General features: G+C 41.2%; 2 protein-coding genes and 1 long non-coding RNA gene across 12 annotated transcripts; 2 read left to right on the forward strand and 1 right to left on the reverse strand.

Annotated features, from left to right (window-relative positions):
- Window positions 1–4,982: 4,982 nt before the first annotated feature.
- mlphb (melanophilin b) lies at window positions 4,983–184,743 on the reverse strand. Of its 9 annotated transcripts, none has more exons than XM_087988757.1 (20): window positions 184,668–184,743; window positions 174,309–174,439; window positions 124,694–124,806; window positions 101,094–101,166; window positions 99,376–99,553; window positions 79,857–80,078; window positions 70,621–70,757; window positions 64,890–64,943; window positions 59,341–59,426; window positions 56,619–56,747; window positions 54,060–54,270; window positions 50,345–50,589; window positions 47,019–47,102; window positions 36,373–36,609; window positions 21,203–21,406; window positions 20,373–20,543; window positions 16,001–16,093; window positions 13,375–13,441; window positions 7,326–7,426; window positions 4,983–5,311 (listed from the first exon to the last, which is right to left on the reverse strand). In XM_087988757.1, the coding sequence occupies exons 5-20, from the start codon at window positions 99,483–99,485 to the stop codon at window positions 5,285–5,287; spliced, it is 2,178 nt and encodes a 725-aa protein (XP_087844883.1). In that variant the 5' UTR covers window positions 99,486–99,553; window positions 101,094–101,166; window positions 124,694–124,806; window positions 174,309–174,439; window positions 184,668–184,743; the 3' UTR covers window positions 4,983–5,284. The 9 variants fall into 9 exon arrangements, with proteins under 9 accessions (XP_087844883.1, XP_087844882.1, XP_087844881.1 ...); XM_087988756.1 differs by lacking the exon at window positions 184,668–184,743 and adding an exon at window positions 174,975–175,093 and having other exon boundaries at window positions 124,694–124,803; XM_087988755.1 differs by lacking the exon at window positions 184,668–184,743 and adding an exon at window positions 174,975–175,093.
- Window positions 70,273–77,241, forward strand: LOC148149564 (uncharacterized). Its single transcript, XR_015757594.1, has 2 exons — window positions 70,273–70,442; window positions 76,801–77,241. It is a non-coding gene; the product is annotated as an uncharacterized LOC148149564 (long non-coding RNA).
- LOC122551334 (collagen alpha-3(VI) chain) lies at window positions 175,075–234,017 on the forward strand. 2 transcript variants are annotated; one of them, XM_087988752.1, is made up of 10 exons: window positions 175,075–175,157; window positions 189,828–189,935; window positions 199,682–200,284; window positions 205,766–206,374; window positions 212,226–212,828; window positions 216,193–216,798; window positions 219,412–220,014; window positions 222,249–222,833; window positions 230,825–231,409; window positions 233,566–234,017. In XM_087988752.1, exons 2-9 carry the CDS (start codon window positions 189,845–189,847, stop codon window positions 231,406–231,408), a joined length of 4,284 nt encoding a protein of 1,427 aa, XP_087844878.1. In that variant the 5' UTR covers window positions 175,075–175,157; window positions 189,828–189,844; the 3' UTR covers window position 231,409; window positions 233,566–234,017. The 2 variants fall into 2 exon arrangements, with proteins under 2 accessions (XP_087844878.1, XP_087844879.1); XM_087988753.1 differs by lacking the exon at window positions 199,682–200,284.
- The last annotated feature ends 30,984 nt before the right edge of the window (window positions 234,018–265,001 follow it).

A 265,001-nucleotide genomic window follows, 5' to 3' on the forward strand; every position in this document is an offset into this window, starting at 1 on the left:
AACAAACTCTGGGAAGCTGGGGTCTGTTAACTGTCACAGAATGGAGGGGGAAAACAAAGTGATCTTGGGTAAATGCAGTCAAGAAAGAGAAGAGAAAGTAGAACAGTCTTTGGCCATTAAAAGAAGGATCTGGGTGGGGAAGTGATAGGAAAAAACCCCAAATGCTTCCACTTCAGGAAGCCAAGGCCTGAAAAGGAAAATTGTTGGTTCTCTCAGGAACTCAAGTTGCAAAGCCAGTATCTGTAACCTTAAAGGTGATCAGTGTCATCTCTGGCATGACTGTTGATCAGAATAGCTGTCAGGAGTCTGTCAAAAGGAATAGTGCCCACTGATTGTTTAGAGCACCAGAGAGAGAAATCAGCATTCTTTGAGATGTGTGGGGCTTGCAGACCTTACTAGTGGGCAAAATAAATGATTTTCCAACTTCAAATATGTTAAGCTCCAATAGGGCTCATGGGGAAGTGTGTAGAGGTGTCACTAGTTAAAGTTGACTTCATGTAGCAGGAAGGGTAATCCCAATCTTGTCAATGGAAGGGACTGATATTTTATTGGGAAACAGTTTGGCTGTCAGCAAGATATTCCCCTCAAACAGTAAAGGATAGTTGAGAGAAACTAAAGAGGCTGGAGAAAGCCAGCAGCATGCAGGTGAAAGATTTGGAGTTTCAGAAGCTCCAAAGGATAAAGCAACCTCCATGAGATTTGGAGAGATCGGAGAAGAATGACATGAATGAATCAATGGGACACAGCAGAAAGGCTAGGAACTGAGAGTTACAAAGGCCTAACAGGTGACAGTAAAATCAGTGAGGATGGGCGTGGCTCAGGAAGGCTATTTGAATTAAACAGGACAAAGGACAGGCCAACAGTATCAGAAAGGTTCAGGACAAAATCCAAAGGAGTTAATAGCTCCAGAATTAGGCCATTAGTTATAAAAGAAGGAATAAAAGGGCCTGGGAAGGTGACAAAAGATTTCAAAAATGAGCCAGAGAACTGGCAAACAGATACCTTCATGGTAAAATGGCAGGGTGGACAGTGAAGGTGAATTTACACTTGGTGAAAGAAGCACAAGAGTGCATAATCCGAAACATATATCCAATAGTAGGGATGTTCCAAGGAAATTGGAATCGGTTAAGCGGAAACTATTTCTAGTTTATAGAAAGACCTGCTAGTTAGTTGTATTTTGGAGCCAAATCTCTTTCTTTGAATACCTAATGGAGTCAGCAGGGACTTTCTTAGGGTTTTTTTCCCCCAAATGTTATGTTTATTTTGTTTCTCCCAGGGGATAATAGAAGATTGAGTGAGAGTTTACATAGTTGCGCCCATTGACTTGGTGGGAGTGGGGATGGGGGTGGGAGTGGGGATGGGGGTGGGTGGGGCAGGGGGCGGGATTGGATTCAATGAGCAATACGCGCTTTTCTCATGGGGGTGTCAGTTCCAAATTTAGCAAGTATTCCACAGTTCAGCTCAGACATTCATCATCAGCTCAAAAGTTGCTAAACTTAAAAGGAACACTTCAATATTTCCATTGAAAACTTTAGCTTGACACCGAAAATTTTCTGTAGCTGAATGATTCAGACATTATTTTGAGTTATTTCCTCTTACAGAGCAAACATTCAGACCAGATAGGTTTATTGGATGACTACCCTTGAGTGTAGAAGTATGTTCCAACTTCAATTCTGAAAGGCCCATCTCTAATTTTTAGACTATGCCCCCAGCTTTGAACTTCCCAACCGGTATAGTTTCTACCTACCTTCATACCTTGAAAACTTTGATTAACGTTACCCTCAACTTGAGAAAATTGGGGAACACAACCCCAATTTGTGTAAGCTCTTCTTATAATTTAATGTTTGAAGCTTAGATACAATTTCAATAAATCTTCACTGCTCTCCCTTCAAGGCCAGTATGTACTTGAAATGTAATGACCAGTATGGCTCAATCCTTGATGTGTGATCTAACCATGACTTTGCATAATTCAAATATAATTTCTACCCCTTTGTAATTGTCTAAATATAAATGCCACCATTCTCCTAACCTTTTTGATTACTTTCATGCTCATGCTTTTATCTATCATCTCCACAATTTAATAATTTTAATGATCTATGCATCTAGACCTGAAATTCTTTTTTTGGAACTGCAGTGTCTGGAGTTTTTCCCATTTAGAAAATGTTTAGTTTCATCCGTTTTTTGATCCAAAGTGAATGATCTCACATTTATTTACATTTGTTTACCACAGTTTCTTCCCAATCAATCAATGACTTGATAATCTCTTTGTATCCCTTCCAAATCTTTTTTGATATTGTCCCTTCCCTCTCTCCTTGCTTCCCCCTCACCTTAATCGTTAGCATTGTCCAAAATGGGCTTTGCTTGTAAGCAGCTGAAAATGTGTTGCTGGAGAAATGCAGCAGGTCAGGCAGCATCCAGGGAACAGGAGAATCGACGTTTCGGGCATAAGCCCTTCTTCAGGAACGAGGAACTTTCCTCATTCCTGAAGAAGGGCTTATGCCCGAAACGTCGATTCTCCTGTTCCCTGGATGCTGCCTGACTTGCTGCGTTTCTCCAGCAACACATTTTCAGCTCTGATCTCCAGCATCTGCAGACCTCACTTTCTCCTTTGCTTGTAAGTAGTTAATTGGCTACATGGTAGTTTACAAAAAACAAAGCCAAGGTGATTTTGGTGATGGGGAGGTTGCTCAGTTGTGCATGATAACACTTCTGGGTATGAAAAGAAAGAAAAAGTAATCTTTTAGTAAGTGCTTTTGTGGCACAATGGTAGTGTTCCTACTTCTGAGCCAGGAGGTCCAGGATCGGAGATGTGTAAAAAATCCTTGAACAGGTTGATTTCAAAAATTATTATCTCTTTGTATCTCTTCCATTCCATCTTCATTTAGCCCCTTCTCCCCACCCATGGCTTGTATTGCTTTTAATGGGCTTTGTACCTGAATTACTTGTTTGGAGAACATGAGTGATTTACTGGTGGTGGTTAATAGGTGACAAAATACCACAAGTGATTTGGTGATGTAAAAAACTGTTTGATGTTGCTAATTTATACTGCCTACCCATAATCCATACACTCTGACTTATTCTGCTTCGCCAATTTCCTATCCAGGTCAAACATTTCTCCATGAGGTTCAAATTCAAGTTTATGAGGATTGTTATCAAATGCCTTTTGGAAGTCATAATATCCATAGATAATCCCTTTTCCACACAAAATATTTAATTATTTTCATCAGCTATAGATACTTTCAAGCAGCAATGCTTGAGGCGACTGCGATGCAACAAGAAGGCGATCGAGAACTTTTACCTCCTTGAAGCTGATCTGCAAGCGCAGATCAGGGAGAGAATAGTTCTGCCAGTGCTGTAATGATCTCTGCTGTATTAAACCTCCCATGTGACAGGATCATTCCAAGAGGAAGTGGGTGGCATAGTGAAAATCTCCCAGTATTTGGTTTCTGCTCTGTTGGACAGAGGGACGACTGCCTTTAGGAGGCTACCTGCTTTACGTGTTTTTCACATCTTGGTTGATGCCCTGTTGACTGTTCAGACAGCCAGCAGTGACGGCTGAACCCATCAATCTGACAAATGAGCAGATAGCACAAAGTTTGTGTGCTGCCTAGCTCATCAGAATGACACAGAAAGATAGGAAATCACAGGCCCCATGCCCAACGATAGATGTGGATTAATTTTTGCTTCTAGATTGAAGTAATTCCCTGAAACAGATGTTCAGCTAACTGGTCTGTAATTCAATGAAATCTGTCTATCATCTTACTTAACCTTCGCATAAACCAAATCATCCGCTGACATTTCCGCCACCTCCAAACAGACCCCACCACCAGGAATATATTTCCGTCCCCACCCCTTTCCGCCTTCCGCAAAGACCGTTCCCTCCGTGACTACCTGGTCAGGTCCACATTCCCCTACAACCCACCCTCCCATCCTGGCACTTTCCCCTGCCACCACAGGAACTGTAAAACCTGCGCCCACACCTCCTCCCTCACCTCTATCCAAGGCCCTAAAGGAGCCTTCCACATCCAAAGTTTTACTTGCACATCCACTAATATCACTTATTGTATCCGTTGCTCCCGATGCGGTCTCCTCTACATTGGGGAGACTGGGCGCCTCCTAGCAGAGCGCTTTATGGAACATCTCCAGGACACCCGCACTAATCAATCACACCGCCCCGTGGCCAACATTTCAACTCCCCCTCCCACTCTGCCGAGGACATGGAGGTCCTGGGCCTCCTTCACCGCCGCTCCCTCACCACCAGATGCTTGGAGGAAGAACGCCTCATCTTCCACCTCGGAACACTTCAACCCCAGGGCATCATTGTGGACTTCAACAATTTCCTCATTTCCCCTTCCCCCACCTCACCCTAGTTCCAAACTTCCAGCTCAGCACTGTCCCCATGACTTGTCCGGACTTGACCTACCTTCCTATCTCCTTTTCCACCTATCCACTCCACCCTCTCCTCCCTGACCTATCACCTTCATCCCCTCCCCCACTCACCCATTGTACTCTAGGCTACTTTCTCCCCACCCCCACCCTCCTCAAGCTTATCTCTCCACGCTTCAGGCTCACTGCCTTTATTCCTGATGAAGGGCTTTTGCCCGAAATGTCGATTTCGAAGCTCCTTGGATGCTGCCTGAACTGCTGTGCTCTTCCAGCACCACTAATCCAGAATCTGGTTTCAAGCATCTGCAGTCATTGTTCTTACCTTGCAGAGTGACATAAACATGTTTCCAATTTAAAGAAACATAACTGGCTACTGATTTGAAAATCATGCCTTATTTTTTCCAGCGATGGCCACTGAAAACGAGAGCAATATTATCATTACATCTCAACTATCACTCCATTTGAAACTATTTACCTCTCATCTGCCAGGAGTGAACATTCTACGCTCCTTGTAGCTCAGTTACTTGAGAGACAGAAATACTTTAGCAACCGAGCTGTTGAGGGATCTGCATGTGCCACATAAAATTGTCACAAAATAAGCATTAAAAGTTGTAATATGCAAATATGTGTATCAAAACATCATAACTGTAAAGGGCATTAGAGCTGATGCAATATGGTAGAGTGCACTTGCAAAAATTTCAATGCAAGCAATATCCATTACTCACAAAAACAATTGTACATAACTCTGCATAAAATAAACATATGACACACAAGCTGGTTTGCATTATGTATCATTTAACAAGCTGATTGCTCTTGGAAATGTAGATCTGTATTCAGATTCTGGGAATCATGCTTTTCTGATGCTGCAGCACATAGGTCATTTTGATGGTTTTCCTCTCTAAGGTCTCATGGTCATGACTGGTTTCTGTTTAGCAAACAAACAAAATGTGAACAACTAAGGAGAACAATCATGAGTAAAAGTAACAGGCCAGTTGGTTATAAATAACATGTTACTCCTTACATCCTAAAGACTGCAGTGATTCAAAAAGGCAGCTCACTATGACTTTCTTCAGGGAAATTAGAGATGGGCAATAAATGGGCAACTCTCACATTTTACGAATGAATTTAAAAAAAAAGCTGTTGCTTTTTCCCTTTGGTTTATGATGACATAATTCTCCCCAAATATGTCACACCAATATTTTAAGGACCAAGTCTAAGGCTGAGTTTTTGATCCAGCCACGAGAAATAAGTTACCTTCCCATTACCTTCACAGAAATCTACTGGAACTATGTGTATGAGATGACAGTAATAGATTTGCATAATTACAAAAAGACTATGCATTTTATGTCTATGTTTAGATCAGAGTGGTGCTGGAAAAGCACAGCAGGTCGGACAGCATCCGAGGAGCAGGAAAATCGATGTTTCGGGCAAAAGCCCTTCATCAGGAATAGAGGCAGGAAGCCTCCAGGGTGGAGAGATGAGTGGGGGGGGGGGGGAGGCCTCGGGGAGAAGATAGCAAAGATAGGTGAATGGGGTGGGGATGGAGGTGATAGGTCAGAGAGGAGGGTGGAGTAGATAGGTGGGAAGGGAGATTGGCAGGTAGAACAGGTCATGGGAACAGTGCTGAGCTGGAAGGTTGGAACTGGGGTAAGGTGGGGGGAGGGGAAATGAGGAAACTGGTGAAGTCCACATTGATGCCCTGGGGTTGAAGTGTTTCAACGCGGAAGATGAGGCGTTCTTCCTCCATGCGTTGGGTGGTGAGGGAGAGGCGGTGGAGGAGGCCCAGGACCTGCATGTCCTCGGCAGAGTGGGAGGGGGAGTTGAAATGTTGGGCCACAGGGCGGTGGGGTTGATTGATGCGGGTGTCCCGGAGATGTTCCCTGAAGCGCTCTTGGGAGACTGGATGCCTCTTCGCAATGTGGAGGAGACCGCATTGGGAGCAACGGATACAATGAATGACATTATGTCTATGTAGCTGGAACAAAGATGTCAAATATTAACTCGCTACCACAGATCTCATCCTAATACTCACTAATGCCTCCTTGAAATAGCATATATATAAAAGAGCTTTTTGCACTAAAAAATGTGTTGTAAAAATGTTTGTTGTTTTTCAAATATCAGATCTGCCAATTGATAAATTTTCACCAAAACATTATATTTCATCAAAAGCTGTCCTCTATATTGCTCAAAACTGTTTTGTCCAAGGTTACTTAGTTTTTTTAAAAAAAAGTTACAAGGTTTTATGTTTTCCAGTTTGAGAAATACAAGGGTCCAAACTCTCACTCCCTCCTCAATGTGCAGAATTAGAATGTTTCCAGTACAAGTAGTTTAATTAATTTCTGTTTTGCCTCACAGATAACAGACAGGCAGACTGATACCTCCCATTATTGTCTCCAAGGAGCTGCAATTTGCAAAACTTGCAACCAGTCAGCCTCCAGGACAATGGGCACACAGGCCAGTATGTGAATAAAGAACAACGACATACTGAAATACATTAAACATTGCTTCCCAATCACTCAGTTCAGAAGTGATAGCGAGTCAGATTACATACAATGAGATGGTCTAATTGAGTGGCCAGTTAGCATAAATAGCAGCCTACAGAATTGCTGCAACTATCAAAGAGTGTGCAATATTCCCTAACTTTCTGTTGAGAACTGCATTCCAAAATAGGTTCACTTTGATCTCAAAAATACTGTAATGCAAGAGTTCAATTTGTTTGACAAAAGGCAGCAAAGTTTAAAGATGGCTGATTGCCAACTCTGGTAAGGTTTGGGAGCTGCACAGGCCACAGGTGGAGGCCCTGAATCACAAAGCATTGCAGTTTACTGAAGGTAAGGCCAAACGGAAAGTAAGCCACGAAAACATTCCAGGTTATCCCATAAGCAGTACGGTCCTTTTCTCACATTAGGACCTTCAACAAAAATGGAGACTTAGCATACCCCAAAAATATGGTCCAATCTTCTGCTCTTGTTAGTTGGATTCCGTTGGGTGAGTGATCCTTTATTTTGTATGTTTCGTTCAAACGATTCACTCTTTCCAGCTATAGAAAAGGCATGATATTATTACAAAATAATACATAGCTATGTGTTCCATAGTTATAGAATTCAGCAAATCTATAACTATGGAACACATTTGTGGGCGGCACGGTGGCACAGTGGTTAGCACTGCTGCCTCGCAGCGCCAGAGACGCTGGTTCAATTCCCGCCTCAGGCGACTGACTGTGTGGAGTTTGCACGTTCTCCCGTGTCTGCGTGGGTTTCCTCCGGGTGCTCCGGTTTCCTCCCACAGTCCAAAAGATGTGCAGGTCAGGTGAATTGGCCATGCTAAATTGCCCGTAGTGTTAGGTAAGGGGTAAATGTAGGGGTTTGGGTGGGTTACGCTTCGGCGGGTCGGTGTGGACTTGTTGGGCCGAAGGGCCTGTTTCCACACCGTAATGTAATCTAATGTAATCTAATCTAATCTAAGCAGGCTGAGACTGTCGTCTGTCAAAGAGAAGGCCACAAGGGATGACTAAAAAGTTAAAGGTTTGACAGGTGGCTTGGGATAAAGTATTTTCATGAGTGGTGGAGTCCAAAACAGGCATCATCAACATTAACTTTTCACTAAAAAAAAATCAGTAACTAATAGATCAGGTGAGCTAATAAGCCGAGGAGTGGCAGATGGGAGTGTAGTTTAGATAAATGAGAGGTGTTACATTTTAGTAAGTTAAACCAAAGCAAGACTTATATACTAAATGTTAGGGCTTTGGCCGAACATAGAGATCTAGGGGTGCAGGTGGATAGCTGCTTGAAAGTGGAGTTGCAAGTAGACAGGCAGGTGAAGAAACCGTTTGGCACACATACCTTCATTGGTCAGAATATTGTGTATAGGTTTTGGGATGCCATGTTGTGGCTGTACAGGACATTGGTGAGGCCACTTTTGAAATACTTTGTTAAACTTGAGAAAGTACAGAGAAGATTTATGGGGATGTTACCAGGACTGGAGGGTTTGAGCTATAGGAAGAGGTTCAATAAGGTGGGGTGTTTTTCTCTGAAGCGCCGGAGGCTGAGGAGTAAACTTAGAGGTTTATAAAATCATGAGGGGCATGGATAGGGTAAACAGTTAAGGTCTTTTTCCTTAGGCGCGGGAGTCGAAAATTAGAGGGCATATGTTTAAGATGAGAGAGAAACATTTAAAATGGACCCAAGGGGCAACTTTTTCATGCAGAGGGTTGAGTGTGTCTGGAACAAGCTGCTAGAACAATTGGTGAAGGCTGGTATAATTACAACATTTAAAAGGTATTTGGATGGGTATATGAATGGGAAGGGTTTAGAGAGATATGAGCCAAACACTGGCAAATGGGACTAGATCATAAGACCATAAGATATAGGAGTGGAGTCTACTGCGCCATTTAATCATGACTGATGGGCATTTCAAAGCCACTCACCCACACTCTCCCTTAATTCCTTGTGAGATCAAGAATTTATCAATCTCTGCCTTGAAGACATTTAACGTCCTGGCCTCCACTGCACTCCGTGGCAATGAATTCCACAGGCCCACCACTCTCTGGCTAAAGAAATGTCTCCTCATTTTCTTTCTAAATTGACCCGCTCTAATTCTAAGGTTGTGTCCACAGGCCCTAATCTCCTCACCTAATGGAAACAACTTCCCAGCATCCATTCTTTCTAAGCCATGCATTATCTTGTAAGTTTATATTAGATTCTAAACTCTAATGAATACAATCCCAGGATCCTCAACCATTCATCATATGTTTGGCCTACCATTCCAGGGATCATTCGTGTGAATCTCCACTGGACACGCTCCAGTGCCAGCATGTCCTTCCTGAGGTGTGGGGACCAAAATTGGCCACAGTATTCTAAATGGGGCCTAACTAGAGCTTTATAAAGCCTCAGAAGCACATCACTGCTTTTATATTTCAACCCTCTTGAGATATATGACAACATTACATTTGCTTTCTTAATCACGGACTCAACCTGCAAGTTAACTTTTAGACAATCCTGTGCTAGCAATCCCAGATCCCTTTGTACTTTGGCTTTATGAATTTTCTCACTGTTTAGAAAATTGTCCATGCCTGTATTCTTTTTTCCAAAGTGCAAGACCTCGCATTTGCTAATGTTGAATTTCATCAGCCATTTCCTGGACCACTCTCCTGAACTGTTTGAATCTTTCCCCACCTCCTCAGTACTACCTGCCTGTCCACCTAACTTCGTATCATTGGGAAACTTTGCCAAAATGGTCCCCAGTACCCAGATCATTGATACATAAAGTGAACAGCTGCGGCCCCAACACTGAACCCTGCAGGACACAACTTGTCACCGGCTACCATTCTGAAAAAGAACCTTTTACCCCAACTCTCTGCCTTCTGTCAGACAGCCAATCCTCAATCCATGCCAGTAGCTCACTTTGAGCACCATGGGCCCTCAGCTTACTCAGCAGCCTCTCATGAGGCGTGTTTTCAAAGGCCTTTTGGAAGTCTAGATAGATAACATCCACTGGGTTTCCCTGGTCTAACCTACTTGTTACCTCCACAAAGATTTCTAACAGGTTTGTCAGGCATGAGCTCCCTTTACTAAGTCCATGCTGACTTGTTCTAATCCGACCCTGCACTTCCAAGAATTTAGAAATTAATGATGGATTCTAGAATTTTACCAACAACTGAGGTTAGGCAAATCGGCCTATAATTTTCCATCTTTTGTCTTGACCCTTTCTTGAACAAGGGGGTTACAACAGCAATTGTCCAATCATCTGGGACTTGCCCTGACTCCAGTGATTTTTGAAAGATCACAGTCAGCGCCTCCACTACTTCCTCAGCCACCTCCCTCAGACCTCTAGAGTGTAGCCCACTGGGGCCAGGAGATTTATCAATTTTTAGACCTTCTAGTTTTTCTAGCACTTTCTCTTTTGTAATGGTTACCATACTCAACTCTGCCCCCGACTCTCCTTAATTTTTGGGATATTACTCATGTCTTTCACTGTGAAGGCTGACACAAAGTACTTATTAAGTTGTTCAGCCATTTCCTTATCTCCCAGCACTAGCATGCCTACATCAATTTGGAGTGGCCCAATGTCTACTTTTGCCCCTCGTTTGTTTCTTATGCATTAAAAGAAACTTTTACTGTCATTTCTAATATTACTGACTAGCCTACCTTTGTATTTGATCCACTCCTTCCATATTTCTTTCTTTGTTATCCTCTGTTTGTTTTTGGAGTCTTCCCAATCTTCTGATTTCTCAGTGCCCTCAGCCACTTTATAGGTTCTTTGATACATTTCCTGACTTCCTTTGTCAGCCATGGCTGTCAAACCCCCTCTGCCAACCATTCCCCCCAACCTGATAATCTTACTTTTCGTTGGGATGATCCTCTGTCCTGTGTCCTCAATTACACCCAGAAACTCCTGCCATTGTTGCTCTACTGTCTTCCCCACGAGGCTCTGCTTCCAGTTGATTCTCATCAGTTCCTCTCATGCCCCTTTAATTACCTTTATTAAACTGTAACACCATTACATTGGATTTTGCCTTCTCTCTTTTAAACTGCAGACTGAACTCTACCATATTATAATCATTACCTCCTAAGTGTCCCCTTATAAAGTCTGGCTCATTACATAACATTAAGTCCAGAATAACCAGCTTCCTTGTGGGCTCCATCAGAACCTGTTCCAAAAAGTCATCCTGTAAGCATTCCATGAATTCCCTTTCTTTGGATCCATTGGCAACATTATTCACCCAGTCCACCTGCATATTGAAGTTTCCCATGATCACCGTGACCTTGCCTTTCTGACATGCCCTATCTATTTCCCAGTACATCTTGCACCCCTGGTCCTGACCACTGTTGGGAGATCTGTACATAACTCTCATTGTGTTTTTTTTGGCTTTGTGGTTCCTCAACTTCACCCACATAGACTCCACATCATCTGACCCTATGTCATTCAGTGCCTTATATTTAATTTCATTCTTAACTAACAAGGTAACTCCGCCCCCTCTGCCCACCTCCCCGTCTTTTTGATAAGTTGTAAATCCTTAGATGTTTAACTGTCAGTCCTGAACTCTCTGCAACCATGTCTCTGTGATGCCATAATCATTCACGATGACTTGTGCCGTTAATTCATCTACTTTGTTCTGAATACTATGAGCATTCAGGTAAAGCGCTTTAATGCTAATTTTCTTATCCTCATGGTTTCCAACATCTCTAGTAATATGTCCTAAGTTATCCTTCATTTTTGCTTCATTCCTAGTCTGCCTTGAACTTAAACCCTACACACGTTAACCTGCTGTTTATCTTTCTATTTGACCCCATACTCCCCGTTGCTTTCCCTTTCCCTTCCCCTCCTCCCCCGACTCACAAGTTTAAACTTGTGACCTTGTGACCACCCTATTTATCCTTTTCGCTAGAACACTGGTTCCAGTTTGGTTCAAGTGGAGACCGTCCCATCAGTACAAATCCCCCCCAGTTCCAAAACTGATGCCAATGTGCCATGAAATGGAATCCCTCTTTCCCACATCAATCTCTTAGCCAGGTGTTTACTTGCCTAATTTTCATACCCTTATGCCAACTAGCACGTGGCTATGGCTTTAATCCAGAGATGATGAGCATCGAGGACCCGTTCTTCAATTTCCTTCCTAGTGTTTGATAATCCCCAGATAGGTCCTCCTTCCTAGCCTTGCCTATGTTGTTCATGTCAATGTGGATCACAACAACTGGATCTTCTCCCTCCCACTCCAATATCCTTTCAAAGCTTCAGACTGGATGTCTGGTCGGCACTGATGAGTTGGACTGAAGGTACTGTTTCTGTACTGTACAACTCCATGACTCTATAATTCACTTGGGAGGTTTTGGCATAGATTAGTAGTCCAGAATCCCAGATAACATTCAGGGAATATGGGTTCAAATCTCACTATGTTAGGTGGTGAAATTTCAATTCAATAAAAAAATCAAGCCTAATGATGACTATGTAACCAGTTCGGATTGTTGTAAAGACTCACCTGTTTCACTAATGTCCTTTGAGGAACATAAATCTGCTCTGTTCCTGCAATAGTGAAGGAATAGCAATATACCTTGCAAGTCTGAATACTGTATGGCGAAGAAGAAACTCAGGTGGATATTTCTGCTGTTGTCTATCTAGGTAACACAAGTCATGGGTTTGGAAGTTGTTCTTGAAAGAGACTTGGTATTTTGCTGCAGTGCAGTATAAATTTTATATGTATATACTGCTATATCTACTGACTATATTTAGGGGGAAGAGTGTTTGGGGTGGAGTGCTATTTAAGTCGGCTACTTCATTTTGGATGGTGTCAAGACTTGCTAGAGCTACATTCATCCAGACAAGTTGACAGCATTCCGTCACACTCCTAACTTGTACCTTGTAGATAATGGAAATACTTTAAGGAAGGAGGAGATGAGTTACTGCCAGAGTTTCCAGCCCCTGATCTACTCTTGTCACTGTGGTATTTATGTGGCTGGTCAAGTTAAGTTTCTGGTGAATGGTAACCTCCAAATGTTGCTGGTGGATTCAGCAATGGTAAGCTGGTATCAAGTGATAGTTAGATTAACTCTTGTTGGAGATTGTCGTTTCCTGGTTTTGGTGTGACGAGACATTTCTGTGCCATTTATCAGCCCAAGCCTGAAGGTGGGTCTGTCCTGCTTGAGGGACAGGGCACAACTAGGGATGGTAATAGAGGAGTCCGAGACATGGGCTATCAAACTGAGAGTGTAACTGTTGTTTGAACACCTCTGACAAGAATTAGATAAGATTCAAGATAAACTGCATTTCTCTCATCACAGATTCTCCTCAATCAACTAAGTTTCTCCAACCCTTCCTATTTTTATTTCAGATCTTCAGCATGTGCAGTTTGATATAGGTGACAACTTTGTGGAACACTGAAGACAGGTTTCATTGTATTACATTCTGTGAAGACCCAACTCATATTCAAATAAAAGTTATTGTAAATTCTATTTTAAAAATTAAACTAAATTGCAACTATTGCTAACTGACTTTTTGATTCCTTCTTTCCAGTTGGAACTGAACTTTTTTGGCGCAGAGGCTGTTGCACCACCATATCCTGTAAAAGAAAGGTACATTAGTCAAACAAATTGTTCATGAAATGAATCAACATCCATACATATCTCACAACTCAAAGGCTGGTGATTGATTCTCAATGCACAAATAAAGCCTCCGTGTAGAACATAATTCTGAAGGATTGTTGATAAATGTGGCTGGGTGCTTTCCAGAGGAACTCCATGCATCAATAAGCTGATTTAGGATCTTAGCACAAGGTGCAATTTAATATTTAAATTTGCACTCGATGCATTCTGAAGAACAAGCAGCGAGAATAGCAAATTCATCAGAGTGGCAATTCCTTCCAATTCCTCATGAAGAAAGGAACTGGGGAAGGGGAGGTGTGAGGATTGTGTGGTCTGGATATGGGAATGGCATATATCTGAATTTAAAATTCACACCAAGCATTTTGGTGGTAGATAGGTTGGATCATGTTTATTGCAGCAAGACAGAAGGTTAAAAGAAAACACTTTTTAAACTTCTTATTTTCCTTTTTCATGTGGCAAAGCACCCTGAGAGAATGGGGTCCATCTCAGGGTTCCAGCTACTTTTTTACAGTAAGCTGGGACATGTTATTTAAACAAAAAGAGCCTTAAAGACACACACACACACAAACACACACCTCAAATAAAGCAACTTTATATTTTATTGTCTTGTTCCACTCTCCTGCTTTCTCCCCTCCTCTCAGCGGGGATGATCTGCGACTTAACCTTTGCTTCTTCACAATTTAACCTGAAGTCGTATGTGCCACTGGGTATTTGTTTGGAGGCTACCACAGCTGAATCCAATTTGCCCTCTGAAAGTGTCCACTCTCCCGCAAAAATCACTGCCTGCTAATCATGGATAGATACTCCAGCTGATTTAATTGCTCCTTCGAACTCGGGCACCAAGTCAGTTGAAGCATCTCATCCATCACCTAGGATCACTGCAATACACTGGGAATCAAAACTGAAAGTTTGCTGATCTGTTGACCACAATGAGAACTTTATTGACCAGCTTAACTACCACGAGATTTTTAAACCAAATTCAGTTTTCATATAATCCTTATCTAAAACTGAAAATCAGCCCTCTGTCTTTCTCGGCAGCAAATGTAGTAGAGACTGCTATATCAATCAGAAAGGGAGTCTTCAGGCACACCAATTGATGTTTAGCATAGGGTTGAACACCAAAGCGCTAACCTCTAAATAAACGTACACCACTGGAGATGCTGGAAATTTGAAGTAAAAACACAAAGTGTTGAAGAAACTCAGCTGGTCTGGCAGCATCTATACCGGGAGAAACACACTTAATGTTTCGACTCTGCTATCAGAACAAGAACCATACTGGACTTGAAATATGAACTAAAACTGCTGAGTTTCTTCAGTATTGTTTCTATTTAAAGTAGAACCCACCATCTCATCAGAAAGAAGGCTGCTAAAGAATACAGCTGAACTTTGCTCATTTGTAGGTTTTATTTTCAAAATGAGAAACATATCTTTGATGGATGGTATCCACTTAATGTTTATAACCATGTTGCACATTTAAATGACATTAATATTTCTATGATTTTAAAAAAATCCACAGCAAGTTTGAAATCTCACCCATGGACTCTATAAAGAATTATATAGAAATTCTCAGAGCAACTCTAGTTTATAAAATGGGTGAAAGTGCCTCTCCAATAATGTGCTAACCAGACATAGGGCTTCATGCCTTAACAGGCAGATGAAGACTACAAAAAGTGACAAATTCTGAGACAAAACATTAAGTCATTTGCAACATGAGTTAGCATGTTTCCTGCCAAAACAATTATTGACCTACTCCTAAAGGTTTAAAGATAAGGAGGGAAACAAAGGTTATATCACTGGACTAGTAATGGGAAGGCCCAGGCGAAAGTTCTGGGGCACAAGTTCAATTCCCATTAAGGTAGAGTTTAAATACAATTAATAAAATCTGGAATTCAAAGTCTTAGTAATGGTAAGCACTGTCATAAAACTGATAAATTTGACTCTAGATTCACTATAATCTGGTTAACTCTGAAATAGCTTAACAAAAACACTCAGAATGGGTACAAATGCTGACGTTGATAGAATAGCTCCAGACACTATCCCATTCTGTGTCTCTTTCAAGTTACCACATTTGAATCTTTAGCTTAGGCAGCAGGAGTGCCAGTGAACAAGCCATTTAATAGGGAGGGTATCTCGGAGCTGCAATCTTTCCTGTGTTGATATGGGCTGCATGCATTATGCAATGGGCAATAATCAGGAAGTGGGAATCTAAGACCTCTTCAAAACAGGGACTGAAGTGACATGCTTATCTTTACGGCAACGTCTTTAGCAATAGAAGCACTAGACAGCAACAGAGTGCTCCACTTCATGGACTTGGACTCTGTCTCTCACTATAATATAGACAGCATCAGTGATGATAACACATTGACAGTCACACTCCCAAAGACACACACACATATATATATATATATATATATATATAAAAAGACAAAGACATACACACACACCTGTCCATCTTGCTTCCTTTTGGGCTTATCCTCAGTTGAACAAAACACAAACACAAACACACACACACACACCTGTCCATCTTGCTTCCTTTTGGGCTTATCCTCAGTTGAAACATTCATTCCAGTAGGACTCAGAGCTGCAATCCGGTTTTCTATATCAGAAACCTGCAGTATAAAATCACGCTGACATTTCAAACAGCTAATACAATGAGTTTTCTTATTTAAAAATATTTACTAGGAGAGCAATTCATTTCCATTGATATTGCCTACAGACTTTGTCACTTCTTCAGCCACTACATCAATGAGAGATGTCACATGGCTCACACAAGTAGCAGCCAACAGCACTGTATTTTCCTGGAGAAGTGATGGAGTCTGTAAGCAGCATTTGAAGCTGTGCTAACCAAATTAATCAAGTGCCCCTCTGTGCAATGTACATTTTTGTTCTTTGCCCTATGTACAGTCCCACCCTCGCATATTATTTTTTGACAAACATAATGGGCTGGCAAATAGGTCCCAAGCTACAACCAATTTACACACATATTCTCTCTTGGTCAATTGATCAGGTCTGGTATAGCTTGGATGGTCATTAGGAAACAGTCAGATGACGTATTATTATAAATGCATACAACCAGGAAGACACAGTGAGAATGCAAAGCTAGAGTCAGAATTCATTATAGAGATACTGTAGACACTTTCTTTAATAAACTCAAGAATGAACTCAAGCAATCCTACGGATTAACATTTCTGCGCTCTGGCAGCCACCATACTGATCTTATATTAACCATAAAAATGGCAACCAAGCACCCCTAATACCTCTGCAAATTTCTTCACTGAGTAAGTTCAGCCATACACACTGATAAAATCTGAGATTTGATCCTTCAACTATGCTGTTTATAGCTGAGGTTCCAGGAGACACACCAGATTCACTCTTAGAAGGGAAATAGTTCACTCTCAGAAAGCAGGTTTTCTGTTTCTGTTTATTATCCAGTGACTTTGCTGAAAACATACATTTAAGGACACACTTAAATTCTGTCGTACCTCCCTGTTAGTGGTCACCTCTGAATAATGAGCAGTTCAGCAAGGTCCTTGGAAGATGCCTGACGTGCGTAGAATTGCAACTCAACAAAAAAGGCTAATGGAATATTCTCCTTTATTAGGAGACAAACTGCACATAAAAGTAAAGATGTGATGCTGCAGTTGCACAGGGGATTTGTGAGACCACATCTTGAATACTTTGTGAAGGTTTGGTCTCCTTATTAAAGGAGAATGAAAATGTGCTGGAGCTAATTCAGAAGACCCTTACTAGATTGATACTTGGAATGAATGCATTGTCTTAAGAGGACTTGTTTTTACTAGAATTGAGAAAAGTGAGGTGTGATTTGACTGACGTGTTTATGATCCTGAATTGAGAACGTGGATAAAGAAATGATGCTTTTCTTTGTGGGTTAATTCAGAACTAAGGGTAATGTTTGAAAATTAAGGGTCACTCTTTTGGGACAGGGATCAGGCAACATGATTTCTCTATCAAACCAGTGAAATTGGGATTACTGAACATTTTTAAGGCAGAGGCAGCTAGATTCATTCATTAGTAAGGGAATAAAAGTTTATCAGAAGTGGATGAAAACAGATCAGCAATGATCTTACCGAATGGTGGAATAGGTTTGAGGGGCCAAATGGCTCACTTCTGTTCTTATCTCACATGTAAAAGATTCCATTCTGATGCAAGTTCACAGACCTGAAAGATTAATTGTTGGTTCCCTCTTCTCAAATGCTGAATGTTTTCAGCATTTTATGTTTTTACTTAAGAAATCAATGTGTACTGGAGAGAGAAAAGATATGACAGTGAAAAACCAGAGGGAAAACAATATCAAGCCAGGGTGGATAATGAAAACAGAACATTCAGGAAATGTTCAACAGTAAATCTGGAGAAAGAAAACCAGTAACATTTCAGATGTAACACTTCATTGGATCAGGCCCTCCGTAGCTTGGATGAAAGGTCATCAATCTGAACTGCTAGTGTGTGCTAGAAAAGCACAGCAGATCAGGCAGCATCCGAGGAGCAGGAAAATCGACGTTTTGGGCCGGGGCCCTTCTTCGTTCCTTCGGCCTGAAACGTCAATGTTCCTGCTCCTCGGATGCTGCCTGACCTGCTGCGCTTTTCCAGCACACACTCTCAACTCTGATCTCCAGCATCTGCAAACCTCACTGTCTCCAATCTGAACTGATAACTTTGTCAACCACAGTTCCTGATGCAGTTAATGCTCGAGATATATCAGTGCCATTATGATTAGAAAAACTGGCATTGATTTAGCACATATTGAGGCAGACAGATATTAATCACTGAGAAGAGATGCTAGAGGAAAATAATATTATTAAACAGTTCCCGAAGACAGCGTAACTAAAATGGAAGAAAACAATTGGTAGAAAGCCATGTTAAACAGTCAATAAACATGCCATTTGTATCCTATACCAGTGTGAATTGATACCCAGTCAGGGCCAACAGGCAATAAGGAGGGAGTATATTATGAAGCAAAGATGTAGTACTGAAACAATAACGAATGCCAGGATTTTGGACTGTAGGTGAAAAGAATGGTGTGAGTGAAGATGGATTTCTTGAAGATTTGGGTGATTCATATTAGCCTTCAGAAAGAGAAAGGGAGTGATATAGATATATATATAGAGAGAGAGGGAGTGATAGAGACAGACAGAGAGAGAAAGAAAGAGATTCACTAAACCTGTATTCATGGGCCTAAAGAAGTTGCAATGGTAAATTGTGGGCCTCTGACCAAGTGAGAACTATGTAACAGATTTTAGACTTCAGAACTGAAGGTAAAATGGTCTCATAAGAGGTGAAAGACTCAGAATGGGGTTTGGTTTGGGTGGGGGGGAGGTGTGTCTCAGAGTTTTTGAAATCTTGAGCAGAAGAGGTAGTGAAGAAGGATGCTACATGACAAACATGGACAGGCATTGATACTAACAATGGTGGCAAACCAAATGAGGGAGAGTCAGAATTAGTCTTAGGGTCCCAGTCACACAGAGACCAAATACCTAAACATTCAGGTTCACAGTCTCTTAACTTTGAGAATGAATACATCTGCTTTATCAATCGAACATACTAACTTTGGTAACCAACTATGCACAAACCAAAGAGGACTTAACAGATTTATAAGAAAATTATTGTCCACCAGAAGATAATAGTATTTGCTAATTGTAGAGACTTTTTAAAAATGGGATCATATCTATACTCTAATTTATGTTACAAGTATTATACATTAACATTTGTGCATTTATTCTCAATTGACCATATTTTTGATGCAATAGAGGTTCCTTTTGTTCTGTAATTTACCTTCTTACTTTTATTCCAGAGCACTAACTCATTTAGTGTGATACAGTTCAACCAACTGCTCAGCTAAATTCCCTTTATCTATTAAAGAGCCAAAATCATTACTGCTCACAAGGCATCTCCGTCACACTGTGTACCTCATCTTCCTTGCATCTTTAATGCTTGGACGTCTACAATGACTTTGCACATTTGCTATGTCAAAACAAAGTGTGTAAAAGTAAAGCTGTTGCTGTTGATGACAAATTGTGCAGTGTCTGTTGTGCCCAGACACTTTACTTTCTTGTTCCACAGAGGAAGGAATTGCTATGACAAGGAACTTACCTGACTTCCTTGTAGGAAGTGAAAAGGTCCATTTAAATACAACAGGGTAAACAAAAATCTGGTGTTTAAAGCAAAATTTGGCAATATTGAGGACGATGCATTTTCTCTTGTGGGGAAAGCAAAAATATTTCAAATGAATTCAGTTAAAATAAATGGGTTAGTACTTCATTAAAATGGTAAACAAAGGAATGTGAACCTCTCAAGCTAAGGTCACTGGTGAAAAACAGATATATAATTTCCTCCTCCCTTTCCATGACAGAGTCTCAATTTGTCAACTCCCCTGCATGACTGAAATCAGAAGTTCACTGCATAAGGAAATGCACTCTGAATAGATTCATCAAGAACTTGATTGTGCTTCTCAATGAAAAAAGGTTTACTCAGTAAACCCTGCCAAAAACATGAAGTTACTACTATATTTAAATGGGTAGAACATTATTGTTAAGCCTGATCTATCCTCATTTAGCATTTACAACAGTGCACTTCCAGCAGAAAACATTGGATAGTAATCAATAGTGAGAACTAGCCTGATCTATTTATTAATTATCTCCTTCCTAATTCAGAGGAAAGTAAAATGAATGACACTTTCGCTTCTACAGTGCCAGCTGAGATAAACTGAATCAGCAAAGATCAAAGATCAAACCTGGCAACCTTTCTGTTCTGTACATGCACTTTGCAGTGTTTTCACCAACAAAGCTTTTGGACCTACGCAGGAATCATTCCACAGGTTCAACATGCAGTTGCCCAACTGTCTTTTAAATCTGAAGTGCTTTTACACTGTACCTCACTTTCAGTGCATTGAACCTTAGCAACTGCTGAAGCCACCTTATCTTCCAATTCTGAGAGCTCAGAGTCTGTTGTAGTGGTGGTGTAACTCTGTCTGCTTCGTGCTTGCTCCTCCAGGTCCTTCAGCTGCCTTTCCAAGCCGTAATTGGTGCTGGCTGCCATATACACCTACAGGAACACAATGTGCCAAATTACTCCCTCTTTCTATCTATGACAGCACCTCATAAGCTCGAGGCACATGTTAAGAACACCGGAAAAATGTCAGGCAGAGATACTGGTTGGTCCAGCCAGAAATATTACTGTTGCATTTCCCATGTGCCATGAGCTTAGGTTGCATCAAATGATTAACTTTCTTTAGTGTGATTTTCAATTTGAAAATAAAAGGCTCAAGTGGCCCTAATTTCATTCCCCTCCTGGGCTGTAATTTGCCAGTAGTGCCTTTGCTAAGTGGTCGCTCCATACATCAACCTTGATAATGTGCTGTCAGGTTATACTTGTACTGAAGGCCCCTAAGTTAAAACCAATCTAAAGTTTGCATGTATTAACTTTCCACTAAAAGCCACAGCAGCTCTATCTATCCAAGGGTTGGTGAATCCAACAGAAGTGTCCCAATTCCTCCTTTCTCTGAGATAAGCTAACTTGGCATAGACAGGGACAGGAGATGCAGTTACTTAAGAACTAAATAATACATCCACAAAAGTGATGATCAATTTTGTTTATATAGTTATTAAATGTGAAAGAATTCTAAGGAAATATGATGATATCCCATAAGTACAGGCATTAATATTAAAGCGGATTTCTCCTGTGAGGTAGACTGTTGCTCTTACATTTTCCTCAAGTTTTCTGTATGCTTCATCAGCCTCGCTCACACTTTGGTCTTTTTCACTGGACTTTAGGTGCAAACTGGGATTTGTGAGAGGTGCATTAACTGTGCCATCTACTTCTGCAAAGTCATGTAATGCTTTTTCAGTTGCGTTAACGATCCTTAATGCTTTCGTTGTGATGTCACAAAGGGCCACTGCTGATGAGCGCTGTGAATGCCACATACACAGTAGAAAAATAAAGTTAGTAAAATAGGCAGACAGTTAAAAAAATCCACTCTGGTTGAGGGAATACATGTCTTACCAGTCGACTGAATCCAATTTAAATTCAGTGAACATTGGAATATAGCACATTAAGTGCAATTAGACAGAAATTACCATGTTATAGTACAAATATTTAATGTGACTGCTTAATGTGGGTTTCTCTCTCTGCTCTCTTGGTGGAGGCTTTAACTCATTTAAATACACAATACCATCAGCAACAAAAATATCAATATTTAAATTGATAGTTTCATCCAGAGGGGCTATGGCAAAACTCTTGTGTAATGTGGAGATCCATCACCTAAATTAGTCTATGTATAAAATATAGAAAGCTTTTAAAGGTATATGAATTTGAAAGATAAGCTTGTCATTAGTCATTAGCAAGAGCATGTAGCACTTCTCAAGCACACTTGGTGATTAGAAAATGTGCTGTTGCTTCTGTAATATATATCTATTTAGCTAAAGGTTTTTGCTATTGATTTAGTGGAAGTCAGTGAGGTTCCACAGTGGCATGCTTTAATTATGTCGATAAGTTTAGACTTTCATCTGCTTCCCTCCTAATAGGTTGCCATGATTTCTATAATGGCTGTGCTCTATGCACCCTCTTCAATCATCTCCCATCTCTCTACGATCTTTATTGTTCTTGTAATCTCTGTACTGCACTAAAGGTTGCATTAGATGAAATACTGAGCTGAAATGAAATAGTATGTTTGGTTTTACTCAGTTAATAAATGTAGTGCTGTCTTGTCTTAAATTGCAACAAGTCTTGTTCACCTCTCAGCACTGTGCTGGCTGACACATATTCGCTCCCAGTCAGGCAACATCCTGACGTTAAAATTCTCATGCTTGTTTATAAATCACACTAATATCTCCCCACTCCCTTCTGGGTCAGAAGCGCAGAGTTGGACAATTGCTGACTCTGTAAACCTGCCTCAGGATAAACCTAGCGGATTAATGCTGCGGGAGGCAGGAGTGAGCCTCCCCCCACCCCAGCTCCACCAAGAAGCAACTACAGAGGCTGCTGGGCGTAGGAAGTCCTGGGAAAAATGATCCAGGTCTTTGTTCTGGTTGTAAAACAAAAATAAATACAGCCCTCATACCAATGCCATCACATCCACTTCCCCCACAAATCTCCACCAACCACCACTGCTGCTCCATCCAATTCTCATGTTCCTTCATTTCCTACATTCCAGCCTATACCCCTCTACTTACCCTCATACCAACTTTGTACCAGCTGACTTTGTCTTTACTCGATCAATACCAACTTGCCTAGTATCTGTCATGAGTTATTCTAATGACTCACACACTGGTTAAATAAAGTCCTTGAATGGCTCTTGTTGAATTAATTGTTTTATTATAAAAACACACTCTACTTGATAAAAACTCTTTCATTGGACATAACATCCTTTAAACTCCTAGAACATCAAGTATTTATATTTATAATTATACTTTAAGTCTTTATAAGCACCTGGAACAATCAATTAAATGGTTATTTAATAGGCAGCTGGCTGTGACAATATAGTTTGTGAAATCAGTTATTCAGCATAAGGCTGTTGTCAGCAGACCTATTGAAATAGCAAGAACTATTTCTTAACACTGAAAACAGTTTGAGTTTTCAAATATTTAAAGGGAAAGAGAATGGAATGCCTTGATAACAGTTTCTTGATGGTTCTAATCAGCTGGTCAATTCCAAGGACTTCATCCACTTTTTATACACATTTGGGGTCGACTTTTAATGGTCCTGGGGAACACTTGACTTCTCACAAAGCGCATTGGACCTTTTTTGAAACATGTCCTGCAACCAGACTCAAGAGTGCATCTCATCTCTCTGAAAGGATGCCTTTCCAAAGAACTCTATTATATCTAGACCTGCTAGCACATCTAAAACGCACAAATTACATTTGCCAACTCCTCCTTGCAAAAATCAGATCAGAAAGAAGTCAGCTGCAGTTGTACATTTGGAGCTGCCTTTGTGAAACACGTGTTCAAATTGTGATCAATCCCAGTTTTTCCTACTCCCGCTCTCCCGGTCCAGGAAAAATGGTGGGGGCCAGGTTTAAGAGCAATGCTTCCTGATTCAGGCACCCAGGCTGGAGCTCAGAAGTTCAGGCCCACACCTTTGTAATCTTCTCCATCCCAAACCTCCTCTAATCCTAAAACCCAGCAGAGAACAATTATAAAAGCAACAAGGGAGGAGAAGATGAAACATGAGGGTAATCTACCTAGTAATGTAGAAGAAGATCATAAGAGTTTTTTTCAGATATGCAAAAGGTAAAGGAGGTAAAAGTGGACATTAGACTGCTGGAAATTGAGGCGGGAGACATAGTAATGTGGAACAAAGAAACAATGGAGGTACTGAATAGGTACTTTGCATTATTTCACAGTGCAAGACACTAGCAGCATACCAGACTCTTCAAGAGAGATAGGGTGGAGCAGACATCACTAAGGATAAAGTGCTGGGGAAACTGAAAGGTCTAAAGGTGGATATATCACCCATACCAGATGGACTACACCCCGAGATTCTTACGGAGATAGCTCAGGATATTGTGGTGGTGATTTTTCAGGAATCAGCGGCATCCAGGAGGCCCAATGTAAGAACAGAGGGAGGCCGAAGACAGGAAACTATACCTGCAACCAGACTCAAGAGTGCATCTCATCTCTTTGAAAAGATACCTTTCCAAAAAACTCTATTATATCTAGACCTCTTTGGAGGTTGGTAAGTCTGACCTTGGAGGTTGGTAAGATTTCAGAGTTTGTTATTTAAAGATGAGACTGTAGAACGCTTGGAATACAGCTGATTCAGCACAGCTTCATCAAGGGACATCATCCCTGACAAATTGGTCAGGATTCTTTGAGAAGGTGATGAGCAAGTCAGACAAAGAATAGCCAGTGGTCATTATCCAATTAGATTTCAAGAAGGCCTTTGACAAGTGCTGCACAGGAAGCTGCTGGGCACATGGATAGAGGATTGGCTGACTGGCAGAAGGCAGGGAGGGGAGGATAATGGGGTCTTTTTCAGATGGCAGCCAGTGACTAGTGGAGTTCTGCAAAGGCAAATGTATGTTATACATTAACAATCTGGATGAAGGAACTGAGGGCATTGTTGCTAAATTTGCAGATGACGCAAGAATAGGTGGAAGGAAAGGCAGTAGTGAGGAATGGGAAGGCTGTAGAAGGACTTGGATGGAGTAGTACAGAGACAAAGGAGTGGCGGATGGAATACAATATCGGAAAGCGTGAGTCACAGAGTTATCCAGCACAGAATCACCCTTTGGTCCAACTAGATCACGCTGACCATGTTCCCAAACTAAACTAGTCCCAATTGCCTGCATTTGGCCCATATCCCTCTAAAACCTTCCTGTTCATGTACCTATCTAAATGTCTTTTAAACATTGTATCTGTTTCTGCATTCACTATTTCATCTGGAATTTCAGTCTATATACGAACCACTCGGTGTAAAAAAGTTGCCCCTCCTTTCCTTTTTAAAAGTTTTCCTCTCACTTAAAAATATGCCCCCTAGTTTTGAACTCCCCCGCCCTAGGAAAAAGACCTTTGCTATTCACTTTATCTATGCCCTTCATGATTTTATAAACCTTGATTGGTCACCCCTCAACCCCCTACACTCCAGTGATACAAGTCTCAGCCTATTTTTATAACTCAAACCTTCTATTCTTGGTAACTCTTTCAATAAACCCTCTCTAATTTAATATCCTTCCTACAGCTGGGTGACCAGAACTGTACACATTACTTCAGAAGAGGCCTCACCAACGTCATGTACAACCTCAACATGATGTTCCAACTCCTATACTCAAAGGTCTGAGCAACGAAGGCAACATGTTAAAGGCCTTCTTAACCACCTGTGTACATTTAATGCAAATTTCAAAGAATTATGTAACTGAACCCCTAAGTCCCTCTATTGTACAACACTACCCATGGCCCTATCATTAAATGTATAAGTCCTGTCCTTCTTTGTTTTACCAAAATGCAGTACCTTGTATTTATCCAAATTAAAATCCATCCGGCACTCCTTAGCCAATTGACTGAATTGATCAAGATCTCTTTGTAATCTTAAATAGCCTTCTTCACTGTCCACTATACTGCCAATTTTGGTGTCATCTGCAAACTTACTAAACAATGCTCCTTATACTCTCATCCAAATCATTTACATAACCAAACCTTGTGAAACACTGCTGATCACAGGCCTCCAATCCAAAAAACAATCCTCCAGCGCCATCTTCTGTTTCCTACCATCAAGCTAATTGTGTGTCCAATTGGCACGTTCACCCAGAATCCCACGTGCTCTAACTTTACTTGATCCTACATTACCATTCAATTAAAAACCTCACTCTGTGCTGTATTTGGGGTTAAACTTTGAAACTGGAAATAGGTATACAAGAGCCAATTTTTAGCCAGAACAAATAGTAGACACTGCAAAACTGAAATAAACAAATGGTGTTGGAAATCCTCAGCTGCATAGACAGCATCATTGGGAACAGGATGATGGCATTGACCCTTCAGGTTTCTAACCTTTGTCAGAAACCTAGATCTTAAATGTTATGTGACATAGCAGCAATTCCCCTACTAAGGTGCATGGATGCAACACAGATATAGTCCTGTGTTGCATATTGTGAATGTGCAGTCTTGAAGAACAAGTTTATAGAGAAACCAAGCATTGTAAAAACTAGCTATCCACAATAAAATTTTACAGTGAACATTGGTCCCCAACTCTAACACTCTTTAAGAGCACAGTATTTGCCAAGCAAGGGGAAATCTAATTCTTTCTACTGCACTATGTTGAGTTGTGGGCAGTTTGGTAGGAAGAAGAGGCATAGCTTATTTTATGAATCGGGAAAGGTTTCAGAAATCTGAGGCACAAAAGAACTTAGGAGTTCTAATTCAGGAATCTTTTGCGGTTAACATGCAGGTTCAGTTGGCAGTTAGGAAGGCAGATGCAATGTTAGCACTCATTCCGAGAGGGCTAAAGTACATGACTTCAAAGTCTGGTCCTTACCATAGCCCCATAGAACTGTAGCAAAGACTTCTTTTTTGTCATACTCCAACCCTCCTTATAATATAGGCCAATGTGCTATTTACTTTCTTGATTGCTTGCTGTTCCTGCACGCTAATTTCTTGTCTTCCCTGCACAAGTATACCTCTGTTTCTCTGAACATCAACATTCATAAGTTCTGCCAAAAATTCTTTTGACTGAAGTCATATCAGACTCAAAAAAACATTCTGTTTACCTCCCCTCAGATTCTGCTGGATATGTCGAATTTTTCCAGTACTTCCTCTTTTTATTTCAGATTTCCAGCATCCGCAGTATTTTGCTTTTATCTGTGTGTCAGACAGTGGTTGACTGGGGCCCTCCCGAAGTAATGATGCGCATTTGTTAGCAATGTAACGGTTTTATGATTGGAAAGAGCAAATGTTGAAAGGCAAAAGCTTGGTTTTAGTTTAAAAGAATCAAGAAGTAACATTTGCTTAGGAAAAATCCATATATAGGAAAGCTTTTGTTTCAGTTAGCTGTGGACCTGTGTGAGGTCAGATTTAAGAACAGTTTCTCCTGGAGATAGGAGTTAGTTCAGATTAGGAACCATTGTGTAAGAGAATTTCTTTGAAAATTCTAGACCAGAAGTGTTTAGCTATAACCCTAAGAGTTAAGTAAAGCTAAGAAAGATTATGCTCTGTTCTGCGAAGAATGATGAGAAAGACTATCAAGACCAGGCTCTCAAGACCAGGTATCAAAGAAACAATTAAGTCAAACCTAAGGATGTGGTAGTGGAGGGAACTCTCCCTGCTATTGAAGTAAAGTAAGATGACGGTTTTATAACAGATCTAATTTTATTCCACCATGTGTTTTGAAATCTTACCAATAGTGCTATATATCTAGATTTGTTTGTTATATTTTATCTTTATCTGTCTTTTTTTAGTAAACTTCTTTTATTGTTAAGACTACAGCATTGCATGTTAATATTTCAGTGAAATACCACCACATTGAATTTTTAAAAATCCATCTGATCTATCTCTGTCAGTCCAGATGTTCTAGTCGTAACATCAGCTGGGATCACACCACACCACTGACTCATTCTTTCCATTCGCAAATCTCCATGCAAGCTGCCATTCTTCTGTCTCCTCAGTTGCGCTGTTGAGTCAAACAAGAAAATCCACTGACCTAACACACAACCACATAAAGCCAACTGATGCGAACCTGGTGCCACAACATTTACATGACTCTGTTTTTCCAAATGTCTTCTAGGGTATCGGCATGTTTGCCTCATTGAGACTGGCATTGCTGCCATGCTGATTACCATGTTGCAGTGTGTGTGTGTGTTACCATCTATATCAAGTATGGGGGCTTGTTTCGAGTGGTCAGTTGTATGTGAGTTTAGCCATCCTCTGGGCTCACAAGAAGAATTCTTTTGACTAACCAAGATGTAGTTTACTACACCTCTGCGACTATCCACAGGGTGGAAGAGGAGGCTGTACATTATTGCCAAGACTGTTGGGCAACCTAGCCTGAGGTTTGTCTTCCATGAGATTCTACTTTGTTCTCCCACCAAACCCTCATGTCATCATCATAGCAGGTGGCGCTTATTACATTCAATCAGGTATTAACACTTTCAAATCCTTTCAGATATATATTTATGCAGACCATTGTGGGCTTCTTACTCTTACAAGTGAAGTGGGCAACACAGGCAAGGCTGGTATTTGCTGCCCACCCCTAATTACCCCTGAACTGAATAGCTTGCAAGGCCATTTCAAATGGCAATTATGAGTCAACCACAATGCTGACAGTCTGAAGTCACATGTAGCCCACACCAGATAATAAAAGCAGATTACCTTCCCCATTGGGTATTAGTGAATCAGAAGGAGACTTTTTTGACAACAGACAGTGGTTTACCTGTTGCCATTGGGCTAACTTTTTAATTCCAAACATTTTACTGAAATAAAATTTCACCATCTATCATGGTGGGATTTGAATCCATGAATCCATGACCCTTGGAAGAATATGGAAAATAATTTTGAAATAGCAGGTACAATTCTAAAAGGGGTGCGACGTGTACAGATGCCAAATTATCAGAAGTGTCAGAGCAGGTTGAATAAGTGGCTAGTAAAATATACATTATCGTAAGTTTAATATTAAAGGTATAAAGTACAAAGGTGAAGCGGTTAGGTTAAACTCATATAGACCATTGGTTTGGCCTCAACTGAAGTACTGCATCCAGTTCAGGAAAGATGTGAAGGTATTAGAGAGAGGCAGAAAACATTACAAAGTAGCCTCAGGGAACCAAAACATAAGCAAAGGAAACAGATGGAGTAGACTGTTCTCCTTGAAGAAAAGTTAAAGGGAAACTTGATGGAAGTGTTCAATATTATGAGGGGTCTGAACAGAACAGATGGGGAAAGGTACATCTGTATGACTCCTGAGTCTATATGTTGGTAAAATTAAGAAAAATCAATCGCGAGACAAAGAACAACGTTGACATGCAGTGGTTGGAGTCTGATATGCGCTGCCTGACAGGGAGGAGGAGGACAGGGAGGAGGAGATGTTCAAGATGGGATTTGATGATTGTTTGGAAATGAAGAACACGCAGGGGTATGGAGAAGATTAGATTAGATTACTTATAGTGTGGAAACAGGCCCTTCAGCCCAACAAGTCCACACCGACCCGCTGAAGCGCAACCCACCCAGACCCATTCCCCTACATTTACCCCTTCACCTAACACTATGGGCAATTTAGCGTGGCCAATTCACCTAACCTGCACATTTTTGGACTGTGGGAGGAAACTGGAGCACCCGGAGACCCATGCAGACACGGGGAGAATATGCAAACTCCACACAGACAGTTGCCTGAGGCGGGAATTGAACCTGGGTCTCCGGCGCTGTGAGGCAGCAGTGCTAATTGCTTGTATGGAGATACAGCACAGGCACAGTGAAGTGAAGGTCTCCTCTGTGTTGTAACAATTCTGTGACTCTGGGCCTGAAGATGTTGTGGCGTCTCATGTGTGGTCCTGGATATTGCCAGCTTACTCAGGAAAACACAGCCAAGTCTGGTCTTGTTCTCAGTCAATCACGTTTGCTCTACACTATAGAAAAGCCAATGGACAATACTGAGCAGAACAAGTTGTGATTCATTATCCTCTCTTTTTTATCTAGAGATTGAGAAAGACAACAGTAAGGCCCCTGTACCAACTGTGATGAGTTAATTCAGAAACTGGATTAATTCCAGTTTGGATGGTTTACTCAAGGCAGAAAAACTAGCATCCTACAGTACTCCTTTCTCCGTATTCTTCTGCACTGTTGACCCTCTTAACTTTAATTAATGTTTACAACTTGAGGAAAAGGCCTTATTTTTACCACATGTTCAAAACAACAAGACTGTCCATTGACAAGAACTTTGGGGGTGGGTGGGTGGTGAAAGGTCAACATGAGACAAGATGTTGCTAATTGCTAATTCTGTTAATAGGTTATATTCCCTAGTACTATCAATACCAGGCTAGGTTTGAAAATGTTTATATTACTTAATATCAAAACAAACCAATATGCGCACACTTTTCCAGTCATACTGAATAGCTACTTAAAAGCAAAAGGAAACTGAGACAAAAGAACCATTAGGAAACCAAATAAAGCAGAGTTTCTTTTCAGGTTAATGGAATGGAGGGGTAACCTCTTCGACCATTTAATAATGGGCTAATGGAACACTAGAAAGTCTTCTTCCTTTCATTAAGATGTGGGGTCATGTGGACTATTGCATCAATGAGCTGAGCCCAAAGACTGCTGCTTTTCTTCATTAAAGGTTCAGCTTCTTACTTGCTGCTAGCAATACAATCTACACAAGCGGGTTCCAGAAAAATAGATACGTCCCGTTTACAAAGCTAAGTTCATTGGCATTGGAAATGAGTGCTTTAGTTGTTAATGCTGTCAGCTGTACTGCAATGTTGGTGACAATCCAAAATAAACAAAATGGTAGTATGTTCCAACAGATTTGGGAAGGGGCAGTATCTCAGATTTTCTGGTGGTTTATTCAACAATACTGGTTCATACTCCCAGGCTCATATGATGGTGTTATATCCTAACAGGATGTTGCAAATTGCAGATAATCCTTTTGCTTTTTAGCAGCCAGGGCTGGAAAAATGTCATGTGTATATTAGTTTGTTTTGATATTAAATAATCGAAGAGGTCACCCCTCCATTCCATTAACCTGATTTGATTTCTTTTTTTCCTCAGTTTCCTTTGGTGTTAAGCATCTATTCGGTATGGCTGGAAAAATGTCATCCGCGTATTAGTTTATTTTGAAGATTACGTCATTGTTACTTAAAGAAATATGGTAGCCATTTTATATACAGTAAGTCTCACAATCGTTAAATGAATGACTGATCATTTAATCTGATTTCACTGAGGGAAGAATGTTGGTTCAAGTGGAATTTCTGCTCATTCAGTAGCAGACATTGGGTAAGTGTGACAATAAAGAAACAATGGATGGGTCAGGGAGGTGATGATGTGGTCAAGCAAGTTATTGTGAGTGCACATGTGGAAACTGATGCTGCATTATCAATGCTGAGGGGCAGCAGGTAGACTGGAATATGGAGAATGGGCAAAGGACATATCCTTGGGAGGTGCAAGGGATAACTGTGTACAAGCAGAAAAATAAGCCATGTCTAGATAAATGAGAATGGAACCAAAGTAGTTAAAATGGCACAGTGGTTCAGTGGTTAGCATTGATGCCTCACAGCACGATGGACCCGGGTTCAATTCCAGCCTCGGGTGACTGTCTGGGAGGAGCTTGCACATGCTCCCCATGTCTGTGTGGGTTTTCTCCGGGTACTCCAGTTTCCTCCCACATTCCAAAGTTGTGTAGGTTTGGTGGGTTAGCCATGGGAAATGCAGGGTCTGCGGGAGGTGGGTGGGTCTGTGTGGGATGTTTCTGGAGGGTTGTTGTGGAGCAAATGCCCTGCTTCTGCATTGTAGAGATTCTAAGTCATTGGAGATGTATTGGAGGAGAATAGTTTGTCAAAGACAGGTCAAACAGAACAGCAATGACTAGTCTAACTTTGTAATAGTCACATATACGTCATTTATGATGCTGATCAGAGCTGTTTGAACACAATGGCACAGTGGAAATTTGTTTGGAGAGTTTCATGCATGGAGTTCTTGGAAAGATGGTCATGGATTTCAGACAGGAAAAGGAGGTCAGAGATGGGGTAGAGGTTTGTGAGGGCAGTGGGGTTTGAATTTTTTAAAAAAGGTTGAGGCAGGGTTTAACACAGGGGTTTAAGAAGATGGTTTCCAGTAAAAGAATGGCCTGGGCTTTGTCACTGCATTTCAGGATGATCCTGGGCTAGTGAGCACAACCTAACAATGTTTTATGTGGTCTAACCAGGTCTGGCAGGCATGGCTACAACCAATTGTCTGCCAAATTCATTCCGCTCTGTGTTGGAGGGATTCTTGCATGGAGTTCGAGGGAAGGAGTTATGAATTTGCAAAGCAACAACAGATTCAAGGGCTTTGGAGAAGAAAGGGAAGCTGGAGATAAGTTGGGAGTTTGTACTCAGTTAGACTAGGACTATCCGAGGCACTCGGGGAAATGAAGATGGGGGCTGTGCCATGGAAACAGCAAAGGTGACACAGTATAATGATTTCAAAGGAGAACAGAGAATCAAAGTTGGTGGTGAGGTACAGATCAACAGGTTGGTAGCAGCATAAAGACTGCAGTGAATGAAAGACCAAAGGCTGGAAAAGTTGTGATTTTGGAAGTGAATTGGAGAAAATGTTTTCCAGGTGCAGATGGATAGGAGACAGGGCTTGGAAGGGAAGGAGAATGTGGATGGAGAGTAATATAAGGGAGCTTTGAGAAGACTTGTAGCTCAGGTTGAGGTTTTGGATGTAGGTTTGCTTGCTGAGCTGCAAGGTTCATTTCCAGACGTTTCAGTTACCCTACTAGGTACCATCTTCAGTGGACCTCGGGCGAAGCAATGCTGAAAATTCCTGCTTTCTATTTAGATGTTTGAGTTTCTTTGGGTTAGTGATAAAGGATTATTCAGTGATGACCTTTTCTTTGATGGATGGGTTGGGGAGATTATATGGGCGAAAAGATTTAGGGAGGGGAGTGAACAAAGGCGAGAAAGCATGGTAAATCACAATGGTGGTCAAAATCATTACAGATCATAAGTCCCTGTGTGCAGAGGCTCAGTGAGAAAAATGATATGGTACTTATATTCATGTTGAAAGCAAGGTTTTTCAATCACAGAACACGGTGAGAAGCTCAAATGAGGAGGAGTTAGCAAAGAAATAAGGGAACAAGGTATGATTGGAGCCACACTCCCAAGGCGATCATCGTGTCAAAGCAAATCCTGGAAGTGACATCCATCAACTTGAAAACTGATTATTACATTCCCATTTTTCCGGTAGAAACAAAATCTTATCGTTGTATTTTTCTTGGTTTCAAACACGACAAAATTAAAATTAAAGAATGTGTATATTGAGCAAGATATTATTGTACTTTCAGATTTACTCCAGCAATGTAACTAAATGCCACTAGCTACCTGATGAAAGAGCAATGCTCCAAAAGCTTGCGATTCCAAATAAACCAGTTGGTCTATAACCTGGTGTTGTGTGATTTTTAACATTGCTGTTTTAGCTGTTTTACTGCATACTCTGGTATGATGAGCATAATAACTTGCATTTAAAGATTGCAAACAACTATCTCTTTACTCCTTCTCTTCCTTCGTGAAATGAGTGTCATTAGGGATATGACACAAGAACGGCCATTTAGAAATTGCCATTTAAATTTTTTGCAAATTACATGTTTACTCATTTCAGGTACATTGCTCTGATTTTGAGCAGAAAAACTTCATCAAGTGTATACATGGGTCAAGAAAAACACAGTCTGCAGCAAACAAACACTGTGGCTACATCAGGGTTGTCGTAACCCGCCAATTATGGTACTCACAATTAGGCAGATTTTCACTTTGGTTTTACAAATGGTGCTATCTGCCCTTCACTTGTCCAACCAAAATGCTGTCTGCAATAACCAAACTATGTTTCCTACCAAAGTTGGACTCAAAATGTGGTATTGAGAAGGACATACAAATAGGCTTTGACAGGCATTTTGCCAGATGCATTATTTTCTGTAGGCATGAGGGACATAAAGTTTGCAGCAGCTTGTTCCTTATTGTGTCATTCCACCAAATTTGGCAAGCCGCAAGGAAACTTGTTGAGGCTAAAGATCCATCAGCAATTTTGACAATTTTGGTCAGGAAGGCATGTGATGAGGTTTGCCAAATGACGTATGTGATAGCGCTTGAAGATTAACGTCACCAATTGTCAATGCTGGGGAAGTTAAAGTCCTCCATAATGACTACCCTGTTCCTTTCACTCCTACCCAGAATCGTTTTGCCAATTCTCAGGGATCATTATGTAGGGCTTATGCCCGAAAAATTGATTCTCCTGTTCCTTGGATGCTGCCTGACTGGCTGTGTTTTTCCAGCACCAAACTCTTCAAATATGAACACTGTAGTCAGCCCTCCGATGCACTCATAGCGCATTCATCATGTGACAATAATATGGCTTTTCAGGTTGATGCTGCGGTAGTTATCAGCCAGAGCTAGGCATTTTGATTTGAGTGAACATGTAGGTAAAGCAGTACAGAATTTCTACAACAATAATAATGTCTGTGTGTTTCTCTCACCATCATTTTCATCCCAAATTGCTGGAAGCCAGAGACTCATCTAGGGTACATTTTTATTCACAATGTGGATCTCTCTGGTAACTTATTTAAACAACTATTAATCATGTGGTACTAATGCCAGTAACTGGAGGCACCTCAACCAAGCCTGAATCTACTCATGTTCAACTCCATCTCCACTATGGTCAAGTTATCCCAAATCAGGAGCAGCTTCTTTGCCCTCTCCCGCTATCCAGTTGAAGTGCTAAAGCCAAATGTGACATTCCACTGCAAATAACACCTAACTCGATGAAGATCAGGGATTGAGCGTGGAACTTTCTGGATCTATACTGTTCATGGTTAAGTGATACATGAATTATAAAATCATAAAATCTTACAGCACAGCAGGCTATTCACCCAACTTGTCTGTGCCAGTCCTTAAGAAAAGCTATCCACTTGGCTCCACTGCCTTGCTCTGTCCTGGTGCCCCTGCTAATCTTCCCTTACATGAAATCTTCAATTCCATTTTGAAAGCTGTTTTAGAATCTGCATCCAGAGAGCCTTTGAGTACTGCACTCCAGATTATTAACTCATTTTGTAGAAAATGTTCTCATTCTCACCTCAGGTCCTTTGCCAGATATCCCAAACCTGTGAGTTTTTGTGACTAAATCACTGCAGACAATTGCTACATTTTATTTTAACAAAACAGCTCATCAATTTTGATTGCCTCTATTAAATTTCCTCTTAACTTTCTGTGCTGTAAGGACAGTAACCCCAACTTCTCCACCTCTTCACGTTTTCTGCCCTTGCATCACCACACACACATCAAATGGGCTGGTAAGTCATTCTCATCTCTCTTGCAGCATTCATTCTCTCACCATCACGCTACCCAAAGTGTTCACTTACTTCAACTCGTTTCTTCACACCACTCATATTTAAGGATGAGATTGCACTGGAGAGGGGTGCTAGGAGATAGACCAGGATGTTACCTGGGATGGCATAGCTTAGCTATGAAGACAGGCTAGATAAGAGTAGGAAAGGCTGAGAGGAGGAGCTGACTGAGATGTGTAAGATTACTGTACAAGGGGCATTTATAAGCTGATGAGAAAGCAGCTTCCCTTAGTTGAAGAGTCAATAACGAGGTCGGGGGGAGGTACAATTTTACGATGATGGATGGGTTTAAAGGAAACGGAAACAAAAACTTTCGCCCAGAGTCTATTCCATTTGTGAGGTTCCTGCTTCAACTACCCTCCCAGGCAGTCTATTCCATTTGGAATAGACTGCCTGGGAGGGTAGTTGAAGCAGGAACCTCACAAGCTTTACGAAGTACTTGGACGGGCACTTGAAATATCGCTACATTCAAGCTATGAGCCAAGTGCTGGAAAGTGGGACCAGTGTAGATTTAAAGTAGGTGTTATATTTGTAGATTTAATGGGTCAAAGAGCTTCTTGTGACCTGTGAGATTCTATGATTTCGGCTCAATTTTATTCAGGGCTTGCTCAGTTTTCACACTGGCAGGAAAATGTGTGCCATCGCTCAATTACTCAGACTTCAACATTTAACATCTTGTTTTCTCCATTTTTTTCCCCCTTTTATCGAGCACAAACCCACCACAAGAAAGTCAGACAAAGTTTGATTGCCAGGACAGATCGCTTCAGATTCAACTTCAAAGTTTCAGGTCCAGTGACCCTTCTTCCATTCTGAACAAGGTCACAGGACCCGAAACATTAACTGTGCTTTCTCCTCACAAATGCTGCCAGACCTGCTGAGATTTTCCTGCTATTTCTGATTTTGTTTCAGATTTCCAGCATATGCAGTTTAAAGTTAGATTTCCGCACTGCTTCCAACAGTACTGTCAAACTAGCCACTTGTCATGGTTTCAGGATTATCTCAGTGAATCATTCTTAAGTGCTCTCCCAATCTGTAAGGTAATGTCTTGTTATAGTATGATGCCTTCCTCTGGAAAGAAATTTCAAAATGGAGGAAGCTGTTTGGAGGTAAATAGTAGGTCTGGAGCCAAGTCTAAAGAATATGATGGTACAGCACATTGCAACTACTACACTGTTAACACAATGTCATTCAATCTGTTGAGGGATGGATCTTATGCGACTGAGCAGTAATAATATCCTCAGCAAGTGACAACAACATTTACCAGATGAGCTAACCAGGTAATCTCTCAAAATTTACCAGGTGAGCTTTAGCTCAATATCAAGAGGATAAACCTAGTCTCACCTCAGTAATTATTCCATACCTTTAGAGCCTCACTTTGTAGGTCTTCACCAGATGAAGTCATTTCTTGTGGTCTTTCAGTTTTCCTTTTTACCTCTTCCTCATCAGATGAAGCGCCTTTGTCACTGATATTGCTGGCCAACTCACCCAATTTCTTCTTTAGCTTTTCCTCCTCTATGTCCGCATCTGTCAAATCAAGACCTGAGGCTTCTGAATCAACTAGAGATGATGCTGGAAGCCCACCAGAGTTGGCCAATGACTGCAAATTCAATGAGAATTTAAAAAGATTAAACTTAAGTTTTTTACGTGCATCCTACATCCTCAGGTCTCGAAAGGAGCTATTCTTTTGAATATACTGCACAGAAACACGTAATTGGATCTAGCCAGCCTATACTGCTACTTACACTACACCAAAGCTTCCTCCCATCCTTCCTTACTTTAACGACAGCAGCATTATTCCATTTTCATTCCAACATTTATCAAATGTCCTAAATACATCCATACCACTCAACTCAACTGCTCCCATTGATTGCAATTTACAGCTTCTCATTATTCTTTAGGTAAAGAAGTTTTTTGTAACTTCTCTATTTGATTCCTGGGCGACGACCTTACTGAGGGTTCTCCACACCTCTAGCCAACTCTAGTTTAACTCTTCCATGAATGGAAAAATTCCTATGTCTACTTTTTCATAATTTTGAAGGTGTCTATTAAGTTATTCATCAGCTTTCTCTTTTCAAGAGAAAAGAGACCCAATCTTGTTCACCCTTTCCCACAGTTCTGGTATCATTCATAGAGTTATACAGCAGGGAAACAGACCCTTCGGCTCAACTTATCCATGCTGACCAGCTATCCTAAATTAATCTAGTCCCATTTGCCAGCATTTGTTCCATATCTCTTTAAACTCTTTCTATTCATGAACCACCTAGATGCCATTTAAATGTAATTGTAGCCACTTCCATCACTTCCTCTGGCAGCTCATTCCATTAACACACCAGCCTCTGCATGAAAAAGTTGACGCTCAGACCTTTTTTAAATCTTACCCCTCTCACCTTAACCTATGCCCTCTACTTTTGGACTACCCCACCCTGGGAAAAAGGCCTTGATTATGCACCCTTTTGATTTTATATACCTCTATAAGATCACTCCTCAACCTCCTACACTCCAGGGAAAATAGCCCTCGCCTATTCAGCCTCTCCTTATTGCTGAAACCCTCCCACCTTGTCAAAATCCTTGTCAATCTCTTCTGGTTTCAAGTTTGACAACATCTTTCCTTAACATTGAACTATTTATCTGATAAAGTTTTCATAGCGTTTCATTGATTCATGGATTACAGGCTATATTAGAACATGCAGTACTTTTGTTTCCCCGTTTGAGGTATTTAATATCATCTACCATGGAACATTTATCTTGCTATTCTAGAAAGTTAACAATAGAAAAGAAAGAAAAAGCAGAACTTTGTAAAGGGGAAATTCTATAACTGTTTGAATTGTAGAAACTATAAACCTATCCCAGTAATAGAAGAACAATTAGTATCGTTAAAAAAAATCAAGCAAACTGAATGCTTAAAAGTATTCTTGAACTGAGAGTCAGGTCTCAAAAGAAGCTATTGCAGAGAAAATTGATGAACATGCAAACTTAAAATCTGGAGCAGGTGTAGACCATTTGGCCCCTCACTTGATAAGTTCATGGCTGATCCTACAACCATTGGAAAATTACAACCACAGAAAGAGGCCATTCAATCCATTGTAGTTGTCCTGGATGGAAAAGAGGTTGGCCACCCATCTTCCAGCACCTGGCCTACAGCCTTGCAGGCTACTGAACTTCAGGTACACATCCATACAACCATGGAATTTCACACTACAGAATGAGGCCATTCAGCCCATTGTGTCTACCCACTCTCCAAATGAGCATTTCAACTCGTGCCGTTCTTCATCTCCTCTTCATAATTCTACACATCATTCCTTTTCAAATTGCAGACGTTCTCTCTTTTGAATGTATTAATTGAGCCTGTCTTTACTACCTTTTCAGGCATCTCAAACATTTTCTCATATTGCTATTGCTTCTTTCGCCAATTACTTTAAATCCATGCCATCCTGTTCTCAACCCTTTCATGAGTGGGAGCCATACTGCCCGGATGCCTTCAGATTTTGAATACATCCATCAAATCTCAGCCTGCCCCTCTCAAAGATAGTTTGGAGAAGTTATCTTTGTAACTGAAGATTCTCATTCCTGGAATTGTTTTCATAAATGTCTTCTACTGCTCCTTCCAATGCTTTCAGATTGTGTATTGTGGCAGGCAGAATTGAACGGAATATTCTAGCTGAGACCGAATTAAAGTTTAACATAACCTCTTTGGTCTTTCATTCTGTGCTCCTGTTAATAAGTAACAGAACGCTTTTCTTTTAAAAATTAATTGCTCTCAATAACTTTTTTTCTTATCAACGATTCAACTTTGCCTGTAATTTATTTCCTCCAAGACACTGAAATATCCTACACAGGGTTAGAAGCTCATACTCATCCTCAGCTTGTCACTAGTAAAAAACTTTAAGCATTGCCACTTGAACACATTACATGCTGGAACTGAGAAGTTTTGCAATGGGAATTTAGTTGGTAGCGTCCCAAGTTTTCCTTCTTCATTTACACCACATTCCCCATATACCACTGTGGTCCGCTACCTCAGTCAAGGGAGTATTCTGCAACTTACTGTTCTGGACATTGAATGTTGGCTGACTATTTGATTGTGAGTCATCACAGAATACTAGTGTTCCCTGCAGGATTGGGAATACTGACTGATCCCGGTCCTTCCTACACTGCGGAAGCATGGCCATTGATAGTGCTCACTATAAAATAATAACCCAGAAAGCTTTTCTTCTTTGAGCACTCAATCAATCAACAACTTAGGCTGTACACTTTTGAGAAAACCCTTTGGGTTTGTAAGGTATCTACTGCAACGCTATGATGTTCATCAGCAGATGGTTTCTTTGATCACACAGGACCTCAGACTGCTCTCATTGAGAACTCAGTTCTTTTTATTACATTGTACCTAAGCAATGAGTTTCAAGGTTAACATTTCAGTTCTAGCGTCTTCCTCACAACTGTTCTTTAAAAAAAGGCTCATTTGTCCTGCTAGCAGACTTGTTGATCAATGCAAAATTAGGTTGATCAATGTTTAACAAAGGCAAAGTACTGCAGATGCTGGAGATCTGAAATAATACCAGAAAATACCAGAAACACTCAGCTGGTCAGGCAACGTCTGTGGAGACAGAAACAAGATTAAAGTTTTCGTGCTCTTTCATCACAATGGAAAACATTAAAGTTACAACAGTTTGTAAGCAAGGGCTGAGTGAAAAGGAGGAATGAAAATAAAAGAAAACAAAATGGAGGGTCAGTGATAGTGTGGAAGGCAAAAGTGATTAAATATCAAAAGGGGTGATGATATAATGCAAAAGGGGGAAGGAAAGAATGTGGGAAGAAAAGAAATAATGTGAAAAGGAACAATGAAGGGTCCAGAGGAGCAATAAATAACAAAAAATAACAGAACCATTACTACTATTTGGCATCAGAAAAACAAATGGGAACATGGGTTATGATTTGAAATTGTTCAACCCAATATTCGATATCTCTTATCAGGCTTTAAGCCTTTTTTTCTCATTCAGGACAACACAGACCCTCCAATTCCATGATCTTCAAATTCATTAACCTGTCTTTTATGCAATATTTCGTCACTTTCTTAACATACATACAGATAACCTCCAATGCATTTTTTGTTAAGCCATTACTTCATCAAAAAATTCAATTAGATTAATCAAATATCATCTATTAATTAGCTACTGAGCACTGCTCTAGAAACATGTTACATAGGAGGACATTATTTGGCCCATCCTGCTAACGCAAACTCTTTGAAAGAGCTATCCAATTAGTTCCACCTTTCCAGCTTCTTGCTTGTAACCTTTTCAATGAACCTTTTCAGACCAAAAAACATTTCTTGCAGTATTACATATCCTATTTCAAAGTAACAAACAAACTGTTTTTTCCCAGTTAATACACTGCGTACATTATTCAAGTGAAATTTTCTTATAAACCTTCAGAGAAGCTTTCCAAATGTATTTACTCTTCAGTTCCTTTTAATAGCATCTTTATTCAAATATCATAATGAATGCAATTCTATGCCTCTCTACATTCGGTATATTAGAATGTTTTGCAAGAAAATAATTCAGCCTTGGAAGAAGAAAGAAATCTGCAATAACTGACTTAATCTTTACCCAGTCAGACATTAGCTTTATTGTGGAAGGAGACATAGGGAGGATGCAGCTAATTAATTTGATGCAGGGGTGTACACACAGTATCATATTCATTAGTAAAATCTCTCAATAAAATACATATGGGGCACAAAATTGCTTTGCACTGGAGACTTTGTGATGTTTTCATATGTAGCTCATGCTGTATTCACTTGCCGAATGACCCACAAGTAGCTCTTCAAAGATTAAGCCTCAAGCAGTCGTGACCCCAGTGTGTGTGCGTCAAGCTTGAAGGCTATCCTGACATTACAGAGGCTGAAAGGATGGCATCATGCCATGATCACAGACTTGAGTATAATGAATGCTGACAACAAAAATTATTCTTTACTCAAGGAAAAAGTGAGAAGCTGAACGTTCACTCTTATTTGAAGGATAAGCTTCACGTCACGTATTATTTCAAGTAATATTTTGATATCCTTTTTACTGTAAAGTGTCTTGAGATGAGTTTCTGGATTTGGCAGAGAATGTTGCTATACCCTCACTGTGAAGGATAGGAAGGTTCCAACAAGTAGAGATGGGAGGTAGCATTGGCAGTGCCTGGAGATCTTTCGGATCAGTTGGACATGGAGCAAAGGCTGCAAAAGAGCAACTCCATGTGAAATGATGCATGCAGGCATGTGCTCTGCATGTTGAGGACATATGAGCCATGCTACCAACGTGATCTGAGGTACATTGGTGTGTGGATATTAAAAATCACACAACACCAACAGGTTTATCTGGAAGCACTAACTTTTAGAGCGCTGCTCCTTCATCAGGTGGTTGTGGAATATAAGATCGTAAGACACAGAATTTATAGTAAATGTTTACAGTGTGATGTAATTGAAATTATATTTTGAAAAAAAAACTGGCTTGTTTGTTAGAAAACTCACAGATATACACATTCACACACTCTCTCACAGACACTCATATTCCTCCCGCACACACACACCCACATGGACACACACCCACATAAGTTTGTGGGGTGAATTTGTATTTGCAGAATTATATTTTATTTTGCTCAAAAACTGCATAAACTCATGTAAGATTCTATAAATCCTCTTTTTTTAAGAAATAGAATCAGTCTGAACACTGGGGCACAGACAGCCTCACACAGGGCACCTCACACCTTCAGTGCATTATCTGAGATGACATGGCACCTATTGTTAAAGTTCACTTGAGAATGCAACTTTAAAAAAGGTTTGCATATCAAAGAACTGAAACCAACATGGTCATTCTAAAAGATGAGAGGTTTAACAAACAATTTAGGTTTTTTTTCCAGTACATAATTTCAGTTCCATCATATTGTAAACATTTGCTATAAATTCTGTGTCTTATGATATTATACTCCACAACCACCTGATGAAGGAGCAGCGCTCCGAAAGGCTAGTTCTTCCAAGTAAACCTATTGGACTATAACCTGATGTTGTGTGATTTTTAACTTTGTACACCCCAACATCGGCATCTCCAAATCATGTGTGGATATTGTCCTCCTACAGGCACGTGTTATATGTAGAACAACTTGCTTGACTGGGTACATACTGGGATTCAAAAATGGTGTGGGTATCAGGAATTCTTGGCAGAGATGAGAATTTCCATCCATGGCAAGCAGAAGAACAGGACAAGTGGGAGAACAGGACAAATGGAACACTATGGGGTCATAGTTCTTAATTAATAAGGCAGGTTTGAGATGATGGCGTGAGAAAACCTGCTAAGCATTACAAGATGCAACTTTCCAAGTGTTACACAAAGTAGTGATGAAAGGATGACCTCAAAGCATCAAGGATATACAGAGAATCAAAATCTTGTAGAATGCAAAGAGGCCTTTTGGCCCACCATAACCATGCCAGTCATTTAACACCCATGTATTTTAAAACTATTTTCTCACACTTGGCCTGTAGCCTTGCATGCTATGGTCTTTAAGTTGTTCATCTAAATATACCTTCAATATTATGTGGATTCCACCTCCACCACCCTCTCACTCAATGAATTCCAGATACCTCCCCTTTCTGGGGTGTCCTCGAATCTCCTCTAAATCTTCAGCCCCTTACCTTACACCTCTGCACCGTGGTTATTGTTCCCTCTACCCAGGAGAAATTTTTCTTTCTATTCAGCCAATCAGTACTCTTTATAATTTTGTACACCTCCGTTAGAGCAGATTTGTTGAGGTGGGGACCTAAGGAAAACATCTAATGTTGTCAAAGTGTATTGGGCATGGAGAGATGAATTAGCTGCCCAAGATCTTTTCTTTTCCCAGAGGAAATTGAATCATTATCCCAAAGGAGTTTGAGAGGAGAGATGCTGAAATGTATCTATGCATACTATCAAGGGAATTGAATCAAGGCGGAAGGCGGCAAGAAATAAACTCTACTAGTCAAACAAATTCAAGGACCACACAGACAATACAAAGCTTTGAAATTAGGAAAGATGTTGTGAAACTTGAAAGGGTTCAGAAAGGATTTACAAGGATGTTGCCAGGGTTGGAGGATTTGAGCTATAGGGAGAGGCTGAATAGGCTGGGGCTGTTTTCCCTGGAGCGTCGGAGGCTGAGGGGTGACCTTATAGAGGTTTATAAAATCATGAGGGCATGGATAGGGTAAATAGATAAGGTAGTTTTCCTGGGATGGGTGAGTCCAGAACTAGAGGGCATAGGTTTAGGGTGAGAGGGGAAAAGTTTAAAAGGGACCTAAGGGGCAACTTTTTCATGCAGAGGGTGGTGCGTGTATGGAATGAGCTGCCAGACAAAGTGGTGGAGGCTGGTACAATTACAACATTTAAAAGGCATCTGGATGGGTATATGAATAGGAAGGGTTTAAGAGGGATATGGGCCGGGTGCTGGCAGGTGGGAATAGATTGGGTTAGGATATCTGGTTGGCGTGGACGAGTTGGACTGAAGGGTCTGTTTCCAAGCTGTACATCTCTATGACTCAGCTAAGAAAGCTAGAGAGCTTCTGGTCACATATGAAATCTCAGACAGTCCACCAATCAAGCTGTGGGCGGATCTCTTCATTATCACAGGATTCTCTTCTCAATGAGGACCTCAATGCCGATGACTGGCAGTGTTCTTCAACAATTGTTGTTGGAATTGCTGAATGCCGAAAAGCACACTTGGTCATTCGCAGCATTCCTGACATGGTGGTGAGTGATAATGCTCTCAGTCCATGAGCGAAAAATCTAGCTGCTTCATTAACAATTGGAAAATTCAATATCATACATCATCTCAATACTAACCTCAAACTGTTGCAAAAGCGGAGTGGCTATGGGAATCACCAAAGGAATCATGAAGTGATCAGATAAGTCCAGTGTGCCTGCATACAAAGCAATCCTCCAAAGAAACACACCTACTGATGGCATTGGAAGTAATCCATTACAAAAACTAATGTCACACTGCACCCAAACTCCTCTACCCATTGCAAAAAAAGCTACTGAAGACAAATACAGCAACAGGCTTGAGTGGGAGAATCAGAAAGCCAAATTTCATTTTGACAATACTGCATTGTCAGAGTTAATTGTTGGAGAAGCAGTCTGGGTGTAAACCTTCAATGTTTTCAATAAGCGAGAGCTCATGTAAGGTTTGTGAAGCATGTAATTTTTTGTCGGTTGAAAAGAAGGATGTTTGAGCTAGAAATACACTCAGTAGCAATGCCATAGTCATGTGACTTCTACTCTGAAGCACTGACTGACAGCTGCCATCTTGCAGCCAGTTTTAATAATGTCACAACACTGATAAGACTGTTGCTTTGAAGTATGTGCATACCAAGCATCTCAGTGTACAATGCCTCTGATACAATACTCTTCAGAATCCACATTGGCAATGGATCTAGTGTGCAATTGTATTCTCTAGGGAGTTAGTATGTGTGTTTCCTCCTCACCAAGCTGGCTGAAACCCACTTGCTCTGAGCTACTCACAACTTGCAGCTCCTGCTTCTTCACCACCTTCTATTACACGTGGTGTCATTACTGAGCTTGTGGCCATGAGTCTCAGGTCAAATGATGGTCGCTCTCTAGGCTTTCATCCTTATGTCCCACTGGCTGGTGACAGGCTATGGAGACACTGAAAGCCTAAACGCACAAGGAGAAGCTTGGGGTGATGGCAATGAATGCTGGGTAGAAAGCAAAGAGTTGACGATCAAACTATCTGCAGTATATTCTTCATAACAGTTGCAAAACATGGATGAAAGAAGCTTTCAGAGGTGCATAACGCAGTAATATAATCCTGGATCACGACAGCAATTCACATTATCAACCTCGCTGTAACAAAACACCCAGGACTTGTTGCTTCCGAGGAAAAGTGGTAATGCAGCAATGCCTGTCCTCAACCTAATCTTTGTTATACCTGCTGTTATATACAATCCTGTCCTGCAAGAAAAGGGGGAAGAATGTAATTAAGTGTGTTGCAATGTGTAGTGTTTGGTTGACATGCTGTCTTCTCAGAATAGCTGGGAGTCTGTGGAGGCTGAGAGACATGTGTATGAAGTTTGCAGCAATACCAATCACGTGACAGGCAAGTGGAGTAAATGAATGCAGTGGTGCTTCGACAATGTGGGGGGAGGGGAAATGTTTGCAGATCCTATAGGGCTTTGGGAGGGCGCTGGAGCTCTGGGGTACTGCTATGGCGTTGCTACGTCAGGGATACACTCTGCTTGGCCAACAAGCAGTGCTAGAAACATGTTGCAGCGCTCAACTCCCTGAATTTTCTGATCATGGAGTTGTAACCAAGGAGAGTTGGGTGGAGAAATGGCAGATGGTGTTCAATTCAGGAAAATGTGAAGTGATGCCTTTTTGGAAGATCCAACTCTAGATCGAACTGTACGGTAAATGGAAAAGTCCTGGGGGAAATTGACGTACAGAGAGATCTGGGTGTTCAGGTCCATTGTACCCTGAAGGTGGCAATGCAGGTCGATAGAGTGATCAAGAAGGCACGCTTTCCTTCATTGGACAGGGTATTGAGTACGAGAGTTGGCAGGTCATGTTACAGTTGTATAGGACTTTGGTTCAGCCACATTTGGAATACTGCGTACAGTTCTGGTTGCCATATTACCAAAAGGATGCGGATGCTTTGGAGAAAGTGCAGAGGAGGTTCACTAGGATGTTGCCTGGTATGAAGGGTGCTAGCTGTGAAGACAGGTTGAGTAGATTAGGATTATTTTAATTAGAAAGATGGGAGGTTGAGGGGGGGGGGGGGGGAACTTGATTGAGGTCTACAAAATCATGAGGGGTATAGACAGGGTGGATAGCAAGAAGCTTGTTTCCCAGAGTAAGGGACTCAATTACTAGGGGTCATGAGTTCAAGATGAGAGGGGAGAAGTTTAAGGGAAGGTATTTATGCAGAGAGTGGTGGGTACCTGGAAAGCGGTGGCAGCGGAGATGGTACAGGCAGGCATGATAGCATAACTTAAGATGTATCGAGACAGATACATGGAATCAGCAGGGAACAAAGGGATACAGATCGTTAGAAAATAGGCAACAGGTTTAGATTGAGGATCTGGATCAGCGCTGTCTTGGAGGGCCAAAGGGCCTGAACCTGTGCTGTAATTTTCTTTGTTCAAGGGGAAAAGGTGATGGTGTATCCTCTTAAAACAATTAAATGAACAAGCGTGCTTCTTGGTAACAGACTTGTCGTCAAACTTCTGCCTCCATCTGTTAGAACTGTCAATGGAAGGTTCAAGGTGAGTTGGTTTAGATTTGAGGTTTTGGTTTTACATCTTTCCTTCTTATCTTACTAACCCCAGCCATACTGGGAAGTTCAATCTGACCCTATTATCATTCTACCGACCAAACTTTCCTTTATTAATTGTTCATCCCCTTCCACCTCAGTGAAGATGGTGAGGGTAGTCAAAAAGCTTTATCTGCCTAATTACATGCCTGTTCAAATTATACACCTGGAAAAAGTGCCAAGTTCAGCCTGTCGCATGTGGATTACCAAGAGGGAAGGTTGTACGGTGTCTTTTCTTTGGCAGGTCAGATGAAACCATGCAACATAGATATTAAGAATAAACAGAAAAACAATGTAGGGTTGGTTTGGGAGACCGAACATCCTGGAATATAAGTTAACTTGTTTACAAGTTCAATTTCATCCAAAAGTTCTCCAGCAATCCTGCTTTAGGTATGGATTATCTTCCCTTCTGGTAAATTGTGGATAAATGAATTGTTATCGTTCAGACAAATCCAGAAATCAGCATAATTACAGCCTCTTGGAAGTTTTATGCAAAATCTCAGCTGTCAGGCAGCAAACCCAAATAGGAAATATTAAAATCACTTTCCTTGGCTGTCTACAATCAAAAATATATCATACTTATTGATAATTTAAAAGTACAAAGTGTATTTTTTTATTTTTAACTTGCTTCAGTTGAAAGCACCCATTAATCAGAATTTTACAACTGTGATTGATTACCTCTACAGAGCTAGGAGTCATCTTCTCTTCCAGTCTGCTTAGCATGCGCTCAATGGAAGACATGCGTCTGGACAAATCGGAAATCTGTGGATAAGCAATGTTTCAAGCCATCACCAGATCACCACCACCACCACCACCAGCAGGATGAAACAAATTTATAATTGAATAGGTTTAAAGAGGATCTTCAGTGTCAGAAAAAATGGTGCACACCAAACCCAAATATTTGCTGCTGAGCTAATTGTAAATCACAGATTGCATTTACCACAGCCCCAAAGGGGTGGCATGGTGGCTCAATGGGTAGCACAGTTGCCTCATAGTGCAAGGGACCTGGATTCAACTCCATCCTCGGGCGACAGTCTGTGTGGAATTTGCACATTGTCCCTGTGTCTGTGTGGGTTTCCTCCGGGTGCTCCAGTTTCCTCCCACAGTCCAAAGATGTATAGGTTAGGTGGATTGGCCATGCTAAATTGCCCATAGTGTCCAGGATGCGCAGGCAAGGTGGAATAGCCATGAGAAAAGCAGGGCTACAGGGATAAGATAGGTGAGTGAGTCTAGGTGAGATGTTCTTCGGAGGGTCAGTGTGGACTCGATGGGCTGAATGGCCTGCTTCCACACTGTGAGGAACCTATGACTGATTAATGGACGAAGTGTGCACCATTCCTCATATTTACTCTGACAGTAAAGATCGCCTTTCAAAGCTACAAGCAAAGCATATGTTGCACGTAGAGAATCAAAAGGTAAAAAGATGCGAGAGTGAGATGCAGAAAATGAACAAGACTGAAATAATTCATTTGAAGCAGCAGAGAACTGAACAAAAATGGGATCTGCAATGCTTGGTGACAGGTATAATTTGCTGAATCTTAAATTAAAAAAAGAGGTTAAACCTGTATCTGTCTGTTACATCAGTGAAATCAGTGCAATCTTTATTTCTAGTCTTGGCCTTTCTGTTAGACAATCGAAGTTCAGCTGAGGTCCACCACAGTGCCCCACCCTGTTGAAACAGTGAGCTGAATTTTCACGTTAGGTAGCAAGAAACATGGGCCGGGTGTATTCCTGGGTCCCAAACCTACCTTCAGAACACAGGCTATTGATTGAGCTTTTAAGCAGTGCACCTCCTTAATTGGAGACAAGTTCGTTTTCCATTTAGGGTTGAGGTTGATTCTTAGAACTGAAATAAGAGGGTGCTTCAATAAGCAGACTTAGCAACAGGATTTGTTAAAATTAAAAGACAAAATAGAAAAAATAAATTCTGCCAGGATACCAGTGGAGGGGAAATCCCACTTTCTGGCAACTTTGGCGGTGCCCTAACACATGTAGGCAGGAAGGGCCTGTAGACCTCCAAGAAGTTAAACTGTGTCACTGCATCCAAATGAAAAATCCCAGTTTCCTAAACAAGACATAATGTGCTAAATCGGTTGCCAGCCTCATGGGGATGGGCAACCCAGGTTGGTCCAAAATTGCATCTTTCACAAAGACCAGCTGGAAGAAGGTCGAGAAACAGTCATGCCAGCCAGCGCTGACATCCTCAGGCCAACCTGCACGTGTTTGCATCCTCAGCAGGGCCCAAAAAATATTGCACGCTACATAGAGGCTGCTGGTGCTGAGAACTAATTCTATTTTCTTTGCAGCACAGCTGTCCCAGTAACAACACTGAAACACCAACACAATGTGCAATTCCAAAGCCATCATCTGAACTTAAGCTTTTGGCATTCTTTCCTTTTGGAAACCCCTATAAGCCAGCAATGGGGGGGAAAAATTGTTTAGTTGTTCTATATCGTATTGGTCACAGGAATAATTTGCATCTTCCAGATTGAAACAGGTAAGTCATTGTTAGAAAAAAGTGCAGTGAAGCAAAAAGGGTTAACAGAATAAGGGTGCAGATCACCCATGATCAAAGCAAAGCAGGTTTGAGAGACTGAGTAGCCTACCCTTAATCCTCTTGTTCCTACAGAGGAAGGTTGAAAACTCATTGTACACAGTGAGGAAAAAAAATCTATCATTAACATTCAGGGCTTATCACAGGCTTATGTTTTCCTTTGGCAATGCATCTGCATTTTGCAGATGGGTTTTATTCAGAGCCAGAGCAATAAACAGAGTCAGAAAAGACTGTTGCAGTCACCTATCAATTCCATCAGCCAAAAGAACACTCTTGCCATGCTACCTACTATATTTAAAGGCTAGGATACAAATACCAACTTAATGAGAAGTCTGTCTGATATATAACTGCCACTAGATTCTACAAACCATGAGCATTGCTGAGAAAGACATGCTGATGAAACTTTTGTATGATACTCCTCATGACAGAATTGCAAGAATGCCAAATCGTAAAGTGACCAACAATTCATGTTACATGAGAAGATGGCAGTGATTAGTTGGTAAGTGGGCTGTGATTGCTGAAGCATTGCCATTGACCATGTGTCATGGAACAATTAACCTCTAAACCTTTGTTTACATTCAAACCAGGCCACTCAATTCTGATTGGCTGAGGGATTGCCAGGGGACTGCATCAGGTAATAGTTGTCTCCAAGATTTTGCTTTGTTGAAAAGACTCAAAGCGTGGGCATGTTCTCTTTGTTCGCAAAGCGCCAGGGTCTAGCGAGTATATACGAGTCACATTGCAATCGACTTGATATAATTCTTGCCACCTTTGGGATTGTTTAGTAAATGTCCGATTATGGAATCGCATCTAGTGTTGCTTTGAGTTTAGCAAGCATGAACTATTCGGTAATAGTCAGTTCTCATGTTGTTTAGTACAGTTCATCAGTTATTGGAATGAATAAGCTACAAATGGCACTGAAATCCATATGCCACATTACTCATTTGTATGGTAGGCATTATGCCTTTTTGGTTTAATGGCAGCACCTTATTTGTGTTGCTACTGCATTGGAGCTGTGTCAGGGCTATCTTCACATGACATTTGGGGCAATTCCAGAGTAATACGAGGTTGACTGGGCACTTTTCTGGACCAAAACTGACAGCATAAGATTGACTTATGAGTTTCAGTGATATACAGTGAGCAATGATCCAATCAGGGTAGCCATTCTCATGCAGAATTGCTTTTATGCGACTTAGTTCAGCATTAAACCTATACAGTCAGCAAACAGCTTGGACCCTATTTACAAGATTTGTGATACAGCCACTTGTCAATTAACCTATCCCTTCTTTTCAAACAATGTAAACTGTTGCTGCCATTAGAACTTCCTGCAATTCTGTCTAGATGATTGCAAGATTAGAAGCTTTGACAACATGTTTGTTTTTCAACAATACCAATACATATTGGGTACACTGGTAGATTCTAGAGTGTTTGCATTTTTTGAATGATATACCTGACTTCCTCCAGAACCTAAGCGTTCCTGTGAGGAACTTCGACTCCTGCGTCGTACAAAGTGGCGCTGATACACTGGAAGCTCAGTAGCCCCATCATTGTCAGAGCTATCCATGTCAGCGTAGTACTGAGCACCAGGCTTCTGGTAAGGCACTGAATGCTGAGCCTCTGCTTCTCCAAGGGAGGTCCATATCCCAGGAACTGAGCGTGTGCGGGGAAGTCTGTATTCACGATGCACCACCTCATCTGTATTCAATTAACATGGAAGTGAATAGCAAAGAAAAAATAGAGGGAGATATTAACATGTATTCAGAGTAGCCATGATTTTTTTTAGTGAAATGTGTGCATGAGTTAGCAAAATTGGTCCAGTGCATCTTATAAAAGTTTGATTTAGTTCCAGGAATGGAAGTCCCCAAATTAGAAACTTATAATCAAAATGGGTCTTAAAATCTATGTAATCCAAATGTAAAAGTTTGGAAGTGAATATCCAAATCATTTTTGAAAAAAAGATGTGGAGGAGCCAGTGTTGGGCTGGAATGGACAAAGTTAAAAATCACACAACACCAGGTTATAGTCCAACAGGTTTACAGAGGAACCTCGATTATACGGCATTCAATTATCTGAATATTGGATTATCCGGCACGATTGCAAGGTCCCAATGCTTGGTTAAACTATGTTATCTGGCATTCAATTTTCCAGAATTCGATTAACCGAACAAAATATTCCCCACCTGTGTCCTTTGGATAATCGAGGTTCCTCTTTTTCTCAAAGTTAAAAATGACACAAACCAGGTTATAGTCCAACAGGTTTATTTGGAAGCACTAGCTTTCGGAGCGCTGCTCGTTCATCAGGTTGATGAAGGAACCACCTGACGAAGGAGCAGCACTTTGAAAGCTAATGTTTCCAAATAAACCTGCTGGACTATAACTTGGTGTTGTGTGAATTTTAATTTTGAAAAAAAGAGAAAGAGTTTCATGTGGCACACTCCTGAGTGCCAAAGGCACTGAATAGGCAAGTGCACTGAAAATATCGAAGCTCCATGTTCAATACCTGTTGAGGACTAGTTAGTTGATTTAAACCTGGGCCATGGTGCAACAGCATTCCCACAGCCTTTTGTTAATAAAAAGAAATGTTCATCTGAGGACAATTTATATTTGGGTGGGACGTCAAACTGTTGCCATTCCAAGCATGAGTTGCAAGAGTGGAGAAAGCAGAAGGAAAAAAAAAGGGGAATTCTTTCTAGTTACTATCATACTCATTCAATAGAGTACAATGGATTTGAAGTTACCTTTCTATATTAAATGTCATTAAATTTTATGGATTTCTTAATGGGCCTTTCCATGATATATAGGTGGCAATGTATCACAGCAGATTTCTCCTTCCCATTGTCAAAGAACGGTCAAAGTGGGAACAAATTGGAAAGGTCAAGGAGGGTACATGCGAATAAACTACATTATGTAGACACACAGAAGTGGTTAAGGGTGGCAGCAAAGGTTTTTTTGCCCCAGTTCTCCTTTTGGCTACTTTCATCAAATATTTATACCCCACTCAAACCAGGCATTTATGTTCATCATTTTTTTCCCCTAATTCTGGCTGTCCTCAGGTTCTAATGAGATGTTGAGCGGTTGATTTGCTTTGCTGACCTTTAAGAAATTGGATGTCCTGGGGATAGGGTGGTATGTTTCTCGGTCTTGCAGGTAGAAGGTAAAAAGAAATTACATTGCCATCTCCTGCTTTTCAAAAAATTTACATTGTCATCTCTTGCTATTCAAAGTCAATAAGTACATTGCAGTTACAATTCTGACCACACCCTGCAGTTAAAAAATTTATTTTACACCAGATCTTGCCATTCAGGAATGATCTATATCGCACTGATTCTGGAAATAATCAAATCACTACACTGTGTCGAGTGTCATGTGACTATGGGGAAGTGGCTGCGGGTTGTCTTGTGGGCATTACTGACTGTGATGTAAAATCTTGTACAAAGGAAGAACTGGCCCCTTTTTTTTAGATTAGATTACTTAGTGTGGAAACAGGCCCTTCGGCCCAACAAGTCCACACGGACCCGCCGAAGCGCCACCCACCAGACCCATTCCCCTACATTTACCCCTTCACCTAACACTACAGGCAATTTAGCCTGGCCAATTCATCTAACCTGCACATTTTTGAACTGTGGGAGGAAATCGGAGCACCCGGAGGAAACCCACGCAGACACGGGGAGAACGTGCAAACTCTACATAGTCAGTCGCCTGAGGCGGGAATTGAACCCGGGTCTCAGGCACTGTGAGGCAGCAGTGCCAGCCACTGTGCCGCCCACTGTGCCACCATGCCACCCCTTTGTTCAGAGAGGTCTCTTGACACGGTTCTGCAAGCATTGCGAAGAGGGTTAATGGTTCCTCCAAAGCTTGTATTTGCTTTATAAATTTTGGCTGTTCACAGAAGTTGGTGTACTGCAGTAGCATCAAGTATGTAAGAATCTCAAGAAAAAGAACCTAACATACTATATAATTGGACATGTGCCAATTCCCGATATATTTTAAAAATATGTTCACAATGTAGGTCCGAAGAATGGGGATTGTGCTGATCAAGTGATAAAGGAGTGGTGAGTCTACTCCATGAACACACTAGTCTTCATGGGGAGGTGTGCCCATCATGGAATTAGGTCGCATGTTTCAGCTTTTTGATTAGAAACTGTAACCAAGTGTACTGCTCAATTATTTTGCTGGGGCTTTTAAAACAGAAGGATAGTGGTTGCAGAATACTCAAAATATGCCTGCAGCCTTTTTCCATTGTTGAGGGTTCTGAAATAATTCAGTGAAACTTTGGTTATTTTTGTGGTCTAAAGAACAGGACATGAAATCACAACAACAACTGTTTTTTTCTACGGCGCCTTTAATGTTATAAAGCACTTCAAGGCATTCTGCAAGGATAAAGTCAAACAAAAATTGAGAATGAGTCAAAGGAGGAGGGTTTGGGGTGGGTTTTACAAGGTAGGTGGGGTGTATGCTGCTTGCTCACCTGATCCCCTGAATCGATCGACTACTAATACACCGAGGTAACCTTAACAGACTCAGTGTAGAGTTTCCACCTCAAGAGCTGTTAACCAATCTGACTAGCTGGGAACTCTAAGAATACCAGGAGTGTCGGTCTTCAATGGTTAATGTTGCTTCCCACAACAACAGCAATGATACCAGGCTCAAACACATATGGAATTTTCTGATGGGGAGGGATTGGTGGGATGATCAACTCTTGGGGAATAAATTAAAGGATTTCACAACATACACAAAAGGGTGGCAGGCATGGGTTTTCTGACCAAGCTTCAAGAGTGAGAAGGGTGAGGAAAGCACAGTATACCCATCTGGATCTGCTTAATAGCTAAAATCAAAGATCAACACCACGGGACAAAGAGTACTCCAGCAGTAACCAATTGGAGACATGGGACGAGGTCCTCAAATATAGGACAGTCCTGACAAATCCAGAAGATTTGGTCATCCAGCATGTCAGGTATCCTGGAGAGGAGTGTTTCTCCTACATATGAACAGTGAATATATAGGAGACTTTCATTCTGTCAGTCATTCTCAGTGAGACAAGATGTAGATCAGAGGTGAAATAACTAGCTTAGTACTTCAGAACATTTTTGATATTCAAACGTTACAATATATTTTTATGCAAACAGAGTTCATTCAATGTATGAAGTGAAAGAAAGTGAAAAATACCAGATTTGGAAGACTTGTCCAAGCTTTTCCTTCTTTTGTTGATCTCCAATCGGACTTCAGTGCTAAACTCAGAGTCTGGCATTAACCTCTGTCCTTTCTCCTGCAGTATATTCCGGAATACTGAGGTCAGCTCAGTATCTCCAACGCAAGACCCTCGCCTGGAACTCTCTTCTGTTGTACTGTTGCCAGCGAAAGGGAACTCTGAAAATGACTGAAAAAAGTAATGAAGGATTTTAATGATCTCTGTTGAAGCCAATGTTAAGACAGGACTGTCAATAAAAACAAGGACAAGTAATTCCAAAAGGCACAATATTGGAGATCTGAAATAAAAACAGAAAAACAGTGGAAGTATTCAGCTGGTCCGGCAGCCCTTGTGGAGGTTTAAAAACAGAGATTAATATTTCAGATTGAAGGACATTCCACTAGATCAGGTAAAAGCTCACTGATGTTGGGCTGGATTTGACCATTTTAGTGTCAGGCCTGGTGGAACAGAGTCTTTATTATGGCAAGCAAAGGCAGAGACTGGGTTTGCCATTTTCCCATTGCCATGCCATTTTGACAGCAACAAGGTAGACGGAAAATGCTTCTTCCACCTCGAGGCCAATTAAGGGCTCTTTATCACCTCTGCTGGTATTGTGGTATCGTTACTCGATGAATCTCCCAGAGACCCAGATTCCACTGAGTCAGCCATTTTGAAGTTCATTTACAACATTAACTATTCAGAAGTTACAATATCATAGAGCTAATTTGTAAAATTTTGGTTCTGTGCTTACTGATGTTACTGTACATGACAGATACATAACCGACTGACTACTGACACCATAATGCAGAGAGAGTGACTGAAGGAAAAAAGAATACATTTACAGCAGAATATCACGTCTTGATGTCATGTAATTATTTAAAAATTACAGGCTTATTGCCATCTGGATTCAATACCACACTACAACAAAGGATGTCTGTACCCCAAGACACTGGTGATTTACCTGGTCTTGCTCAAGGTGCCTATAACTTTCCACTGCAACAGTGAGCTGCAGAATGGAAAGCAATGCAGCCAAGTTCCATGTTATTGATCTATCTCCATCAATCCACACTGAAAAATGTCTGCGTGTCAATGCAGCCCAAGGCTTATGTAACAGCTGCACTATCCTTCTTGAAGGAAAGAGACAGGTAGCTACTGCCCAGGCCAGCGGATGAAAAGAGGTCAGGTGAACAAGGTATTGGAAGGCAGTCAATCTAAATGGAATCATACCAAAATGAGGAAATGCTTCCAGTGTGAAAGGACTGGAGAAAATTGAAGGGAGGCACTTTGTTTGGAAATGCAAACACAAGAGACTGGCATCAAATTTGCAAAATGTTCCAGGTTTTCTGCTGGAAGAAAGGGAATAATTTCACATTTGGTTGAGCAAGGATGGCCTTCATATATTTCAAGACACTTTGTTGACTTAGAGTAGAAGGAACTTGGCACCACTTCTAATTAGCTGTGATGCCTCAGAAATGACAACAGAAAGCCTGAAATGGGAAAACATCCCAGTGTTCAGTGATTTTGCGCATTAAACTGATAAACAAAAAAACTCCCCAAAGAGAGGAAAAATACATCAAAAATGTGGTCTGTCTAAGCATTGGCTTGAAACTTGTACGTGCAGTCAAGTGTGGAGTTTTGAAAAGTGTTTTGAAAATCAATATGTAGTTTGGAATGTCTATTACTGTAATGTTTTGGTGTGATGTTTTCATGCATTTTAAAAGGAAGTGAATTTTGCTCAGTAATTCCACTAACATGCTGCTCTAATGCAGTCTTCAATTAACTCTTCAGAAACTGTCAATATGTTTCTGCACCAACACAAAAATATAAGACACATGGAAACTCCAAGGGAAACAGCTATATGTTCAGGGTTGAATGCATAAATACATTCGACATATGGTGGTGAGGCTAGAGATTAATTTGGGAGCTTTTATGCTCTCTCTGTTCCTCCTCTGAAGGTACTAACAGGTTTCATTCATGCTAGAACTTTGCAGAGTGACTTGCCTTTCAAGTCAGCAGCCAGATATCAGGAATTTTATCCAATATTTGAAAATTTGTCAGGTGTAACAAATGGGAAAGGATTCAGGAGCAAGCACCAGCTCATTTTCTTCTCTCTAGATGGTAAAAGGAGGGCTTATAACTAGAGGATGTTGATTTAAGATGACTGGCAAAAGAACCAGATGGATGCTGGGAAATGGTGGAAGCAAATTTAATGGCAGCTTTCAAAACGTAATTGCACACATATTTGAGAAGGGGAAAAAGAAATGCAGGGGGAAAAAAGATAGAGAAATGGAACAAATTGGATAGCACTTTCACAGAGCTGGCAGAAACAAGGTCATCCGAATTGGTTTTCCTTTGTGTGGGAGGATGCTACGAACCTAGTCAAAAGTATACCAAGGCCTATTGCAGAGCTCATCCGTGAGACTGCAGCAGCCCACAACTCCCTCAGCTGCACAGGTCAGCAAACACGTTATATTTCGGTTGTCAGAGCAGCTTTGAAATGGGACAATAAAAAGCTGTAACATCGCTGAGGGGATTACCTGTAAACCACTCCCGTCATAATGTGGGGAAGGAAGCTGGAAAGATTGACGGCGAGATTGGGCAGAATATTCTGAGTCCATATCAAAGTCAGTAGGATGCACCGAAAGTAGACGTTTGTTTCTGCGTGACTGGGGAACAAGAAAAGGTATTAACAATTTTTCAATTAAAAAAAAAGTTTGTGCTTTGTGTTTTTATTTTGGAAAAATAGCCTTTCAAAACAGAACCTCGTGGGAAGAATATTGACAGCTGGCACAAGTATGGTGTGGCCTTGTTCTGTGCTATTCCATTCAATGATTTCAAAGCTTTTACTGCTTTTTCAGATGGATTACAGGAATAAATTATTAACCAAGTTTATAATGGCAACTGGCTGCCCCTACTTCAGTGCAAACTCCTGTGAAATAACGCAGTTAAAGAGAAAAAACTAACAAACGTATGGCAAGATTGACAAGCTAATAGCTCAACAATTACAAGTTCTTCACTATGTTTAGAAGCACCAGAAAAGGCACAGACAATGGCCATATGACGCCATTCCTGAGGAGGTTACTGAATGCTGCTCAGGACAGCAAACACACCGCACTAATCTATGCTTGTCAGAATTTTAGCCATTGTGCAATTCTGCAATGTTATAATGACCCAGCACAAAATCCACCCAAGTGAGAAACCATGAAAGGATTTTCTTACTGTGCTCTCTGTATGACAAGTCCCCATCAGTAACTGGGTTAAAACCACTCATAATGGATTTGTCCCAGTCAGCAACAGGGCAAGTGGGCTGTACTCAGGCCTTCTTGCCAGTTCCTTCATTCAGGTCGAGGCAAAAAGGCAACAGGGTCTCCATCCACCAACATCCTCACTTGTTTTTATTCTGTCACAGGTTGAGAGTATCACTGGCAAGATCAACATTTATTGCCTATTCCAAAATGCCCTTGAGAAGGAGGTGGTGAGCCACATTCTTGACCATTGGTAGTAGGGATACCCACAGTCTTGATAGAGGGGAGTTCCAGGCTTTTGATCCAGTAACAGTCAGGAAAGGTAGTTGATTTCCAAGTCAGGATGGTATGTGACTCAGTAGAGATTCAAAGAGTTAAAAAGTTTCAGTTTGAAGTGCCTTTTCATAAAATATCTTTTAAATAGAAAAGTGCAGAACAGAAGTGGATGCACTCTGAATAGGATAATAAATGAGACAAAGGCAAATGGCCAGGCCAGCGAGTGGATGACAGAATTAACAGAACAAACATTCAGCAGAGGGAGTTGGACTTTGATAAATAAAGGACAATGTCTGATAAAGGAATAAAGAACTATAGCCAGGAACATCTGTTTACTTATGCAATTTTAAGTTGTAGAATTGAGTGATAGTATGACTATGTCACTAAAAATGTAAGTAAGGAATGAATATTACCTTTGACTGCCTAAGGCTTGTTAACCTTACAAAACACTTGAAGAAATGATCATAATAATATTTAAGCTGGTTAGCTGAAGTGCCCGACTAAATGCTCCTCTGTCACCAAACTCATCACTTACAAAACAGATACCCATGTGAAGAGACAGAATCATTAATAAACACAAGTTAAAGATTGGGAATACAAACCAGGAATGAATGTAAAGAAAATTATCAAACTAGAAAGAGAAATTTGGAGAAGCTGCAAGTAAGATAAACAGGTATAAAGACTTGGGGGAAATGACATTATTTACAGAAACCACATGCCAGGATTAGAGAAAGGAACTAAAGTTACACCAGACTCAGATATATTGCAAGGATGGAATCTGTGACAATCGCTTTCCTAGTCATGTAGGATTTAGATTTATCAAGCTATGAAGCTGTCCACTATGAAGAGAGTCTGGCTAACTTCCAGTTGTTTTCTTTGGAGCACAGAAGGTTGAGGAGGGACCTGTTAGAGGTGTTGAGATTATGAGGGACATGGATAAGGTGAACAAAAAGCAGCTGTTGCCCTTAGTTGAAGATGGCATAATTTAAAAGTGAAAGGCAGGAGGTTTAGAGGGGGTTTGAGACAATGTTTTTTCATCCAGGTGGTGGGGCTCTGGAACATACTGCCAGGGAGGGTATCCGAGACAGGAAAACTCATAACCTTTAAAACGTACTTGGATGAGCACTCAAAGTGTCATAACGTTTATGGCTGTGGGCCCAGAGTGGCGAAGTGGGACGAGTGTTGGTAGTAGCATATTGTTAGCATTCCAGTCTTGATGTGGGCCAAAGAGCCTCTTCTCCATGACTCTATGATATTTTAAACCTTTCAAGATTTATAGAATGTAACATGGAATATTTAGATGGAAGCAATGACAAGTAAACTTCCACAATTTAGTCCATAACCCATGACAATGTTTGTCCTTTGTTGATATTTTCTAATCAACCTGCTCAGAGATGTTATAACACACCTCTGACTTGAACGTGGGCCTCCTAGCTTAAAGATAGGGACACTGCAGTGCACCAGAAAGCCCTTCTGTCCTTTGTACAGACACCTTTTGAGATGTACATTTAGCCTCAATTAGGTGCCACTTCCAATGTAAGTAATTCATTAGTACAGTATACATCTATCAATGCAGTTGCATTTGGTGAATGTCAGCATATGTCATACAATAAATACAGTATTTAAATTACCATGATGATTAAGGAAATCCTTTCAAAACAGAAAACAACATTAAAGTAAATTCTTACTCCTCAAATGATTATCATTTCCAAAACCAAACATCTAAAAAGGACATTACTACACTATAGCGATGAGCCTCTTCATTATCAAGAGCATTTTCATCCTCTTCAATTACTTCTGCCATCATCTGAGCATTGTATTCACCTTCAGCAATGGAAGACAGGAGAGAAAAACACATCATTAATGTTGTGAATGGTGCCTGGCTGTGAAATCTTAGCACCCTACAAAGCTGCGTGTTCTAACATCACGTAATGTTGTGTACTCCAGGAGAAGGGTACAGAACATCAATTTCACTTATGGTTCAATGCCACAATATCCTTTCCCTGGCACGCACATCAATTCAGAAAGGGAGCACTTGGACTAAGACACAGGAAGCAAATGTGACTGCTTGACGTAAACTGGTATTAATCAACTCCATGCTTAATTAGTGACTGTGAGGAATTAAGGTAACTTCTGTTCTTGTTGTTGACAGTGGGATGTCTTTTAAATTTAAGAGATATTTGGTCAATCAAATCTCTCCCACTTAATAAATGAAGCAGTCACACAATAGGTAACAGATTATGGGAGCTGACAGGATATAAGCAGCCACAGTAACAGGTTTATGTAACTGGGAAATAGTTTGTTTAATTGACGGAAATTATCCATTAAGTTTTCTTTTTTCCTCTCCGAGTGGAATATCGAGCGGAAGTCTGATAGATCATCAGACTATGCTCCGTGGATTGGGTTTGTGTTTTTCTCACATTATTTAGAAATGAAATATTTAGAACAGTGAGGTCGTATTTACTTGTTAAGCCATCAACTATATCGTTAAGGGTAGAGGCAACATGTCATCTGCCTATCGTCAGCATTAACCACTTTGAGGTCAGGAAGTGTCAAGTGCAACTACAGGGTTCCCTTCCCTTTATACAGTCATACAGCATGGAAACAGACCCTTCGGTCCAACCAGTTCATGCTGAACATAATCGCAAACTAAACTAGTTCCACCTGCCTGCTCCTGGCCATATCTCTCCAAACCTTTCCTATTCATGTGTTTTTCCAAATGTCTTTTGAACATTATAATTGTACCCACATCCACCAATTAGGAAGTTCACTCCACATGTGAACCACTCTCTGCGTAAAACGTTTGCCTCTCATGTCTTTTTAAAATCTCTCTCCTCTCACCTTAAAAATATGCCCTCTGGTCTTGAAATTTCCCCCAATTTAGGGAAAAGACATCTATCTATACCTTATATTTTATATTTTATAAACTTCTATCAGGTCACCTCTCAACCTCCTACACTCTAGTGAAAAAAGTCCAAGCCTATCCAGCCTTTCTTTATGATTCAAACCTTGCACACTCGGCAACATCCTGGTAAATCTCTTCTGAACCCTCTCCTTCCGAGAACTGGGCTAATTGGGTTTGAGTTTTTGGAGAAGGTCGCAGTGACACTTGATGAGGGTGATGTTAATGATGTGGTGTACATGGACATTCAAAAAATGTTTGATAAAATGCCACTCCTCATCTTAGTCCTAAATGGCTTATCCCTTATCCTTAGACTGTAATCTGTGTTTTAATACTCTCTACCATCAGGAACATTCTTCCTGCGCGCACCCTGTCTAGTCCTGTTAGAATCTTACAGGTTTCTATGAGAATCCTCCTCAATCTTCTGAACTCTAGAGAATATATTCCTAATTCAAAATCTCCTCATACGTCAGTCCTGCCATCCCAGCAATCAGTCTGGTAAACCTTCCCTCCACTCACTTTGTAGCAAGAACAAAATTGCACACAATATTTCAGACATAGTCTCTCCAAAGCTTATAGCCCGGAGGCTACACCAATAAGTTTGGATGCTGCCTGACCGGCTGTGCTTTTCCAGCACCATGCTCTTTGGCTCTGATCTCCAGCATCTGCAGTGCTCACTTTCTCCCCCTCAACAATGGGTTCTCCAATTTCAAATAACCTCCCTTCCCATCCCCCTACTCCCTTCCCAGCTTCACCCCCTCCCTTCCATTTCTCACCAACTGGATTCATCCGTCCCACTGACCAACTAGGTTATATCCTCTAACTGTTTCCACCTATCCCCACTTCACCACCCTGCCCCCGCCACCCCCTTTATCTGCAGCTCCCCTTAACCAACCCCCCCACCCCACCCCCAGAGTCCTGAAGAAGGGTTACACCTGAAACGTCCACTTCTCCACCTCTTGATGCAGTCTGGCTTACTGTGTTCTCCCAGCCTCCTGCTTGCCGACCCTGTATAACTGCAGCAAGTCATGTCTGTTCCTGTATTTAAATCCTCTCGCTATGAAGGCTAACATTGTATACCATTTGCCTTCTTCACCGCCTGCTAAATCTGGATGCTTCCTTTAAGTGACTGGTGTATGAGGACACCCAAGTCTCATTGCACATTCCACTCTCTGTATGTATTGCCATTCAGATAATTTGAGGGGTTGGAATGCAAATCATGCTGCTAGCTGGTCACAGCAGCAGGAGAGAGATGGAGAGATACGGAGAGAAAGAGAGAAAAGAAAGACAGAGAGATATAGAGAGTGGGGTGCTACAATTCCAATGGTAATAAGAGAATTGTAATAGAATATGCCTTATCTGCAATCACTGCTAACATTTCCCATGCAAATGCAATAACACTTACCCATTTACCTTCTCCCACCTCAAAGTCCAAGGCCCCAAAAATGATGGCACGGTGTCTCAGTGGTTAGCACTGCAGTCTCACAGTGCTAGACATGGGTTCAATTCCAGACTCGGGCAATTGGTCTATATGGAGTTTGCACATTCTCCCTGTGTCTGCGTGGGTTTCATCTGGGTGCTCTGGTTTCCTCCCACACTCCAAAGATTTGTCAGTCAGGTGGAATGGCCATGCTAAATTGCCCGTAATGTCAGGTGCATTAGTCAGAGGGAAATGGGTCGGGTGGGTTACTCTTTGGAGGGTCGGTGTGGACTGGTGGGGCCGAATGGCCTGTTTCCAGACTTTTGGGAATCTAATCTAATCAAACCCACCTTCCAAGTGAAATACCATTGCTCTTGTACTTCTTTCAATCCAGGTTACTGTACTCGCTGCTCACAATGTGGTCTCCCTTACATTGAGAATAAAGGCAGACTAGACGACAACTTTGTGGAACACCTTACCCTGAGCTCCCAGCTGCTTGCCATTTCAATAAAGCACCTTGCTCTTGTGTTAACATGTGTTTCCTGGGCCTGCTGCTAGGTTCCAATGTAGCAGAGTGCAAGCTCAAGGAACAACAGCTCCTCTAATGCTCAGGCACTTTGCAGCCTCGATGTTTCAATATGCAACGGAATAACTTCAGAAACTGACCACATTAAGTCTGTTTTCCATTTTTCTTACATCATCTCCTCCCTACTCCCCCGCCCCCCCCGCAAACCTTATTTTAGTTATATTTTGAGGAGAAAGTGAGGTCTGCAGATGCTGGAGATCAGAGATGGAAATGTGTTGCTGGAAAAGCGCAGCAGGTCAGGCAGCATCTAGGGAACAGGAGAATCGACGTTTCGGGCATTAGCCCTTCTTCCCTGAAGAAGGGCTAATGCCCGAAACGTCGATTCTCCTGTTCCCTAGATGCTGCCTGACCTGCTGCGCTTTTCCAGCAACACATTTCCATCTTTAGTTATATTTTGGTTGTTTTGCTTGGAGTGGGGAGGATCAATTCTCTCCCTTTCATACCTTATTTCACAGCCTTATTACATCTCATTCTTTCTGCACCATTAACAACCCCATTTGTCTTTTTCACTGGGCCTCTGTTGAAAGTTTGTCACAAAAACATTTTCCAACACCTTTCAGTGCTGAAAAAGAATCGTACCGGATTCAAACGCTCACCATTTTTCTCCCTGCACAGATGCTACCAGACCTGCTGAGTTTTTCCCACATTCCCTGTGTTTGTTGCAGATTTCCAGCAGCCTGAGTCCTTTGCCTTCGTATAAGGATAATAATTCATCCCTGCTTGGATTTTTGCATTGGATAACAAAAAGAATGCCATAGCAAGTTGGTCTCTTATACTCCGGGATTTTAAGAGGATGGAAAATAGTAGTGCAGCAATGGTGGTGAGGGAGGTTTCCATCCTAAGAGAACCTGGATCTGAGTAGTTGCTTAAGGGCAGTTGTCTGGGGCAAAGGAGTTCCAGATGTCTCCTCCATCATCCTGTGTCTGTAGTTTCCCCTCTCTGCAGTCTCCAATCCATCTTCCGATTGTATTGCTAACCTAAAAGGTTCTGCAACTGCGGTCCACATGCCTGTATAACACTGCATCACAATAAGCCTTTTTGGCCTGATTATGTCACTGACATCAACAGGTGTTGATTCGCCATTTTCCACTGAGCTTGCTTCATGATTTAGAAAGGTAAAAATAGGTACCTCTGCAGAACATAAGTTCATAGAATCCCTACAGTGTGGAAGCAGGCCATTCAGCCAATCGGGTCCACACCGAACCTCCGAAGAGCATCCCTCCCAGAACCACCCTGCACTTCCCATGGTTAACCCACCTGGCCAGCACATCCCTGGACATTACAGGCAATTTAGCATGGTTAATCCACCTAATGTGTACATCTTTGGACTGAAGAAGGACACTAGAACACCCGGAGGAAACCCACACAGGTACGGGGAGAATTTGCAAGACAGTTGCTTGAGGGTGGAATCGAACGCGGGTCCCTGGTGCTGTGAGGCAGCAGTGCTAACCAATGAGCCACCAGGTCACCCATGTCTCCCTCATTACAGTGGTTATTATACTAATTAATTACGCATGAACCATCATCCTGGAAACATCAAAGGTGCTTTTACAAAAACATATTTCTTTGCTCCTGGTCCCTTCTCCTCGGAAGGAACAAACGGATATTTCTTTGCTTTCCCATATCTTTCATTTCACAGTGTATGCACTACAGATTAATAAAGTATATTAAATGCTAATGCCACTGTACAAATGTACACAATGTGCTTCAGTTCGTAATGGAGTATAAGATTATCTGGAATGTACAAATCAGAAACAGGCCATTCAGTCCATGCCAATTGCTCATGCTCCACTCAAACTTCCTCCCATGTTCTCTGATGTAAGTCTACTATCACACCTATCCATTCCCAGCACAGCAAATGATGTTCAGAATCAATGGGATAGACCTTGACTATGAAAGACAATGACAAAGTGATGCTCGTGAGTCAGCAGCCTTCTTTTTACATTGCTACACAAGGAGGGTGTGTGTCTCAGTACATTACGGACAAATTACATTGGCATCATCACAAGTCTTTTATCTCCAACACAAAGTGATATTGTACCTAGCAGTCACTGGCATTTCACAGCACTTAAATGTAGTCTAATGTATTCATTTATCCTTTGCCATAGGCCACAAACCCAAACAATGTTTCGTTTGAAAGCCATACTCAGGAGTTGGTTGACATGCTGTCCAGTTGAATATTGCCAAGATGAACTACTTGCCACCCATTCTGTACGTGTGCTCTTCATTTTGTTTACCAGATGGGTCACCTAGTCTGCTGAGAGCCATAGGGTAGGAGGAGTCCAATTCTTACTGTTACTCAGCATTGGAGTCCAAAAGTAATAACAATAAGGTAAATGTAAAATAGAAAACAAATGAAAGATTCTGAAGTTCACTCACCATGCAAGTAACTGTCCAACACATGATCAAATACATCTCGTTCATAGTGTGAGTCTGCAAGAGGTCAGGCATACATTAAAATAAAACATCAACTGGATTTATGCTATTCCTCAAAATAACAAGACACAAGACACTTGAACGCATCGCATAATATCACTAAAGTTCATTAGCCTGAAAGACAACTTGCAAATCACCAATGATGTCCCTAGGGAAGGAAAAAATAAGCTTACAATCTGTAATGAGGGTATAGGCCAGTTTCTCAAACAGGTAGACATCATAAACTTTCAATAACTGGATTGATAAATTCTTCCTTATATTGTTTGGACCATTTCCTCTCCAGTAGAATCCAGTGATACCCCAGGAGACCCACTTGCAGCTGTGCCTCCACAATCATTGCAGTTTTAGGAGATCCTTCTCCATCCTTTACTGCAAGCCCCTCACTCCTGTGCTGAGTGGCAGTGAAAGCTTGAAAGGATTCTGAGAATAAAATGTCAGCTACTTGATAAAGCAGAAAGAATGTGGACGTAAGGAGGCAAACACTCCATTCCCTGCATACTTTAAAATGTGGGAGGCCAATTTGGAGGTAACAGGCTCCTTTATGTATTTTGATCATGCCATGACATTTTTCTCATTTAAAGAGCAACTTGGAATGCTCCAAAGACCAAAAATCATTTCACTCAGATCGATCGTCAAATCTCTGACAGTGCTCCCATCTTCAGTCTGTTGATCACATGAGCATGTGTATCACATCCTGTCTAGTGATACGTTTTTATGACCATCTTCATTCCATTTTCTTTCCTTCTTTTCTCTTTACTCATTTTATAACATTGCTGGTGGTCGGAACTCTCTGTGCACAAACTGGCAGCAACAATGACAACAATTCAGACGCATTTCTTTGGTTCATATCCCCATCTAATGCTTGTTAATATTTCTCTCTCCTTGCAGGAGGAGAACATGCAAGATCACCACAAACATGCAGAGATGGGGATTGAGATGCCTGACATAAAGTATTTCATCCCCTTCAAAGAGCAAGAAGAGCTGACAGTAGGGCAAAGGGAACTTGTCTATGGCGAAGGGGAGATCAGATATTTACAATCCTCTAATGTGGAAGCATCTAAGCTGCCAATCCTAGCTGCACGTCAAGCACCTAGATCTGAATAGAACCTTGGCTAAAGGTGATGGCTCGCTTCACTGGCAAATCATTAGATTTTTCAATGTAGTTTCCAAATGCCATTCCCAAACCATGTATGGAATATAGAACTGGGTTCTAATTTGGTGAGTGCTGCACTTGCACGGGCTCACAACTAGAGGAGGCTGTGGTTTCTGATCCCAGTGTATAACAATGAGCTTCTGGAGTGTGCCATTCATAGGCTGACTGAACTGTGCAAGCAAGCAGGCCAATACCTGGCAGAGGGTACAAAGATCAGCCTGCGACAAAAGGCAGAGGGTACTGCCCATGTTCTTTCTAATATTGTGGCTCCAGTGAGTGTGCTGCATGGCTGCTTCCAGGGGCAGTCAATGTAGATTAGATTATGATTAGATTAGATTAGATTAGATTAGATTACAGTGTGGAAACAGGCCCTTCGGCCCAACAAGTCCACACCGACCCGCCGAAGCAAAACCCACCCATACCCCTACATTTACCCCTTACCTAACACTACGGGCAATTTAGTATGGCCAATTCACCTGGCCCTGCACATTTTTGGACTGTGGGAGGAAACCGGAGCACCCGGAGGAAACCCACGCAGACACGGAGAGAACATGCAAACTCCACACAGTCACCTGAGGCGGGAATTGAACCCGGATCTCTGGCGCTGTGAGGCAGCAGTGCTAACCACTGTGCCACCGTGCCGTCCGAAATGTAGAGGGACAGGACCAGAAGAACAGTCAGTATCTGCTGCATGTGAGTGGCAGCTTCGTTTCATTGCTCTCAGTCTCTGATGCAGATGTTTGCTGGCTAGCCCAGAGGAAGATGAGGGATCGTGACCTCACTCCAGGCACCTTATCCCATTAAGAGGTCGGGTGTGCATCGGAGTGAATGCCCAGAACATTCATAACAAATAGGTGGTATTGTCAGCGCAAATAGAAATAAATTTATCTGACCTGATTGCCATTACAGAGATGTCATGTGCTGGAAAGGTGACATAAGGTGACAAGGGCTGATCTATGTCATGATAACTAAATATTAAGGGCAATTTGTATTTTGGAAGGAAAGGAGGCTCAGGAAAGATGGTTAGAAAGCTCTGTTAATTAAGGATGACATTAGTGCAAGAGGGGGAGAAATATTCCTAGTTTTAATCCTCAAAATGTAGAATTTGCTTACGTACAGATGAAAAATAGCAAAGGTAAGAAGTCATTTGTAGGAATAGTTCATTGGCTGACTAACAGTGACCACTCTGTCAGAAAGGTTAGACAGGAGAAATAATGGGGGGGGGCAGGTTAAAAATGTGGGGCAATAATGATGGGTGATTTTATTCTAAACATAGACTTTAATCAGATTAAAGATAATTTAGAAGATGAGCTCATAGAGTCTTTTTAGGACAATTTATTAGAGTTGTAGATTCTATTCCATATGGCTATTCCATACCTGGCAGTGTGCAAAGAGGCAGGATTGATCAATTCCCTCATAGGTAAAGGAGCATCGAGGGAGAAATGATCATAACATGATTGAATTTCACATTCAGTTTGAGGGAGAGGTGAGTGAGCCTAAGGCTAGATTTCTAAACTAAAAAACGGCAATTAAAAGATTAGAAAGACAGCCAGGTTAGGCAAACTTGGAAATTAGGTGAAAGGTTAGAACAGTAGACATGCAGTGACAAATAAATCAGAAGGTATTTCATAACATTCAGTAAACGTACATGTCATTGAGAAAAACTGTTAGAAGGATACACCACCTGTGGGTGAATATGGAAAGTAAAGCTATAATGTATAATTTTGTGCAGTTAGTAATAGATCAGGAGTTTGGGCAGAATTTTAAAACCAGCAATGAATGACTAAAAAGGGGAAATTTAAAGTAGGGAAAAAAAGTGAGAAATATAAAAACAGATGTATGAGTAGCTACAATATTTAAAATGAAAACAATAACTAAATGAACATGGCACTTCTAGACACCAGGGGTGGCTGGAAAGCTGGAGATACCCATACTGAATTTTCTAAGATAATCCTGCCAGACTATTCAGCAATGAAGCAGTTCCAAGGACACCTGAGGGCTTTCTGCTGGAATTGGGTCCATGGGTTTGGAAGGCCCGCCCACGAGAAACATCCAGCCAGTCAGAGGCCAGCAGTTTCTGCCCTTGACACTACGATGGAGGGTACATTAGCTGCAGCTGGATAAGCATTCTGGGGACTCAAGGACCAAAGTGAGTGACCTGGGGGGAATGGGCAGGTTAGTGTCCAGGAATGGGAGTCACAATGAGAAGTGGTTGCTGGGACTGGAAGGAGGGGCTGACTCTCTCAGTGGCCACAAACATGTTGAACAGATATTTTGTGTCTTGTCTTTACTGCAGAACACAAAAGCCATTCTCAAAATGCATGTAAATTAGCAGGTTTAAATGGCACAACAAAATCACAATCACAAAGAAAATGGTACTGGGAAAGCTATTCGAACTAAAGTCCGACAAGTCACCAGGACCTGATGGACTTTGTCCTGTTGTCTTAAAAGGATAGCAGAACTGGTAGATGGTTTGGGTGCAATGATCCATAATTCTATAGATTCTGGAAAGGTTCAAAAAGATTAGAAAATAGCAAATGTGACTAGTCCATTAAAGACATTTTGAGAGACAGGGAGCAGGATAGGCGAGTTAGTCTAACATCCGTCACAAGAAAATGCCATAATGTATTGCTAAGAGGTTTATAACAGGACTCTTATGAAATCTTAATGTAACCAAGCAAGATTAACATGATTTTGTGAAAGGGAAATCATGTTTACCTAATTTACTAAAGTTCTCTGAGGAAGTAATTAGCAGACTGAATAAAACACCACTTGCAGATACGGTAAACTTTGACTTGCAAAATTTAATAAAGTGAAAAATGAAAATTGACTCCATATAATGCGAGCTCATGGTGCTGGGGATAACACATTAGAATGAAGAGAGATTGGTTTGCTAACAGGAAGCAGAGAGTAGAAATACATTAATTTTTTGGGTTGGCAAGATCTGACCACCGGAATGGCACAGGGATCAGTGCAGGGGCCTCTATTATTTACGATCAACAACTTGGATGAAGAGATGAATATATGGTCGTTAAATCTGCTGCTGACACAAAGATGTATGTGATGAACAGGACTTAAGGAGTCTGCAAAGGGATAAGTTGAGTGAGTGGGCTAAAAATTTGCCAATTCAGCATAATGGGGGAAAATGTGAACTAGGTAAGAAGAATGAAAAACAAAATGTTAGAGATTTCAGAATTGGACGATAAAGAGAGAACTTGCTGCAATATTTACAAATCACAAAATATTAGAAAGCAGGCACAGCAAATGATTAAGAAGGCAAATTGAATGTAGTCATTTATTTCAAGAGAATAGAATTTAAAAGTAGGATGTATTACTGCAGGACATTGGTAAGAGGACACCTGCAGTACTGAGTTCAATTTCATTCCCATTTTGAAAAAAAAATTATTAGAAACAGAGAAACATAGAAAGTTCGCTTGATTAATTCCTTAAACGAAGGGCTTATGAAGAAAAGTTCAACAGCTTGGGTCTGTATCTGTTTACTTATGGAAGAATGAGAGGTATATAAAATGCAGGAGTGATTTGACAGGGTGAATGCTGAGAGAATGATCATCATTATGAGAGAGATTGGAACTCGAGGACATAATTTAAAAATAACGGGATTCCATTTGAGACAGAAATGACGCTAATTTATTTTCTCTCAGAGAGTTAATAGTCTGTGGAATTTTCTTTCCAGAGTAATAGTGGCAGTCATTGGATATTTCTTAAAGCTGAGTTACATAAATTCTTGATTGATAAGGGATTTACAGGGTATAGAAGATAGCAAGGAGGGTAGAGGTGAGACCACAATCAGATCAATTGTGATCTTATCAAATGGAAGAGCAGGGCTCAAGCTTTCCAAACAGTTTACTTCTGCTGCAATTCAGTTATTCTAATGTCCCCAACCCATGCTCATGGTCAACGTTTCAGGTGAAGATGCTTTGCTAGTCTCATTGCATAAACAATGTGTAAAACCGTATTTGTTCACTTCCTTGTATTGCTGTCTCCAATATCATCCCACCACCTTTCGCCTCCCGCTCCTACCTTTTCCGCCTTTGGAAAAGCTCTCCCTCTACCAACCCCTCAGAAAACAAACAGGAAATGACATCATCGCAAACCCCAGGAACCCCATCTAGGACAAACATATAACTAGGAAGCAGGAGACAACAGCTTCGCTTCACTTGGAGGTTGCCACTGATGATGTTACCTAGCCAGGTAATCAAACGTCTGGATATCAAACCTACAGCTCAGCAAACAAACCCACACCCTAAGCTCTCCCTCAATACATTTACAACAAACGTGGGAGACGGATTGGGTGCGTGTGGAAAGGAAGCAAGGGTGCGCATGTGAGTATGTGTGTCTTATCTTCGTAGCTGCTCTTATCTAACCGTCAACAGTCAGTACCATAAAGCATTCATCAAAGCCGCTTCTCTTTGTTAGAAATTAAATATTTTCGAGCACCTAGGGTGTAACTTCAGATAAAAAGTCAGTAAGAACTCGACTGGAAAGAATGAAATAGCATACCTAAGTTTCGTAGGGAGTGCTTTTCTCCAGGTTGAATTCTTCTGTGCAAAGAATGCATCACCTTTGCACTTCCAAAACTTTTGAAACGAGATCTCACACGGTTGTAAAACCAATCGAGTGACCCAGTATTTACAATCCTGAAAGTATACAGGCATGCAATTGAAACCAGTTATGTAGGCTTTAGCATAAGCTCACCTTTTAAAAGAGATACTGACATAGGGTATTATTATCACTGTTTATCTCTCATTGGATGTCAACATCTGACAAATAAATAAGCACCAGATGTGGTTTTTGAGTCACTTCTTTTGTCTTATCTACGTCATGGTTAAATTTTACCTGATCTTACCACTTTATGTTATCCTTTCTCTGCGCCTCGTATTTGGTTCTTCATCTTTTCATCCAATTATGTCATCCACTCTCCACCATTTTAAATTCCCATGAAAGAATAAACACAAAGCTCTTATGTCACCCTTAGGACAAAATTACAGGAATTGTACCTTGGTTTGGTTAGTTGACTCGACTGTCACTTCCAGATTGGAAGGTTACAGCTGAGAATATTGGTCCAGAATTTCTGCTGTGAGGTGGGTCATTACTCCAGTGTACAGTAGATGGGAGTTGCACATGTATGTGGACCCTGTGGAATCCCTAAACAGAGCAGACTCTGAAGGAACAGCCTGGGAAACTGAAGATTCTGCTCAGCAATTCCTCTCCACCTAGAATCCTCTGAAAATCTCCACTTAAACTGGAGGGTTTAAGGGATTCTGTTGAAGTTAAGTAAATACTTACTCGGCCAATACTCAGCTCACAAACCTCCAACTACACCTCCCCAGACCACATACACTCATTAGAACCTGATCCAATATGTCCCAGGCACTCCTCTTACCCCTCTCTGCCCCAGATCCCAAAGGAGCCAGCCCACTGACCCAATCTGCCCCCCATAATTTCCCCAACACCCACATCCATGCTGGACATGACTCTCCTATCCCCCAAATCCATAACCTTCCCTAGGCCCAATACCCACCCTCCCTAGACCCAATTTCTCTCACCCACCCCAACCTATACTGAACAATGCATCACTTACCTTATCCCTATCCACTTGGCTTCAATACCTGATGAACTTGAATGAAGCCATCAAATATACTGCAGCCAAATTTGGTGCCAATACAAAGACTGCTAGGAAAGCAGTTGGGAGAGGCTCACAAAGGGATATAGATCAATTAAGCGAGTGGGTAAAACTTTAAAGATAAAATATACTGAGGCAAAATGTGATGTTCTCCACTGGGCAGGAAGAATCAAAAGGCAGAATATTATTTAAATGGAGAAAGACTGCAGTATGCCACATTGAGAAGTGATCTTTGTACATGAATCACAAAAGATTGACATGCAGGTACAGCTAGAACGTAGGAAGGCAAATATTGGCCTTTTATTACAAATAGGATGGAACAGAAAGAGGGCAGTATAAGTTTACACTATGCTGGTAAGGCTGCACCTACAATACTGTATGCAATCATGGTCACTTTATTTGCATTGAAAGCAATTTAGAGTACGTTCACCTGGCTGATATCTGGGATGAGGGGTTGGTCTAATGAGGAAAGATTAGCAGGTTTGGATCTACACCCGATGGAGTTTTAACAAATGAGAGGTGACCTTATGGAGACTTTATTTTATTCAGTGACAGGATGAGGATGTCGCCATTAGGCCAGCATTTATTGTTCATCCCTAATTGTTAAAAATCAACCATGTTGCTGTGGGTCTGGAGTCACATGGAGGCCAGACCAGATAAGGATGACAGTTTCCTTCCCTAAAGGACATTTGTGAACCAGATGGGCTTTTCCTGACAATCTGTAATGGATTTGTGGTAATGGATTAAACTCTTAATTCCAGACTTTTATTGAATTCAAACTCCACCATCTACCATGGAGAGATTCAAATCTAGATCCTCATTACCTTGTCTATGGACCAACTGTCAGCGATAATACCACTGGGCCATAGTCTGCCCTTGACAAGGGTAAATGCTCTTCTCTTGGGGGGTTGTTAATGTTTGGAATTCTCTTCCACAAAGAGCAGTGAAGGCTGGATTATTGAATACTTTCAAGACTGATGGATAGATTATTGATTGACAAAGGGAGTCGAGGGTTATGGGGTAGGGAGTGGAGGTTGGGAGAGTACAGACAAAAAAAGCAGGGTGAAGAGAGAAGTCAGCTATGATCTTTTGGAATGCCAATAATGATGGACAGAATGACCTATTACTGCTTCTATTTTGTATGCTCTTATATTCAGCTGATAGTGCAAAGATGAAACAGCACCTCGTAAAGTAGTTAGAAGTAATGTAGAACATCCTAAGCAGCACTGATCAAATCACCCACAGAACCCTTGTACTTTTCCTACTGGTATCTCAGGTCCTTTGTTATGCTTCTTTTACAAATTGTGATCACCTCAGTGCAGGCTTGTGTACAGAGGAGCCTTGATTATCTAGCATTCAATTATCCAAATATCAGATTATCCAGCAAGCTCACATGGTCCTGAAGCTTGGCTAAGCTTGTTATCCAGCATTCGATTATCTGGAATTTGATTAACTGAATGAAATACTGCTCACCTGTATCCTTCAGATAATTGAGGTTGCTCTGTATATGAAAACATATATATATATATATATATATATACTTACCAGTATTAGCTCAAAAATAATCTCTGCAAACTAGGTCATTAGCACTTAATTGTTCAGGGTTAATTGGACATGCCAATAAGCAATTGAAGGAAAATACAGGAAAACAGGGCAGAACGTAAAAGCAGCCTGTTTTAGCTGGAAGGTAACCGTAATTAACTTGCCTTGAGTTGGGAACAGGCTGTTTTGCAGCAGCACGTGGATTTGTTTGTGACCACCAAGCATAGAGGATTACTTGAGACAGCACTCAGAGATGGCAATACAGTTTGTAATATTCAATATAGAATAGTATTAATACTGGGGACTTTTCCCAGCTCTGGGGAACCTTTCACCATCAGAGCGGGGTTCGCAGACAGTGTCTGTAGAACGTGAAATAGAGTTCTAAGTGCAGGCCATCACCCGGAAAGTCCCTGACAGGCAAAAGGCTATGAGACTCAATTGTTAATATATTTCTAAAGTGGCTTAAGCTAATAGATTCACTCATTAATTTACATGTATTAAAAGTTGATGAAGCTAATAATTTTGCTTTACATTAAAACGCACGTCTTCAGGTATTTGTTTTGATCAGACCATAAAGACCCGGTTAGGCACTGCCAATCTAACAGTACATTACCCATTCCTGGCAACTGATTCAACATAAAAAAATACTTCCACTATTAAGCAATTTTCTTTTAAGGAGTTACAAGTAATGTCTCAATAAATAGTTAACAATGTTTTAAATCAACTATAGATATTTTCCAAGCAGGCAGGGTGTGAGCGTCTGACACGTGGCTTGATGCTGAACCTTTGATACTCGATATGCTTTACAGAATAACGTATGCAGTGTTCTCAAAAGGATCTAGAATTTTATTAACTAACGTTCAAGTGCCAATTGGCCTACAAACCAGATAAATCATATTGCAAGATACAAAAACAACAGCTAAACCCAAGGGATCATTGGCTGAAGTCCAGTTGTAAAAAGAATCCAGGGCACCGGCCAAGCTAAAGTTTCATTTTAAACATACAGTTCCTGACATCTGTGGAGGGTGCCCTGATCTCCCTGTGAGGGTGGAGACGAAACTAATCTCCGGAAGAATGATAGGATATTTGCCCCAGCTCCCTGGTGACCCACAGGGGTGTTGGGAAAGTGTGATTACTTCTGCAAAGGTCAGGGTTAGAAAGTTCACATTTATAATGTAAGAATCCTTTGCCCACCACTATGAATGTGAAACGAGCACAGAGCACAGAAGCAGATCAAGGCTTAGTGATGAAGAAATGAATGGGTTGTAGGGGGAAAGATAAGTTGAAGGAATGGAAGTTCTCAGTTTTTTTACATTGAGAGGAGTGTGTGGGGATCCGGAGACTGCGAGAACTAAATGAGGAAGAGAATGAACATGTAAGGCAGAGTACTGGGAGTTTAAGAAGGACAAGAAAGAATGTGCACAGGAATGAAGATTATCATCAGTAATTAAATTGAAAAAAAAAACCATTTGCAAATGATAAAGAAAATGAACTTATTAGAGGATAACACAATTCTTGCGAAAACCATGTAACCGATTAAAAAGTGGTTACCATGTTGCTTCACAACATGTCCCAATACTTCCATTCTACCAGAAGATGGTGATCAAGTTGTGTGAATGCTCAGCATTGTTGTTGATATGGAGAAAGTGAGGACTTCAGATGCTAGAGATTAGAGTCAAAAAGTGTGATGCCGGAAAAGCACAACCAGTGAAGCAGCATCCAGGGAGCTGGAGAATTGACATTTTGAGCATAAGCCCTTCATCAGGAATGAGGCTTGTGGGTCACGGGGGCTGAGAGATAAATGGGAGGGGTGTTGGGCTGGGGGAAAGGTAGCTGGGAATGTAATGGGTAGATGAAAATGTTCGTGAAGTAGTTAGGTTAGAGAGGAGGGTGTAGCAGATAGGTGGGAAGGAAAATGGACAGGTACGAAATTTAAGAGGACGGTGCCAAGTTGGAAGGTTAGATCTGGGATAAGGTGGGGGGAGGGGAAGTGAGGAAACTGGTGAAATCCATATTGATCCTGTGTAGTTGGAGGGTCCCAAGGTGGAAAATAAGGTGTTCTTCCTCCAGGCATTGGTAACGGTTTGGCAGTAGAGGTGGCTCAGGACTTGCATGCCCTTGGTGGAGTGAGAGGGGGAGTTAAAGTGTTCGGCCACGGGGCAGTGGGGTTGTTTACTGCATGTGTCACAGAGATGTTCTCTGAAACATTCCGCAAGTTGGCATCCTGTCTCTCCAATGTACAGGAGACCACATCGGGAGCAATGGACACAGTAGATGATGTGTGTGGAAGTATAGGCAAATCTCTGTTGGATGTGGAAGGATCCTTTGTGGTGTTGGATGGAAGTAAGTGGGGAGGTGTGGCGCAGGTTTTGCACTTCGTGAGGTGGCAGGGGAAGGTGCTGGGAGTGGAAGATAGGTTAGTGGCGGGCATGGACCTAACAAGGGAGTCGCAGAGGGAATGGTCTCTTGGAACACAAATTGGGATGGGGAGGGAAATATACCTCTGTTGGTGGGGTCTGTTTGTAGGTGGCAAAAATGGCAGAGGATGATGTGATGTACCCAAAGGTTGGTGGTGGAAGGTGAGGACCAGGGGGGTTCTGTCCTGGTTGTGATTGGAGGGTTGGGGTTCAAGGGCAGAGACGCAGGAAGTGGAGGAGATGTGCTGGAGGGCATCGTCACCCACATGGGAGGGGAAATTGCGATCTTTGAAGAGGGAAGCCATCTTGTTGTTGATATGTACATATAGGGAATTCTTCTTTTCCCACATGAGCAATGAGGTCAAACTTACAAACCTACAATTAGAACAGTGCAGCCCCTTTTTCAGCTGCATAGCCATCCTTACAAGCTGGGTGCAAAGAATTACCCCAAACCCATTTCTGTTTTTACTGATGAGGTTAGTAGTGCTGCCTATTGATTCAGAGCACAGCAAATGTGATTCAACACATGCTGTGCTGCACAACACATTACCATAATATGAGAAAAGTTATACATGACTTTTGTTTCATTATTTACCAAGAAATTGAGGGGTGGTTTCTTCTGTACAATTCAAGCAAAGGCTAGGGGAAATGTCTGAATGTAAAAGCATCAACAAACATAACACAAAATGTCTTCACTGTTTAAACTAGTTTATCGATCTTTGCACAGATGCATTTTCTCTCATTGAAACAGGTCAAATTCAGACGAAGTCTGTGTAATATGTTGGTTCAAAATTCTGTAAAATTCAGCTCAGAATTTTAACTGCAGCAGGAAAGAATCACGTTTCTAATCTGCCTAATTAGCACAAATTGCAGATTTTCCACAAGTGATATATGGTGTCTGTTTGGTGCTTTCCTCACGTTCCATTTGCCAGTGCAGGTTGCTCCTTAGTTACATCCATTTTAGAATGCATGACAGAGAATTTTAGTATAGACATAATTTCATGTGTCATTTTAGTCATAATAAAATGACTATAATTTCAAGTCTGGTGTCTTGAATGCATTCACAAATGAAGTTCCACTCTGTTTAAATCACTTTAGGACTAGGATGTGACCAACATCAACACATTGACATTTACATGTGCATCATAAATGCCCCCAGGACATAAACTCCTCAGAGGAAGCAAGTGCTATCAGCTGATGAAGTTCTACTGGGCAGATCGATTGCAAATCACAGGCAATGGAAGCTGCTCTAATAAGAGAAGTGAATAAACAACATGCAAGAAGCTTTCAAGCAAAAGGTGGAAATGCCTTAAATGCAATAAACATTTGGCTGAACTATCAAGTTTAGATCGACATTCTTCTCCCACCTACTCTTTTAAATCATGATGAGGTGTTGTACGTTGGCAACTGATCCTTTATCTGGGGTTTCCAGCAACATAACAAGACAAATGGAAAACTGGTCTGAAAAAAAAAATCATTAGAGTACTTTTTCACTCCTGAATGGATATAATTCTGCTCATTAAAGCTAATCATGTGAAACATTATGGTGTTTTCATAACATCCCTAGTGTGGAAACAGGCCCTTCGGCCCAACAAGTCTGCACCGACCCTCTGAAGAATAACCCACACAGACCCATTCTCCTACCCTATTATCCTACATTTGCACCAAACTAATGCATCTAACCTACACATCCCTGAACACCATAGGCAATTTAGCATGGCCAATTCACCTGACCTGCACATCTTTGGACTGTAGGAGGAAACCGGAGCAAACCCACGCAGACACAGGGAGAATGTGCAAACTCCACACAGACAGTTGCCCGAGGCTGGAATCAAACCCGGGTCCCTGGTGCTGTCAGGCAGCAGTGCTAACCACTGTTTTCTGTACAAGAGGAATACAGATAGGCAAATCTGGGAGAAGGTCTTGCAAAGCTCCATTAATCGTTACAATAATGTATGGGTAATGCACTGTCAGAACAAAGTAAAAGGCACTAACCAGACTTGATTTGGAGATGCCGGTGTTGGACTGGGGTGTACAAAGTTAAAAATCACACAACACCAGGTTATAGTCCAACAGGTTTAATTGGAAGCACACTAGCTTTCGGAGCGACGCTCCTTCATCAGGTGATTGTGGAGGGCTCAATCGTAACAAGGTCTCTGGGAGACCTTGTACATGAATCATAAAAGGTTTGCATTCAGATATGAAAAATAATTAGAAAGACAAATAGAATGTTTGACTTTGTTGCAGGGGGAATGGAATTTGGCAGTCGAGCAATATTGTTACAAATATGCAGGGCATTGGTGACACCAGACACTAAAGAACTGTGCCAAGAGTGTGGTGCTGGAAAAGGACAGCAGGTCAGGCAGCATCCGAGGAGCAGGAGAATCGATGTTTTGGGAAAAAGCCCTTCATCAGGAATCACTAAAGAACTGTGTACATTGTTGGTCACCTTAAAGAGGGATAAACCTTCATTGGAAGTAATTCAGAAAGGGCTGATGAGGCTGATTCCTGGGATGATGAAAAGTTGCGCTGGTTAAGTCTGTATGGAGTTGAGAAGAATACGTGATTAACCTTATTGAAACATGTAAGATTTGACAGGGGAATTTAAAGCTAAGGAACATAGTTTCAAAATAAGCTCAAGTCTGAGCTACACAGATTTTGATCTACAGGGGATTCAAAGGGAGCAGGTAGAAAAAAAATGGAGTTAAGGCTACAATCAGCTCAGCCATTAACTTATTGATAGGCAAAGCAAGGCTTGATGGGTTGAATGGCCAGCTCATCTTCCTTTTTCTTATGAGCTTATCATTGTTAAGGTCACAGCGAGTGTCTGAAAGTTGCAATAAAATACACTTTCAATGCTTTGCGGTCTGTTTTCCTTTTTCAGTGCTGACAATGCAACTCTGTCTTGATCTTTCTCTTGACACTCAACCCTCTATAATACCGACTGGGCCTCGTGCCTGTTTGTAGGATTCCCTTAATGCCACCCACTGTGCCTAGTATCTTCTTGCACTCTCTGCAGGTGCCTCTGTGAGCGTTCATGCCTGTTTCTCATGACTTACTGTTGCAGTTGAGCTTCTCTTCAGGTACTTTGCCCAATATGGGGCTCAGGTCACTGGGCTGGGGTCAACCTTCAACTGTAACACTACACAGACTCTGGGATTCAGTTCAAGTGCTCTTATACTCAGTTCCCTGGTCTAGCCACCATCTGCTACCATGTAGCAAGATCAGTCTACATATTAAATACGCTAAATATTAATAGGATTTATTAAACATAACAATATGGAAAGGGTGGTAAGAGAGGACGTGTATAGGCTTAGTTTCCAGTTCCATTAGATTTTACATAGAGTCTTACAGCATGGAAACAGGTCCTTTGGTCCAACCAGTCCATGCTGAACATTATCCCAAACTAAACTAGTTTGCCAGCTCATGACAATTGAGCTCATGAAAAGAAAATCAGTCTGTGTTTCACTCCTGATCGTTATGGAAAATGTATTTACAAACTATTGGCTGAGGAAGGATCGAGCTTGACACTGAATTGCTCTACCTTGCTTGTTGAGGCCGAGTCTACAATTGTATAATGGCAATGGGAGCCACTCACAGCTGTAAAAACTCTAGTCTGAGTCTGAAGAGAAAATGACAGGGGAAATATATAAAATCATGAGGTGCATGCCACAGGGTAAACAGACAAGTTCTTTTTCCTGGGGTGGGGATGCCCAGAACTAGCGGGCATAGGTTTTGGTGAGAGGAGAAAAATCTAAAAGGGACCTAAGAGGCAACGTTTTCACACAGAGGGTGGTATGTGTATGGAATGAGCTGCCAGAGGAAATGGTGGAGGCTGGTACAATTACAACATTTAAAAGGCATTTGGATGGGTATATGAATAGGAAGAGTTTAGAGGTATATGGGCCAAATGCTGACAAACAGGACTAGATTAATTTAGGATATCTGGTCGGCATGGACGAGCTGGAATGAACATGCTGTACATCTCTTGGAATCTAGAAGTAAATAATGGAAGGTGTGTACATCAAGAAAAGAAATTACATAGAAGTGAGAGGAATTTGAGAAGTACATACATGAGGAAGAGGGATTCCACGTTATATGAGGAAAACAAGATGTGCATGCACACAAGAGGTTAGTTCCAAGTACTGCCTTACCTGGCAATCCGGCAGGAGTCACACACCCAGCCAAACTCCTTTTTGTTGAATTTGCTACAGCTTTTGCAGGTGTACAGACTGCAATCCAGACATCGACGCTTGCTGTTCACCAGGAACTGAAAGGGTTCCAGGCAGTGAATGCAATGACCTTCATTAAACTTGGCTTGCTTTGTAAGAAACTTCCTCTTAGTTGTTTCTTCCTCAACCTTAGACCTTAATTCTCTAGACAGCAGGAAGCAGGATAGAAAGAACAGAAAGAAATATAGGAGAAAGGATGAGTGAATCAAAGTGGAAAACATATTGACTGCAAAATTTGGTGCAAGCACTGCATTACTGTTCAATTTACATTCTTATTATTGCTACAAAAATAACATGTTACAGATGGGAGCTAATTGTAAATTTGTTCTTCAAATTTAGGAAACATAAACATTATAGGAGAAAATATAGAAATATGCGCATTGATTGGACTGTTCAGGAATTTAGATTTAAAGTCCAATAAGATTCACTGATCTCTTGAATTGATTGCGTAAGGTGTGCACCCAATATGTACAACTCAATGAAAATTAGTCAAAACTATCTTGATGTATGAAAGTGCAATGCATGTACCAGTCTTTGCAATATGTAGAACCAGATACCCAAGCCAATAGAACAAGAAATAAGACAGAAGCATCAATCAGTTCTAAAAGCTTAATTCCATGAACTCTCTACATTATAGAAGTATATCATCTATCAGTATTATATAAATGATACAACAACTTATAAGTTACACTTTTTTGCCCAACTCCCAGTGCCCTTTGTTTGGATTTATTTGACTTCAGTTTCATATTTCTTTTAGAAATATTCCCACTCTGGTTACAATCCTTTCATAGTCATTAAAACACGTTCTGGAAAATTTAAATCACAAGATCATAAAAGCCATAGAAGTAAGATTTACTTTTGCATGTAAGGTACTTTTTGTTTTGCTTCAAAAGCCCAAATATGTTGCTATGACAGCTGCAAGGTGACACTGCAGTTTGAACCTACACATTTACAACCCAGCGTTTCCTTTTTCAAAGAGTCTGTTCATGAAATATGAGAATTGCTGGCTGGACCACCATTTATTGCCTGTCCCTTTAGAAGGTAATAGTGAGTTGCCTTCTTGACCTGCTGCAGCATGTTGCAGTGCGTTGAACAAAGACCGCAAACCTGTGTTAGAATAACTGTGGGAGACTCACCAGTCGAATGTTAAGATGTTTGATTTCCACTGAACACTAGAAAAACACAGAGCAGGAGTAGACCAATTACCTGCACAAGCCTGCTCCGCTGATGACCTGAATGGTCTCCCTCTGCATTGTAAAAGTTATGTGATTTTATATACAAACATTTTATTAGAATTCATTGAGGTAACAGGCAACAGGATCTTTGGACCAACCTATCACTTAGATTTCCAAAAGGCATTTGACAAGTGTTTGATGCCCCAGGAAACTGTCACATATCTACTCTAATAACTCATTTTTTTACCTTTGGGTGAATCAGATCAGCAATCTACATACAGATTATAATCAGCCAGTGTAATTGCAGCTCGTTCATTGCATGTTCTTAACATATCCTATTTATTTTTTCCTGCATATTCTATCCTATACTGCAACTATTGTTAGGCAGCTTAAAAACTTCGACCCGACCATATCTTCACCCGTATCCCCTGGTCTACAGCAGGCAGCCAGTAAAAATCCAGTTGCCATTTTCAAATTTTCTTTCTCCAGTTCTAATGGGGTCCTGAAAATGACAGGCTGGTCAGTGCCAGTATTTGTAGCCCCTTCCCAACAGCCTCCAGTTCAGTTTTCACATGCCCCAAAAATTCAACCAAACACAGCCGACACAGAGGCTGACGTCTTGTTCTATAAAAATTGACAAAGGGCACAGACAGGCTTTGTTGACAGTGTATAAAACATTTGCTGTTTTGATAAAACAGAGAAATCATGAGTGAAGAAACCACAGCTAGTCACTGGCGTGATATTTGCTTGGCCTCATGATTTATATCCTAAAGACATGATTTTCTAGCTTAACTTTACCTCATGAAACTCAAATTTAGTGTAGCAAAAGTAAAATCAGGAAGTGAAATTAGTAGCATTGAAAATATGTTGAATTAAAAGATCATCTAAGATTTATAGGAAAGACACTTGGTCTCCAGTTGGCTGCAATGCCCTTAAGTGAAAAGTCCTCATGATCCAATGTCTGAGGGACGGGATTTATCTTCCAAGTACAATTGTTCTTATTCTTTATATTCTTATATCTCCATTTCTGATTTTAGAAACAGGCAGCTTTAACTATAACATCAGGGCTAACCAATCTCATAAACAAGCGATCAGATCAAATCTCTGAAGTCATACCACTTCCAGTCATGAATGATATTAAAATAACAAATAGGAAACTGAGGCTTAAGAATGCCCTTAGTGATGACAGAGCCCAGCACTTTGGTTAAAAAGTCAAGGCTGAAACAGAATCACAGAATTATTACAGCATAGCTGGCCATTTGGTCCATCATCTCCCCAAAAAACATTTTGACTTAGTGCCATTCTCCTTCCTTTTTTTGTACTTTGTTTCCTTTCAGTTCATTGTCTGGTGACTGTCTGAATTGGCTCTGCCACCCCTACACTTCCACACGGTATATTCTAGACCAAAGCCCTCATATTTGCTACATTTGAAAATCACTTTAAATCAATGCCCTCCTGCTCTCAATCCTTTTATGAGGGGGAATAGTTTCTCTCTACGTATTTTATAAAAAAATCACCCACGATTTTGAAAACCTCTATCAGATCACCTCTCAGCCTTCTCTCCAAGGAGCACAGCCCCAATTTCTCCTTTCTAACCTCATAACTGAAGTTTCTCATCCCCTGGAACTATTTTTGTAAATCTTTTTCCGCATTTGCTGCAATGTGTTCATGTGCTTCCAATGGCATGGCACATATAACTTTACAAAATACTCTAGCTGACTTCTAAAAAGTGTCTTATACAACGTCATTATCACCACCTTGCTCTTGTACTCTGCACCACTATTAATAAAGGCCCAGAATTCTGTATGCTTTATTGATTGCTCTTTCTACCTGCCTTACCACATTCAGTTTTCTATGTGCTTGTGCACATACATGTGCTCCTGCACCTCAAGCATTGCATCGCCTATTTTATATGATCTCTCCATGTTCTTACCAAAATGCATCACCTCACACTTCTCGACACTCATCTCCATCTGTCACCTATTTGTTCACCACACTAATTTGTCTTATTTAACTTCTATACTATCCTGACAATGCTTAACAGCTTACAATGCTTAAAATTTTGACCCATCTACAAACTTTGAAATTGTGCCCAAACTCCAAGATCCAGATCATTAATATATAACAGAAAGAGCAACAAACCAAATATTGATTCCTAGAGAACTCCACTACAAACCTTCCATTTCAAAAATGATCATTGACCAGTACTCTCTGTTTCCTATTATTCAATCAGGGTTGTATTTATGTTTCATTTTATGAGCTATAACTTTTCTCATGAGCCTGTTATGTGGCCCTGTATCGAATACCTTTTGAAAGTCCATGTACACCACATCGGCAGCATTATCTTCATCAACTCTTTCTGTTACCTCTTCAAAAAACTCACACAAACTAAACTAGTCAAACACAAAATTCTCTTTAGAAATCTAAGGTGTGGCACTTCCCACACCTTTCCATTTGATAAGTAATTCAATTCCAAATAATTGTTTCAAGAAACTTTGAAGATGATAGTTAATTTCAGCCTCTTGTTGGAATGCACATTAACATGGATAGCAGTGATCAATTTCAGTCACTTCATATAATATCAGTGGCATCTAACGAACAATGTGAAAAACTACCCAGGTTATATCCCATACACAAAAGGGAGCACAAATCCAATCTGGTCAAATACCACTCCATCAGTCTGCTCTCAATCATCAGATGAAAGATTTTTAAAATAATGCTATCAAATGGCATTTACGCAGCAATAACCTGCTCACTGATGCTCAGTTTGAATTGTGCCAGAGCTATGTGTCGTCTAGCCACATTATAACCTTGGTTCCAACATGGACAAAAGAACCAGATTCCTGAGATGAGGTGACAGTGACTGACTTTGACATCAAGGTAACATGTAACTAAGTGTGTCATTAATGGGCACTGACAAATTCGGAGAAGAAGTTGCACTCATACCCCAGAGGTTATGGTGGCTGGAGGTGAATCATTTAAGCCCCTGGTTATCATTGCAGGAGTGTACTACATACTACCATCTTTAACTGCTTCATGAATGGCCATTGATCTAACACAAGGTCAGAGATTTGTTCGACAAATGCATATAATTCAGTTCTATTCAGACTGCTCAGATACAGAAATAAACCCTCCCAGAATACCACAAGGGTTAGATAACACTCGTTCTTGGGCTGATAAGTGGCAAGTAACACGCTGAACATTAAATGCCAGGCAACGACCATCTCCAACAAGAAAACATTCTAAGCATCTGCAGTCCTCACTTTCTCCCAAGCATCTGACCTTGCCAAAAAATGGTATTGCCTTCACTAACTTGCCCCACAATCAATACCCCAGCATTACCATTGATTTGAAATGTATTAGACCAACTATATAGCACTGTGGCTATGTGAAGTGTGCACCAAAACAAGATGGTCTGAAGAGCTCAATAAGGCACCTTTGGCAGCACCTCCAAACCCAGGACCTTTCTCAGCCAGAAAGATAAGAGATAGATGCATGGGAACACCTATAGGTTCTCACCCAAGCGACACACCATCAGCCATCTGGGTTATATTTTATTGATCCTTTCCTTAAAAGCCATACATGCAATATTCACTGATTCCTTCATCAACTTCCTCTGATACATATTAGATTAGTCAAATGTGATCTGCTTGTTAAAAATCTCTGCCATACTCCTTAGATAATTCAAATCTCTCTAAGTGCATATTAACCTTTTCCCTGATTACTTTTGTAAAACATTACCAAATATTGACTATCCTGGAGTTAGGAGGAACATCCCTGCACCATTTCTTGAACAATGGTGCCACATTTTCCAGTTTCTTTGACATCTCCCTGTATCTATGGCAGTCAGAAGGTTACAGCAAGCACTTCCACGATCTCCATTCCAACTTCAAACGGACCAGGTGATTTATTGATTCTAAGCATATCCAGCCTTGCCAGTATATCATGAATATCAATTTTCACACCATTCATGACCTCGATCACTTCTGCCTCTACATCTATTTTGTCAGTACTATCCTCCTTTATAAGAGTTAATTGTTAAATATTCTAGCATTGCCCTGTATCTCTGTGTGAATATTGCTTTATTTGTCCGCAGTAACCTCTACCTCTTATTTCCTATCTACTGCTTGGAAAAGGTTTGGGTTACCTTTTCCTTTAACTGCCATTCTTTCTTTCTTTGTCAGTCTTATTTTCTTTTTCCCTTTGCCTTTGAACTTATTGAATTTGACAGGATTCTCACTTGAAAAATACATTCTTTTTTGTTTCATCACATTCTTTGCCTTCCTTGTCATTAAAGAATCCTGGCTTTAGTTCAGCAGCTTGTTGGGTTGTACCTGGATCTTCTTCTTATATTAGAACATTGGGGTGATATATATGTTTTCCTCGCAAAGTTTGGTTCCATTTTATACTGGTCAGATTTCCTTCATACTTACCCTCTTCCACCTCCCTTGCTGTTCTCCACTGCTAAACTAAATCTGATGATCTGGTGATCGTTTTTACAGTTAGAGACTATAACCCTAGTTGTAACATGTCACAGTCTCTGGTTGAGTTAAATGTTGGTTGAGACAATAAATGGGGTATAGTTTTCTACTGAGTGTCCTCCTCTACCCTATACTCAACATTTCCCATCTCAGCTGCCTGACAATAAGGGAGGCCAGAGCTCAAGGATGGTATGGAGGGGGGGGGGGGGGGGAGCTGGGCATATTCTGTTGTGTAGGTGACACAGAAGGAAAGGGAAGGTGACATCTTCTGGTGTGCAATTGATATGTACAGCCAACCCTAAATGTTGAGACCAGTATGCCCCTCAAAAGGTAATAACACCTAGTCAGCAGCTGAGGAATTAGAATTACCAGGTTTTTCTGATTCTGGGTGTAAGTTTGCTCGCTGAGCTGGAGGGTTCGTCTTCAGACGTTTCGTCACCATACTAGGTAACATCACCTGTGAGCCTCCGGTGAAGCTGTTATGCTGTCAGCTCGCATCTGAACTATTTTCAAAATCTAAGTGTCATTTCTTTGGCATTAAATTGACATGACCATTGCCTATTTGTTAAGCACTAAGGTCTACTAGATGCCTGAAAATCCACAAGAATTGTGAGTATATCATCATTTATTTTACTTTGTCATTTATATATTCAAACAACGCAGCACCCTTGCTGAAGTGTATGGATTACCTGCAGTACAGGCTTTAGTACACTGGGTTGTTTGTTCTATGGTCTGACCAATATTCACTTCCATTGACTTCAAGAAAACAATACTCAGCAAATATGTTTCCCCCTTCATGTATGTCCCACCCTCGTCCAGTTTAACCTTGAGCATTTCTGACTCATGTATCGGAATGCTGGTAACTGAGTCAAGCTGATAAGAAACACTAAATATTCAGTGTAACTCTTTCCCAAGGATTTTGTCACAAAAAAAAACTGGAAGAGTCCAAATTTCACCCACAACTGGATACTTCTTTTAGGCCAAATGAAAACTATTTGATGCGCTGATTATTGTCTATTAAATATCAAAAGAATTTGTTCAATTTTTAATAATAAAGGAAATTAAAATGTCAGTCTGAGACATTTAGTCACAGGAACAGCATATGCTTATTTCAAAAATAAAATGAGGAATTTTTATTTGCTGAGCGGGTGGTTCTGATCAACAGGATGTAAGTTTTAGTAAACATTACAGTGCCCCAGATTGACAATCATGCCTCATCTCAATCAAGCATAATGACTTATGGACAATTACAAAAAATCAAACTGCCACAAACAAAAGTATTTTCTTCCTTCTGGCTGTGTTATGTTGAACAAGCTTCAGTGTAATTTCATTTCAGCAGGTTTGGCCAAGAAACTGGCATTTTAAATCTCACGTCAGAACTCTGAGATAACTCCAGTCGTTGAAATGGAAACACTGAAAATTTCAAACAGTATTCTTACAACAGAAGACTGATGGGAGCCCTTACACAGTGGCTGATGTTTAGGTGTCCCATCATCACTTCAGTGGAGCTCAAGTGACTTTGTTTTTGTTCAGTAAATATGTTAGGCTCTTCAGTACCGTAGGAAGCCATAGACCCTGCAAATGGCACGTGCAGCAGTTCTGAAAACATCCAGTGCAGCCTATAGAGTGCCCCATGTTGGGAAAGGGCGCGAGCACAGATATGCTGTGCATGTGCCAAAAACCTTGCAGTTAGTCACATTGTGAAGGCAAATAACTGCTGTTGACATTTGCACCAGGAGTGTGCAAATAGCATACATTCATCCGCAAGGAGGAAACCCCATTGGAAATAGCTGAAGGATATTGTTTGAATCACTATTTCATGAGATGGTCACATCACTAACAAGGCCACTTTTCATTGCCCATCCTTAAATCCCCTCAAATTGAGTGGCTTCCATATCCATTTCAGAGGGTCAACCACATAACTGTGGGTCTGGAATCATATTTAGACCAGACTAGGCAGATTTCTTTCCCTAAAAATCTTTGGCAACAGACTTGCAGCTAAGGTGATTTAGATAAACCTCGTTTATCAAAACATTACTGCAAAAACAGTGGAGCGTTTTTGGAGTGCTGCAAGGAGTTCATAGATTAGCCAGCAAATGTTGCTACAACCTCACAGGGACCACAGAGGATTCGGTAAACTGCCCTCACAAACGCTGCAGCAGATATGGGGCCTCCAGTTATAGAGGCACTTGGATCTATAACAAGCCACAGGGAAAAGGCTGGGAAAAGGGGACATTCTGTGGAAAGGCTGGAGGAGAAAGAGAAGGCACCGAGGAGCCATCTGAAAAACTTTCATTCCAAACGAGCTATTCTTGAATGCACCCTATTCAGTCTCAGGTTTCCTGAGAAAATCTATTCACCACCAGCTCCTAACTGTATTCACCTTCTCTTTCATCTGCAGCATCCCAACACAATTTTCTCATGTTCAAATTCATCCACGGGAAGTCATCAACAATAAAATAAAAAGGTCCATCATATCTTTGTCCAATGACATAGCAATTGTGAAAACAATTGCCCCATAACAATTGTGAGAAGATGCTTTTTTGTTGGCAAATGGGACTAGATTAGTTTAGGATAGCTGGTCGGCATGGACGAGTTGGACTGAAGGTTACTGTTTCTGTGCTGTACATCTCTATGATTCTATGCTCCTTTACAAGGAAGCCTTTCTGTAAATAACATTAACTTAAGATCATACAACAATGACAAAGACTAAAATGGCAAAATTTTGGACGTTGACTTGAGGATGGCTGGCATACTCGTCAGAAGTCGCTGGCAAGTATCTCTTAAATTAAAATCCTATAAATTGAATGCCTATGACAAAATAAATCATCTTGGTTAGTCAGTCAAATAGGCTGTCTGTCATGTGTACCATTGGTGATGTTCTGCAGCTTCTCACCATCCCTCCTTCAAAAAGACTTTTCAAACCTGAGACCATTACCATCTAGAATAATAAAGGCAGCAGATGGACAGGAATATCACCACCTGAAAGTCATAGAACATCTTAACTTGGGAACTATATTGTCATTCATCCATTGTGAATGGAACTCTGCCTCATAGGAAATAGAATATAGAACAGTACAGCCCTTCGCCCCTTGAGGTTGTGCCGACCTTTTATCCTACTCTAAGAACAAACTAATCTACATATCCTTCATTGTAGAATCATCCATATGACTATCCAAAAGTCATTTTAATGTATCTGACTCTACTATCACTGCTGGTAGTACATTCCACACACCCACTACTCTCTGTGTAAAAGATCCACCTCTGATATCTCCCGTAAACCTTCCTCCAAGCTCCTTAAAATTATGCCCCCTTGAGATAGCCATTTTCACCCTGGGAAAAAGACTCTGGCTATCCATTCTACCTTTGCCTCTCATCATCTCGTACACCTCTATCAAGTCATGTTTCATCCCTCTTCACTCCAATAAGAAAAGCCATAGCTGCGTCAATCTTTCTTCATAAGACATGCCCTCCAGTCCAGGCAGCATCCTGGTAAACCTCCTCCGCATTCTCTCTAAAGCTTCCACATCCTTCCTAAAATGAGGTGACCAGAACCGAACACAATATTCCAAGTGTGGCCTAACCAGGGCTTTACAGAGCTACGTCATAAGCTCGCGGCTCAATCTCCCGCTAATGAAATCCAACACACCATACGCCTTCTTAACAACCCTAACAACTTGGGTGTCAACTTTGAAATGTGCCATCTTGCCAACTTTGAAATGAAATCTGCCATCCGTGCCTGGGGGTCTGACCTACAAGTGACTCGTTTCCCACAGCAATGTGGTTGACTCTCAATTGCCATCTTAGCAACTGGGGATAGGCGATGAATGTAGGCTTCAGCCAGCACTGCCCACATCCTAAGAATTATTTTTTTTAAAGAGGAAAAATGAAAGGAATAAGATAACTGAAGAGAACATGGTAATTTATTCTGAGGTGCCAGATCAGTGAGCCAATTTTTGTTTGATTCATGCAGAAAAGGTTCCTCCTAATGAGATATTTAAAGCTAAAGCAAAGTTAGTTGCTCAGGTTTTGAAGAGCGCTTAGACAATACAAATATCATAATGAATCTTCGGTGGACAAAGTAATCCTGAGAGTTTTTGACCACAAATCCATGGCGGAATATATCAAATGACATGAATACCACATTTCTGTACAGCGATAAAATTCAGGTGGAAGTGTTTCAAAAACACCTAAGGAGGCAAGCAATCAAGAAGGGGAACTATGAAAACTAAACAAATGTATTTATGGCCTAAATGATGTCCTGAGGTATTTTTCAGTGTGATCTGCTTTGTTGAAAATCCTGAAATGTCCTAAAATGAAATTTCAGCCTTTTTTATGATGCACATTATTGATTTCTTATGGCTGAAATTATGCAATTTGAGAGATGTGCTACATTACAATGACACTAGAGTTTTAAATTGTAAGTCAAGCTTTAGGGCTTTTGAGATATTGAGCAGATTTGAACTTTGAATCAGTCATTCTACCTTAAGAACATTACTACTGTCTGAATCAATTCATGCCAGGTCATCACAGAAAGGTTAAGTCACAACTAAAGAAGCAACATAGCTAACGCGAAACTGAATTGGCCAGTTGAATTGGTTAGGCAAAAGTGAGGACAGCAGATGTTGGAAACCAGAGTTTAGATCAGAGTGGTGCTGGAAAAGCACAGCAGGTCAGGCAGCATCCGAGGAGCAGGAAAATCGATGTTTCGGACAAAGGCCCTTCATCAGGAATAGAGGCAGGAAGCCACCAGAGTGGAGAGATAAATTGGCGGGGGGAGCAAGGGAGAAAGTAGCAAAGAGTACAATGGGCGAATGGGGGTGGGGATGGAGGTGATAGGTCAGAGGGGAGGGTGGAGCAGATAGGTGGGAAGGGAGATTGGCAGGTAGGACAGGTCATGTGGACGGTGCTGAGCTGGAAGGTTGGAACTGAGGTAAGGTGGGGGAGAGGAAATGAGGAAACTGGTGAAATCCACATTGATGCCTTGGGGCTGAAGTGTTTCGTGGCGGAAGATGAGGTGGTGAGGGAGAGATTGCAATTTCCCTTCTCACGTGGTTGAAAATGCCCTCTAACGCATCTCATTCACATCACACCCCTCCGCCCTCAAACCCCACCCCTCCAACCGTAACAAGGACAGAACCTCCCCGGTCCTCACCTTCCACTCTACCAACCTTTGCATTAACCATATCATCCGACAACATTTCCACCACTTCCAAATGGACCCCACCACCAGGGATATATTTCCCTCCCCACCCCTTTCCGCTTTCTGCAAAGATCGTTCCCTCCGTGACTGCCTGGTCAGGTCCACGCCCCCCAACAACCCACCCTCCGTTCCTGGCACCCTCCCCTGCCACCACAGGAATTGCAAAAACTGCACCCACACCTCCTCCCTCCCTCCATCCATCCAATGCCCCAAAGGAGCCTTCCACATCCATCAAAGTTTCACCTGCACATCTACCAATGTCATTTATTGTATCCGTTGCTCCCGATGTGGTCTCCTTTACACTGGGGAGACTGGACGCCTCCTCGCAGAGCACTTCAGGGAACATCTCCAGGACACCCGCCCCATGGCCCAACTTCACCGCCCCATGGCCCAACATTTCAACTCCCCCTCCCACTCTGCCGAGGACATGCAGGTCCTGGGTCTCCTTCACCGCCACTTTAGTGAGGAAAAATTGAAAACGTTACCCTTCAGTCTGGGAAACTAAGAAAATAAAAAAAGAGTTGTTAAAAGTATTTTAGCTGTGAAACATAGGTTCTTGTGGGAGCAGTTATAATGGGATTATATGTCAAATACTTCAAGGGAATTTCTATATGAGGGTGTATTGAAAGCAATTTGCTCATTCGGTACTGGAGATCATTGCTTCCTGTGGCATACTGCACATTCGAAAAATAAGTGCAAGTGAATAAGATTAAGGATAGGTTTTGCTGGAGTGAAATTGATGTTTGCAAAATAGGAAATCTAGAGATGAAATGGCTTGATGCAATCAATTAACATACATTAATTATCTGGTTGCTTTGTGAGAAGGGATGTTTGTACCAAGACATTACTGGTGATCCGAGAAGAGAAGTATCTTGTGATGCAACCTTTTATACATAGAGAAAATGGATAATCTTTTTATTCTTTCTTCAATTTGTTTTGAAATACTGTTGTGAGCATTAACTGTTAAATTTCATTTGAAGAAAAGGAGAAAAGTCAGTTGTATTTATTAAGGTTAAAGTTAAATTGGCGAGGGACAATTGTTATTTAGCACATATAAAAAGAGATATTTATTGAAAAGACTGGTGAGTAAATGAAAGTGAAATAGGATTCATATCTGATCTCCTTCACCAAATGGCTTTTAGAAGTTTAACTAATTGTTCCATCACATTGGAGACAGGTTTTTATTCATCGTTCATTCACAGGATGTGGACTGGCTAGGCCAACATTTATTGACCATCCCTAATTGTCCACGGGGCAGTTAGGTTAATGGGTGGCTGAGGGTCTGCAGTCACATGTAGGCCACATCAGGTAAGGATGACAGCTTCCTTTCCTAAGGGACATAAGTGAACCAAATGGGTTTTTCCCAATGATCAGCAAAGGTTTCATGGTCATCTGTAGATTCTTAATTCCACTTATGTTTTATTCAATTCAAATTCCACTAAGCTGAGTTCAACTGAACTGAATCCCACCATTTGCAGTGGGAGAATTTGAACCCTGGTCCTCAGAATATTAGCAGAGTTTCTCAGTTAATAGTCTAGCAACAATACCACTGAGCCTTTGCCTTCCCTTGCCTTTTTATTAATCTACAATTAGCTTACCGACTAGTATTCAAAGTATCAGAGGCATGAAGTCTTTTGCTTCAAGCCCTCTCTTGTGGCTGTTTTGTAGTCACAATTTTCTTTCACTTAATTTTATATAAACTGCTATTTTGACTGTCACTTCAATGTCTCCTATGACTATCAGCATACTAGCTCTTTCATGTACAATCAGAGAAGGTAAAATATTCAAATGTGCAGAAAAAATTGAACTAATCATCGTCTCCTATTGGGCAAGAGCAATGCAGGCCAAGACAGAAAGTAATTTAGGATTTCTGTCAAAAGAGCAATTGATAGGGATTATACCTTCAAACCAGTTAAAGCAATTTCATTGAAAGAAAAGGTTGTGTTAATGTAGTTATCGATCTACAACTTGTTGATCTATTTCATCCATCTTTGCATGATGCCTCTCACAGAATCCACTGAAAGTCCTAAAACTTGTCATTAGCCACTTCCCCTCTATTACCAGTCAGAAACTTAGCTGGTGCATCAAGTCCTGTCCTTATCAAATTCTCCATGACTTCATCTGCAATCAACCTGTGCTCCTTGTCATTTATTACTGTAGGAAGGCTAAACTCTCTCTCTAAGAGACATTTTGAATCCACCAACAGCACATGGACTGCGGTGGTTCAAGAAGGGTGCATACTACCACCTTCTCAAGGGCAATTATGGATGGGCAATAATCTAGCCAGCAATGTCCACGTCCCACAAGAGAACAAAAAAATGCACTTGGCGTATCTATAAAGCTTTAATCAAAGTATTTCTGTCTTTGTTTTATACAATTGTGGCAACAACGTTAATGAAGTCACATGCCAACAGAAGGTTACAATAGGGTGTAGCAACGTCCTCTGATATTTATTACAAATTTCATATTCTGTACTCATCTTGCTCACAAGCCTTATACATTCCTCAACAATGACAGGATTCTTTAACACAATTGCAAATTTTTGATACGATGGCTGAGTCGATTTTCTGTGCAGCTTGAAACAATTTGTTTTTTTCTCTTTGATTTTAATACTCTCAGCTATTAGTACTTCTACAACATTCTGATAATAAACATCAAATTTGGTTAGGGGGATATACTAACACCTTAACTGGATAAACTACAGGTCCACTAACTTTGTGGAAACATTTGCTTTATCATACTCCACGTCCAGGGCTATTAGCACATTTTTCATGGAAGGCTAACTTAACAGGAAAAGTCTCTCTCTGGACACTGCATCAGAACTAATAAAGTGGCTTAGTTCATTTATTTTGCATGAATTCCCCACTCTTTTTAATTCCCTTCAATGTGTTAACCTCTCTGAATATAAAACAAGTGGAATTTTTACAATACCCATCTTCACATCGATCTTCACTGCGGTCTGAACCTTGATATTTTTAGCTAATCTGTTCCACATTTTGCTGATATGCAAGCCAATATCAAACTCTCTATAATTAATCCAAAAAGAATACAGTCGCCATTAGATTCAATCTTTTTGTAACTAGTATAGCCCCTTCATAATGACCATCATCATTGTCTCCAGCCTCCAGATTCTCGGTGTCTTGCTTTTCTGTTTTGGGAAGTTAATCACATGATAATATTTTGAGTCACATCTAAAGCAATTGTTAACTGTTCCCTGTGCATCCCTGGACTTCATTCTCTAGTATTGCCATCATCTGCTGTGATACTGCGAACTGCTCAAAGTGCTCTCATTCTCATCCCTTCTGTCTGTAACTGCTCCTTTGCAAGTATCTGAATGATCTCAAAAGATTGCAATCTTGAAGTGTCCCATCCTCTTTGCCATTGAGGAATGTTCCATTTGTGCGATTAAGGTTACTATAAGTGATTGCATCCCTGGAATTGTTTTTGAGACTAGTATATCTGCTCCAAAAAGGAAATTATTTTTCAGGAGTAAAGGCATAATGAAGACACAGAACTTGCCCATACGCAACATGTTTGCATAATATGGCAATTTAACTGTGCACTCTGAATAAGGAATCTCTAAACTGAACTTCTGCAAACCTTTACACAATTTACTAAAATCAGAGGTATTTTTGTTCATGGGAATGGTTATCTTCAGAAATCTAGGCATCAAATAGATTATCTCCCTGGCAAATTCCACCCATATTTCTGATAATTATCAGCCATGAATCGAATAAAAGATCCAGACTTTTCTCAGTAGCCAGCTTACAAAATGCTTTTCTTTGGATTTTGTCAGAGGGTGACAAGCCATGGGTATACCTTGTTTCCTCATTAGTTTTGAGGCTTTTGCTCTGACATTTCAATTTTTCCTGAAGGTCATCTGAGACAATATCCTATACAACACAGATTCCTGATGAAGGGCTCTTGCTTGAAACGTCGGTTCTCCTGCTCCTGGGATGCTGCCTGACCTGCTGTGCTTTTCAGCACCACCCTCTCAACTCTGACCTTCAGCAACTGCAGTCCGCACTTTCTCATAGAAAGTATGGTCAGCTGAGTTTGCATATTTAGCCCGCAGCGTGGCAAGTACAGTATTGGACACTAATCTGACCATTCAATCAAGACTGAATAAAGTAAATTGTTTCTTCAACATTAAAGAAAGCCTAACTATCCTCTAACCATCAATGTATGCCAACCATGAAGTGACTAAGCTTGTTTTAAAAAATAAAAATGTTGACCACATGAATAAAAGAAACCAATGAATTATATGATATTTACAAGTGAAATTTAATTTTGGGAAAAAAACACCCAGGTCACCTTTGTGCTGTGCTTAAACTTCATGCAATGGTTCAAGAATTTTCAGTTCCACTTCCAGGAATGACATATCACAAGTAAAATTCCCCATGTCGGGTAGGTTTTTGCATTCCAGTTAGGGACATGTATCATGAAGACTCCCAAACGCAACTGTAGTCCAATGATAAAGCATACATCTAAAGTAATTTCTGGAATGCAAATGTTTTGATTTGACAGAAGTTGTATTTGCCAACCAAGTAACAGCAACAACTGTGGATAGCTTTCCACTTGGTTCTCTTTCACTTCAGTTTTGCCAGGTTTCCTTGAAGCTACCTTCAGCCATATGTTGCCTGTAATTCAGCACTGTTGTCCAAGTTTGGACCAAGGCAGTAATGAGTCTTGGAGCTGAATGGTCCAGAAGGAACCCAAACTGAGCATCCATGAGTGGACTCTTGCTGAGTAAATGATTTCTGCCTTTGCTCAAATCAAACATTGATAAGATTCTACCCTTCAAGAATAATTCAATAAATGTATAGCAAAAAGAACCAGCATTAGGCCTTCTTTTTGTACCCCAGCGTTTCAATGAACAATGAGCTGGAAAAATTGATTCTAAATAGTAATGCAGCCCATTTCTTGCAAATATTTCCAAATGTTGTGAGTAGGAGATTTGTTTGTTTGGTTCGAGAGGTTTTGGGGGTGTGTGGTAACCAGAGCTACACATCTGAGAGGATGCTAGTTGTAGATGGGACACAGACAGGATGTAGTTAATCTATCAGGGAGGTTTTTCATGTGATGAAACAAAGGGATCGGTTCAAGGGTCAGAAATAAGAGTGATGAACTTTGAGCATGGATCAGTACTTGGGACAATGATGTTGACAATAACGGAGACATGGGTTTCACAGGGGCAGGAATTGTTGCTAGATGTTCCAGGGTTTAGAACATTTAAAAAGAACAGGGAGGGGGGAGAAAGAGGAGGGGGTGTAGCATTGCTAATCAGAGAGTGCGTTACAGCTACAGAAATGAAGGTTGTCGAGGAAGGTTTGTCTACTGAGTCAGTATGGGTGGAAGTTAGGAACAGCAAGGGAGCAGCCACCTCATTGGAGGCCTTCTACAGACCCCCTAATAACAGGAGAGTGATTGAAGAACTCATAGGCCAGCAGATTTTGGGAAAATGCAGATGTAGCAGGGTTGTTGTTATGGGTGACTTCAGCTTTCCCAATATTGATTGGAACCTGCTCAGTGCAGATGGCTTGGATGGAGCAGTTTTTGTCAGTTGTGATCAGGAGGGTTTTGTTATTCACAATGGCTGATGAGGGGAGAGGACATTTTGGATTTGGTGCTCAGTAATGAGCCAGGACCAGTGTCAGATCTTGTGGTGGGACATCACTTTGGTGACAATGACCATAACTGCCTCACATTTACCATAGCCATGGAGAGGGAAAGGAGCAGTTACCATGGGAAGATATTTAATTGGGGAAAGGGAAATTATGACAGGATTTGGGAAGTAGAGATTGGGAGCAATTGTTCCACAGAAAGGGCACAACAGACATGTGGAAACTGTTTAAGGAGCAGTTGTTGCAAGTGATGCACAAATTTGTTCCTCTGAGACAGGTAAGAAGGTGCAAGATTAAGGAGGCTAGGGTGACGAGAACAGAGGAGGTTCTCATCAAAAGGAAGACGACAGCTTATGTAAGGGGGAAGAAACAAGGTTCTAGCACAACTTTAGAGGATTACAGGATTGCTAGAAAGGAGCTCAAAAATGGACTGAGGAGAGCCAGGACAGGGGCATGAAAAAGGCTTGGCAGGAAGGATTAGGGAGAACCCATAGACATTTTACTCATATGTGAGGAATAAGAGAATGATCAGGGAGAAAGTTGGGCTGGTCAGGGATAGCATAGGTAACTGGTGCATGGAGTCTGAGCAGATAGGGGAAGCCCTAAATGAGTTTTTTGCTTCGGTTTTCACTAAGGAAAGAGATCTTGTTGTTAATGAGAACTTTGAGGAGCTGGGATACAGGCCTGAACAGATTGAGACTGTGGAGGTTGATGTGCTGGAAATTTTGGCTAATATTTCGATTGATAAGTCCCTAGGGCTAGACAAGATTTATCCTAGGCTGCTCCGGGAAGTGAAAAAGGGGGTTGCTAAGCCACTGGTGAAAATCTTTGCTTCCTCACACTCCACGGGAGTTGCACCAGAGGATTGGAGGGAGGCAAATATTATTCTTCTTTTCAAGAAAGATAATAGGGAAATCCCTGGCAATTACAGACCAGTCAGTCTTACGTCTGTAGTCAGCAAGGTTTTGGAAAGAATTCTGAGGAATAGGATTTATGACTACTTGGAAAAGCATACAGTGATTAAAAGCAACCAGCATGGCTTTGTGAGGGGCAGGTCATGCCTCACAAATCTTATGGAGTTCTTTGAGGAGGTGATGAGACAGGTTGATGAAGGTTGGGAGTGGATGTGGTGTATATGGACTTCAGCAAAGCATTTGATAAGATTTTCCATAGTAGGCTCATTCATAAAGTCAGGAAGTATGGGATACAGGGAGATTTGGCTGTCTGGATTCAACTGGAAAGATTCTGGTTGGCTGACAGAAGGCAGAGAGTGGTTGTAGATGGAAAGTATTCTGCCTGGAGGTTAGTGGTGTCCCGCAGGGCTCTGTTCTTGGGCCTCTGCTTTTTGTAGCTGTTATAAATGACTTGGATGAGGAGGTTGAGGGGTGGGTTAGTAAACTTGCCGATGACACAAAAGGTTGGACGTACTGTTGATAGTATTGAGGGCTTTTGCAGGTTGCAACGCGACATAGACAGGATGCAGAGCTGGGCTGAGAAATAGCAAATGGAGTATAACCTGGATAAATGCAAAGTGATGCATTTTGGAAGGTCAAACTTGAATGCTGAATATAGGATTAAAGACAGGATTCTTGGCAGTGTGGAGGAACAGCGGGACCTTGGTATTCAAGTGCATAGATCCCTCAAAGTTGCCACCCAAGTGGATAGGGCTGTGACGAAAGCATATGGTGTTTTGGCTTTCATTAACAGGTGGATTGATTTTAAGAGCTGCATAGTTTTGCTACAGCTCTACAATATTCCAGACCACATTTGGAATATTGTGTCCAGTTCTGGTTGGCTTATTCTCGGAAAGATGTGGATGCTTTGGAGAGGGTGCAAAGGAGGTTTACCAGAATGCTGCCTGGACTGGAGGGCTTGTCTTATGAGGAGAAGTTGACTAAGCTCAGACTTTTCTCTCTGCAGAGAAGGAGGAAGAGAGGTGACCTGATCGAGGTGCACAAGGTGATGAGATGCATGGATAGAGTCAATAGTCAGAGACTTTTCCCCAGGGCAGGATTGATTGGCACGAGGGGTCATAGTTTTAAGGTGTTCGAAGGAAGGTATAGAGAAGACGTCAGAGGTTGGTTCTTTATGCAGAGCGTTGTGAATGCATGGATTGCATTGTCAGCGGTGGTGGTGGATGCAGCGTCATTGGGGCTATTTAAGTGACTGCCGGATATGTACATGGACAGCAGTGAATTGAGGGGTGCTTTATTTTAGATTAGGATTAATCTTCGGCACAACATTGTGGGCTGAAGGGCCTGTTCTGTGCTGTACTTTTCTATATTCTATAAGGGTTCTTTAACTGGTACTGCAGCTCTGAAACATTTTCCTTCAGTGGTTTGCTCATGCAATCGATGTTTTTCTTGTGAGAATCTACTAACAATTAGGAGGGGCTACCAAATTCACACGGAATGATTCACAAATAAATCCAACCCTGACCTCAGAAGCAATCAGAAATAAAAAAAAACTTTGGGCCTTAAGTGCTGTGAACATCACAATCTGAAAATGAGGTACACACTAAACTGGATTGAGTGTACACTGGGATCAGCGGAGTACCCGAATTTTATAGGTATATTGAATGACAGAACAGAGTAAGAAAGCTGCCAACTTGTGGTGAGATGTGGGAATACCACCGGGGAAATATTCAAGCTTGATATTCTAGAACTGGTTCTTGTCCCACTAAAAATACACTGTTCTCAAGGTTCCTCATTCCTATCTCAGCATCACTTATAAAATTGCACTTATGTAATTCAACAACTTTCTCACAGGACATCAAGTCTACGGAACTCCTATTCTGTCTTAGTTGATCTTTCTTCTCAGAGTTAAAGGATTTAAAACCCAACCTTTCTGGCACGTAAAGGGGGCAGTTTCACTCCTGCTTTCCTCAGTCAGAACCAAGTCCTGTCTTATGGTCCTTCACATTGCTTTCTCTCTTTCAATTTGCTTAGCTGTGCTTACCCAAGTCTATCTTCTTCTGTCTTGCGTAGATTCAGATCTCGTTGAACAACATGCAAGACATGTTGGGCCTCGTCTTCTGTGAGTTTTGACAAATCCAGATTCTTTGCCATATTCTAAGTATTCCCTTCACCTTAATACTCTCAGTTGTGCCCCGTTCCAGTAGGCAGAGTGCAGAAATCTGTATAAACATATATTTCAAATATTTTCATGGACTTGCAACTAGACATACCCTGGTCACACTGTTTCAAACCATTAGCATAGGAAAGGACTTTTAGGAACAGGAAATGATTTTTCACTCAAAATGGCCATTACTTTTTCAGTGATTCATTCATCTTCTCCCTATATCCTTTAACACTTTGACTCATTGAAGACATATTTGTTTATGTTTCCTGGTTCAAATACATACCCTGGTGGATTATTACAAATCTGAACTAATGTTTGATAAACAAAAACACTTCTTTTAAACCTAATTTTTACTTTTCAAATTTGTCTATCTCAGTTCTTCATCAGAGTACATAATTTGGTTGGATCAATGTAGGTGTTCATGATCCTGAACATTGATCATCGTCAAGTCTTATCATTTTCAAGCCTAAAGATGTGCAGGTTAGGTGGATAGGCCATGCTAAATTGCCAATAGTGTCCAGGATTGTGCAGGTTAGGCAGATTAGCCATGGGAAATGAGGGGTTACTGGGATAGGCTGGGATGGTGAGTTGTGGTTAGATTCTCTTTGGAGGATAGTTGCAGACTCAAGGGCCAAATGGCTTCTGTCTGCAATGTAGGGATTCCATGAAAATAAAGTTAATGTTTCAAATTTTTATCAGAATTCTGACAACAGAACTATCTGTGTAATTTGTCCCTTTAACATCTCAAGAACAATAATATTCTTCAACCCATTAGCTGACTGGAGACAGAATATTATCAATAGCTTTTTCTTTCTTTCTTTCTCGGTTTAAAATGCTTTAGGAGCCCCTTTTAGCAACAACTATGCATGTTACTGGGGGAGTCAATGCCAGAACCTCATATTTTGCAAATACAATTTATGGCAGAGAATCTCATCTGTTGTAAGCACATCTCAGGAAACCATTAAAATTAACGGGTGGAGAATTTTGTAGAGGGCCTCAGAATTTCCTGATCAATACTTCAGGCAGGCGAGGGTCCCCACAGAAAGCATGTATTTGGGAAAACAAAACCTCTATAGGTTATAAGAGAGTTTAAGACATTTCTTTTGCTGAGAGAGTTTTTGCAGAATGACTATACAATCATGATTCAGAATGATCTCATTAGCATTCATCCAGTTCCTATCTGCTATCGCCTTGTGTAAACCAATCAGTGCAAAAACACTGGCTTCCACAAGCTGAAAATCACATCAAATATTTAAAATTTCACTGCTTCAGTACTAAAGGATGGAGATGAGTTAATTGATACTTTGTAGTTTTTCTACACTGTAACTAATTTTATAAAGTATTAAGAGACATTTTAATCTGAAAGACATGATACAAATACAAGTATTATTTACTGATCAACTTTAGCACAGTGAGGAAAAGCATATGTCTAGCATGTGACAAAATTGATTTAAAGGAGCTCTTTATTAGTAAACCGCAGCAGATGTCTTGCAACTCACAGAAATCCTTGCCAGGATAACTTTTATTTTTAATTTTTAATGTTATTTACAGCAAATTCTAATTTTTCAATAAATAATATTACTCAAAGCACTTACATTAGATAACTTGGTTGATTGTTCTAATTCTTAAATGGCCACATCAGAGAAACATAGGAGCAGTTAAATCCATCTGAAACAGAAGTTTGAAAACAAATTAAACATAATTTTTTTAGTCATACCAATACATTTTATACTCAGTGCTCTTATTACTGTTCATTTAAAATCCCTTTCTCTAGCCCTCTCACATTCTCCTTGTCCAAGATTGTGGCTTACACTGCAATATCTTTATGGGGCAAAGTGAAGAGGCAGCATCAAAGAACTCCCACAACTGATACAAAGATTGTATTCATGCTACAGGCGTTGCTAAGCACCTCTGTCTAGCTATCTCACCAGCTGAGCTAACCAACCCCATCCAGCCATTTCATGCTGTTATTTCATACCTAGCTCTTTCATTCCTGCTTATTTTCTACTCATCTAACCAATTCACAAGTCATTTCATATGAAACTGGTTTTATTTTATGCAATGCCCACAACATGTTTGTGAGGGGCTCTAACAAATGAATCAAGAGGGACCATTTCTACTTGACATATGTTGAACACCAGTGGACAACTGGGACAAAGCTATATTCCACTGGCAATCCTATAAATCCTCGAACCCTAATCCTCTGAAAACTCAAAGCAGTCATTTGAGAAAATTATCAGAGCCAGAAATGAAACCACTCATTAAACTGATCTTCACTATCTGATGCCAATAACAAATAAGTTATCAGATACTCAATATGGCTTCTGAAGACGTTGTTTTGGCTTAACAACATGATTGGACTTTCTTAAGAGGTTGCAATGTTGGTGGAGGAGGGCAACTTGATTGATATTGCCTGTCTAGATTTTCAGAAACAAATACACAGGCAGGAGGCTAGGAGAACACAGCAAGCCAGGCAGCATCAGGAGGTGGAGAAGTCGACGTTTCGTGACTAACCCTTCTTCAGGACTGGGAGTGGGTGTGGGGGGGGGGGAGCTGCAGATAAAAGGGGATGTTGGGGGCAGGGTGGTGAAGTGGGGATAGGTGAAGACAGGTATAAGGTATGACCTGGTTAGTCAATAGGAGAAATGAATCCGGTTGGTGGTTGGGAGCAGTGGAAAGGATGGGGAGGGGATGGAAAGGGATTCGGGGGATGGGGAGGGAGGTTATTTGAAATTGGGAGAACTCAATATTGAGTCCTACGGGCTGTCGGCAAAAATGAGAAATGCAGATGCTGATGATTAGAGTTGAACGTGTGTTGCTGGAAAAGCACAGCAGGTCAGGCAGCATCCAAGAAGCAGGAGAGTCGATGTTTTGGGCAAAAGCCCTTTATCAGGAATGAGGCTGGGAGCCTTGAGGGTGGAGAGATAAATGGGAGGAGGAGGCGCGGGGGGGGGGTGGGGAAGGTAGCTGAGAGTGCAATAGCTGGTTGGAGGTGGGCGTAATGGTGATATGTCAGAGGAGAGGGTGGAGCGGATAGGTGGGAAGGAAGATGGACAGGTAGGACAGGTCATGAAGGTTGGAACTGGGATAATGTGAGGGGAAGGGAAATGAGGATACTGGTGAAATCCACATTGATGCCATGGAGTTGGAGGGTCCCAAGGCAGAAGATGAGGCATTCTTCCTCCAGGCGTCAGGTGGTTAGGAAGTGGCGATGGAGGAGGCCCAGGACCTGCATTTCCTCGGCAAATTGGGAGGGGGAGTTGAAGTGTTCGGCCACTGGGCAGTGGGGTTGACTGGTTTGGGTGTCCCGGAGATGTTCTCTGAAGTGCTCTAGGAGTAGGCATCCTGTCGCCACAATGTACTGGAGACTGCATTGGGAGCGACGGATACAGTAAAGGACATGTCTGGAAGTGCAGGTGGAACTTTGATGGATGTGGAAGGCGCCTTTGTGGCCTTGTGTGGAGATGAGGGGGAGGTGTGGGCGCAGGTTTTGCAATTCCTGTGGTGACAGGGGAAGGTGGGTGGCTGGAGGGGTGCGGACTTGTTGAGGTAGTCGCAGAGGGACAGTCTTCCTATGGCTGTAGACTGCCCAGGCGGAAGATGAGGTGTTGTTCCTCCAATTTACAGTATGATTCGTTTGGCAATGGAGGAGGCCAAGGGTGGTCATGTTGGAAAGGGAGTGGTTGGGGGAGCTAAGTGGCTAGTGACTGGGAGATCCAGTTGGCCCCTGTAGACCTGGCTGCGATGCTCGGTGAACCTTCAGAAAGACTTTGGTAAGGTACCTCACATAAACATCCAGTTTGTCTCTCCTCAATTGATAGATGATATCGATATTTTGATATAGGTAGAGAGGAGAGATAATGAAACAATATTCAGTTCAAAACATGTTAGATACTAACATGGATTTTTTTTAACGGAGTGTATCTGTCTACAGACAGATCCAGCAGGGCTGGTGGATAATATGATGAACACATGGGGCACAGATTTATTTCAAATCTAGACTTCTCTCCTGATTCTTTCTCAAGTGTGGGAGATTTCTGAGCTAGAGTCCTCCATCTTTCACCCAGGTTTCTCAACAAATAGTTGTTCCAAAATGATACACTGAGATTTCATATCTACTCCACATACCTATCTTCTAGTTCATAATACTCCTCACACATTTAATGTTTTCCCTTTTATTCCAAAGACGTGAGTCATGTGGAGTATATGAATTACAACAATTATCCATGACTTTGCCTTTTTTAACCTATGAGTCTAATTAATGTGTTCAACAAGCTATGTGCTAAAGGGGCAGGGTCACACATGATATCCACACCTAGTTCTTTTTCACTCAGATGTGACCCTATATAAATAAAAACTAGCCTCCTTCCTTCAATAGCTTTTAATATCAGCACAGCAATGAAAAAGGCCTAGAAGCTGCTTCATTAAACAGAGTAAAGGGCTTTGTTATTAATTATTTTAATTAAATGTACATATTCATGTTTGTATGGACCCTCAGATTCACATTTAAAATCTTTGATATTATAATATATGGTATAAGAACAGCTTCTTTCCTGTGGTTATTAGATCTTTCATACATTAGCATTGGTCTTTCTCTGCACCCTCTCATGGCTGTAACACTATATTCTGCATTCTGTTCTATTACCCTGACGTACATATGTAAGGTATGATTTATCTGGCTGGCAGGCAACACAATAGTTTTCACCGTATCTCACTCCATGTGACAATAATAAATCAAATGGAATCTGAATTTTGACTTAGAAACCCATATTGAGTTCCACACCTTTAAACTGTAAGCATTTCTTCCCTTTCTTTTAGCTTGTTATCATGTCCTCCCTACCCCATCCTACTTCCAATTCTTTCGAATCTGGCAGGAGACACACCATTGTTCTGCTATTCTCACATTCTGAACACTTAAACTGAACTATCTTTTCCTCACCCATTACCCCCAACAATCATCCCCTCCCCTGACTTAAACTACCGCATTAATGCTGGCCCCTCCACACTTCATTGAGCTCTCGATTTGAAACGCTAGCTTGTTCTCTCTCCATGGATGCTGCCTGACGCATTGTGATCTCCAGCATTTGTTATTTTCAGGAAGGGAGTTAATTTAGTTCTCTGACCAACTTTTATTTATCAGTCAGCATCAGAAAAAGAGATCACCTGGCCATTATTACATTGCTGTTCGTGGGAGCTTACCGTGTATTCCTTTTCAACAGCAAGTGCACTTCAAAAGTTCTTTCTTGATTGTATAGTGCTTTGGGACATCCTGAGGTCATGAAAGTTGCAGGAAAAAGGCAAGTTTTTTTTAAGCATGTTAGTTACATGACCGTGTAATCTGCCTCTTGGCTCAGACTGATGCAGATGTGAGATCACCTCACTCCCCATTACTGAGACAAGAGCAGCAACATTTAGAGGAGAGATTATCACACCTTTCAAAAAGAACATACCACCAGGGCAGATACAGTCACCCTTGGAGATCCTCCCACCAGACTGGATAGGATAACATAGCGCTAGGGACCTGGGTTCGATTCCACCCTCTGGCGACTACCAGTGTGGAGTTTGCACATTCTCCCCATGTCTGCGTGGGTTTCCTCCCACAGTCCAAAGATGTGCAGGTTAGGTAGATTGGCCAGGCTAAATTGCCAATAGTGTCCAGGGATTTGTTGGTTAGATGCATTCGCCATGGGAAATGTAGCACTACAGGAATAGGGTAGGGGGATGGGTCTGAGTGGGATGCTCTTCTGAAGGTCGGTGTGTACTCGTTGGGCCGAAGGTAATGTTTCCACGCAGTAGCAATTCTATATACTGGGTAGTCAGCACGTGACTTGTGGACAGAGGGAGCCAAGAAAGGTAGCTGTGGCCAATGTCTTCAGGATAAAAGATGAAGTCTTTTTGGGCACAAATGCAGGTTATTAAGACTCACAAGCAAGCTCACTCTTACTTAGACCAGCAGCAACATAGTTCCTCCCAATGGGTGAGCGGATCAAGGAAGAGAGGACACAGATTTAACGTGACTGGCAAAAGTAGCAATGGTGACATGAGGAAAAGCATTTTTATGCAGTGAGTAGTTAGTGCATTCCAAATCCCATCTGCAAGTCTGCTGGGAGCAGATCCAATTGCGGTTTTCAAAATACAATTGGATAATTATCTGAAGAGAGAAAAAAAAAATTGCAGGAGCAAAGAAAATGCAGAAGAATAAAACTAGGCAAGTTGCCAGCATAGATACGACAGGCCAAGTGATCCCCTTCTGTGCTAAGACCATTCTACATTTCTATGATTAGACTGAGGTCTTATCTCCCCTTTTCGGTGAAAGTAAAAGAATCCACAGCATTACTTCCGGAGTAGAAGAGTTATCCCAATATCCTGACAAATACCAACATTAATTATCGCCACAGACAGATTATTTCATTATTTATCGGAGTCTCCTGTATAAGAATTGGTTGCAAAGTTCCACATACTAGAACAGTGATTACAATGTAAAAGGACCATACTTGCTGTGAAGAGCTTTGGGACAACCTGATTCTGTGAAACATGTTTTATAACCACTCTCCCTTTACCCTCTTTCACAACAGGCCCTGGAGTTGGACTGTGTTTTGTGAGTTTAGTGTAAGCTGTCTGAAGCACAGCACTTTTTTTATATCACGGTTCAGAACCTTCAGTTTTAATTTGCTTTGATACATTATTTAAATCGATGAGCATCTTTTTTAATAAAATAAAGTTTCAACATTAAAAACTGCCCCAGATTAAAAGCTTCAACCCACAACATGCGGCCAAAGGGCAGGCTCTCAATGACTCGTAATTCCCTAACTATTGTAATAACACGTTCCAAACATCTGCAACAAATGACAAACAATAAATTAAGTCAGAATGTAGAAAAACAGTTCCCAGTTTTTGACAATGACGCAGACACCACTGTGACCATCGTAACATGCATCCAAATATCTTTCCTAATAGCAGTGTGGGACACCCATATGTCCGCTATCTGCTTTTTAACCTGTGTGTCAACTATCCAAGGTTTCTCAAGAAAAAGTAACATTTTCCACATGGACAAAAGATTATGGATAGGACTTTGTTTTTGAAGTGGAATCGATTGAGCAGACCTTTAGTGAGCTAGATCTAATGCAGGATGAGATTCCTACTAGGAAAAGTATGGCTAAGTAAAGTTTGGGGATGATAAAGATGTATAAAAAGGTTTTAACAATAGATGGATTGAAAGAGGTGACAGTCTGGAGGTCAAAGCAGCATTTGTTTTACAAGTGAAGGACTACAAGCTCAAAGCCATGGCTGACATGATAAGGGTGCCAAAGTTGGTAGAGCAGTAACAGTCCAGGATGGAGACATAAATGGAGGTCACTGATGGGAACAAAGATGATGCATTGGTCTTCTCATGTTTATCTGACAGAGGTTAAGATCAGATGTTCCTTAAGCAGTCTGACAGCTGCAGTGTAAGGACTGAGAGAGGTAGTGGAGTGTACACTTCAATAATTACTCCATATCTACCAAGGCATAGTGAGTTCACATGGAGGGGATCAAGACCAATTTTTGAGGAGTATGGAGATGATGAAAGTGATTCATCACTAAACAGACCTAACTGGGATATACAGCACAAAAATAAGCCATTCTGCCCAACAAAACTACACTTGTTATGCTTCACTTGAGCCTGCTCTCATCCTTCTTAATCAAAATGTATCACTGTAATCCTCTACTCCCTCCTTTCTCACATGCTTGTCTTCCATCCCTTCAAATGTATCTTTATCATTAGCTTTGATCACTTACTGTGCTACTAAGATCTACATTCTCACTGATTATTAGGTAAAGAAGTCTCTCCCTGATTCCTTTTTGGATTTCTTATTATCTTGTATTTATGACCTTCTTCCTTTGTATTACCAAATCTTTTAAAAGTGTCACGACAGACTCAGGCTCTTTTTTAAAAAACAGAGAGATCCATCCTTTCCTAATGTATATCCCTATGCCTTTGTGGTGTCATTCTTGTAAATCTTCTCTGCAGCCTCCCTAGTATCTTAGTTCTCTTTACAATAAAATGAGCAGAACTCCAATGGTTTTAAATATGATCTAACTACTATCTGACAGAGGGTTAGCCTAAGTTCCCTACCTTTCCAGAGTGAAAGAATTGGAAAGTAATATAGTGCTTGTTTTGTTTTTATTCCATGGTCTAGTTTACCAATGGTGCAAATTTAGTGACTGATATATTGATATCCTGAATTCCCTTTGTTCCTATACTTATACCTTCCAAGTAAAAATCACTTTGTTATTCTTCCTACCCAAATTTGATATTTCATTTTTAGGGTGGCATGGTGGCTCAGTGGTTAGCACAGCATCAGGGACCTGGGTTCAATTCCAGCCTCGGGCTACCATCTGTGTGAAGTTTGCATATTTTCCTTGCATCTCTGTGGGCTTCCTCAGACGTTTCAGGCTTACGGCTTCCTCTTACAGTCCAAAGATGTGCAGGTCAGGTGGATTGACCATGCTAAATTGTCCATAACGTCCAGGGATGTGCAGGTTAGGTGGATTAGCCATGGGAGAAAGTGAGGACTGAAGATCAGAGTCGAAGGGTATGGTACTGGAAAAGCATAGCAAGTCAGGCAGCATCCGAGGAGCAGGAGAATCGACGTTTCGGGCATAAGTCCTTTATCAGCAATGTGTATTCTGATGAAGCACTTTTGCCCAAAATGTCGATTCTCGTCTTCCTTGGATGCTGCCTGACTTGCTGTGCTTTTCCAGCACCACACTCTCCGACTCTGGATTAGCCATGGGAAATGCATCGTTACAGGGTTAGGATGGTGTGGGGGAGAGGGGAGTGGGATGCTCTTCAGGTGGATCTGTGAGGCCAAATGGCCTGTTTCCACCCTGGAAATTCTTTTAAAAAAATTATGCTCAGTTCTTGAATTTTGCCCAATCTGCAGGTTGATTTAGTATTGTTAATATTTGATGGAGTCCTCCGTAGTGACCATCTTCCTCACTTACTATGATTGACAAATTTACAAATGATAAGAAAAAGTGAGGACTGCAGATGCTGCAGATCAGAGACAAAAAGTGTGGCATTGGAAACGTACAGCTGGTCAGGCAGCATTGGAGCATACGCTCTCTTTTTTAAAATATACTTAAGAGAGAAATCAGGAGAGCAAAAAGGGGACATGAGATAGCTTTGGCAAATAGAATGAAAGAGAATCCAAAGGGTTTTTACAATTACATTAAGGGAGAGAATAGGGCCCCTCAAGATCAGCAAGGTGACCTTTGTGTGGAGCCACAGAAAATGGGGGAGATACTAAACAAGTATTTTGCATCAGTATTTACTATGGAAAAGGACATGGAAGATATAGAATGTAGGGAAATAGATGGTGACATCTTGAAAAATGTTCATATCACAGAGGAGGAAGTGCTGGATGTCTTGAAATGCATAAAAGTGGATAAATCCCCAGGACCTGATCAGGTGTACCCTAGAACTCTGTGGGAGGCTAGGAAAGTGATTGTGGGACCTCCTGCTGAGATATTTGTATCATCGATAGTCACAGGTGAGGTGCCAGAAGACTGGAGGTTGGCTAATGTGGTGCCACAGTTTAAGAAGGGCGGTAAGGACAAGCCAGGGAACTACAGACCAGTGAGCCTGACGTCGGTAGTGGGCAAGTTGTTGGAGGGAATCCTGAGGGACAGGATGTACATGTATTTGGAAAGGCAAGGACTGATTAGGAATAGTCATCATAGCTCTATGCGTGGGAAATCATGTCTCACTAACTTGAAGGTTATCTCAGATTACAACTGGATCTTGATCAGATGGGCGAATGTGCTGAGAAGTGACAGATAGAGTTTAATTTAGATAAATGTGAAGTGCTGCATTTTGGGAAAGCAAATCTTAGCAGGACTTTTACACTTAACGGTAAGGTCCTAGGGAGTGTTGCTGAACAAAGAGATCTTGGAATACAGGTTCATTGTTCCATGAAAGTGGAGTCACAGGTAGATAGGATAGTGAAGAAGGCGTTTGGTATGCTTTCCTTTATTGGTCAGAGTATTGATACAGGAGTTGGGAGGTCATGTTGTAGCTGTACAGGGCATTGGTTAGGCCACTGTTGGAATATTGCGTGCAATTCTGGTCTCCTTCCTATTGGAAAGATGTTGTGAAACTTGAAAGGGTTCAGAAAAGATTTACAATGATGTTGCCAGGGTTGGAGGATTTGAGTATAGGGAGAGATTGAATAGGCAAGGGCTGTTTTTCCTGGCGCATGGGAGGAAAGGTGTGTGTGTGGAATGAGCTTGCAGAGGAAGTGATGGAGGCTGGTACAATTGCAACATTTAAAAGTCATCTGGATGGTTGTATGAATAGGAAGGGTTTGGATGGATGTGGGCCGGGTGCTGGCAGATGGGACTAGATTTGGTTGGGATATCTGGTCGGCATGGACGAGTTGGACCGCAGGGTCTGTTTCCATGCTGTACATCTCCATGACTCTTCATCAGGAATGTTGGGCGGAGGTGCCCCAAGGGGGCTGAGAGATTCATGGGAGAGGGGTGGGGCTGGGGGAGTGGAAGGTAGCTAGGAATGCGATAGGTGGATGAAGTTGGGGGGGGGGGGTGATGATGGTGATCGGAGTGGAGTGGAAGGTGGAGTGGATAGGTGAGAAGGAAGATGGACAGGTAGAGCAGATCAAGGCGGTGCCGGGTTGGTGGGTTGGAACTGGGATAAAGTGGGGGGAGGGGAGATGAGGAAACTGGTGAAATCAACATTGATTCCGTGTGGTTGAAGGGTCCCTAGGTGAAAGATGACATGTTCTTCCTCCAGCTGTTGGATGGCTAGGATTTGGCAGTGAAGAAGGCTCAGGACTTGCATGTACTGGTGGCATGGGAGGGGGAGTTGAAGTATTCAGCCACAGGGTGGTGGGGTTATTTAGTGCATGTCCCAGAGATATTTCCCGAAATGTTCCGCAAGTTGGTGTCCATCTCCCCAATGTAGAGGAGACCACCTCGAGAGCAATGGACATGGTAGATGAGGTGTTTGGAGGTGCAGGAAAATCTCTGGAGGCCTTCGATGCAGATGAGGTGTGTGTGTGTGTGTGTGTGTGTGTGTGTGGGGGGGGTATGGTCTCTGCGGAATGCAGATAAGGGTGGGGGGGAAATATACCTCTGGTTGTGGGGTCTGACCGTAGATGGTGGAAATGGCCTCCTACTTCAAGAAACTTCCCCTCTGACGTGGTCAACAATGCCTTCCAGCGCATTTCCTCTACTTCCGGCATCTCCGCCCTTGATCCCCACCTCTCTCAACAAGGACACAGCCCCCCCAGTCCTACCTCCCACCCCACCAACCTCCGGATACAACGCATCACCCTCCACCATTTCCGCCACCTAGAGTCAGATCCCACCACTACAGATATATTTCCCTAATCATACCTTTCAGCATTCCGCAGAGACCATTCACACTGTTAGGTCCATGTCTCCCAACCAACCGACCCTCCACACCAGGCACCTTTCGTTGCCCTTACAAGAGGTGTAAATACTGTGCCAACATCTCCCCCCCAACCTCCATCAAAGGGCCCAAAGGATCCTTCCACATCCAGCGGAGGTCTTCCAGCACCTCCAGACACATCATCTACGGTGTCTGTTGCTCTCAACATGGTCTCCTCTACGTTGGGGAGACAGGACGCCAACTTGCTGAACATTTCAGGGAACATCTCTGGGACATACACACTAAACAACCCCACCACTCTGTGGCCAAATACTTCAACTCTCCTTCTACGCCGCCAAGTAGATGCAAGTCCCAGGCATCCTCCACCGCCAAATTCTAGCCACCCAACAATTGGAGGAACAACACCTCATCTTCCACCTTGGGACCCTCCAACCACATTGAATCAATGTCGATTTCAACAGATTCCTCCACTCCGCTCCTCCCACCTTATGCCAGATCCAACCCTCCAACTCGGCACCATCCTCTTGAACTGTCCCACCTGTCCATTTTCCTTCCCAGCTATCAGCTCCACTGTCCTCTCTGACCTATCACCATCATCCCCACCTTCACCCATCTTTCACATTCCACAGTGCTGGCACCACTGGAAGTTCCTGTGCCCAAGTTGATGCTGGGTGGTCTATCCGGTTTTACTCCTATAACATTTAGTACAATTGGGTGCTTGCATTCAGAAAATAGTTAATAGTCAAACATATCAAGGCTGCAGATGTCCTTCCCGAAAGTAAACCAAATAGATTCCTGTAGGAGCTCTGAAGAAAAGTTTTAATCAAACTAAAAATTTTAAACTATTTCTCTCTCCACAGATGCTGCCAGACCTGTTGAATTCATCGAGCGCTTTGTTTTTATTTCAGGTTTTTACATAATAGGAGTCATAATGGCTGAAACCAACCTTTAGCGCCAGGTTAATTAATTAGTTGAACTTAAATTCCATTGGGGGATTTGAATCCGTGTCCCCAGGACATTAGCCTGGGCCTCTGTAGAACTTGTCCAGTGTCATGGACACTGCACCACCAATTCCCTAGGCTAAGTGACATCATTTTCAGATTAAAAGATTCAATTTTATCTCCAAACAAATGGACAATCTCATTTTATGTCAACAGTGTTTTGTAAGTGGACTCAGAAAATACAATGAGCTTTGTGTTTGCATGCCAAGAATATACTGAAGGTCAATAGATGGAATGCAATGAATAAACATAAGCCACCCCTTAGAAGTACACCAAAGAAATTCCTGATAGATTAGATACTTACACATAAACCATGAGTCAACATGGTTCAACATTCGAATGTGCATTTACCTGTAACAACCGTGCAAATCCTAATTGTCTGGCCTGTTGTTAAGTTTTCCCTCTCTCTTTCAGGTTCTCTTTTACCCTATGTCATTGGTCCTTTTCCCTTATAGGAAATATCTTATTGAAATTCACATCACACTATATTAGAGTCAATCACCGATATCCAATCAACTTTGAAGTTCATTCATTACACTGCTCCACTTGGCAATTTGCAAAACTCTCTGCATGTTATGTATCTTTTAGACTTGAAAGTTGAACCACCTCTCAAACTCCCATTAACTGTAAAGGAACCATCCATCTGTGCTCTGGAAAAAATGCTTGTCCTTCTGCAAAGGAGGACATTCTACCATAAGAAATTATAGACAAATGTAATGATGGTTTGCCAAAAATGGTCCATAAAATGACACCAACCTGGAGAATGGTCTGAATGATGTTTGAGAACCTTAAAAAGACCAAAAACATAAGGTATGAACAACAATGTAAACTCTGGTAAGTTTTTAAAGACCGTGGCTTACACAGAATCTGCAAGTCAGTATCAGGCCACTTGGCCTATGTCGATTCTCCATACGGACTGCTCCACATTTCTATTCTTCCTCTAACTCTGTCCCCAACTCTGGAAACATGGGTTTGACTCCTACTACAGCAAATAGTGAAATGTGAAATCAATATACCTGGAATTAGAAGTTACACTAACAATAATCATTGTCATAAAAACTTATTTTGACCATTAACTCCCTTTCAGAAGGAAATCTGCCATCATTACCTGATCTAACCCACGTGTGACTCCAGATCCACAACAATGTGGTTGACTCTGGATAGGCCTAGCAAGTCATTCAGTTGTATCCAACTGTCACAAAGTCTGATAAAAGGAATGGAACTGGATGGACCAAAGGCCAAGGGTATGATGATGATAAAACACACAGTCCTGCCAAACCTGGAGTAAGTTTTCCTTACTAATATTTGGTAACTGTGCTAAAGATGGTAGAGCTATCTCACAGACCAGTCAAGCAACAGCCTGACAAATCATGTTGTGTAATGTCGCAAACACTGCCATCACTATCCCTGAATATGTCCTTCACAATCAGAGGTGGTGGCACATGGTATACTGTCAGGAAGGAGTCTTGAACGCTGACTCCTGTCAGCTCATAGCATCAGATAAAACATGGATATGAAAATCTCCTGCTGATTATCACACACTGAACCCTTTCCCCATCCTTCTCAGCTAATGAATCAGTTCTGTTCCATTTGAACACAGCATGGGGGATGCACTGGTGGCAGCAAGGCTACAGAACATACTTTAGTGAAGAGCTCCAACATCCAGCACCACAACTGGCCGAGTCACAGAGTTGAGGAATATATCAGGAGTAGGCCATTCAGCCTATCAAGTCACCTCCACCATTCAATACAATTATGTCTGATCAACTATTTCAATGCATTTATCCCCATATCACTTCAGCTCAGAGGTATTTAGAGGTCTGTCAACCTCTACTTTAACCATACACAATGACAGAGCTTCCAAAGCCCTAACATGATGAAGGAACTTTATGCCTGTCAAGACTTCAAAGCATCACAGAGTATTTCTTAGACAAAGAATCACTTCACTTTTTTTAAAAAAGTATATTCATGGAAACATAACAACTGCATAGCAAGATCCAAAATACGAATGAGTAAGATAATTTCTAACAATATTGGTTCATGGATAAACATTGACTGGGTGAGTGGGACATCTCCCACAATCTACTATGAAAAACATTATGGGTTATTTTACATTGACACAGCTGAGTATTGTAATCAGTGGTCAACCTGGATTACAACTCTCCTGAGCATGGCTTCAATCATCACCATCTAAATTAGATGCCAGTGCTACTATTGATCCAAGGCAACTGTTTTGCTTCCTGATTCTTGTTTAAACTTTAAAATATCAACTTATGTCAGGAGTGAAGCGCTTTGGTTTTGGGACTTGGTGCTGCTAACATCAAATTTAAATTTCTCAAGCTCGTGGTTATACTCTTGGATAAATTCGACTCCCCTCCCCAACTTTCTTAGCAATCACCTCAAGATCTGTTATCCCACTCACCCCTCCTCATCGTGTCCATTTCTCTGAACCTAGTATTCCCAGCTTTCATTTCACCACTGGCAGGAAGCCCTGTCTTCACCTGAGTGCTTGCTGTGTGGAATTCTCGCTGTAAAAACCTGAGACTTCTTCACCCTCGTTTGATATTCCACACCAACTTAAAGACCAACTTAACACCCTTTTAATACCTCTCTCCTTGACTCAACATCCTCTCTTTTAAATTACACATTTGGGGGATGCAACTTGGCAAACCATCCACATTAAAATAATGTGGACATTTCTCTTCGTTGTCCAACAAAATTATGCCAAAAGTAACAAATGGAGTGAAAGGAAAAGTGCCAGATGCAGGCGACTCTCAACATGAATTAGAAGCACTGGTCAGGGAGGCTCTTATTAACATAAAATTAAAATAGAAAACACGGTGGATGCTGGAAATCAGAAACAAAAACAGAAATTGTTGAGCTTTTCCAGCAAATTTTGTTTTTGTTTCATATAAACACATATTTCCTTATAGAAATTTTATAACTGTGATGTACACAATCCTGTGCCCTCACATACATTAAAGGCAAATATATTAAGTTTGTTTCCTCAAAGCAAACTACTCAAATAAATTTCTCTCTCATTCTGCTTGTCTGCCCAACTTTGTTGCCCGGTTGAAGATATGGACATCCCTCCCTAATGGCATTGTGGGTGTACCCAGGCCAGAAGAACTGCAGCAGTATAAGAAGAGGGACTCACCACCACCTTCTCCAGGTCAACTAGACTTGGGAAACAAACACCCCGTGAAAAAAAAATTCAGAAATAATTTTAAGAAGGAAGATACACGAAAACAACTGTGAACTCTCTTTACAATCTTCTTTGTTTCTTTTTAAAAAGATTTACTTTGTATCTTGAATATCCAAAGTGAATTGTCACCACCTTCCTTCCTGACTTGCTCATTGGATTCCTGTCATATTCTTGAGCTCTCTATGATATTGTAAATGCATTTATGAAGATCAACGCTGATGTTGAGAGTAATTGTATCTGTTCTCTTAGAACGAGCAAATAGAACCTTTCACAAAAGCTGTTACCACAAACTAAGTTATTCCCACAACGTGATTATCTTGAAAAATCAAGCACTAAAAAAACTTTATGTTCTTTTAAATTTTCAATATCACCAGATTAAGCACAATATCACTGTATGAATACTATGCATTCATTGCTCTAAGTTATAAATATCCTGTATTTCAGTCGCACACAATTTTAATGAATCCACACCTTTTTAACAATGCATTTCACTATCAAGTTTTATCCCAAATAATAATATCTTGTATCAATAACGTTCAGAATTTAATTTAATAATTTTCCATACATTACCAATTTCAGAGCATGTCATCACCATGGTGCAACTAATCGAAATGTTTGCATTTCATGTGAAACTGCTCATGACGAACTGCGCTCCTAAACTCTTGCTGCCTTCCTGTTTCAGTCACTGTAAACAGTCTCTAATCCCGCACCTCACAATCACATGTCACCGCTCAAATCACAACCTGCGGGGTCATACCCTCAACACTCGCCGGAAAGAAAATATCACATGCAACTGAAGGAATCTTTCAAATGGCCTTATACCTAACCACATGATGTTGAACCAATAGATTGCGAAAAAAAACAAGCCTGAATGAAAGAAAGAATCAACTCTGCATCTCGGATGACACAGAGCCGGGTGTTTGATGTATACTGTGTAACGCACCTAGGATCTGATTATTTTGAACTGGAAGCTTGACTACACAATGGAGCTCAGCAGGGAGTTTGATGTTCCCTGGTATGTTCAGAGCTAGGAGCTCGATGGGATTATTTCGATCTGATACTTTTATCCACACAGTGTAACTCAGCTGGGAGTTTGATGTAGAGAGTGCTGTTTTGATCTGGAACTTTGCTCAGAGGACTGTTCATAGCTGGTAGTTTGGCGTACACCAGTGGACTTCAGATGGAAGTTGATGTACGCTGCTGTTCGGAGTCGAGAGTTTGATGTTCACTCAGCTCGGGGTTTGATTTACACAGGTTATTTAGAGCTGGGAGTTTCATGTAGACAAGGATTTTAGAGCAAGGATTTTGATGCAAACAGTGTAACTCAGCTGGGAGTTTGCTGTGTACGGTGTTGTTTGGTATACACGATATTCAGAACAGGGATTTTAATATGCACAGTGCACCTCAGCTGGGAGTTTGATGCACAGTGTTATTTCGAACTGGCAGTTTGATGTACAGAGTGGGCAGAGATTGAGTGACAGGAGATATGTGGCAGAATCAGATAGGAAGCCTGACAAGGTCCACAACCACCTGATGAAGGAGCAGCGCTCCGAAAGCTTGTGCTTCCAATTAAACCTGTCGGACTATAACCTGGTGTTGTGTGATTTGTAACTTTGTACACCCCAGTCCAACACCAACATCTCCAAATCAATCCATCTTTTATGCTTTTCAGTGGCATGCCAGGATTCTCACAGGGTGCCAATGAAATGAGGATTGATACTTGTTAACCACTGTGTGAACACTGCAATGCACTTCATTATTACTCAGCCTCCAATCTCACCAAACTCGTCAAACAAGCTGGACTGCAGGGAAACTCAACATGGAAACCAAAGTCATTAACCTGGTGGATTCAGTAAACCAGTTGCTTCAAACATCCATGTTGCCTGTTCTCAAACTGAAGCCAAAGGATTGAGGTGCATGTGCTCCTCATCCATGGAAATTGGCACCTGCCAACCTATCCAGACAATCCTGGCAGTGCGCTCTGAAACCACATTGCAGGGCACACCAGCAACGAGTTCTGAATGTTGCAGTGTGTAGGGACAGACGCCCAGTTGATTGAATGTCAGGGCTGCTCGCTTGCTTCCCTGCCTTGCCATTTAGTGCAGCCACAGGCATTGCGCCTTGCTGCTAAGCAGCCCTCAATCTCAGAGGTGCACATCTTACAGAAAGGTGGTGTCAACCTCACGCTTGCTCCGTGCGCCAGCAACTTATCCAGCAAACGCACTGTGCTTTCAGCAAGCAGGAAACAACAACATGGAGATTTAGGCTGGTTAACCTTACAGAGGAGACAGCAGCCAGTCAAGGGCTCCTGCCTCAGTCAGAAGGTGACAACATCCAAGAGCAAGCAGGGATATGGCCACAGGCAAATGTCCAGTTTGGGTGTTCTTGACCATGGGTATATGTCTGCAATTCAGGGGGAGGGTTATAGTCAGTCCGTTGTCCTTAAACCAGCAGTTCCAGGGGGTAGGCCTAACATGCTTGGGGAGATGTATAGTTGCCAGTCAGGGGTTGGGGTAGTCATTGCCTTGATACTGAGCCTCAGCAGATACGTTTTCAGGACTGGGGTTTGCAGACTGTGGCACAGGGGTGATTCAGGGGATAGGGGTTGGGGAACGCTCACAGTCAGGAGTGAGGTGACAGTGAATGACAACACTAGGCATGGTCACCTTGTAAAGCAGGGACTGGGTGGAAAGTTGCAGGCACACGTAGATGGGTTGTGTGGGGATGTGGATGAAGCATGAAGCCTGTGGGGTTAACAGGATGGGCTAGTTGGAAAGAGATTAGAGTGGTACTGGAAAAGCAGAGCAGATCAGGCAGCATCCATTCAGCAGGAAAATTGACATTTTGGGCAAAAGCCATTCATTAGGAATGAGGCTGGGAGCCTCTGGGCTGGAGACATAAATGGGAAGGACATGGGGCTGGGGAGAAGGTAGCTAAGAGTGCAATATGTGGATGGAGATGGGGATGAAGGTGATAGGTCAGAGAGGAGGGTGGAGCGGATAAGTGGAAAGGAAGATTGGCAGGTAGGACATGTCATGAGGATGGTGCTGAGCTGGTAGGTTGGAACTGGGGTCAGGTGGGGGGATGGAAAATGAGGAAACTGGTGAAGTCCACATTTTCACCCTTGGGGTTGAAGTGTTCTGAGGCAGAAGATGAGGCGTTCATCCTCCAGGCATCGGGTGGTGAGGGAGTGGCAGTGGAGGAGACCCAGGATGTGCATGTCCTTGGCAGAGTGGGAGGGGGAGTTGAAATGTTCAGCCACGGGGAGGTGGGGTTGATTGGTGTGGGTGTCCCAGGGATGTTCCCTAAAGCACTTTGCGAGAAAGCGTCCAGTCTCCCCAATGTAAAGGAGACCGCATCGGGAGCAACGGATACAATAAATGACATTTGTGTAAATGCAAGTGAAACTTTGATGGATGTGGAAGACTCTTTTGGGGCCTTGGATGGAGGTGAGGGAAGAGGTGTGGGCACAGGTTTTGCAATTCTTGCGGTGGCAGGCGAGGGTGCCAGGATGGGAGGGTGGGTTGTTGGGCGGCGTGGACCTGACCAGGTAGTCATGGATGGAATGATCTTTGCAGAAAGCGGATAGGGATGGGGAAGGAAATATATCCCTGGTGGTGGGGTCCATTTGTAGGTGACAGAAATGTCGGATGATGCGGTTTATGTGGAGGTTGGGGTGCAAGGTGAGGACCAGGGGGTTTTGTCCTTGTTGCGGTTGGAGGGGTGGGGTTTGAGGGCGGAGGTGCGGGATGTGGAAGAGATGCATTGAAGGGCATCTTCAACCACGTGGGAAGGGAAATTGTGGTCTTTAATGAAGGAGGCCATCTGGTGTGTTCTGTGGTGAAACTAGTCCTCCTGGGAGCAGATACGGCGGAGGCGGATGAATTAGGAATACTCTAATCTTGACGGCACGGTGGCACAGTGGTGAGCACTGCTACCTCACAGCGCCAGAGACCTGGGTTCAATTCCCGCCTCAGGCGACTGACTGTGTGGAGTTTGCACATTCTCCCCGTGTCTGCGTGGGTTTCCTCCGGGTGCTCCGGTTTCCTCCCACAGTTCAAAGATGTGCAGGTTAGGTGAATTGGCCATGCCAAATTGCCCGTAGTGTTAGGTAAGGGGTAGATGTAGGGGTATGGGTGGGTTGCGCTTCGGCGGGGCAGTGTGGACTTGTTGGGCCGAAGGGCCTGTTTCCACACTGTAAGTAATCTAAGTAATCTAATCTAAAATGAAGTGACTCTGATCTCCAGCATCTGCAGTCCTCACTTTCGCCTAGTTGGAAAGAGATGTAGATGTCTGGGATGCATAGATGTCATCAGGACCCATTGTTATGCATACATACTCTTCCCTCTGCTTCTAGAAGCTGCAGTAGGCCCTCAGCACAGACAGCCTTGTCTGTGGCCATGACCTATTTTCTTTACAACATCCTGACGACTGCTTGGAGGTCTGTACGTAACTCCCATTCGGATCCTTTTTCCTTTGCAGTTCCTCAACTTGATCTGCTTTCCAACTCGATAACGCTGCTTGCTATCAATTTAAATAATTTCTTACTAACAAGGCAACCCTACAGCCTCTGCCTGTCTACCTGTCCTTTCTATAGGACCTGCATCCTTGGATACTTAGGTTCCAGCCCTAATTCCATTGCAGTCACGTCTCTGTGACACCCATAACATTGTACCCACCAATTTCAATCTGCGCTACAGACTCATTTACCTTGGTTCATATACTGAATGCATTTAAGTACACCCCACTCCTACCCGCTCCTATGTAGAATGCCTCCCTTCTAATAGTTGTCCCTTTATCTGCTGTGCTTGATTTCTGAGCCTTTCCATACTCTCAGTCCTATAACTTGGTCTGGAAACTTTAATAATCTCTGCTGAACCCTACACACCTTTAACATTTTCCATGAAATTCCATTCAACTGAATCCAGCCTCCTAACTATTTACCTTAAAGCACTATCCATAGCCCTAATTATGCGATTTGCCATAACAGCATGATCCACATGGAGCCCATTCTATCAGAACTGCTCTCTCCTTCCCCAGTACTGGTGCTAATATCCCATGAATTCAACACCATTTCTCCCACACCAATCTTTGAGCCATATGTTTATCCGTTTAATCTTGGCAAATCTGTGCCAATTGGATTGTAACCCAGGTAAGTAATCTGGAAATTATTACCTTTTTGGTTCTGCTTTTTAATCTAGCTGTTCTTATTTGTTCAGCAGAACTCTTTCCCTCTTTCTACCTATATCATTGGCACCTATGTGAACCACAACAACTAGATCTTTCAAATGACTTACTGCAACTACTCGGACTGTTGCACCAGATTCACAGGAGTGTCGCATGGATCCAACCTCTTGATCAAAGTGGTATGGAGCCAACTGATCATGCCCAGGTTTCTGGAGTGATATTTGAGCCGAGGAGAAAGTGAGGACTGCAGATGCTGGAGACCAGAGTCGAATGTGTGGTGCTGGAAAAGCACAGAAGGTCAGGTAGCATTCCAGGAGAATCGACATTTCGGGCATAAGCCCTTATGATTTCCTGATGAAAGGCTTATGCCTGAAACATTGATTCTCCTGCTCCTCAGATACTGCCTGATCCAGCACCACATTTTCGACTCTGATATTTGAGCTTGTCCTTGACTGACTGTGCTGGGATCTCACGCCTGAAGAGTGTATCACTTGACTGAGGGCTATTCTCCTTAGACTTTCAGACATGGCTGTTTGATTGATGCACATACACAGTGTTTCTCATGCACTCACCTTCAACATCATGCCATAGGCGTGAGATAGACAGAGCACAGTACCATACAGCAACATATCCACCCCCTTGACTGGTCACTGCTGGCAATCATGACAAACTGCCTGACTTTGTGTCTGCACTAAAATGCAAGACAAGATGAGGTTTGGGGGGGGGGGGGGGGGGGGGGGTGGTGGTGTACTGCGATAGTGCAATACCTTGTGGTGCCTTTCCCATGATACCATCCGACACAAGCACAGGAGATAGTCTGTTTTCGTTTCTCCCTATCCCATGTCCTAACTAGGTCAAACAGTGATACACATGTACTTCATTTCATTTAGTGCACTGCATTTGCTGTTCACAATGCTCCTCTGCTTTGGAGACGCCTAATGTAAATTGGGTCTTGTCTTTGTGGAACACCTCAATTCTCTCAAAATTGTAATTGTGAGCTTTCATTGGCATCTCATTTCAATTCTCTATCAACTCATTCTCTGACATCTCCATTTTAAATTTCCTACGCTATTCCAGTGAAGCTCAGGGGAAGTCTCAGGCCCAGAATCTCATCTTTTGGAGTTTTGTTTTTTTTGTTTCTGAACACAGTTGTTGGTAGCAATTCTGCGTTCACATTTGCACAGCCTCTCACCACCTTGTGTCTTTTTACTCTCCCTGTGGCCACCTACATTTTGCTTAAAAAAGACGATTCCCTCTCTCAGTCATCACGCTGAAATATTAAGGAGCAGGAAAATCAACATTTCGGGCAAAAGCCCTTCATTAGGAAGGCTGATGAAGGGCTTTTGCCTGGAACGTCGATTCTCCTGCTCCTCGGATGCTGTCTGACCTTCTGTGCTTTTCCAGCACCACACTCTCGACTCTAATCTCCAGCATCGGCAATCCCCACTTTTGCCACCCTGAAATATTAACTCTGTTTCCCTCTCCACAAATGTTATTAGATCTACTTCGTGTTTTCTGCATTTCTGTTGTTATTTCAGACTTCCAGTATCTGCAGAATTATCCTCTTGTATCCTGTTTATTGCAATCGGCTAGTTAAAAAAAACCTCTAACAGTTGGAAGCAGTGTCCTTAAATTGTACACAATACTGAGTTACAAACTACATTTCTTTGAAATCTTTAGTCTTGCTGCATAATGAAATAAGGAATAAACCATAATATAATGAAAATTTAATATGGCATCTTGTTAACTGTCAGTAAATCAATAATAAACTAGGCCAGGCAGCCCCTCAAGCCTGTTCCAATATCAGTAATACCATTGTTGATTTGTATCTTAAACCCAATGACTCGCCCTGGCTCTATGTCCTTTTATAGCCACGTCAAGCAAACTTTTGGCAATGTCAAATTTAAGGTTATGGGTTGAACTGATGTGTTGCAAGATACACTCTGCTGAAGCTATTTGGGTGCAGATGTACTTCCTAGCTTCTCTAACTCCCCCATCAACTGGAAAAGTTTCTTTCAACCCTATAAATTTCCATCCAAACGTCTTAAAATCTCAATCAAATGTAATCTCTCCTCAAAATCTAAATCTTGGAGTGAAGTATTGTTTCAATGATTATTCCAAAGCTTACAGTCTGATCCCAGATACATAATTCATTAAAGTCATTACCTTGAATTGCATATTATCTGAACTCATAACCATGAAATCTGTATACAATATAAATATTAATCTATTTAAATTAATCCCTCCTCCCTACTTACCATAAATCAATGCAATAGATTGAGAAATTAGGATGATTTCATACAAATCATCTAATTTCAACCAATGTTATTTGAGGAATACAGCAGTTTATATTTGGCATCCAGTCATTCAATTAATGCTACAACTTTATGATCTGTTGCAATTCAAACCTCCTTCATACAACATCTGTGCTGCCCTCAGTAAAATCACATGAAAACAAAGATAGTTTTGACAACTGTAATTTTCTTTGAGGTTGGGCGAAGAGATGGAAAAGCTAGAAAAATAGCACAGAAAGCCATCAGTGAGGTGGCAGGAAGTTGTGGCCTGATGTTTTCTGGCTAGTTTGCATATGGTGGGCGAGTTGACAGATTAACCCTGCACCAGGGACCACTTAAGCAACCAGTAAAGGACTACTTCCCACCTCCGTGCTCACTTTGTCTGCACCAGGGCAGCAGACAGAATCGTGGAGTTGGGACTGACCATCTAATGAAACCTGACAGTCTCCCAGTGGGCTGTGTGTGTCAGGCTTCCATTAAGACTACTCCATGGGCCAAGAAGAGGCCTCCCCAATGATACTAGTCACTACCACCTCTCCCTCTCAGCCAAATCCCATTTAACCATTACTCGTGTGCTCATTGACCTACATTGAATCCTTGTTAAGTAACACTGCGATTTTAATATTCTCATCCTCATTTTCAAATTCTTCCAAAATCTCAACCTTGTATAGGTTTTCTTCAGTCTGTCAACTCTCCAAGATATCAGGCTCCACTAATTATGGCCTCACAAACATCATTTTATTCCATCACCAATTGCTGTGTGTTCAGCTGCATAAACTATGGGTGGCATGGTGGCTTAGTGGTCAGCACTGCTGTCTCACAGCACTAAGATCCCAGGTTCGATTCCAGCCTCGGGTGACTGTGTGGAGTTTGCACATTCTCTCTGTGTCTGCGTGGGTTTCCTCTGGGTGCTCCTGTTTCCTCCCACAGTCCAAAGATGGGCAGGTCAGGTGAATTGGCCATAAATTGCCTGTAGTGTTAGTTGCATTAGTTGGAGGGAAATGGGTCTGGGAGGGTTACTCTTCAGAGGGTCGGTGTGGATTGGTTGGCCGAAGGGCCTATTTCCACACTGTGGGGAATCTAATCTAAAGCTCTGGAATTCCTTCTCTAAATCTCTCTAGCTCTCTGCTCCCTTAAGAGCTCCTCAAAACTGACATTTGTTATCAGGCTTTTGGTAATCTGCCCTAATATTGCTTTATGTGACTCGGTGTCCTGTTTTGTTTGAATACATTGGTGTGAAGTGACTTGGAAACTTTTCTATTTTACAAGTGCTATGATATTATTACAATTTCTACAAGTTGCAGGAAGAAACATTTCAATATGACTGAACTTTAGCAATGCTGAAAGAAGTCCACTTAATTTAAAAAGAACTGAATGCAAGTGTACAGAGTTTATGCTTCAGTTATAGAGTGCATTGGTGAGTCCGCATGTGGAATACTGTGTACAGCACTGTATTTTGGGAAGAATGTTAGTGCATTGAAAGCAGTTCAGACTAATACCTGGAATGAGCAGATTACCTTATGACAGGGTAGATCCATGTGCTCTTGTAGTTTAGAACAGCCAAGAGGCGACTTAATCAAAACATACAAGATCCTGAGGGGAACCCAAGGCAGGGTTCTTCAGAACCCAAGAAAAGTCATAGACTCTACATGTTAACTCTCTCTTTCTCCATAAATGCTGCCAGGTTCACTGAATGCCTCAAGCACTTTCTCTTTTTATCTGCGGTATTTCGTTTTTATTTAATTCTGAACAGGATAGAGCCTGCCGTTGCAGAACTAAAACCTGTGAAAGAGAAAGTGGCAATATCAGAGCAAACAAAGGCACCACTAATATGGTGTATACACTCAGACAAATACCAGAAAAGTATCACAAGCAAACAAAGGCCTGTATGCCATTTTGAAGACCTTACCACGACATCTGATGCTGCAAACAGAGATGGACTTTGATAAATCCTTGACTGGATACCCTGCCCCAGGTTCTTCCCAATGGTGAAGCAGTTTCATGAAAGTCAGTACAGAAAAGTCAAGCATAACAGTAGCCTCTCACGATCCTCTCAAATCTCTATTTGTGTAAAGCAGGGAGATGTGCTCACCTTGACCTTATCCATCATTTGCTTCAGCATGACACCGCAGTAGGCAACAAAGGATGTTAGACAGGGACTTGTGGACACTTCTGGACTGATGGAAGTCTTTTCCACTTCAGCTGCTTTCAGGGCCACATAGAAACAAAGGAAAATTTCATCTGTGATTTTTTTTATCATTGATGACTTCACTACCCTGGCCTACTACAGTCAGTCAGATCTGCAATATATTGCAGAATGGTTTTCTGAGGAATAATTCAGACTAAAAAAGAGTTTAAACTCTGGAAGAACATTAGCCTGCACTCCAAGAAGAAGATAAAGTACCAAATATTTTCATCAAAGGAATCGAGCTGATTGCTGTCAAATAATTGATGTGTTTAGGGAGCTTCAACTTGTTTGATGCCACCACAGACAAGAAGTGGACAATCGGCTTCCAAAAGCAATCAGCACATTCACCAGACTTTATGAATGAGCATGGAGTAACCACAACCTTGTCACAGACCAACCACACACCAAACACAAAGTGCACAAAGCAGTCGTCCTCATCATCCTTCTGTTGGTATGGGATTTGAGTCATGCATTCTCTACTATTGCATGTATGTCCTGTAGAGCACTACCACTATTGCTGCCTTCCAGATGTCCTTCAAAATCACATCACAAACATTTAAGTCTTGGAAACAGCCCAACATCACCAGCATTGAGGTCACTGTCCTGCAAAACCATCTTCATTGGGAGGATGACGTGGGTGACAACCAACTGCCCAATTTTGTGTTGCATGGAGAGTTGACCACTAGTAAATAGGGTTGAACATTTCAAGGATTCCCTGAAGAAGTTCATCACTGTGTTTCACAGTGACCACTACCATTGGAAAGTGGAGGCAATAGATTGTTGTGCTTGGAGATACTACATTGTGAGACTAAGCAAAGAGCCAGCATAGTAGCGAAAAGGAGGAATCCAATTGTCTCCAGCAGTGACTGCATCTTCACTTGGACCCAAAGTTGAACCCAGTGGGCTTGAAACCAATGAGGAAAAGGTGAGGGCTGCAGAGTCAGAGTCGATAAAGTGTGACACTGGAAAAGCACAGCAGGTCAGGCAGCATCCGAGAAACAGGCAATTCAACAGGCAGGATCGTTCAACAGATTCTCCTGCTGTGCTTTTCCAGCATCACACTTTATCGACTTGAAACCAATGAGGACAGCCTTTCGAACAACTTCCTGAAGAAATGAGAATAGAGAAGCTAAAACAGATGTCAGACTCTGAGCGGGAAGGTTGTTTGAAGTGGCAACAGATAGAGGATTAACTAAAGGAAAAGGAACCTGCTAACTCATGTTTCATCTCTCCAGCAGAAAAGAGTATCAATTATCAGTGAATGACGCCTACTGGGTAGGACACAGTAAATGTAAATTGTTGTCTCACTTGGCAGAGAATTGGGAGAAAATCAATGGCCAATCTCGCATATGCTTATAGAACAATTAAAATTTACAGCATGGAAGGAGGCCATTCAACTCACTATGTCTGTGCTAGCCAAAGAAGCATAATCAATCTTAATCCCAGCATTAAGTATGTAACCTTGTAGATTACAACACTTCAAGGCATATCCAAGTGCAATAAGGGTTTCTCTGTCGACACTCTTCAAACAACAAGTTCAGATTCCATACTCCCCTCTAATCTGCGTTCCATGGTTAATGACCAATATGCTCAAGAACATATATCTTTTCAACCATTCTATCTAGACCTTTTATAATTTTATTCACCCCAACGGGGTGGCACAGTGGCTCAGTGGTTAGCACTGCTGCCTCACAGCATCAGGGACCTGGGTTCAATTCCCGCTCAGGCAACTGTCTGTATGGAGTTTGTACATTCTCCCTGTCTCTGCGTGGGTTTCCACTGGGTACTCCAGTTTCCTCCCACAGTCCAAAGATGTACAGATTAGGTGAATTGGCCATGCTAAATTGCCCAGAGTGTTAGGGGAATGCGTGGGTTGCTCTTCAGAGGGTCGGTGTGGAAAGGCCTGTTTCCACACTGTAGAGAATCTGATCTAATTAAATTTCTCCTCTATTCCAAAGAAAGCAATTTCAGCCTATCTAATCCTGAGAGCGAAAACCCTTCAATCCTGGAAATATCCTCTTGAATCTTCTTTGTGACATCTCTAGTGCAATCACACCCTCTCTGTAATATGATGAGATCACAACGTAAAACTTTAGCTGTCGCCAAATGAATGTTTAAAACTATTTTAGCATAACCTCACTGCCTTATATTACGTGATTTGGCTAATAAAGTATCTTGTATGCCTTCCTAACCATCTTATCTACCTGTTTTGTTCCCTTCAGGGATCTATGGACAAGTAGTTGTATGCATTGTCCTGTTATATACTATGCATTCTGTTTGTCTTCCCCAAATCCATAACCTTATACTTCTCTGGACTGAATTCCATTTTCCATTTTTCTGCACATCTGGCAGGTAGAGAGGTTAGTATTCCTGTCCAGGAAATTTCAACACGGTGGGGGGGCACAGTCTCACTATAAAGTGATTAATCACTCAGGATGAGAGTAGCACTGGGATGAGGAGAATATTATTTGTACTCAGAATTGTCAATCTTAGGAATTTTCTGTCAAGAGATGCTCTGTCTTTGAATTTATTCAAGATTGCAAATGATAGATAGAGTCATAGAGATGTACAGCATGGAAACAGACCCTTCGGTCCAACCCGTCCATGCCGACCAGATATCCCAACCCAATCTAGTCCCAACTGCCAGCGCCCGGCCCATATCCCTCCAAACCCTTCCTATTCATATACACATCCAAATGCCTCTTAAATATTGCAATTGTACCAGCCTCCACCATATCCTCTGGCAGCTCATTCCATACATGTACCACCCTCTGCATGAAAATGTTGCCCCTTAGGTCTCTTTTATATCTTTCCCCTCTCACCCTAAACCAATGCCCTCTAGTTCTGGACTGCCCGACCCAAGGGAAAAGACTTTGTCTATTTATCCTATCCATGCCCCTCATAATTTTGTAAACCTCTATAAGGTCACCTCTCAGCCTCCGACGCTCCAGGGAAAACAGCCCCAGCCTGTTCAGCCTCTCCCTGGCAACATCCTTGTAAATCTTTTCTGAACCCTTTCAAGTTTCACAACATCTTTCCGATAGGAAGGAAACCAGAAATGCACGCAATATTCCAACAGTGTCTGTGATCTGTCAGGAAATCGAGGGATATTGGGAGTGGGCAGTCGTTCAGATATATGAACATCCATTGCCATATGGTGGTCCAGACCCAACAGACAAAATAATCATCTTCATTAGCTCCTACCGCTTATGTCTGACAAGTTTATTTATATTTTCATGCAATCTTAAGCTTTTTGGTCTCATTACCAATCACATGATCAGTTTTGATATCATCTGGAAACTTCCTCCCCATGCCCTATCGTAGAAGTCTAATCCTTAATATATAATCATTAAAAGCAAGGAACCCTTTGCTGAACCTTGTCAAACCCCAGTGGAAATAGTCCTTCACAATCACAAAAACACCCCATAACTACCTTATCTTCTAATAAGGTACTGTACAGAGGTTGTATCAGCACATTGTGAATTTCTGAAACCAATATTAACATATAAACCTTAAGGATAAGTAGAAGTCACCCTACACACTGGATAAAAACAGAAAATGTTGAACATACTCAAAGTCAGGCAGCATCTATGGAGACAGAAGGACAAAGTTGAATCTTGTTGAAGTACTAGTGGTCCCCCCGGCTGGGAGGAGAGCTTGCAAGAGACGTGGTCACTTTTACTGGGAAGACCCATTTGGTCATGGTTCATTCAGTCAGTGCAGGCCTTTCACTGGAATTAGGACCTGGATGTGGAAATCCCACCTACTGAGATCCATTGTCCAATTAGAGGCTGACAGCTCTTTGGCTCAGCAGTGCCCCTGGTAAGGTGGTGATGCCGCTGGAACTGCAAATACTGAAATACCACAATCAAGGAGCAATCCAGGCCACAGGCAGGTAATGTTTGGAGAGGTACCATGGGGTAGGGGTCTTCCTGGGTGGTTACTTATTGGGAGCAGGAGAATTGATGTTTTGGGCATGAGCCCTTCTTCAGCCCTCATGCTTGAAACGTCGATTCTCCTGTTCCTTGGATGCTGCCTGACCTGCTGCGCTTTTCCAGCAACACATTTTCAGCTCTGATCTCCAGCATCTGCAGTCCTCACTTTCTCCTGGTTACTTATTGGCACAGTTTTACCATGTGTACCACATGTTGACAGGCGCAACTGGGTTAGCACCATTGATAGCAGGATGGAGCCCTGACATGGTCATGTAATGGTGTGTATTAGTGGCAGGTGGGAAGTCCCTCCCTTGGTGTAAGTGTGACAGACAGATCAAGGTGGAGCTATATCTGCCTAATCTAATGCCCTTTCAGCCTCCAAGCACATCACAAGACGTAGTAGGTAATTCTATCTGGAGTTAACCTTACAGGATTGATTATCGTTCATGAAAATGTTTATCTGGACATTGAAGAGCTAGCCTACCCAACCCTGTGCCCGATATTCCCTCTTTTCAACAGTGATGACAGTACATCTTTTGGGACATCCAGAGATTAAGGAAGTGCTGGTGTAATGTTCCTGAATTTGACTCCAGTCTACTTCACCCATATTGGCATAAATGGAAAGGTCACCAACAATGTGAAAGTTGATTAATTTCGCATTTTGTGACTAGGATTAAGAATGATAGCCTCCCAACTGTAGTCTATCTGCAACCAAGCTCAAACCACATATAGAATCTAGGACTTTCAGCTCCGTACATCCTCATTTCAGAAACTGTATAAGACTTTGAAAGCTATTTACAAGTTGCAATCCACTTAAGGAATTCAGTGTCAATCAAGCCTTAACACTGGGGACTTGACTAGCAACAAGACTGACAAAGCAATTTAAGTGACTAATGGTTCTTGATTCTAAGGTCAATTGCAAATCTCCCCATGCACATAAAGCTAAGAACATAGACCCTGTTTCTAATCTGCTTCTCAGTTGTCTCTCTGTGAAAAGTGGAATTAGAAACAAGCTGCTTTCAAAACCCCATGATTATCTGAAAAATCACAGCTGGAACATCAACTAAATTCTTGCATAACAAGTTATTGAGTGCAAAGAAAAGCCAAGGACCTTGGAAAACAATGACAGAATCACAAAAGATTCTTCCTGTTACACTGTCAAAACTCAAGACACTGTAAATCTGTCTCTTCAACTGTTGGCCGAGTCAAGAAATTTCCCCTGCTCCACTTCCAAGTGTTCTACAGCTAATCCCTATCATAGCTCTACCATAGCTCCCTTTGCATTACACTAAGAGGTCATCCTAAAGTAAGGTCCAGTATCCTGAATGAGGCTCAAACCTGCAACCTTCTGACTTGAAGGGCAATCCTTGACAACTGGGCAACACAGAAGACAATTTGCTTTGAGGAGCTCAATCCACATAAGTCTCTAACACTCTAATGGCCTCTTTGTACTTTTCCACCTTCCATATTCCGCTTACTAACATGTATGCATCATGCCACCTTTTAATTGTGTCAATAACATCTACTTCACCTCTCCATGAGGAAGTGAGTTCCACGGTCTCATCACCGAGAAGAAATTCCTCCTAAATCTTTTTATCAATTGTTTGTAAACTGCCAAATTTATGTCTCCTGGTTCTACACTTACTCACAAAGTGGCAATAGTTCTTCTTGCCCACTCTATTGAATCCCTGTATAATCTTAAAGAGCACCATTTGCTCTCCTCTTAGTTCTTTTGTTCATAGACAAGAGCCTGAGCTTCTCATCTTCTGCTGCTAGTTGCTGAATCTTGGCAACATTTCTATAAATCTATACTTTCTGCAGTCAATTATCCTTTGGTGTAACATGGATATCAGAGTGAAGGCTTCCAAGATCCACAAACTTTGAAACTGTGCATCCATTTCACAAAGAGACAACTGGGAAGCATGCATATATGATGAATAAGTGTGTTCCTAACACAGTCCTTATGCTTCCAACTTTTTGCCAGACCTCAGAAACCAGCCTTAACTCCTGCCCTGCTTTCTGTTTGTAGCCATCATTCCATCTTTTGCACCAACTGGCCTCTGACCTCACATGCTCTGATCCATCATGTTTCTTCTGTGAAACTTTATCAAAAGCTATAAGATCCAAAGTAGGCAGCTTTTGAGCTGCTGGGCCCATTGACACCATACCAGCCACTTCCTTCCTTCTTTCATTACCCTTTTTATCTTTGTGATTTTTTTTTAGATTACATTATTTACGGTGTGGAAACAGGCCCTTCGGCCCAACAAGTCCACACCAACCCACCGAAGCGTAACCCACCCATTCCCCTACATTTACCCCTTTACCTAACACTACGGGCAATTTACATGGCTAATTCACCTGACCTGCACATCTTTGGACTGTGGGAGGAAACCGGAGCACCCGGAGGAAACCCACGCAGACACGGGGAGAACGTGCAAACTCCACACAGTCAGTCGCCTGAGGCGGGAATTGAACCCGGGTCTCTGGCGCTGTGAGGCAGCAGTGCTAACCACTGTACCACCGTGCCGCCCACTAATTTTCTTTAATTTCCTTTAATTTCATCTTCTTCCTGTTGGCGATGACAGAGACGGTGATATTGTCAAGGAGGGTGACCGTAATGGGACTCTTGGTGAGGTGGAGGCCTGGCTTGGCAATGCAGCCAGGGACTCCTGGTTGTGGTAGACCCAGAGTGGGGACTCCTGGTATCAGTGAGGTGGCAGCTGAAGCAGCAGCGGTGTGAGCTATGCATGAAGCAGGGACTTCAGTCTTCGTTGAGGCTGAGGCAGAAGCGGAGCCAGGGACTCATGGTTGTGGTAGGCTCAGAACAGAGACTCCTGCTTATCGGAGAGGTGGTGGTGGCAGCTTCTGGTTGTAGTATGCTTGGAGCCAGGGTCTCCTGGTTATTGGTGAGGCAGAAATGGCCGGTGGCTTCCGGTTGCAGGGCAAGTGTGGGTGCAGCAGGGTATCTGGCATTTGTGGCCTGTCAGAGAGGTGTACTCAAGAGGTGAAGAGATGGCACGTAAAGAGTGAGGAGTCCAGCATTGTTGGATCTGGCACAGGCGGCAGAGGAATGGTGGCACAAGTGTCATTGGTGAGCAGGTTCAGGATTCATCGCAGAGGTGATGGAACGAAGATGGAGTCTCTTTCAGCTACATATTTGTATTCTTAAATTATTCAAAATAGTGCTGGATTGTGGTGACAGTTGAAACTTTTTGCTGCATTTCATTGTGTTGTTCATGGCAGAGTACAAGTGACAATAAATCATCATTCATCATACACCGTAGCTTCTGTCTTGCAAATTTCTGTACATTCTTCAAAATAATTCAAACGGGTTGGCTAAACATAACCTTTTATCCCAATCTAGACTTTATGTTATTTCACCTTTTGACAAATATTCCAGTATCTGCCTATGACTGACACTAAGGTCTCTATTGACTTTTATCTCCACTTCTATCCTATCCTCAATGCCAATATACTGTGATCTCTGCTCCATAGATAATTTCAATTCTAAAACAAAAAACAGAGTGCTGGAAAAGCTCGACAGGTCTAGTAGCATTTGTGGAGAGAAATCGGGTTGAGCGACCCTTCCTCAGAACAATTCTACTTCTATTATCTGTTGGGATTCTTTTCCTATTGTTAAATCAAGTAAATCTTTCACCCTTGAGAGTCTTTATACATTGAGCAGAACAGCAGATAGAACTCACTGTGAAACACCCTACCTCACTCTCACAGCTAGTTTGTTTGGAATCCTCATAATTCTGATGCCATACTTTTTACTCATTTCAGGACCTTTTCTACATATTTCTCCCTCTATTTCATTCCCTTAGTTTATAGTATAGTCCTTGACTGAGCGACAAATCATTTCTCATAAGTTCCTATCTTTACTACTATCACTGAATTCCTTATGATTAACATAATCACCCCATTATTCCTTCTTTCTTTGCTGAATAAACTGTAATCTGCAATACTTAACAGCTTATTCTATCCCCCCTTCTTCTGTAGCTCTATCTTCATTATCGCTGTTACTGCTATTTCTCAGTTCATCTCAGCTGCTGCTGTGGACTATACTCACAGCTGTCCCCAAGTGGGCGATAATAGTTACAGCAGTTTTAGTCACTGCAGTCTGAGTCTACTTGTACCGAGAGATATCAATTCGAATTCATTTTTCAAACCAACAAAGAGTTCAGGTCCTTAGGGAAATACATGCTCTCAAGAATAACATGACTCCAGTATTAAATGGGCATGCTTGATCCATTAATCTGACTAGTATAAAGAGATGGGTACACATATGCACTATCAAGATATTATGAAGTTAGCGTGGTTGTGAATTTTGGGGAAACTCTCACATTATCTTCTCCCCCTCAGGACAATGCCCACTTTTGAGATCCCAATGAATAAATTAGTTTATCCTGAATAAATTCTTCAATTGGACAAATGACAAAGGTATATGTAATACTCTGTCCTCCAGCAGACTGACTGTGTTCTGAGTTTCATTTGAGTTATTGAGAAGTTGATGACAAATAAAGGTCACAGCATTAGGTTTGGAAGTAAAGTGTCAACTTTTTCTCCATTTAAAATGACCAGAGAAAAATAATAGCTGCTTGGCTTGTGCAGTACTAACATCCTTTCCATGTCATCATCATTGTGGCTCACCATCCCTTCTGAAGGCCACTTAGAGATGTGAAATAAGTACTAGGTTTGTAGGTGACATGCAAACCCTACAAAAAAAAGAAAAATGGCACTTCTAGTACAGGGATAAAAATAGCATAATAGATTTGTGCATCGTCGCTACTTACACTGATGTTCACTGTTCTTAATAAGCTCAGTGCGAACCCGAACAACAAGTTCCTCCCTCTCTGAGGCATCTTCCACTCTGTGGTCAGAGATAGGCCTCTGCATTAACCTAATTTTCCTACTTGTTTCAGTCTCCTTAATCTGATCTAAGGTTTCTAACTGGCATTACTAAACTTCAAGCAGCAGTCAATGCAGATGGAACGTGGTACAATCATTTTAATCCAATAGACAGGATAAAAACTGAATGCAGACGTTGCAATATTTTCCAGGATATATCTACAACTTTGAGCTTGTGAAGATTTGATCCCACACTTATTGCTACAACACTCTGGTTCACTTTAGACATTTTGCCCTGCTCAGAAAGCCCTAAATCTATACTTCTCAAGAACTGTAGGAAAAACCTAAAAGTCTTAATTTAATCATGTGACTATGATTTCTTATCTTTACAAAGCTGCATCATTGGTATTTATGGTTCTTTCACATTTTATTTGTAACACTGTTCTGAACCATCTGCAATTCAGGAATAAATCCATTGGGCTTGGCCAAAGTGTCTCAGTATTTTAACACTGAAGTGAAGATTTCAAGATTACTTTTTAAATAAGGAATTCAATGGCCAGTTCTGTGATTTGGAATTACTTCATTACCTTTCTGTGAAGAAAGACACACTGCTATAAATATTTAGAGCCATTAGCAGCAAAAGTCAAAAATCTCGTAATGTTTAATTAATTTTTATCAAATGCTCAATAGTAAGCACTAATTGATCAGTGACTTCAATAATGCAGAGGAGTTATACCTATATTACCTTACCTCTTATCTTATTACCTTATCTTATTATCTTCCTACACTTCATCATCAAATGGACTAACATTTTCTTTAAAAAGCAGTGCAGGTCACAAATTTAAAATTGTGTCTGCCCTAAATGTGACAACTGGTATTTGCCTACCCGAATGACAAAAAGGTGACAGACACCAAGACTGCAATAAGTTTGCTAGCATGTTCAGTTACAGATGTTGTCATAAGCAAATCCACTTAAACTCATCAGTAAATCACACACAGCTACTTCCTGCAGGAGTCACTAAATGGTCATCAGAAGTGGGAACCAATTGGACATTCCTATACTCCATCGCCAATGGCACTATAGATTTTATTTATGCCCTTATAACTAAGAAGAAGGATAGAAAATAGGAACAGCAGTGGGCCATTTGGCCCTTTGAGCTTGCTGTGCCATTCAATATGATTCTGGTTGATCATCCCGCTTTGTAACTTGTTCCCACTTCCTCCCCATATCCTTTGATCCCTTTAGCCCAGTAAACTATATCTAACGCCTTCTTGAAAATATTCAATGTCTTAGCCTCAACCACTTTTTGTGACAAGAGAATTCTGCAGGCTGACCACTCTCTGGGGTGAAGACATTTCTCTGCCATCAGTCCTAAATTGCCTTCCCTTGCATCTTTAGACTGTGAATCCTGGTTCTGTACTTCCTGGTTATTGGAAACATCCTTCTTGCTTTCACCTGTCTAGTCCTGTTCGAATTTTGTAGGTGTGTATGAGATCATCCCTATTCTTCTAAACTTGTGAACATAGTCTTAACCGTTCCAGCCTCTCTTCATTATGTCAGCCTTGCCCAATCCAGGAATCAATTTGGTAAACCCTTGTTACACCCCTCAATAACCAGAACATCCTTCCTCAGGAAAGGAAGTCCAAAACTGCACATGGTACTCTGGGTGTGGACTGACCAAGCCCTTGCACATTTCTCCTCAACTCTGATCCTCTCGTTATGAATGCCATTTGCCTTCACTGCTGCTTGCTGCAGCTGCATTCTTACTTTCAGTGACTGGTGTACAAGGACACCCAGGTCTCATTGCATCTTCCTATTCCCAAATTAACTACCATTCAGATAATAATCTGCCTTCCTGTTTCTGCTACCAAAGTAGATAACATCACATTTATCCACATTATACCTCATTTGCCTTCTGATCAGTGGTTAATTTAAATGGATCTCTTCCCTTATGGATACCTTAATCCAAGACCCAAATGAACCTATATTTTGAAAGATCCAATTTAACCAAGTTTTCTTGAATTAAAAATTAAGAGCAATTTTATCGTATGGCACAGCGGCTAAGTGGTTGGCACTGTTGCCTCACAGCACAGGAACTCGGGTTCAATTCCAGCTTCGGGCATCTGTCTGTGTGGAGTGTGTACATTCTCCCCATATCTAGGTGGGTTTCCTCCGGGTGCTCTGGTTCCCTCCCAAAATCCAAAGACGAGCAGGTCAGGTGAATTGGCCATGCTAAATTGCCCATTGTGTTCAGCAATGTGTAGGTTGGGTGCACTAGTCAAGGGTAAATGTAGAGTAAAGGGATGGGTCTGGGTGGGTTACTCTTTGGCGGGTCGGTGTGAACTTGCTGGGCCAAATGGCCCGTTTCCACACTGTAGGGATTCTATGATTTATTCATTAGTAAATGTGAGAGGAAATGTCAATCAGAAGAGAATAAGAGATGAGTTCCAAAGGGTAAAAAAAGATACACAGATCAGTCTCTGAATTATTCATGAAGAACACATGACCTGATGTTGCAGCTGTTATTAGAGAGCACTGGTAGCATTATTGTTGAGGTTGAGAAATTGATTTCGAGACCCTTGAGCTTTGCACGATGGTGTGAATTCTATTGCTTAGATTCCTTCTGGCAGTGACTGATTTCCAACATTCAGAATGAGGGAGTATTCCCCTATAGTTTACTGCAGAGCAGGGGTGTTAAAGCTCAGCTCTCACAGCATTCTGATCCACATACAAGTGTGAGTGGTAATTAATACACCCCACAGACTAGTGTTGCAGCAAATCTTTAAGCCCTTTTTTGTATATTCCTGGAGCGTAAAACAGACAGGTCTACAAGAGGTGGCTTTTGGCTGACAGGGAGAATAGTCAACCTCCTTGATATCTCTTCTTGTTAACTCTCTCCTTGTTTGAGGTTTTCCTGATGTTCTACAGGTGTGACCTCCTCTGGGCGTCACATAGGATTTTGCGGAACAATCAGTGGATTTACATTTACAGTTTTCTTTTTGTATCCATCCTCTTTCGAAAACAAGCACATTTTGAAATTGGAAATAAAGCGTCCATAAATATTTGAGGTTCTAATGTGTTGTTGTCACAAAATATATTGTTACATATTCCTTTGAACTGACCATCATGCCTTAGATTTAAAACAACTTTCCAAAAAACAAAAAAAAAGAGTGAAGCAATTCTTGATTTGTTTTCCTGAAGGGGAAAGAGAAAAATGAGTCAGGGAAGCTAAGGAATGATCAGTTCCAAACCATAATGAAATATGTCATCTGTTGAGCTGAGCATGTGCCAAAGAGTTAGGCTGATAGTTACCTTATGAAGATCATCTTTACAGCTACTAGATGTACAGTTCTTAAAGGTGACAACCCAAATTATACTCGCTTCCATTTCAGTTAATTTCTATTGGATGTGTAAGGCACAACCTGACAAGGCAGAATGCTGTCCAACTTATCATATACATATGGAAGATGTGCTCATTCTCCCCCCTTGTCCTTCTTGTATTTGAATCTCAGATGCTGCAATCTGCAACTCAGCCAAACTAGTCATCAGGAGTCAAATCATAAAGCAGCCCTACTAACCTGAGTGGAGGGAATGGAACAGTAATTCACAATATTGAACATTTGCATAGAACATTGTCTGATCGTAAATACATGGCACGATATGGAATAAGTCAATTGATAGACAGTTTTTGAATTTTCCAACATTGTTAGTTACCAGTTGGAGAAAGATGTAAGGAGAAGCCTCCCACCAAATGCTTTGTCAGACATGTGGCTACAAAGTTGCATAATGCACCAGTATTTCCTATGGAGGTATTTTCCACTAAATTTTCTGTTCTTACTTCAGCAATCCAGGTTAAGAAGGAGGGGTCAGGTCACAGTTCAAAACAACAAGGAAGAAATGTCGAGACAATCTGAAGGAATAAACTGGTTAAGACCACTCTTCCATTGTTAGCAGCCTGAAGATTTTAGGAAGAAATTTACAACTGAATGCTCAACAGGTAAAATTCTGGAGAAAATGAAAAGATGTAATGAAATAATGTTACAGTTTAAACATGACAAGGAAATAGAGAGCTCAGCAAAGTTTGGAAGGATGGTACAGATAATAAAGAAGCTTGGAAAAGAACAGCTCAGATATGATCAGCTATCAAATAAAGAAGGGGTTGTGCCAAGGTGTATAATATTGGGATAACCTCTCATATCACATATTTAGATCATGTTCCAAAGTATACATAAATATTGCACAAAATTCAATTCTGACAGCTTTCTTTTATAAAACTCTTGCACTCCCAAAAAGAAAATATATTTATATGTGGTCCAAAAAACTTTAGGTACAGATGAGTGGAAGAGAGAGAGGCAGTGAATGAGAAAGAATCTTATTTAATCTCAAATAATTAATATATGAAAGATCATGAGCATTAGGATAAGTGTAGGAAGGTAATTATATGAGCAACTTAAAAAGTGGAAGAGGAGAATATACTTTAGAAGGCAACTGAATTAATGGGAATTGAATTAAAAGCCAACAATAACAGCGAGGATTAATTAAAGGAAGTTATGTAACTAAGTTCATAGTTTTAGGGAAAGGTTATTTCAAAGATTCTGGGAGATAGCCAAGGCAATATAAATGATTCACCCGAAAGTTACAAGTTGAGTCAATGGACTGGATCAGGCAACAAGATCACAAATACCATGACAAACACCATAAAATAGTCAAGAATTGACAAGCAAATTAATATTGACCTACAGATATATGATAAGAATCCCAAGGAAGTTCAGTATTGCATATACAAGGATACATTTAGAAACGTTTTAGATAAAATAGAACCGTGATAACGTTTAAAAATCAAAGGGAGGTCCACAATACAATACCCCATAAAAATATAGAATAAAAGGGGAGGGGATGGACCTGGGTGGGTTACTCTTCGGAGGGTCGGTGTGGACTTGTTGGGCCAACGGGCCTGTTTCCACACTGTAGGGATTCTATGATTCTATAAATAGGGACAGAATTAGGCTATTTGGCACCTCAAGTCTGCTCCACTATTCATTAGGAACATGACTGATCTGAGATTCCTCACATCCACTTGCCTGTCTTTTCCCCATAACCCTTAATTCCTCTACTGATCAAGAATCTACCTATCACAAAGAATTTGCCCTCCAGCTTTCTGTGGTACAGAATTCCAAAGACTCTCAACCCTCTGAAAGAAGAAATTCCTCCTCATCTCAGTTTTAAATTGTTGCCCTTCATTCTGAGACTACACCCTCTGGCCCTACAATCTCTAGTGAGGGGAAAACATTCTCTTGGCATTTACCATATCAAGCCCTTTAAGAATTCTATATGTTACCATGAGATCACCTCTCATTCTGCTAAACTCCAGTGAGTAGAGTCGCAACCTGTTCAGCACTTGCTGATAAGAGTCATAGAGATATACGGCACAGAAACAGAAGTTTCAGTCCAACTTGTTCATTCCGATCAGTTTTCCTATATAAATCTAGTCCCATTTACCAGCACTTGGCTCATATCCCTCGAAACCCTTCCTCTTCATATACCCATTCAAATGCCTTTTAAATGTTGTAATTGTACCAGCCTCACTACTTCTTCTGGCAGCTCATTCCATACATGCACCATCCTCTGCATGAAACAGTTACCCCTTAGATCCCTTTTATATCTTTCCTCTCTCACTGTAAACCTATGTACTGTAGTTTTGAACACTCCCATACTGAGGAAAAGACCTTGTCTATTTACCCTATACATGCCCCTCATGATTTTATAAACCTTTATATGGTCAACTCTCAGACTCTAATGCTTCAGGTAAGATAGCCCCATCCTACTCAGCCTCTCCCTATAGCTCAAACTTTCCAGCCCTGGCAACATCTTTGTCAATCTTCTCTGAACCCTTCCAAGTTTCACAACATCCTTCCTGTTGGAGGAAGACCAGAATTCCACACAGTATTCCAAAAGTGGCCAAATCAACATCCTGTGCAGCTGCAATATGACCTCTCAACTCCATACTCAATGCTCTGACCAATAAAGGCAAACTTTCTAAACACCTTCTTCACTATCCTATCTACGTGCGACTCCACTTTCAAGGAACTATGAACCTGCACTCCAAGGTCTCGTTGTTCAGCAACACTTCACAGGACCTTACCATTCAGTGCATGAGTCCTCCTTGATTTGCCTTTCCAAAACGCAGCACCTCACATTTATCTAAATTAAACTCCATCTGCCACTCCTCAGCTTCTTGGCCCATTTGATCACGATCCCGTTGTACTCTGAGGTAACCTTCTTTACTGTCCACTACACCTCTAATTTTGGTGACACCTGCAAGCTTACTAACTATGCCTTCTATGTTCACATCCAAATCATTTATATACATGATGAAAAGTAATGGCACTGATCCTTGTAACACATCACTTGTCACAAGCCTCCGGTCTGAAAAGCAACCCTCCATCAATACCCTGTCTTCTATCATTGAGCCAATTCTGTATCCAAATGGCTAGTTCTCCCTGCACTCCATGTCAGCTAACCTTGCTAATCAATCCACCGTGAGAAGCCTTGTCGAACACCTTACTGAAATCCATATAGATCACATCCATTGCTCTGCCATCATCAAATCTCTTTGTTACTTCTTCAAAAAACTGTATCAAGTTAGTGAAACATGGTTTCCCACACACAAATCCATGCTGACTATCCCTAATCAGTCCATGCCTTTCCAAATACATGTCAATTCTGTCTCTCAGGATTCCCTCCAACAAGTTGCACATCACCGATGTCAGGCTCATTGGTCTATAGTTCCCTGGCTTTTCCTTACCATGATGTGGAGGAGCCAGTGTTGGATTGTGGTGGACAAGGTTAAAAATCACACAACACCAGGTTATTGTCCAACAGTCTTATTTGGAAGCAGAGTGCTGCTTCTTCATCAGGTAGTTGCACCTTTCTTAAATAATGGCACCATGTTAGCCAATCTCTAGTCTTCCGGCATCTCACCTGTGACTATCGATAATACAAATATCTCAGCAAGGGGCCCAGCAATCACTTCCCTCTCTTCCCACAAACTCATCAGACAGTCCCTGTGTACCAGGGAGTAGTGAACCTTCCTTGACTGTCTCCAATTAAACAATATCTTTCCTTAAATCAGGGGATCAAAACTGCACACAGTGCACCAGATGTGACCACACTAGCACTTTGATTACCCTCTGAACTTGTGTACTCGCATTTTGTGTTTCATGCACAAGTCCCTTTGTATTGCAGCTTCCTGCAGTTTTTCTGTTTTTCTGTTCACCCTATCAAAATGAACAACTTTGCATTTTTCCATGTCATACTCTGTTTACCATTTACTTAACCTAACAGTATCTCTCTATAAACTGTTTGTATCCCTCTCATAAGCTGCATTTCTATCTATCTTTATGTTCTCTGCAAATTTGGCTACAACATATTCACTTGTTTCCTCCAAGCCATTAATATATATTATAAGCAGTTGCGTTGCCTGCACTAATCCATGTAACAGATTGCCAACCTATACCCATTTGCTATTTCCTACCCATGAGCCAATTCTCTATGCATGCCAATTTACTACTTCCAACACCAAGGGCTCTGAGCTTATGACTTAACCTTTTGTGATGTATCTTGCAGAATGCCTTCTGGAAGTCCAAATACAACATATCTACGGATCTCCCTCTATCCACTCCCGCTGAGACTGCCTCAAATAATTTGAATAGCTTTGTCAGACATTTTTTCACTTGCATGAAGCCATGCTGACTCTGCAAGATTAGATGATCATTTTCCAAATGTTCTGCTGTTACTTCAGTAATAATTGATTCCAATAATTTCCAACAACAGATGTTACACGAATCAACACCGGCATCTCTTAATCAGTCTACACTTCATTTCATGTTCATTTACCTCACTTTGCGTTGTCAGTTCATCTACCTTATTCTGAATGCTTCATGCATTAAAATGCAAATAGAGATCTCAATGGAGACAAGAATTTCAAGACAGAAAAGGATCTCCCAATTAATAATCTATGTTAATTAATGGCTCCTTATCATTCATCCATTCAAATCACACATTGAGGAGGAAATTTCAGATTACATCAGTTATTGAGGTAAACACTAAACTGTTCGATCATGACAGAACGGAAGATCATTTGAATGTTGATACATGTTTTTAAAGTCTGAAAAGTATTGTGCAAGTGTTTTTGGAAGTACCATTTTATGTCAATAAAAGTTCCATCCTTAAGTGTTTTAATTTGAAATCTCGTAACATTCAATGGTGAAAGCAAAAGGAGAGTGGAATATCAAGGAAGTGAGCCATGCAGTCAACAGAATTATTTTGTAAACAAAGTGCTGCTGAAAACAACAATAATTGCCCACTGCACATGCTAACCTTTGATTTTTCTCTCTCTCCACATGTGCAACATAAAGTTGATTTTTAAGAAAAATTAAAAAAAAACATACTTTGTTTGACACTTTAACATTCACCAATACATTCTATCATTTGATCCTGTTCATTTTTATATGTTTCCTGATGTTTTATCACTCTGTTCTTTAATGTGTTTCGGGTGTCAGAAGACACAGACCATTGAGTGTAGAGGCTGTGACAGGCTGGAATTTGAACTCCGTGAAATAGAGAAGGGACTGCCAGTTCTGAAGAAGGGTCACTGGACTCGAAACATAGACTCTGTTTTCTCTGCACAAATGCTGCCACACCTGCTGAGTTTTCCCAGCAGTTTCTGTTGTTGTTTCTGATTTCCAGCATCAACAGTCCTTTGACTTTGTGGTTAATGAAATAGCCAAGCAATTCTTGTTTCTTATTTTCTGAACTCAACTTCCATCTCTGCATCTAATTTTAAAGTATTCCTGAAAGACTCAGCAAGAGGTGTCTAATTGTAGTGTAATACATTCATGGTGCACAAGCAGCCATATGGTCCATTGAATTGATTGCCACCTCTCTGATGAGCAATTGAATCCAGTCAGCCCCATTTTCCCGTTTTATCCGTATAGACTTGCATGTTTATATCCTTCAAGTATGTCTAATTTCCTCTTGAATTCATTGATTTTTGCAGCTTCCATCACCTTCATGAACATCAAATTTGTGATCATTACCACTCTCTGTGTAAAATGCTTCTTCCTTATATTTGCCCGTATCTCTTGAACAAAATATGAAATCACCATATTCTATTGTTTATACCATCCCACTGAGGGGAACAGTTTTATCTTGTTTGCCTTATTAATGTCTGCCATTAACTAATACATGTATCCCAAATCTCACCTCAATCTCTTTTGTTCCAAGGACTAAAATTCCAGAATAAAACAAACAATTGCACATGCTGGCGATCTGAAATAAAAATGAAAATTGATGCAGAAACTCTCCAGGTCTGGCAGCATGTATGGGAAGAAAGTAGAGATAATGTTTCGAGTCCGGTGACTCTTTATTAGAACTGTTCTTCCCATGGATGCGGCCAGATCTGGTGAGTTTCTCCAGCAATTTCTGTGTTTTTCTTGAGTAAAATCCCAACTCCTCCAAACTAATATTGTCGCCAAAATTCCTCAACCTGGGAACCATTCTGGTAAATGTCCTCTGCAATCAGTTAAGGAGGCTCACATCATCCTTGAACTGTGCTGACCATGACTGGACGCAATGCTTCAATGGTCAGTTATCCAGAGTCTTATACAGGCTTTTGTCCTCGATGGCACTGCTGACATTTTGGTTTAGTTTTTGGTGTTTCAAGATGGCATCAGAGAGTGGACACACTGTACAACACTATGCACTGTGGTTTGGAACAAGATATACGTGACAGTAAATAAATAAATAAATCTAAATAAATCTAGATCTAATTTGAGGAATAAACACAATCTAACACAAATAAATAGGACAAGACTGTACATGACAGATGATACACATCACAGGGCAACTGGCTAGAAACTTATTGAAGGGATTTTGTGAGATTAATCCTGAGTCTTATGGACTTTGGGGTATTTTTCCTTTGGACAACGAGCTTTATCCTGGGAATGGCAGCTGGAGTGTAAACACCTTTTCAATAAATTCAAGGAAATTGCTTCAATAAGTAGAATATAAAGTATTTTACCCCCTAGCATAACTAAGTTCCTGTTTTGCAAGCTACAGCTGAGTTTTTTTATTGTGAAAATCTCAGTTTGGCCTGATTGATAACTCAAAGAGATCCCTTCTAAAGCTATCATACTATCCTCATCTCATGACTGTGACTTTCCACTTTGAGGAATTGACAAGACTAATCCTATTTAGTCAGTGTTTGAAACCTGGATGGCATTTGGGTCTGTCAAAAAGTTCAAACTAACTGGAATGCTGTGCTTTTTAACAGCATGAATCATAATTGGTAACAGATGCTTAAAGGAATGTATTATAGTGAATTAAAATCATAGATACTGTAAAAGCTTTTCTGAAGAAACAGGGAATTTATAATTCCTTAATTGGGTATTAGAACAAATTGATTAAAATCAGGTAGAAAGAGACTTTTAGGGTAAAACATATGGATTTCTCCGATTTTGGGGTGAAAGAGTATTGCTGCCTTCTCATTTGCATAGTTGCAACATTCAGCTGAGCATAGCTCGCAGTGCTGGCTGGCTTAGTCTCAAACAAATGACCTCTCAGCATGTGGAACTAGCATGTGTCCCAGATAGTCTGCAGCTCTTAAAGGAGAGCTGCCTGTCTTTAAGGGGAACTGCACTGATTAGTGGGTCAATGCTGCAGACTGTCTGCTCTACAATTAGTTTCAAGCAAAAGCGGGAAAATGGAGTAACAGCCAAAAGAGAGGCCTTTGAAGTTCATAGATATGGCACTTAGGGGCTTCAGAGATAGCGGGCAACATGAGGAAGCACGTGAGGGATGGCAAGGCAGAATGCCTCTTGTAAAATGAAACCTTTGCTCTTATGAGCAAACAGCAAGAAGCATTACTGAACATAACACGATGCAGAGGTTGATGAAAGATGATATCTTGGAGCCTTACAGAGCCAGGCTCTTGTTCCATGGGATTCTGGATCAGTGGTGCTGGAAGAGCACAGCAATTCAGGCAGCATTTGGATGCTGCCTGAATTGCTGTGCTCTTCCAGCACCACTGATCCAGAATCTGGTTTCCAGCATCTGCAGTTATTGTTTTTACCTCTTGTTCCATGGGACCTGATTTCATAATGACATGGCTCCTCTCAGATGCCTGTACCCAGAGTAAAGATATCATTCCTTTTATTCTTTTTTTCTACTCCTGTCCCCTAGTCATTTTACACCATCCTATTTTCATCACTAACATTTAACCGTAACATTTAACACTTTTACTCCACTTAGCCCAAACCCCCATCGCCATTAGGGTAGAAGTAAAAAAATGGATGACCGGTTTTTGAATTCCATCAACAATAAGCCTCATTCACCCATCAATAATTGCTAGCAGTTAGGACTCAAGCTTAATGTTTGAATGCTCCATCTTCCCCTTATACAATCCCAATGATACAAACCTCACACCACCTACAGCCTCCACATACCTCGGCAATACAGAGGGATCAAAGTCTCCAGGCACATGAATCACAAAAAGTGAGTAAGCAGGTACAATAAGTGATTAGGGGGGCAAATGAGATGTTGGCATTTATTACAAGAGGAATGTAAGATTTAAGTAGGGAAACTTTGCAACAATTGTCTCTGCTATTAGTGAAACCACATTTCGAGCATTATGCAAAGTTTTGGTCTCCTTCCTTGAGAAAGGATACAAACATGAGAAACAGTTCAGAGAAAGTCTGTGCAACTGATTTCAGAGATGTGGGGATTAGTTTATGAGGAGACGTTTGACAAACTGAGTCTGTGTGCATTGAAATTTAGACAAATGAGAAGTGTTTTTACTGAAACATACCAGATCCTGAGCTGAATTGACAGGATGGAAGCTGAGAGGATTATCATTTCGTGGAAGAGATTAGACAGTTTAATCAGTCTCTTGTTTTGGACAGGGTTGAAAAGAATCTTATTCTTCCAGAGGATTGTGGGGTTGTGTAATTTTCTTCCCTCAGGAACAGTGGCTGCTGAGTTAAATAGATTCCCGACAGACTAAGGAGTTAAAGGGTAAAGTCAGTACACAGGAAAGTTAGGTTGATGCCAAAATGATTCCTGATGAAGGCGTCGATTTTCCTGCTCCTTGGATGCTGCTGGACCGGCTGTGCTTTTCCAGTGCCACTCTAATCTAGACTTTGGTTTCCAACATCTGCAGTCCACACTTTTGCCTAATGCCAAAATCTGATCACCCATGTTCTTATTGAATAATGGAATAGGCTTGAGGGGCTTAATGGGGTACTCCTGCGCTTAATTTGTTGATTCATATGTAAGTCCAGCTGCTCAATTGTTGCAGAGACTTCACCCAAACATAATAAAATGTAATTATTGACATTCTTTTATCTCTCTTGCAGGGCAAGGTTGAACACAATTGCAGAGGCCAAGGCACATCTGTATTTTCTGACCTCTACACAAAAATAGCTGCCTGCATCATGGAGATCGCTGTACAATCAATTGCATCCAGCATTTCTGACAATGTAAAGGGTGATGGTATGTTCCGGCCTCTGTTCCTTCTGAATTCCAACCTCACCCTGCTTTCTGCCATGAAGTATAAGGTGTTTATGTGGATCAAGCTGATTTCCGAACTCCTCTCGTCCCATCTGAACATGCTTCTTTTAGGTTTCTGCTTTCAGAAAATGTACCACCTACCCAGTCTGAGAGGCAGGAGTAAAAACAATGCCAAAGGAGCAGTTGACTGAGCACTCATCACCAAGAGTTCAGCTACTAGCATTGCATGAACTTTAGAAGATAGCATGGAATCAGGATCTTCATCCAACATGTCATGGGCAATGAGTGGACTGCACAGGGAAGGAGGGCAATCCATAACCCAGTTGGGCTGAAAGCAAGGTTGCAGGAGTTCTGCTGCAGGAATTCCAGTGAATACTTCAGATTAGCAGCATTTGCAGCTTGCAAAAGAACGCTGAAGAACATGTACATTGAGAAATGTGGTAGACAACCAAGAGTCAACTTTTGTTTTGAGGACAATTTTCTTGATGGTTTGCAATTTTCTGGATGGCTATTTTTTGAGTTTTGGGCAATGGTCTTTTGGTTTTCATTCCACTAACTCCTTTAACGCAGTCACATAGTAACAATTGGATTCAGAGGGGAACAGAATTTGAAAATCAAAATCATCAACATTCTCAATAATCTTCACTACTCAATTAAGTTTAAAGCCACTACACACAAGAATGCCTTGATTTCTGAGACCACACAGTATCTAGAGATCACAGGCATAGGTTAGCAACAAATGTGTTTTTTTAAGAAAAGACTGACATGCACATCTATACACAGGGTTAAAAAAAAACACCCTTAATATATATTCTGTTGAGGTTACAGCTAAATAGTCTCATGTTTGACTCTAACACAGTCACTGCACTTCCAGCAATTTGATCTGAGACATGATTACACATAATTTCAAAACTTTATTGAATAAAAGTGTTCAGTTTAAGATTATCTAATTGGAACAGTGCTTTTTTATAACATTGTTGGCTGTAAATGTAAGAGAGACTCAGCCTCTGATTGCAGGAACAGCTCCTCACTGATTTTGTCCATGTTGCTTATGGAAGTGATTTTTCCCTGACTGGACACCCCCATGATTGAATTGTTCCTGGTGTATTTTAGGATTTGATGACCACACTTTGCCACTATCAGTGAACAGGGGAAATTCAGTTTCAATGTGGCATTGGTCCTTTCAGAGAAATTGTAGCCCATGCTCTCCTTCAAGGAAGAGTCCTCAAGGCTCAGAGTTGTTTGCCATCTTCCTGCAAGGAAACCTGTAGTCTCTTCCATTGCAAGTTGGCAGTCATCCTGCAGCAAATTGGACTGCAATTTGGAAGAACAGTTGGTCAAATACACATTACACAAGCACTAAGTGGACGTGTTGTTAGGCAATGGGATGATGAAAAGGCTTTTTTTTAAGACTACTTACAGTGTGGAAACAGGCCATTCGGGCCAACAAGTCCACACCGCCCGCCACCCACCCATACATTCACCCCTTACCTAACACTACGGGCAATTTAGCATGGCCAATTTACCTGACCTGCACATCTTTGGACTGTGGGAGGAAACCGGAGCACCCAGAGGAAACCCACGCAGACACCGGGAGAACGTGCAAACTCCACACAGTTAGTCGCCTGAGGTGGGAATTGAACCCGGGTCTCTGGCGCTGTGAGGCAGCAGTGCTAACCACTGTGCCACCGGTTTTGTTAGTGGTTTTTATTCAAGGGATTTTGACCAAAAAGAAATGCAGAAGTGAGACATTGCAAATGATTGGAATGGTATGGATTTTGAAATCAGGTTGCTAAAGGGATGATCTGTTAAGGGACTGGAATCTGAAAAAGCTCTCATTAAAAGCTTGCCTTCACTGAAGGTTTTCCTGATATCTCCTCTCTTTTTTCTTATTTTCTTCCTCTTCCTCCTCCTCTTCCTGAATTGACTTCTGGATGTTTCTGCCTGTGGTAAAGGGAGGAACAATGATTTCTGCTGGACAGTGGTGATGATGTCATTAGGATTTGAGGGCAGAACAGCTTTGCATCATGGGACTGTGAGACCTAACAACTCACCCTCCTGATCATCCTCCACATAGAGCTTACCCTGTCTACAGCCTCTGCTCCATTTGCCTTTGAGGTTACAGACCCAGCAATACAGTCCCTGTCTGTACATGTTGCTTGATTTGTGTGGAAAGCCAAATCCTTTACCCTCTCTGTAGCACTCCTTGGCAAATTCAACAACTGATCTCTCGAGTACTTCCACAAACCTTTCGAAGCAGAAATATTAATCAAATTCATTCTTAATCCAAAGCACCTAAACTGCAGGGTGGGTGGGTGTGGCTCTTTAAATAGCACCGGGTGGGTTAAGTTCATCGTGCAGGTAAAAACATATTCATCTGAGACTGGAAATGCATATTTCACGTTTCAGAAATGTGGGGCAAATTAGCCATAAAAGCTGCTTAATGTTGTCTTTTGCCATTGTGAAATATCCATCTAACAACTGTAGTGACTAAAAGCTAGAAGATCCATTCTAACTCTTGTAAGAACTATTTGAAAGAAAATCCCACTTCCCCACCCCCCACCCCCTCCAAGAAAAAACCCTATCCCTGCAATTAGAGTTAGCAAGAAACATGTTTTTATTTCTCACCCTGGCTGTTGAGGTCATGCACTGTGTGTGAGTTTGAAAGGGTGTGAAGAGTTAGTACAGAGCAAGCCATAAGCACAAGCAATGATGATGATGTCATTAGGATTTGAGGGCAGAACAGCTTTGCATCATGGGACTGTGAGACCTAACAACTCACCCTCCTGAAAGTCTCTGTAATTGTTTCTATAATGTCATTGTAATGTGTAACTAGTTGCTAATATGCAATAATCTACATCTTGTTGGAGATGCTTCTAGTTGGACAAGTGGCTTGCATATGACCACACCAGACCAAGCAGGCCCTGTACTTATACTTGAAGAGAATATTGGTAGCCAGTCTCATTGTGAGCGTCAGCTCATGCAACATAGTGAGCTAGACTGCTCAGACTATTGAGTGTTGTAATGAGGCAAATGGACTTGATTAGATCCAATTTTCAGGTAATTCATATCCAACTTGAAATATTAATTGTTACTTTTTCTGCCTTGTTTTTCCAGGCCCTACTTCTCATACCAGATTGGTGTACAAAGGCTGAGAAGGCTTGTGAGTGTATAATTTCTCTCAGTTGTCCTCTACTTTAAGCATTCTAGAAGAAGTGATTGAAACTCTCTTGACGATGTGGACACAGTAGGAGATATGACCCATATATGTACCACCTTAGATAAGATGATCATTGCGGACTGAGGACATGCATGTTTACAACTGAGGTCATACTTCCAGGAAAGTAATGGTAGGATGGTGGTGCTGAATAGACTTGAGAAGGCTACATGAAAAATATTGGAAGATATTGAAAACAGTGCAAGATGAAATAATTCTAACTGTTCTAAGTTATTGATGTACTGAATAAATAAAATGACAGTTTGATTTCTTACCTTGACTGACAAGATAATTAAGCAGCTTTAGAAATTTTCTGTTTGGTGTATAGTATATTCCTGATGGAATTCACACAGTTAGCTACTTGTTATTCTTATTGGGCAACTTGCCTTGGACTCCTGTGGCACAGTTTCTGGAAGGCAGTTCCCTGTATCTACCTCATGTCTTCCATCATCACCTCTATGGCTTGCTCTCTTTTCTCCCTGTGTCCACACATCACTAAAATCTAACCACACAGCAGCACTTTGTTCTCTAACACATCCCCTTTCAGAATCGCAAAACAGTTCAATTTTTATAACCCAAGCTTGGGGATCATCAATGCTTCTGGACATATCTGGTTTTCATCTATCTTTCAAAGAGGCAAACTTTGTTAGTGTTCTATAAAAATGAGCAATTCTGTTTGCAACACATTTATTGGCCCTGGACTATATCCCTCTGGCTGGTGGAGTTTTTCTGTTTAACAGTAACCATATATTCAGTAAAGCATGTCCAATTCTCTCCTTGCATTATATTGCATAATAGCAATTTATCATCTTGGTCGAAAGGAACACATGTCTACAATCAAAATTGCCTTCACAATTGCATGTCTGAATACAATATGACATTTTATATGACCTGAGGTACTTGAAACTTTTGCACATTGTATTTCTAACTGATTACAAACACAAGCTACAGAAGCTCATGTGTTGACTTGAGGATTCAGTTGGTGTTTTTCACTGAAACATGACAGCAAGTCCTCCAATGCGATTGTCTGAATATCTTGAATGAAGAATGACATTAAATGACATTTTCCCTGCTACCATGTGTTCTGAGGAAGGGCCACTGGACACAAAACGTTAACTCTGATTTTTCTCTGCAGATGCTGCCAGACCTGCTGAACTTTCATAGAATCCCTACAATATGGAAACAGGCTATTCGGCCCAATAAGTCCACACCAACCTCCAAGGATAGACCTCCAGACCCATTCTCCTACATTTACCCCTGCCTATTGTACCTAACCTACACATAACTGAACATCATGGGCAATTTATCTAACCTGCACATCTTTGGATTGTGGGAGGAAACCACAGGAAACCCACACAGAAAACCCACACAGACATGGCAAGAATGTGCAAACACCACACAGACAGTCCTCCAAGGCTGGAATCAAACCCAGCTTCTTGATGTTGTGAGGCAGTAGTGCTAACCACTGAGCCACGATGCCACCTGCTGAGTTTTCCCAGCTATTTTCCATTTTTGATTTTAAAAGAAGACCAGTTTGATTGTGCGTAGGAATTTTCAAATAATTCTTCAAACAAATAATGCGAAGTGTAATTAATTGAAGCAACAGTACACCATGTAATGTGCTTTCAAAAACATTTTACACTATATACCAAATAAGTAAATCTGAATAAGCTGATGTAATGCCATTGGATGTAAAAGCAAAGATTCCATGCAGCTTAAAAAGGAAAATCCCTCAAAGTAGGCGCAGACATCACCATGCATGGGACTAGTCTGTTTGTGTGTGTGTGTGTGTGTGTGTGTGTAGAGAGAGGCGCTTATTCCTGTATACGTGTGGGGTGAGTGGAATTGTTAACAGTGTCCATGAGAGTGGAGGAGGGGCTGATCTCAGTGTTTATGAGGTGGGGCAAGACAGGGTGACAAGAAATCATATGAAACGGAGATGATTAATGATTTGAGAAGAATTGTCTGTAGGGTGGCTTCTTGGGGCCTGCCAATCCTTCACCTTGGTGAAGCTTGCTTGGAGTGGGAATGGAAATAGAAAACTGACAGACTGGCTGGCACCAGCATTTTTATTGTACCTGCTTCCTGCCTCTGTTCACAAACCTTGCGAGATGTGAAAGCTCTCTTTGAGAGAATAATTAGTCAACCGTATGGGACTTTGTGCTTCAAGTAGGGATCAAGTACAAAGTAAAAGACTTATGCTCTGTTTCTGCCACAATATTGCATCCAGTTCTGGTTGGAAGGATTCTTGAGAATTTTCAGAGGAGATTTACAAGAATGGTTCCCAGAATGAAGAATGTTTTGAACTATAGGACTAAGATGGAGGAGCTGATCCCATTAGCCAAATGTGCAATGAGTGCAGAACACAGATTGAAGGTTTTGGACAAGAGATGGGGAATGGTGGGGAGTGAAGTGATGGAACGGGTGTGTGGCGGACTGGAGAAGAGCCTTTTTATGGAGTGTACAGGAGTGAGATGGAACCCAATACCCATGAGGCATGTTGAAAGAAAAGCTGATTAATGATTTCAAATGAAATTGGATGAACCATTGAGGTAAATAAAATTGCACGGCAATGTGGAATGCAGCAGGGGAATAATACAGCTCTACCCTGAATATCAGAATGACTCATATTACAATAATCCAACTATTGATCTACCACATTTGGTTCCTCAGAATGCTTCTCGTAGAAAGATGTGAACATTTGGGGTGCAAGGTCGTGGAACCATCACACCCACAGAGCATTGCCCAGAGTGAGTACTTTGGTGACAAATATTCCATGGTCGGGGGTGGGGAGGGGTGGGGGTGGGGTTGCATGTTTAATGAAAGAAGGATACAACAATTGTGGGAAGTGCAGAAGAAGATACTGGAAAGTTTAAATATTGATTGATTGTTCAGGATCAAGACCAAGAGATGAGTTAGTCTGATAGCATGGGTTAATGAATGGAGCATAAGCACTGTATATGCTTAGAATTGATCCTAACATCAACAAATTACCACGCATTAAAGGAAATCCCCTCCAACTGTGCAAGAAGGCAATCTCACATAGCAATCCAGATGTGGAAATGAGGCCACTGTTTAACTGATTAGTCAACGAAAGGTCACAGAGTAGTCTTAGAGCTAGAAGTACAAGTTTTGTGGCTTTCAGGTTTCAATAATTGCCAATAAACCTGAGAGCAAACTAATAAGTTGAACTGATGGAGAAAATTTGAAGATTATTCCAAAGCAATTCTAATAAGAGACAGCCAACTTTTAAAGATAAATACTGACAAAAGCCCTTGCAGATGAGGTTTTTAGTGTTAAAGTGAGGTTAGTTGCAAGGGGTTTTAATGAGTGGCTGGACACTACATATGTTAGAACGGATTATCCCACAGCTGGAGAAGTAATCTTAAAAGTCTTTTTTAGCTCTTTTGGCCACATATTCATGGGAGTGCAGATTTATCACCATAAAGTTGCATTTCTGCAGTATGATACCTCTCAGGGAGAAATGTTTTCCCAAAGAGGCAGCAGATGCAGAAGGAAAACAAAGGAAACTAAATCATTGCATCTACAGCCTGAAATGTACCTCCAGCAGGTGCTATTTTTGGTGAGAGCTGTTTTATTAAGCACAGAAATGGCCGATCTCATCTCTGCCTCAACTCCACTTTCCTGTCCACTCTCCATAATTCTTCAACCCATTACTAATTAAAAATCTGTTTATCTCCACCTTAAACTTACTCAAAGTCTCAGCATCCACCCGTAGATATATGAAGCTTTGAGAGAAGTAATTTGCCCTCATCTGTGTTTTATCCTCTATCTTAACACTATGATCTCTTGTTCTAGATTGCCTCACATGATGAAATATCCTCTCTACCTCTACTTTGTCAATCCTCTTTAGCATCTTATATAGGTTAATTAGGCATTCTCCCATTCTTCTAAACTGTAGAGAATATAGGCCTAAATTGCTTAATCTCCATAAGATAAATCCCTCAACTCTGGAATCAGTCTAGTGAATCTCCCCGAGCTATCCAATACAGTGGTATCCCTCCTTAAGTAATGAGACCAAAACTGTATGCAATACCTACAATGCTCACTAATTGTCCAGTTGCTGCAATACTTTGCTACTTTTATATGCTATTCCTTTCACAATAAATGTCAAAATTCCATTTGCCTCTCTTATTACCTGCTTTACATGCATGTAATGTTCCTACTCTATGAATCCTTAAGTGAGGTATTGAACATGAATTGAGTCATTTTGAGTAAGGCTCTGCATTCAAATGCTCTTGATGGATACTCCAGTCAGCTGACTTCATAACATTACTGGTGGGTAACAACGGCAAATGTTATCATTTGCCTTGGAAAGCTATGAAAATAATTATGGTAGTTAAATGTACTCTCGGCACTAAAATACTTGCTCTTGTGAAGCTGGTGGTTATAGGTGTCGTTAAAAATTATGTTAGGGCTTGTAACAATGATATGTACCCGTGTGATTACTTCATTCAAATCCATACAAATGGATATGTTCTGTCCACTTTCAGGACTGGCCACATGCGTGAATTAGTCATGGACATTGTCCCTCACAACAGACCTCTCTCCATCCCTCTGAGAATCTTGTCAACCACGCCCTTCAGCGCGCCAAGTCCACATTGACCTTCCGAAGAGTATCCCACCCAGACCCATTAACTAACCTATTATTCTACATTTCCCCTGACTAATGCACCTAACCTACACATCCCTCAACACCATGGGCAATTTAGCATGGCTAATTCACCTAACCTGCACATCTTTGGATTATGGGAGGAAACCGGAGCACCTGGAGGAAACCCATCCAGACTCAGGAGAATGTGCAAACTCCACACAGACAGTCACCCAAGCCTGGAATCGAACCCAGGTCTCTGGTGCTATCATGCCACCCTGTTATGGCTGAATGGAGACAAGTCTTGAATCTGTAGGATTCAAGTTAACCAAGATTTTTATTCCTCATATCACTGAATATTATTATAGAAAACCTGATATTACCACATAAAAACGAATATTACTACTTATAACTTACTCATATGAGGTTATGTTTAATCTCATATGACTGCATATGGTATAATATTATTACAAATTATAATATTATAATTTTGGGCGGCACGGTGGCACAGTGGTTAGCACTGCTGCCACACAGCGCCAGTGACCCGGGTTCAATTCCCGACTCAGGCGACTGACTGTGTGGAGTTTGCACATTCTCCCTGTGTCTGTGTGGGTTTCCTCCGGGTGCTCCGGTTTCCTCCCACAGTCCAAAAGATGTGCAGGTCAGGTGAATTGGCCATGCTAAATTGCCCGTAGTGTTAGGTAAGAAGGGGTAAATGTAGGGGTATGGGTGGGTTGCGCTTCGGCGGGTCAGTGTGGACTTGTTGGGCCGAAGGGCCTGTTTCCATACTGTAAGTAATCTAATTTAATAATCTAGTTTTACCACAGGTAAACTGATTTTACTGCATAAAAACTAGTATTGCTGCATATTACTTAATATTACCACAAATAACCTAATATTATTACATAGATTTGAATACCAGTTTCCAAGCATTGCTCGGTACCTTTTTAAAATTGAATTATAATCCCATGGTGATCAATCAACTCAAGTGGACAAAACCCATTCATTTGAGGAATTGCTGGTCATCAAGTTGGTTGGTATAGTGGTTAGCACTGCTACCTCATGCACTAGGGACCTGGGTTCAATTCTAGCCTTGGGTGGCTGTTTGTATGGGTTGCCTCTGGGTTCTCTAGATTCCTTCCTCAATCTAAAGATGTGAAGGTTAGATGGGTTGGCCATGCGTAATTAGCCTGTAGTGTCCAGGCATATGCAGGCTAGGTGGATTAGCCAGGGTAAATGTGAGTCAGGGGCTGGGTATGGGGGGGAATGCTGCTTGGAGGGTTGGTGCAGATGTGGTGGGTTGAATGGCCTTTACCTGCACTGTAGGGATTCTATAATGAATAGGAAGTTGAGTGAACATTTCCATTTCTACGCCTGCTGTAATTTCCCTAAAAGAAATAGCCTCTGGGAATCGGGCTTTCATTGCAACCATGGGCAAAATTGTACACAAGGAACATTTGAGCCCTGCTCCACCATTCAATAAGATCGTGGTTGATCTGATTTTTAAACCCAACTTTTCTTTGCTGCATACCCTGATAATCTTTCCTCCCCTTGGTAATCAGTCATCCATCTGTCCACCCTTTGAGTCTCTCTGTGGCAGTCATACCCTCCTGTCCCTGACCACTGATCATATCAGAAACACCTTCCCCGAAAATTTGTGACCATCTCCTGGCACCAAGAATCCAGGTTACTTTGCTCCCACTCTGGCTGTAGGTCAGCCTCCAGCTCATAAATTCTGGGAAAGTTGAGTGCTGAAGGCCGGAGGTTTTATTTAAAGTGCTTTAGTGTGCTGTTGCATGACAATGGCCATGGAAATTGATGCCTGAAAGCAAGAGTGATAACAACTTACAAATTTTCGTTTCTCCTAAGTCTGTTGGAGGGCTGAATACTATGGTTATTCCAGCCTTCTAATTGGAAAGAACTTGATAACCTTTTGCTCCGGTATTTTTGATAAAGACTTTCCTTTTCTAATCAAAAGGCAAAAGTGTTAGAAATCTTAAGTTAAGCAGCTCATAAGCTCCACTCGAGGCTTCAAACAGTAGAGAGACTGAGGGGCAACCTGATAGAATTATATGAAATTATGAGAGGTTGGATTGTTGGACTCTTTTTGCCAGGGTGGAAATATCAAATACAAAGGGACATTGGTTTAAGGCGAGAGGGGAACAATTTAAAGATGTGCGAGGCAAGAATTTAACACAAAGTGGAATACACTGCCATGGGAGGTGGTAGTCGCAGATATGAGAGCAAAGTTTAAGACATTTTTAGACAGACGTATGAATAGGCTGGAGGTAGAATGACATGGACAATGTGCAGGTAGATAGGATTAGTTGGGATGGTGTTATTGTCAGCACTGACATGGTCGGCCAAAGGGACAGTTCCTGTGCTGTGCTGTTCTGTGTTCCATGTTCTATAAAGTAATATTACTATGTTTAACATATTACCTTCCACTATTGTCCTCCTACACTTAATAATCCAAAAGAACATCATTAGCCTGGGGCTTAACAAGGAGCTGGCCTCCCGCAATCCACTGAGCATCATTTCCTTTGGCTGTCACGCCTCCCACAGTTGGACAGGAGCCTGGTTGTGACCTTGAATTTAATCACAAGAGGATATCCACTGCATCTGCAGTGCTGGAGCTTGTATATAATGTGCCTTCTGAGGCCCTCTCCATGTCAGAGGGAGACAGAACAACCAGTGTTTTGTAACTCTCCATACACATGCTTTCAGGATCAGCTGGTGTTCAGACCGATGTTCTTGTCTGAGGCTCCCTTGTGCTTAGTCATGAGGATACTCATTCTCTTCCAGTTCTGCTCTGGCCTCACCATCCATGTTGGAACAGCCACCAACTTGCACTATCAACTCAGGAACCACCTCCTCCAGGGGCATCGGGATGGTGGGAAATGCGATTCCGACCTTAATTCTGTGACTTTTACTTTGTGCTTTGGTTCTCCTCTCCCATGGAGATTATGAGGAGATGTATCAGTTGACTCACAAGGACAGGGACAACACGCAGCTGGCGGCCATATTTTCTGCCCTGTTGGCATGCAACTGGCATCATGTCATTTTGACCTTCAACCACCTCCCAGCCAGGCCAATGCTCCACCCCTCTTACCATTGCCACCAATTCCTCCCCCCCACCCCACTCCTGTTTATTCTCACCCACCCAATCTCCACGTCATTACAAACCCTCCATGGCCTTTACACTACCTTCTCACTTAGTCAGAACACCTCGCCACCTTTTTCACCATCTGCCCTGGTATGAACAGCTGGGCCACCCACTTCCATTTCACACAATCTTTCTGGGCCCTCTCGACAGAAATGTCACCATCATTGTCAAACGTCCAAGGCCATTGCGATGTAGGGGAATCTCAGAAAAAAAACACTCTAAATTTAACTGCTAAGTCCCCTGCTCACCTCTTTTCTTCCCCCCCCTGGGTCTGGTAAAATTCTGTTTATTAGCTTTCTTTCTCTCGTTACTGATGTTTCCTGACATCCTGAGCATTTCTTTCATTTTCTGTACTTTATTATTTCTAAAACACATGATTTCTTGTTTTGCTAATATTGTTGAATCCTTGGGAGTGGAAAATGAACATTTTGACCCTGATATATGGCAAACAAGAACACAACAACCCGATTGTTGCTCAATGTCCTATCAGGAGTTGCCAATGCCATTCTATTGTGCTGAGCATTTCTTGAACAAAGGACGTTTTACAGTGATTGACCTGGATTGACCCTACTTCAATGGGCAAAAGCAGCAGACAAATGACAGCACAGATAGTGTGTAATCTGTTTTTTCCTCCTGATTTACTATTGAGCTTGTTAGTGCAGTGGTTTAATCATATGGTCCCTTAGTTGCAAAGCAGCCAGATGGATGAGATGTCAGCTGAAATGAACAGAAAGGGATCGGCTTATTTGAAGTCGCTAGTGACATGAGTTCACCTCCAACAGGGTATTTTACCTGATGCGAGAATATTTATGTTACTTCCTATAACATAAGAAAAGTGAGTATCAATATCATTATAGTGATTGTAATGAGGTCAGCTAGGTGGACCTCATAGAATATGAGTTCCTTGATCGGGACTGTTAATCTGGTCCAATCAGGGACAGATACAAACAGGAGTGACCAGGGTTCTGTTCACTCTAGAAGTTGGCTCTGCGCTAGTTGGGTCAGTGTTATATACTATGCATGTGTGAATAAAGGTGACTAGGTGATAGGATACCAATCTTCGGTGAGTTATTTCAATCATGCCAATGATGTTTAATACAGTAGCTGTTAGTTACAAAACCTACATGTCTCTGGTACCCAAATGTCTGAGCTGGTATTAAGTAAATATGTCACCACAAAAGGAGCATGTTTCTAGCAGTGCATCCTGCTTCAAGTAATCCTAGTAAAGGTGGAATTGGAGCTATATGCCCTCAAGTATTAGGAATTCATGCTCAATGCTCTTAATACTCTACTTACATTCTGATGATGTGCCATAACATACGTAGTCGCTATAACAGTGTCGTTAGTACCTACAGTCTGACATGTGCTTTTTGACTGAAATGTGATAAGTAGGATTTACACTGAGGCAAAATGATATTTATGTAATAGTTGATGTGATAGGGCCATTTTTCCTCTGTTATGCTCCCACATAATACCTTGGTGCAGAATAAAGGACAACGGAAAATATTCCATCTTCACCTCTCACCCCAGCAGTCCACCCGCCAAACCATTGTTCCTGGACCCGGCTCTTGTTTGAGTTTTCTGTACCAGAAGAAGATTTAGCAATATATATTTTGTACAAATAAATGGAGACTTATTCTAATAGTGTTAGGGGCAGTTGAGAAACTATCTCATTAAATTCTGTCATCTCTGATTGCTGAACAGTTGTTCAGGTATTAGATTAGATTAGATTAGATTAGATTACTTACAGTGTGGAAACAGGCCCTTCGGCCCAATAAGTCCACACCGACCCGCCGAAGCGCAACCCACCCATACCCCTACATTTACCCCTTTAACCTAACACTACGGGCAATTTAGCATGGCCAATTCACCTGACCCGCACATCTTTGTGACTGTGGGAGGAAACCGGAGCACCCGGAGGAAACCCACGCAGACACGGGGAGAATGTGCAAACTCCACACAGTCAGTCGCCTGAGTCGGGAATTGAACCCGGGTCTCTGGCGCTGTGAGCCAGCAGTGCTAACCACTGCGCCACCGTGCCGCCCACGAGCCAGTATGAGCCAGTAGGATCTGATTTGTACCTTTAAGAAAGGTCTTCATTTAAATTGCATGAATAAAATAAATTTACACTCAGTGCTAAGCTAGTACTGACTGTTTCCCTGCCAGAAGGTTAGTTCTCGCCAACATACCATATAACTGTTATAACTCAGACCAAATTATCTCATTCAAATTCATCCATCTAATACTAAATGATCAGTCTTCTTACTGATATCTATTTTCTTTCTTAGTTCACTGACTAGATGGTACTACATGCCAAACTTCCTCCTAGCTCCCTCAAAGGCAGCCTTCTAAGGATGCTCATTCTCCTACTTGTGTTGGTGTAGCCATATCTTGTGCATTGTGAACACATTCCCAGAACCTGTAGAAGATATTAATCTTTCATTAACAATTTCCAGTAGACTTGAGTGAGCGGACTTCTTCAAAGAAATAAAATGCCACACTTCCTGACAGGCTGTCCATTAAATTTGTTTCATTTGATTTTCCACTGTCCTGAAGTTACTGTTGTGCTTAAGTCTTAGAGATAGTGAGGACTGCAGATGCTGGAAAGTCAAGAGTTGATAAAATGTATTGCTAGATAAAGCACAGCAGGTCAAGCAGTCCTGATGAAGGTTCTGCCCAAAACATCGATTCTCCTGCTCTTCAGATGCTGCTTGACCTACTGTGTTTTATCCAGCACCACATTTTATCTACTCTTAAGGCTTAGACCAGATCTCCCCAATGTGGAAAATCAGGACACCAAATGCGATAATTGGACAACATTTTGGGGTTCCAAACTCCAAGGCAGCAATGGCTGACCATGCCCCTGTTCTCTTCGGTCTTTTCCTTCCAACCCCTTCTCTCTCCACCTTCACTCCATGCTCACTGACGGGTTGTAATAATCTTCAAACCTTGAAATGGGCTCACAGAGGGAATAAAGTTTGGGAAGCACAGTACTAGACAGTACCCAGGTTTCCTCTGCAGTGCCTTCCTACACCAATAAATTAGAATACTTATAGTGTGGAAAGAAGCCATTCAGCCCATTGACTCTGCATCAATCATCCAAACAGAATCACAGCCAGATCCAGCCCCCCCTACCTTATAACTCTGCATTTCCTGTGCCTAATCCACCAAGGCTGCAAACCCCTAGATACAGTGCACAATTTAGCATGGTCATTCTACTGAATCTGCAGAGATTGCATCTATGCAAGAAAAGGGGGAACCAGAACACTCAGCAGAAACCCAAGCAGACACAAGGAGCTCCACCCAAGACTGGAATTGACCCCTAAGTCCTTGATATTGTGAGGCATCAGTCTTAACCACTGAAATTGTTACAATGATACTGATACGAGGATTGAGATTTGAGAAGTCACCTTCTGGTGTTGTTTGCGTTCCCACTACATTAATGAACTAATTAATCTGCATTGTATGAGATCAGTCTGACTGTATTATTAGAATAGAAATAAGGATATTTAGAGTTATAGAGTCATACAGCATGGAAACATCCCCTTTGATCCAATTAGTCCATGCCAACCACGTTCCCAAACTAAACTAAACCCTGTGCGGTTTTGGCCCATATCCCTCCAAACCTTCCCTATTCATGTACTTATCCAAATGTCTTTTAAATATTATAATCGTTCCTGCATTCACTATCATCCTCTGGCAGTTCAGTCCATACTCTTACCAGTCTCCTGTGTAAAAATATAGCTCCCTCATGTCCTTTTTAAATCTTTCTCCTCTCACCTTAAAAATATGGCCCCCATTTCTGAACACCCCCACCTTAGGGCAAAGACCTTTGCTATTCACCTTCTCTATATCACTCCTGTTTTTATAAACCTCAATAAGGTCACCCCTCAACCTCTGATTCTCCAATGAAAAAAGTGCCAGTCTAATTGTCCAACAGATCATTTAAAACATGATGTCATTAAGACACATTGCAAAATGAACAGTCTGTTCTCAACTCCATCATAATGAAACAAAACAAACAAGAATAATTGGACAGCAACATAATAAAATAAAAACGAATAAAGATTTCCAAGCAAGAATCACAATTAATAGCAAATGGTAAAATGTTTGGGAGCTGAGGGGAGATTTATATGCTGTCAAAGAGCACCATCAGTTGTGACTGCATTTCAACAAATATTCAAAACATTTTTCCACCATAATTCTACATTACAACCTGTAAATATCACACAATTTTACTTTCTTTAGTTTCAGACTGTTGTCTAAAAAGAGGAAGCTATGGCTTTAGTGGCTGTAGCTTCAAAACTCATCTTTACTGGAGTACATTGTGACTTAGGATCAGGATTTGGGTGGTGCTGGAAAAGCACAGCAGGTCAGGCAGCATCCGAGGAGCAGGAAAATCGATGTTTCAGGCATAAGCCCTTCATCAAGAATGAAAGGGCTCCTGACCAAAACGTCGATTCGCCTGCTCCTCGGATGCTGCCTGACCAGCTGTGCTTTTCCAGCACCACTCTAATCTTGACTCTAATCTCCAGCATCTGCAGTCCTCACTTTTGCCTACATTGTTACTTGAATACAATGTTGCTTTTACCTATATCAGTGAGAGCTAAAGCAGACACCATAGAGCCAATAGGATCTGAACAACAATGTTTTGATTGGCTCCTGACCAGATAACCATGGCTTGCGTGGGGCTAGCGCAGCAGAGAATCAGCCGGTCTGCAAAGAGAAAGCATCAAAAAATCTTTGTGTACATCTCTTTTTCTCTTGTGTGCAGGTACTGGGATATCTCCATTAACAGCTAGCTGTCTTCCATTCACATTGTTTTGAGTAATCCCCTGTTAGTAGCAGATTTAAAACTGAGATGGAGAGGAATTACTTCTCTCAAAGGGTCATGAATCTATGGAACTCACCAGCCGACAATGTGCTGAAGACAGGGACATAGAGTAAATCTAAGAATAAGAATGGCTAACCGTAGTCCAGTAGCACTTTAATATCAATATCATGTATGTTTTTATGATGCTGTTCTTCCTGAATCTCATTCTCTCCTTCTTATTTTATCAGTTTAGTTGAATCCATTCTCTTTTCCTCTTTAGATAATCATTTTAGTTTTCATCTTTCAATACTCTCACATTTTTCTTTGCACTAGTCTGGTCTGGTCTACATGTGACTCCAGACACACGGCAATGTGATTGACTCTCAACCGATCTTTGAAATGGCCTGGCAAGCCATTCTTTGTATCAAACACTATGAAGTCTCATCAAAGAAACAAAACAGAATGCATCACTTGGCATTGCCCTAGGCACTGGAATGGACAGTGGCAAAACAGCCCTGTCAACCCTGCAAAGTTCCCTTAATGGCGCTAATGCCAAAGTTGGGAGAGCTGTCTTAAAGCTTCTATATGTCTGCTGCCCTTGCACTTCTAGATGGGATATGGAAGGTGCTGTCTGAGGATCTTGGGTGAATTTCTCCAGTGCATCTTGTAGATAGTACACACTGCTGCTACTGAGCGTCGGTGGTGGAGGGAGTGGATGCTTGTGGATGTTGTGCCAATCAAGTGGGCTGTTTTGTCCTGAATTGTGTCAAGCTTCTTGAGTGTTGCTGGAGCTGCATTCATCCACATGAGGAGAGAGTACTCCTTCATGGTCCTCATTTGTGCCTTGTAGATATTGGACAGGATTTGGGGAGTCAGGAGGTGAGTTACCCTTTGCTGCATTCCTAGCCTCTGACCTGCTCTTGTGGCCACTGTATTTATGTGGCAAGTCCAGTTGAATTTCTGATCTATTGTAACCCCCAGGGTGTTGATAGTGGGGGATTCAGTGATGGTAACACCATTGAATGTCAAAGGGCAATGGTTAGATTGTCTCTTATTGAAGATGGTCACTGCCTGGCATTTGTGTGACATGAGTGTTACTTGCTACTTGTCAGCCGAGCCTGGATATTGTTGTATTTGAACATGGACTATTTCAGCATTTGAGGAGTTGCGAATTGTTCTGGACATTATGCAATCATCAGTGAAAATGTCCAGTTTGGACCTGATGATGGAGGGAAGATAAAGCAGTGGAAGATGGTTGGGCCTAGGATACTACCTTGAGGAACTCTTGAAGAGATGTCCTGGAGCTGGGATGACTGACCTCCAACAACCGCAACTATCTTCCTATTGCCAGGTATGACTCTCTGATACCCATCAATTCCAATTTCACCCTGGCTCCTTGATTCCACTTTTGGTCAAATGCAATCCGGATGTCAAGAGCTGTCACTCTCACTTCATCTCTGGAATTCAGCTTTTTTGTCCATGTTTGAAGAAAGGTTGTAATGAAGTCAGGAGGTGAGTGGCACTGGGCATCACTGAGCAGGTTATTGCTGAGCAGGTCCTGCTTAACAGCATTGTTGGTAACACCTTCCATCACTTTACAGATCATGGAGAGTAGACTGATGGGACAGTAATTGGCCAGTTTGGATTTGTCCCTTTTTTTTGTGTACAGGATAAACCTGGACAATTTTCTACATTGTCGTTGTAGATGCCAGCATTGTAACTGTACTGAAAGAGCTTGGCTAGGGGGGCAGCAGGTTCTGGAGCACAGGCCTTAAGTCCTATTGCCGGAAGATTGTCAAGCCCAATTGCCTTTGCAGTATCCAGTGCCTCCAACTGTTTCTGATAACACATAGGAGTGAATTGAATTGGTTGAAGACTGTCATGCTGGGGACTCTGAAGGAAGCTGAGATGGATCATCCTCTTGTCTCTTCCAGCTGAAGATTGCTATAAAGGCTTCAGCCTTATCTTTTGCACTGATGCATTGTGCTCTTCCTTCATTGAGGATGGGAATATATGCAGAGCCTCTTCCTCCAGTGAGATGCTTAATTGTCCACTATCATTCATGATTGGAAGTGGCAGGACTGCAGAGGAGGAATGGTTTGTAAATCTGCAATTGGCATTGAAATAGATGGGGTAGTCTCCATTATAATTTCAGCAAGGGTGGAGAGAACGAGGACTGGGAGGCTGCCGGGATGGTAAACAAGCCGTTTGAAAAGCTTACTTCGGGTGTCTGCGGCCTCCATTTTAGTTGCAGTGAGGGCGGAGATAGAACAAGGACCGGGAGCTGCCAGGCAGGTAAACAAACCGTTTAAAAAGCTTACTTTCGGTGTCTGCTGCCTCCATTTTAGTTGCAGCGAGGATGGAGAGAACGAAAATCAGGAGCTCCTGGGAAAGTAAACAAACCGTTTAAAAAACTTCCCTCGGGGGTCTGTGGCCTCCATTTTAATTGCAATGAGGCCGAAGGGAACGAGGACTGGGAGGCTGCCGGGAAGGTAAACAAACCGATTAAAAAGCTGATATATTCAGGGAACGGCTGAATCCGAGACACTACCTGTGTAGTATCTCCCACCCAGCCTCCTCCTCTCACCAAAAACAAAGGACTCTGTGGTGTGTTGATAAGGTAAGGCTTTTCGGTTCTTTGTTAAAAATTTTATCATGTGGTTGGTTAAAAACTTCTCTTTCCTCTTTTGTAACTGTAGTCTCAACTTAAATAAACCTTAAGAATAAGAATAGCAGGAAATCTCAGACCTGTGTTGTGCTCCTCTTGCTCCATGTGGGATGGACTCACTTGGGAGAAAAGGAATGGGTGACCAAAAGGCAGAGAAAGAGCAGGAAGGCAGTGCAGGTGTCCCCTGCGGTCATCTCCCTCCAAAACACGTATACCGTTTTGGATACTTTTGGGGGAGATGGCTCACTAGGGGAAGGCAGCAGTAGCCAAGTTCATGGCACTGTGGCTGGCTCTGCTGTTCAGAAGGGTGGGAAAAAGAGTGGAAGGGCTATAGTTATAGGGGATTCAATTGTAAGGGGAATAGATAGGTATTTATGTTGTTGAAAACGAGGCTCTTGAATGGTATGTTGCCTCCCATGTGCTCTGGTTAGGGATGCCTTGGATCAACTGCAGAAAATTCTCAAGGGGGAGGGTGGACAGCCAGATGTCATGGTGCATGTAGGCACCGATGACATTGGTAAAAAATGGAATGAAGTCCTACAAGAAGATTTTAGGGAGTTAGGAACCAAGTTAAAAAGTAGGACCTCAGAGTAGTAATCTCGGGATTGCTACCAATGCAACATACTATTCAGAGTAGAAATGTTAGAATAATCAGGTGTAGAACATCCTCTTTGTATTAGTCCCATCCCCCCAGAACCGGTCCCAATGTCCCAAAAATCTAAACCCCTCCATCCTGCACCATCTCTCAAAGCCTGAGAAATTGTGCAGGAGGAAGGAGTTCAGATTTTGGGACCGGTTCTGGGAGAGGTGGAACTAATATAAATTGGGTGTTCTACACCTGGGCCAGACTGAAACCAATGCCCTTGGGGTGCTTTTGCTAACCCTGTTAGGGTGGGTTTAAACTAGTGTGGCAGGGGGATGCAAATGAGGAGGTTAGTGGACAGTAAGGAGGTAGTAACTAAAGTCTGTAAGGAATGAGATAATGAAGTGAGTGTGACTAAGGGGAAGAGTAGGCAGGAAGTGGAGGATGAATGCAAAGGGACTGATGGTCTGAGGTGCTTTTGTTTTTCATGCAAGAAGTATAGGAGGTAAGGCAGATGAACTTAGGGCTTGGATTAGTACCTGGGAGTATGACGTTATTGCTATTATTGAGACTTGGTTGAGGGAAGGGCATGATTGACAATGAAATGCCCAAGGATATAGATGCTTCAGGTGGGATAGAGAGGGAGGCAAAAGGGGTAGAGGAGTTGCATTACTGGTCAAAGAGGATATCACAGCTTGCTGAAGGAGGGCACTATGGAGGACTTGAGCAGTGAGGTAATATGGGCAGAGCTCAGAAATAGGAAGGTGCGGTAACAATGTTGGGATTATAGAAGTGAACATGAGATAGAAGTACAAATATGTAGAGAGATCACAGAAAGATGTAGGAGCAACAGGGTGGTGGTGATAAGAGATTTTAATTTTCCCAACATTGACTGAGATTCATTAGTGTTAGAGGTCTAGATGGAGCAGAATTTGTAAGGAGCATTCAGGAGGGTTTTCAAGAGCAGTATGTAAATAGTCCAACTCGGGAAGGGGCCATACTGGACCTGGAGTTGGGAAATGAGTCCAGCCAGGTGGTTGAAGTTTCAGTAAGGGATTATTTGGGAATAGTGATCACAATTCCATAAGTTTTAGAATACTCATGGACAAAGATGAGAGTGGTCCTCAAGGAAGAGTGCTAAACTGGGGGACGGACAACAATAGCAAATTTCAGCAGGAGCTGGGGAATGTGGGTTGGGAGCAGCTGTTTGAAGGGATAACCACTTTCATTATGTTGGAGGCTTTTAAAGAGAAGTTGATTAGAGCTCAGTAGAGATATGTTCATATGAAAATGAAGGATAGTCATGGAAAAATTAGGGAACCATGAATGACAGGTGAAATTGCGAGACTAACTAAGAGGAAAAAGGATGTGTACGTAAGGTCCAGGCGACTGAGGACAGATGAAGCTTTAGAAGAATATTGGGAATGTAGGACCAATCGGAAACAAGGAATTAAGAGGGCTAAAAGGGGTCATGAAATATCCTTAGCGAGCAGGGCTAAGGAAAACCCCAAAGCTTTTTATCCTTTATAATGAGCAAGAGGGTAACTAGGGAAAGGGTTGGCCCACTCAAGGACAAAGGAGAAAAGATATTTGTGGAGTCAGAGAAAATGGGTGAGATTCTTAATGAGTACTTTGCATTGATATTCACCGAGGAGAGAGTCATGGCGGATGTTGAGTTTAGGGATAGATATTTAATTATTCCAGGTCAAGTCGGCATAAGGAGGGAGGAAGTATTGTGCATTAAGGTGGACAAGTTCTCAGGTCCGGATAGGATCTAACCAAGGTTACTGAGGGAAGTGAGAGAGGAAATAGCTGGGGCTTTAACAACTGTCTTTGCAGCACCTTTGAACAAGAGGGAGGTCCCAGAGGGCTGGAGATTTGCTAATGTTGTCCCCTTGTTTAAGAAGGGTAGCAGGGATAATCCAGGTAATTACTGACCTGTGAGCCTGATGTCGGTGATAGGGAAGCTATTGGAGAAGATACGAAGGGATAGGATATATAGCAATTTTGAAGAAAATGGGCTTATTGGAGTTTGGTAGCATGGTTTTGTTCAGGGAAGGTCATGTCTTACAGCCGAATAAAATTCTTTAAAGAGGTGACAAAGTTGCTTGATGAGGGAAGGCATGTAAATGTCATATACATGGACTTTAGTAAGGCGTTTGATAAGGTTCCCCATGATAGGCTGATGAAGAAGGTGAAGTTGCATGGGGTCCAGGGTGTTCTAGCAAGATGGACAAAGAATTGGTTGAGCAACAGGAGACAGAGAGTAGTAGTGGAAGGGAGCTTCTCAAAATGGAGACCTGTGACCAGTGGTGTCCCACAGGAAATTATGCTGGCACCACTGTTGTTTGTGATATACAAAAAAGATTTGCAGGAAAGTGTAGGTTGCCTCATTGGTAACTTTGCAGATGACACTAAGATTGGTGGAATAGCAGATAGTGAAGGGGACTATCAGAGGTTACAGCAGAATATTGATAGTTTGGAGAGTTGGGCAGAGAAATGGCAGATAGAGTTCAATCTGGGCAAATGCGAGGTGATGCATTTTGGAAGATGCAATTCAAGAGCAAACTATACAGTAAATGGAAAAGTTCTGGGAAAACTGATATACAGAAAGATCTGGGCGTTCAGGTCCATTATTCCCTGAAGATCAGTAGAGTGTTCAAGAAGGCATATAGCATGTTTTCCTACATCGGACTGGGTATTTAGTATAAGAGTTGGCAGGTCATGTTGCCGTTGTATGGGATTTTGGTTCGGTCACATTTAGAATACTGCATGCAGTTCTGGTCGCCACATTACCAAAAGGATGTGGGTGCTTTGGAGAGGATACAGAGGAGGTTCACCAGGATGTTGCCTGGTATGGGTGCTAGCTGTGAGGAGAGATTGAGTAAATTAGGATTATTTTCATTGTAAAGGAGGTTGAGGGGGGACCTAATTGAGGCCTACAAAATCATGAGAGGTGTAGACAGGGTGGATAGCAATCAACTTTTTCCCAGACTGGAGGACTCAATTATTAAGGGTCACAAGTTCAAAGTGAGAGGAGAAGAGTTTAGGAGAGATATATGTGGAAAGTTCTTCACGCAGAGGGTGCCTAGAATGCGTTGCCACCAGAGGTAGTAGGGGTGGGAACGATGGAGTCATTTAAGATGTATCTAGACAGATATATGAATGGGCAGAGAGCAAAGGGAGACAGATCCTTAGAAAATAGGCGGCAGATTTAGATAGAGGATCTGGATCGGCGCAGACTTGGAGGGCTGAAGAGCCTGTACTTATGCTGTAATTTTCTTTGTTCTTTGTTCCTAGTGGACAGTGAAGAAGGTTATCTCAGAGTACAATGGGACCTTGATCAGATGGGGCTGATGGGCTGAGGAGTGGCAAGTGGTATTTAATTTAGATAAACATGAGGGGCTGCATTTTGGTAAGGCAAATCAGAGCAGGCCTTATACAGTTATTGATAAGGTCCTGGGGAGTGTTGCTGAACAAGGAGACCTCGGAGTGCAGGTTCATAGTTCCTTGAAGGTAGAGTCACAGGTAGACAGGGTAATGAAGAAGGCGTTTGATACACTTGCCTTTATTGGCAAGTGCATTGAGTGTAGGAGTTGGAATGCCATGTTGAGGCTGTTTAGGACATTGGTTAAGCCACTTTCAGAATACTGCATTCAATTCTGGTCTTCTTGCTATGGGAAAGATTTGTTAAACTTGAAAGCATTCAGAAAAAGATTTACAAGGATGCTGCCAGGGTTGAAGAGTTTGAGCTATAGAGAGACATTGAATAGGCTGGGGCTTTTTTCCCTGGAGTGTCAGAGGCTGAGGGGTGACCTGATAGTACTTAAGAAAATCATGAGGATCATGGATAGAGTGAATACCTAAAGTCTTTTTTCCCTGGGTTGAGTGTCCAAACCTAGAGGGCATATGTTTAATGTGAGAGGGAAAAGATATAAAAGAGACCTGAGGGGCAACTTTTTCACACAGAGAGTGGGTGCGTGTATGGAATGAGCTGCCAGAGGAAGTGGTGGAGGCTGGTACAATTACAGCATTTAATTGGGTACATGAACAGGAAGGGTTTAGAGGGATATGGGCCAAATGCTGGCAAATAGGACCATATTCATTTAGGATATCTCATTGGCATGGGTGTTTTGGATTGAAGGGTCTGTTTCTGTGTTTTATCAACTCTATGATTCTGTTGCTGTAGAGCTTAGATCTGATCCATAGTTGTGGCATCACTTAGGTTGGTCTATCACTTGTTGCTTATGTTGTTTGGCATGCAAATAATCTTGTTTGATAGCTTCACCAGGTTGACACCTGATTTTTAAGTATGCCTGGTGCTGCTCCTGGTATGCCCTCCAGCACTCTCCAATAAACAAGGGTTGGTCCCCTCATTTGATGGTAAAACTGCAGATTGTGCTGGAGTACAATTCTGCTGCTGTTGGTGGTATAAAGTGTTGTTGCGATTACTAGAACTGATTGGCTTGTTCAGCCATTTCAGAGTCAACCACATTGCTGTGGGTCTGGAGTCACATGTTGGCCAGACCAAATGAGGATGGCAGGTTTCCTTCCCTGAAGGTAAGTCAGGTAGGTTTTCCTGATAATCGACAATGGTTTCACAGTCACCAGTAGATGACTAATTCCAGATTTTGTATTGAATTCAAATTCCCCTTATCTGCTGTGATGGGATTCAAATCAAGGTCCCCAGAGCATCAGCTAAGTTTCTCGATTAACGGTTTAGTGATTACACCACTAGACCATCATTTGAAGACCCTCTTGTGATTAGTACCAATCACTACCTTATTATTAGCATAACTTGAAGAGTGGTTGAAAACACATTGATGAGGCTTATTTGGCTGCTGTAACCTCTGACAGTCCCCTTCACAGTCAGCGAGCAAAGTAATTCACAGATTGAACACATGGTTTACCATCTTAAATAATGCTAAAGTGCATGGCACCAACCCTTGAAATCTTCATTTATTGAGAGTTTGAGAGTGCTGACGACACAGCTTGCTGGTGAGCAGAAACACACCTATTGAAATGCTAATTTAAACTCACTTGAGAAATGATGTGGAGGTGCTGGTGTTGGACTGGTGTGGACAAAGTTAAAAATCACAAAACAACAGGTTCTAGTCCAACAGCTTTTGGTACGCTGCTCCTTCATCAGGTAACCACCTGAAGAAGGAGCAGCACTCTGAAAGCTTGTATTTCCATATAAATCTGTTGGACTATAACCTGGTGTCATGTGACTTTTAACTTTGGCACTTGAGAAAGATCTGGGTATGCTTAGGATTGATTGAAAGGAAGGAAAGATCAAAGGCACATTGTCAGAATATGCACATAAGTCGGAAGTGTAATTTGTGACACAGAAGTCCTCCTACTGGAATTTAATTTGTTTAAACAGCATTAACATGCTATAGTTTCTTGATTCAGTTGAGTTTGAAGCAGATACGTAAGCATTGAGGCTTCCTTAGCAATTTGAATTGAAGGTTTACAATGAATTAACAAGTCATGATTAGCAGCCGAAGAGCTAAAAGATCTCCAAAAGATGTGGGTCACATCAGAAGACCAATTCAGAATCAGATGGAACTTGCACATTCATCGATTAGCCTTTATGTCATTTTGACAGAGAGCCAGAGGATCTGTGCAGATAAAAAGGCTCATTATGTGATTTTTTTTCAGGTGGGGAACTAGCGAACAGTATTCTTTCAACCATCTGCAATCCATGCAAAGTTCAAATGCTAGTCAAAGGCAATTTGAACTACGCTGATTGTGCTTGGAGATATAACACTGGCATCTCAATGTTGCAGACATTAGCAGCAATAACTTAAAAAGAAGTGCATGCTGCGCAAAAGCATCCCATTACTTGTGAAACTCCCTATATTTAAAGACAGAGGTCGATCGAACAAATTCAGAATACTATCGACCAAATGGTAGTCAGGAAGATGGAGTGCTTACTCAATGATGCAATTGAATCATTGAAAATATTACAAAGCATAATCAACACCAAAATTTAAAAGGGGAAAATCATACATTATCATGCCTGTTAATTCATTGAAGAAGTAACTGTTGCAGTGGAAAATGGTAATGTTATAGATTTAATGTATTTGGACTTTCAAACAGCTTTCAGAAAATTTCACACTTTAGGCCTCAGAATGTGGAATTAAGGTAGAAGAATAGACAGGCAAGAGAATTGAAGTTTATTGGGAATATATGAAACTACCGATTTCAAACACTTACAGATCTGAGCTTGTTGAATAGAGGAACAGGTCCAAGAGGCTGAATGACCTACTCTGCCCTTTAATTCCTATGTTCATACCTGGAAAGGCTGAGAGTTCTTTTCACGAGTAAAAAGAAGGCTGAGGGGTAATTTGCTGGATACCTTTATGATTATAAAAATGTTTGATAGGTCAAACATGGAGATCGTACTGCCACATGTTGGAGTGTCCAAAAGTAGGGCTCACAGACAGTGACTACTAAATCCAATAGGGAATTTAGGAGAATCTTACCTACCTAAAGAGTATTTAAAATGTGGATTACACATACACAAGAAACAGCTGAGATAAATAGCAAAGGTCCATTTAAGGTGAAAAACCTGATGGTGGAAAGATCGATAGAAGGATAAGTTGACAAAGTTTAATGAAGAAGAATAGAACAAGGCTCCTGTGAAGTACAACAAACTTAGTTTTAGCCAACACCTTGTGAAGCAGCACTTTCGATAAGGTGACAAAATGATGTTCCTCAAACATCATGAAGTTTACCACATTACTCTGTTCAATTGTTTACTTCAATGTAAACATACATGTTGTTCAATTGGATGGCCTTATAAATATCAACAGTTAATTCAATTTTGAGTCAATTTCTCCTCAAATACTCCAATCTACTGCAATGTTTGAGTAGTCAGTTAAGGGTATGAGTGGGAAGCCTCTCTGCCAGTAAGTTTAATTTAAGACAAAGTTGTGTTATTATTTCAGCTGTAAATAAAGTTTAAAGTGATGTATACAACCCACGCATTATATTTTGATTACTTAGTACACACTTTTACATTGACTATGTGGACTTCTTCATTATCTGGAAAATTTGATCTACCAGTACACTCCCGGTTCCATAGATGCCAGTTAATAGAATAGAATCATAGAATCCTTACAGTGTAGAAACAGGCCATTTGGGCCAGTAAGTCCAAAGAACATCACACCGACTCAACCCTTTACCCTATAACCTTACTTTTCTCATGGCTAATCCACCTGACCTGCACATCTTTGGACTTTGGGAAGAAACTTGAGCACCCGACAGAAACCCACACAGACACAGGGAGAATGTGAAAACTCCACACAGACAGTCACCCAAGGCTGGAATTGAACCTGGGTTCCTTGTGCTGCGAGGCAACAATGCTAACCACTGTGTCACCCACCTTGAGAAGCTTGCTGTTTTAATACAGGTTGTTCTGCTATAACGTGCGTTTCATTAACGCAAATTTGCTATCATACAATTGACGAACTAGGGACATTGTTTCTAAAGCATGAACTTTTCAAATGTATATTGGTAATAATGTGATTCTGGTCCCATTAGTTTACTGCTATTATGTGATTTTCTTAAAACATGGGATTGCAAGAGAATGGAACTACCACATTAAAGCAGAACCAACTGTAATGAATATGTTAAGTTGAATGGTCTGTTTCTGTGTTATAGACCTATGAGCATAATATTATTAAAAGAGTTTGACACAAGCAATGTAATTCTGAGTGTTAGAAATTATTAGACTGTTTTTCAGAACTCAGGCACTTTTAGCATAATATCAATTGCCGAGGAGTCTACTTGACTCAGTTCCAAATTGGTTTAGATTCAACCTTGGATTAGTTGCAGATCCCTACAATTTGATAGTCTTCTGAACAATGGAAAGTGTTCTCATTTGAATTTGTAGAATTGATTTGCCTAACTACATGGTTTTGTAACTTATTTCATCTGCAGTTCTAATATTTCAAAATATTATTTACCAAGCATTCTTGTTAAGTGGAGCTATATATTGTTACACAGATGTACCAAAACACTGAAATTGCTGGAGAAACTCAGCATGCCTGGCAACACCTGTGGAGAGAAAACAGAGTCAATGTTTCGAGTCCAGTGAGCCCGCTTCTGTTCTGAAGAAGACAGAGACAGAGCTTGATTGTACAGTGACATCCTTGCAATGCCAACTCATGTTCATACAGGCATGAAATATTGAGCAGTCTGTGTTACATGTCCTGGCAGATCACAGCAGATCGTTCAACTTCTTTGTGGCAAGTTCACTTTAGCTACTCATGGGCACCGACTTCAATTGTCACCTTGTGTGCAGGCACCAGTCAGCATGGCCTCCTGCCATATCCAGGGGTAAAAGAACTTCCCTTCTCTTCCAGACAGCCTTGAGGAAAACCTATAGGGATGTGTTGCTAAAGCAGAAGCCCCTGTTTGCCTGATCTCTGATATCTCGAAGGATGGTTGGGGGGTGGGGGGGGGGGGGGAGGGGGTTAATGCGCAGAAGTTGAATGATGCTCCCAGGTTGCAGAGAGTGAAGTACTGCTTAGGTGCCTGTAAAATACAGAGCTGGAAACCAAGACAGTGCAGATGGGAGATAGAACTTCCTACACTCCTGCCCATAAAATCTTATGTTTACCTCTGCATCTATACCGACCTGAGAAGAACATGAGAAAACCCCAATTAGACCTAGAGAAGTCTCTCCTGCTTTTAGACCCACTTCCACACTTTGTCCCAAAATGTTTGCCTCTGTCCATTAAGAGTGCCAGTGAAGGTCAATAGAAACTATTTCTGTTGGTTAGACAATCCAGGACTCAGTTACCTAAACTAAATATTAAAGCCTGACATTTCTGAAGTGAAATTGGGGAGCACTTCACACAAAGTGAGGTAGAAATGAAAATTTCTCTTCCCCAAATCGCAGTTGATGCTGATGTAATTGTAAATCTGAGATTGATAGATTAATCACATTGCTAACTGGAGGGATGTTGCAGCTGCCTGATGGATGGGACTGAAGGTACACTCTCTGCTATTCAAGGGGTTTGGAGATTTGGTGGTTCAGGGATTCCAGATCTTCTGGTTCCATAGAAAACTAAAAATAATGCTTAACACTTACCAGTTTGGATTTAGCCAGTTGCCTTGTTTGGAATTACCTCCTTTCCCAGAACAGCCCGGTTTTTGCCAAAGGTAAACATTAAGCTTTCTTCTGAGTCGCTTTGCTGCCTTATCAGGGTTTCAGTCAACGGACTACAAGACAGGAACAAAAGCAGGTTGTTGGCAGATCAGTCTCCTGAGAAATTTTAGTTGCCTGCTCAGTTTTCATGAGGCAGTTAGAGTTAAAGTCATCCTTGCAGCATTTATCAGATTACAATGCTCTTACAACTCTAGCTTTTGCCCTAGTTGATTACACTTTGGATAGTGAGCAAATTAAACATTGGAGCATTTTTCATTTGAACGACTGCTGATAAAACTTTAGAACAAATAATAGTGGAAAATACATTCAAAGTAAGAGAGGGAGATGGTAGGTTTAGTATTAACTATGGCTACCACTGCCTTAATACAGAACAAAAAAAAAATCACTTTTGGCAGATAGTAGAAGAACTTTTAGTCTTGGAACAATACATTCCTAACTGATCACTTGCTGCATTACAAATAACTCTGCATACTTGAAGACAGACAAAGTCTGTAAAAGGTGCAAACCATCAAAACAGCCAAAAAACAACCAAAAAAAATTGGTTCTGTCAGAACCTACAAGTCTTTCAAGCGTTCCTAAAATATCTACCAATGAGTGGGAGGATTCTCACAAACATCTCATTACATGCCCCTTGCGCCGAGTTAAATAGAAAAGAATTATAAATAATATCCTTCAAACATCAAGTAGCAGCAGTGACTCGACATCCTTCACCAGAAGAGTTTAGCAGATACACATCTTGTGCATGTTTACTTTATTTGAGCTGTTGTGACGGTGAGTGTCTGTTTCACAAGTCTAACTAGCCAGCAGGAAGTAATTTATTTGAGAATCCCTAGAGCTTCAAAAATGTTTTTTGTTTTTTTTTTGCTGTATAATACTTTATCGATTTGTTTTTCTGCAAAGGCGTATCAGCGATACCCAGGATCTAGTTTGCATAATGTTCTTCTTTGGACACATTAACAGTGATCATAAAATGTTTATGTGTATAGTTTGTAATGACAATTTCATCCTCCTGCAATTCATATTGTCATTAAAACTCCAAAATGTTTTGACTAGGGAGGGGAGGGGCTGGTGAAGAAAATGCTTTTTTGTAAATATTAAGTGCAAGGTTTCTGAATGTAGTCCCTTTTAAATGGTTGTTCTCTGACTGAAATTATTTCAGATGTATTAACATCCCAGATTTGGCCACACATTTGGTAGAGGTGAGAAGGCAGTGAGTATCCTGGTTCTTAGCTTCTCTAATGCTGCCCAATACTGAAGGGGGAATAACTCCCCATTGTTTCCATGGGAGCATCACTACCTGCAGGTTCCCTCCCAAGCGATGCACCATTCTGACTTGGAAATATATTGTAGATGTTTTACTGTCACTGGGTGAAAACTCAGAACTCCCTTCTTAACATTGCTGTGGGTGTACCTACATTTTATGGACTGCAACATGAAAGCACCTCTCCCTCACCTTCTCAAAGACAATTAGTAATGGGCAATAAATGCTGTACTAGCTAGTGACAACCACATTCCATGATTGAATGAAACAAAATGATGAGAAATGCTCATTATCTCTTTGTGGTCATTTCAGTGCAGCATTAAGTGAACACTGCACAATTAGAACTGCTGCATTTTCATTGAGAAATTAATATACAGTTATACAGTAACAAAGAGACATTGGTGTATGGAAATAGCTGATGATATGTCCAGTGAGTTTTTTGATTATATCCTGTTTGTTGCAAGATACAATGACAATGCAATTAGTTGCGGTCAGTTTGACTGTTTTTGGATTGAAATGTAATAATTTCCTTCCTAGAGGTCCACAGTTATTTGATGTCTACCATGGAGCACATCAAGGTAGACATACATCGTAGGTTCACTTCAATAATGACTTTGTTTATATGTAATGCTTTGTTGTTCAATTGAAAGATTTGGCTGAGTCTTAAAAGAATTTGACTAATTATCATTTTTGATGAGTTACATGCAGACTTTCTCTCCATGAGGCCTAGCGAGCCTTCTTAGACCATAAGACTGTAAGAGTCTATAGTCGTATAATTAAGTTGCTCCACTATTTGATCTTGACCAATATGTTTCTCAATCTCATTTTCCTGCTTTTTCTCAGTAAGCTTGATCCTGTTACTAATGAAGAATATATCTGTCTCTGTCTTAAATACACTCAATTACATGGCCACCGAAGCTTCTGTGGCAATGAATTCCACAGATTGACCACCACAAACTGAAGAAATTCCTCCTCATCTCAGTTCTAAAGAGTTGTCTCTTCAGTCTCAGGCTGCGCCCTTGGATTCTATCAGTGGAAATATCTTCTCCACACCCACTTTATCCATGCCTCTCAGTATTCTATAAGTCTCAATGAGATATCGCCCTTCATACTTCTAAGCTCGATCGAGTACAGATCCAGAGTCCTCAACCACTCTTCATATGACAAGTGCTTTATTCCTTTTAAACCTGGGCTGGACCCCCTCAAAGGCCAGCATATCCTTCGTTAGATATAGAGCCCAAAATTGCTCACAATATTCTAAATTTGGTCTCACCAGACTCATTTGTTCCAGACTCATTTCATTAGCAGGATACCACACTGCATCACTGCACTTGTCTGTTCTGAGCCTGATTCTCAAACACTCTGTAGGTGGAAGTACTTAAGAAGCCATTCTTAAAGGTTTGCACCAGGGTCAAGTGCTGGCATGTACTAGAGGCACAGACAATGCCTTTGATGTATATGTGGCTGACACATGCTGCAGGTCTAACATTGACACAGCACAGAGTCATGTAGAAACATGTCCACCTTCTTAAGTGATGACTGCTGACAACCATGTCAACCTGTCTGGCCTTGCATCTGCATCAAAAGTCAAGTCAAGACAGTATGGTGTAACCCTTTAAAGTATGGCAGAGGGGGAAAAAGACAAAACAAGGCAAGACAGTTTGCTACGAGCATCAAAATAGGAACAAAGTGAATATGTGTTAGTAGAGCATGTTAGCAGCTCGGAGATGCACCCTTGTCCAATTCATGAACTGGGTGTTCGTCCTTATATGCAAAGGAGCCTTGAAGAAGCACTCCATTGACTGGTGTCATTGTGCTCCTAACTGTAGCTTCGAGTACAGAGGCCAAATGTAAATTGGTAGGAGGTTTGCCCTGATGGTGTGGTGAGGCTTGGACATGTCAGACGCCAATGTTATGGACATAGGGTGAGTATGGTCAGTGCTCATGGAGAACATCTTGAGATTCTGGGAATTGGAATTTCAAGATGGAGGCCCAGAGGGGCAAATACTGAGCTGAAGTCTTCAGATATCCTCTCTGACTGTCATGCTGAGACTTTGTAGCATCCAGTTTTTATCTGATGGGTGGTAGAATGGTAGCCTGCATATTAATGAACTGAGATTAATGAATAATGTGAATGAAAATGAGAGAAATATATGCTAATAATAGAGAAAATTTGGTCTTGATGTTCAACACCAGATCGAAAATAAGATTTATTTGTCTTAATACAAAATGGACTTTGCTGTACATCTTGCCTGACTTTTCCGAATTCCCTGCTATAGCCATTTCTTTTTAGATTAGATTACTTACAGTGTGGAAACAGGCCCTTCGGCCCAACAAGTCCACACCGACCCGCCGAAGCGCAACCCAACCAGATGCATTCCTCTACGTTTACCCCTGCACCTAACACCATGGCCAATTCACCTAAAGTGGACATTTTTGGAAAGTGGGAGGAAACCGGAAAACCTGGAGGAAACCCATGCAGACACGGGAATTGGTCCCGGGTCTCTGGCGCTGTGAGGCAGCAGTGCTAACCACTGTGCCACCCGTATCGTGTTCATCCTGGGAAAAATTCAATCATGTTTCAAAGTTTGTTCCATCCTAAATCTCTCAGAGGAGCCATAAAAAATTCTCAGCAGAAACTTTAAAAGTTTTGAAGGTATAGTTTGAATTCCAAGTGAATACTACATTTGATTGATATATTTTAATATTTAGGACCAAAGTGAAAGAAAATGCATTGATTAATATATGATATCATAACCTAGCTCACAGAAACCAACAAGAATTTGTATAGCTAAAAGATGATCTAATTAAAGCCAGGATTTTCTTAGGCACAAGTAATCCAACAATGAGAGTGCATCTACTGAAAGAAGAGAAAGTGCAGAAGTGCAGAGGTTATGAATCAGCTGATAGAGCACATTCATGGCTGAAGACACCAGGTCTTGCATTACACGGAAAGATTTCCCTGACAAAAGGGCAGGATGCAAATACTGTGGAGGACATCATGCAACTGTGAAGAAGGTATGAATAGTGTGGGGAAAGAAGTATTCTTACTGTAAGAAACTGAATAATTTTCACATACTGTTTGACTAAAAAGAAACACAACAAGCAGGCGACAGATGGCCACCAGAGAGATATAATTTGAAGAATCGGCTGCATTACTCTATACCATTCCACAGGTTGATTCAGTCAAGTTGAGAAGTGAGTTATGATTTGTAGCTGTTGCAATGAGGACTGGAAAAGAAAACATCAGGTCAAGTAAAGTGTCAAAAAACACTGATGCACCAAGCAATATTAAGAACTTGACAGACATTTGTGAAGTGGTGCATTACGCTAACCCAAAGATGTAGCCCTTGAAAGGAAAGCTAAGGCTATATGAAGGCCCCATAGCCCCGCTGAGAGGACAGATACTCTGTGAGTCCATTGCAATAACATAAACAAGGACCTAGAGTTCTAGATCATAGTTGGCAAGAAAGTACCAGTCACCTCAGTTAGAGAAAGTCTATAATTTGGCATAGTAACTAAAAAGAGTTTTAGCGTCAAAAGAGTTTTGCGACGTGTGGCAGCATGCTAACCATTGAATTTGAAACGTTGTAAAGGAATATAATAATTTAAGGTCAGAATATCTTCCAGGAGAATATCATCTTGGCCAGTGAACCTGAGGTGGAACAAGAGAAAAGTGCAATGAAATTCCTTGAAAGTGGAGTTCCAGGTAGATAAGATAGTGAAGAAGGCATTTGGTATGATTGCCTTCATGGGTCAGTGTATTGAATATAAGAGTTAGGACATCATGTTGCGGCTGTATAGGACATTGAATAGGCCACTTTAGGAATACTGCATGCAGTTCAGGTCTCTCTGCTATAGGAAGCATGTTGTGAAATGTGAAAGGGTTTAGGAAAGATTTACAAGGATATTGTCAGGGTTGGAGGGTTTGAGCTATTAGGACAGACTGAACAGGCTGGGACTATTTTCCCTGGAGTGTCGGAGACTGAGGGGTGACCTCATTGAAGTTTATAACATCATGAGGGGCAAGGATAGGATAAATAGACAAGGTCTTTTCCCTGGGGTGGGGATATCCAAAACTGTATAGGTTTGAGGTGAGAGGGGAAAAATTTAAGAGGGGCCTAAGAAGCAACTTTTTCATACAAAGGGTGGTGCATATATGGAATGAGGTGCCAGAGGAAGTGGTGGAGGCTGGTACAATTGCAACATTTAAAAGGCATCTGGATGGGTGTATGAACAGGAAGGGTTTAGAGGGATATGGGCCAAATGCTGGCAAATGGGAGTAGGTTTGTTTAGGACATCTGGTTGGCATGGATAAGTAAGACCAAAGAGTTTGTTTCCATGCTGTACATCTCTATGACTTTATGCTTCTAGGATACACAGAAAATACTGTAAATATTCAGTAGGTCAAGCAGCACCAGTGGAGAATGAATGTTTTGAGTTCAGTATGCTTCTTGTTCAATTCTGGAGAAGAGTCTTTCTAGACATGAAACATTTTAGATTTTCAGATTTGCATTTTGCTTTTTCTGCTTTTAATTGATTACAATGAAAGATGCCTAATGTCAGGGATGTAGGCCATGTACTGAAACAAAAAGATCTTAGCCCACATCCTGAAAAGGTGAGAGCTGTCACAGTGATGCAGCAAACAATGGATTTAAATCAATGCAATTATTTGTTGGGTTCATCAACTATTTGACAAAAATCTTGCCCAATTTGTCTGCAAAATATTGGCCATTTGGCCAACTCGTAGCCAAAGACATTCAGTGTCATTGAGGCATAGAACAAGAAGCAGCATTCACCAAAGCCAACAAACCAGTGACAGCAATGACAGTGCTAAAATGCTACAACATAAAATCTGAAGTGTGTTGCGAGTAGGAAAGGACTTGGGAGCAACTGTAATGCAGCAACGACAATTGGAACACAAAGACATCTGGGATGTTAACATGAGCAAAAAGACATTATGCCTGATTGAGAAAAAGTGCTTGGCCATTGTTATAATAAGGGTTTTCAACTTTAAATGGAGATACGTAGATTTCCCAGATGTGTTGGAGCTCAGAAGTGAAAGCAAGGCAAATACATGGTGAAAACTGAAGCAGCTGCACAAATTTAATAAATGCAGGGCATTCACCCATGATTTCCTGGCTAAGTAAAAGGTTTTGACTCATAGTTCACATTTTCAGTGTGTTTTCATGACTTTGGATACAATTTCGGCTACTTTGGCAGCTTATACATCTGAACTCGGATTTCCTTTTCTCATACATCTGTTCAGCATCTTATTCTGCTTTAGTCTGAGCCATGATTAGCTGCAACAGGGTGAAGAATCGCTAGCAGCACAGCAAACAGCAGGAGGACCAACAGCTGAAGCTCAGACCCTCACAGACAGAGAAACAATAACCAATCACACAGAAGGAAGGTATTTGTCCAATGTATCTGCACCATGTGAGAAAGAACAAATCAGCCTAATCTCATTTTCCAGCTCTCGCTCTACTAACTGTGTGAATTATGACACTTCAAGTGCCTATCCAAGTACTTTATAAATGTGAAGAGGGGTTCAGACTCTACCAATTTTCAGACAATGAGTTCCAGATCCCCACCATTCCCTGTTAAAAATATTCTCCTCAAATTCACTTTCATCTTCCTTCCGCTTACTTTTAATCTATGCTCATCAGTTCTCAATTGCTTCGCTAAGGGAAAATGTTCCTTCCTGTGTCATTCTATTTCGATCCTTCATGGTTTTGTACAGATCAGTTAAGAAACCTCTCTTCACCCTCTCTCCATAGAAAACACCAGCAGCCTGTCCAATCTTTCTTCAGAGCTAAACCGAGGAATAGTGATTGACCTCACTAGAATATAACAAGGAACGATGGATGCTGGTGATGGGAAACAACAAAAACTGAAACAGCTGGAGGAACTCAATTCTGAAGAAAGGTCACAGGACTTGAAACATGAACTCTGTTTTCTCTCACACAGATGCTGCCAAACCTGCTGACTTTCTCCAGCAGTTTTTGTTTTTATTTGCTTGAGCTCAGTAGTGCAGCTTCTGTGGAGGTGATACCCATGGCAGATGATCACCTTTCTGAACTTCAACCCTTCATGACCCCTAGAGTATTACATTAGAATTTGATTAGATTACTAGTTTTCCCCTACTAAAGTATTTTGCAATTTTCCAGATCATTAAATGATTGTCTCAATGTTCACTCATCATATAAGGATAGTGAGTGGGCATTGGGCACAGCAGGGCCAATCACATTGGAGTAAGGGAAGGATGGGTGGTGTTGAGAAAGGTGCATGCCATTTAGGTATGAGGAAGAGGAGATGGCAACAGAAGATGGGGGGTTGACACTGATGTTAAAACCACATCCTGAATCTCAGCACAGTTCATTTGAGTTGTCTCAAGGAAAACATTTCTAACATGAGGTCATTTCCTGGTACATGTGCTGCAAATTATAGTTTGGTTTCTTTAAGATATCCTACACCGGTCATGGCACTCTGACCTCTTCTTCTGCTCTTAGTGATACTTGGAAAATGGCATTGAAGCAGCAAAGTAAGGGTTCACAAAGTGGCTACCTGCCACTTCTGGGTAGGTAATTATTGCAGCTGGAAATCCATCCTCAGCAAAGATGCAATGAAGCAGGAACATTTCAAGGAGCCAACCTGACATGTTTCTTGTGGAATTTCCTTGAGAACCCCCATTTTTGTCAAACCTCCATTTCTGAAGTCATCTTCAGACTTTCAGCAATGGTCAAAATACTTTCTTTTGACCGAGTGTTCTTAGTGAGATTTTCTCAAGGGCAATGATTGTTTTTGATTTTTTAGGGCTATGTTTTGGTATTCCAGGGCTTTTGTTTTATTCTCATCGACTCTAGTATCAGGTGACACAGTCATGTTGTGACATCTCCTTCAGTATTTCTGTTGACATGTGGGTTATTTGAACTGACATGGGACAAAATCATAATTAATCAATATCCTCAATAATTATCACCTCCTTCATTAGCAACACATTAATATTTTGGACACCACAACATTTAAAATTGGCGCAAGGAAACAACAAACTTAAGGAAGCAACAAGAGTATTTTCAAAATAACTAACATACTTCTGCACAAAACAGACCAACAAACTAATCACGCTCTCTGCAAACTGGTAATGTCACAGCTAACCTATTTATACTGCATATCCACAAAACTGAAAGATATTTTGCTGCTTTTCAGATCTCCATTTCAGATTTAAATATATCAATTGATTTAGCATTGGTACTGATCTAGCTATTTGTCGAATGGAGTTTCAAACTTGCACCACCCTTTACGTGTAGAATGTTTCCTCATTTCATTCCTGAAAAATATGGTTCTAATCATTAAATATTATTCCCTAGTCCTAGATCCCCTAAGGCATTAGATCATATATTTTATTATGTTTCCTTTATTACAATTGTTATGTTAAGAATGGTGGAGTGATTGTTTTTCTTGCCCAGCTCCTCCGCTAGCTGAAACAGAATTTGAGTTTATAAAGGAGATGACATTACCAGTCATGCATAAATGGTATAGAACACAGTATCAGAAATAAGTTAGGTTTTTTTCAACTTAACAAATAAAGAATTAGTTTTATGGCAAAAATCTCTTAGAAGAACTTTGTCAAGTATATTTTCATTCAGAAAAAAAAGTTATTCATGAAGTAAGTGCTGGTCTGCAACTGAAGTCATTTTCCACATAAGCTATAAGTACCGGAGTTTCTCCCTTCAGTTGTGGCTGGCATTTATTTATTTTTTCTGGAGACAATGGTGTAGATTAGGATTTCTCTGTTAAGAGTTTGCAGCAATGATATTTTTAGTTCACAGACTTTGATGAGAGTGCAGAAAAGAAAAGTAAAATTTGTTGTCCCATGTCCCAAGTTCTCTGTCTGACTCTCTACCAATATATTCTACACCCACAAATTGGTACATCTTACCTTTCTCTAAAATCTTGCACACTCGTTATTTCTATCTGACAACTTGGGTACTTTGCAAATGCATCAATTTCACTGCTGTGCACAATGTTATCTACATTGAAATGTTATTTTCAAAAAGGTTGAAATGTAAAATTTATATTCCAGAAATGATAACATACAGTAATATTTTAGGTAAAGCATAAACTTAGCACAACTTTGACTATACTTCCAAAGTATTTAAACATCTGTAAAGAATCTTAGGATGCCCTAAATTCATTAAAAAAAAATAAACATACAAGCTATTCATTAATATTTGGGAACTTAATGCATGCATGTTTGTCTCTAGATGCCACTACATCTCAAGTAATTCATAATATGGAAAACAGATATAAATTATGAAATAAAATGATTCAATATTAAAATGTCCAATTAACAGAGCTCATTACAATAACATCTACTACATTAGATTTTCCCATATAGCAATAACTGAACTTACATAACTTTAGAGACTCAACGTCCATTTGCAAGAAATTAATTGCCTCAGTGATTTCACATTTTCCCAACTCCCAGACAACTGATTATTCCCTTGATGACAGGTTTATAATTGTTGTGTCTTTCTCACAGCATCTCCTCATGATAACTTCTTTCCTTTTGAAGCCTTTTCACTTTCACAGCCTCTCCCATTGTAGCCCTTACCCACTTCATGACCACTCTTACAGTTGTTGTCTTTCTTTTTCACATCTTTTTCTTCCTTATAGCCTCTCTCTTTTGCAATGTCTCCCTTGCTACCTTTCCCATTGCACATTCTCTCACAACAACAGCTGCAGTACTCAGGTTGAGATGCGGCTGCTCCTGCAATCACAGAATGCTTCACTTCTACATTTGCTGCTAATAGGGCTGTTATGATGCCAGTTGATGTTATTACTGGACAAGTCAGACCCCAGACTAATACTTGGCTTGAGAGATTTATTTTGTTTTAACGAGGTGGTCTCTCACTATACATGCACATGCAATGTTTTAAACTTGGTTTTAACAATAAAACAGAAATGCTATTGTGCAAAAGAAATGAAGATTAAATAGAATAAACCAAACTACTTACATAGAAAACAAATTTGAAAATTTCAGAACACACTGTAAAATTATAATAAAAGAAAGAACTTCAAACACGGAGAAAAGTCAGTGTTCTGAAGAGGGGCCACTGGACTCGAAACATTAACCCTGCTTTCTCTCCACAGACACTGCCAGACCTCTGATTTTCTCCAGCAATTTCTGTTGATGTGGTAAAACTGTAACCCCATTAATCCCAAGGTGTATGTTCATAGTATTCAGATAAAAATCCCTTCTCTATTCCACCTAGAATTTTACTTAGCTGTGGCTTCAGCTCCTGGTCACAAGACCCTGTTCCTTGTTTTGCAAAAATAAAATGGAGCATAACGTTTCTCAGTTTCAAATAACCCTGAAGAGTTTTAACCAAATTCTATTGGTCTAGAACTTTTACTAAACCCCTTGTAGTGAGGTAACCTATTTGTAATAATTCCAACATTTCCTTCTTCTGCTGCTATCTTCTCCCTTACTTAGGCTTTAGATATCCAGATCCAGCTAGACACTACAGAACTGCCTAAATTGAAAACAAACCTTTGTATCTCTAAGCAATGGGTGATTCCGCAATGAAAAGAAAAATCACTGGCTTTTCAAGTTGGAGCATATTGCACAACTATTTACTTTGCTTCCTTGGAATTGGAATTCTTCCAATCTGTTATGGACTAGGCCAGACCACTCAAAACATTCTTAAGCAGGCAGCCCAGACCGTAACTTTGGTATTTGTTTTGGTAAGTGTACAGTGAAAATTAGTCCAAGTAAGTTAGCGAGGTTGACTACCAGGTTTTAAAACAAACAAAAATTAATTCCCAAAATTACAGAATAAAACACAAAGAACAGAATAAAGAACACCAATAGAACTCAATCTATTCAAATGAGACTTAATTATGCTTTTCTGAATATACACAGCCATCCCAATAAACAAACCCCTCAAACACAGAGCAAAAAATAAAATAAAGGCTTACAGATCGAAGTTAGAAGGGCAGAAGGAAAGAGAATGTAGTAGTCTGTTTACACACAGCTCCACAACTGAACTGCTAACTTAACCTCAGTTTCCAGGACTGGCCACTCCTCTTTCATTGTACAGGTCACTTCTAAACATAAACGCTTTTGCCTAACGTCTTGTCTGTTTATGTATAAACAATAAGACCTCTCAATGCCCTTTTATCTCTGTACCAAACCCAGCCTTTTCAGGCCCTGGAGTGTTTTTCTCAAGGACACAGTATCCTTGAGAAAAGGAACAGATTTTAGAAAAAAGGACTAGCTTTGAGACAAATATAAACAAAAATCCATTCCTCTCCAGGAAGCCTTTTTCTCACAATGTGTTTTAAAAGAAATCACCACAAACAGTTTAGCTGTGGAGGCCATTTTGTATTGTTTCACTGCTGATCACCATTAGGTAACTGCCCACCATAAGCTTCAGGAACACAAGGACAGGAGTAAACCATTCAGCTCCCTAAGGCTCTTCATCATTGTGTCCAACTCCATTAATACAATTGGCTAACAAATATCTATCAGTCTTGGTTTTCAAATGTTCAGGTGACCCCAGCCTTAACTGCTTAGGAGGGAGAAAATTCCAGATTTCCATAACTGTTCGTACAAAAAAGTGTTTTCCAACATCAGGCTACATTTTCACCATCATATTGAGCAGTTTGAGTTGAGAAGGAGCTAAGTGTGCTGCCCCTCCGGATACAGATTAGAGGTGGGTCCAAGAGGTGCCATGTGCTGTTTAAAGGCTCACCTTGGTTTTCTGTGATGGACATTGTACCACTTGTTCAGTGAAACATTGGGCATCCTATCCCCCACTCCTCAAATCCTCTCACTCTCTTACCCACTTACCACGGCCCATCCATGCTAACTTATGACGCCTCTTTCACCCACACACCCAAATCGACCTTCAAACCCTGCAGGCCAACTCATAGCACTTCCATGCCCATATACCCAGAGTATACTCTGCATAAAACCAATGAAACCTATTGCAACAACAGCATGCCTGGAAATGCCTGAAAGTAACCTCTCATAACTTTCTTTAAAAAGCATTCTTTTAGTCATTCATGGGATGCAGCCATTGCTGGTGGGGCCAGCTTTTATTCCCATCTCTACTTTCGCTCAAGAAAGAATTGCTGTAATAACTTCTTGAACAACTGCAATCCACATGATGTTGATAAGTCCACAATGGTTTAGAGAGTGGGGTCAAGGATTTTAGCCAATGACTTTGAAGGAATGGTGACATATTTCCAAATCAGGGTGGTGAGTGGCTTGGTGTAGGAATAGCAGGTGATGGTCTTCCTATGTATCTGCTGTACTTATCCTTGGGTTTGGGAAATGTTGTTTAATAAGCCTTGGTGAATTTCTATAGTGCATTCTATAATCAAGGTCCTGTAGGTGCAATATATGTGGATTTCCAGAAGACATTTGATAAGGTGCCACACAAAGGCAATACACAAGTTAAGATCAATTGGGATTCGGGAAAGTATATTAGCTGAGATAGAGGTTTGGCTAAGCAACAGAAAGCAGAGGGTCAAGATAAATGGGTCTTTTCTGATTGGCAAGATATACCTACTGGGGTACCATAGAGTTTGGACCTCAATTCTCAACTATTTACAATCTATAACAATGACCTGGATGTCGGGATAGAATGTACTATAGCCAAATTTGCAGATAGCACTAAAATAGGTGGGAAATTATACCACAATGAAGAAATAAGAAATTAACAAAAGAATGTTGGATTGATGAGGTAAATGGGCCAAAATTTGGTAGATGGATAGGAATGAGGTTATGCATTTTGGTTGGAAAAATGAAAAGGCGGCTTATTATCAAATTGGAGTGAACTTCAGAGTAGTTCAGTGCAGAGCATCTGGGTGTACTCATACATGAATCATAGAAAACAAGTTGGCAGATACTGGAGGGCAAATTAATGTTTGGCATTTATCACTAAAGGAATGCAGTATGAAAGCAAAGAAGTGTGATTGCAACTGTATAAGACATTAGTGAGGCTGTATCTGGATTATTGCACACAGTTTTGGCCCCTTTATTTGAGGAAGGGTGTAATTGCATTGGAGATAGTTCAGTAAGGCTTCACTAGATTAATTCCAGACCTTAAAGGCATACCTTATGAAGAGAGATTGCGAAACTTAGGTCTATATTTTGAAGGTTGAGAGGAATACATTTAAGGCATAAAAGACGCTAAAGAGAATTCACAAAGTAGATGCAGAGCAGATATATCATCTTAGAATGAGGGATCATTGTTTTAGGTTAAGGGATGGCAGATTTAAAATAGAGATGAAGAAAAATTACTTCTCAAAAAGGGATGTGAATCTATGGAATTCACTCTTCCACAAGGCACTTGAGGCTAGGAATTTGAGTAAATTTAAGGGAGGAGATAGATTTTTGCAAGGTTTGTGATTTTAATTAGTAATGGGTTAAGTGGTAATGGGTAACAGGAAGGAAAATGGAGTTGAAGCTGAGACAAAATTGGCCATGATCATATTAAATAGTGGAGCAGGTTTGAGGAGGCGAAATGCCTAATCCTGCTCCTAGTTTGTATGTTTTTACATTATTTAGGACAGTATGCATTGCTGGTACTCAGCACCTGTGATGGAGGTTGTTAGCGTTTGTAGTTATGATGCCAGTCCAGCAGGTTGCTTTGTCCTGGATAGTGTCAAGCTTCATGAGTATTGTTGAAAATGCACCCATCCAGGAAAGTGAGAATATTCGACTATGCTTCTGACTTGAACCTTGTACATGGTGGACAGGCTTTAGGGAATCAGGATGTAAGTTATTTCTGCAGAATTCCTACCCTTTGCCTGTTCTTCTGGTCCCAGTATTTATGTGGTTAGTTCAGTTCAATTTCTTGTCAATAGTGGCACTCAGGAAGTTGATTGTAGATGATTCAGTGATAGAAATGTCATTGAGTGTTAAGGGTGATGGCTTAATTCTCTCTCATTGGAAATGATCAGTAGCTGGAACTTTTGTGAAGTGAGTATTCCTTGCCATATGTCAGCCCAAACATGGATATTCTCCAAGTCTTTCTGCTTCAGTATCCTAGGAATCATGAATGGTGCTGAACATTGTGCAATCAGTGAATATCCTCACTTCTGACCTTATGATGGAAAGAAGGTCATTGATGAAGCAACTGAATATGGATGGGCTAAAGACATTACCCTGAGGAACTGAGCTAAAGACATTACCCTGAAGAACTGGGCTCTTATGGCACAGTGGTAGCATCCCTACCACTGGGTGAGAAAGTTTAAGTCAAATTAAGTCTACTGTTCCAGAGATGAATGATAACATGCCTGAATGGGTTATCTCATGCAGGGATGTCCTGGAGCTGAGATAACTGACATTCCTCAGGGTTAAATATGACTCCAATCAGTGGACTGTTTTCTCCCAGATTCCCATTGACTCTAGTTTTGCTAAGGCCCCTTGATTCCACGCTTGGTCAAATGTGACCTTGATATCAAGGATTTTCACTCTCATCTCACCTCTGGAGTTCAGTCAAATGGTGTTTTCGGTTTTGAGCACCAGTTTCAACAAAAAAAAACCTTTTGTGAAGTCTAGGTTCACTGCCAAGTCTCATTATACATACTTACTTTCCCAAGCTGAGGTCTGTTTGTGGTAGGATGTGGTCAGGGATCCAGTAGAAGATGGAACAAGGTGTTGGTGATATAGTGCTCAGTCTCTGAAATCTGAAAGCCTGCCTGGCAAATACCAGCATTGCCAAACTTGGAAGTATTCTTAGTTGACTGTATTAGGGTCTGTACTGAAAAAAAATGGAGCCCTGCAAGATTTGGGGAGGGTTTCAGTAAAGTGAATGAAACACAACTTGGCTCTGTGTATGTTTATACTTTGCACAAATGCCCTCCAATTCTACTTATATATTTCCATTCCCATCTCCGTATCCCTCTGTACCTTCTTCCCTTATGAATGTGTAAAGCCAGCCCATAAATTCACGAATACTATCTGCTGTAGCCACTCAATGTGACAACGATTTCCACATCAGCATCCCTTCCTCAAGAGAAGAAATGCGTTCAGAATTCCTTTCTGAGCTGTTAGTGACTATTGCCTTTTGTTGGTGTGGTTCTATCATAAAGATTATTAAAGTGATTGCTTCTTGACAAAAATGGCAATGTTTTGTTAACTCTGCTCCTGCCTGTTCCAGGTCCTACACCAAAGTGCATGGTAACGTCAATGAAAATGCACCAGTCAGTGTTCCTGCTGGCCGTATTTGGTCTCGTCCTCTCATACTTTGGGACTGAAACAAAAAAGGGTAAGGAGTCACAGAAATGAAACTTAAAGTTGAGCCATTATCTGCTGTTCATAGATGAAGACATAAAGGAAATCTGAGTGAAACAGTTCAGGAGTTTATTGGCAACTGTTAATGATTAAAATATTGAATAAATTAAGCAGGAACAAGAATGTAAATCATAGCTGTCAATACCTGTACATTGGTGATTGAAATGGTTGTGTGTCTATTGGTTGATCCACTTTCCTCCATCATAAGGAACCAAGTTTCAGTATCACTCCATATTTGAAGAAAATTCAGGACTAGCACTCCCGTGTTGTGCTAAGGGAGACCCAGACATGCTACTGTTAAATTATCTGATTAGCTGTGGCAAAACTTAAATTGTCAAAATCACGGTCTGTGCTCTAACCATGTTTTCAGCTCTCTCTCCTATTTAACTGTATTACACACAGACCCAGCTCCTTGTAACTGCACCTTCTCTGTTCCCCCTCTGTTGTAGCTTTTCTTTATTCTTTACAGTAGCAGCTTCTTTATGTCTGTCTTCATTATGTCCAGAAACATGGCTGTTTCATATCTTAACTTCCTTTCAGTAGGACTGCATCCAATTCAAAGGGCATCCGGTCACATACACAAGTATTTCTTATTAATTAGGAAATTTACAGAAACATTGAAGTGTTACCTCAGTGGCTATTGCACTTGCACCGGATTGTTAAATGAGCATTATTACCTAATGTCAGTCTTCTGCTTTTTCCCCATGTCATTGCAATTTATTTTTATCCAAATAATCACCCAATACTCTCCTGAATGCTTCAAATTGAACCTGCCTCTACAATGTTTCTAGGTAACATATCCCATACCCTGACTATTCACTGAATGAAAAGGTTTTTCCTCTCTTCATTATTGCTTCTTTTTCAGATCACTTTAAATTTATGCCCTTTTGTTCTTGCTCCTGTTACAAGCAGGAGCAGTTTTAACCTATCCACTCTCTTCAGCCTGCTCATGATTTTGAACACCCCTATCAGAACCACTCTTAGCCTTCTACTCTCTAAGTAGAAAGGTCACATGTTCTTCAGTCTATCCTCAAAACTGAAGTTCCTCACTCCTGGAACCATTCTTGTAAATCACTCCTTCACTCTCTCCAATATGTTCATGCCCTTAAAGTGGCATCCAGAACATAATACTCAAGCCGAGTCTTACAAATATCTTATACATGTTTAACATCATCTCCTCGCTTTATAATGCAGCCAATGTTTTACTTGTTGCTCTTTAACATATCTTGCCACTTTCATGATCCATGCAAAAATATATTCGTGCACTTCTGCTCCTGAGCCCCCTTTGGTATTGTACCCCCTATTTTATATTATCTTTCAATGTTCTTCCAACCAAAACGTATCACCTCATACTTCTCTGCATTGAAAGTCATCCATCACCTATCTGCCCTCTCCACCAATCTGTCTCTGTCCTTCTGGAATTCCGCACTGTCCCTTTCTCAGTTTATTATTCTTCCAAGTTTTGTACCATTTACAAACTTTGAAACAGCACCCTGCACACCCAGATCTAGATCATTAATATTCATCAGGAAAAGCAAGGACCCTAATACTGTCCTCTGGGGAGCTCCATTACAAATCTGCCTCTAGCCCAAAAAAAATTTTTTGACAATTAGTCTCTGTTTCCTATCACTCAGCCAATTTTATATCCACGTTGCTACTGACTCTTTTATTCCATGACCTATAACTTTCCTCACAATGAAAGCACCTCGTGGCTAACTTCCCTGCTTCACTGGGTATGTGAAAAAAAAATCACTTGTTTTTGTATGAATTATATTTTATTAGTTTTTATAAAAGAGATTTTTAAAATAAAATAACTTTAATAATGAGTGATTCCTTGACAATTGTGAAAACTCTTACAAGTCTCTTTTCAGTAATAACCGATTCACTGCAAATAACAAAAGTTCTGACTTTCCCTGACTGTTTCCTTTTCCAAAGTAGACACAGTTAATGAATCCAAAGAACACGTTTCTATGCTGTATGACTCTATGAATCAAATATCTGCATCTACTCTATCTTTTTCCCTTACTATGTTCAAGAACTTTAATCACATTTAAATGCCAGGCTATATAATTTATGCAGTTTTACTTTGTTGGTCCTTAAATTTCTCTGCATACTTTTTTGTTTCTGGACTGATACTCATTAAGTTGATTGGGTAGTGCACTCCTCTCACACTCAGAGAACTCACTTGCTACAATTCCTTGGAAAGGCAGAGGTCTAAAAGGAGACAGAAGGACCCAAACAACTTACTTTCAAGATGGAGGAAGTTCTTATTGAGCTGTGGGTTGGTAGCTGTAGCAAAGCCTAACACTAGCCCTTCTCTCTGTGTCTTCCAATCTTGATAATAGATATTGTGCTGTGCCTGATCCAGGCTCTGTATCTCCATCCGTCACTTGGTTATCTTGGAGTCAGTAGCCATTGAGGTCCTACACTCATGTTATTAGATATATCTGATGAATGAGAAAAGATAAATAGCCAAGTGCTAGATTAGATTACTTACAGTGTGGAAACAGGCCCTTCGGCCCAACAAGTCCACACCGATCCGCTGAAACTCAACCCACCCATTCCCCTACATTTACCCCTTTACCTAACACTACAGGCAATTTAGCATGGCCAATTCACCTGACCTGCACATCTTTAGACTGTGGGAGGAAACCCACACAGACACGGGGAGCATGTGCAAACTCCACACAGTCAGTCGCCTGAGTCGGGAATTGAACCCGGGTCTCTGGCGCTGTGAGGCAGCAGTTCTAACCACTGTGCCACCGTGCTGAGGGTGGGATGTTTGCATGGAAAGATCTGGCATCAGGAATATGGTGATGGTTTCACCATCTATCTTTTTATCATTTTCTGCTGCTTTATCAAAGCAATTTAGCATAAAACAAGCAATGGATATTTGACCTGTACAAAAGTGGATTCCAAAACCAAAGCTGACGGCTATGTGAAAGATCTGCAACAGCACAGTCAGGAGACTGTGCAAAGGAGTTAGACAGGAGCATCCTCCTCAGCATTTTTATTTCCTCAAGTGTACGTGGCACTCTATCTTCCTGCTGATGACATCAAACTCTAGCTACATCCCATTTTGGTTCCACACATTCATTAACATATTTATGGTGGTTGCAAATGGTTAGATTTTCCAGCAAGAGCTTGCTCTGGGGGAAGAGGGCAGTATCTTACTGACTTGTAGCAGCTTGAAGAGTCAGACTATCAAACTGAAATGTTGTGCCTGCCACACACCGTGCTTAAATTCTTACATTCAGCAAACGATTTGTGAGTTGACTCTTAATAATGATACACAATAATACTCATTTATTTGACACAATTAATGTTAAAACAATAAAATATACTATAAACTAATGATAAACACTACAAACTATCATATGCTTTAATTTAACTTTGGATGATCATATACCACTGCACTAGAGCTTGGTCAGGCTCCACGTGGTGATGTTGTCTGGTCTTCCACTGAGGTTCTCTGGTTAGTCTTCTCGTTTGGTGGTTATTCTCTAGTTACCGCTCTCCAGTTACTGCATTTGAGTTACCGTTTCTAAGGGTGGTGTTGCAGCGATTCTTATACTCCAAAGTCTTTGCACCTTTTTGGGAGGGCCTTGAGTATCTTCTAATGGATCAATCAGATTCGATCCCCAAACAGGTGTTGTCACATTGACGGCAGGGTGCTCCTTAAGTGTCCATCCCTGGAGGTCCTGGGTGCACGAAGCCGCTTCCAAATTAGATGCAAGGCAACTCCATGTCTAAGATATGCTTCAATGCTTCCACAATGCTTCCAAGTGTCCCAGGGAGATATTCCGTTGTCCCATTCCAACTCAAATTCGGGTGTGTATTGTAGGGTCACCAGCCACCAGGCTTGTTTGCAAACTGTCTGTGGGCAGCTGCAACCTGTCTGGATTCAGCAGCATGTGGATTAGCACAGTCACTTTGGTCAAAGCTGCGTTCCATTTCCCAGCATGCTTTAATCATTGTCCATCTTTTATCACGCCATGCTAAGTTTATTATGTTCCACCATAAGTTCATTATTTTGAGTGGCCCATCAGCCACAGAAGTAAGAAATCTGAAGGTCAGACTTCTCCATAAAAATCCTCTAGCTCAGTTCAGGAAGTGAGAGACGGGGCATGTCAAAATGAAGAAAAGAAATCAAACAATAACAAGAAACATCCTTGACAATCAGTTTGATTGCCTGCACATTAATTCAATGACAAAGAAGGTTTGATGAGCTCACTGGGTGAACCAAAATAAGAGGAAAATGCTTGAATGCACAATAATAGTTTTATTTAAATACCCTTCACTCTGTGGTGAATCCAATGTAGAAGATGTATCCATGAGGCACCTAAAGACCTTGTTTTGTTTTCTGTAAATATTCCCCTATTGAATGCCAAAAAGGAATGGAAGTGGTAAAAAGTATCATTCCTATTAAGGAATGCTCATTGTTATCAATGCTGCCTTCACACTTTTTGGAATTGTTTCTTTCTGAAGAAGGAAGAAGCCCATAACTAATAACAGGTAATGGTACATTTTTCTGACCTCATGCTGCATAAGTCTATGGAAGACAGATAAAAGAAACACTGCAGTCTCTTTATCAACCCTCTCTGTTGTTTAATGAAAAGAAATCAATTAATCAATCTCTGACACTCGAGGGAAAACAGCCCCAGCCTATTCAGCCTCTCCCTGTAGTTCAAACCCTCCAACCTTGGCAACATCCTTGTAAATCTTTTCCGAACCCTTTCAGGTTTCACAACATCATTCCAAATGCAGGAAGAGCAGAATTGAACATAGTATTCCAAAAGTGGCCTAATCAAAGTCGTATACAACCGCGACATGAAAGGGGGACCTTATAGAGGTTTATAAAATTATGAGGGGCATGAATAGGGTGAATAATCAAGGTCTTTTCCCCAGCGTGGAGGAGTTGAAAACTAGAGGGAAAGATTTAAAAGGGATCTGAGGGGCAACTTTTTCATTCAGAGGGTGATGCATGTATGGAATGAGGAGGTGGTGGAGGCTGGTACAATTACAACATTTAAAAGACATCTGGGTGGGTACATGAATAGGAAGGGTTTAGAGGGATATGGGCCTAATGCTGGCAAATGGGACTAGATCAGTTCACAATATCTGGGTGGCGTGGGCAAGTTGGACCAAAGGGTCTATTTCCGTGCTGTACATCTCGATGACTCTATGACTCCAGTCAAGCACTATCTGACTGTTACAAATCCCAGCTAGCTCTTTGTAACTAGCTTAAAACTCTAAGTGCATATTGATTTTTGTGTTCATTTTTGTTTCTGAAACCTTACCTGCCCTTGTGTTAAACTGGCTGTCCCATTGTTAATAACAATGTTCTCATATCTATTCTTGAATAAAGGTGCCACATTTGTTACTCTACAATATTCTATCAGTTCCCCATACCTGATTGGAGCTATAGAAAGTTTACGTTTAAGAAAAACTGATTTGACATTCATCATACATCATCCTATCCTCTAAATCTATCGTCAATCAAAGTGCCTTGGCCTTGTTTCCCTTATTTTTGCTGTTTTTTATAATGCCCCCAGTCTGTAAGTGAAGTACCTGCTCCTTGCGCTGATACAGATTTTGGAATCAGTCTTTATTTTCCATTCCATCCCAGTTAGATTCCCTCTCCTACCATTCAAGATAGTCCTCTTCCAGCTCAAAATGCTTCTTTTGATTTTTATTTGCAATTTTCAATTCCAATTATACAACATTTCCTTGAGGCTATTCCCTGCCTGGTAAATGCTCTATAACTTCAAAGCTGAGAAATTATTTATTGTTTTATAAGAGTTCCAATGTAACTTAATATGCTTCAGTTTAATCCACACCCAATAAACTGATCAGAAAACTCTGCTCACATTTTGACAGCTGTGAAAAATTACACCAGAGCAGTTGTGACAATCTACAATATTCTAAAATAATCAATAATCTTTTAAACCAAACAACTCCAAATAATAAAAAAAGAGCACATGTATTCATTTTATTTCCCAATGTTAATGAAACCTTTAAAAACATTTCCAGATCCTGATTAGATCGGTGTCATTTCCCAAACATGAACTATTTTTCCTTCAGAGTACATTCTATTTTTATTGTTTTTGTTGTAATATATCCACTATATATATATATATATATATATATATATGGTTTGCGAAGAAACAGATTAACAGTGGTGAAAATATTATCACTAGGCACATTCAGTTGTGGAAGTACATTGTGTACAGTGTCATGAAAAGTTTCAGACTAATTTCACATTATAGCTGAGAAATGTATTAAAAAATAAAGTCAGAATTCTGAAATGAAAGGATTCACTGCTTATCATCCTAGCCCCTGTTTTCCACACTATATCCTCTGTATTATCATGAGTTCCACAGGGAAAGTTCAGTTTACAAATAATATTTCTCAGAAATCACTTCCAAATTCATCATAATTATCAGAGTATTATGACCAAAGCTTTCCATTTTGACAAGCCAACACTGCTAATCCTATTTTCAATGTCTAAAGCCTAATGGCATTTGGACCTGTCAGAACATCTCAAGTAACTGAATGCTGCATTTTCATGAGTGATAACAGATGTTTGAAGCAGCATGTTAGAATCAACTAGAAATACTATGCATCTCGTTACTTCTTTCTGGCCAAACCCTGATTTTACTTGTAAATGAATATTTGTTTGCATGAAACAAATTGAAAACATAATTTGAAAAAGTCTGTTCGGTGGGGTGGAAACAATATTGACTTTGATTGTCTACAGAGCACATGAAGAACAAGAAAGTAGATGATCTCTTCACTTCGTGAAAAGTGTCCAAGTTAGGTTAATAGTTAAATAGAAGTGAGCGAAGAAGTTCCAAGTAGTCACTTGGAAATTCTACCAACTTCACAGCATTACAGACTATCTGATATATGCTAAGTAGATAAAATGCTTCAATAGATCATAGAATTAAAGTACAGAAGGAAGCCATTTGGCCCATTGTGTTTGCTGTAGTCCTTGGTTGTACAACTCATCTTGTACTATTCCCTTGCTTTCTACCAGTAACTCTACACATTTTCCCTTTTTAAGTAAGAGTCTAAATGCATTCTGAATGTTTCAGTTGAATGCCTCTACCATACTCCCAGGCAACGATTTCCAGATCCTAACTACTCACTAAACGTGTTTTTGTTTTGTGTCGCTTTTGTTTCTTTTGCCAGTTATTCTAAATCTGTGCCCTTTCATTCTTGACCCTTTCACCTGAGCCTTGTTCCACCTTATTTATTTTGTTCAAATCTCCTATGATTTTGAAAACTCCTTTCAACCTCCTCTCAACTAATCCTCCTCTTAGATAAACAGCCAGGAATTCTCAAATCTTTTGTAACTTGGAAGTCACTATCCACAAGGCTGGCAAAAGTAGAAATGCTTGCTCAACAGAGGACCTTGGATGGGTTATACAGCTAATAATTGTGCCATAATTAATGTATGACTATGATAATAATTCCAGCATGCAGGACTTCCCTTGGTGACACTGGAATGAATACGATGGAATGTTATGGAATCAGGTTGGGGAGAAGTTGGGCTTCAGTGCTCTGCGACTGAGATTAACATTTAAAAAGAAAGACACTTTTGTTAGTTCCCTTTGACAGAACCTTGTGATGTATCTGAGAATTGATTTTGGTATGTTGTTGATAGTTCCAATGAGCTTGACAATTAGTGATTTTATGTACCTCTTTATGCACATTCATGCCTACTTTTAACAATTCCAATGGCCAACTTACCTCTCCCAAAGGTGTCCCAGGACCTCAGTTCTTCAGAGGGGAATCCTGGCTATCTAAATGAAAGGAGATCACTTTGCTATTCGCAAAATTGAAGCCCACTGTTACCACTTCTAGTCTGCACACTTCACATCGTGTACACTTGGTCACCAAAACGGGCCTTGTTTAGAGGCAGCTGCTGATTTCTTTGGGTGGCTGCACCTGCAATACACACAGGTGTGAATAACAACCCAGTGCCATTTCCACCACCACGCAGATGATAGATGCCAAGTTTGGGGCATCAACGGCTAACCTCAGAACTAGCAGAGCAGGGTCATGGGGCCAAACGGCCTCCTCCAGTTTTTACTTCTTACGGTCAATCCTAACCATTTTTAGAGAAATTCTGTCATTGCCACCATATTATATTTTGCATGGTCATTTGTGATTGCAGCACACGGTCTTATTCATGCTACACTTGGCCTTTCCATCTAGTGTTCTGAACCTGTCTCTGCATTTTGCATATCCCTATACATTTGCTCTTACCTAATATGTTTTTGCTTCCTTCTATGGACTATAGAATACCTTAATCATCTATCCATCTCCAATTTCTTTTCTACTTCTGAACGCTGCTGTACAGACCTACGCCAATTTGGTTTAAATCTTCACCATGCACACACTTCCCCATGTGGACATCAGTCCCATTTCTGCTGAGATGCAACTTGTAATTTTTCAATAGATGCCTCTTGTCATTGAACTGACCCTAATCTCCCCAAAATCTGAAGCTCTCCAGTGTGCACAATGTCTCAATCTACTCATTAGTCCTCCCTAGCATTCTATTTTTAATTCTTGCTAGCACTGAGAGTACTACAGATATTTCTAACCTTGAAGTACCAATTTTGAACTTATTCTCTAGTTTGTTGTCATCACTTGTGCTTGTTGTCCAGCTACTTTTTTTTAGATTAGATTAGATTAGATTACAGTGTGGAAACAGGCCCTTCGGCCCAACAAGTCCACACCGACCCGCCGAAGCGAAACCCACCCATACCCCTACATTTACCCCTTACCTAACACTATGGGCAATTTAGTATGGCCAATTCACCTGACCCTGCACATCTTTGGACTGTGGGAGGAAACCGGAGCACCCGGAGGAAACCCACGCAGACACGGGGAGAACGTGCAAACTCCACACAGTCAGTCGCCTGAGGCGGGAATTGAACCCGGGTCTCTGGCGCTGTGAGGCAGCAGTGCTAACCACTGTGCCACCGTGCCACTTCTGGGATATGAGCTCATACAGACTGGAGGAAGCTTGGTTATCAGTTTTATTGAACATTGTCTTCTAACTATGTAATATTTACAACAAGCTTCAAGATAGAACCATCTCCCAGCAATTCTGGGGTTTAGCTGATCTAGTATCTCTTATGATGTAGACTAACATATTTATATATTAGCGCCAGACACTTCAACAACATCTCCTGCCAAGTTTAGGACTGTTTTTAATGCATATTTACATTATCCTATATCTAGATATTGGAAGTTTTATCTGCACGTGGTCAATGTTTGCTAGCTCTATGCCACTAATGTGAACCATGATGGCACACTAATGACCATGTCATATCTTTGAACTGTAAATTCTTGACCTTACAATTGGGATATATTTTATGTTGGTTGGTAGTTGGTGGTTTCTGACCTGGAAGTGGGTGGATTGCTGACGCCTGATCAGCAGCCCATCCCCCAATTTAAACATCCGTTCTATCCACACAGTAGCAGCAGCATGCGTGATTTGCAAGATGCAATTTTCCTCAAAAGAAAATGCTGCCTTTCCCTACATTACCATTGTGATAACACTGTCAAGGTACAGTATATTTTTTATAATGCAGAAACCCTAACGATTTGAAATATGCTATATTAAATGCACATTATTTTCCTTTATAATGCATTGTTCTGCATTATCTGTTTTAACATGTTCATCTTTTACATTTATTTTTCAAGTGCAAGAATCAGCTGACCTAGTTTTCCTAATTGATGGATCAAGGAATTTGGGAAGTGGTGAATTCCAATTCATACGTTCTTTCATCACAAATTTCATTGAAGATCTCAATATTGGCCCTGATGCTATCCAAGTTGGCATGGTGCAATACAGTAAGACGCCCAGTACCGTGTTCTATTTAAATACATATACTACAAAATCAGAAGTCCTCAATGCTGTTAAAAACCTTCGGCAGAAAGGTGGAAATGAAGCCAACACTGGAATGGCCCTTCAGTTTCTGGTTGACAATCATTTTACTCCGACGGCTGGGTGTAGGGCTGAGGAGGAGGTTCCTCAGGTAATGGTCCTCCTCACTTCAAGACAGTCCAGTGATGATGTCAGACGAGGGGTGTTTTCAATAAAAAAGCGTGGCACCTTTACATTTGTTCTTGGGGTTAGAAATGCTGATGCAGCCGAAGCCAAACAGATAGCGACTGACCCTTCATTTTCTATGCTCATCCCTGATCTCCGCCAAATGGCTAGCACACAAGAACAGCTAAAGTCACTGTTTTCGTTAGTGGCCAGCAAACAATTGATTATGCAGGTGGAAGAACCTCAGGTTGAAGGTGCGTAGTTTCCAAAGTTTTTACATTAAAGAAATGACATTTGGCAAAATTGATGACATTTTCCCTCATTGAACAGCTTCCATCATCTCAAGTCTGCTATGGAATACAATTTCAAATCTAATTTAATTTAGCTCTATATAATTTCACTTTGAAGTGGTGTTGACTTTGAAAATAATACATACCTGAGTGATTAGAAAATTTGGTCTTGCCAACTCAGGGCTTTGATCTTGTCAATCGACCAGATTTGGGCATTTGTTTTTCAGTGAGTTGCCAAGAAATTCCAAAAGCACATTTATAAAAAATCTATATTCTCCTCACCCTAACACATTTCTTGGCAGTTAGAAGGACGTCAGAATCGATGAGTACTTTATACGAATATCAACAGAGGTGGTCCAGAGACCAGACAACATAAGTGTGAGAGAGAAATAAAGTCAATGAATAATCTAGATCTTCCACTCTTTGGATCCTGCAGATGTCCTAATATAGTGGCCCAGATCTTCCGATGGGAAAAGAGTTGTTCCTGTATTATAGACAGGAATTGTGCATTTCAATGATGCTGAAGTACAAACTCAGCTTACTCCATTGGTATTGCCTGGTAAGTTTAAACTTCCTATAGGCAATAACCTTTTGTCTGGAAGCCTCCAATAATACCACCAACTCTGAATTAGAGTTGAACATCGACTGACCCAATTTACCACCTTAATCGTTAACCATTAGTATCTGAATACTCACAAAAATGGCACCTGCTGGCTCCACTCTCCTGGTGCATTCCCCACTGCCCACTCCCCACCACTCACCTCATATCTGAACCTCCACCACCCATCGAGAACTTGTACCTCCACCCATCTGATAATTGTAAGCCCCAACCACCGAGAACACTTGCCCATCTGTCTTCATACTCCCTCACCCTTCTGAAACCCTACTCCCTCATCCATTGGCATCCAACTAGCTCACCTTTCTGACACTCTACCATCCCATCCACTTACCACCATATCTCCTTACACATCCACCTATCCTACTACTCCCTCGCTAACTCAACTTCTCTCAGTAATTCTCCAAGTGGCTTTGGACCTTAAACATTAAGGATGTAGGATCGTACATTGATTATGATACTTCATGATACTTTCTGATGCTTCATTCACGGATTAACTGGAAACACTCTTGGGTTGGAGGTATGCCCAGGAAACCTCTCCCAAGGTAAGTCAGCAACTATTACTCTGATCCCAGTCAGGACTGAGAATTCTGACTCAGATTGGAAAAGTCAAACTATTGACTCTGAGGACATTGCTCAAGTTGTTTCAACTTTCCAAAAATATCCCCATTCTGTGGGACCCACCAATAAAATCTTTGACTCAAGGTATAGTCAAACCTAACTTACCCCTACCCTGCTACATCACCCTGACCTTGCTGTCACCCATTCTACCTCCCAACTTTCCATATCTCAACCTGACTATACCTTGAATCCATAAGTTCCAAAGTTTTTTTTTCCCTTTGTATTAATGCTTTCCATTTTTATGCAAAATTTCTACCAAAAGAAAATTTTACTCAGTCCAAGTTAGGGGCAGATCAGTAAGAGACCTGCTCTCTAATCTATAGCTCTCAACAATTATGCCTCCTAGAACCAGCCTGATTATCGTGTTCACCAACCATCAGCTCTACCAATGCCTCAACTGTGAAGTTCCATTGAATTACTATCACATTTCCTAATTTAATTAACAGAGATGGAAGTATTAATGTACTTAGACATTGCTTCTGGTCTGTTTATAATCTTGTGATGGTTGTTTTTTGTTAAACCTGTTTAGACAATAGACAATAGACAATAGGTGCAGGAGTAGGCCATTCTGCCCTTCGAGCCTGCACCACCATTCAATATGATCATGGCTGATCATCCTTAATCAGTATCCTGTTCCTGCCTTATCTCCATAACCCTTGATTGCACTATCCTTTAGAGCTCTATCCAACTCTTTCTTAAATGAATCCAGAGACTGGGCCTCCATTGCCCTCTGGGGCAGAGCATTCCACACAGCCACCACTCTCTGGATGAAGAAGTTTCTCCTCATCTCTGTCCTAAATGGTCTACCGCGTATTTTTAAGCTATGTCCTCTGGTTCGGCACTCACCCATCAGCGGAAACATGTTTCCTGCCTCGAGAGTGTCCAATCCTTTAATAATCTTATATGTCTCAATCAGATTCCCTCTCAGTCTTCTAAACACAAGGGTATACAAGCCCAGTTGCTCCAGTCTTTCAGCGTAAGGTAGTCCCGCCATTCCAGGAATTGACCTCGTGAACCTACACTGCACTCCCTCAATAACCAGAATGTCTTTCCTCAAATTTGGAGACCAGAACTGCACACAATACTCCAGGAGTGGTCTCATCAGGGCCCTGTACAACTGCAGAAGAACCTCTTTGCTTCTATACTCAATCCCTCTTGTTATGAAGGCCAGCCTGCTATTAGCCTTCTTCACTACCTGCTGTACCTGCATGCGGACCTTCATTGACTGGTGTACAAGACCACCCAGATCTCTTTGTATTGCCACTTTACCTAAATTGATTCCATTTAGGTAGTAATCTGCCTTCCTGTTCTTGCCACCAAAGTGGATAACCATACATTTATCCACATTAAACTGCATCTGCCATGCATCTGCCCACTCACCTAACTTGTCCAGGTCACCCTGTAATCTCCTAAAATCCTCCTCACATTTCACCCTGCCACCCAGCTTAGTATCATGAGCAAATTTGCTAATGTTATTACTAATACCATCTTCTATATCATTAATATATATTGTAAAAAGCTGCAGTCCCAGCACTGATCCCTGCGGTACCCCACTGGTCATGCCTGCCATTCCGAAATGGAGCCGTTTATCACTACTCTTTGTTTCCTGTCTGCCAACCAACTTTCAATCCAAGTTAGTACTTTGCCCCCAATACCATGTGCCCTAATTTTGCTCACTAACCGCCTATGTGGGACTTTATCAAAAGCTTTCTAAAAGTCCAGGTACACTACATCTACTGGATCTCCCTCGTCCATCTTCAGAGTTACATCCTCAAAAAATTCCAGAAGATTAGTCAAGCATGATTTCCACTTCATAAATGCATGATGATTCTGACCTACCCTGTTACTGCTATCAAGATGTGTCATAATTTCATCCTTTATAATAGACTCCAGCATCTTTCCCACCACTGAGGTCAGACTAACTGGTCTATAATTTCCTGCTTTCTCTCTCCCACCTTTCTTAAAAAGTGGTACAACATTAGCCACCCTCCAATCCACAGGAACTGATCCCGAATCTATCGAACTCTGGAAAATAATCACCAACGCATCCACGATTTCTCGAGCCACCTCCTTCAGTACCCTGGGATGTAGACCATCAGGCTCCGGGGACTTATCAACCTTCAGACCTAACAGTCTCTCCAACACCAATTCCTGGCAAATATAAATTCCCTTCAGTTCAGGTCCTTCAGCCACTGTTACCTCATGGAGATTGCTTGTGTCTTCCCCAGTGAACACAGATCTGAAGTACCAATTCAACTCTTCTGCCATTTCTTTGTTCCCCATAACATATTCCCCTGTTTCTGCCTTCAAGGGCCCAATTTTAGTCTTAACCATTGTTTTCCCTTTCACATACCTAAAAAAGCTTTTACTGTCCTCCTTTATATTTTTGGCCAGTTTACCTTCATACCTTATTTTACCTCTGCATATTTCCTTCTTAGTAATCCTCTGTTGCTCTTTAAAAACTTCCCAGTCCTCCGTTTTCCCACTTATCTTTGATATGTTATACTTTTTTTCTTTTAACTTTATATGTTTCTTTACTTCCCTCGTCAGCCACGGCACCCATGCCTCCTCCTAGGATCTTTCTTCCTTTTTGGAATGAATTGATCCTGCATCTTCTGCATTATACACAGAAATATCTGCCATTGTTCCTCCACTGTCATCCCTGCTAAGGTATTGCACCATTGAACTTTGGCCAGCTCCTCCCTCATAGCTCCATAGTTCCCTTTATTCAACAGAAATATTGTCACTTCCGATTGTACCCTCTCCCTCTCAAATTGCAGATTGAAGCTTATTGTATTATGGTCACTACTTCCCAATGGCTTCTTCGCTTCAAGGTCCCTGACCAATTCTGGTTCGTTGCACAATACCAGATCCAGAATTGCCTTCTCCCTGGTAGGCTCCAGCACCAGCTGTTCTAAGAATCCATCTCGGAGGCACTCCGCAAAGTCTCTTTCTTGAGGTCCAATACCATCCTGATTCTCCCAGTCTACCTGCATATTGAAATCCCCCATAACAACTGTAGTAACATCTTTGCGACAGGCCAATTTCAGCTCCTGATTCAACTTACATCTGACATCCAGACTGCTGTTTGGGGGCCTTTAGATAACTCCCAAAAGGGTCTTTTTACCCTTAGAAATTCTCAGCTTTATCCATACTGACTCTACATCCCTTGATTCTAGGTCCCCCCGCGCAAGGGACTGAATATCATCCCTTTCCAACATGGCCACCCCAACCCCTCTGTCCGACAGTCTGTCCTTATGATAGCACGCGTAGCCTTGAATATTCATTTCCCAGGCCCTGTCCACTTGAAGCCACGTCTCAGTTATCCCCACAATATCATATCTACCAATTCCCAAAAGAGCCTCAAGCTCATCCATCTTATTTCTAATGCTTTCTGCATTCATATATAGTATTTTTAATTTGTTACTGCCCTCACCATTCCCATCAACTCCTATTTCACTCAACCTTACAGCATGATCCCTTTTTGAGTTTTCTGCTTCATTGATACAGTTGTCTTTCTTGACTTCCCCTTGTTCTAACTTTCCCTTCAATTTCCTTCTTAAACATCTGGCTTTGCGCTCCGACTTCACTTCCGCCCGGCACCCGCCGCTCTCTGCTGCAAAAATGTTTTGTGCTGAAGATTCCCTACCTTCGTGTTTTATGATGGTTTATTTCTTAAATCAGTAACAATTGTTCTTAATATAAATTGTAAATACAAATTTTCAAATGCTTTGGTATGCATCATTGTCAGAATTAATTTCAAATGTCATATTTATGTATCTGTTCAATATTTTTCAGCCACTATTTGGAATACTGTGGTTTTTTAATTTCAAAAATATGCTTTATTGATAAAAATTATCTTTATATATATATATATATATATATAGTCACATATGCAGTAGCATATCAAGGAAACAAACAAACATTGGAGTTTGACTCTATCCAAACAAAACAAAGACATCTCTTACTTGAACCAGACTACATTTAAATATTTTCAATTTAAAATTCTTAAAAATTGGCTTTACATACGTAAATAGTCACAAATGCAGTTCAGGAAGTGAGTTGGGCTTATTCTTAAATTCTTGCATGCTCTATAAATCCTCTATTGTGCTCCATAGTGAGCCCTGCTTTAATGGTGGTGATCAATTCAATGTTTTTCTACCTTTTGCAACAAAAGATCTTCTAACTAACCTAAATTTACTTTGCAGTTCAAATCCCCCAAAGGGACATCGTATTTCTGATTGATGGCAGCTCCAGTGTGGGACATGCTAACTTTCTGAAAATATGCAAATTTATCTCAACTATAACTGAAAACTTTATCATTGGACCAGATTCTGTGCAAGTGGCAGTGGCACAGTACAGCGATGTTGCAACGACTGAATTTCACTTAAATACCCACGCGTCACAATCTGCTTTACAAGCTGCCCTGAAAAATCTCAGATTGAGAGGTGGTTGGACACTTAACACTGGGGCAGCTCTCGACTACATCTATCGAAACCATTTCACCAGAGGTGCAGGAAGTAGGAAAGAAGATGGCATTCCCCAGTTTGTGGTGCTCATTACTGGGGCAAAATCTAAAGATGATGTGAAGCAACCGGCAGATATTCTGAAGCGTTCTGCCATAATGACTTTTGCCCTAGGAGCCAGGAATGCAGATCAAGCGGAGCTAACAGAGATTGCAATTGACCCCAGTCTCGTTTTCAATGTGGCTGAATTCGATTCTCTACCAGACATACAGGAAGAAGTCCTGAGACTGTTGTCAACATTGGCTGGTGTAACTATAGTTTACGAGCAACCAATTGCTTCAGTTAAAACAGGTATCCAAAATTTTAGCAGCCACTCTGATCTGTTTTGATTGCAGCAGCAAGAAATTTGCTATGCAGAAACTTAATATGCAATAAAGCGTTCAGACTTTCTAAACTGAAACAGTATTAGGGAAACACGTTCTGGAAAAAAATATTACTTGCTTTTGCAATTCCCACATTCATTTTAATGAAGCATTCCTTTCGGAAATGAATATTAACTGTGGGTTTCCCTGTTGAGGTCGCTCTGGAGATAGATGATTTCATCACATCAATCATACAAGACATTGCATTTGAAAGACATTAGTAAATTACTGTATGACAGTCAAATGTACATGTTTTCTTTGATTTGATTTGTCTGTTAGCAGTCAGCTTCTCTTCAGAGTCAAAGAATATTGGCCTTTATCAGTCAGTGCATTGAGTGCTGGAGTGTCATGTCCTGGCTGTACAGGACATTGGTGGGGCCACTTTTGGAATTTTGCACGCAACTCTGGCCTCCCTGCTATGAAAAAAGATGCTGTTAAACTGAAAAGGATTCAGAAAAGGTTTACAAGGATGTTGTCAGAGTTGAAGGGTTTGACTATAGGGAGAGGCTAAATGGTCTGGGGCAATTTTCCCTGGAGCATTGGAAGCTGAAGGGAGATATTATAGAGATTTATAAAATCATGAGGGGCATGGATACGGTGAATAGCCAAGTCTCTTTCCCAAGGTAATGAAGTCTAAAACTAGAAGGTGTAGGTTTAGGGTGAGAGAGAAAAGATTTAAGAGGGACCTAAGGGGCAGCCTTTTCATGCAGAAGGTGGTGCGTGTATGGAATGAGCTGCCAGAGGAAGTGGTGGAGGCTGGTACAATTACAGCATTTAAAAGGCATTTGGATGGGTATATGAATAGGTTTAGAGCAATATGGGCCAATGAGACTAGATTAATTTAGAATATCTGGTCAGGATGGACAAGTTGGTCCATAGGGTCTGTTTCTGTGCTGTCCATCTCTGTGACTCTATGGCTCTAAATATCTTTCAGTGAGACAGAGCTTTACCTTTATATTGTATAAACCTATGTTAAAAATAGGAATTTCCCTTGGGTGAATTTACTGGTTTGCGATATCATTGTTGCGAACTTAAGCCAGTTTTCAAGCGTCCAGGATTGTGAAAACTTGGTCCTTAGCCGTGAACTGCAAGTGGTGAACACTGGTGCAAGATGCATCTACCACTGGTATCTAGCCTGACTGAAGCATCTTTGCTTGTAACCTGGGGTTTTGGGAAGAGGATGATAGGAAGAATATCAAATTGTGGCCAGTAGCAACTATCAGGCCCTCTACTAACATCAATCCCACAGGTTAATATAATCTACTATCTACAATCTAAAATCTACCATCTCCATCATGATTCCTAGCACTGAATCTGAAATTTTATCTTGCAACACTCAGCACCAAGAGTTACATCTTTTATATCTTTCCCCTCTCAACCTAAACCTATGCCCTCTAGTTCTGGATTCCCTGACCCAGGGAAAAGACTTTGCCTATTTATCCTATCCATGCCCCTCATAATTTTGTAAACCTCTATAAGGTCACCCCTCAGCCTCCGACGCTCCAGGGAAAACAGCCCCAGCCTGTTCAGCCTCTAGGTTCTTTCTTGATTATATGTTTTTTGAGATATAGCTCTTGATTAAATTTAAAATATAAGCCCTAACTATTAATTTAACCTGGGGTAGTGTTTGTAGAGGAATAAGACGGTGTTATTTTCTGGGTCTGTAGATTGTGAAGGAGCAAAAATGGCCTTTAGTAGAGTGATATGCGCTTCTTGTCAGATGTGGGAGTTTAAAGAGAGTTTAAGGGTTACTGTGGATTATATCTGCCATAAATGCTGTTGGTTGCAAATCTTATCAGATTGAGTAGATCGGTTGGAGAGACAGTTAGAAGCAATGAGGAATTTGCAACAGCTACAGTATGTGATGGATGGCAGTTATAGGAAGGGGGGAAAGTCTCAGATACAGTCACATAGATGGGTTAACTTGAGGAAAGATAAGAGAGGTAGGCAGCTTGTGCAGGAGCCTTCTGTGGCTATACCCATTTCAAACAGGTACGCTGTTTTGGAAAATGTAGGGGTGATGGATTCTCAGGGGAACATAGCACGAACAGCCAAGTTTCTGGTACTGAGACTGGCTCTAATGAAACGAGGGGTACGTCAGGTTCCAAGTGATCAACTGTGTTCGGGGACTCTCTTGTCCAAGGTACAGAGAGACGTTTCTGTGGCCAGCAGCGAAAAATCAGAATGGTGTGTTGCTTCCCTGGTGCCAGGATCAAGGATGTCTCAGAGAGGGTGCAGAATGTTCTCAAGGGGGAGAGGGGCCAGCCAGAGGTCATTGTCCACATTGGAACCAACGACATTGGAAGGTCGAGATTCTGAAGGGACATTACAGAGAGTTAGGCAGGAATTTAAAAAGGAGGTCCTCAAGGGTAGTAATATTTGGATTACTCCCAGTGCTACTAGCTAGTGAGGGCAGGAATAGGAGGATAGAGCAGATGAATGCATGGCTGAGGAGCTGGTGTATGGGAGAAGGATTCACATTTTTGAACCATTGGAATCTCGTTTAGGGTAGAAGTCACCTGTACAAGAAGGACAGTTTGCACCTAAATTGGAAGGGGACTAATATACTGGCAGGGAGATTTGTTAGAGCTGCTCAGGAGGATTTAAACTAATAAGGTGGGGGGGGGGGGGGGGGGGGGGGGGGGGGGTGGGGGGTGGGACCCAGGGAGATAGTGAGGAAAGAGATCAATCTGAGACTGGTACAGTTGAGAACAGATGTGAGTCAAACAGTCAGGGCAGACAGGGACAAGGTAAGACTAATAAGTTAAACTGCATTTATTTAAATGCAAGGGGCCTAACAGGGAAGGCAGATGAATTCAGGTCATCGTTAGGAATATGGGACTGGACTATCATAGCAATTAGAGAAATATGGCTCAGGGATAGACGGGATTGGCAGCTTAATGTTCCAGGATACAAATGCTACAGGAAGGATAGAAAGGGAGGCAAGAGAGGAGGAGGAGTGACGTTTTTGATAAAGGATAGCATTACAGCTATGCTGAGGGAGGATATTCCCAGAAATACATCCAGGGAAGTTATTTGGGTGGAACTGAGAACTAAGAAAGGGATGATCACCTTATTGGGATTGTATTATAGACCTCCTAATAGTCAGAGGGAAATTGAGAAACAAACTTGTAAGGAGATCTCAGCTATCTGTAAGAATAATAGGGTGGTTATGGTAGGGGATTTTAACTTTCAAAACATGGACTGGGACTACCATAGTGTTAAAGGTTTAGATGGAGAAGAATTTGTTAAGTGTGTACAAGACAATTTTCTGATTCAATATATGGATTACCTACTAGAGAAGGTGCAAAACTTGACCTACTCTAGCGAAATAAGGCAGGGCAGGTGACTGAGGTGTCAGTGGGGGAGCACTTTGGGGCCAGCGAACATAATTCTATTAGATTTAAAATAGTGATGGAAAAGGATAGACCAGATCTAAAAGTTGAATTTCTAAATTGGAGAAAGGCCAATTTTGATGGTATTAGGCAAGAACGTTCAAAAGCTGATTGGGGGTAAATGTTCGTACGTAAAGGGACAGCTGGAAAATGGGAAGCCTTCAGAAATGAGATAACAAGAATCCAGAGAAAGTATATTCCTGTTAGAGTGAAAAGAAAGGCTGGTGGGTACAGGGAATGCTGGATAACTAAAGAAATTGAGGGTTTCATTAAGAAAAATAAGAAAGCATAAGTAAGGTATAGACAGGATAGATCGAGTGAATCCTTAGAAGAGTATAAAGGAAGTAGGAGTATACTTAAGAGGGAAATCAGGAGTGCAAAAAGGGGACATGAGATAGCTTTGGCAAATAGAATTAAGGAGAATCCAAAGAGTTTTTACAAATACATAAAGGACAAAAGGTTAATGAGGCAGAGAATAGGGCCCCTCAAAGATCAGCAAGGTGGCCTTTGTGTGGAGCCGCAGAAAATGGGGAGATACTAAACGAGTATTTTGCATCAGTATTTACTGTGGAAAAGGATATGGAAGATATAGAAAGTAGCAAAATAGATGGTGACACCTTGCAAAATGTCCAAATTACAGAGAAGGAAGTGCTGGCTTTCTTGAAATGCATAAAGGTGGATACATCCCCAGGACCTTATCAGGTGTACCCTGGAACTCTGAGGAAGCTTTAGAAGTGATTGCTGGGCCTCTTGCTGAGATATTTATATCATCAATAGTCACAGGTGAGGTGCTAGAAGACTGGAGGTTGGCTAACGTGGTGCCACTGTTTAAGAAAGGTGGTAAGGACAAGCCAGGGAACTATAGACCAGTGAGCCTGACGTCGGTGGTGGGCAAGTTGTTGGAGGGAATCTTGAGGGACAGGATGTACATGTATTTGGAAAGGCAAGGACTGATTAGGGATAGTCAACATGGCTTTGTGCATGGGAAATCATGTCTCACAAACTTGATTGAGTTTTTTGAAGAAGTAACAAAGACGATTGATGAGGGCAGAGCGGTAGATGTGATCTATATGGACTTGAGTAAGGCATTCGACAAGGTTCCCCATGGGATATTGATTAGCAAGGTTAGATCTCACAGAATACAGGAAGAACGAACCATTTGGATACAGAACTGGCTGAAAAGTAGAAGACCTTTCAGGGGTGGTGGTGGAGGGTTGTTTTTCAGACTGGAGGCCTGTGACCAGTGGAGTGCCACAAGTATCGGTGCTGGGGCCACTACGTTTTGTCATTTACATAAATGATTTGTATGTGAGCATAAGAGGTACAGTTAATAAGTTTGCAGATGACACCAAAATTGGAGGTGTAGTGGACAGTGAAGAAGGTTACCTTAGATTACAACAAGATCTTGATCAGATGGGCCAAGAAGTGGCAGATGGAGTTTAATTCAGATAAATGCGAGGTGCTGCATTTTGGGAAAGTAAATCTTAGCAGGGCTTATACACTTAATGGTAAGGTCCTAGAGAGTGTTGCTGAACAAAGAGACCTTGGAGTGCAGGTTCATGGCTCCTTGAAAGTAGAGTCACAGGGAGATAGGATAGTGAAGAAGGCATTTGGTATGCTTTCTTTTATTGGTCAGAGTATTGAGTACAGGAGTTGGGAGGTCATGTTGCGGCTGTACAGGACATTGTTTAGGCCAGTGTTGGAATATTGCGTGCAATTCTGGTTTCCTTCCTAAAGCAAAAATGTTGTGAAACGTGAAAGGGTTCAGAAAAGATTTACAAGGATGTTGCCAGGGTTGGAGGATTTGAGCTATGGGGAGAGGCTGAACAGGCTGGGGCTGTTTTCCCTGGAGCGTCGGAGGCTGAGGGGTGACCTTATAGAGGTTTACAAAATTATGAGGGGCATGGATAGGATAAGTAGACAAAGTCTTCTCCCTGGGATGGGGGAGTCCAGAACTAGAGGGCATTGATTTAGGATGAGAGGGGAAAGATATAAAAGAGACCTCAGGGACAACCTTTTCATGCAGAGGGTGGTACGAGTATGGAATGAGCTGCCAGAAGAAGTGGTGGAGGCTAGTACAATTACATTTAAATGGCATTTGGATGGGTATCTGAATAGGAAGGGTTTGGAGGGATATGGGCCGGGTGCTGGCAGGTGGGACTAGATTGGGTTGGGATATCTGTTCGGCATAGACGGGTTAGACCGAAGGTTTGTTTCCATGCTGTACATCTCTATGATTCTATGACAAAGCAGCTTTGTATTTTCTGAACTGAATCCAGTTTCTTCACAAATTCAATATTCGGCGGAAATTATGCTTTTGATTTTTAGAACTTACAAGTATTGCCATGAATATCACACTAATTGTATATTTCCTAATGATAACAGAAATGGACAAGAAAGATATTGTATTCCTTATTGATGGATCAAATAATATTGGAAGAAGAGGTTTTACTGACATCCGTGACTTTATAGCAACAATTATTACAGCGTTTGACATTGGAAGTGATCGAGTGCAAGTGGGCTTGGTACAGTACAGTGATGCTCCAGAATCAGAGTTCTTCCTCAACACCTACTCATCAAAAGATGAAGTTATCTCTCATGTAAGAGAACTGAGGCAGAGAGGTGGCAGAACTGCCAAGACTGGACAAGCACTGAAGTATGTACTTAGATACCTTTTTACCAAATATTCAGGTAGTAGACAAGAGGAAGGTGTTCCCCAGTTTCTCGTACTTGTTACTTCTGGAAAATCGAGTAATGACATGAAGCAGTCATCAGATGCCCTGTTAAAAGCCGGTGTTACAACATTAGTCATCGGAACAGAGAATATGATAAGTCAGCTGCAAGAGGTTAGTTCCGACCCTAGTTTAGCTTTTGGTGTGAAAGAGTTCCGTTTTCTTCCAGAGATACAACAAGATGTACTATCACCTTTGTTAACACTGACTGGTGTCAGGAAGACTTCTGAATCACCAACAGTTCGAACCACCAAAGGTAACTCCATTTTGCGTAAGCACGCTTTGTCTAAATTATCTTATGCCATAATAAATTTATCAGATAACCTTGGCTTTAGCAGTCTTCTCTCCTCACTGATTACTCTAACATTGAATATATTTAATTTTGGCCACACGCTTAAAAGGCAATGTTTATTTTTTGGAAACTCTGTTCTAGGCTTGTCACAAGACTGATATTAAAGCATCTTTTTCTCTAAAATATGCAGAAGAACTCACATAGTTATAGGCCATACTATGACGTTTGGCTTCAAGACATACTGGCTGACAGGTCAAAACCAAGAACAGTATACATTTTCAGACTAAGTGATACTATTTATTTTGCACAAACATCTATATTTTAGGTGTGATGAAGACCATGTGCTCTTAAGAGTCTCATTTTAGAGTGTAGTGTAATGCAGCAGTATATGAACTCCGCCCATGCTATGCTGCTCAGTGAGGTGCAATACTGTGACATCACCAAAAGGATATTCAAATATCTTGAAGCTCTTACACACAGGAACAAATTACAAAATGCACGAGTGGTTGTCTAACTGCAGACACACAAGAGTTTGTTTTTAAAACTAGTTTTCAATCTTCACTGCTCTCCTGAAGGTGAAGGAGATATTCTTGGTGTTTGTTTGTTTGTGTAAAATGGGTGAGGGAGAATTGTTTTAGCTCTTACTTGATTTATATTTCCAGTGAAGGCAGTCTATCCCATGATTTGCTGTCACCCATTTCTCACCAGCCTGCAAGGTCCTGCAGGGTTTTATTGAGTCCCTGTCTGACCTGTGAAATACTATGATGAAAGATATGAGTCTGATTAGGCACTGCCAGAAGGCTGTATAACTGGTGAAAGCATCAAAGGACAGCCTATTCCTTTTTGTCATTGGATCCTCACGTAGATGTACATTCTATTATAAGGCGCTCCATAGTGATCCAGAGCAGGACTTGTGGTTACTTTATCACAGCTTTAACCTAGCGTTACTAAGGTCAGTTCTAGGGAGCCATAACTGTATTGGCTGAGGTCAACTAATCCAATACAGATGAGATCAGATTCTACACTATGAAGAGCTTCCCAACCAGACCCAACCCCCTACCCTATCCCTGTAACCCTGTATTTATCATGGCTAATTCGCCTAACCTACATTTCACTGAACACTATGAGCAATTTATCATTGCTAACTCGACTAACTTGCACATCTTCAAACTGTGGAAGGAAACTGGAGAACCTGGCAGAATCTCATGCTGAAACAGACAGAATGTGCAAACTCTGCATTGACAGTCACTGAAGATGGAATCAAACCTGTGTCTCTGTGAGGTATCAGTGCTAACCATTCAGTCACCATGCTGCCCAATTAGAATGGAAGTCATTGGAATGGATAAAAGATTTTGAAAATGATAAATCAGGACAATTTCAGCGCAATCTATTTAGATTCTCCCTATATGGTAGTCTTGTTCCTATTTCAGGGATTGATAATATATGATGTCCTTCTGATCAAATGACTTGTGTTTCATAAATTTGATCTGCAAATTGTTTTGAAAAAGGATACATATGAAGCAGTTGAATTTGATGTAATCAATTATGTAAATATAGAATCCCTACAGTGTGGAATCAGGCCATTTGGCCAACAAGTCCACACCGACCCTCCAAAGAGTAACCCACCCAGATCCATTCCCTTACCCTATTACTCTACTTTTATCCCTGACTAACACACTTAACCTTCACATCCCTGAACACCATGGTAATTTAGCATGGCCAATTCACCTAACTTGTACAGCTTCGGATTGTGGGAGAAAACTGAAGCACCTGGAGGAAACTCATGCAGACATAATCTAGACTCTAATGTAGTGTTTTCCAAAAGAAATTGATGATGACCCATATCTTGGTACCATGTTACCATCTTAGCCACAAGCGCAAATTTTAATGAGAAAACATCCTGGATACATTTGCGTAATAGCATTAAATACTGCTATTGTGTGCATCATTTAATAAACACTAACAGCATTCAATAATCAAGAAAAATTGAAGCGCTCACAATGATCAAAAATTATGAAGTCAATCTGCTTTTAATCTTACACATTTAGCCAACAAAACTACAAAAAATGTTAAACTATGACATGCACATCTTGTGTAAATGATCATTGAGATCACATGGTCATTGTCCATGTCTATTTTTTAATTTTTATTCACTAACCAGTAATACAATTAGTTACATCTGGATTCTCAATTAGCCCAACACAGCTGCTGGCAAATATATTGAAGAACAATGGCCTCGTTCAGGAAGTGTCTTTCACTTCATTTCTACTCTTGTTCTTTTTCATACAAGCTTTGTAACCATCATCCAAACATTTCTCCATTGAATGGTGATACACAAATTCGATCTAGGGCACACACATTGGCAGTAGTGTTTACACCTGGTTTCAGCTCTGATTTTATGAGCTGAATGGCAATACTGGTTTGCTGGACCGAATGGCGTACCCTGGCCCTAATTCATATGTTGCTCTGCTCTTTTATTCCAATCCATTTCATATGGAGAAGGCGAACTTAAAAATGTCTCCAAAGTCTCCCACCCCAAGAATAATAGGTTTTGGGAAAGACTATTATCCCTGAAAAGAAATAATGTTATTTCTTCCATAAATGAAAGAAAAGAGATATATCTTTGCGGGGGGAGACCACTCATTTTGGCCTGCTTACTGATGATCATCAAATCAAAAAGTAAAGAAATAGGTATCCTTTTTCACAGATTATTCCACTTTGAACACCTGCTTGTGCCTCCATCTATATTTCTTTTTCCCACTCTGTACAGATTGTGACAATTTATACTTTCTGCCTCAAATGACTTTCATAGCAACGTAGTCTCTCGTAGAATCATTGTCAGGAGAACAAGCCATGGTTATGAGTTATGCAGCTCATCGTGTACTTTTGGTATGCAGGACTTAGACTAGAACAAAATGGGTGAGATTGTGTCAAGCAGCAGTGGTTCCTCAGACAATTGCAGCCAAACCCTGCCTAAGATGCTCGGAGAAAGTGAGGACAGCAGATGCTGGAGATTAGAATCGAGATTGTGGTGCTGGAAAAGCAGAACAGGTCAGGCAGCATCTGAGGAGCAGGAGAATCAACATTTCGGGCAAAAGCCCTTCATCAGGCCTAAGATGCTACCTAGTTTTACTGACAATAAGAATTCAGAACAATTAAAAGACTTTGTTTAACTGTTAACAAGGCACATAACTGTTCAGATACAAATCTAATACTTTGACTTCAAAAAATAATACAACTTTAATAATCGAATCACTGAATAATCAAGTTGTGCATTTGATTTACAGAAATTAAATATTTGCGTGTATTTTCTGCTTATTTGCAACAGAAGCAGACAAAAAAGATATCGTGTTCTTAATTGATGGATCTTTTCATGTTGGAGATACAAATCTGCCAGCTATTCGTGACTTCATCTCAAGAATTATTGAGACCCTTGATATTGGAAGTGATCGTGTGCGAGTAGGCCTAGTACAGTACAGTGATATTGCAAAACCCGAATTTCTTCTAAATGCTTATTCATCAAAAGATGAACTTCTCTTTGAGTTAAACAGACTCAGACTGAGAGGTGGCACTGTGCTTAACACTGGAGCAGCACTGGAGTATGTCCTTAAGTTCATTTTTACCAAATATTCAGGAAGCAGGAAAGAGGAAGGTGTTCCGCAGTTTCTGATTCTTGTCACTGGTGGAAGATCAAGAGATGATATTAAAAAACCAGCAGAAGCCCTGTTACGATCTGGTGTGATGACGATAGTCGTTGGAGCTGAGAATGCCATAGAGCAGCAGCTACAACAAATTGCTTTGGACCCCAGCTTGGTTTACACAGTGGATGAATTTCCTTCTCTTCCAAAGATCCAACAGCAAGTGCTGTTACCATTGTCAACCCTAACTGGTGTGAAGATAGTGTCTGAAATGCCAACAATGAAGAGTATCAAAGGTATCTGCATTTTAATCTTTGTGGTTTGATGGAAATGCTTGCAATGCTCTAACTTGATAGAAATTATTTGGTTGTTAATATCTTCTCAGCTCCCAACAACAATATTATATCACTCACCCATCCACAAAATATATATAATTTTGTTGAGAGGGGTCTTGAAAACTGAACACGGTCTCACGTCATGGTCCTTGCAAAACTGCACAGGAAAGGCAAATTACAAATGTCATCGGTTGGGGATTTTATACAACAGTTGTTTATTAAATTTGCTCAATGTTCTCCTCATCAGTCTTGTAGATGGCCAGGCAGATTGAGTGATAGTGAGTTTCTCAGTACAATCAATGGGCTGTGGTAAGCTCCTGTTCTCTGAGAGTGAACACATTGTGAAAGTATTTTGTGCATTTTGTCACATTGCAAAGTGGCTGCTGTAATGATTAGGAGGTAACCAGACAGCAGTAGCTCATTCAGAGCTGCAGTCTCCATATTATTTCTTAATGGTGCAGAGTACAACAGGTCACCATCTTCAGATCCAATGGCCTGCTTCATGATCATCCTCGTGAGAGGTGGCTTTGATTGAACCCATGTTCTGCTATTGCAGGGGCATATTATGTTTCATTAGTAATCCCTTCACATCCCTCAGCCTCAAAAAGCCAGTCACCAAGTTTGCTGGTGACATGAGAAGATCCAGCACTTTTGACTGCTGCAGAATGAAGGCACCATGACAGATGCCAGGGTAGGTGTGCACGCAGACATTGAACATGCTTGCTATGGTCACGGACCAGCTGAATGTTTAGGAAATGGGAGGCCATCTTAGTGAAAAGTCTCCCTGGAGATTAAGACAATTAGGATCTGCTGCCAATTCCCAGAAGTTCAAAGCCACAGTGACTTACATGGCTACTGGTTGAGGATGGAACTGTTTCTCATGAGGGCACCATCCACGTAGAGAGCTGCAGCTCCTTGAGTCACTGACTTATCAATGTTCCTTCATCTTTGGTGGTACATGTGATGCTGAGGCAATGGCCTTCATTGCCTTCCTGCCCATTGGTACTCTCCTCTGCCTTCCTCATGCCCTGGTACTGGGGGCACTGACCCGGACTGGAATTGCAGCCTAATTCCATCTAGCTTATTCCGATCTCCAGCTGTTGCCTTGCTTACGATCAGCTGTACTTGACATATTTCTCAGATGCCCCTCTTATAGACCTGGCATCTCTGCAGCTTCACAAATTCCTCATCCACCCCTCCCATCGAAAACTTACGGACTGCTTGATCTCAGCACTTCTCTCCTACAATAGCACACGTGGTGATGGATGAGTTATAATTTCCATTGTTGTGATTGGAAACCAGTGCTAGAGTTACTCAGTTTGCAGCAGTATTGGCTGATACTTTTGATATTATCGAAATGTTTGGTAGAGTGACGGGGAAGACATGTTTCCCTTTGCAGAGTCACTTACCGGGGTGGGTGGTGCACAGGTTCAGGGTGGCTGGAATATAGATTACAGGGTACGTGTAGAAATGCTCTTTCACCCAGAAGATGATGGTTATCTGGGGTTCATTGCCTGGATTGATGGTTGAGGCGGAAACCCTCACTCATTTAAAGAATTCCTGTTTTCACAGGTAAAGTGCTGTAAGAAGCAAGCCTACAGGAAGGCTCTGGAAGGTGGGATAAGAATAGGGGGCTAACGTTTGTTTCTTTTACAGTTGGCACACCATGTCCCATGACCTCACTACGGTTTGACCTGAGATCTTTCAGCCTTGCTTACGTTTCAGAGTGTGACCTTTTGCCCAAGGCACGCAACCTAAAAGAATATCCATTCATAAGTTGTTATGACCACATAAGGCATTCAGTGTGGAAACAGGCTATTTGGCCCAACAAGTCCATACCAACCCTCTGAAGAGTAACCTGCCCAGACCCATTCTCCTGCTCTATTGCTTGACACTTACCCCATTTTCCAATTTAAAAATGATTTCTAGCAAAGCTTTAGCTTTCAAAAAGATCAGAAGTTAGTTTATTACATGACTGTTGTTGAATGTAACCAAGTAAAAAGTGATACAGTTGTTAGCTAACAGCGTTCTGTCAGTATGCTGTCTCAGAGTCTGTCTTCTACAAATCAAAACCTAAGATAGTTGCCATCCCAAAACTGCTGCAGTACACACCTACATTAGCTAACAGACTCATCCATTGTCATTTAGTCAAGGTATTTAATTTACAAATATCTCAGCCAAGAGTCTAGATGGGTCATGTTGCAGTGAGCTGGCACATCCAGGGGAACCATTGTCAGGGAGTTTCTGATTACCCTTAGAAATTTAATTGAATTTATAAAAGGATTTCTTTTGAATTTTTCCAGGGATGTGTCCATCATTGTCCAAATCACCAGTTCAATCTACAAGTGCAGTTTCCAGGAGCAATTTTGAAGAATTTCGTGCTCAATTTCAAAAGCTAATTAACATTCTCTATAAAATTTTATAATCACACTGTGGTGATAATTTAAAAGGCATGAATTCAAAATTAGGAGAGGAAAGGAAGCGATGGAATAGATAAACAATGAATGTATTTGTTTCAGAAGTGCCTTTTAAAGAGACATGCTAACTCAAAACTGTTGGCTGTTGTTTTGGCAGATATAACTGATAACCAGAATCGGGACATTGTGTTCCTGATTGATGGCTCAACCAAAGCTGGTTCATCATTTCATTCAGTGCGCGAATTTCTCAAAGGCATGATTGAACACCTCAATGTTGGGTTGAACAGGAATCGCGTTGCAGTAATACAGTACAGCAAGGACCCAAAAGTTGAATTTCTTTTGAACACCTATTCAAGTAAAGATGATATTTTAGATGCAGTGGACAAGCTGAAGCCTATGGGCGGAAGGATGCTGAATACCGGGGCTGCACTGAACTATGTCATCAGCAACGTCTTCACAACGGCAGCAGGCAGTCGGCGAGATGCTAATATGCCGCAGCTTCTGGTGCTTCTCATTTCTGGAAAGTCGAGTGACAATGTTAAAGAGGCAGCAGGGGCATTAAAAAGAGCTGCAATAGTGACATTTGTTATTGGGGCCATGGAGGCAGATGGCAAAGAAACACACGAGATTGCATATTCTACTAATTTACTGTTTGCTGTTCACAACTTCCAGTCTCTTCCAGATATCCAGGATCAGCTGCTGCAGCCCCTAAAAACACTGATCGTCGAAATTATTAAAATGCCGACCAGTGTCACTGAAGGTACTTGGGTTGGAATAATGCGCTTATGTAGCTTTCAGTGTTAAGTAGGTGAAGTAATGGAAGCAATTTGATGACTCAGCCAGTCAGTCAGTCAGGTCACAGCATACAGAGCAGGAAGGTTGCAGGTTTGGGTTAGTCGCTCTCAGCTAATGAAGGATACGAGTGTACTCACTCCAGTTGTTATCCCTAACTGATCATGGATAGTGTCACCCATTGAGGACAACTCACCTATGAAATATGGCCTTTTTATTCACTATCATGTTTAATTGTTCACTGTTGATTCTTCTTGGGATTGCTGGCTAAGTGAATATTTATTACATCACTAATATTGCCCTGGAGAGGTGCCTTCTTTAACAGCTACAGTCTGTTGGGGGGAGGGCTATATGGATAAGGTGGCAAGGGGCACAGCAGAATGCTAGAGAGTTTATCTGGGACTCAGTTCAGCCTTTTGTTAAATGCCTTGGGTAGTGAGATGTGTCCTAACCTTTGCAAGCAAACATGATTCAGAAAGATTTGGGAAACTCTCTTAGCATCAAGTCCCTGAAATTGAAGGAACAAAAGTAATTGCTGAAATAAATATTAAAAATTACTGAGAGTGGAAGGGAACAGAATCGTATAAGAGAGGGAAGAAATATTCAAGCATGGAGAAAGAATGGTAAATGCTCAGAAAAAGGTAGAAAAGAAGAAATTATAAGTATCATCAGAAAATAAAAGAAAAACACAGAAAAAGGTTTGGAAATAATACTGGGAAATGTTCCACAAGACAGGCAGAATGACAACGAGCAAGAGAACAATAAGGTAAAAATTAGTGCAAAGAAGATAAACTGATATTGAGTAATGGAGTGAGATGCAAGTCTCGAGAGTGGAGATGAGGAAAATACCAATGAAGAAAGGGAGTGAGAATGGAGACATGTTTTATTGCAGTCTGAGAAATTATTTCATGGAGGTCCACAAAACATAATTAAAACGCTACATTGCTATATTTCTTTAAATGTTGATGGGCACGAAGATATCTGAGAATACTTGGGTGGTTTAGATCTAAGAAATGCTGCAGTGAATGTACAGGGGGATTATTATAGCAGTGCTTTGGTCTAAGGCGGAGGGAGTAAAGATGGTAGTGAATGTTGTTGAGGAACAATGAATAGAGACCCTTTGGAGGGTGTGGGTCTGTGAGATTGAAGTGAAGGGGCTGAGGAGAGATCCCTCTAAAAGGGAATAGAGAAGGTGAAGGTATCTCTGGAATAGTAGACAGAGGTTCATCTGAAAACAGTGTTGTGAGTAAAATGAAAAGGGCAGGATTTATACAGTTAATAGTAGGACCCTGGGTAGGTCGAACAGAGAGACCTATGGGTTCAGATACATAGTTCTTTGAAAATAGTGTCACAGGTAGACAGGGGAGTTAAGAAGGCATTCAACATGCTTGCCTTCATTGCTCAGAGCTTTGAGCATAGGAATTGGGACGTCATGTTGAGATTGTTCAGGATTGTACAGTACTTTTGGAGTACTGTGTACAGTTTTGGTCACCCTCCTAAAAGAAAGATATTATTAAATTGGAGCGGGTTCACAAAAGATTTACCAGGATATGCAGAGTCTGGAGAGTTTGAGTTAAAAGGAGAGGCTGGATAGGCTGGGACTTTTTCACTGAAGCATAGGAGGTTGAGGGGTCACCTTATTGAGGTTTGTAAAATCACGAGGAGCATTGATAAGGTGAATAGCAAAGTCTTTTCCTTGGGTGGGGGAATTCAAAACTAGAAGGCATATTTTTAAAGTGAGAGGAGAAAGATTTGAAGGGCACTTGAGGGGCAACCTTATCACACAGAGGCTGGTTCTTATGTGGAATGAACTGCTAGAGGAAGTGTTAGATGCAGGTACAGTTAGAACATTTAAAATACATTAGGACAGGTATGTGAGTAGGAAAGGTTTGGAGAGATATGGACCAAATGCAGGCAATTGGGATTAGATTAGTTTGGGAAACTTGGTCAGCATGGACAAATTGGACCGAAGGGTCTGTTTCTGTGCTGTATGACTCTATGACTGCAAGTGAAAATGGAAACATGAAGAAGAATGAGATTTCAGGAATCTCTTTGCTGACTGGAAGCTAATGAAAGAAATACATTTGGATCTTCGTTGGTCGACATTATTAAGCAGGATAATTAACATCAAGAAAATGCACAGGTACTTATAATATTCACAAGATAACCTTGGTGATAATTATTCTTTCTTATTTATTACAGGTGACAAGAGAGATATTGTGTTCTTAGTTGATGGCTCTTACAATGTGGGAACTTTCTTTTATTTGATTCGGGATCTTATTATTAACTTAATTCCCAACTTTAATATTGCAAAAGACAAAGATCAAATTTCAGTGGTGCAATACAGTGACGATGCAAGGATTGAGTTTCCATTAAATGCTTACACAAACAAAGAATTGGTTTTAACTAAAGCCAGACAGCTTCGGCTTAAAGGCGGAAGAACTCTCAGGACTGGGTCTGCTCTGGACTTTGTCAGAACGAATGTCTTCAGTAGTTCTGGTGGGGGCAGGCACCATTTAGGGATTTCCCAAATCCTGGTGCTCATTACTTCTGGAAAGTCACTGGATGATGTGAAACAGCCAACAGAGAAGCTGAAGCAAGCTGGTGTTGTGCCATTTGTTGTTGGCATTGGGAATGTAGACAAACAAGAACTACATCAAATTGCATATTCACCCAACCTGGTTTTTCAAGTGGATGACTACTGGGGTCTTTCAGATCTGGACTTGCACCTGCTCAGCATTTCACAGCATGTAGAAAGTGTCCCTATTCCACCTATTACCAGCGCAGGTAACCAATCACCTTTAGTACTTAGTTTTGTCCATTAGAAAAAGAACTACAAATTAGTTGTTATCTGCTTTGGGTGAATATTGCATTGGAGCAAGGGAAAGGCAACACTTTCTTTGAAGTGAACACTGTAACAGTATACTTGGCACTAACAGGGCAGATATAACTACTTAAGTAGTTTCCATTCCTTCCACTGGGAGCAAAGTGTCACTGGTACAGTGTACTTGGTTGCAGTGATTTTCATCTGGCTGTGAGTGACCTGGGCTCAGTCTCTCTGCAGAAGCCCACAATTTCAGTTTTTGTGTAAGGGGTCAAAACACAATTTACAGCAACTGCAAATTCAGGCTTATTCCAAGTTGTTGACGGCATTCCTTAAATTTCACATCCCTCTCCACTGTATAAATTACACAAATTCACAGCTAAGTACTGCCATATCACAGAAATCTGGTGATTTTTTAAAGATTCTCTTTTGTTGGCATCAGTAAGTGGTGGTAAAACATACACGAGAAAATGAATTAACAGGAGAGATAAAGAAGGACGCAATATTTTCATACATAAATAATAAGACTATCTCAGAGTACTACACAACATTTACAGCACATAAGCAGGATAGTTGGTCAATGTCCATGAAATAATGACAAGAGCAGGCCATTTAGCCTCTCAAATCTGTTCTATCATTCAATGGGAAAATAATTACTTTGTGGCTTAACTCTGCATCATATCCTTTCCCCAAATCTCTTAATACCTGTGGTTACCAGGAAGCTACCAATTTCAGATTTAAAACTAACCAGAAAGCAGCATGAGCTGCCGTTTGTGGAGGAGAGCTCAAAATTTCCACCATCCCATCCCTTGCATGGAGCAGTTCAATCTAATTTTTTTTAGGCTGTATCCATTGTTAGAGAAATTAATTTGTGCAATGTACACTTTTGGCTGACCATAGTCACGTGACTTCTGCCATGACTCATTTAGAGGAGCAGCCATTAAAATATGTCACATGGAACATGATGTCGGAAATGGCCAGCTGAAGTGTTGTGAATTTTGGGAGCTGTAAGAGAGCCAGATACTCGAAGAAGCAGCAGAAGAAAGAGATGGAACAGTAACCTGCAACTTTGATTTATCGGCGTGAGTTGGAATGCCTATGAATTTTCCATTCCTTACTGCTGTAGAAATGAAATGAAAGGTGATATGAAACATACTTGGAATTTATTCCCATCTCAGTGGAAAAACTATGAAGTTACCACAGAAGAAATTAAGTAGCCGGAACAAATAAGAGTGACTCATATAGGATTCTTAAGGGGCTTGACAGGGTAAACAGTGAAGGCATGTTCCGCCTCGGGGGAGGGTCTTGGACTAGAAGGCACATCTCAGAATAAAGGGGTGCCAATAATGGAGATGAGGAGGAATTTCTTCTCTCAGAGGGGTGTGAGTCTTTGGAACTCCTTGCCACAGTGGGGGCAGAGTCCTTGTGCATTTTTAAAGCTGATCAAGACACTTTCTTGATCAATTGGGGAACCAAAGGTTACATGGAAAAATCAGGAAAATGGAAATGAAGAATGTTGCATCAGCCATGATCCTATTGAATGGAGAAGCAGGTTCAAAGGGCTGAATGGCCTATTCCTGTTCCTATTTCTTGTGGTCTTAGTAATTCAGTTGTCAATGCTAGGAAAGAGTGCTGTAATATGTATTCCATTTGAGGTCTTATTGAGGAGCAGAAAAGCCAGATTGGAGAAAGTTTGGAGCCTTGAAGGAACCCCCTACTAATGTTACTTAAGTGTTCATTGTCAGAACTCAAGGTGAGAGGGAGAATATTGATCAGCATGTGATGGCACTGATATGTCTAGCTATTATATCTGACTTAGAGCATCTGAAAGATGATCGCATCAGAGATTAGATTGTCTTAGACATAAGAACCTTGCCATGAGACCACATCAGCTGAGGACAGAGAAGCACTTTGAAAAAAGATATCAACAAGCTCTAAGGAGGTCAAGAGCATTAATGGGAGAACAGATGATGATTTGCGATGCTGGAATGCATGTTTCTTCAACGTGAATTGGCTCTAACGCCGTTGAAGAATGTAGACCTTCATTTGTAGAATGCCAACTTCCCTTACCTGTATTGGCCATAACGTGATTCTGGTCCCATTAGGTTAAATGGCACAGCTATTACGCATTTTTTTATAATGTGGGATTGCACAGGAACTGAACTATCACATTATCAGAACTGACTGTATGTTGAGGCCAAACAAGACCAAGACATTGGGAAAAAAATATATAGAAGAGGTAACAGACCAGAGTACAAGATGTAAATATTAAATAGGACACCGAACAAAAGAAACAGAAGAAGGCTTATTCAGCAATACTCTAACAGCAAGAACCAGAATCATATTGTACCCAAGTGTTCAGTTAGAAAGAAGCTAAACAAGGCTGTAAAGGTGACTGCTGGAGAGATGTCAGATAATGTCAGATGATTTAGATTAGATTAGATTACATTACAGTGTGGAAACTTGCCCTTCGGCCCAACAAGTCCACACCGACCCGCCGAAGCGAAACCCACCCATACCCCTACATTTGCCCCTTACCTAACACTACAGGCAATTTAGCAAGGCCAATTCACCTGACCTGCACATCTTTGGATTGTGGGAGGAAACCGGAGCAAACCCACGCAGACACGGGGAGAACGTGAAAACTCCACACAGTCAGTCGCCTGAGGCGGGAATTGAACCCGGGTCTCTGGCGCTGCGAGGCAGCAGTGCTAACTACTGTGCCACCGTGCCGATTCTGATAAATCACTCTACCCAATACAACAGATTGGTATCAAGTCTAAAACTGGCTTATCACAATGAGAAAGATAACTGCAGAAAGACAGCATCAAGTAAATGTGAAGTGTCTGATTCATAAGGCAACATGCACTTCACAGATCTCTGTGATTTGGCTCACGATGAACTGAAAATGAAACACTTGTAAGGTAAAGTTAAGGCGATATGATGGAATGATATTCATATCAAAAGGACAAAGGAAGCAAAGAGCTCAATGCAATGGGAAGAATGAAGACCTCCAGTTCCGGATAGTAGACACTAAGCTTTCATCTCCAGGGAAGCAAGTCTAAAGCTGGATTGGTAATACTGCTAGAAAAAAATTGCAGCATTTCACAGGTTCATTAACCGATGAACAGATGCCCAGAGGATTTTTGTTGTTGTGTTGCCATAGTCTTACCAGACCATAGGGACTGCTCTCCCATTCGAGAAAAATGTGATTGGTGACGATTTAACCTGAAGGCCATCAGACTCAGGCGAGGGAAGACAGTGAGAAGGAGAGTCCTTCATGATAACCTCAATGCAGTGATGGGAATTGATCCCAAACTGTTGGCATCACACTGCTCTGTAAACCAACAAGCCAACTGAACTAAACCAATTCACCACCAGAGGATTACCAAGATGTTTTTCCAGGTATTGGATTCATTCATAGTGATTATCATCTCAAAGTGTATGATTTGTGAGGCCAGCTTACCACCTGCTGAGGAGAGTTTCACTTAGCCTCACGTTCAGCCTGCAAAACAAGATAAAGACTGTTAGGGCCTTACCAACCCAACAGGTCCTGAAGAAAGGAAAGAAGGGTAAGAAGGCCAATAATTGTTCATTGAGGAGCTGTCAGCTGGTGACAAGCACATGAAAGTAGAGGAAGCAGCCATTGAGGAATGGCTGAAGAGGAAACATAAGAAAATAAAACAGAACAGGAAGGAAAAAGATGCAGTTGAAGAAATCTGAAGTTACATACTTAGGTCATGTATTGGTAGTGAAAGGACTTTGCTTGGATCCTGGCAAGCTGAGAGCTGTAGTAGTAATGGAGGAAGTGAACAGATGTGAAATTAGTACAATGAATCATTGGGATTGCTAACACATATACCATATTATCACAATGTGAACTTCTCTGCAAACTCACTGCTTAAAATGTGCGGTGGTATTGGGACACCAAACAAGAAGCAACGTCCACTTGAATCAAACCAGCAACAACACTGCAACATTTTAAACCACAGAGATATTGAATCTGAAATATGAGTAACTTGCTCTGAGTCAAGCACATTATTTTATTTATGGGTTGTGGGCCTTGTTGGCTGGGCCAGCATTTATTGTCCATCCCTAATTGCCCAAAGTTCAGTTAAGAGTCAACCACATTGCTCTGGGTCTGGAGATACATTTAGGTCAGATGGGTAAGTCTTCTTCCCTAAAGGATAGTAGTGAAACAGATGTTTTTTTCTTGACAATCAGCAACAATTTCATGGTCATCTTTAGATTCTTAATTCCAAACGTTTTAACTGAATTCAAATTCCATCATTTGCCATGGTGGGTCTCAATCATGGGTACCCAAAACATGACCTGGGTTTCTGAATTAATAGTCTAATGATGATACCACTGGGCCATCACCTCCCTTCAACTATGGATGGAGGGGAAGGAGTAGACTTTATGATTAAAGATGCAGAGTACACATTAAACATTTCAACTACAGCTTCTACATCCACACATTCAATATTGATGTAGAAGACTTTTCTGTTCCTTTTTAAGTTACCTGCTAGGCTCCTTCTCACGTTCTCTTTTTGCTTCTGTTATTTATTTTACAACTCCCTGATGAACTTTTTATACTGGGCATATGTCTCAACTGTATCATCACCCTAACATCTACCCTCTTTCTGCTTCATTACTTTCTTCATTCAGGGATTTACACATTTGTTTATCCTATCTTTTTCCCATGTGGAAATCTAACTTGCCTGAACCATATTTTCTTTAAAGGAAGTCCATTGTTCAGTTACAGTTTGCCTGCCAATCTTTAATTCCAGTTTATTTAGGAATCCATTCTCAAATTCAGTATTTTTACTTTAGTTTGCTCTTCACCTTTTTCCAATGTTAACTTAAATCTTATGGTTATTCTTCCCCAAATGTTTTCAAACTGATATCTGGTACACCTGACACTTTAGAACTAGTTCTAGCAATGTCTCCTTATTTTATTGGAACAGAAACATATTGACTCAGAAACTTCATCTGTACACACTTCTGAATCTCGAATGCTTCCATTACTATCTCAATTCGTCCAAATCAGCATACCTGAAACACCTCATGATCATTCTCCTATAGTTTATGCACCACTTTGTAATTTCCCTTAATATATACTTATTTTTATCTGTCTACATCCACTAGTGCATTGATAACTATATTGTTCCTTCACTCTAACTTGGTAGATTATTCCTTGACTCCACCAGGCCATACTCTTTTTCTAACAATGTAATATTCTCCTTGGGCAGTACAACATCCTCCTTACTCTATCCTTACTTACCTTTACTGAATAATACAGAGTGTATTTTCACCATGAGGAAGTGCTTCTGCATCCTTCTAAAATGGTTGATGAGCCTGCAATTGACAAGTCATATCCCCAATATGGAACTTTCCATTCTCTCAGGAATGGGAATAGGATTGAGTTGAGATCGACACATGCCACTCACAGAGGCAGATAATCATTTAAATCAAGTGGGATTTTGATAGTCCAGCACTGTGAAACCTGAAGTGTGCAGAATAGATCTTGTAAAAGCAGATCTGAACATTGTGCATTTAGATAGATAGCCAGTATACCCATTTGGAAAGGTTGCATATTCCTCTGGATATGGTCCCAGGATACCTTTGGAGGGCAGGATGTCCAGTAACTTTAGGTGAGGTAGAGTACCCTTAGGAATGGTTAAAGATAGACTTGAATGGGCATAAAAGGTGCATCAACTCATTAACCATCTAATTCATTGGAATTGTCAAAAGTGCTGTCAAAATGTTAAGAGAAATTGTTCAGAGGACCTGCCAGAGTGTCAAGAGGATGTCACGAACACCTCTCAAAAACAACTGTCAAAATGATCTGTCAAAGTAATTAAAAGTCCCTCTTTTTAAACCTTTTGAAAATGTCTGATATGTTGAGAAACATGATTGCTTGGTATTTCATTACATCTATTGACATAAGCCTGATGTTTCATTATTAGATTACTGCTGCATGATTTCACCCATTATCACAATAAGTTATCTGCCATTTCATAGTTTGATAAACAGTTCCAAATGGTTATAGCTCTGTGAAGTGGAACTGTAAAGTAATTCCAATGTACGTTGTTAAAATGGGTGGTACACTTGAATGGAATGATTATTCTGAAAAGGTATTATGTAGCTGAAGGAATGTGAATGCAGTAAGTGGGGTTTTTATAAATATGATTGTTTTATTTTGCAAAATAGTGGAGGCTGGAACAGACATTTTGTAAAACATTTAATAGAACTTTTTCAATCTCAAGAATACAGCACAATGTTGTAGATGCCCAGTATTCTGAAATAAGAACAAAAAAAGCAGGAAAATAACTCAGAAGATCAGGCAACATAGACAGAGAGAGAGAATTAACATTTGAAAGTGATGACCATTCATCAGAACCTTTCAGTGAAACAAAAGATTAAGTCTGACTCTCTCCAAAGATGTTGGATGACCTGCTGAGTTTTCCTAATTCCCTTACGTTCTTATTTATATTATATCATTTCTGTACAGATTTAGAAGTCTGCCTATATATTGAGGTGGTGTGGCAGATGTAAGGTCAAAGTGTAGTGGATGGGGGCCATGAGATAGCTTTAATTAGGCATAGAAACTGTGGAAAGTCAAAGGGCCAAAAGTTCACATATATATTCCAGAGGTCATGGAGGTTATGTAAAAGATGAAAGGTGGCATGGATTACCTGTGTGAGGTGTACAAAGTTAAAAATCACACAACTCCAGGTTATAGTCCAACAGGTTTAATTGGAAGCACACTAGCTTTCGGAGCGCTGCTCCTTCATCAGCGACGCTCTGAAAGCTAGTTGCTTCCAATTAAACCTGTTGGATTATAACCTGGTGTTGTGTGATTTTTAACTTTGTACACCCCAGTCCACCACTGGCAACTCCAAATTATGGGTGAGGTGTGTGGGTGTGTGTTTAGAAAGTGAGGATTGGGTGCTTGGATGCCAAGGCAAGCCCACACCAAGCATCCTCCATTCCTGATCCATAATTGTCCAGCCCAAGTTCCAGTATAGCTCACTCATCTTTCAACCTGGACTGAAAACTAATGTCCGAGTAGCCATTTTTAAAAGTAAGGTAGACGTAGCCCAGAATTCTTCCGATTCTCTGTTCCTAACCTGTATCCAGGTCCTTGTATCAAGGGATATTTCATACACAGTCCGACTCACTTTTGAGACAAGTCTCCACTATTACCATGACACTTATCCCTGTACGTGCCTACAACTTACTAACTCTAATTACCACACTTCATGGACTTACATACTTGCGCTGTAAATCTAATTTAGACCATATTCTCTTTTGCATTGACCTCACCTAATATCTTATTGCTAAGATCATATCAAATAGGAACAGGATAGGCCACTCCGCTCCTTGAGCCTGCTCTGCCCCTCACTAGGATCAGGACTAATCTGACATTCCATACATCTACGTTCCTGCATTTTCCCTGCTGATCAAAAGTCAATCTATCTTTTTCAGCCTTAAATATACACAGAATGCCCACTATGTTTTAACCTAGTTCCATCTTCTGCTCACAATCTTTTACGCACCTTGTTTATTCTTCCTGGTGCATCATGGATCCTAGTCTCCCTGTCAAGTTGACTTTAACCTTCCACAACAGCACGCAAAAAACACCCCGTGAGATTATTTGTCCTGGTACTGTCCAGCCTGTCCCATTACCCCCCAAGAACTAATCTTAATGCCCCAAGATTCTAATTCCTCCCTCCTACTCGGTCTGTCTAACCATACATTCATCTTCCCTATTCAACTATTCATTTAATCACTAGTTGAAATAGTGCCTGCTTGGCTAAAGTAAGAAAAAAGAAAAAAGTTTCTCCATCATTATTTTATATATATATATCTTGCACACATATATGCTTGATTTTGTTTCATTATCACTGCACAAAAATGTTTAGAGGATGACTCAATTTACTTGTTCCAGACAGCGATAAAAGAGATATCGTTTTCCTCATTGACGGTTCTGCTAAAATTGGAAAAGGATTTCCAAACGTTCGTAAGTTTATGATGAGAATGGTGGATAATTTTGATACTGGAGCAGAGAAAGTTCAATTTGCTGCTGTACAGTTCAGTGAGAGTCCAAGGACTGAGTTCTTTCTTAATACCCACTCAACCAAGAAGCAAGTTCTGGCTGCAGTTAAGAAACTCAAGCTAAAACGTGGCAAAAAAATCAACATTGGCCGAGCACTGGACCATGTCATAAAGAATGTGTTCACAAGCTCAGCAGGAAGCAGAGTGGATAATGCTATTCCACAGATTCTATTGCTTCTTACTTCGGGAAAATCCCGTGATGATATTTCGCAGCAGGCAGAGAAACTGAGGAAACTGGGAATCGTACTTTTTGCGATTGGCCTGAGGGATGCTGATCGATCAGTGCTTGAGCCGATGGCATATTCTGACAGCTTGGCCTTTCCTGTGAAGAGCTTCCAAGGTTTGCTTAACATTGAGAATCGGATCCAGCAGATAATGAAAACAGTGGCGGTGCAGGTCGTTGAGACGCCTGTCTAAGGTATTTAGACAACATTTTTTTCCTGACTGACCATGGGTAGAATTATTCAGTTGGGTAAGAGGCAAGATAATAGAAAAAAATAAGTGCGCTGACTAATGTTTGAGCTGCTTTGCTTAATGTTCAGATTGGACCGAAGGAGATTTTACCTGCAGTCTCAGCCATGTTAATACAAGTGCTTTCAGGATCTGTGAATTAGCAACTAAAAAAAATTTTCCCCTGATCACTATCCAATGACTAAAGTAGAAATTACAAAACCATCCCCAACCCTGTTACCTCCAGTCTATAATCGGTTTTGACTCTCTTCTGATTGCATTTAATTTCATTCTCTTCAACCTTTCGGACGTTGTATGCCATCAGTTGTGTTCTGTAGTTTATCATATTAATACCTTAATCTGAAAAACATATTTATTTATATATTGTGATCTGAGTGGAGTCCAGAACTAGAGGGCATAGGTTTAGGGTGAGAGGGGAAAGATATAAAAGAGACCTAAGGGGCAACTTTTTCATGCAGCGGGTGGTACGTGTGTGGAATGAGCTGCCAGGGGATGTGGTGGAGGCTGATATAATTGCAACATTTAAGAGGCATTTGGATGGGTATATGAATAGGAAGGGTTTGGAGGGATACGGGCCGGGTGCTGGCAGGTGGGATTAGATTGGGTTGGGATATCTGGTCGGCATGGACGGGTTGGACCAAAGGGTCTGTATCCATGCTGTACATCTCTATGACTCTATGACTCTATGTAATAACTGAAAAAGAAATCTGCAAGATGTAGCAATATATGTTACAAATAACCAAAAATTAAGTTAGAACTAAAATGTTAGGAATATGAGTGTGTTAAAAGAATGGTTTTATCGCAGATGCATTGGGTTGTTTGAAACTTCATAAAAGTTACAATCTAATGAGAAATGCACTCATATGTAAATGCTAAAAATAAAACTTTGAGAATGAACAGTTGTGCAATTCATGCCAAATGAATCATATTCCAGTGTTAGCCCGCAACATTTTATTGCCATTGAAACTGTAGGTGAAACAAATGAATGTTAATTAAAGTGTATCAAATTAAATGCAGACATTTCCTTTGCCTAGGTTTCTGTAAAAGGTATTTTATTACTTAAGATCCCCACAAGTTTCAACATGAACAACTATGGGGAAAGACTAGCTATTATGTCTGAACCTTGTCAATCTGAGCTGGTCAGCTAATGCCCTGCTCAGCATTGATTCCTTGAGAGGATCCCAGGCTCTTTTGTCAATTCTCTCACTGAATTCTGCATCAGTTTGGAATGCAGGATGAAAAGCTTGAAACTGCTACTCCTGGGAGTGCCAGAGTTAGCACATCTGTGACGTTTTAGATTTAGGTTGCTTTTGATTGTTGTAGGCATACCCTGCACTATTGAAGAAAAGAGCCAATGTCTTTATTGGGAGGGGGGGGGCTCCCTATATTTTCTCTTCCTCTCTCACTTGCCCATGAAAGAAAACATGTTGGAAGCAGGGCACCAGAACCGAACTAGTGTTTCAGTGGTGTACTTTTCAGCAATCTTTTTGTGTTCTCATCAATAGCTGCACTCGAAACATAAAAACGGGTTTTATTCCTTTGTGAATAATAATGATCTACTCTGTATTTCCAACATATTCTGTGTTTATTTTAAAAATTCCACCATTTTTCATGACATTTTCAACATCCAGGTGGCACAGTGGCTCGGGTGGATTGGGGGCGGAGTGCAGCACAGTGGTTCATTGGTTAGCACTGCTGCCTCACAGCGCCCAGGGACCTAGGCTCAATTCTCGTCCCCCCCACCAACTGTGCGGGTTTCCTCTGGGTGCTCTGGTTTCCTCCCACAGTCCAAAGATGTGCAGATTAGGTGACTTGGACATACTAAATTGTCCCAGGGATCTGCAGACTAAATGGGTTAGCCATCGGGAATGTAAGGATGAGGTGGGTCTGTTCTTCAGTGGGTCAGTCTGGACTTGATGGGCTGAATGGCTTCTATACTGTAGGGGTTCTATGATCCCACCACACCTCTGGTTATTGGATTGGTAAATATGCTGTGAGCTGAATCCTGACTGGGCAGTAAAATATCTACCACTTTAAACACAGTCTCCAGCACTGCTAATTAGTACCTTATAAATGAACTAATTCCTTTTCTTTCTTCCACAGATTACTAGCTAACATTGCAGACAGATGTGCCTGTGGATTTATTGCCTTGTAATTTTCAAGCTCTGAGCACATCTTGTAACTCCAGCAATAGAAAAAAGATCCAGGAGTACTGAATTAATTAATGATTCAAACAGGAAGTCGAGCAACAGGATTATCTTCACTTTAAACCACCACTTTGATAACTCCTAGTAACTGCTGTAGTTATTGTAAAATTATATCATGATTAGCAGTTTATCTTATACAACTATGTACACTTATTAAAATATTGGAGTGCATGACATGTGTTGCATGGTACCAAGTGGTTTCAATATGCACATAAATGTAAGGAACATGTACTGTGCTACAATTAATCCCATTCTGAGTGATTAAGCATTTTGCTTTTGTTCAAGTGTATTAGTTTATGAACATTCTTGTTGGTTACTTAAATAAAAAAAGTGAAACATAAGTTACAATGAGTGTCACAAAGGAAGCCACTTAAATATAGATGTGTGTGTTTATTTCTTTCTCAGTGTTACTTTTTACCTGAAATATATTTGTTTGAAAAGAGTTGCTGAGATTGTTTAAGGAATTAGCTCACTCAGGGTCTAAGCTAACAGCGGCAAGGAACAGAATTGGAAGAAATCATCATGCCAGCACCATTTTCCTCTGGTCCCTGGGTTTGTAGAAAGCTCAGAAAGCTTTGTGGCACAGAAGTAATGACTCTATCTCTGGGCCAAGAGCGTGGATTCAGGGCTCATTTGCGCCAGAGGTTTATCATAACATGTCTGAATAACTTGATTAAAATATCCATAAATGTCCTTGTTCTGCTGGCTGCAAGGTACCTATTCCCAGCTTATTACAGGCTCAGAGCATGGAGATTGAATGTTGCAGTGGCTCACAGTGCTAGGGTTCAATTCCAGCCTTGTGCAATTGTCTGTGTGGAGTTTACACGTTCTATACGTTCTACCTGTGTCCGTGTGGGTTTCCTCCAGGTACTCTGGTTACCTCCCACAAACCAAAGATGTGCAGGTTAGGTGGAATTAGCCGTGAGAAATGCAGGGTTGCAGATATGGGGTGGGTCTGGGTGAGATGATCTTTGGAGGTTCAGTGTGGACCTGATGGGCTGAATGGCCTGCTTTCACACTGTCAGGAACTAAATAGTTAATCTTCTCCAAGTGAGGGGACAGGTAGCATGAGAAATGGAAAAGGCACGTGACTGCATTGGCAGGTGGTTTCCTGAAGCTGGGAGAAATTCATTTGGACAGGGCAGAATAGAACAGTTTGCCAGTGTGCCTGTAAAATGAGGAAATACTCCATTTCCCAAAGTGAGCAACTCTTGATAAAATGAGCTCTTTCTTCCTATTTTGTTTTACCCCAGCCACCCTAGTCTGAGAAACAAGAAGCATAAATAAAATGAGGAAAGTAAGCTGAGTAATGAAATCCCTACGGGAGTTAATTTCCATGTTAATTGTTCCTCCAATTGTGGTCAGAGATTCTCGCCTAATTCCTTGCAGCAATATCACAGCTTTCCTGGTGCTTAGTCATAAGCAGGGGATGGCATAGTCCCCAGTCCCCACCAATCTGAGGTTGAAACCTGTTCCTTACTTGGCTATGATGGTCAAGTCGTGGAATCCAGAGCGCCTGATATTCAGGCTACAATTCCGAATACCAATGGGAAAAAGCTAATTACAAAGTTCCTGGTTCCCATTCTTAAGGAGGACATGGGATGCGTGTCATGCTCTTTCTGAACAGGAACCCTGCATCCCTGGAGTTTGTTGTTTTTCCTGGAAGTTTGGGTTGAAGTACAGCTGAGATTTCATGTAAGTGAGGGCCATCAACCATAAGACCAAAAGATGTAGCAGCAGAATTAGGCCATTCGGTCCATCGAATCTGCTCTGCCATACCTTCATGGCTGATATTTTACAGTGAAAGAATCAGGATTAATGTTCCATAGGATTTATGGTCCTTAACAAATTAGCCTCTTAAATGCTATATAGATTGGGGACAACAATTTCTATTTAAAAGGTGTATTTAACAGAGTAAAATATCATAAGATTCTTTACTGGTGTATTTTCAAATTAAATTTGACACAAGTACATGATTTATAAAAAACGGTTTGGTCCAAAGAATGGTTTTAAGAAATAACTTAAAGATAAAATCAGGTGAAGAAGTTTAGAAAGGAAATTCAAAAACTATGGCCATCCAGAGACACTCATGTGCCACGAGAGAATAAAAAAAGGTACATGTCTCAGAGGGTCTTAGAGTTGGGCCCATGGACAAATTTGTAAACAGGGATGCTAATTTTGAAAGTGAGGCACGTTTACTGAAGGTAGTGTTGGCCAGTGAGCACAGGGGTCATGAGAAAAAGGACTTATTGCAAGTTAGGACATGGCAGCAGAAGATTTGATTTCAAATTTATGAAGAATGGAAGATGGTATGAAAGTCAGGAGAGCATTAAATAGTCATGCCCAGGGGGATCAAAGGTATGGATAAGTAAGTCAGGTGGTGGTAAATCTATGACTCTATGAGGTAGAGTTGGGTGCAGGCAGTTTACACATGCATTTTAACTTAAGGTTTTCCAATAATCTCTCCGAGGTGCAACATGGTGAAAGAAATAGGAGCAAATCACAGAACAATTCTTGGAGAATGCTAGATGGTAACGGATTGGAAATTGAAACTATTGTAAGCAATTCTTTGGATACATCAAGACACATTAAAAAGGAACCTTCCAAGGTCAGACCGATCCAGTTGGAGAACAGAGGAGAACACATTTGGTGAAGTGGTCAACTTGGCACATTAGGCTTGGCAGGGAGATACTATCTTCACTGACATTGGAGAATGAAATAATTTGAAGTCCTCTTGACATACATCAAATCCACAAGACAAATAAAGCTTTCTAGGAGAAAGTGAGAACTGCAGATGCTGGAGATCCGGGTCGAGAGTGTAGTGCTGGAAAAGCACAGCAGGTCAGGTAACATCCGAGGAGCAGGAGAATCCACGTTTTGGGTGTAAGCCCTCCAGCCTAGCACCCAAGTGCAATCTCATTTCTCTTCATTAATGTAACCTATACCAAATAGAACATTCTTTTTGTCGATCTTTTTGCAGTATTGCGGTACTCAGTACTGCTTTTTGCCAGTTAAGCTATAAAGGCTGGGTCTTCAACATCATGATATTGGGTTGTTCAAGACATTTGAAGTGCATATTGTGACCTCTCATCACATCAATGATCGTGAGCTGAACTTTCATTATTATCATATTATTTTCCTAGAGAATTTTAATGACTGGCAGTTTATGTGAGGCAAAGACCACATCATTAGTCCTATTCAGGTAAGACATTTTGTGAGTTCGTGAAGGGCCATCCCTGCCTGTGAAGCTGTGTAGAGCTCCCACTGACTTGGGAAATAGAATTGTTACAGAATAAATCAAACTGTTACAAAAATGCTCAATTTTATCAATTGAGATCCTCATATTTTGAGAAATATGTACTCCAAAAGGGATAGAAGGAAGGAAGGTGAGAAAACATAGTGGAGAGAAAACTAGGGATGGAGCAGGGAAGGAATAAGTGGTATTATTTATAAATATTTTCTAATCAAATCATTCAGATATATTATTATTATTACATATCTCTGCGGTGATGGGATCAGAACTCAGAATTCTTAGAGCCTGCTATTATTTTTACTGTTTAAAATTTAAGTGTAAACACACTTTGCTCATTTTACATCTTAGATTTTCTGCTCCTCTGACTCCCTCTGCTGACATTTTCCACAGAAGCAACAAATTACTTTCAGGTTTGTTTCCAGGACATTAACAGCAATCCAGGACCTTAGTGAATATTATTCTGATGTACATTGAGATGACAAGACCTAATTCTGTCCATTCCACACATACACATGCACACTGTCCAGCAAGGTTAAAAGAAATGAAAAGCAGTAAACACAGCTATTCTTATCTTCTTCATGGGCATTCAGGCTAAATGTAATAAACAAGACAATGTCCTCACTGCAAACAGCAAACTAAGAGGCCCTTAGGGCACATGTCATTGAGAAGAAATATATTTCCCTACTTTGTGATCAGTTGGTCCCAATGCATAAATGCAACATATGTATAATAAAATAGTTAGTCAAGGCCAACTAGACATAGCCAATACAATGAGAATGAACAAAAAGGTGATAACTCATTATCGGGTAAATTCCTTTCTGTGTCTACACAGTCAATGTGGTTTTAAGAAGAAATTCTCTTTCATTCCATTTATGACTGGGTATTAAATATCCTAAAAATTGCTACATTACCAGGCCTGTATGATGAGATTTCTCTATGTCCATTTTTGGTCACAAGGTGGCTCCTGCTCAGGATCTCAGTCCATTGCTTTGATTTCCTCCTTTTGCTTTTCTATTATCTGTGACCCTACTAAATGTCTCATACTTGTCATCATGCCTCCAGGGTAAAATGACCTTACTTTTAGCATTTTCAATCCTTTCCCGCTGCCATTCTGGAATTGATTCATTAAAATGCAAGAAAATAGAGCAGAACTGGAACTTCAGCCTGCTTCACCATTCGACAAGATCACAGCAAATCTGACAGTGGTCTCAATAGTAGTTTCTCCTCTACTCCCATGCCCTTTGACTCCCTTATCAATCAGGAACCTACTGAACTCAGCCTGAAAAATGTCTTGATTGCTTTCTGAGAAAAAGAATGCCACAGCATAACAGCCCTCTAAGAAAATGAATCTTCATATCAGCTTTAAATGAGAAAACCCTAATTTTTGAACTGTGTGCCCTAGTTCGATACTTCTCCATGAGTAAGGGGACCAAGACTGGACCCAGTATCCAAACGCAGCCTCACCCAGGCTGTTTATAGCTATAGATATGTGTCCCTACTTTCATACTGATCCACCTTAGAATAAATGTCAACTTGCTGAGATTGTTTAAAGAATTAGCTCACTCAAGGTCTAAGGCTATCAGCGGCATGCGTCATATCTGACTCTGGCTCCATCTTACCACATGCAGTTCCCAGAACAAACTGCCACTTAGAAGATAACTGCCAAAAGACTGGCATCCCTTATGCCCATACCATCTTTGAGATGGCACTGTGTACATGAGAGGTAGCCTGTCTGTGTTCTGTATGTTGCACAAAACTGCATGTCTATATAACGGTACCTAGAGCCTTTGGCTCTGGCTGAAGTAGTAATGCACTAACAGGCATAGCAAAGCAATGCAAGGCTTCGATCCTGTTGGCAGGGACATGTGAGCTAACAGAGTGAGCACTACAAGAGCAAGTGAATAGCCTTGAAATGTACTCTCATCCAATCCATGAGCTGTATTGCTCTCTGTCAGTGCAATGTATCCTTGTTGTAGTCTTTCAACGCCATGCACCTTGCAACACGTGTCTACGTTTCCGAAGTGGCCTACAACTGTATTGGACAGTGATGGATGTGAAGGATTGGCACATACAAAATGTCAATTTTCATGGACGAGGGGTTGCACTTGACTGTTGCCCAAGTATTGAGCCCTGAGATTTGTTCATGCACAACATTCTTCAGTGCAAGTAGAGAGCAAATTAACCAGGTACCTGCTCTGGTGTCGGTGTCAATTTTCTCGATATGGACCTTGTTTGATGAGTTTGGTAAAATGGAAAATTCAACAATGGTGGAGTCGGTTGGGCATTTAACAAGTCCCCTCAACTGCCAAGTGAGAATCCAACACTCTGTTTTTGGAAAACATGTAAGGTGGGCTTGCCAGATAGTCCATCTGAATCTGCCACAAAACTTATCCCAGCCCACATCATTCAGACCTCTATAAGATTATGCCCTTCACATTCTCTTCATAACTTCCTTTCCCATCAGCATTGTTAGTTGTTATACATTTAGTTCATTCATGAAACCCTAAATATTTATCCCTTTGGATCATAGAGTCATAGAGATGTACAGCACGGTCCCACTCGTCCATGCCAGATATTCCAACCCAATCTTGTCCCACCTCCCAACACCTGGCCCATATCCTTCCAAACCCTTCCTATTCATATACCCATCCAGATGCCTTTTAAATGTTGCAATTGTACAAGACTCCACCACTTCATCTGGCAGCCCATTCTGCAAACGCACCACCCTCTGTGTGAAAAAGTTGCCCCTTAGGTCTCTTTTATATCTTTCCCCTCTCATCCTAAACCTATGCCCTGTAGTTCTGGACTCCCCCATCCCAGGGAAAAGACTTCGTCTATTTACCCTATCCATGCCCCTCATGAGTTAAGAAACCTCAATATGGTCACCCCACAGCTTCCGACACTCCAGGGAAAACAGCCCCAGCCTATTCAACATCTCCCTCAAATCCTCCAACCCTGACAACATCCTTGTAAATCTTTTCTGAACCCTTTCAAGTTTCACAAAGTCCTTCTGATAGGAAGGAGACCAGAATTGCACGCAATATTCCAACAGTGACCTAACCAAAGTTATGTACAGCCGCAACATGACCTCCCGACTCCTGTACTCAATACTCTGACAAATAAAGGAAAGCATACCAAACGCCTTCTTCACTATCCTACCTACCTGCGACTCCACTTTCAAGGAGCTACGAACTTGCACTCCAAGGTCTCTTTGTTCAGCAACACTCCTTAGGACCTTACCATTCAGTGTAAATGTCCTGCTAAGATTTGCTTTCCCAAAATGCAGCACCTTGCATTTATCTAAGTTAAACTCCATCTGCCACTCCTCAGCCCATTGGCTCACCTGATCAAGATCCTGTTGTAATCTGAGGTAACCCTCTTCGCTGTCCACTACACCTCCAACTTTGGTGTCATCTGCAAACTTACTAGCTATACCTCTTAAGCTCACATCCAAATCATTTATATAAATGACAAACATGAGTAGACCTAGCATCAATTCTTGGGGCACACCACTGGTCACAGGCCTCCAGTCTGAAAAACAACCCTCCACCATCACCCTCTGTCATCTACTTGTGAGCCAGTTCTGTTTCCAAATGGCTACTTCTCCCTGTATTCCATGAGATCTAACCTTGTTAACCAATCTCCCATGGGAAACCTTGTTGAACACCTTACTGAAGTCCATGCAGATCATGTTTACCACTCTGCTTTCATCAATCCTCTTCAACAAACTCAATCAAGTTTGTGAGACATGATTTTCCATGCACAAAGCTACATTGAGTATCCCTAATCAGTCCTTGCCTTTCCAAATACATGTACATCCTGTCCCTCAGGATTCCCTCCAACAACTTTCCCACCACCGATGTCAGGCTCACTGGTCTATAGTTTCCTGGCTTATCCATACCACCTTTCTACTTTGCTTCTAGTTGGCTAAACAATCATCGATTCTTGCCAAAAATGTTACATGTAATACAATGGACTGTGTTGCAACCTTTGAAATGACTCCCTCTTAAGGTAAGTCATAGTTTACCTCTGTCCTTCTCTTGCTCTCTTCCAAAGGGTCCATGAATGCATTTAGTGCTGTCTCATCATGAACAACAAACAACGTGCTTCATCCTAATTTTGTGCCCATATTTACGGCAGTGTGATTGCTAGAAACTCATCTTGATCTTCCTTCCCAGCTATGTACCTTCCACACTCACTGCCAGTCCCTTGGACTCTATCAGGGGATCAGCTGAAACTGCTGTTGTCTGTGTTTCGCTTTAGAACGTCCACTCACCCAAGAAGATGGCCCTTTCCAATCTGCGATTATTGAGGATTATTGCATTGACATCAATGACTTGCCAGGAATCTAGATGTCGGCACATTTCTCAAAATGGAGAAACCCAACCTAGCTTAAACTTCCACAGCTTGCATTACCAAGACAATGTTGCCTCTGGTCACTTCCTTGTGTCACATTCCAACCCTTTCCTGAATTTTCAGCAATAGTACTTAAGACTTGTTATCAGAAACCTGATGCATCCTAATCATGGTGTACCAAAAAATTGCCCAGGAATGTCCTGTGCACAAAAAAGCCAATTGCCGCTCTATCAGTCTACTCCTTACAATGAGAAAGTTGATGAAAGGGGTCAATAAAAAGGCCATCAAGTGCAGCTTGCTCGGTAATAGCCTGTTGACTGATGCACGGATCATATTCTGTCAGTTCCATTCAGATCCTGACTTCATTACAACCTTGGTCCAAGCATGGGCAGAAGAGCCGAACTCCAGAGGTGAGGGGAGAGTGGTTGCCCTCAAGGTATATATGACCCATAGCAAAACTCATTTCACTGACAACAAGAGGAATATTTTCTGCTGGTTGGAGTTATACCTTGCACAGAGAAAGGTGATGGTGATGGTTGGAGGTTGACCTTCTCAGTCCCAGGGCATCTCTGCAGGACTTCTTCAAGGTAATGTCCTAGGACCCATCTATCTTCAGCTACTTCATCAATGACCTTCTCTTCATCAGTAAGTTAAAAGTGGGGTATTTGCTGATGACTGCACAATGTTCAGTATCATTCATGACTCCTTAGCTTCTGAAGCAGTCTATGTCCACACATGTAGTACCTGGCAAGTAACATTTGTACCACACAAGTTCCAGGCAATCAATATAATCAATAAATGAGAATATAATCCTCTCACCTTTGACACTTGATGGCATTAACATTGCTGAATTCAACACTGTCAACATCCTTGTGTTAAAATTGACCAGAAGCTAAACTGCGCCAGCCATAAAAATGCAATGGCTACAAGAACAAATAGGAGGATAGGAATTCCATGCTGAGTAACTCACTTCCTATCTCCCCAAGGTGTATTCCATCAACAAGGCACAATTTAAGAAAGTGATGGAATTATTTACATGAGGATGGGTGCAACTCCAATTCCACTCAAGAAACTTATCACCATTCAGGACAAAGCTGCCTACTTGATTGACACCCCATCTACTATCTTAGTGTTTGCTCCCATCAACGCTGATTACTAGTTGCTACAATGTGAACAAGTTGCATTGTGGCCTCATACCCATGCTCCTCAGACTACATTTTCCAAACCCAGGACCTATACCATCTATATGGACAGATGTAGTAGATATATGAGAGTATCATCACCAGTAACTTCCCCTCCCAGTCATACAACATACTGACTTACCACCATTATCACTGCAGTCACATTCTAACAGCACTGTAGATTTACCTACACACCATAGATTGCAGCAGTTCAATAAGGAGGCTCATCATCATTTCTTAATGGCACTTAAGGATGGGCAATAAGTGGTGACCAAAGTAGCAATGCTCACATCCTATTAACAGATATATCAAACTTTATTTTATTCTATGTTCAATTCTGGGTGAAAAAGAACATAAGGGTGTCCTAAATCTGCAGAGACACAGCAGTAATCAAACAAACAGGATCAATTTGGTAGGTCAACAGGAACAGAAAAGAAATCCCTCATGTGGATTAGGTGTGATCATGATTCTGTCCTTTCATGCCCATGGCTCTGTCAATGAAGTGTATTACTTTAGGTTCTAAGAAATCTGAGCCTGCCAAAAGTAAACCACCTCCTATGAAATAATGGTCTTCATCCAAGCTAGTGGGTGGGTGAAGTGAGGGTATATGGTCTGGGGGTGTCTACTTTTCTGATTACAAGTACTTGAGCAGATGCAAAGTCCTTCCTAATTGTGGCCTTAATCAGTTTATTTGGCTTCCCTCATCATATACTCCATTCTTACTGCTACAAACTTCATTTCCTACCCACCTAGTCCATCCCTCTCCTGTGAAACCAGATAGTGTGCAACAATAATGTCATATTGAATCTTGAACTTCCAACTGCATATCCACTAAGACCTAGTTCCAGCTCCGTAACATCACTCAATGCTATTGCTGACCTAGAGTGTGTTGCTGGAAAAGCAGAGCAGGTCAGGCAGCATCTGAGGAGTAGGAGAATCAATGTTTCAGGCGTAAGCCCTTCATCAGGAAACGTCGATTCTCCTGCTCCTCAGATGCTGCCTGACCTGCTGTTCTTTTCCAGCAATATACTCTCGACTCTGAGTTCCAGCATCTGGAGTCCTCACTTACTACTATAGCTGTCCTAATCCTCTGATGCTCAGATTTGACTGCATTAGCACACTCCTCACTAGTCTCTTAAATTCTCTGTGAATATATGGTCATACAAAACTCTGCTGTCCACGGCCTAACTTGCACTAAGTCCAGCTTACACATCAGGGCAAAAGTGGGTACTGCAGATGCTGGAGATTAGAGTCAAGATTAGAATGGTGTTAGAAAAGCACAGCAGGTCAGGCAATATCCGAGGAGCAAGGCTTTTGCCCGAAACATCGATTTTCCTGCTTCTCGGATGCTGCCTGACCCGCTGTCTTTTCCAGCACCACTCTAATCTTGACCCCAGCTTACACATCATCCATATGTTCATTGCCTACACCAGATTCTAGTTAAATGAATACCTTGATTTTAAAGTTTTGAATCCTTCCATGGCTTCTGTAATCTACTTTCACATGCAAACCCTCTGAGATATCTATACTGTTCTGATTCTGGCGTCTTGAGTGTTTCTGATTCCTGAATTGCCAGGCTTTCTAACTAACAAGGCCCTAAAATCTGGAATTCTGCCTCTCTCAAGTAGGTAGCCATCTTACATTTTCTGGGTCAGCTGAAATGAGAAAAAAAAAATAGAACTTTTCCTATTGAAAGGTCAGTTGGTTGGATGGTGACTTAAGTACTTTTTGAACAGATGTGTATGTTTGAATTAAACATTCTAACTCAGTAATTAGTATACTGAACTAGTGACACAGCATGTTTGGGTTAGGGTTAGAATTTGGGTTAGGACTAGTCCTGTTAAATTCAAACTCAGAACACCAGATTTGATAATTGACCATTTGTCAGCAAAACAAAGTATAATATAAAGTATATTTGTAAAGGGCTGTGCTTTACAAATGTCATATGGTTAATTGGATGACAAAGAAGTTGCAAGGAAATAGCATATAAAAACAGTGTGGCAGGCTGGCCAGGGCCCCAGGTTTGTTAAAATCCAGGGAAAACAAAGAGATATTTTGATGGAAAAAACCAACAGGAGTAGATGTGACACACTTGCGATGTTTGCCAGTTGTCAATCCATCCATCACTGAAGAGTGGTCAATGTCAAGGGTCACACAAGCAGCATGCATGGGAAAAGGTATAAGAGAATGTGCCTCAGGGTGATAGTCAGCTTGCTCAGGAACAGCAGTCATCTGACCAACTGGAGGTTGAGACAGAGCAAGCTGATCACCTGTTTTGGTCTGATCCTTGGACCAGTTCTTGTAAACTGGATCACTTGTGCTTGGAAGCATTGTATGGATAAGCTTGTGATCTATTATTTTGTTATTAGAGTATTTTGTAGTGTACCTTGCTTCAGTAAAGAATAATTGGGAACATCCTACTGTTAGGGCAGCCTTAGTTATTATTATACAGATTAAACTCGACTGACAAGGGAAAGTAGGAATTAAAGTCTCCACTGTCTACAACATTTTGAGCATTTAAGATTAAACTTTAGCTCACATGGACCAGATGTCAAACTTTGCTTTACAATACTTCTCTGAAGTGCTTTGGGACATTTTAACATCACTATAAAAGTTCTTTCTGCTGTTACCATTGTCATGACCTTTTTTTTCTTTTTCTGTTTGTGGCTCTTAATATTCACATTGCTTCTAATTATTCACATAATTTCCCAACTGACCACTGTATTGCTTTTAAAAGGGTAAACAGAAAAATGTAAGGATGGGAAGTGTTATGGACGAGATAAAACCCTCTCAAAATACTCAGAAGATAGTTTGGCCCTAGGTTTTTCTTATTTTAAAGGTAAATGAAGGTGTTGCGTTTTAGGTGCAATTTGATTGGTCAAACTGCCGAATTTAAAGCAAAACACACTTTATTCATCCACTATGGTTAAAATACAACAAAAGGAATTGGTTGGAAAATTTAACAAAATAATAGATACAGTACCTGTTACTAATGAACTGTCCCAATATGGTAACTTCCCAGAAACACACATTTGGAAAAAGGTTTATTCAGAAAACAGATTGTCTCACATACAACTCCTGTTGCTGTGGTTCTGTTCGCCGAGCTGGAAGTTTTTGTTGCAAACATTTCGTCCCCTGTCTAGGTGACATCCTCAGTGCTTGGGAGCCTCCTGTGAAGCGCTTCTGTGGTGTTTCCTCCGGCATTTATAGTGGCCTGTCCCTGCCGCTTCCGGTTGTCAGTTTCAGCTGTCCGCTGTAGTGGCCGGTATATTGGGTCCAGGTCGATGTGTTTGTTGATGGAGTTTGTGGATGAGTGCCAAGCTTCTAGGAATTCCCTGGCTGTTCTTTGTTTGGCTTGCCCTATAATGGTAGTGTTGTCCCAGTCAAATTCATGTTGCTTGTCGTCTGCGTGTGTGGCTACTAGGGATAGCTGGTCGTGTCGTTTCGTGGCTAGTTGATGTTCGTGGATGCGGATCGTTAGCTGTCTTCCTGTTTGTCCTATATAGTGTTTTGTGCAGTCCTTGCATGGGATTTTGTATCATTGAGTGTTTACAAGACAAATACATTTAGAGTTGGATGAAGAATAAACTCATCTTATTCCGTAGTGTCATGCACCTGTCTGCTCTGTTCAGATCAAAGAAGTTGCAGACTAAAATATTGTTTAAACTGTCCTGAACATTCTTCAAGAAAATTTACAGGACTGCACTCTTGTTGCATCAGTGTGAACTGTAAAGACTGTATCTATATATTTTTGTCCTTTTTAAAACTGTGAACAGAAATAAGAAAGAACTGATTGAAACCCAGGGATGTACTTGGATGGTTCAAAGTTTTGAAAATGAGGAATGTGATACTTTTCATGAACCCTGTTTGGGTGGCTGTGGATTCTAACGATATGCACATGGAATAGAGCCAAGAGATTGTTTACAAATGAAGCTGATTTGTTTGTGATCTAGGGACCATTTAACAGTGGCAAAAGTTCTCTGCCTGCCAACAACAAGGTGATTGGTTGTCAGTTAGCTGAACAGCTTGGGCCATGAGCAAGAAGAGAAACCAGCAGATCTGCAGCAGCCAAAATTCTTCTCTCCCAGTTCTCAGCTGTATGCCACTTTAAATCTGAAGAAAAACAGCTTACCTTTCCTTAAGCAGGTGCTGCAAGTGGTGTCTTTAAATAAGTCAGAGACATTCCATAAGTCAGCCTGTGAATCTTGCAAGTTAGTGGAAACATTCAGAAAAATGAGGGTCAAAGAGAAACCTTTGGATCATAAAACTCAACCCAACAGTTCATGCAAATAAAGACTTCAGAATTGTTTTCCTAGTTGTGTGTGTGTGTGTGTTTACAAAGGGTTTCCACTTTTACTTAAGTAGAGTTTACTTAAGATTCACTGTTTATCTGTAACTAAAATCTAATAGTTGGCAATAAATAATGAGTTCTTATTAAACTCAGAAACTTGAACCATACTTTCTATCAACTGTGCTGAAAATTCAGGTAGATTAAGTATTTTATGTATTTCTTTCAAACATCTTTAACTTCTGGACAACTGTGACAATGGTGGGCTTGATTACCAGCACTCTATTCCTGGGAGGCACGTCAGAACTACCCATTTCCCACCCTATTCTTTCCATCTTTTGAGCGAGAAGGTAATTATATACTTAACATTCTAATTATAGGCAATTTTTGTGCTGTAGATTCATATCTATATTGAAACTTGTTTAAGATGAGTCCAGACTTAAACTATGTTAGTTCCTTATTAGCACCTGAGAAGAAATCTTTAGTTTCACCAATCTTAACCGAAAGTCTAATACAGTTTCCAGTCATGAAAGAGCTAGGCACTGAGTCAGTCTACCACCTATCCTCTCTGCCAGATTTAGCACTAATGAATATTTCAAATGAGTATACAAGCCAGTCAAGCATAGATATTGGCATCTGGAAAATTTAACTTGGAAACATCCATGTTGCATACTTAACCATAATCATGGACCGAAGTATTTAACTAAAGACGTCTTTATTAGTCTCAGATGCTTGATCGAGATGTAATGCGTTTTGCTTAAGGAAACATCATAATTGTTTCCATTTCATTTAATATTGCAAAGTCCAGCTTTGTGGAATAAATAAAATGGATTGTTGTGTCGGCAGATGCTACTAAACGGATCTTGATAAAAGTGAGACATTGTGCCAAAAAACAGATTAGAGTTTGGTCATGTTTGTATCTTAATTGGAAAAAAACCACTTAACAGCATTCCAGCTAAAGGTTATTTTATGTAAGTATTCATGTTTGTGATTTTATTTGATTAGAATCTCATTTATGGTTTATTTTCAGAAGGAAATTGGAATGGCAGATTCCTATCTTTTCCAGTGTTGATCTGAAATGGTTGACTCATTCCTTCCATTAACAACAAGGATTTATGTTTTGCTTCTAGTTACAGTTTTAAATGTTGCATCCAATTGAAATTATTACATTGAGGGAATCCAACCCCAGCAGGACTGGGTGGCCCTGTATCTTGAGCCTGGCTTTCTGTTGGGGTAAATCCAAAGTGTGGGGGTGGTGTTTATTGTGGGATGAGATCCTAAACTGAGAATATGAATGAGGCCTCAGGGATTGGAGGCTAGAGTTGCACTGTTGGAGGCCTTGAGAAGACAAGATTTACTAAGTTAAACATCACACAACACCAGGTTATAGTCCAACAGGTTTATTTGGAAGCACTAGCTTTTGGAGCACTGCTCCTTCATCAGGTGGTTGTCCATCTGATGAAGGAGCAGTGCTCTGAAAGCTAGTGCTTCCAAATAAACCTGTTGGACTATGATGTGGTGTTGTGTGATTTTTAACTTTGTACACCCCAGTCCAGCACTGACACCTCCAAATCATGACAAGATTTACTAGATGTGTTATGGAAGATTTATCAAAGGGTTTGAAAGTGTAATTGAGGGTAGCTTTTCCACCAACAGAAGGGTTGGTAATTGATAAAAGAACCAGAAAGGGCAATGAGGAGCTATTTATTTTTTCACAGAGTTGTTAAGATCTAGAGTATTGTGAAAAAAGATTGCACCTTATCTCAGTATTATGTAACATTTAAGCATTTAGCTGTCCAACTGCGATGCCAATGCATAAGAGGTGCATGATAAAAAATGGGATGAGAATAGTTCAGTGCTCATTTTCTATTGGCACAGACTCGATGGGCCAAAGGACCTTTTCCTGTGCTGTAGACATCCATGATTCTATGGTTATCACTAAATGTATGTGCAGGTTGGTGTGGACTTGTTGGGCCGAAGGGCCTGTTTTTGCACTGTAAGTAATCTAATTTTTAAAAATGGGCGGCACGGTGGCACAGTGGTTAGCACTGCTGCCTCACAGCACCAGAGACCCAGGTTCAATTCCCGCCTCAGGCGACTGACTGTGCGGAGTTTGCACATTCTCCCCGTCTCTGCGTGGGTTTTCTCCGGGTGCTCCGGTTTCCTCCCACAGTCCAAAAATGTGCGGGTTAGGTGAATTGGACTTGTTAAGATGTCCGTGGTGTTAGGTGAAGGGGTAAATGTAGGGGAATGGGCCTGGGTGGGTTGCGCTTCGACGGGTTGGTGTGAACGTGTTGGGCCGAAGGGCCTGTTTCCACACTGTAAGTAATCTAATCTAATAATGAAAGCTATAAGAAAGTGCCCAAGTTAATAGTTCTTTCAGGGTTAACCCAGCAATAATGGGGTGAATATCTCTCTGCATTGTATGGTCTATTGAAAGGCAGATGAGTGAGCAATAATGGTGAAGCATACATATTAGTAAGCTCCTTGAAACATAAATTAAGAAAAAAATACGGAAGATAAAGAATACCATTTGCTTTTCATGAAGGCATAAGAACTAAGAGCAGGAGTAAGCAATTTAGATGCTCAAGGCTGATCTGCCATTGAGAAGGGCCTGTGCCCGAAACGTCGAATCTCCTGTTCCCTGGATGCTGCCTGACCTGCTGTGCTGTTCCAGCAATAAAGTTTCAACTTTGATCTCCAGCATCTGCAGACCTCACTTTCTCCTCGAAGATTTCAACCTGATCTGCCATTGATACAAACTCAGCTGATCTCATCTGGGTCTCAACTTCATGTTCCTGCTCACTGTCCACAACTCTCCAACCCACTACTAATTAAAAAGTTTGTCATCTCCTCATTTCCTCTGAATTGTTTCATTTAAAGTATGCAATACCAGAACCTGTTTAAATATATTTATTCGCTGCCTTCGCTGGCTTGAGATAGTAATTAATTCATAGCATCCTAGAAATGTAGAGCAAAGACTGAGCCCACTTGCCCTATCATGTTGGTGATGACTTTTAGAAAGAGCAGTTATGCTTCATTCCATCTCCCTACTTTGTGTCCTTATTCTTTTAAGTTTTTCATTCTCATGTATCGGTCAAAAATACCTTTAAAATTATTTATGGAATCAGCTTCCACCTCCATTCGACATCTGAACAATTCTCTGTCTGTGCAAAGTTCTGCTCATCTCCATCCCAGATCGATTGTCAATAATTTATAATCCATGATCGCTCGCAGAATGCCCAAGTCATGCATACCAGCAATGCTGGATAACCTAGGAGCTAGAAAGAGTGAGAAAATTAAGGAGATTAATATCAGTGGATAAGAAGTATTCACAAAATGTGCAGGACCATCTATCTGTCCATCTGTCTTTTCCATGGGCTGGGCCATGAATTACACTGGATGGTCCACACTTATAACCAAACTAAAGCAACGGCTTGTCATTATTCTTCTATAGGATAGTTGACTAGGAGCCACTCTTACCACCACCCATCAGGAATTTGGAAGGACTTACACGCTAATAATTGATCTGTTTGACCACATTATGAAAAAAGAAATCCACGACCAATTAGACCTCATGTGGAACATAAAAGTGAAGCTTCTCCCTAAGAGGTCAGAGATACCACAGTGCTAAAAGACTGACTCCAGTGGGAGTACAACCCAACAAATCTCCAGGGTCTGATCATCTACAGCCAAGGATACTAAATGAGATTGCTACAGACATAGTGAATGCACTGACTTTGATTTTCCAACACTCCTTCAACTCCAGAATAGTCCCAGTGCAAATGTAAGACTGCATTTCAAGAGAGGACAAAGATGTCAGCCACTCAGATCTCTGTTGTGTCGGAATCTATTATTAAGGAAACTTTAACAATGCACTTGGAAAATTATAGCATGATTGGAACAAGTCAATGTGGTTTTACAGTAGGGAAATCCTGTTAAACAAATTTATCAGTGTTTTCTTGAGGATGTAACAACAGGATAGATAAAGAGAAGCCAACAGTCAAGGATACTTGGATTTCCAAAACATTAAAGTGACTGAATAAATGTTCATAAGGAGGTTAAAGTTTTAGGAAATCGTGGATGATGCATTAGCACAGCAAATGATTGATTAATGAGAAGGAAGCAGAGATTAGGCATAAATGGGTTATTTTTAATTTAGCAGGCTGTGACTAGTGCAGGGTCTTATTGGAAATTAACCACAAAATTAGTTAGATGATTAAAATCTGTTCTAAGTTCTGGCTAACTGTCCTACTGATGCTCAAATCACACACACAAGCCGATACCCAATTAATCCCACTGACTCTCAGCTACTCCTTCAACCTGTGCCACCTCTCTCCCAACATCCAAACCACTTATCCTGGATGTCCAATACCCTTCCCCCGGCAACATCCAACCAGGGCGCCCAACGCTTGGCCCTTCCCTCCATCCCCAATCACCCAACTCCCTCTTGATCCAACCTCACCCCACCAGGTTTCCCTAAATAACCTTGCACCTCATCTACCCATCACCACACTCCACTGTCTCACCCACTGGGCTCCTGCCTCCCAACTGCCTGCCATTCTAACCCCTCAACCTTATTATTGCATTCCCTTCACCCATCCATCTGCCACACTACTCCCTTGCTGCCTTGCCCCTTACTGCACCTCCCCCCTCCCATCACTGGTTTAGCCATCTGCCATGTTACCCCTTACCCACCTGATACCCTACTCCTTAGCCATCCTGATCACCCTACTCTCTTACCAATTGCCACCGTCTGTCCTCACCTATCACCCACTCTACTTTTTCACACAGTTATCTTCTCTCCATGGCGCCTTTCAAAGAGTTGATGGAACATTAAACTTTGTTTCTTTCCCAGAATATAGCAGCTAGTGCCATAAAACCGAAGTGTCAATTTCTCAGTTTAGAAAATTGACCAACTTCCTCCATCGGCAAATAGATGGAAAACATCACAGGTAGGGTATAGCTCAACATTTTGTCTGATCTATGTCTAAAGTATATATTTAAACCCAGATCAGAAAGCTTGAGGCAATATAATTAAGGTTAAAGATATCGAATGAATCCTCAGAAATGAAACAGTCCTTGCTTGCATCCTATTTGACTGGTATGAATATGATGGATTTGAACTTGAATTAAATTTATTGTCACATGTCTTGCGAGCAATACAGGTAGATCGCAGAGTTAGGTAGCATAGCTAAGTAAATAATAGGAAAACAACGGAAAAACAAAAACACAGGTACAGGCGAATGTTAAGAGTTTGTGAGTCCATTCAGTATTCTAACAACAGTAGGATAGAAACTGTTTCAAAACCGGCTGGTGCATGTGTTCAGGCTTCTGTACCTTCTCCCCAATGGTAAAGGTTGTAGAAAAACCTTGCCAGGGTGGGATGAAACTTTGAGAATGCTGGTGGCCTTTCCTTGACAGTGGGCCTGGTAGATGGATTCTATAGATGGGAGGTTGGCCTTTGTGATTGTCTGGGCCAAGTTCACCACTCTCTGTAACCATCTCCGATCTTGACTGGTACAGTTGCCACACCAGTTAGTGTTTCATCCAGACAGAATGCTCTTGATAGCGCACCTATAAACATTGGCAAGGGTATTCGCCGTCATGCCAAATTTCCTCAGCTGCCTGAGGAAGAAGAGATGTTGTTGGGCCTTTGTAACCAGTGCGTCCACATGAAGAGTCCAAGAAAGCTTGTTGTGGATGACCACTCCCAGGAGCTTGACACTCTCCACTTGTTCCACCTCTGTGCTGTTAATGTGTAGGGGGGCATGAGTAACGTCCCGCTGAAAGTCAATAATGAGTTCCTTGGTTTTGCCGGCATTGAGAGCTAGGTTGTTCTCAACGTATTATTTTTTCCAGGTCTGCCACCTCCCAACTATTGTCTGTTTCGTTGTCATCTGAGATTTGACCGACAATGGTAGTGTCATCAGTGAACTTGTAAATGACATCAGTCTGGTATTTGGCAACGCAGTCATGGGTACAAGTGAGTACAGTATGGGGCTGAGTATGTAGCCTTGCGGGGGCTGCAGTGTTGAGTGTTAGTGAGGATGAAATACTGTCCCCAATCTTCACTGATTGTGGCCTGTGGGTCAGGAAAGTGAGGATCCAGTTGCAGAGAGTGGGGTTTAGTCCGTGATCACTAAGTTTAGGAATCAATCTCGAGGGGATAATAGTGTTGAAGGTTGAACTATAGTCAATGAGTAGGATTCTTATGTAGCTGTTCTTGGTGTCAAGATGTTCCAGGGAGGAGTGAAAGGCAAGTGATATGGCATCTGACGTGGATCTGTTCGTCCAATAGGCAAATTGATTGGGTCAAGAGTAGCGGAGAGGCTGAAGTTGATTAATGCCATGACCAGCCTTTCAAAGTGCTTCATGGCCACTGACATTCAGGCCACTGGGCTGTAGTCATTGAGACATGCTGCATGAGGCTTCTTAGGCACAGGGATGATGATGGCCCTCTTGAAACAGGCAGGGACAGTGGCCTGCTGCAGGGAGAGGTTGAAGATGTCTGAGAAGACCCCAGTCAGTTGATCTGTGCATGCTCTGAGTGCACGGTCTGGTAGTCCATCTGGTCCCATCGCTTTCCTTGAATTCACACAAAGGAAAATTGATCTGACCTCTGATGCTGGATTGTGCTATAAATGTCTACAGATCCACAATGATTACGGCATGGTGGCACTGCTGTCTCACAGTGCCAGAGACCCGGGTTCAATTCCCACCTCAGGCGACTGACTGTGTGGAGTTTGCACATTCTCCCTGTGGGTGTGCTCTGGTTTTCTCCCACAGTCCAAAGATGTGCAGGTTAGGTGAATTGGCCATGCTAAATTGCCCATAGTGTTAGGTGAAGGGGTAAATGTAGGGGTATAGGTGGGTTGCACTTTGGTGGATCGGTGTGGACTTGTTGGGCCGAAGGGCCTGTTTCCACACTGTAAGTAATGTAATCTAATCTAGATTATGGATAACTGTCAGATATTAATTAAATGCACAATACCCTTTGTCAATGGCAAAGGTGTGAAAGATCTGAATTGTAAACACCTCAGGTAATTCATTCCCTGCAGCCATTTCACTGATTTGAGTTGCTGGCTTTTATTGACCGATACTTTGTGTGATCTTTGGTGTTAGTCTCTTACATGCTCTTTCCAGTAATGCAAAGTACAAGTTAAAAATTGAAAACAGACCCAAAGTACATTTTTAAGGCCATGTGTGGTAGATAATTTTGGTGCTTGATTGTCAGCTGTGACTCAGATGGCAGCACTCCCATTTCTGAGTCAGAAGGTTGTGCGTTCAAGTTCCACTCCACTCCTTGGCTGTATAAACCAAGGCTGACATCTCGGTGCTGTGTGAGAGGGTGCTGCATTATTGGGCGTGCTGCCTTTCGGATGAAGTATTAATCCAAGGCAAGTGCGACCAGACAATCTTGACCTGCCAGGGCAGTCCCATATTTTCATTAAATATCCCATTACCTCAACATTGTTCAAAAGTCTGGGTTTTTAGATCTCCCATTCATTCTACAAGAGCTAAATGAGTTTGAATTGTGAATACTGCTCCACAGTACAACCTGCCATTTCAGGAAAATTGCAAGGAAAGCCAGCCGAACACGGGCAGCAGGAAAGTGTGAGGAAACGTGTCTGTGTTGCTTCCAACTGTAGAACATGGTTTCTTAGCAACTTGACAGGGACTTGATTTTGAATAGAAGAAAAGCATTAACTTGTGGCAATTTTATTTCTTTCCAGTGATACAATGATAAGAGCAGAGCAGGTGCTGAACCAGAAGAGCTGCAAAGGGGAATCTGTCCATGTTGTAAGGGAGCATTACACTGAGGAGTGATTTGCAAATGTCCATTGTTTCTTCAGTTTTGACCTTCGAAAATCTGGTCACCTTATCTCAGGGCCCAACTACCCCATCAGATTGATGTAAAATGTCCCATATTAGTAAACCCCTATATCCTCACCAATATTACTCCTTCAGTTAACATTACAAAAAAATGGATGGTGATGTTATTTGTCTTGTATTTCTATGCACGAATTGGCTACTGTTCCAGATTTTTGATACTGCAGTGGCTTGCTTGAATTGGGAAATTTCCTGATTTGGCAGCCCCAACTTTAGTGGCATGGTGGTAATGTCGCCAGAAGAATAATCCAGAACCACAGGCTGATGTACTGAGGACATGGGTTCAAATCCCACCACAGGAGTTGGTGACAAAATATGGACTCCAACACAAGATCTTGAGCCTAAAGCTTGTTTAATGGTTACCATGCAAAGCTATGGCTGATTGTTGTGTAAAAAGTAAAACAATCTGGTTCACTGAAGTCCTTTAGTGAAGGAAGTCGGTCCTCATTTGACTTACACGTGACTCCAGGCCCATAGCAATGTAGGTGATTCTCAACTGCCCTCTGAGCAATTAGGGATGGGTAATAAATTTTGGTCAAGCCAGCAATGCCCACAATCCATGAAAAAATAAATAAATTCTATAAGTGGACCTTTTGCAGGCTGTTCTTACAGCGGGGAGTTGGAGGTGTGATTGATTCTGGATTGCCAACCCTGGAACCAGTTTGGTTAGAAAACCCATCTTGCTCCTCTGGTCTTGTTTGTTTTAAAACCTGTCAGTCCCTTTAGCCCTCACTCCTCAAACTCTCTCACGTCCAACCCACTTTGCCATGGTCCATATTAACCCTGTGCCACTTCATTCCCAGTGCCACCTCCATTGCCATTCACTCAGTTTCAACTATGTCCAAATTTCATGTGGATAAATAAACATTGAACTTATAACAATCTAGTAGTGCCCATTCACACTTAATTCAGAAATAGAAATTCTCCCATGATTTTAAATCATCTTTAGTGGTCACTGTTGTTAAAGCCTTTTTTCTAGTAACCACACCAAAGATGCTCAACAATTTAAGAGCTACATTAAACTGTTAATCAAGATGTTAACTCAGCATCTGCCTTCCAACGCAATCCCAGCTAAGATATATGTGCTTGTGGAGCTATTGAACCTCAACCCTACATTCATAATGGCCTAATCTGTAAAAGCGTCACTTGGGAATTGTATGTCAGTAATTAATTCTATAGAAACACATGGTAACTTTTTAATTTAAGTTACACCAGATGATCTGCCAATCAAAACAGTCCAGAACATCAATCGTTTAAGGGGGAATCGAGTTTAAGAGCCGCAAAACTTTGCTGCAGCTCTACAAGACTCTGTTGAGACCACACTTGGAATGTTGTGTCCAGTTTTGGTCGCCCTATTATAGGAAAGATAGGGGGGCTTTGGAGAGAGTGCAAAGAAGTTTTACCAGGATGCTGCCTGGACGGGAGAGAGGTTGACTAAGCTCGGACTTTTCTCTCTGGAGAGAAGGAGGAAGAGAGGTGACCTGATCGAGGTATACAAGGAAATGAAAGGCATGGATAGAGTCAATAGCCAGAGACCTTTCCCCAGGCAGGATTGACCAACACGTGGGATCATTGTTTTAAGATAATAGGAGGAAGGTATAGAGGAGACATCAGAGGTAGGTTCTTTATGCAGAGAGTTGTGAATGCATGGAATGTATTGCCAGTGGTTGTGGTGGAAGCAGAGTCATTATGGACATTTAAGTGCTTGCTGGACAAGCACATAGACAGCAGTGAATTGAAGGGTTAGGTTATTTTATTTTAGATTAGGAATAATCCTCAGCACAACATCATGGGCCGAAGGGCCTGTTCTGTGCTGTACTTTTCTATATTCTATGTTCTAACTCTGAAGTTAACCAAAAGCTGAAGACATGTTGTTTTTGTTGATGTTTAAAGACCTGAGGATTTGACTAATTTCAAACCTTGACAGTTAAATGGACCTTGATTGTCCTTCAAGAGCATTTACATCTACTCAAAAACCTTGTGACTGTAGTTTAAGGTTCTTGCAACAGCCAAAATGAAGTTTTTTGAACTTAACACCAACTTCAAGTGACTGTGTTGAATTCAGGTTTCCTATCTTTGTGATTTACTTCCAATCCCCTTCTACATGCTCCCCCTCAAAAGAGAAAATTTGTCAAATCTGGGGTCTTTCCCATTAGTTTAAAGATCTCCAGTGTTGCGGCAATTCCATGAAAATTCAACGCTGGGTTTTGCCTAATTCAATAATGATAGCACTTCAAAATGGGCTTTATTGGCTGCAAAGTGGCATCTCATGGTCATGAAAAGATCATACGCAAATTCAAGTCTTTCATTGGAAACTGCCACTTATATTTAAACTACGCAAAGTTGCCAATTAAAGTTAAACCGATCAACGATCTGGAAAAAATGTTTGTCATTGTTTATGCATGACAGATGGCCACAGAAAAATAAAATGGGCTTTTATGTTGTAGACATAAAAGCAATAAGTATGTAACAGAAAATACTATACCAGGGTCATGTAAGCTTTGATGTGTATGCACAGGACATTGTGCACAATTTTGATAAGGGTTATTTAGGCTCTGGACAAAGTGTAGAGTTGGTGAGCAGAATATGACACAGTTGAAGAGATTGTAGTAATGAAAGTGCACATCAAGGATTAAAGTTTTGAGAAATTATGACTTAATGGGATTAGTTGATATGAATTCATTACATTATTTTAAAATAAATTTAACTTCCTATCTGAAACGGACATTTCTGTTTCCAGAGGGTATTGCTACTGTGTGGCCCTCAGTAAGGTTGTGAGACAGGATAATGAGGTTGTGCGCACACTGTCAGCAATGGCTACTGTGGAGCTCTGACCGAATACTGACAGCTGCGAGCTTCTGTTTTTAACACTCATGTGGTCTTTGAATGATGGGCATGGTCTAACAGACCTCTCTTTAAGGCCTAATTCCTGATCCCAAGCAGCCAGTGAGATGACAGATTCTCATTTAAAAAACATCTTTGCACTCATTGTTTCACTACCCATAACAAGCACCCCTTTCCCTTTGCCAACAGTTTTTTTTTAAAAATTACTTGCAGTGTGGAAACAGGCCCTTTGGCCCAACAAGTCCACACCAATCCTCCTAAGAGCAACCCACCCAGACCCATTCCCCTACACCTAACACTGCAGGCAATTTAGCATGGCGAATTCACCTGACCTGCACATCTTTGGACTGTGGGAGGAAACCAGAGCACCCAGAGGAAACCCATGCAGACACGGGGAGAATGTGCAAACTCCACACAGACAGTTGCCTGAGGCGGGAATTGAACCCAGGTCTCTGGCACTGTGAGGCAGCAGTGCTAACCACTGTGCCACTGTACTGCCCACAGTTGTTGGCACTCTACCTGCCAGTGCATACTCTGGGGTCACAGCAATTTACATGCCTCAAAATGGGGTCACAGTGGGGAACAGTTAGATAGCACAGGCTTTTTGAATTAGAAAATAATTTTGAATTTTTTCTAAATTACCTATTCCAGGAGACTGGTCCGTGCTGTACATGGTTGCAGCATTTTTAGGCATGGTGTGATTGATGACCAAAGTGATCTTTCTCTACCGTTCAGTTTGTAATTTTGTAATTATATAGATTCAGAACTCACAATGGAAGACAGCCTAGTTTGAACTGTAAGACTTGGAAATGAAATGTGACTTTACTGTATTTTTAGCTGTTGGTCTAGATCCCCAGCGTTTTCAGCATTAAGATTTCTTCCAATTCTCCACATCTGTCTTACGGTCTGTCAAGTACAAAGGTAGTGCATTTTTCGTAATCATGTTGTTGTTAAACCTCATTCACATCAGAAACATCACACACTTATATAGAGGGCATATACACTCGCTGTTTGCAGGGGATTAGATGCCATGAGTCCATGACAAATTCTTTAATTGGATTGTTAGAATTAACAGCCAAAATATTCTGCAGCTAAAGGAAATAACTAATCATTCTTAAAAACCAGAACAGCTTTTAGTACCCCAGAAGACCCAAGCCACATACTTTGTTGCAGTATGTAATAGTATCATCTGTTTCAACACACTGTAGCCTCATTGCAGATAGTTTGGAAGTCCCAAAGCAGATGTAATTGAGAATTATGAGTTGGGAGGTTCTGCTGCAAATTCAGCAATTGAAGAAAGAATGAAATTACTGTGGTTAATCAACCAAAAAACAAATTAAGAAGAGAATAGCATAATTTCCTCATATCAGTGCACCAGGATTGAGCTTTGGATAAATAGAATGATGCCAAATGTTCAACCCTGGATTCCAGATACTTCTTATTTGAGACTGGGTCATTTAAAAAAAAAGCACTCTTCAGATACCAATTTTCAAACTTTTGATAAAAGAACACCAGAAATAGGAGCAAGTCCGTCAAGCCTTCTCTGCCATTCACAAAGATTAACTTTCAGGATTTAATGCATCTTCTATGCCAGCTCAAAATAACGGTGAATTCTAAAACTTGCTAAAAATCCATCTCCTCTTTAAATACATTCTGTGATCTAACCTCCTCAACTCTCTGTGACAGAGTTCCAGATGTTCACTATCCTCTGTCAGAAGAATTCCATTGCGTCTCAGTTATGGTTGAATGTCCCCTTATTCAATAATTATGACCCCGAGTTTAAGACTCCCCTGCTGATGGAAACATCTTCTTAACCTCTACTCTGTCAAGCAATCTCAGAATCTTTAATGTTTTAATAAGATCAGTCCTCATTCTTTTAAATGCTCATTAATAAAGACCAAACTCTGTGTAGCCAACCCAGGAATCAACCCAGGAATCATCCTAATTAATTTCCTTTGAACAGCCTCCAATGGCAGTGTATCATGTTTTTTAAGTATCCAGATCAAGATTGTACACAGTACTTCAGGTGAAATGTTGTCAAAACCCTGTGCAGTTGCGACAGAAGTTCCCTGTTTTTAAAATCCAGCCCCCAATAACGGCCAAAACTCCACTTGCTTTCTTAATTACCTGCTGTATCTGAATGCCAACATTTTGTCTTTCATGCACAGATCCCTCTGTCCTGCATTTTTTTAATGTCTCCCTATTTAAATAGTAGTCTGCCTTTTAAATCTTTGGACTAAAGTGCATGATTTTACATTCTTTTTCATTAAACTCCATCACCACTTTTTGACCACTCCTTCAACCTAGCCTTGATGCAGTATTGATTGGAATTTCAAAAAATATTTAAGATTTACAACATAATGAACTTGCAAGCAGCATTAGAGCCCATGAAATTAGAGGGCCAGTGAAAGCAAGAATGCAATATTGGTTAAGGGATAGAGTGCAATGAGTGGTCATGAATGCTTAGACTGGAGGGAACATCTTTTTGTAGATTAATACTGTATTGGGGCCACTGTTGTTCTTGCAATGTAAGTGGAATGTCACCAAAGTCCAATCTCTCCTCAAAGAGAGGGACAACTGGCATCAAAATTAATTGGAGGGTCAGCATGTGTCAGGCATGGGGGTGAGGTTGAGAAAGATGAGCCTTAGTGATGACCGCAGCCAAAATGGGAATTGAACCCATACTACTGGTGTCATTCGCCATGGGAATCCAGCTGGCCATTTGAGCTAAGTGACCCTTGTATAGGCATAACCTGAATTTGAATACAAATTTGCATCATTCCAAAGTTTGCTGATGGCTTGGAACTTCAAACTAGTGAAAAGGATAACTGAAGACTTCAGAAGGACATACCAACTAGCAAATAGGCCAATGAAATTCAATGCCAAAAGGTGAGAAATGATGCAGCTTGGAAGAAGGGGACAATGAGGAGAGAAGATGCCTTGTCGTTGGCATCTTCACATCTACACAAGCTGCTGGACAGGCAGCAAATCAAGTCTGCTGGGGGAGGGGTAAATTCAAATGGTACTCTTTTGCTGATGGCAACAGAAACAAATCTGTTACAGGAAGGTTTGGCCACAAATGAAGTTGTTATCAGGTGTTGTTATGGCGGTGTTTGGTTTCTGGGTTGGTGCTGTTCCCAAGGGACTGAAGGGTACTGATCATCATTGGATACATGACTGCCCACAGATGGTACCACCATTTCTTTCTGTCATCAAGTACTGTATCTGAGAAATGAAAATTGGTGTTGAGGCTTCATAATTTAGCCTTGCAAAGTCCTCCTTACTAACATCTAAGGGCTTGTGTCAAAACTGGAAAAGCTGTTCAACAAACAAATCAAGCCACTACCTGCCTCGTCACACTGAGGCAATTATACCTTACAGACAATATCGTAGATGCCATAATCAACATTCCTCAGTATGTCCTTTCCCACTGGCAGGACAGATTCACCAGAGGTGGCAGCATAGGGATGGACAGTCAAGAGGGGTTTGTCCTTGGAGTCCTCAACATTGAACTCAGATCCCATGAATTATGTTGAATGTATGTGAGGGAATATCCTTCTAATTACCACCTACCAATCCCCAACCTCCCAGCTGATGAATCAGTTCTCCTCCATGTTGAACATTACTTGGAGGAACACTGTGGGTGGTAAAGACACAAAGTATATTCTAGGTGGGGTCTTTAATGCCCATCATCAAGAGTGGCTCAGTAACACCACTACTGACTGAGCTGGCTTAGTCCAAAAGGACATAGCTGATATACTGGCTCTACAACCGGAGGGAACCAACAAGAGGGACAAACCTATTTGACCTCATCCTCATCAATCTACCTGCCACACGTGTGTCTGTCCATGAGAGTATCAGTAAGAATGACCATGTGCGTGTTTTGAGGAGGCCAAGTTCTGTCTTTATCTTAAAGATACCTTGTCTTTATCTTAAGAATACCATGCTAAATGGTGTAGACTTTAAAGGGAGGTGGCAACTCAAAACTGGGCATAATGAGGAGCTGTGAGCCAACAACAGCAGCAAAACTAATATTCAACCACAATTTATAACCTCAAAGCTTGGCATATTCCTCGCTTTACCATTACCATCAAACCAGAGGATCAACACTGGTTCAATGAAGTGTGCAGGATTGCATGCTAAGTACAGCACCAGCAATCCAGAAAAATGAGATGCCAAATTGGTGAAGCTACAACACAGGGCAGCTAGCGTGCCAGACAACATAAGCAACATGCAATAGATGAAGTAAGTGATCCCTCAAACAACAGCTCCTAACTAAGCTCTGCAGTGCTTCCCTTTCCAGTCACAGATGGTTATGGACAATGAATCAATGAACAGGAGAAGGAGTCTTCACAGATATCCCCACCCTCAATTATGGGGCAGTCTGGCATATCAGCGCATATGACATGGCCAAAGTATTTGTATCCATCTTCGCAAGACGTGTCAAATGGAGGATCCATCATGGCCTCCTCCTGAGGTCCCTAACAACATGCCAGGCCTCAGTTAGTTTAATTCATTCCATGTGATATCAAAAAATGGTTGATGGCACTGGATTGTGGATGGGTTATGGGCTCTGACAATGTTCCAGCGATAGTACTGAAGGCTCATGTTCCAGAATTAGCTGGACCCTTTGTCAACTTGTTCAATACAACTACGGCACTGGCATCCTCTTGATAATGTGAAAAATTACCTAGGTATTTCTTGTATACAAAAAACAGGATATTTCTAAACCAACCAATTTCCAAGTAATCTGTTGGCTCCAAGGCATCAACAAAGTATTGGAAGGGGACTTTGACAGTGTTATCATTTGCAGTACTTGCAAAGGAGTAACTGCTATTGTTCCATTAGGGCCACTTCACTGAAGCAAAGCTAGTGGCATAGTGGTATGGTAATTAAGCTAAAGTTCGATTGATGTAATTTTGAATTCCACTGTTGCAAATGATGAAATTTGAATACAATAAAATTTGTGACTTTAAAATGAACTGGTCAAATGGTAACCATGTAACTACCAATGATTGTAGTGAAAATCTATCTGACTCATGAATACCCATTTGGTAAAGGAAATGTACCATCCTTACCTGCTCTGGCCTACATTTGACTCCAGATCTACCACAACAGAAAAAGAGTCAAAATGCTAACTTTGTTTATCTCTGTGCAGTTGCAGCCAGGTCTGCTCAGTTTCTCTAACATTTTCTGGATCTGTTTCAGATTTCTGGCATCCACAGTATGTTATTTTTTGTGTGGTTGACTCTTAACTGCCCTCTGTGCAATTAGGGGTGAGCAATAAATGCCAGCAACATCCACATTCCATGATCAATTAAAAAAAAGTCTGGTTCCAACCTTGATCCAAAATGGATAATAAAGTGCTGAATTCCAGAGGTGAGGTGACAGTGACAGCCCTTGACACCAGGGCAGCATTTGGCCAAGAGTGGCATCAAGGAGTCTGAGCAAAATTGGAGTCAATGGGAGTCAGGTACAAAATGTTCCACTGGTTGGAGTCATATCTACCATAAAAGAAGAAGGTTGTGGTTGCTGGAGGTCAATCATCTCAACACAAGGGGACCTCTGTAAGTGTTCCTTAAAGTAATGTACTAAGCCCAATCATTTTCAACTATTTCATCAATGAGCTCTGCGCCATCTTGAGGACAGAAGTGGGGACGTTTGCTGAGAATTGCACATTGACTGGGGGTAACTGATTAGTTTGTTCAAAGATCTGGCTCAAGTACAGTCGACTGAATGACCTCCTTCTGTTACTGCTCGATTCTAAACTGCATCACTTTTGATAGCATTGGATTATTTTCAAATAATGTTCTGTACCCCATAAAATAATTACAGAATTTCAATGCGAATCCATTGATAAAAAGCTAATGGTGTTATCATGGTGCTAAATTTTCTATTGGACATGTAGAAATTTCACAAAATTGATCTGAAACAATTGTTCCCTTCACTTTAAGATTGAAAGAAAAAGGAACAAGAGTAGGTTATTTAGCCCCTATCAGCCTGGTCAACATTCAATAGGATCATGGTTGATCTGACAACATTCATCATGTTCACTTTCCTGCCCTTTCCCCATAATACTTGATTCTCCTACTGATCAAGAATCTATCACAGTCTTAAATACTGAACAACCTTGGTTATCTGAATGTCAATTATCCGAACAAGGTCTCAAGGTCCTGTAAACCCGTTAGCCGTTATCCGAACAATCAGTTATTCGAACAAAATATTCCCCACCCATCTTGTTCGGATAATCGAGGTTGTTCTCTATACACCAGGACTTTGCTCCGAGGCAAGAAGTTCCAAAGATTCTCAACCCTCTGAGAGAAGACATTCCTTCTCATCTCAGTCTTAAGTTGACACTCCTTTATCTTGAGACGGTATCCTCTCTCACATGAGGGGAAACATCTTTTCAGGATTTACTCTGTCAAGCCCCTTAAGAATACCAAATGTTTCAATGAAATCACTTCTCATTTTTCTAAACTCTTACCTGCTTAATGTTTGCTCATAAGACAATCCCTACACAATAGAGATTATCCAAATTAACCTATTCTGAATTACCTCTAATCTTTCCTTAAAGAAGGGGACCAAACCTGCTCACAGTCCTCCAGATGTGGTCCCACCAGCACCTTGTATTGTTGGAGGAAGACTTCTGTCATCTTATACTCAACCCCCTTCAAATAAAGACCAACATTCCATTAGCCTTCCAGGTTATCTGCTGTATCTGTGTAGACAGCTAGCTTTCTGTGTTTCATGTACAAGTACTCTATTCTTTTGTTCTCCCTTCCAAAATGAACAACTTCCCACATTATACTCCATTTGCCAACATTTTGTCTGTTGACTGAACCTATCCATTTCTTGCTGTCAACAATTTCATCCCTCTCACAATCTTCTTTTCCATCTATTTTTGTGACAACTGCAAATTTGGCTACAGTACATTAACTTCCTTCCTCCAAGTCATTAATATGTATTGTAAACAGTTGCAGTTCCAGCCACAAATGACACAAATCATGTGCATCTATTTATAAATTCTCATAAAAGAGTAGCAGAAATAATTGCATTTTTGAATGGCTAAAGGAAGCTTTTATGTTGCAGGAAGGGGTGACATGGTGGCTCAGTGGTTAGCACTGCTGCCTCAAAGTTCCATAGACCCAGGTTTGAGTCCAGCCTCAGGCGATTGTCTGTGTGGAGTTTGCATATTCTCCCCATGTCTGCGGGGTTTTCCTCTGGGTGCTCTAGTTTCCTCCCAGGCTCCAAAATGTGCAGGCTAGGTGGATTAGCCATGGGAAATGCTGGGTTACAGGGATTGGGTGGGATGCTCCCCGAAGGGTTGGTGTGGACTCAATGGGCTTGAATGGTCTGATTTCACACCATAGGGATTCTATGATTAAGCAGTACATTTTCACAAATAGAAATGCAATCAATAAGATTCAATCCCACTGGAGTCTAAAAAAAGACAGAAATTTTTAAAATAATAGAAAAACATCACTGACCCAGAAAGATGAGTTATGTTAACAGGTAGA

This window comes from Chiloscyllium plagiosum, unplaced genomic scaffold (assembly GCF_037043375.1).
Source record: "Chiloscyllium plagiosum isolate Xiang-an unplaced genomic scaffold, Cpla_swu_hap1 HiC_scaffold_7, whole genome shotgun sequence".
Taxonomy (NCBI): Eukaryota; Metazoa; Chordata; class Chondrichthyes; order Orectolobiformes; family Hemiscylliidae; genus Chiloscyllium; species Chiloscyllium plagiosum.

What these genes read in the sequence shown, in the direction of transcription:
- mlphb (XM_087988757.1), bottom strand. Translation starts at nt 99,485, where the DNA reads ATGGCAAAGAATCTGGATTTGTCAAAACTCACAGAAGACGAGGCCCAA. An exon ending in GACTCCTGCCGGATTGCCAG is followed by an intron (nt 70,758 to 79,856) that starts GTAAGGCAGTAC and finishes GTATACTTTCAG; the next exon opens with GATTGTAAATACTGGGTCAC. An exon ending in TGGAAAGAAGGAATCAAAAA is followed by an intron (nt 7,427 to 13,374) that starts GTCAGTTAGCAA and finishes CCTTTTCTATAG; the next exon opens with CTGGAAAGAGTGAATCGTTT.
- LOC122551334 (XM_087988752.1), top strand. Translation starts at nt 189,845, where the DNA reads ATGGTAACGTCAATGAAAATGCACCAGTCAGTGTTCCTGCTGGCCGTA. An exon ending in GGAAGAACCTCAGGTTGAAG is followed by an intron (nt 200,285 to 205,765) that starts GTGCGTAGTTTC and finishes TTTACTTTGCAG; the next exon opens with TTCAAATCCCCCAAAGGGAC. An exon ending in AATTGCTTCAGTTAAAACAG is followed by an intron (nt 206,375 to 212,225) that starts GTATCCAAAATT and finishes TAATGATAACAG; the next exon opens with AAATGGACAAGAAAGATATT.